Here is a 221,039-nt window from a genome sequence, read left to right on the forward strand (position 1 = left end):
CGGTCTGAGACCCCAGTTTCAGAGCATCAGAAGCCCTCTTCTGGCTTCCATGGACACCTAGCACACATGCGACACACAAGCATGCAGGCAAAACACTCATGCACATACCTAAAATTAACTAAATATATAAAGATATTTGAGTGTAATTTATGCACATCCACTATACTTAAAACATCTCTAGATTACTTAAGACCAAAGTAATATAAACGCTAGGTGACACTTGTTATGCTATTATTCACAGAATAATGGCAAGCAGACAAAGTCTGTCCACATTTAGGAGAGTCACAGCCATTGTAGGCCTAACCTCACAACACACACACAGGCTCTCCAGGACAGCGCTCAGGCAATGGGTGCCGATAGAGAGATGGAGGCTGTCAAATGGCAGGAGGGTCCAGCTGGGAGTGCCAATACCACATCTCTTTAGTCAAGTCAATGTAACGCCCTGTGTGCCACAAGTTCCAGCTTTGCTTCCTTTCTGGCTGTGCTGGGGATGGAGTCCAGAGCTTGGGCATGCAGTCTCACTGAGCTATAACCAACCAAGGTTTCTGTCATTGTTTAAATTTCTGGACTTTAAAAACAAATCTTTCTGGACTTTTGGTCTGAGCTCGGTTGGAACACACAGGTGCAGATGCCAAATCTGCTGGCAGGAAAGACAGCTGTATATGCGTATCTTGTGTGCCTGAGATCTGGCCCAGATGCTAACATCAGAGTCTCCAGAACGGGCTCGGGCACTGGGTGCTCTGAGCTAGAGGCCTGGGGACTGCACTGGTGTAAGGAGAATCTCTTATTTGCAGCAAATTAGAAAGCATATTTTCCTTGTCATGTGCTCACTCTCAGGGACGTCAGGAAGACTTGGTGTCCTTCTTGCCCTTGATATCAACCCCTGAGAGCAACCAAAAGCTCACCTTCTCAAGAGTCAATAAATCTACTCTGGAGGGGGATGACACTCGGGAGGCAGAGGCAGGCAGATAATTCAGGCCAGCCTGGTCTAAAGAACGAGTTACAGGACAGCCAGGACTGTTACACAGACAAACCCCGTCTTGGGTGGGGGTGGAGTTGGGGTGTGGGGTCAATAAACCTTGTGTCTTCAGGTAAGCATTGGGCTTGCTGCATCAGCTCTTCCAGGTTAAGAGCTCCTTCGACTTGGAATCTTGAAGCCTGGGAGACAGTAAACTTGGGGAAGACTGACTGCCTTGGGCAAGGCAGAGAAAGTGAAGCCCTCACCAGGGAATAGATGGTCCAAAGGATGAGGGAGACAGAGTTCCTGCTGTGCTTTTGGGGACCACGGATTCCAGTACTTTTAGAATCTGAGGGGCTGACTTCCTGTGTTGCCAAGCTTGCCACCTTCAAGTCAGGTTCAATTGCACCCAGGGAATGCTGGATGCATCTTTTGCTAGGCTTGGTCGGGCGCGAAGGGTGAGCCTTCCCAGTTCTGGAAGCCAGGGGATTTTGTCACAAGTCCAGCTTCTTTGAATTCTGCTCAGCCTCTGCAACCCCTCTCCACCTGCCCAGCTCTACCTGGCAAAAGGTTACCTGGGAAACCAGGGGAAAAATGCAAGGCGAGAGAGGGGAGAGTTAGCTTGGAGCCCTCTGAGATGGGGGTGGGGATGGGAAAGGACTTCAGGGGCGCCTTGAGGAGGGAGATTAGACAGGAAAGACGGGGGTGGGGGTAGGGGAGGAGGCTGGGAGATCAAGGGAGCGAGAGGGCTAGCAGAGCTCTCCCCCAACATTCCTCCCGAAATTTTTGGTCCGTTCCCTTGGTTATAGAAGAATAGCATTAGCAAATTCAGTAAAAAGAGCCAGAAATGGAGACTGTTTGTGCTTTTGGGGGCCAAGATGCATTAGTGAAGGAATGTGTCCAGAACTATATATAACCCCTCTCCGGGCCCACCACCTGTCCGGCCGGGTGAGCGATGGTCTGTTTGCCTGAGCTGGTATGTGGCTCATTTCTCTCTGGGAGCCCACCATCTGGGCAGGAGTCTCGCTGCCAGTAGCTCTCCGTGACCATATATGGCAAAATGATATATGTGATAAAAAGAAGCCAAATTCTCCAGTTGCGTCAGCCCTGGGAGCACTCAGTCTCGCTCAAAACCCCCCTTCCAGTCCCTCTCTGGGGCCCCCACCTGGCTCCAGAAACCTACCGGGCTCAGTGATTGGCTGGGGGAGGCCGGGAGCTAGCCCTCCCCTGTTGTCTTCCTAGGGCTCAGGCCAGGGCTCACTTTGCCTTAAGGGTCAGCACTACAAGTGTAATCTGACCTTTGTTTTAAAACAGAAAAACTAAGACCTGTGTGAGAATTCACTCCTGCCTCTTTCCCACCCCCAGAAATCAGCCTGTTACCTGAATGCTTGTGACAACCCCAGGCAGACCTAGCAATATTTAGGTTCTTTTCATTCCTAGTTCTAAGGATAAAATGAACCCCACAGCCTCCAACATCCCTTTCCATTTCCTCGAACCTTAACCCACTGTGATAAGATAAAAGTTCTTTACAAATAACTTCTGGGGGCAGGGGGGGGGGGGTGGGTTGGATACTATGTATGCACGCACACATATGCTTCATCTCCCTATACTCCCCACCCCAACACCCTTTTATTTTTCCTCTTCAGCCCTGGCCAAACAACCAGACCTAATGTCTGCCTGCATAAGGCCCCTGAGATGGGTCCTCACTCTTGGTAGACACTGGGGGAAAGTGACCAGCACTCAAGCAAGTTCACCCTGGAGGAGTGGACAGCTGCCTTACAAGGCATCCAGCCAACTATTAGGAGGCTTCTGGAAGGAGCTGACACTTGAGCAAGTCTTAAGGAACAAACAGTAGCTAGCCTCTTGATGGATGGATGATAGGATCAGAAACGCCAGCAGAGAGGTGGCAAGCAGATGACTGGGACTGGAGGTAGCTAGGAGCCATGCAGAGCTGCTAGCCAGGAGGTGTTAAAGGGTCTGGAGAGCTGTCTCCCATCACTTCCTCTCACTGCTGAGCCCACCATCCTGAACCAATGTACACAGTCGCAGGCCAGGTCTACGAGCACATGGGTACGACAGAGAGAGAGAGAGACAGAGAGAGACAGAGAGAAGAGAAGAGAGAGAGAGAGGGAGAGAGAGAGAGAGAGGACAGAGAGAGACATAGAGAGACAGAGAGAGAGGAAGACAGAGAGAGACAGTAGAGAGGAAGAGAAAGGAAGAGCACAACACACACACACACACACAACACACACACAGTACCCAGTCAGAGATCCCAGAGGAATGTGTGTGTGTTGATGCTTGCTAACGCCACATACATAACAAAACAATTTATCGCAAAGGAAGAAATGGATGGCTTAGAAATGGAAGCCTGAGAGGAAGGCTTGGGTGAAGGTTTGCGCCAGGAGGGGGCAGGGAGTGGGAAGTATATGTATGTAAGAACCAGGAGGTGACTGAGGAGGCGAAGGACATGGCTGTAAGCTCCAGGCGTCCCTGCCTCAGCAAGGCACAGCGGGAGTGGGGATAGCCAACAGAAGCAGACCGAGCAAAGCATTGCCTCTGCCCGCCTCCCAGGCCAGCCCAGCTCAAAAAGTATATGCCTGTGTGTCTGCAGAGACTCCTCACCCCCCTGGGACACACACACACACACACACACACACAGACACACACGGACACGGACACACAGACACATGGACACTTACTAATACCATATGGAAACGGCTTCTCTTTTAATTTCTCTGAGCTGAGCACAGAGCCTAGGGCACTGGCTACAGGATGCCCCAGAGATAATGGTTATGTGGTCCAGGAGGGAACTAGGCCTTGAATCCTTTTGCATACATGTTGACCAGATATGTCCCCTGACACCGTGGAGGGCCTGAGAGGCCATCCCAAGGGGATGTGCATGAGTCTGCTTTCTGTTACTGTAACAAAACACCGATGGCAAACAACTTCAAGGAAGCAAAGCCTAGGAAGGTACAGAGGTCTCATTCACTTGACTCTGTTGCTTCGAGCCTGTGACCGAGGCAGGAAGTACATCACAGCAAAGGGCGTGGGAGGGAGGAAATGGCTCTAGGTAAGAGATACCCTTCAGAGGCATGCCCCCAGTCACTTCTTCCAGCTAGGCCCCATCTCCTGAAATTCCATCTTCCCCCAATACCTCCTTAACTATAAACTCATCAATGCATGGAGCCCTCATCGTCCAATTATTTCTCAAAAACATCTTCTAGTCGGGCGTGGTGGTGCACACCTTTAATCTACCTCTCAAGAGGCAGACGCTGGTAGATATCTATGAGTTTGAGGCCAGCCTGGTCTACAAGCCACTTTCAGGGCAGCTAGGGCTACGCAGTAAAACCCGTCACAAACAAACAAACAAACAAACAAATAAACACTGTTTACAAGGCACGAAAAGAACTTTTTTTTCAGACTTACTTAATTGTAACGGGTGTCATTCACTGACCATGTCTTCAGAGACCAGAATCCCCTGAGAAAGTAGAGGAGGACGAGACTTTTGACCTCGGTAGAGACATTGCTTCCTCTGTGGCTCCCCAGGGCTAGGCTGGGGTGGGATTCCTGGACAGCCAGGAAGCAGTGTTGATTTGTGCCAGCATTGGCTCAGTGGGTTCACATGCAGAGACCGTGCTCTGCGTGCAACAGCATTGACTTCTGTACCTTTCCTTAGTTCCCTTTACATTTGAAGCCTCTTTGTCTCCACGTATTCGAACTGTGGGTCTGGTTACAGGGTAGTGGCAGAGTCGCGCAGGTGAGCGCAGTTACCGACTGTGTCATATTGCTTCACTTTGCTCTGGGAGGCAAGCGCCTTCCCACGTGCTCACTCGGAAATCCCAAGGCAGTGCAGCATCTATGCCCAGAGTGAGTGTGGTCCACGGCAGCCCAAGGCTCGGCTTCAGAACCTGCACACCATGGCTTCCACTATATTCTCTTCAGAGCAACACTGTGGGGTTCTCTAAGGGCTGCCTTTGGATGAAAAGGGTACTGTCGTTGCTGAATTAGGGGGTACTTGGTTATTAAGTCATAGATAACAGATACAGGAATGAGTGTCTTTGAAAAGGTGCTGGGGCCGGAGGGGAAGGCCAGATTTAGCCCTATGTGATGGCTATGTCAACTTCTCTGTATCTGGAATGAACTACAATGAGCTGTAATCCTGTTGTTCCCTTCAAGGGCTTGTCTCCAATGACCCCACCCCTAAAGCGTCTACTGCCTCCCAATAGTACTTCACTGGGAACCAAACCTTTACCACATAGAGCTTTAATGACCCATGAGACCCAAACACAGCACACACATGACAGAAGGTCTAGAAACACTGTTTGGAGATTAGCTGAAACTGAGTTTTTCTACAGACCGCATGACTGTTGACTGTCATATAGGACATGTAGGAGAAGAAACCTACAGGCAGAAGTGAGAACGGTGGGTGATGGAGGTTCCCGCGCTATTCTCTCTGCTTTGGTATATTTTCAAATTCCTTCAACAAAAAGTAAACACCAGAAAAGGCCAGCAGTAAGGACCTCACCATGTGGTAGTGGAAGCGCGTGCTGAGATGGGAGTTTTGCTGGCCTGCTCCCCAAGTGTCTAAGATGAGGTCTTTCTTGTAATCGGTTCCGAACATTTGACATGGCAGAAACATATCTTGTTGAATTACTGCCTTGAGTACAACAAGATTGTCTCTTTGGTTGTATGTCCTTTGTTATGTTTTGGTATTGGTTGTTATTAATCTCGTGAAACAAATTGGGATGTGCTTCCTTCTGCTCTATTTTCTGAAGGAATTTGGCTGATACTGGTGCTATTTCCTCCTCTGGTGGAATTCTCTTCCTTTGAGAGAATTCGCCAGGGAAACTATTTTGCTTAGAAATTTCTTTCTTTTCCAAACAGTGTTGTTGAGAAATCATTGACACATAAAATTGCATTTATATAAAGGAATCAACTTGATGTCTTGGTGTCATACATTCTAATGACCAGATCAGCTCAGATAATTTATGTAGCTGCCGTTTCTAATAGTTTCTCTCTCTCTCTCTCTCTCTCTCTCTCTCTCTCTCTCTCTCTCTCTCTCTCTCTCTCTCTGTGTGTGTGTGATTTTAGAGGGATAGGAAGATGGCTCAATAGGTGAAGTGTCTGCTGCACAAGCATGAGAACCTGAGCCTGGTTCCCCAGCACCCACATCAAAGCAGAGCACAGCAGGGCACTGCTCTAACCCCAGTGTTGAGAGATGGACACAGGCAGACACCAGGGGCTCAACAGCAAGCTCCAGGTTTAGTGAGAGAGCCTGTGTCAAAAAATAAGATAGAGAAGTTATTGAGAAAAACTCCTGATGTCAACTCTGTCTTAAAAAGTACCCACATGTGCAAATATGCATGCATGTGCCCCTGTGCGTGCACGTGTGTGCGTGCACACGCGCGCGCACACACACACACACACACACACACTATTTCCTTTGAGTATAATAACAAATTCAATATCCCCAATAGATAAAACTATTAGGATTTCAATTTTATCTTGTGTTAATTTTGCTAGTTTTTACTCTTTTCTGTTTTTGCTTTTTTGAGACAGGGTTTCTCTATGTAATAGTCCTAGCTATCCTGGAACTAGTTGATAATTTTTACTTTGTTAAGCAATTTCCCCCATTCCATCAGTTGCTGGATTTATTGGCAGAAAGTTAAACATAATATTTTCTTATTTTTCTTTTAATATTTTTAGTCTCTGATGCAATCTCTCTTCCTTCATTCTCCAATCTTCCTCTCACCATTCTCTCTCTCGTTACCCTTCTCTGGATCAATCTCTTTAGATAAGAGTTTGCCAATTTTGCTGTTACTTTTAGGCAACCGACTTTTGCCTTTGTTAATGGCTTCCGTTTCACAGATATTTTCTCTTGCTAATATTTTCCCTCCTATTTATTTATGGTTCCTCTGCTCTTCTTTCTGGAGTTTTTGTTTGTTTGTTTTGAGACAAAGTCTCTCTCTCTCTAAGTGGCTCAGGCTGGCCTCAAACTTGTGATCCTCCTGCCTCTGCCTCCTGAGTAGTGAGATTCCAAGTATGCATTATCCTGCCTTTTTTTTTTAAAACACGCTTTCTTTTTGCAGGCTGTGTGTGTGTGTGCGCACACACATTTGCATGTTAATGCAAAGCCTAAAGGGCAGTCTTGGCTTCATTCTTCAGGTGCCTAGTACCTTTTCTTTGAGACAATGTTTCTTACTAGCTTGGAACTTGCCAAGTGTGTTAACCTGACTTGCCAATCAAGCTTATCTGTCTCCATCCCCTGGCATGAGGAATCACATGGGTCCTGGTAATTGACCCCAGGTGCGCATGCCTGCTAGCTAAGGCAACACTTCAGCTAGCACTGCGGTCTGTCTTCTAGTTGTCCGTTTTCAGAACTGGAACTTTAAACAAATCATCCTTTTTTGGTAAAGCTAGGTATTTTCTTCCTTTATTTGTACACCACAAAATTGGACAGATTGTATTTGCCTTGCCTTCATCATTTACCTCAAACATATATATTTGGACTTCTACTTTTCCTGTTTTTTTCTTCCCTTGACATAAGGTTTCTCTGTGTAACCTCTGCAGATCAGGAAGTGCTGGGATCAAAGGCATGCACCACCATGCCCAGGAACTTGCAAATTTTTTAACATCTATCTATCCATCTGTCTGTCTGTCGGTCTTTGTGAATGCCATGGGACATGTGTGGAGGTCAGAGGACAGCTTGTTGGAGTTGACTCTTCCCTTCCACCACGTGGACCCCAGGGATTGAATTTGTCATGGGGCATAGCAGCAAGTACTTTCACCCGCTCAGTTAAACCCATAGTTTCTTCTTTGTCCATGGATTATTTAGAAGTAGGGGCTTAACTTTCAAATATTTGATCTCTATCAGATATCCTACTGTGATTGGTCTCATATTTAATTTCATTGCTGTTGGAGAGCATTCAGTAAGTTGAAATGTTCTGAGGCATGTTTTTATGGGCCAACATATTCTATCCTGTTGAACATACAGTGGGTAGTTGGAATGTTCTACAAGGCCAATTGGGTCAAGGGCTAAAACTATTCAGATAGATTCTCTATGCCTTTGCTGATTTTCCTTTCCTTTTAAAAAGTTTAATATATACATACATACATATATATATATAGCACATGCGGTTGGCCCTAAATAGAATGTGGCCTTCTTCTACCCTACCAGTTTTCATTTTCTCTAGGCCAGTCCCCCTTTTCTTTCTGAGGTTGGTTCTTTGTTCCTTCTCGGGGGCACTTCCACTAACCTTCACTTAGGTCCTCTGAGAAGTAGACACCAAAATAGAATTAGATATATAAAAAAAAAAACTGTTGGGGAAAGTGACGTAAAGATAAAGGGGGCCTTGAGGTTGGGCACCCATGCTAGCAGAAAGGAGGAAAGGAAGAACTGGATAGGGAGAGCTTCCATGCAGATCTGAGAGTGGACCAATCACATTGATAGAGAGTCCGACAGGAAAGACTGCCCACTGAAATAGTCTGTGTCTGGAAGAGATGACCCATCCACGGTACCCCAGTGCTCAGGTACTGTCTCAGAGTACCCAGAAGATGGCTTCTGTGGTGTATTTCAAGGCATGACAGGGAGGCTGTCAGCCAATCACATCTCTTGCAAAAGACTCTTTTGAAAGTGACCTATGAGTAGCCCCTCTCCATGTCACGGGTCACTGTCTAAGCCAGATCGTTCCCCTTTGATATGTGCTGTCGCAGGGCCATGCTTCTGTTTCTCAGAGAACTTCTTGGGCTATAAATCATGAACTCTATATTGTTTTGTTTTGTTTAGATAACATCTCTTGGTGTAGCCCTGGCTGACTGGAGCTTGCTGTGTAGACCAGGCTGATCTCAAGCTCACGGAGACCAGCTTGCCTCTGCCTCCAGAGTGCTGGGGTTAGAGGCATGCACCACCATGGCTGGTATGAGCATTTCCCCCCCTTAAATGTAAGCACTACCTCTCCTTGAGAACAGGGCTCATGGACACACTCAGCACTGTGTTCTCGATCAGCAGCAGTTTGTTCGGGAAGTGCGTGCTAGAAGGATGAAGGAGTAGACGATTAGAGTAGAACGCAGTCTGTGGATTCCTTGGTTCAGATTCTCAAACTTGGAAGATCTAGTTCACTGTTTCCTCCCAGGCCGTGGGCTGTCAGGGATCCAGCAGACTTAGTTCCTGAGGCTGATGTTAACTCTGTCCAGTCAGTTCTCTTGGGGAGGGAAACCTGTGTGGTACAAATCTGCAACAGTGGACTGAACTAGAATGGGTTCTCTCTGAAGCCACACAAAGTCTCTGTGAAGGGGGTGGCCCCTCGCCCAGTTTACTGCAGAGACTGTGTTGAGCTGTGAGGACCATTGGGAGGTATGATGGTGGCTATACCCTGTGACTGCAGCTCTAGGAAGGTGGAGGCTTACAGAAGCACCACAGGTTTGAAGTCAATCAGGCTATGAAGCAAGACCTTGACATGAAAAATTATGAGGCTAGAGAAATAGCTTAGCAGACAGGAGCACTTCCTGCTCTTGTAGTGGTCCTGGTTTGGACTCCCGGCACCCACGTGGTGGCTCACACCATCTGTAACTCCAGATCCAGGGCATATGGCGACCTCCTCTGGTTCTTTTGGGTGCATGGCACTCATTCAGTGCACATACACATACACGTAGGGGGAAATCAGGATATAAAAATAAAAAGTTAAAAGTTTTCCCAAAGTGGACCAGCTCAGCAGATCAAGGCACTTGCTGCCAAGCCTGATGAGAACATAGAGGCTGGAAAGTTCTCACTTTCACAAGGTTGTCCCCTGATTTCCACACATGTGTATGAGTGCACACATCTGCATGAACACATACAATAAACAAGTAAATATAATATAAAGTTATGAGAGGTAGTGTAGATGCCCTAGTGCCCCTCTGCTGAATATGTTGTCCCCAAAGAGCAGCTGCAGGTCCTTACACCTGAGGCTGTATATGCTATCATCTGGCACCCCCCTCTCTCTAGAAACCTGCCCTTTGTCCCATTTTCCCTGATGTGTTCGACTAGAACAAGGTTTGGGGGGCACCTCCAGGACTTCTTCCTGCCATTGACTGACATGAAAAGTATGTCATAGGAAAGCGTCCCATAGGGTAAGGACCACGAGCTCTAGATTCAGACTGGACTTGAGTTCAAATCCCTGCACCTTTAGTTCCAGGCTAAAGCCCTCCAAGACAAGTCATTCAACTTTTGGGGGATTGAAATTCTCACCTGTGATGTGGAAATCGCAGAAGCGTGAGACCAACCAGGCTGCGATGTGAGTAGTCAACACAATGTTTCTAGTAGGTCTGTAGGCTCAAGGCCCAGTAGTCTGGGAACTGCTCTGAAAACTCCTGAACCTAGAAACCAGCTTTCCCCACCTTACTTGGCAAAGCATTTGTGAGGCGCTGCCCCACGTGGGGTCCTGGAGCTCTGTAGGAAGCAGTTTGGGAAACACTGCTTTAGGAATGTTGCTTTTATCTCCAGAGCGTTGTGTACCTTCAAAACTCCCACAAATGAGACCCAGATGACTTTGGCCTCCTGCAGAGTCATTCTGAGTCGGGGTTTCTGAGTCTCTGGATTTCACTGGAGGAGCCTGGAACTCCCTGCCATGCTCATGGCCCTGCGCTCATCAGTTGCAGAAGATTCCCTAGGGCCTTCGTGTTGAAGGAGCCTTTCTCCAGGGAAGCCTGGTTGTGATCAAAGAGGTAGGGACTGCTTAGAGGGCACCAAAGGGAAGGACATTTAAAGGCAGATGTCATTCTTCATTGTAAATGGGCCAGCTTAAAAGGCAAGTGACTTCCCAAGGAGATGCAGAATTGAGGAGCAGAGCCTGAGATTCAGAACCAGATTCTGGTCTTCTGCGGGATACATACTGGTTAGAACTGGGCAAATGGAGAACCCCCTGGTGGAGTCTGGGAGGCCCTTTACCTCCTACTTACTGCCTTCTCCTGACTTGGCTGTGTGAGGGGTACCAGGCAAGATTGTTCCTGAAGGTCAAGGGTTAATGGGCCTGAGTCCAGATGGCAAGCAGCTGGGCTGAGGCACAAACCTCACATCTCTGGTGATTCCAGGGATGAGAAGTCAGGAAAGGAACTTGTAACAGATGGAAGGGAGACCAGAAGGAATTTGGAATAGTACCAAAGGACCAGCTCTTAGAAGATGAAGGGGAAGTGTTTTCGGCTTGCAGGGAACACTATTTACCAGAAAAGAACAGACACAAGGTCCTACCAGGGTAGCTGCGTGGGTTCTGGTTCATGCTTCTTTGCTGCGACAGATCATCCCAATCCATGTTTCTAAGACAACCAGGCAACCAAATAGGAACAACATCAATGATGATAAGAGGGGCCTGCTGCAGCCCAGGCCAACCCAGACAAGTTGAGCTCAAAGATCAGAAGTTTTGAGGCCAAGTCTAAATTTAGAGTCCAATTTTTGAAGAAGCCAGAATGAGCTCTCCTAGCATGAAGTGTGTCAGAAGAATAAGAGCTACAAACCCCAGAGGGCCACTAGCAGGGGGGGGGGGTGGGGCTCCTTTGTAGACAGAGAAACAGAGAGAGAGAGAGAGAGAGAGAGAGAGAGAGAGAGAGAGAGAGAGAGAGAGAGAGAGAGGAGAGACTAAGAGACTAACCAGGCTTCTTTCTTTCTTCTTTTTATTATCTTTAAATGTAATGTCTCTTCAAAGTAAGTGCTTCTAAGGAATTGAGCCTCGCACCCTCTGTGCTCTCTGCCCTGCCGCCTAGAAAAGCTGTTATACTATAGAGACATTCCTTCCTGACAGCGTGAGGTAAGGAATTTCCTCTGCACGCGATCCTGTCTCTGTAATATTCTGCCCAAGTGCACAGGGCCAAACAACCACGGCTTCTGAACTCTCTGACACCGTGAGCCGATACAGATCCTTTTTCCCTTAGGTATGTTGGCCTTAGGCTCTTTGTATGTATTTGGTCACAGCAATGAAAAACGTTTATTTCTACGGGTACCAACAACACCCTGAAGCTGATGCAAGCCAGAGAAAAGTTACTATAATACCCATATTTTATAGTTCTCCACCACAAACGCTCTCATTGTGTTTGGATGACCAAAGTGCAAAGAGCTGGAGTTTGGCCTTAGCCATGCCCTCCACAGGCGCTCTCTCTCTCTCTCTCTCTCTCTCTCTCTGAGTTATTTATTTTTATGTAATGTATATGGGTGTTTTGCCTTTGTTTAAGTCTTTGTAATCTATACACGCCTTGTGCCTACAGAGATCAGAAAAAGGTACTGCGTTCCCTGGAACTGGAGTCACACGTAGTTGTGAGCTGCCATGTGGGTGCTGGGCACCAAACCTGAGTTCTTTGAAGAGCAGCAGGTGCGCTTAACCATCAAGTCGTCTCTGGGCCCCCTCCCCCACGTACTCTCGGTCCCCTCCCCCACGCACTCTCGGCCCCCTCCCCCACGTACTCTCGGTCCCCTCCCCCATGTACTCTCGGCCACCTCCCCCACGTACTCTCGGTCCCCTCCCCCACGTACTCTCTGCCCCCTCCCCCACGCACTCTCGGCCCCCTCCCCCACGTACTCTCGGCCCCCTTGCCTCCCTTTGCCATTACTCTGTAGAGAGCCTGGACAGCTAACTTCCGAGAGCTACATTTTTTCTATAAAATACCAAGCGTGTCAAATCCACTCCTCTGATGTTTCTTGTGTTTGTCGCTAGGATTAGCTAGCAAAGGATTGTCTTCACGTGTGCTCTCCAGGCCAGGCCTTTGTGACTCCTTATCACAGGGCAGCTTCCATTCCTCTGGAGCACACAGGGCTATGCGGCCTTGCTAAGGTATAGCCCTGACCAAGTCACTCTGCTGGAAGCCTTTTATAGCTGCCCACTTACCCACTTGGCTTGGGTCCTAGAACCCTAACCCTCAGAGGCAGGTACTGGGAAGCGGGAGTCTGCATCCTTGTGATGTATAGCACAGGGGAGGGGCTAGCTAGTCTCCATGAAACACATCTGTAGAGGGGAGAGTCTCAGGTCACAAACATCTGTGGGAGAAAGCTGCAGGTGCTAGTCTTTGTACACGCTGGCCACTCACATGAACTCAGGCTCACCAGGAAAGCTTTGCCATCCCTCTTGAGACTCAGCTGCATGAGGCTTTGTCCCCACTGTGAGGCTGAGGCATTGACGTGGCCATGCCGATGTCAACAACACCTATTCGCTCAGGACTACTCAGGGCTTCCCTGGTTCCCTGCTTCAATGCCTATGAAAGTAAGTCTAAATGGTTTACTTTGGTGTTTAAGTTCACCTATCCTCCAGCTACAATGTGTGTGTGTGTGTGTGTGTGTGTGTGTGTGTGTGTTTATGAATGTGAAGCCAAAAGAGAATATTCACTGAAGTTTGAATTATAGACAGTTGTGAGAGCTGGGTGCTAGGAACTGACGAACTCCAATCCTCTGTAAGAGCAGCGAGTGATCTTACTACTGAGCCATTTCTCCAGTCCCAGTACAGCCTATATATTTGTCCTTGGTCTTCTGCACCTACTAGTTCCAGCACCTTGAACAATCACACTCCCGATCTTGATGCCAGTGGGCTCTTATCTGCACGTATCATTTAATCTGGAAGGTCCTTCTCCACCTTTCTGCACATCTGACTGACCTTCCTCCTGCAGAGCTTCAGCGTCTAATCAGTCCTGCGGCCTTTAGCAAGCTATTTAAGCTTCCCTACTGTTGAAGATTGTTTCCAAAGATGGCCATAGTAGTTATCTCCATCCTGCGTGCCCATTGCAGAGTGACAGTGCCAAGCCTTGATGTCAATTTTCGTTGCCTTTGGGGCCTGGCTGGCTCTGCAATTGAATGTGGTAGACGTGATCCTGTGTCCCTTGAAGTGTCTGTCTTGGTGTTCTGGGACATCAGTCACACTATAGAGAAAGTCCTACTGTCTGGCTAGAGATTGGAAATGTCAGTGACTTCTGAAGTGCCCCAAATGACGGTGAGTCCCAGGGCTCCTCTCTAGTTAGCGAGCAATCTGACCACTCCTATCCCAGCAAAGCACACTGGAGAGCAGATGAGTTCTATGTCAGTATCTGACCTACCAAATCATGGGGGGCAGGGTGTGGTGATATTTTGCTTGTGCTGTAGCAAATAAAACTTGCCTGAAGATCAGAGTCCAGAACTAAGCCACCAGTCAGCCATAGAGGCCAGGCAGTGGTGGCACACAGCTTTAATCCCAGCACTTGGGAGACAGAAGTAGATGGATCTCTGTGAGTTCAAAGCCACCCTGGGCTACAAGAGACTGAATCTGTCTAAAAGAGAAACAGCTCACACAAAGGTGGTCCCAGCGCTTGGGATCCCACGCCTTTCATCCCAGCACTAGGGAGGTGGAGGCAGGAGGGATATGGCTGGGCAGAGAGGAATATAAGGTGGGAGGAGACAGGAGCTCAGGGCAGACAGTCTGAGCATTCAGTTTGGGGTTTAGTAGAGACAGCATTCAGTCTAAGGATTCGTAGGGATAGGATTGCCCCTTTGGTCTGAGGATTCAGTAGAGGTAAGAACTAGTGGCTGGCTGCTCTGTTTCTCTGATCTTTCAGCAGTTATCCCTACATCTGACTCCAGATTTTTATTATTAAGACCAATTAGAATTCGTGCTACAGGTGGGGCAGATTGCTGTTTTAAGTCACTCAGTTTGGGGCTGGATTTTTGCAGAGCAGCAGGTACCTGCGGAGGATTTAGCGTTCACAGAATGGAGATGCTAATGGTCTCTGCCTCCTAGATACTGAGCCATCTTTCACTGACGGATCCTCCTAAACCCCACAGCATGCGGTCAAACCGCTTCCTACAGTATAGATTCCCTTTAGGCCTGAACTCAGGGTCACTTTGACTCTTTTATGGACAGTGAGCTCCTTGAAGGACCATCCCCTTAACAGGCAATAAATGTTTACTGAGTGAATTAATGAATTAATGAAAAATGAGAATAATGCTTCTTCTTCTACCCACCACTTTAAGCTAGCGCTTCAAAGGAAGAGAGGAACGCAGACATCTGTGCACTTCCAGGCTTCCTCTAGACCGACTTTCTCTGGACATTTGCTGTTTCTGTGTCTGTCTGTCCCATCTGTGTGAACTGTCCCCTTTAGGGCAGGGGAGATCCCAATGTAACATTCCTACAGGAAGTCTCCCTTTTTCCCTGTCCGAAGAGCTAGCTGACCTCAAAGGCCAGGGAAGTGCAGGATGCAATGTCACAAACCTGGGAAGGAACCACTGACCCCTTCAATCTGTTCCCATGGCTGACAGATGCCTGAAGTTCACAAGGTGAAAACAGCTGATTTGTAAGCTATGACTCAATCTAATGGATTCCTTTCTCCTGAGACAGGGTTTCTCTGTGTAGCTCTGGCTGTCCTGGAACCCACTCTGAAGACCAAGCTGGCCTCAGACGCATGGAGATCCACCTGTCTTTGCCTCCTGAGTGCTGGGATTAAAGACATGTGCCACCACTGCCAGGCAATCTAATGGATTTTAATACCTCTAAGATATGTGTAGTTTAAAGACCCCAGTATGAAAAAAAGGCAGAATTTTATCTGGTTCTAGGGTCTTCTGTGTTAGAAGTGACTGAAGATCTTAAAAGCCAAAGGCATGCAAAATCAGAGCAGGTAGCAGACCTTCTCTGTGGAGTGACAGAGGCAGTTTAGGTTATATGGCAGCTTCTTTGAAGTAGTGGGTCATCTGTACAGCAATGATAGACTGGACAGTGTTTTTATGTAATCCTAGGAGATTCAAGAAAACAGTCCTTCAGATTGGAAATGATCTCTCTCTATCTCTCTCTCTCTCTCTCTCTCTCTCTCTCTCTCTCTCTCTCTCTGTCTGTCTTTCTATGCAATCCTGGCTATCCTGGAATTCAATATGTGAACAAGGTTGACTTCAATCTCAGAGATCTACTTGTCTCTGTCTTCTTCTGAGTCTTGGCACACACCACCATGCCCATCAGTAAGAATCTCTTAAATCCATAGAGATTTAAATTAAGTAAAGGATCAGGCCTAAATGACAAATGGCACACACTTGTCATTTCAGCGCTTGGGAGGCTGGGCTGGAAGAATCACAAGTCTGAGGTCAGACCTGGGATATGTAGTGAGTTTCAGGCTGGCTAAGGCAATACAAAGACATTGTCACCAAATTAATTAATTAATTTTAATTAAATGAAGTACGGAAAGTTTAAGGGAAAGCATAAAACTAATGTTTTTATATAAACCAATTTATATACATTTGTATATTTATAGTCCTTGGAAGTATTTACCTACTCTGAGCCAAAAAAAAAAAAGAAAAACCAAAAAACCTTGAAATTCCAACTAAAATTTAAGTCTCAAATTGATTTAGATTCATAGTTTTAAACTTAAAAGCTCCCTGATCTTTTGAAAGAAGTAAATACTTTACTGGAATATTTAAGAAAATACAAAGTTTATCATATGTGTACATTTGATTCATTGTATGAGTAATTGACTGTGAGCACCTCCAAAGGCAGTGCTAAGTCAGACTCAAAATGTACAAAATGAATGTGGACACAATAACCATCTCTGGGTATAATCTGAGTGTCTTCACAGGGGTTGGCTTTCAAAGTGGCGTCAACCACTCAAAATCCTTTAAAGAGTGATGGATAAAATACAGTGGTCCCAAACAGAGTAGTCACAAACACAGAAGGGAGTCTTTTCAAATTTCAATAAATTAGATATTAATTTTATTAACTTTATTTCTTTTTTCACTTTTAAAAACAGCTATTTTTATTTCATGTATGGATGCCACGTCCATGCCTGGTGCCCAAGGAGGCCAGAAGAGGGTGTCAGATTTTCTGGAACCATCATAGATGGTTATGAGCTACCATCAAGATGTTGGGAACTGAACCCAGGTCCTCTGGAAGAGCAACCAGTGCACTTAACCACTGAGCCATTGTTCCAGCCCTGGATATTAATTTTAAAAGTCTGTCAAACCTCTGAATTATCTTTTCTTGGTCTGTAAACTGAGATTCATGGTAACATCTGCCTTGTTGGGTTGTTGAGAGGATTAAATGAGACCCCAAGTTTGGCACCGTGCCTGCAAGCACACAATACAACCTGCTGGTGATTATTATTACTAACCTCTCCTTAAAAAAAGAGTAGAATCCTGTCCTGAAATAAGACAGAATACAGCGTGACATAGAACACAGACAATCCTACTAGCAGGCTGATCACCACCGCAAGCCGCCCTGCAGTCCCTCTGTAGCCATCAAGTCCCTGAGTGTGTCTTCCCTTCAAAGCCATTAGTCCCCACTTGCAAGGAAGGTGTTCATCCCATCACCATCCACGTGATGTGGTTCCCTAAGGTACCCATTCACTCATCCAGCATCCTTTGATCTTTGTTCCTGACATTACCCTTGGTGGTGGGGCTCTACAGTTAACACGGATGAAGCACCTGCCTTGGAGGACCTCTGTCAGCCCCGTCTACACAGTGAGTTCCAGGACAGCCAGGGTTACGTAGAGAGACTCTATCCAGAAAAAACGAAAGGGAAAGAACATCTGCCTTCTCGCTGCTTGTGGGCTCATAATAGAGACAGGAAATGAAATCAACAAGTAAATCGCTCGATGTGTTAGAAGAGGATGTGTTCATGGAGAAAAATAGGTTGGGAGTATCAGGATGAGGGCTGGAATTTGAAGAAGAATAGCTCTTAGCAGACTCCACTGGGAAGTTGCCTTTAGAGAGGGTGGAGAAGGTGGGAGGGTAAACAAACACCTAGGCTGTGATGTGGAGTCTGCCTTGGGGGACTGTTGAGACTGGGGCAATAAGGGGAGAGCAGACATGAGACCCAGAGAGGACAGGTGGGGAGAGAGCCCACTGTGGAGGGCCTTGAGAACTTTAGCATTGACTCTGAATTAAGAAAAACACTTTAAAAGCCAACAGACCCACCATTCATTTTTAAAACTTCCCAGCCTCTCAATATCAGCAGGAGGTGGCACCTAAATGAAGTGAGAGTCAGGAAATGGGAAATCCAGAGCCTTAGATAGACCAAGGCTTTCATTTCTTTAAGCTGGCTTCCAGGGTCCCAAGTACCCTTGGTGTCTAGATCTGTTTGCCAGGAACCAAGGAAACTGCTGGACCCCATTGCCTCAGTTTACCCACAGCCCTTCCTATAATATCCCTTTGAATAAGCCCAAGTTCATCGGAACCGTGGTGGCAACCTCAGGTTGCCAGGAAAGTTTGCACAAGGCTTTCTTTGAAATGGGCATGTGTGTGGCTGGGTTCCTTTCAAGGGTGCGGTCCCTAGAGCATCCTTCGCGAGGTTATCTGAATCTCTGGAGGCTTATGCCTTTCTTCCCGTCTGTCTCCTTTAAGAACCATCTGCAACTCTGTAGAGATGGAAGATAAGTTATGGAGATGATGCAGCTGATTGCCGTGAATAGAAATTCAAATGAGTCTTGTAGAGGGATGCAGTTGATTTCTGCCCTGGGGAAAGATCGTTTCTGCATCTATTGGCAAATTTGTTTTAGCATTCTTAATTGCCTAAACATGTTGCCATAGATAGATGGATAGACAGCAGCCTTGCTGAGGCTCTGAAATGAGATCAGGGTCACAGAGCAGAGCCAGGAGCCCTTCTTACACATTTCATTTCTAGTAATTTATTTTTAGGTTTAAAAACATGGGGCTGGAGAGATGGCTCAGAGGTTAAGAGCATTGCCTGCTCTTCCAAAGGTCCTGAGTTCAATTCCCAGCAACCACATGGTAGCTCACAACCATCTGTAATGAGGTCTGGTGCCCTCTTCTGGCCTTCAGGCATACACACAGAAAGAATATTGTATACATAATAAATAAATAATTTAAATAAAAATAAAAAAAAAACATGGCTTTTATGTGTATGTGTGCGCTCGAGTGTATGTATGTGTGCCACATGCGTGAAGGTGACAACAAAGGTCAGAAGAGGCATCAGGTCCCTTAGAACTGGAGTTACAGATGGTTGTGAGTCACCATATGGGTGCTGGGAATAGAACCCAGTCCTCTGGAAGGCAGAAAATGCTCTTAACCTCCAAGCCATCTCTCCAGCTCCACTTACAATTTCAGAGAAAAGGGGGAAGTTCTGTACCCCATAATTGATAGGCAGTTTACAGCACATGTTTGCAGCCGGGGTAGCTGATTCATGACAAGCAGGGTGGGGAGGAGGGAGTCTGTTAGTCTGGGCTTGTACAACAGAATCAGCTATGAGGGGAGGGAGAGGAAGAATCTAGAAAAAAAGAAGCTAATAGAAGAGTTTTACAAAACGGCGTAGCCCGGCTAACATCCTTGAAGGGGATTTTGAGAACCACTGAGATTCTTCTTCCTCTTTCCTTTGCTTCTTAGCCAACATGAGTTAGCTATATACCCTTTCTGACCTGTTCCTTCCAGACCTGGGCTCTTTCCATTTTAAGACACATTCATCCCCCCCCCCCCCGCCTTTTTTTCTAGCTAAAAATCATTTATACATGCAAATCTCTTCCTAAACATTCCATGGGTGGCTCTCTCAGAAAGATTTGTGAGTTCCAGGTTCTGCCTCTCCAGGACCCCATGGCACTGTGCACTGCTTGGCAGCCAGTGAAAATGCTTGATGACTTAGCTGTACAGCTTGTTAGAACCATCTGTTTAGATTCCTTTCGTTAAGAGACCATTAGCTCCAGGAGGCAGGAATTGTATCCTTTGTTTACCCATTTGTCCCTTCGGTTTTGCCTTCTGTGTGGTGTCCAGGAGGCCCTAGGTCAAATGATTATTGGTTGACAGAGGGCTCTGCAGACCACGGGTAAAGAGGGGGTGCTGTTGTTGAGGGGTGTGAAGTACTTTTTATTTTTAAACCTCCAATGGTGAATTAAAGTTGGATTGTAATGACTTACTTATGATCTGTACTCTTCCTTGGAAGCTTATAATTTAGCCTTGTATTCATCCATTTTGACCTGTCCCTGATCATGGCCTCTTCAAATCCAATTTTTTCTTCTATCTCTTGTCAAGCTAGCTTTTTTTTTTTTATTTTTTAAAAAGCATTTTGCTGTTAACCTCTGAAATGAAAATGTTCCTCAAAAATCTCAAAATGAAATACCATTTGGTATTTTCTCAAAAGGTAAACACCGAGTTAACATCCAGCAATTGCATTCCTAGGTAGATACCCAACAGAAATTTAAAAAAAATGCCCATATAAAAATAAAATAATGTATGCAGTTGCATTATTAATAATCGCCATAGAGCAGAAGCAACCAAATGTCCATCAACTGATTATTGAATTACTGAGACCTTATAATCCATATAATGAATTATTTCAACCAAATAGAGGAATGGTGGGACCTGGAGAGATGGCTCCTAGGTTAAGATCATTGGTTGCTTTGCAGATGACCTAGGCTCTGTTTCTAGTGCCTGTATGGTCGCTCACAACTGCTCATACCTCCAGTTCTCGGGAATACAAAGTCCTCTTCTGACCTCCTTGTGTACCAGGCACCTGCATGGCACACAGGCATATACATAGGCAAAACACTCATAGACATAAGTAATTTAAAAAATCAGTTTAAAAAGAGGAGGGGTGTGATGATACATGGCTTGCCATGCATCTTTATCATAGGTAAAAATATTACCCCAGGACAACACAAAAAGACCATGCACGAGGTGGCTCTAGTCGGCTGACATAGCCAGAAGAGGCGAAATTGTAGGAAGAGAAACAGATGAATTCTTTCCTGAGGTCAGGGACTGGGAAACGTGGGGACTGTTAGCGGGCATGGAGGAGAGAGGGTATAGTGGGCATGCAGCGTGTCGTGACCTTTAATTATCTAACCCCTCCTCGTCCCTCTCTCTCTCCCTCTTCCAGCACTTTGACTTTCCTTTCCTGTCTCCCTCCCTTCCTCCTCTCTTCTTTTCCTCATTTTGAGACAGGATTTCACTGTGTAGACCACACTGGCCTTGAACTCACGATCCCCCTGCCTCAGCCTCCCAAGTGCTGGGTTTATGGACATGGGGTAGGCTCCTTATCCTGTTTGACTCTTTCTTTGGTGAGTGTGGTAGGCAGATCCTGAGGCTGCCTTCCAGGACTGCCTTCCCCGTGTGGGTCTCAGTTATGTCTAAAGTTTATCTGTGTAAGACTGATCTAACTAACCACAGGGTCACTTCTAAGCGGAGAGCTGCCCTGCCCGCTACCAGAAGAGTCAGATTCAAAGCCCACCGGGGACTCCATGTGCTGCCCTTGCTTTGAAGATGAAGGGGGACATGTAACAAGGAATGCAGTTGGCCTCTGGGAGCAGAGAGTAGCCCCTGGCTGACAGCCAGCCAGGAAATAAGACCTCAGACCCACAGCTGTAGAGATTGCATTATGTCAACAGCCTGAATGAGCAAGGAAGTCAGTTCTCCCCCACCCCAGCTCCAGATGAGCACCCAGCTGGCCAACACTTTGGTTTTGTCTTGCAAGAGTGATTGTGTAGGACCCCAGTCTGGTCACATGGACTCCAGACCCACTGCTGTGAGACACTAAGGAGTACGGTTTAGAACTCAGTTACAGCAATCCATTATGCAGGTTACAAAACTAATAGAATCAGTTTCGCATCACGGTACAGCTGGCTGCCATCCTGATGGGTGTTCCTAGATGCTGGTCTTTTCCTCACAAAATTCTTAAAACAGCTACTTCTCCTCCCACGCCTCAGGATGACGTCACACCCTGGATGCCTCGGAGTCTGGCTTATTCCCTCTATTCTCTACTTCTCCTCCTTTCAAAGGTTAAAACCGAGGGGATTCTTGGCCATTGCAGAGGGAAAGCTGAGGCCAAGTCTGGCCTGGCTAGGGCCACACAGCTCTTTTCTTCTTCTGCGTGTGCACGGGGAGTAGGTAGGGGAATGGAAGAGGGTGGGTGCTGTTCATAGACTCTGTGTGGCCTCAGCACCCGTGCTCGTGTACACAGAAGACACCAGAATATATTCCAAAGATCAGACGTCTAGAAACAGAAGCATTCTCAGTTTTCTGGGCAACCAGTCTTACCATGACGTGAACTGAGATGGTCCTAGAGTCCCTTCACCTGACCAGAAGCCAGCAGCAAAGGACTCTGGGAATAAAGAATGTGTGAGGGATAATTCCTTAGACACAGGGTATCTTGGGCTGCCCCTGAGAGACCCGAGATCACCTCAAAGGGCTTTGGACTGATTCTGTACACACCAGTAGGGGAGTCTGCGATTGCTGTATGTGACAGACACAGGGATATGGCCATCCAGCTGCCTGGAGGTTGGGTTCTCACACACCCTTTCCATCCCCTCCCTACTCTTTTTCCTGAGGAAAAGCTAAGAGGTTTTGCTGGGGGACAGGGTATCCTAGCATGGAGTGCCAGCCCCTGAAGGGCTTCTCCTCCTTCGTCTTCAAACATGCTGAGCCCTGCTTCCTGCCTTGGCTGATGAGAACCATTCGTCTCTGGAACCAATCAGTTACTTCTGGCCTAATGAGCTCATGTCTTTTCTTGCTGGGAACTCTCCAATCAGCCTCTTAACTTCTTGTTCTTGGAACAGAGTCCCATCCATCTGGGAGCCTTGGTCTTTCAGCTGGGTAGTCTTGGGCTTCTTTCTGTGGATGCTGGGTCCCAGGTAGCAGTTCTGAGGGACTAAGAAGGGGCTGAGAAGCTGGGGAGGGGGTCTCTAGAAAGGAGGTTTGAGGGCCTGTCTATGGCAACCCCCTGTTCTTCTCCCTCCTATCCATGGGAAAACCATTTGCTTGTGACCCTCTGAAACTTCTGGATTTTTCGCTCCTACTGTAGGTTTGGGAATAAGTTTATATGTTTGTGGTTTCTCTTATATTCAAGAAATCTGCCTAGACCCACAGAGTTTCTTCTGCCCCGGGACTGGGTATTCTCTTCAACTGAAAATGCCATGGTCCCCGAGGCGGTATCGCCAAGTACGACCGTGCAAGGGTTAAGATGAGCTTTGTATGATCACAGGCATTCCAAGTGTGACCCTTCCTGATTCCCGACTTCACTCCAGCCAGAAACATGACTCTGCGAGGCTGTGGAGTGCAAGGAGGGGGTGGAGGTGGGGCTGAGGGGTCTGGCCCACCAGGAAGTGTGTGTAATCCTAACAGGCCTGGCTTCTCAAACACCACCTCACAGGGACAGCGGGAGGTTGAGGGACAGCGGGTGTTGTGTATCTGGGACTTGGTCAAACTGTTTCACATTCTCCTGCCTCCCAGGACCCAGCCTGGGGCCCAATGGTTGTAGGAGTTGTTTGAGAGACACCCTCCCACTCCTGGGAGCCATTTATGGCCAGCCATGATTCATGCCCGTCTGAGCACTCCCCTGAATGAACCCATCATGGGTTTGAGCTTCCCTCTGACTTCCAACCTGTTCCAAAGAGAGGTTTGTTTAGGCTGGGCCAGCTCTATTGCCTCCTCCCAAACTCCAGGTCTCTCTCAAAAGGGAAAGCCTCCATTCCCTCGGCTGTGAAATAGAGACCGTGGCAACGGGGGAGTTTGTGACTACCAGCTTCACTAGGCTGAGCTACATAACCCAGGTTTCCTTTTCCTGGGTGTTTCCTGTGAAGATGGGTCGAGGACCCATAGGAGTCGAGGGTGCTGAGGAGAAGAGGCAGCTCTGCCGTGGCTCACACGTGAGCTTGCTGCTCTGTTAATTTGCCTCAGTGATGGAGTGTTCAATCCTCTTCTCCTGGATCCTCCTCTGGCTTCTCCTTCCCCTGGGCCAGGGTGTGCATTCAGTTCTGTGACCAAGGACGTAGCTTCTGCAGGACACTCCTAACACTCAGTTCAGAGGCTACAGGAACTGACGTGGGTGTTTGTCTGAAACAAAAGCAAAGCTGCTTGGGACAGAAATGCTTCAGATTTTAGTATTTTTCAGATTATGTAATGCTCATATATATATATATATACATATATATATATATGTATATATATATATATATATATGTGAGAATATGTAGATATTTCCAGGGAAAGCCACAAGATTTCTACTTTGTTCTAGATCTTCCCTACTCTCTCTCTCTCTCTCTCTCTCTCTCTCTCTCTCTCTCTGCTGTTCATGTGTCTGTGTGCATGTGTTGAGATCAAATGGTATTCCTCAATTGCTTCTTCACTGTTATTAGATATTTTTACAATGAACTCCTAGTTACATTTTTTTATTAGTGTATTGCGTACGTACACATGCACACACGCATGCACAGGCATACACATGTAGAAGTCACCATGTAGGTCCCAGGGATTGAATTCTGGCCATCAATCTTACCTGCTGAGCTATTTCCTGGGTCCCATCTACCTTGTTTTTTTGAGGCAGGATCTCTCATTGAACCTGGAGCTCGATGAGTTGGCTAGACATGCTGGGCAGCAAGACCCAGGGTTTCTCCTGCCTCTGCCTCCCCAGCAATGGGGTTGCAGGTGCATGGCACGGCACCGCACGGCATGGCACTGCACTGAACTTTGACAGGGTTCCTGGGATTACACTCAGGTCTACATGCTTGCCTGGCAACACCTTACAGAATGAGCCATCTCCCCAGTTCCTCTGTATGTCTTCCAGCTACCGCCCCTGTGACTTCAAGCTCCAGCATCAGATGTGGATACAGCCATGTATAGAAAATGCTTAATCAGTCCGAGGTCTAATTCCTGTAAAGATGCTGTATATGTGGACATACATAAGATGAGATAAGTTTTACCTGTACCGATCTAAGTACATCTGTATCCAGGTTGAAAGTCTTTAATTTGAAAATTTTGAAATTTAAAATGCTTTAAAATGTAAAACTCTTTGAGTGTGGATGTGACAATATAGGTGGAAAATTTCACACCTGGCCTAGTGTGAGGGAACACACAAAACTATTAAAAATATTGAATAAAATTGTCTTCAGACTATGTGCAAGGTGTATATAAAACAAATGAATTTTGTGTTTAGACTTGGGTCCCATCCCTATGATATTACTATGATATCTCAATATATATATGCATATATATGAGAGTATTACATAATCTGAAAAATACTAAAATCTGAAACATTTATGTCCCAAGCAGTTTTGGTTTTGTTTCTAAAACGGGGGGGGGGGCTCACTATGTATATGTAGATCAGTCTGGCTTCAGACTCACAGAGACAGGCTTGCCTCGGCCTCCCAGTGCTGGGACTTGGGTATTTTGATTAAATAATATTTAATCTTATATTAGTTCCCTCATCTGACTGTTAACTGGTACAGGCAGAATCATTAATATAAGAATTATTAATATAAGAGGTGAATGAAGCGCGAGGTATTAGAAAGCATTTGGTCATTATATGTTTTTAAAAATTGTTTTATATAAGTTGGGCATAGTGGTACACGACTTTAATCCCAGCACTCAGAAGGCTGAGGCAGATGGATCTCTGTGAGTCTGAGGACAACCTGGTCTACACAGTGAGTTCCAGGTCAGCCAGAGCAATATAGTGAGGTCTTGTCTTGAAAAAAAAAAAAGAAACAAAAATTGTTTTATGTGTTTTACTGACATGTATGTCTGTGTATCATGTACATGCCTGGTACCAGCAGAGGCCAGAAGAGGGCATTAGAGCCCCTGGAACTGAAGTATAGATAGTTGTGAGCCATCATGTGGGTGCTGGGAACTGCCAGTGCTCTGAACTACTGAGCCATCTCTCCAGGTTATAAGGCAATTCTGTGCATGTGTGTGTATGTATGTATGGTGTGGTATGTGTGTATGTGTGTGGTATGTGTGTTTGTATGGTGTGGTGTGTATGTGTGCAGTATGTTTGTATGTATGTGTGTGTGCACATGTGTGTATGTTGTATGCACACATTGTGTGCTAGGACATGTACCCATGTGTGTGTGCAGAGGCCCAAGGAGGACATTAGTTGTCCTGCTCTCTCATTCCCACCTTACTCTCTTGAGACAGGGTGTGGTGGTTTGAACAAGAGTTGGACTCAGGTATTTGAACAGTTGGTGAAACTGCTCAGGGAGGCCATGGGCAGTGCAGATTTGCTGAAGGAAGTACAAGGTTCAGGCATTTGGACGGTTGGTAGATCTTCAGGGAGGCTACAGGCAGTACACACTAGCTGAAGGAAGAACATTGCTGAGACGAGCTTGAGAATTTCATGCCTTGCCCCACTTCCTCTTTGTTCTCTGCATCTGACGTGAGGTAAAAGATGAGATCTCTCAGCTTCTTGCTGTGCAATGATGCCTCCCTGCCACGGTAGACTCTCCTCCCTCTGGAACCATAAACCCAAATCCTTCTTCCTCGAGTTGCCTTTGGATGTGGTCTTTCATCACACACAGTAAAGTCCCTGATGTACAGAGTCTCCCACAGAACCTGAACGAGGCTGGTGGCCAGCAAACCTGTGAGCCTTCTTTTTCCACGCCAACACAGGGCTGGAGTTCAGGTGTGTGTGTTCCTGTCCAGGTTTTTTACACAGGTACTGATGGTTGAACTCAGAGACGGATGCTTTTCAGCAAGTATCCTTCCCCACTGAACTCAGCTCTACAGGTTTTTTCTTAAGGGGACCTCGTTATATTGGGCTAGTTTTACACTCCCGGGTCCATGTTATCCTCTGAGTAGCAGAGACCGTACTCATCGACCACAGCACCAGGCTTGAGCAAGCATCAGGACTGTGCAGAGGGCTTGCCTAGGTTTCTGGGTTCAGGTCATCTCTGAGCTGGGACCACAGAATACAGGTCTGGCAAGTGGGGGCTGCGGCACTGCTTTCCTTGCAGGATCTTAGGGGAAGATCCTGGCTAGGAGGTGAAAAAAGCACTGTGTTGGCCATCTAGGGCTGAGTTCAGGGCAGGTAGGCTCAAATGCAATCCTCACCCTCTGACCCTGCAGCCAGTGTCCTGGAACAAGTGTCTTGCTGTATGTGACAAGGAACCTTGTGGGCTTTTCATAAGGCCAATGTGTAGAAGCACTTGTCCTCACCCAGGGTCTCTGACTTTGATTTTTGTCATTGACAGCTTAGAAATTTACATCTGAGACCCCTTTTGGTGGGTTTTACTGGTTTTAAAAATCATTTCTTGGCTGGGAGATGATGGTACACATCTTTAATGCCAGCATTTGGGACACAGAGGCAGATGAATCTCTGAGTTTGAGGTCAGCCTGGTCTACAGAGTGAGTTCCAGGACAGGCTCCAAGGCTACACAGAGAAACCTTGTCTTGAAAAACAAACAAACAAACAAACAAACAAAAACCCCACCACCACCAACAACAAAAAATCATTTCACCAGGCTAGGATGCTCCTGTGAGCTGAGGTTGTCCTTTGGCACATTAGTGGTTCCTTGCTAGTTCCAGGCAGCCAGTGGGATCTTCTTGCATTGACGTGGGTGACACTATACTGTGTTGCATGTTTTGGGGTACACATGAGATGAGGTTCAGGGCTGGCTTTTGATTCAGCACCTATGGAACTTTGACTTGGGAAATCTTCTTGCATTGACGTGGGTGACACTATACTGTGTTGCATGTTTTGGGGTACACATGAGATGAGGTTCAGGGCTGGCTTTTGATTCAGCGCCTATGGAACTTTGACTTGGGAAGCTGCTTTCATAGGGTCTAGGGAGCCTTGCACCCTGACTAGGAACAACAGGTTTTTTTGTTACGTGGTAGAAGGGAGAAAGAGCCCTGTACTGGGCTCTGTCTGAGGCTCTGTTGCCTACCTGAATGCTTAACTACATTTAAGTCTGACACCCAAGAGACACATAGTCAAAAGTGACTAGCTCTTAGATGAGGTGTTTGTGCGGATCTCCCCTCATTGACTGTTCCCCATGAGCTGATTTTCAAAAGGAGGGGGCAACTTCAGAGCTAACTTCTTATAACATTTAATGTTGGGGGGTGCTGGGATAGACTGAGGTCACAGGGGGAAACAACCAAGGGTGTATCATCAGGAAGCATGGGTCTTCAACAGCTGGGCCAGGGAGGCTGGACCACAAGCTCAGTAGAAATGTTTTCTCTTTCTCTTTTTCTCGGTGTCTCAGAACATTCTAGAAACATATTGCTTCCTTACACCCGGACTTGCTGCTGCTCCTTCCTCTTTACTTCTGTCCAGATGTCTGACAAGTCTTGTATAAACTGCTGGATCTAGCAAGACAAAGAGACAGCATTAACCTTGCCCAGCAAACACTCCCCACGTCACAAGTTGGACCATCTCCTGGGAAGGAAGCTCATTGATCTCATTCTCCACTGCCAGAGGTTGCCACCTCTGGTATTGTCTGCTTGCTCAGATTTCTAGATGACCTTAAGAATCAGGCTTAGCAAACATATTAGTTAGTTTTCTCTCACTACACTCAAAATACGTGATGGAAGCAACTTAAAGGCGTGTTATGCTTCCCAAAGTTTGCACTCCACCGTAGATGGCGTGGCAGAACGGCTCAGTCCCTGGAGGGAAGAGCATGTGACAGTGGCTGTTCACATGGAGGGGACCAGGGAAGCAGAGAGCATGACTGGAGCAGGTGGATTAGCTGTCACCTTCAAAGGCCTGCACCCAGTAACCTACTTCTGCCAGGCAGGCTATGCTGGCAAAGGTCTCACCCTCCCAAACTAGTGCCACAAGCACTTAGAATACAAGCCTGGGGAGGGGAAGCGGGGGGACATTTCAGGTTCAAACCATAGCAGCAGGCTAGAACCAGAGGAAGGCTGGACTTGGGACCTGCTTAGAGGTAGTCAGACCCACGTGGAAGGAAGGAAGGAAGATGGTCACAAACTGGCCTCAGTGGGACTGGAAATGGATCTCAGGCAATATCAAAGTGCTCGAGGGTACCCAGACCTGATGTACACCGTACTGATCTTGTGTCCGCCAGGGAAATTTAAATTCTATTCACAGGCTTCTGTTTTGAAAGCCCCTGGTTAGGGTGACAGGGCATAGATTCAGAGGCTAGGAAGACCCAGCTGGACTCCACACACAACAGCTCTGAAGAAATATCCGATTCCGGGGATGGAAGCCAGGGCCTCACCCATGCTGGGCACGTGTTGTAGCACTTAGCTGAGCGTCCGGCCCAGTTTCTCATTTTTGAAAGGTGACCCCAGCTCAAGGGCAGAATGTGTTCAACCTCTCCTTTCATTTACACCTTCTTGTGCCATCACCATCATCATGATCGTCATTATTATCATCATCTTAGCTGCTTGGCCAATTGGCTTTCTAATAACGCGCTTATATTCTGTGGGAATGAAGATGGATATCGTCGGATATCCTTCGGGCAACATGAGGTGTTCCTGGCAAGGAAAATTAAGCCCAGATTCTCCTTGCCAGGAGCGCTTCTGGAAGTTTGATTCAGAAAAATAGAACTTGTGAAAAATCCTCAAGGATTCAGAACGCTCAGAATTTGGAGGAGGTGGGTTAGAAGTTCGGGCAGAGAGCGACAGGTCACCAATTCCCGGGCATCCTTCCCCAGGACGGCTTAAGAAAGGGAGCTGACCACACCAGGGAGTCTCAGAAACCAGGGTGCCACAATGCCCAGACGGCATTTAAAGCAGCATGGTCTGCCTGTTACCGAGCTAGACATCAAAGGGATTTGCCAAAGCGTCCAACAATGCTACTCTCCGCACAAAGGAGTCTTTTGAAATTTTAATCAACCATGTGATTTCAAAGACTGGGGAGATGTCTCAGTTGGTAAAGGGCTTGGTACGCAAGCACGGAGATCCAGAGCCCCAGTCAGAAACCTAAGAGAATGAAAACCATTTCTGAACATAGAATGAAGGATGAAAGCAACCAGCTTCCCAGGAAGGTGCCCAGCTTTGCACAAGTGGAAAAGGTAGCAGCCAGGCTCAACCCTCACACAGCCTCCCTTGCACAACAGGGCATCCCCAACAATGACAACTCGGGCCCACCCGAGACCCTCCTAGAGTTGTTAGCATGTGTGGCCGACAAGGCTGCTCTGGATAACTGGTGAGTTCAACAGTTACTCTGTTCTATTCTGGTCCTGTGCTTTGACAGGGATTTCAGGTGCTAATGCAGTGGTCTCAGCATGTGGAGCCCTGACGGGCAGTCAGGGGAATTCCTACATATGCACATTCATGAGGGCTCATCTTAGATTTACTGAGTTGGAGATTTGAGTGTGCCCAGCAATCCCCAATCCCACCAGTAGGTGGTCCTGACCCTGTGAACATTCGAGGACCACACTGCTGCCTGATTCTTTCCTTCACTCAAGCAATTCAGAACCTTCTTGGCCCCACCCCTCTGCTGGACCCAGCTCTGCATCCTCCTCCTACCATGTCCAGTTGTTTATGTGTGTCCTCCAGGGACACCTGCGCGGACTCCTTCAGCTGCTTGCTCACGATCTGGAAGAGGTTCAGTGTCGCCATCTTAATGGTGCCAAGCAGGAGGGTCTTCTTGGCCGCTGTGTTCTGGATGTGTGCCCAGCGAGATTCCTGGGGAGAGATGTGGCAGCCTGTAAGTATAGCACAGTAGAGAGAGACTCCTCTGCGTGTGTGTGTTTGTGTGTGTGTGCATGTGTGTGCGTATGTGTGTGTGTGGTAATTGTATGCATGTGTGCACACATACAGACCTCACATACCCAGAGCCAGGACTCCCTCCCCCTACCCTACACCAGACCTGCTGCTTACCCAGAAGATGACGTCACTGCGGGCCCGGTCGAAGCGCATCTGCAGTCTTGCCAGCTCATTGTTGTGCTGGAGGATCTCATCGTCCTTCTCCTCCATGTAGCGGGCCAGCCTTGCCTTGGCGCGTTCAATCTTCTCCTGCCCTTCTTGTGCCGACTGCATGAGGTCATGATGCATGCTCACCAGTGTCTTGTAACGGGCAATCACCTCATGGATCTCTTCAAACTGAGGGTCAATGGCCTTGGGTCATTGAATAGCTTGGCTCCCACCACTTCTGACCCATACACCAGGGCAGGCAAACCATAGCCATAAACGGGTATCATGAGAATGTTGGGTTCTCCTGAGTTTATATGGGCTATGCACCGTATGTTGGAGGGTTGTTCAACGGGACCTGAGGTTCCTAATGCCAGCTGCATATTTAAATACTTAGGAATCATTTAAAGAGGTGGATGCCAAGTTCCAATCCCAGAGATTCTGATTAATAGTATGTCTTTGGTAGATTAGAATTTTGCAAACTATCTCTAGGTAATTCCAGGCCCAACTAGGCTTGAGAATTGCTGCTGGGAAGCACTTTATCTCTTAAGGCAACAGTGATCCTATTCAAGGAGAATGTTCCACTCACAGACCAGGAGCTGTGGTAAAAGGCTACTGACAGAGCCAGAGATAAGAAAGCCAGACCCTGTTCTTTTGAACTTTATAGCCTCGAGGGTGATTGGGTACAGGGAGGACAGATAGACACTAGTCAGCTACAACACAGTGATAAACCAACTTTGGGGCAGAGGTGTGAGGCTGCACAGAGGCCGGGCACTAACTCCCTACAGATGTTCTTTATCCTTTATTCATTATCTGCATCCGTGGATCAGGGGTTTGCAAGATACAGATCACCTGCTCCAACGGGGTCCAGAAGCACAGTTTGTCCAGTGAGCATCTCTACAGAGGGCAAGGCGCCCTCCAGTTCGATGACACCAATGCACTTCCCTGGAGGCTCTCATAGTTTGCCTGCTCAGGGACTCTCTGAGCTGGTCTTAGTATCGTGACAGTTGCCAGTGGCAGATTGGTGTCCAGGAACTGTCAGACTGGTGTTTTTCCAAAATCTGTTTCTGGGGGAATAGCATTCCAGGCAGTGCTGGGGAAAGCAGGAACAGCCAGAAAAGTACTTGGGGAGAAAGGAAGACTGAAGGAGACTGGGGTACACGTAGAGGTAGCGAGGCAAAGGCGGGGAGGAGGCAAGGTGTGCACCAGGTAGAGGGGAAGCCTGAGTAGAGATGAGTGGAGCTTAGGGAGGTTCAGAATACTCGCAGAAATTTAACATGGATGGCCTGAGATTCAGAGATGGAGAGAAGGAGATAGACCTGAGAGAGAGAGAGACAGGGGAGGGAGGAAGGAGAGAGGTGGGGAAGCCTGCCCAACAGCTTCTTGGGAAGCTGAGACCAGAAAATTGCAAGTTTAAGGCCTGCCTGGGCTATATAGTGAATCTGAAGTCAGTCTGGACAACTTAGTGAAACCCTGTGTCAAACTAAAATAAGGGCTAGGGGTATAGCTCAGGGTAGAGTTGCTTACCTGCACATACAAGGCCCCAGGGTTCAACTGCTAGTAACACATGTGAGTACATGTGTATGTGTACACAGACAAAGAGACAGACTGCTGTGGAATATTCTTGTACACTGTGTAAATTATGCTCTGATTGGTTTAATAAAGAAGCTGACTGACCAATAGCCAGACAGGATAAGGTTAGGTGGAAAAAATAAACTAAGGAAAAGAAGAAGGGCAGAGTCAAGGAGATGTGAGCCAGCCTTTGGGAAAGCAAAATGCTAGAGGACAATAAAGTTATGAGCCATGTGGTAATACATAAATTAATAAAAATGGGATAATTTAAATATAATAGCTAGTTAATAATAAGCTTGAGCAATTGGCCAAGCATTTGTAATTAATAAAAGCCTAAGAGTGGTTTATTTGGGAACTGGTGGCTGGGAGAGAAATTTCCGTTTACAGCAGAACACTCAGAAAACTATGAAAAGAGTACAAACTTTATCCATGAAGAATTTTAGTCTTAAGAAGCAGAGAGCCCATGTCCTGTCTGTATTTCCTTCAGATCTTTCAGCAAGTACCACAAGGCATATGAAAGTTAGAATGAATAGATTCAATCAGAGCTACTGAGAAGAAATCTCACAATTGTATTCTGATGTCAAAAGCCTCAGGTGCCCGCGTGAAGGGGCTCCTGCTTGTGCAAGGAGGGGATAATTTCAACATCAAAAAGAATAAATACAAAAGATTGAAACATGAATTAAAAACCATGAGTTCATAACTACACTGAAGGGTCAGTTTTGGAGACTGCTGACATTTTAATTTGTTATTCTGAACACTAAAAGAATCAAGAGTTCAATGTGGGCATAGCAGCCCCAACACTTGGTAGACAAGAGAGAAAGAGAGAGAGAGAGAGAGAGAGAGAGAGAGAGAGAGAGAGAGAGAGAGAGAGAGAGAGAGAGAAACCTTGAATTTGAGGCCAGCCTGGAGTGAGACAGTGAGGCACTGACTCAAAAAGAAGACTTCAACAAGCTTCTTCCCAAGACCCCCTAGTAATCCAGACATTACAAAGTTCCCCTCTTTATGTCAGTGGTTCACGGCCCCTTGGTAGTCAAATGACCCTTTCACAGGGGTCACATATCAGATATCCTGCAGATCAGATATTTACATTATAATTGATAACAGTAGCAAAACTACAGCTATGAAGTAGCAACATAATAATTTTATGGCTGGGGGTCACCAGAGCATGAGGAACTGTGTTAAGGGTCGCAGGGTTAGGAAGGTCGAGAACCACTGCTTTATATACTGTTCTACTAGATTTTAAAATAGTTAAAATACCCCCTCAGTCAGTACCTGTCCGCAACCACCGAGGAAATCAATATTATAGTTTTCATCAGCCAAGAATAATTTTACCTGGTTTCAAGCCTATCACTAGAACCATCGATGGGTTGTCTTTTGAATCTGGTCTTATTTTGCTTAACATAATGTCCATAATACTTAGAAAATGTAAGAAGTGGTGTGGAAAACTAGTTTGGACCTTGATTAAACAGATCAAGTGCAGCAGGACAACTCTAGATATGACAAAGTTGACAGGAAAGTCCATGAGTTCTTAGCTCCACATGAAGAACTACAGGCAACTAAAGAAATAGTCATCCCCAGGGAAGAGCACACCAATTGATGATCCAATGCCAAATGGCCAGCTCTGAAATCATACATACAAGTAGCATTATATATACTGATATATATGTGTATATATAAATAACATGTAATAATGAAATAGGTCATGAATTTGACAGTGAGTGGTGTGGGAGGTCCTTCTGTCTATGTGTTGCTTTTATTGGTTAATGAATAAAGAAACTTCTTTGGGTGCTGGGCGGTGGTGGCGCACGCCTTTAATCCCAGCACTCGGGAGGCAGAGGCAGGCGGATCTCTGTGAGTTCAAGACCAGCCTGGTCTACAAGAGCTAGCTCCAGGACAGGCTCTAAAGCTGCAGAGAAACCTGTCTCGAAAAAAAACAAAAACAAAAAAAAAAAAAAAAAAGAAACTTCTTTGGACCTATAGCAGGGCAAAATTTAGGTAGGCAGGGAAGCTAGGCTGAATGCTGGGAGAAAGAAGGGTGGAGTCAGAGAGACACCATGGAACTGCTGCCAGAGTCAGACATGCTGAAACTTTGTCAGCAAGCCACTGCCATGTGGTGATACACGGACTAATGGAGATGGGTTAAATTAATATGTAAGGGTTAGCCAGTAAGAAGCTAGAGCTAATTGGTCTAGCAGTGTTTTAATTAATATAGTTTCTGTGTGATTATTTTGGGGCTAAGTGGCCAGGAACTAGCTAGCAGCCTCCTCCTACAAGCAAGCAAGGAGGGGAATATGGGAGAGTTTGGAAGGAGGAAATGGAAAAAGGAGACAATACAATTACATTGTAATATCAAAAATAAATTAAAAAAGCAAAACAAATGCACATAGAGCCTTATTGTGACAGTTGGAGACACTTTTAAATGTCAACTAGTTATATATTTGCTACTAAGGAATAGTGTAACTGGTTTGGCAATGGCACTGTAGTTATGATTTTTGATGTATTTTAAAATTTTTATTTTTACTTTGTGTGTTAGCGTTTTGCCTGCATGTATGCTGTTTGCATACCACATGCATGTATGCTGTTTGCATACCACACACATGTAGTGTTCCAGGAGGCCAGAAGGGAGTCTAAGACCCCCCTGGTTACAGACAGTTGTGAGCCACCAAATGGGTACTGGAACTCTAACCCAGGTCCTCTGGAAGAGCAGCCAGTGTTTTTAACTGCTGACTCATCATCTCTTCAGCCCCTGTTCTGAGACAATCTCACTGCGTGGTCTTGGCTGTCCTGGAGTTTGCTATGTAGACCAGGTTAGACTTAAACTCCCAGAGATCTGCCTGTCTCTGCCTCCCTAGTGCTGGGATTAAAGGAATGCCCCACAACACTTGGCTTTTAAGTGGATTATGTCTTTTTTAAAGCTCCCATCTTTAGAGAAATATGCTGAAAAATATTTATGACTGAAGAAATAGCATTTGCTGCAAAATGGTGGAGTGGGAAGATGTGGGTCATGCAAGCGGCCTTTGCTGGACCCAGGTGATGAGTGACGGGTGTTCTCTAGAATATATGGCTCTACTCTTGTCTGTTTGAAATTTTCCACTAGCAAAAGTTCCTGAAAGTATCACTGACTGGTTATGGGCTATTGGAAGAAAAAAAGAATTTTTAATATTCTATGGAGCATGGTAGGATAACTGTGATTGACAAAAATGAATTGTACATTTCAAAATAGTACAGAGGATCTGAATATCCCCAACAAAGGAAATCATAGATGTTTGAGGCGATGGATATGTCAGTTATCACAATACTATGAAGTATACATACTTGCATGGGCATGAGCAGGCACGCACGCACACACACACACACACACACACACACACACATATGCACATCTCAGTATATCCTATCAATGTGTACAATTATCATGTATCAACTAAAAATACTATTTTAAGAAATCATGTCACTGGACAGATGACTCAGCAGTTAAAAGCACTAGCTGCTCTCACAGAGACCTGGCTTCGAATCCCAGCACCCACATGGTAACTTCCAACCACCCTAACTCCAGTTTCAGGGGCTCCAGTGTCCTCCCCTGACTTCAGAGGGCACCAGGAATGCATGAGGTGCACAAACAAATGTGTAGGCCAAAATATTCATGTTCACAAAATAAATCCCAAAACCAAGATTTTAAAAATGAAAAAAATAATATCATTGATTGAGAAAAAGCCAGGCTGGATGGTGGTGGCGCACGCCTTTAATCCCAGCACTTGGGAGTCAGAGGCAGGTGGATCTCACTGAGTTCAAGACCAGCCTGGTCTACAAAGTGAGCTCCAATATACCTGGGCTACACAGAGAAACCTTGTCCGGAAAAACAAAAACACAAAACAAACAAACAAATAAAAAGCCATGTCATAGAAGGTTATGTTTTACAATGCGTAGTTTAAGGACAGCTGATAGTCACAAGTATAAACATTCATGAAAATGAGAAATATAAAAACTATAATACTGGTGACCCCTGAAGAGAGGAGAGAAAGATTGAAATTTGGAAGGGCATATAAGGGGTTTAAATTGCCAGTAGTGTTTTATTTCAGAAAAAAAAAAAGGAAGAAAAGAAATGAGAGGAAAAAAATTAAGATTATACAAAGCTATATGTTGAGTTCTTGAAAGATTAAGTTTTTTTCTATGTTTTCCAGTGTGGGGGTGGGGAGAGAAGAAGGAGAAGAAAGAGGAGGAAGAGGAGGAGGAGGAGGAGGAGGAGGAGGAGGAGGAGGAGGAGGAGGTAGAATGCAGAGGAGCAAAGGGCAGAGGTGACTCCAGATGAAGCGCACAGCGTGAGGAACGAGGAAGGGGCAGGGGTTGGATTCCAGAAATACTTAGGAGGCTGAGTAGGCCATATCTGATTGATGGCTACCGGACCAGGGATGGGGTAAGCAGGAAGTGCAGTCCTGGCAGTACTGTGGCAAGTCTGGGCCAGAGTCAGTCTTGCTAAAGGAAGAACCGGGGAAGAGGAGGCCCCAGAGGAGCCTGGGAGGAGCCTGGGAGGGAGGCGGCAGAACAGAAGACAGGAGGAGATGTCAGGGAAGGGATGCCCACATCCAGTGTTGCAAGAGGTGATGCCGGAAGAGGGCTGAAAAGTTCCTGACCTGGGGTGACAGGGTCCGCAGAGGTGGGGGTGGGGCATTTATGACTCCGACTTGGGGCGGGGGACACAGAAGAGTGGGGAAAATAATAAGCTATACATTTCCAAGCTGTGAGGCCCTGAGTAGGTCCCTTAACCTTCCCGAGCCTCCATCTCCCCAGAAAGTGACAGTCTGCTTGTTCTTTCCAGAGGCTGACAAGAGGACAGAAAGGGACAAACTCGCAGTCAGCCTGCATGACGCCCTAAGCGCTCCAGGTCTTTGAAGGGAAGGGGTTTTTCCACTTTTCCTCTCCTTTCCTGTCTGTCTGTGTGTCTGTCTCTCTCTCTCACACACACACTGACTCAGACATACACAAACACACTTAATTCATGTATAGCCGTGCACAGATAATACCGTCAGGCCCTCCCACCCATTGAGAGCTGCACCCAACCTCATCAGGGGCCTTGGTCATCTGTTTCCCAGGGTTGCTGCCTCTCCCCAGAGCAGGATAACCATTCCAAGGGCCCCTAAACTCTAGCCAGCTGGAGCTGAGCTCCATTCCATTAACATGGGGGAAGAAGAGGGTGCTGAGGAGGGCCCCATGGCACACAAGGACGGCACTGCCAGCCCTGGGACCCACCTCCGAGTTCTCCACCACCTTCTCCAGGTACTTGTTGAAGATGGCGTAGTCCTGCAGCTTGACACTCAGCCTCTGGTGCTCCAGCTTCAGAGCGGCCATCTCCTGCTTGGCCTTGGCCAGCTCCCTCAGGCGCTGCCTTTTCAGTTCCCGCTCTTTGTTGGCTTTTTTCAGGGCTCGAATCCGTTTCTGGTCATTCTCCTGGAATGAGGGAAGCAGTGGTAAATCAAGCAAGTATCTCACACTCTCTCTCCTTGAGACCCTGGCCTACCTGGGGCCAGTGACCCTAAGCCCCTTCCGTTTGCTGAGCTCAGACCACCAGAAGGGCAGGCAGAGCTTGCTGGGCTACCTATGTTGGAGGGGAGGTGTGAAAAAAAAAAGGCTTTGGTTGTGTGAAAGGATTTAGTAAAGCTAAGGGGCTTCCATGGCCTAAGGAGGCTGTGAGTACAGAAATTCAGCTCAAGTTCGAGGTCAGCCTGGTCTACAAGAGCTAGTTCCAGGACAGGCTCTAAAAAAGCTGCAGAGAAACCCTGTCTCGAAAAAACCAAAAAAAAAAAAGAAAAAAAAAAGAAAAAAAAATTCAGCTCAAGGTCAAGAGGGAGTCTTGGCGGGAGGGAGGGTGCAAGCAGGAATTTCAGGTTCTGTGGGAGCTGGTCCCTGGACTTCAAAGAGTGGGGGATGGGAAGAGAACACATAAAAAGAAGGGTAGAGAAAGGTCTCTCTTGCATCCAAGAAGGCCAAGAAAGGCTGGGTGGAAGAGCAAGCCTCTGACAAAGTTTTTGTGGTTCTGCTTTTAGTGATGGCCATTTGTCATTTGGGCAGTGGCTCAGCCAGGGCTGCGAAGCCCACAGGTTCTCCTGATTTGGTGAAAGTGCCTCCATTTCTCCAGCTGTTGTCTATGAAGTGGTAGCTCCTCTCTTCCTTACAAAACCCAAGGCAGTAATAATGGAACTAAATGCACGTGGAGGAGATTGCTCAGACTGGCGTGGGCGTGGGCTGGGGGAGATGACACAGGCAGTTCTAGACCCAGAAAGGACGAGGCTCAGCTACTGCCATCTCTGATGCTCCTCTCCCACCTGCAGCATCCTCCCTCAGGACAAGAGCAGGCCTTCTCCTTTCACTTTCCCAGGCGTCACTAGGTGTCTCCTCCTCCTCCTGTGGCCGCTGTGAGTCCACACGGACGGGCACACACAGTGCTAACATTGAGAGAGCATGGAGAAGTGCCAGGAAGCAGGGCACCAAATGAGTGCCACGGAGCATCAGAGAGGTCTGAGGGACCCTCAGTCAGTCATATGTGAATTACCTAGAAAGTTTAAAAATGTATAGGTGTCTGGGCTCCACCTGAGACCTGCTTGAGGCAGAAGTTATTGATGTATTGAAGTATTTGCAGCAAGTTCTATGAGATTCTGTAGCGGCCGACTGCCTGGAAGCCATTTGGAGAGTCCTTAATCCTCAAACTTCCTCTCCCCCCAAATACTCCATCAACTTGGCTGTGGTGCAGGTGGGCTACATCTCAGAAGAAAGTGTCCCGAAGCATTGACTTCCCTGCTCTGCATAGTCGTGTGTACTGTGGAAGGAAGAGCATTAAGAGCAGGGTTCCTCCAGTAGAGGGCAGCAATGGGTCCCCCTCCTGTAGGGCCCGGCCTTTCAGGGCTTCTCTAGTGCTGGTCTAGGATGAGGATTGCTTCACCGACCTTCGACAGTTCTCTGCCTTCATCACTCCCCCATTTCAGTGCAAGGACAAAGACGGAGAGAGCGTGAATGGGTGAGTGGGTCAAAACCCTCTGACTCCCTTCTGTATCCACACATACTAATCTCTGGTAGGCGCACACCCATCTGTCCATCACACCTACCGATCCATCCATCCACCCCGTCCACTTGATATACTGTCTCAGGTACGGTACGGGCAAGGAAATAACACAGAACCAAGTAGAGATAAGAGACTGGCAGGTAACTAGAACATTACAAACAGCATGGTGTATAGAAGATGCCTTGGAAAGAGACCAGATGCTGCTGGAACACAGAAGAGGCCTTTAACGGGGGGCGAGGAGCCTACAGAAACAAGTATACTGCCGAGGAACAGTTTGCCCTGCGACCAGTGTAAATCCTCCAGCCTGCTGCAGCCCACACCGCTCCATACCTGGATGAATTGCTCAAACTTCTGGATATGGGCTTTCAGCTGCTCCTCTTTGACACCTAGTTCTTCCCAGCGCAGGTTCAGCGTTTCCATTCTTCGCTGGAATGTCTTTAGGGGACGAGAGAAGGAAGATGTCAGGGAGCCCTCTGCCACGGGTGCTCAGAAAGATTCTGAGTGTTTTATCCCAGAAGTGAGTGTCTGGAAAGGCTGAGGAAGTTTCTCACCTGCTTCTTGTGTTCCATGGCCTGGTGCATGATCTTGGCTTCTTTCTTCTTCTCCAGGAGCCGGATGGATGGAGAGTCTGACTGCTCCTCAACATTTGGGAACTTCCTGCCCAAGAAGTGTGAGACAGGGGCCTTCTGAGGCAGGAACAGGCTGAGCAAGGGAGTAACTCGGGGAGACAGAAGCCCATGGAAAGGAAAAGGGGTCTCTGCTCTCAGTTTTTGGAGCGAGTGAGGGATGGGGACCCAGTCAGGGTGAAGCTGGATAATGGGATTAAGCGATTGGGATCTTTAGGCTGTGGGCAGCGGAAGGGGGGGCGTTGTTGGGTATGGGTGGTCCCAAACACTCACTGCAGCAATTGAAGCAGCCGCTCCCCATACTGCAGCCGGAAGTATTCCGCCAGGTCCTCCTCTTCCATGATGCCTAAACTCATGGTGGCAGCTACCTAACAGCCCAGATGGCCTTCTTTTCAGAGTGAATCGATGAGTGGCAGAGCCACAGGGCATTCAAGAGTGGTGACTGGGTTCTTGCCCACCTCTCTTCCTGCTTTCAAAGTCCCACAGAGAGTGGATATCTGAGAGACACAACAGAAGCCAGTCAGAGGCTGCTCTGGTATGATGCGCTCTTGCGGTGATAGATCTGGTTACCTAGCAACAAACCGCTGGGTTCTGCGGACTGTATCTGGAACTCACGGTTTGCCCTCCGACCTTTGTCCCCACTAACCCCACTCACTCCCTTGCTGAGGTTACCTCTCTTTTCCCGCTGGCACCCTTCAGGAACTCTGGGAAGAAGTTAGGCCTGATTATATTTCTGGTTGCTCCCTTGTCAGGCAGGGAGGCAGGGTTTGGCCTTCCACCGCGGAGAAGGGAAGTTTGGAGAGACCTGTGTGTGAAGCTGGCTCCTGCGGCTTTCTTCCTACGTTTAGGGATTTGTGAGGGTGAAGGAGAGACTGGGCGGCAGACGGGTGGCAAAGAAGAAAAGCGGTAGAGAAGACAAGGTACTTAGCCAACCCCAGAGGGGGAGAGGGGGAGAGGGGGAGGTGGGCAGAGAAGAGTGAAAAGAAGGAAGTTGAGACACATTAGAACCAAGTAGGGGGTACAGAGAGTGGCCCCCGGGAACGCGGAAAAGGGCCTGGCAAGGCCCCTTTAACGCGAGGGTGAGTTTATTAAGTACAGATAAAATGCACTTTCGAGATTTAAGTGCGGGCCGGTGGGTAGGGGGAGGGTGCCAAAATACAGTAACAGAAAGGTTCCCTTGCTTAATCGGTTTATTTCATGATGGTTGCCTTTCTTCATTCCATGGGGCACATGCATATAAATACTTACCTGACCTGAGGTTAAATCTGTGTAAGTTTGGGGGCCCTATGTGAGACAGCACCGTGGGGATCTCTGCAGAGACCTCTCCTTGCACTAGACCCTGGTGCTCACCCCTCCCTGCTCCTCCTCTCAGCCTGCCACGCCTCTCGTGTCTCTCTGGATCTCAGAGGCTTCTCTCTGGATCTCAGAGCTCGAGATGGGATTGGCTGGGATGGGATTGCTCTTGTCCTTGTTAAGGTCAGAGCTTGTGACCCTGTTGTGGGTCAGCTGCCAGCTATTCTCTTAAATCCCCGTTGTGAGGAATAGTGGTTGGGTATACTGCCAACTCCTGTCCTATCCGGTTCCACCCTCTGTTGTGTCAAGGCAACAGAAAAACCCCACCCACTCAGATTCACCCACCCATCCCCCCTCACCATCCCCCCCCCCCAATCCCTAATCCCAAATCTCAGATAGATCCAGCAGGATGACAATAAAATAAATATTTCTAAATTTCTCAAAAGGGTGTGTGTGTGTGTGTGTGTGTGTGTGTGTGTCTTCTTTATCCAGACTGGCTGACAGTCCATTAGGGATTTCTCTATTTCCACCCCTTCTCTCCCCAGGTGGTGGCTTGGTTTGGGGGGGGACTGTGATGATGCAAACCCTTGAGGAAGTTGGGTGCGTCTGGAATCATCTGTTGTTACTCTGGAAGGTAAGGTACACGTACTTGCCTGTCAAATCAGGCGGGCCAGGGTCAGGTTGGTCAGTACAAGAACTGAGCTGTGCTCTCCTTCCCACGCAGCTCCTGGGTCTCAAGGCTCTTTGTGCCATTTCACATGGTGCCCTGCATGAGTCAGTCTTGAATCCAGGCACTGGCCATGATCCTGGAAAGCAGCAGGTAGTTACAGCCTTCCCAGGCATTAGAGAGCAAGGCTTGTACTCTCAGCTCTCCTCTGCTTCCCTGAATTATACTTTCTTTCCAAAACCTCTCTCCACCCCCATCTTTACCCACCCCCTCAGGTCTCCCCCATATCTCCACCCACTGCCCTTTTTGTCTTGCTATTTGTCTCTGAGGCAAAATCTATCGAGTTTGTTTAATTATCTAGTGGGTTTAGATGCTAGAACCCAATGGGGATATTTTGCTCTGTCTTGTTCCACTATCCTCTGAAGCTGTTAATCTGGGGTACCTAGCCTAGGAGTGCAGGGATTGCCTAACACACACCAGAATCTGTGTTGGACTTCCAGAACTAAAGGGAAAAGCGGGGGGGGGGGGGGGGCGGAGAATAGCAGAAAATAAAAAGACATAGGTTAGCATCTTGAAAGCGTTATTCTGGGATAGTGCTGGGTGCACATTCTCCCAGCTATCTTGGAGGATGCTCTTCCAGGCAGTGGCCAGGGTCCAAACCCCTTCCATCTGTGGCTCCACTGGATTCACCAGGGTTGGCCAGATCACTGCTGGAGAGAAAGAGAATACACACAGATGTTCCTTCCGCTCTTAAGTGCATCACTGCCTCTTCCCCTTCACTTCTGACAATGCCCTACACTGCAAGAGGCTGGGCACTATGTTGCTGTGTTTCCAAGAAAAAGAAATTACTTTGAAAAGCATCCAAACAGCCTGTGCTGTCTTCCTTTTGAGAACTGAAAAGGGTGTTTGGGGTAAGCAGAGCTTAAGAAAGAGCCCAATAGTAGACAAAGAAAGAAAATAGGCCAACATATCTCATATGCAAAATCTTAGCAGCAACATTAGCAAATTTAATTTAGTTCACACAGTCTCCTGCCTCTCCTGGGAGAGTTTCTTCCACATAGTGGTCAGATCCCTAAGCCCCAGCCCGAGTGCTGCTCTCAAAATACATTTACTGGGACCTCCCACTTAAAAGAGCAATTTGAAGAGAATAACCAGGACCTGTATGCAAGATCCCTGAATATTTGGAAATCTATTAATAAAATGAAGTCTATTGAAATTCTCAAGAGAATTGCTATTGTGATAGATGTCAATGTGGTGCTGAAAACGCACACATTTGTCTTTTTAAGAGATTCCAGAGAATTTGCTAGGTCTGACGGAGCACACCTCTATTCCCTGCACCGTGCAGCAGTGGCAGGAAGATGTTCCAGGTCAGCTGGTGGTACATAGAGAGACAGCCCCCGTGTGTGTGTGTGTGTGTGTGTGTGTGTGTGTGTATACATATGATTCAAAAGTATTTTATTACATGTGTAAAGAATCTGAACCCAAGAGATAACATTAGCATCGTGTCAAAGATATTCTTGCTAAACTTAGGGGTGCGACAGGCTTTCTGCTGTCACTACAACCACTCAGCTTTGTTTTGGGAGCTCTAGCTAGTGTGAGAACGACAAGAAAATTAAGTTTTTCTTTTCTTCTTTTTTTTACACAATGGCAGATGCTGTGGTCGTGTGCTGTGAAAATTCAACAGGATGGTTAATTTCAACGATTTGAATTTAATGTGATAGCAGGCAGTTTGCAGAGGGAACGAAGCTGGTTTGTATGCACGGACACGAGAAGAGCACCGGTGACAGAGTGAAGTGACAGAATCGAGCTGCAGGATAGCGTGCCTAATAGGATGCAGAGCGTGCATGTGTGTTGTGGGGACAGCAGGCTGCGGGAGGTTGTCACAAGAGCTCTGGAGACAGGAATGGCATGCGGTGGGGATGTAAAAAAATTTTACTTAGGGCCGGGCAGTGGTGGCGCACGCCTTTAATCCCAGCACTCGGGAGGCAGAGGCAGGCGGATCTCTGAGTTCGAGGCCAGCCTGGTCTACAAGAGCTAGTTCCAGGACAGGCTCTAGAAACTACAGGGAAACCCTGTCTCGAAAAACAAAAAAAAAAAAAATTACTTTCCATATTGTTTGTTTCTATTCTCTTATATATTTCTTTTTTTCCCCTTAAAAACCATACACACAAACGCACACATGCTTTTTGAAACAGAGTTTCTCTGTGTAGCCCAGGTTGTCTTGGAACTCGGTCTGTAGACCAGGCTGGCCTTGAAGTCAGTGGTCTGCCTGCTGCTGCCTTCCAAGTGTTGGGATTAAAGGCGTGCACTGCCACGGGTAACTCTGTCGTGTCCGAGGATCCACCACACTGTTTGCCATGACGGCTGCAGCATTTTACGTTCCCACAACTGGTGACAAGACAATTTCTTTGCGTCCTTGCCAGGACTTGGAGTCTCTGCTTTTCCCCTTTATGTCTGTCACTCGGATGGGTATGAGGTGACATCTCATGGCCAAACTGGGTTCCTTTTTTAGTTATAATGGTAATAAATGAACCTATTCAATTACCAATTGTTTAAACAATGTAGATACAGTCAGAACTCTATCCAACACCCAGTCTTGTGTATCAGAGGTGACCATGTACTCATTGAACACTTATGCCCAGTGCTGGAAAAGACCAAGACTTGGTCTTTTTTGTATAAGAGTATATAGCAGGTTTTCTTTTGGGCCACCAACCAGTTCCCAAATCATAACACAAGACTTCTTATTAGTTATGAATGCTCGACCTTATCTTATGCTTGTCCCACGAGCTCTTATAACTTAACCTGTTTCTCTTCATCTACATTTTGCCTTGGGACTTTTTTACCTTTCTTTCCTTTTCCTATATATCTTACTTTCATTGTGTCTGGCTGGCTGGCAGCTGCCTGGCTGCTGGTCCCAGGAATGTCCCTCTCTTTCTGTCTCATTCTGTCCCACTTCTTTCTCCTCTGCCTGGAGTTCTCCTCCTACTTATTCTCTCTCTGCCCTCCAGCCCCACCTATCCCCCTTCTGCCTAGCTATTAACCATTCAGTTTTTTATTAGACCAGTCGGGTACCTTAGGCAGGCAAGGTGAAACAGTAACACATCTTTTCATAATTAAACAAATGCAGCATAAATAAATGTATCACACCTTTACACAGTTAAAGTAATTTCTATAACAGGAGGGAGTCTTGGTCTCCCCTGTTCTAATTGAAAAGAAGCTTTACATAATGAGTAGAAATTCAATCCAAGGAAACCAGAGGCATACTGAGTGAAGGCCCTCTTCTTTATATAACAAACAGCACAGAAAATATGGTATCATCAAAAATGTGGGATTTATTCTTCATCAATCTTTCATGGGAGTCTCACGAGGAAGAGATGTGTTTTCTGGCCTTATTGACTCAGAACAGCACACAAAGCCACGATCAGGTATTATCTCTCTCTACCCACATGTTATTCACAACATATCTGGGGTGGGCATTCTGGGGGGGGGTCGCTTTCCCTTAAATGCCTTCCTGATTTCAGCACATGGTTTTAGACCTGGTAACCACATCTCACAAACATTCCCATTGTTCTGAGTCAAGAGCATGAATGGGCCACAAAGGAAGACTAGGGAACATGGTACAACTGAGGCTATCGATTCAGTTGAGCTTGTAGGAGGGAACTGTAGAGGTCCAGAATGTAGTAAGGTGGATTTCAATGTTTTCCGTAGAAGGTGGTTAATTTGGGTGGCTGGAGAGATAGTTCAGTGGTTAAGAACACTTGTTGATCTTCCAGAAGATCAGATTTCAGTTCACAGCACCTAATTGGTGGCTCTGCAATTCCAGTTTTTGGGAATCTAACATCTTCTTCTGGCCTTCACAAACACCAGGCATGCATGTGGTGCACAAACATACATGCAGGCAAAACACACATGTATATACTTGAAAATACTAAAGAAGCCAGCTAGTGCTGAATGGGTTGACTCTACAACGTACGAGCAGACTGGGCACATGGTTAGAAATTACTCCAAATCACATTATTAACTTGGTGACAGGTTGGGTGAAAATTTGATTTGTTTTTAATGGCAAACTTTAAAAAGAGCTTCTCAGAAAAACCTTTTCCACACTGTGGGAATGATGCTCCTGGCACTCTCCTGGACTGTGGGTAGGTCCTGACCAGCCAGGAGAAACAAATGGCACCCAGGTTTTGGTGACAACATGTGGGGATAATATCTGCAAGGGACTCTCGCTGTCACCACCTTCCACCCCCGTTGACTGTGGGTGCGGGCTGGGGAAACAGAGTAGGAGGCAGTTGGTGCCCGTAGACCCTGGCAGCTCCCACCCACCCTTTCCTCCCAACCTGGGGCCTTGGGGACCCGAAAGTCTGAAGCCTGAAAATAACTGTCCTCACCCACAGCCCAGAGATGAGCTGTTTAGTGCCATGCAGACGAGCGTAACATTGCCAACTTCATGAATCACCCACGTTAGGATTCACACAGTGCTTCGCACATTTCAGAGTAATCTGTAGATTTGGTTCCTCACTTCTTAAGAATTCCTAATTATTCATAGATTTTTGTGGGAAAGAGAAAGCAGATTGTGAATTAAGTGAGTTACTGAGACATGTAATTTCTAAAGCAGAACTATAAAAAAACCCTTTCAGTTTCCGCCTCCAAAGTATTTTTAATGTTGATAAAGTGTGGTGTTTCAATGTGTTTGTTATGGCAACATTTAGGGCTTAGTTAAGTTCCCTGAAGGACTGGGTGGTCCTAAGGATGGTGGGGTTCTTAGGCCAGTGAGATGGCAAAATGAGTGGAAGGCACTTGCTGAGCTCAGTTCCCATAAAAGTGGAGAGAGAGCGGGGATGGGGTGGGGGACAGGAGGAGAGGAGGGAGGGGAAACTGTAGTCAGTATATAAAGTAAATGAAAAAAAGTTAATTAAATTTAAAAAGTGGAGGAAGAGAACCAACTCCTACAAGTTGTTCTCTGACTTATACACATACACACACAGAGACACAGACACACACATATACACACACAGAGAGACACAGACACATACATATACACACACACAGAGACACAGACATACACATTCACACACAGAGAGACACAGACACACAGACACATACACACACATACACACACAGAGAGACACAGACACACACATATACACACACAGAGAGACACAGACACACACATATATACACACAGAGACACAGACACACACATATACACACACACAGAGACACAGACACACACATATACACACACAGAGACACAGACACACACATTCACACACAGAGAGACACAGACACACACACACACACACACACACCCAAGCACACACAAAGTAAATACTAACACATTTTTAAACTGAGAAAAATTTTAAGGCATTACGCTTGATCCTAACCGAAAGGCCAAGAAGCAACGACATTGTGACAAAGACACCCAAGTGTAGCTCTCTACAGCTTCTGGTGGGGGAGGACTCAGTTTAGTTTTCTTTAGTCTGACCTGGAACTTGCTCTGTAGACCAGGCTGACCTCGAACTCACAGAGATCTGCCTGCCTTTGCCTCCCAAGTACTGGGCTTAAAGGTGTGAGCCACCACCGCCTAGCTGACTCAGCTTTCTTTAAGGGTCTGGCCACTGGGAGTTTGACCATGCTCCATTGAGTATATGGGCAACACAAGTTGGACTTTTTTGTTTGTTTGTTTGTTTTGTTTGGGGGGAGGGTACAGAGTACGAGGGGATCTGGGTGGAATGGGAAGCGAGTGTGATTGGGGTGCATTGTATTCAGTTCCCAAAGAGTCACTAGAAATACGTTGGAAATAGTTATTTATGTGATGGGTGTTTTGCCTGCATGTGTAACTGTGCACCACATGCCCACAGTGCCCACTGTGGCCAGAGCTCCGGGACTGGAGTTCCAAACGGTGGTGAGCCATCTCTCCAGACCCTCTTTCTAAAGAGTTAGCAAAAGCGCTGTCTTTTATTACTATTGTCATTTAAATCTTTGCAAATGACCAAAAAGTCACCAGTAAGGAAATATACATCCAGCCCAGTCATCTTTTCACAGAATGGTTCTTCTGTTTCATTTTTGGCAGCTTGCTGAGGCTGGGGATTGCCAGGCCCCACTCAGAGGCAGCTTCAAAGGCAACTTCCAGGGACAGGATGAGGGGGAACCTCATTGTATTCATCTCACCAAACATGCTTGCTGGCTGTCCCTGGTCTCAGAGTCTGGCCTTAAGCCACAGCCTGCTTTGCGGCTTGTCCCTGCGGCTTGTCCCTGCAATGCTGAGTGTTCCCTGGTTGGTCTAATTTCCCAGTGTTGGTGTTTCTGAGAATTGCCAGTGGTCAAGACTACCAGGTCTACCAGGCAGCCTCTGAGCTTACATTTCCTCCCAAGCTGGAGCTCTGGAGGAGGGTGACTCCCTCCTGCTTCAGATGAGCTTCCTCCACCTGTGGACGTCATTGGCAGTGACCTCATCACACAGGAGGGATCAAGTCAGAGGGCAAAAAGCCGTTAGTCTAGTTGGAACTTGCTCTGAGGTAAAAATAAACTAATCGTGTGCAGTTAGTCTGAGCAAAAGAAACAAAGCAGACTTTTAAGTGAATACAGTACTCGTGGGACAATAGATCCAGTTATGAAGCCTGTCCTAGTATATTTTCTATATATCAAAATTATACAGCTAAATAAAAAGTCATCTTCCTGACCATCCACAGATATATGTGCCCATTAGATTGAGATGTTATCATGCGATTACATATACACATCACATGAGATTACACGCTACACATCAAGCTGTCTTAGTAAATGTGAGCCACGGTTTCCAGAGTCAATGATCCTGCAGGCCTTGCCTGGACAGAATTAGCCTCCATCAGAGACTCACTCCTCTGCTGGGTTGACATCTGAATTATCAACTGCCATATGCTGTGTATTTCCATTGCCTCCGACAGAGCATGACTTTGATCTCAGCACTTGGAAAGCAGAGGCAGGCAGATCTCTGTAAATTTGAGCCAGCCTGATCTGCATGCAGAGCAAGTTCCAGGACAGCCAGGGCTGCACAGAGAACAGTAAACAATAAATAAAATAAGTTTTATTTTATTTATATATAAGAAAAATAAATAAAAACCAATAAAATATAATAATGAAATAGAATACTGCCCTTGACTATGGAATGAAACCATAAAGATCTAAAAAATGATAAATAATAAACAACCAATTCAGAGTCGTGGGCTCTCCCTCATTGTGGTAGTAAAGGGAGGGACACAGAACTAGGGAGGGCTGCTGTGAATTGGGGAGGAGTCATGTTTGAATGGGCACAGAAGATGCAGGGTTATTATGTGAGTTTGTGTGTCTTTGGGATTTCTGGAATATTTTTATTTCGTGAACAAACTTCTAAAGGGCCATGTACTTCAGTATTTATAATAAGTTTGAAAACTAATAATGTGTATGCTCCCATGCTTGTCAATCATTCTCAGGGTGTGCTAAGTGTCCTCCAGGCCTATTTTTTTCCAGAGTTTCTTGCATCACAGGCTGGCCTCTAACTTACTATGTAGCCAAGAATGACCTGGACCTTGTGACTTCACACCCCACACACCCCGCTTCTACCTCTTAAGTGCTGGGACTACAGATGAGCACCACCGTGTCCTATTTATGGGGTGCTAAATCTTGAACCAAGGGCTTCATGTATGGTAGGAAAGTATTTTAGCAGCTGAGTCACATTCCTAGGCCCACTGTTTTTCTGTTTTTATTTGCTTTGTTTTTGACCCCCAAGCTAGCCTCAAACTCATGATCCTTCTGCCTCCAGGTCTGAGATTATAGGAGTGCACCATCATGTCTGACTTCTGATCCTGTTTTTGATGAGTGATTTCCCTCCTGTGAACCTCTGCCCACATCCTCCCCCTTCTCTGCATCCCTGAACATTGATTGACAGTCCATCCTTTAAACTTGGCATCTATTCCTGCTAATAACCATTTTTGTTGGCTACTCCACATCCATGTCCCTTTATCTCCTTGGGAACCACGTGAAGTGTCTCAATACCCCTTACCTGCCCCCTCTTCATTTACCATGTAGATTCACAGGATTTCAGAGCTAGAACAACCTGAAGTCATCAATCCCAAACTTCTCATTACATAAAAGGGAAGAAGAAGAAAAGGAAAGTCAGAGGTTAAACATCATCTTCAGCAGTGGCTGAGAGAGGAGTTGAAACAAGGCTAATTACAGGATTTCCACAAGACTGCCAATCAGGGGAGGCTCCTGTCCCCTGTCATGGAGATGCAGCTGTGGTGGAGGGAGGTTGTTGGATACTGTACTTGAGAAAAGCTGAGGAACCACTAGGGAGACAGAAAGTGATTGGGTGTGTGTCTGTGTGTCTGTGTGTACATACAAACAACCAATTGCCACTGTGTGGACGCAAGAAAATAATCAGCAAGGGCAGAGATGCTGAGGGAGAAGAGAGAAGCACTGAAGCAGATACAGGGCAGTCAGGCAGGTCCTCACTGTGGTGGCTTGGATGAGAATGGTTCCCATATGTTTCTATGTGTGAATGTTTGGTCCCTGGTTGGTGGAACTGTTTGGGAAGGATTAGGAGGTATGGCTTTGTTGAAGGAGGTGTGTCACTGAGGGTGGACTTTGATGGGGGCAGCAGTTATAAAAGAAAGATAATAAACTAAATAAACCTATCTCAAAGGAAACAATAGACTTAATTTATATCTCACTTAAATTAGACATAACTATACTCAGAGGGATGAAGGTAGAGGTTAGAAATGAATAGGGAGAGCAAATAGAAGGGACATTCTGGGCATGAAACCCATGTCAGCCAAGCACTTGACCTGCAGGATAGACATTAAGAACAATCTGTGAGTAGAAAACTGTCTGTAGGAACTCTCCAGAGGGCATCAGAAAGAGGTTAAAATAAAATCTAGGTTCATGAGTCACTGAAATGAAATACATGAGGCTAGGTAAAGGGACTTATTTATTAGGACTAGTGGCAAGATAGTATTATGGGTATGCTCTTGTAAGAGGGGAATGTTATATATCAAGAAAGGAAGTCAGAGCTGGGTGGTGGTGGTACACACTTTTAATCCCAGCACTTGGGAGGCAGAGGCAGGCGGATCTCTGTGAGTTCAAAGCCAGACTGGTTTACAAGAGCTAGTTCCAGAATAGGCTCCAAAGCTATAGAGAAACTTTGTCTTGAAAAACAAAACAAACAAACAAAAACCAAAGGAGGGGAGGAGAAAGGAAGGGAGTTAGAGTGTAAGGAAGAATCAATAACAATCTCCTAGTCACCCTCTCTCTTATCTCAAACAGGAGCCAAGCTTCCAACTCATGAAGCTGTTGGGGAAACCATACTTAGATGGAAGCACCAGGATGCCGAAGAGGGAAATGCCAAGCCCTGGTGATAAGATGCCTCTCATGCAGAGGAAATGGGGTGGATATTTGGGTTAAAGTCATGATAAATTGCTAAAAGAGAAGTTCACCTCTAGAAAAAGTCAAACTAAAAAAAAAAACTCCAACAACAACAACAAAGGAAAATCCAGCTACATGTTGACATATTATGGTAAGATTTAGGAATGTCAAAGACAAATAGACAAATATTATTTTGTTATTGTTATTATTAGCTTATTTATTTTTGGTTTTTCAAGACAGGAATTCTCTTTGTAGCCCTGGTTGTCCTGGAACTCACTCTGTAGACCAGGCTGGCCTTGAACTCAGGGATCTGCCTGCCTCTGCCTCCTGAGTGCTGGGATAAAAGGTGTGTGCTACCATGGCCCAGTGACAATTTTTTTAATGATTTATTTTTATTTTACATGCCCTGGTGTTTTGCCTGCATGTGTGTCTGTGTGAGGGTGTAAGATCTTTGCAAGTTACAAAGAAGGAAGAATTGTCCTAGGTGCATAAACAGTGCACAGATATGCAGGCAAAACACTCAGACATGTAAGATAAGAAAAATAAATCTAAAAATATTTTTAAAGCACAATAAAAATAAGAACAAGAGCAAAACAAGCAAACAAAGAAAGTAAGCAAAGCAAAAGGTTTTCAGTCCCACTTGTTCTGATCTTTTGTATTTCAGCAGCATTTTAAAGTTTTTGCTATCTGGGTCTTACGCAGTTTTTCTTAAGTTTGCTCTCATATATACTATTATTTTGTTGTTAATTAAAGAGAAAATTATAAACAGCTCTCAGAGAGGCTGGAAAGATGGCTCAGCGGTTGAAAGCACTTGTTGCTGTACCAGAGGACCTGAGTTCAATTCCCAGTACCCACCTGGCAGCTCTGAAAGCTTTCAGGGAAAAAAAACGGCACCCACAGTGATGACAGATTTTTAAACACCAAACTCAGTGTAAAATGACAGCAGAGAAACACGTTCAGTGGGTTGAAGGATAAGAAAATTCAAAACCTGCAGTATGCATCCTATCTCCTAATAAAATGTGTCCATGGGCTAAGAATATGGCCAAGCATGTAAATTCACAAACAGCGGCCAAACCAAGACCTCCTTTGAAGGTATTTAACAAATTTCTTTCTTAGTTGCTGTTCTGGGTATTACAACTTATCCAGTTAAAAATAATTAAGGGCCGGAGTAATGCCTCAACAGTTAAGAACACTGGCTACTCTTCCAGAGGACCTGGGTTTAATTCCCAGTACCCACATAGCAGCTCACAACCATCTGTAACTCTAGATCCAGGAGATCTGACACTCTCTTCTGGCCTCCAGGGACACCAGACACACAAGGGGTGCACACACATACATGCAGGCAAAATACCCATACACATGATAATAAAATAATTTTTAATTAAAAGAATCTACTCTGCATTAACCATATCTTATTTTACAGTCTACGGATTTTTTGCTTCAATATACATCTACTTTTCTCTCCTCTTATTTGGCTATTACTGCCATACAGATTCCATCGCCTTTCATTATGTGTTCTTTGGTGAGCCTTTATAATTATTGCTTTATATAAACAAAACTTTTCTAAACTCACACTTCTGTTACCTATGAAATTCCATTCTTTGAAAAATTCCATTATTGCCAGACAAGAAACCTGAGCCACTGACTGAGCGGAAGCATGTGTGACTGAGTTTTACCCTGGATCCTAACTTAAACTCTGTCTGTAGCCAGGCGGTGGTGGTGCACGCCTTTAATCCCAGCACTCGGGAGGCAGAGGCAGGCGGATCTCTGAGTTTGAGGCCAGCCTGGTCTACAAGAGCTAGTTCCAGGACAGGCTCTAGAAACTACAGGGAAACCCTGTCTCGAAAAACAAAAACTAAAACAAAAAATAAACTCTGTCTGTAGTACTACCAAAGAGTTCACATCGCCCAGAATTGAGTATGACAGAGATTTATTTATTTGGGGACAAACTCACAGTAAGGGTAACAATCCGCAGTCCTCTGCATGCTCTGGGAACTAGAACCAAATCCAGCAGAAAAGAGGACCATACATGCTTTTTGTCTGCACTTACAATACATGAGACCATACCCAAAGTGGGCTGGTATCTTAAAAGCTATTGGCCGAAGGGGTTCCTAAAACACCTCCCTCTTTTGTTTAAATAAAGAGTTCTAAGCCTAATACAAAACTATATACAATAAAAATAAATATCAGGTATTATCCAGGAAAAAGAAGAGGCAAAAACATACATAAAAATTAGAATTACTACCAGCAAACAAGAAACATATGCTAACTGTTTCAATAGTTATTCTAGCCTAAGCAGTCTAAGACCTATATTAAAAATGGCTTAGCTATGTCATGGGAGGAAAGTAACTATGACTATCTAGTCTTCAACCCAATCAAAAGAAAGAAAATATTAGTACCTGAGAAAACAGGAAGTGCAATCAAACAACTTCCAAAAGGTGCAAGAAATGACAGAGACAACCAACTGCCTGGACAATCACCCAAAGTCTCATTTACAATGTAGGGGCAACCAACTTTGGCTAAGGCCTAGAGTATCTGACAGATCATTTACAGAGAAAGGAAAATTTGAAAAACTATCTTACCCTGTCTTGGCAAGGTTTGGCAGTGTTTTTGCTTGTATCCTGCTTGTCCAGTTTGGACATGGTGCATTTTGTCATTAGTCAAGACAGGGGCAATTCTTTGCCCAAAGGCCAGTTTTGCCAAGAAGAAAACAAGCTCCAAGTGAAGTGTCTTTAGTGCCCAGCATTCTCTTAGGAACAGATTGGTGCTGCCAGGAGCAATCATGTCTCACGTCAACAAAATTCGAAGTCATTTAAATGCCATATTCTACAGTTCCTTGAAGTGTTTGAAGATTGCCCATCTATGCATAATACAATTTCTATGCATCAAAAGGACCTGACTAGTCTAACTATAAGTATGACAAACACGGATGACTATTGACCTGTAATTCTTAATACCTATATAGATTAAAGACAAAGGCTTCATATTTAAAAATTAAACAATCTTTAAACAACTGTGCAGCAAATGAGGACAATGACCTCAAAGTGTAAACAATATATATATATATATATATATATATAAGTGTCTTTATTGGAGGTAGAAATGTATAGTGCAATATGGTAAATAGATCATAAAATTGCAACAATATACAAAATACCTTAAGCAGAGGTAGAAACATGCATTCATACAATATGACAAAATAATTTTGCATAGGTGCACAAATATTGTAAACAGGAATAGAAGCATATTCAATATAACAAATATAATTTGTGTTTGTATCAATATACAAGAATCTATACCAATGTAAATTGTCTATAAATAATAGCTCACAAGTATTGTCACTATTACTTACTATTATTATTAGTGTGAATAAACTTACACTAATCTACCTATTATCCCATTCCATCTATCCCCTTCTTTTTGTTTTTTATCAAAAGAGATACCTGAGCCTACTTTCTTTTCACCACCAGCCCTATACCACTTATAACCAACCTCTAATAGATGACCCTAACCCTGAGGATAAACTTTGTTGGGAGAGGGGACATTGTTTTCTAGAATTACTTCCAGCTGGTATGGGGGCGATGTTATTTCTATGGGATCCTGTAAAAACTAAAATGATGGTTAAGTTTCAACTGTCTGTTACAAAATTTCTGTCTGTTACAAAAGCAGATAGTCTCTGAGTAGTCGATAGGATTTTTCTGAAGCTCTTATTTGAAGTTCTGGCCAAAATGTTGTAAGAAGGTGCACCATGTCAATTAGCCAAGCTGGAATCGTCTCGAGCAATTTGTAACCCAAAACCCATCTTAAAGTGGTACTATCAACATAATGACATCATATCAATCAGGTGGAATCATTGTGGGGCCCCATCTTCTTCCTGGAGACTTCAAGGTTTACAGTAGGAAAATTTATTGTTCATTGTGAAAACATAAACATTATTCATATCAAAATGGAAAATCTGAATTTCTATAGATATATATTCAATGAAAGGTACCATAGAGACAAAAACAGGTATGGGGAGAAGTAAAAATTTTGAAAGCAGAATTTTGATAACCCTAGTCCCTAGATTTTTATCTTCCTTCTGTCCCACACCAGGTGGCTCCTGATATGAGACAGAAACTCTGAGTTTTTCTTTTAACAACATGCTTGGATTTAGAGAAAGATAGCCACTGTCCAACTCCAAAGCCTGCTTTGATTTTTAATAAGTGATGGCTACCATTATATGTATGTTTAGGTATTGATATCTTACCCTGCAGAGGATATTGGTATCATAAGCCAGATTTCTCTTTGCTTGGTGATTCTTTCTGGATAGCTATCTTTTCTTCTTCAAACATCTAGATGTCCAAGATCTCTTGACTTTTTGAAGTTTGGTTTTTCCTGTAAAGACAAGAACAGAACACTGCCACAACCCTTATGAGGTTTTCTTATAACCTGTGGATTGTCATCTCTGTGGATGAGCTGTCATTTCTCTTTATCAAACAGTTTCTCCTTTTCAGTCCAAATCTTGATTAATTTTATGGTATCCATAGCTTTTCTTCTCTTGTGGAAAAGGGAGCAAAACCCCTTCCCCAATGTAGCACATCTCCTGGTTTCCATTGTGAGGTCAATACATCCTTGAAATATACCACTTGATTTAATTCAGAAGATTTTTTTTTCTATTATCCAATGTCTCTCTGCAGCAATTGTTCCTCTCTCAATAGCATTAAGAAAATTCAAGGTTGTTAAAGCATTATGAAATCCATTTCTGGGTGTATTTTTCATCCCTTTCTGTTTGTTTAATATAACCCTTATAATCCACTTAAATCTTTCTATAACTATCTGACCTATGGGATTGTGTGGTATGCCTTTAATATTCTTTATATTATAGTAAGTAAAAAACTGTTTCATTTTTGTAGAGGCATATGCTGGACCATTGTCTGTCTTTATTTGTGCAGGTATATCCATGATGGCTTCTAATAAATGTGTGATTACTGAATCAGCCTTTACCAAACTCAAAACAATTGCCCATTGAAAACCTGAATAGGTATCAATGGTGTGGTGTACATATTTTAATTTTCCAAATTCTACAAAGTGGAACACATCCATCTGCCAGAGTTCATTCCTTTGAGTACCCTTTGGGCTACTTCCTACAGATAGTGATGTTTGGTTGTATAAAGAACAAGTAAGACATCTTCTCATAATCTCCTTGGCTTGTTGCCATGTAATAGAAAAGTTCTTTTTTAAATCTTTGCTATTGACATGATTTTTTAATGAAATTCTGAGGCATTCAGTACATTTCCAATCAATAATCAATCAATTTCTACATTATTCTGTGTTAGAGGACCTGGCATACCCATATGGGATCAGATGTGTATTTTATATATATGGGACTAAGTCTACTCCTGATTATATCCTGAATCTGAACAAATAATGAAGTCAATTCTGTATCATCTGGTATAAATTAAGTGGTTTCAATATGCAAAACAACTCTTTCTGCATATTGCAAATCAATAACTATATGGAAAGGTTCTTTAAAATCCCTTAGTACCATGAAAATATCATATAATTCTGACTTTTAGACAGAACCATATGGGCTTTGTTCCACTTTACTTAAATCTCTGATTTGTAACCTGCTCTTCCTGATTTATTTGCATCAGTATAGAATGTAGGCGCTCCAGTTATTGGTGTGTCACACACAATGAGAGGAAGGATCCAATTAGCTTTCTTTATAAGACTAATTCTATTGCTTTTGGGATAGTTGTTATTAATCTCTCCCAAAATTACTACAAGTACTTTACCAGGGCTCATTTTCTTCCAATTATTTTTTAATTTCATCAGTAATAAAAGGTACTATAATTTTCTGGGTCTATTCCTGCTAATTGACAAAGTCTCAATTTTTCATTTTATAATTAATTCAGACCTTTTCCACATAAGATTTTAATTTTTGACTCTGTTTATGTGGTAAAAAGATTCATTCTAAGATAATATTTTCCCTCTGCATTAAAATTCCTGTGGGGGAATATTTGGAGGGTAATATGATCAGAATGTAGTTAAGATTTGGATTTCTCTTCAATTGAAGTCAGTTATTTCCAAGCTTCAGCTGATAATTCTCTGGGACTATTTAAATTTTTGTCAGCATCTAAGATTTTGTTTAAATGAATTATTTGATCAGGTTTTGTCCCAGAAGTGGCAGGAAGCTGAGGGCAGCGGTGGGTAACTCAGATGCACAGTAGGGCCACGCAGTTAAACTGGGCCGGCAGGAAACTGCTAAATTTTGCAGCAGGCCAACCGAACCAAGCCATGTACAGATGTGATGGAGGGGTAGTTCAGCTGTGTGGGGTGGGAGGAGGCCATGGCGGGTCTGCCCAGACCCAGGCCATGGCGTGGGCTCAGGCCACATGAACACCAGTTTGTAGTAGTACCAGAGTTCCACAAAAGCCCGGAATGGAGTATAACAAAGGTTTATTTATCGGGGGATAAACTCACAGTAACGGTAGCGTTCTGCAGTCCTCTGCATGCGGTGGTAACTGGAACTGAATTCATGCACGCATCTGCACTTACAGTACACGAGACCACGCCCAAAGTGGTTGGGTATCTTAAAGGCTATTGGCTGGAGGAGTTCCCACAAAATCTGTCTGTCACTTCTCTCCTCCATTCTCCTCAAGGACCCCACCTTTCCAAGGTTCGATGCCATGGTCATCCCTCAGTTGTCTGAGCTTGTTGGTTTCCTTTATCCTCTTGTCATTCCGTCCCCCTGCTTGGGCCTCTTTACTAATCAATCTTCAAATTTGCTGATACTTTCTTCTAATCCATCAAATTTGGTATCAATCGGTGGGTGAATTTTTCATTTCAGCCATTATATTTTTCAACTCTAGAATTGGTTTGGTTCCTTTATGCTATTTCTATTGCTTTGTTGTATTCTCCATTGGAGCAGATGCTGTCTGCTTCCTTCTCGTGCATTAGATACGACATTTTTAGTTCTTTGAATATACTTATAATGATTGATTTGAAGTATATCTACTAATCAGATTTGTGCTTCCTCAAGGAATTTTCTGTTTTCTCCTGATGTTACCTTATATATATCCCATGATTTTCTGATTTTTTTTGCGAGTCTTATGATTTTCTGTTGAAAATGAACATTTAAATCTTTTATTAATAGCTCAGTAGCCTTGTCCCCATCTGGGTTCCTGGATTCTACTTTTATTGTCTGGGGTTCATTTCACGACTCTACTGTTTTTTTGTATATTTTATATTCTCCACAGTGTGCAAGATCTGAGTTTTCTGTTAGTTTTCTTTTTTAAAAAGAAGTTTTTATTTTCATTTTTAAGTCTTGTTTCCTGCGGTTCACTCCTAGGTCAGTATAATTTAGTGGTCAGCCAATGACTAGTCTGAAGCTCTCCCTAAATGCCGTGTCTGTGTGTCTTCCACCCTTTCTCAAGGGGATATGCATGGGAAGGCATGCAGACGAAGCTTAGGCAGCCACCAGATGGTCTTAACTTTCACTTCAGCTTGCTTAAGGACTCAGGTCAGCCAGAGGCGACTGAGACTTTCTGCCTTGTAATGCATTTCCTAATCATTCAGGCACACAGAACATTCTAGATCCTCAAGAATGTTAGAGTTTGAAAAAATATCCAGGGCTTGTCTATTTCTCAAAGGTCTCCCTGTAAACTTTTATTGCTGGCCACATACTTGTTTTCTGCAACCAAAATTATAGCCTTGGGCAACTGAGATATTGCTGGGTACTCATTGTTTTTGGTGACACTCATGAGATAGTTTATATCAATCTGTGAGTCAAACAAATTGCCACAGCCAGGCGTAGGGGTGCATGCCTTTAATTCCAGCACTCAGGAGGCTAAAGCAGGCAGCGTTCTGAGTTCAAGATCTGCCTGACCTACAGAATGAGTTCCAGGACAGTCAGGGGATACACAGAGAAATTCTGTCTCAAGCCCCACCCCCCAATAAATAAATAAATAAATAGCCACAACATTCCAGGAATGGGGGGTTTGCTAATTTGGACAACATGTTGACTATTTCAATAGGATAGGGTTTTGATACAATTCTAAAAGCATCAAATTATTAGCTTTGACATTGCTAACGTTTTTAAATACTTATTTATTTTTATTTTATATGCATTGGTGTTTTGGCATAGGTGTCAGGTACCCTGGAACTGGAATTACAAACAGATGTGAGTTGCCATGTGGGTTCTGGGAACTGAATCAACACAAGCGTCATCACAACCAAAGTCAACCTCGAGAAGAAGATCCATGCACTGTATCCAGTCATTAAAAGGTCATCTGATATCATCAAAGGCAAGTGAAAAATCCAGACTCTTTCATGGAAGGAAATATGTTTTTAGCGATTCTGAAGAAGACGGAGGATGTTAGGAAGCCTGGGGATAGGAAACACAAAGGGTGTGGTGGAGGTCCTCAGACAACACGATATGAATGTGGGTGAACTAAACCCACAAAGTACAGAGACTCTAAATAGACACAAAAAATCTAGGGGCTGGAGAGATGGCATCTGTTCCTGCAGAGGATCCAGGTTCGATTCCCAGCATCCACACGCTGGCTCACAACCACCTGGAACTCCAGCTCCAGGGCACCTGGCACTCTGTTCTGACCTCCACAGGCAGACACGTGGTGCACAAACATGTATGCAGGCCCAACATTCACACATATAAAATAAAAATTTAAAATCTCTAAGAAAATCTAATCGTACATCACTAGCAAGAGATCATTTGAGCAAAGGTAGAAAATTTAAAAGCTTTAAAAATCTAGGTATATTAAAAAAAATAGAGCTCCGGAATAGTAATTTTAAAAAAAGAATAAAAATTAATTTAAGTTGAAAATAAGATAAAGGATAAAAAGAAATTTTACAGATTAGTGAGGAATAACAAAAGAAGAAGTAGCTACAAACACAGAAACACCCAGTGAAGTAGCAGCACGGCCTCAAACTACACGAGCAACAGCCAGATGAAATGGAGTTGCTATGTGCACAATTACATAGCAAACCTCTTTTAGAATATGATGGATCAAGAAGACCAAATATAGGTGCATTAGTCAGTTTTCTCCAAATATCTCAGGCTGAGAACTTACAAAGAAAGAGTTTTATTTGGCTCACAATTTTGGAGGCTGGAGTCCAAGGAACACAGAGTTGCCCACCCCCACCCTATGCAACGCCATGGTGTGTGACACGGTGAGAATTTGCATTCTGTCTGTCTCTCTCTCTCTCTCTCTCTCTCTCTCTCTCTCTCTCTCTCTCTCACACACACACACACACACACACACTGAGAGAGAGAGAGAGAGAGAGAGAGAGAGAGAGAGAGAGAGAGAGAGCAGGGTGAGAAAGGAGGATGGTGGATGGAGTGGGACCAATCTTCTGACCTTCCACTCTGTGCCATCTCTAAAGGTCCCATAACCTCTTAGTACCACTAGACAGTAACCAAGGGTTCAACTCGGAGCCCCCCCTCCCCGTGGACACATTCAAACCATGTCTAGATCATGATAATAAATAAGATAGAATATTTGATTGGTATAACCATATCGTTATGCACATATTTTTATAGCTAACAGAGAAAATGTCCACAATCTACAAAAAAATAAACTACAAAGAAATGACACTCAGCTACAATGAAATGAAGTAAAATTTTTCACTAAAAGAGAGAGCACTTAACAATATTCTGTGTTCCTGAAAACTGGTTTGTCGGGTGGTGGCACACTCCTTTAATCCCAGCACTCAGGAGACAGAGGCAATTGGATTTATGCGAGCTCCAGGACAGCCTGGTCTACAGAGTGAGTTCCAGAACAGCCAGAGAAACCCTGTCTCAAAACAAAACCAAAAAACAAACAAACAAACCAAAAAGCAAGACTTCTGTGTTCCTGATTAAAAAAACTTGAAATTATCTGTGGGTTAAAGAGGAAATATTGCTAATAGTATAATACCACAGGCTGGGTAAGTCATAAAGGTTTATGTGGTTGGCAATTCTGCTGGTAGTGTTCTTCTGTAAAGATTTTATTTATCACTATTTTTTGTAGTAGTAGTATATATGGTGGGGGTGACTCATGCACTACTGTGCACGCACGGAGGCTAGAGGATAACTCTTTGGAATCAGTTCTCTCAGTCCAGCCTTATGTGGGTTCTAGGGACTGAGCTCAGGTCCTCAAGCTTCTGCAGCAAGTGCCTTCACCTGCAGAACAATCTCACCCACCACGAGAGTGTCCTGTTGTCAGTGTGGAGCCAGAACAGGGCATTACTTGTGTGGGTGTGTCCTCTACACCTCCCCTACCCCCTCTGTCGTCTCTCTTGACACCTTTCGGTCTCCTTTTATTTCTTGTTTTTGTTTGTTTGGTGTGTTGAGACAAGGTTTCTTTGTGTAGCCTTGGCAGTCCTAGAACTAAGTCTGTAGACCAGGCTGCTCTCCAACTCACATAGATCCACCGCCTCTGCCTCCCAAGTGCTGGGATTAAAGACCCGTGCCACCACTGCCTAAGCCTGTCTCATTTTAGGGCCACCACGGAAAAGACACCTCGATGATCTTAAGTAAGCCTACTCACCTCCCTAAAACCCTACCTCTAAACACCACAGTTAGATTAAATTGCTACCGTCTCAGTACCCACGAGAGGTATCTCACGCCAAGGTCAAGTTTGGAGAGTACAAAGCCACACTGGAGTCTTCACACAGGTTGCTCTGCTGTGCCGTGCCTGTTAAGGTCTAGATCTTAACATACTCTGCACACACCTCTGCCTCTCGCTGTGTTAGCCCCTTTGCCGCCTTTACCCACTGAGCCATCTCACCCCCCCCCCCCCAAGGCAAGAGATTTTAATTCGGTGGGAGCAGAGAACTGAGGGTTTGCTTCAACTTGTGTGGTAACAAATCTCATCTTCTTCATTTCATGGAGGATCCGGTAAATGCTTAGCGAAACCGGACACGCTGTAACCATCATGAAGCCCCTTTGATCACTCACGTAGAAAGCTGGGGAAGCTGGGAAGCCATGTTGGAGGGGAGGGACCTGAGGAGCACATAGCATCTGTGAAACTGGCTCTTTATTTGTGACTCCGACCTCATGTGGCCCCTCAACCATCCTAGGAGACTCGTGGTACACGCTGCCATTCCTTCTGTTTCTTAGCTTTCGCACTGACCCAGCCCACTCTGATCAAGATGAAAGCAGCATTGGGGTAGCCTGTGTCCTCAGGAAGGGATACCCAGGATTCTCCGAGCTAGCAGAACTGGTAAAACCAGTTTCTTCTAGGCCAATCCTAGTGGGAATCAGAATAGCCGATTTCTAGATTCCCTCTCTGACTCGCTTTCTGCCTCTCACAAATACAGCTCAACTCTTCCTCTCATGTTCTCCTATACTTTCAGCTTGAGATAGCGGAAGGACTTCAGAGGCTAGCCCGGCACAGTCCTCTGCAGCTTTGGAAAGGGACCAGGTTGCCCAAGTAAGTGCGAAGTGGGAATCCTAGTATGTTTGGTGCCCCCTAGTGGAACACTTCCACCTGTCCTGTTCTAGCTCCCTCTTTATTTTCTACCCTCATTGCTTTTAGGCGCTCTTTTCAACCCAGCTCACACACTCTGACTTCTAGGGGAGAAGTAGAAAATGGTTCTCCAGGCTTGAGGATGTTCCCGTCCCTTACAAAGGGCAGAGAACAGCAGGTGTTCGAGGCTGCAGCCAGTGGGGGTTGGTTGACTAGGGCAAAACTTTAGAAAATGCTATAGGAAGAGGTTCTCGCACTGAAGGTGCCTATCTGCCCCCCACCCCCGCACAGTGGTCCCCATGCTGGAGTTCCAGCCACCAGCACAAAGCATCAGCTCCCATGGGTTGCTCCTCAGCTCACCCACCCCAGCTTTGACAGGTGGCTTAGCCTACAGGCTGAGCTTAGGGCTCAGTGTGGTTACTCTTCACGACCCCAGAGACGTGGCATCAGGCTAAGAGAACAGACATGAATATTTTTTAAACTTATTATTATTTATGTGTCTGCATGTGTGTACCCCAGGTATGTGCACCAGGTGTGTGCAGATGCCCATGGAGATCAGAATGCATCCTTAAATCTGAAGTTACAGGCACAGTATAAGTCCTGGGAACTAACCTCTGGTTCTCTGGAAAAGAAGCAAATGCTCTTAGCCACTGAGCCATTTCTTTAGTGACTTTGATTTTATGATCTGTCTGTTGCTCTCAGATCTCATACTGACAGCCTCATGAGACCCTGGGTTCACGGGCACATGATTATTGAAACCTTTGTTCATCTTTTGTTTCATTATTTAGTTGGTAACCAGGGCAACATCCTTACTGTACCTGTAGGATTCATTTCCATCGACTTTGTTGCCGTTCAGTATTTTCCTTCTTTCCGGATGCAGAGCCTTCTCTCCCGGACATTACCATGGCCAGTCCATCACAGACATCTGTCTTCAGCCCTCACGGGGCTCAGATTTATCATTTACAGCACAGCCCTCAGGAGAGCCTCGAAACTGTGCTGGCCACAAGATCTTCTCCTCCCAGAGGCAGTGTCAGAGCTAAAGAAGGCTGTGGGGTTTGCTGTGCCATGCATACATTCATGCCATGGAGCTACTACGCAATTATTATAATCCTTAGCAACTCAGTTAACTTCTCTGAGCCTCAGTTTCCCTGGCTGCAAACTGATCATTACTTGATGGAATTGCAAACATTACTGCATGTGGATATCTGTCACAGAGGCAAAGTTCAGCCAGTATGCACCCTTCTTTCCTTTTTTTGTTTGTTTGTTTGGAGGGGGGCTTATAGGATGCTCATAGGATGTGGTTATCTGGAGTAGGAATGCAGCAGGGATAGTTTGAGAGTGAGGTTCTCACTTCTCTGAGAGGCTGGACCCTCCAAGGTCAGACAAGTATGATTTGGCACTTTTACATTTCTGAAATTTAGCCACGCCACTCACGTCATGAGGCCATGGCTCTAGCTCATAAAGTCAGTGCTCTAACTAAACGAGATGAGCTTTGCCAAGCTCTTAGCACAATGCCCAGGAGGTTTGCTAGTCTAATGGCCCAGATTTGTCCCTAAGTAGCAGGCCACCCAGAGCCTGCTAACTTCCGGTATGTCCCAAATGTCTTGTAGGGAGTACTGTTGGTAAGTGTTGTCTGGCGTTGCTGTGTAGGAAGAGGCTGTGATGCCAAGTGTATGATGGGATTTAAGACCAAACAGAGCTAAGAAGCGCTGTTGACTACAGAGCTCCCCAGAGCCCTGAGAAGGGATTTCTAAGAGGTGGCAATAAGTGTCATTATTTTCTAAAGCGGTGGGGCTGCAGACCCCTCTGACCATCCCCCTACCACTCCATCCTGTTAGGACTACCTAGTCTCAAAACTCACTCTGGGCAAATACGAACGTAGCAGCTTGTGGCTCATTCAATATTTACTTTCTGCTATGCCGGAACCAAGCCCTGTTAGAATGTCACCAGGCTTGCCATCTTAGAGAGTCACCTAGATGGGAGCTAAAGATTATGTTGACTTTGATCCTGTGACACCCACCTGACCAACTGGTTTGAGGAGCTGACAGAGTTTAAATTATTCAAAATAATTTAAATTATTCAAAGTCAAGTCTGTGACCCCACACTTGCTCTCTCCATATGCTGGCTTATTTCACAATCTCCATGTTTTGTTTTATTTCTATTTCATGTGCATTGGTGTTTTGCCTGCATGCATGTCTGTGTGAAGGTGTCGGATCCTCTGGAACTGGAATACTGGAGTTACAGACAGCTGTGAGCTGCCATGTGGGAGCTGGGAATTGAACCTGGGTCTTCTGGAAGAGCACTGCTTCCAACTGCGGAGCCATCTCTCCAGCCCCCTCCATGAGGTTGTCTTGCTTTGAACACCCCTTCACTCAGACACCCCATCTGCCCCGTGCTTCTTGAAATACCCACTGTTTAAATGCTGAACTTGTTCTGTCTGACTGTTCGAGTACCACGTCTTAGTCTGCCCTTCCCTTCTAAGTGGTCAGCTTGATTCCCAGCCAGGTTCTGCTATGGCAGCATCGTGGAGTTCAAGCTTCCATAGCTACACAGATAGAGCGGCATCGTTAGCTCCGTGTCCCAGGAAAGCGTTGCTGTTGGTGTTACTCTGATAGACAGTGCAGTTCCCATGTTCTGCCCGAACCCAAGAGCATGGTCTGGAGATGTGCCGAATGGCCAGTTTGACCACAGTGCTCCCATGTGACTTGAAATGTTCCCTCCGGCTCCGCACTCTCCGCCACCGCGGCCGGTTCCCGCCTCACCCATCGTGCCGCTGGCAAGAAGGCAAAAGTCAAAGGATCAACCAGGGAAAGTAGCACAATCAAGAGCCCTAGGGAGGTCTAGAAAAGGGAAGTGACAGACCCCAGAGTAAAGAGAAAGCAAAATTAGAAGATTTTAAAATTTGAGCAACAAGCAAGATACTTGTCAGAAAAGAAAATCTATCCTATGCAAATAAAATCTGCTTTATTAATCCAAGGTTAGTCAACAGTTAGCTGTTGTTGGGGGGTTTGCCATTGCAGGTTCCCAGTTCATGGAATGGGCTGAACACGGAAAGCCTGTTGTGCGTATTCTATGGGCGAGCACTGGTGACATCAGATTGTTGCGGGGGACCGTAATTCTACACATGAGCAAACCAACTCTTTGGAATAGGGTCATCAGAGTGGTAGGCCAACTTTAGAGACATAAAAACATAGTAGATAGGTTGGCATGGTGGTGCACACCTTTAATCCCAGCACTGGGGAGACAGAGGCAGGTAGATTCTTGTGAGTTCCAGACTAGGATGGCATAGTGAGTCCCTAATTTGTTGTTCTATTTCTTTTTTCTTCCTTCCTTCCTTCCTTCCTTCCTTCCTTCCTTCCTTCCTTCCTTCCTTCCTTTAAAGAAAAACAAGGTCAATGAGGCCTAGAGATGGCTCAGTCAGTAAAATGTTTGCCATATGCAAATGTAGGAACCTGACTTTAGATCTCCAGCACCTACAGAAAATGGCAGGGCATGGGGTCTGGAGAAATAGCTCCGTGGTTAAGCTGTTCTTCCAGAGGACCCAGGTTCAATTCCCAGCACCCACATAGCCCTCACAATTGCCTATACCTTCTGTTCCAGGGGATCTGATAGCCTCACACAGACATTCATGCAGGCAAAACAAAAATACACATAAAATACAAATAATTTTTTAAAAAGTCAGGACATGGCAGCGGCAGCATGACCCACAATCTCAGCACAGACAGGAGGACCCCTGGGGCTCACTGGCCAGTTTCTACCTTTGGCCCGCTAGATGCACTCCTGCATATACATCAAAATCTCATGTCCTAGTGTAAGATCCAGCAGAGCAAGCATGGACTCGGAGAGTGAGCTGGTGACCATGCCTACCATGGGTGTCAACTGTGACAAACGGCTACCCGGGTGCCAGCAAAGAAGGCAGAGGGAGTGCAGTGAGTGAGGCCACCTTTAGCAGCGGCACCCAAGCTCGAGGTGGGCAACAAAGGGCACAAAGGATGCGTTTGTATTTCAGACTGCTATCAAGAATCATTCAAGGAAGAGCTTGCATTCTGCAAGTAGGAAATGAAAACACTGTGACTTTGGGACCACTGAAATAGAATAAGGGGGGAAGAAGCCTGTACTGCTGGCTCAACTCGAGTCCCCATAGGCAGGAATCCCTCCACTGCAGCCTAAAACATGGCTACTATGAGGAACATGGCCACTGTGAACATGGCCACTGTGAACATGGCCACTGTGAACATGGCTACTACGGACATGGCTATTATGCAGACACCATGGATCTCCCTGTAATGCTGGTAAGACTGGAGAGAGAAACAGAGCTTTGGGTCCAGGATCAAACCTACCACTCTTGGTACCCCAGGAGAACCCCTCTGTTGTAACTTTTACCTGCTATTGGGGATGGGGGAGGGGAAGGGTAAGAATGGGGAGAACCAGTGTCAGATGATCTAACCAGCCATCTGCTGGCTGCAAATCCCAGAATCCCCACAACTATCCATGCAGCCAAGAGCTTTTGCACAAGACCGTAAAGAGACCAGTGCGCGAGAGGACCCAACTGAAAACCCTGCCCTGGCCATCAACAGGAGAGCAGTGCTGAGTGACCCTTGGATTACATTCCCCAGCTGAGTGACCTAAGGAAGTAACCCCTTGAAAGACAGACAAAAGCACAGCCATGACCTCACCAGTACAAAGAAATAGCTGAGCACTAAGGAGGAAGACTAAATCCAAGGCTTGGACGTTGGAGCGTTTCCCATTATTCTTTAGGAAACGACCAGTTCCTCCCCACCCCCCGACAACTGGAGACCCATGAATGCTGGCACCGGTCCCCACAGCATCCTCTCCAGTTTCAGCATCCTGCAGATCCGCTTTTCCTGCCTAGCCTCCCCTCATCCTGTTTTTGGCAATACAGATTGAAAGAAGAAATATTAGTATCACACGGGGAAGAACTCCAAAAAGAGAAATCTGACGTCTGTAATAAACTCTCTACTTCTTTTGTTCCCTTTTACATGTCCGTGTGAAACTTCCGAGTGTGGAGAACGAGAGGAACGCCGGCCTCTGGACATGACGCAGCCACTGCCTTCTTGAGTGCAGAGCAGCTATGATTGTCTGCACAAGGATGGACCTAATAACATCTGTCATGGCTCCTGGAAGATACACGGTCTTTTGATAGATGCTAGTGGGGAAGGGGTCACAAGCCCTGGCCCTTCCCTAAGAATATAGAGGTGGTTAATGGATGCTGTGAGACAGTTTCTTCGCTGTTGAAGCTGCTTGTAAGTTGCCCACACTCCTGCCCACGCTCCTGTAAGCAACCCTATTAACTCCCTGGTTCACCAAGCTAGACTTGAGCAGAACCGTTTCTTTGGTCTGTCATGGTACCCTGTCTGGGTGGAGAGAGAGCTGTCTGTTCATCTGCCCAGCGAGAGTTCACACAACATTTAAGACAGTTTATGCTTTTGTTTCTTTGTAGGATGAGGGAAGGCTAACATTTTTTTTCTTTTCTTATGGAGCTCTTTGAAAATATATAGTAAAGAATTTCTCAAAAATGATATGTTTTAACCTTCAAAGACAAAAAGAAGTCTCAGGTCCTGAAGTCACAAGACTTCAGGGAGCTGAAGCCTGATTCTGCCACCTGCTTGCTCTGAAACCTCAAGTAAGTTACCCATCAGCTTTGTCACTGGTAACGGCGACTGCATCTTATGAGTAAAGATTAAATGAGCTAGCACAGACGACAGTGTTTGGCCCGAGGTAACCAGGAAAGCATCTGGTGAGCCAGATAGCCATGGACAGAGGAACCAAGTGGATAGGAACTTGGTTAACCACATCAGAACCACTCGGGGATCACAGTCAAGAAAGAGAATTCTGGCCCCCACCCAGGAGATCCTGGTGGCTCATGGGAGTCCATCTTTGTATATACTTTGTATATATACTCTCTCACTCGGAGGGACAGCTGAGCTTGGGGGATTCTGGCACAGAAGCTAACACCCCAAGTTTGGAATTAGAAGATAGGGTAGTGGTTGTGTCTTAGCCATGACCTAATGTGGGACTTTCCTAAGATTTTGTTTTCTCATTTATGAAATGGAAGGTTTTTTAAAACTTACTTTATGTTGTGTGACTGTTTTGCCTGCACACGTGTCTGTGTACCATGTGTGTGCCTGGTACCTGAAGAGGCCAGAAGGGGGTGGCAGACCCTCTATAACTGCCACGTAGGTTTAGGAGATCAAACCCAGGTCCTCTGAAAGAGCGGCCAGTGCTCTTAACGGCTACCCCATCTCTCCAGCCCCCAAACAGAAGATTTAACATCAATTCATTCATTTAGTTCTTGTCAAATAGTTGACGTCATTTCTATGGGAAAGCCAGCTTGCCGGGATGAATAGAGCACAGACTTCAGAATGACAGGGATTCAGGTGCCTGCAGAAGACAAGCCAACTTGTAGGGACTGTACCCACCCCATCTTCTTCCTACTGTAACCCAGAATTTTCCCGGGCTACTACTATTCCAGGATGGTAGGGCTCCAGTCCCAGGTCAGGGAGAGGGGCTGGGTGGGCAAAGTGCTCGCTGCAGGAGCCCGGGGACCCTAGTTCAACCGCCAGAATCCACGGTGAAGGAGAACGCTGATGCTGGAAAGTTGTCCCCTGACATCTACCCATGCTCTGTGACACATGTGTGCCTGCGTTCACATAGACATCACACATACATAATAATAAATGACAATTTAAAATATCCGTCTCCCCAGACTCCCTTACAGTTGGACCGGCCTTGTGACACAGTTTATACAGGAGTCAGCTAAGGGGTGCAGGGACGGCTTTTGCTTTCCACGCTCTGTTTCTCTCCTTGTCTTCCCACCTTCTTGCAGCCTGGAAGGCAGGTGAGAGGCCTGGTGATAAGGCCGCCGTCTTCTGGTCATGAGTACAAACATGGGTGAGAACAGGCTGAGTGTGGCAGGACCCCCGAGATGACGGGATTACAGGCTCTCTCTGCCATCTCTGAGCTGCTGTGTACTCTGGGTTTCTGTCGCCCTGGAGAGCTGATGTAGACAAATGCTTAAGGCAGAGGTGAGTTTGTGTTAGTTATCTGTACTGTAAGGTTTCACAGAAAGAACCGGAAAAAGTCAAATCCTAGAAACGTCCCCACCAGTGGGCATTCATGCACCTCCTCGTCCCCACCAGTGGGCATTCATGCACCTTCTCCTTTTCTCCACCTGTGACCAGGCTCCTAAATCCAGTATCCTACGTTTTCTTAACTTTAGAAAAAAAATTGTTTGTTTTGTTTTGTTGCCTATTTGTAAATCTGAGAGCCACATGCATGCAATCCCTACAGAGGCCAGAAGAGGGCATCAGATCCCCTGAATTGGAGTTACAGATGGTTTGATCCACAGGCTGACGCTGGAAATTGAAATCAGGTCCACTGAACCATCTCTCTAGTTCCTATTTTCTTGATTATAAAGCGGAAGAATTAGGATGTAATGAACTTCCTTTGGGGGCCGGGCATGGTTGTTCACACCTTTAATCCTAGCACTTGGAAAGCAGAGGCAGGCAGATCTCTGAGTTCAAGGCCAACCTGGTCTACCTAGTGAGTTCTAGGACAACCAGAGAGAGACCCTGTCTCAGAAAAAAAAAAAAACAAAATCGGCCTCGGGAATAAAGGCCTGGGAGACAGAACAAGTTCATTACTACTACACCATAACCAAAGCAGATGTTAAAATCTCCATGTGCTCACACAGGGAGGAATGTGGGATTGATTCTCGTGCCCTTTTCCTGGTGGTACATACTTTTGGGAATAAGAAACTTGGGGGTGGGGTTCAGTGTTGGGTGCCATTCTTATCTGCCCTCAGCATAGCTTTTATAGGATTAGTGACTCCTACCTCCAGGAAGGCCCAGGACCCATCTAGATCAGCTTCCCCACCCCCCGTCCACTGCATCCTACAGGTCCTGCTGTCTTCCTTGCCCAGTCACCTTAATGCCATTGCTTCTGCCATTGTTCCACTGTTGGGTCCAGTTGCATCAGAACCCTATACCGAAAGGCCTTGAAAGCCTCAAAATTAGCAAATGCAGAGGAACTTTTCTACAAAAGCAAATGTGTTCTTCTCCCATATCCTAAAAAGTTTGCGTGGCAAATAAAATAATAAAATAAAATGTTGGCCTGGGGAGATTGTCCAGCAGGTAAAGCTGCTTTTGCAAACGTAAGAACCTAATTTTGATCTCTAAAAACTATGCAAAAACGAAAATGGAAGGCATGGTGGTATGTGTGTAATCCCAGTGATGGGGAGGCAGATGAGGGAGGAGAGGGTTCTGGGGGTGCTGGCCAGTCAGTTCTTGCCAAATGGTGAACTCTAGACCAGGGAGAGACCCTGTCTCAAAAGAGGTGGATGGCGTTCCTGAGGATGACCCCTGAGGTTGTCATCGGGTCACACACACACACACACACACACACACACACACACACGCGCGTATACAAACACATAAAAAATAAAAAAGTAAAAACCTCCTTTTACTACAAAGTGAAATCACGCAATGAGTGGGTCCTGTTGCGCCTCTGGCATAGACACGGCTCTCCCCCTTAAGGCTCCCCGCGGTCCGGAGCAGGAGCCCTGTGCCCCCCAGCGAGTGCTCTCCTCCAGCAGTGTGCGGTGCCCTCTCAGCCCTTCCAGTCCTCGTGCTCCTCCCTCATGGCCTTCACAAGCCAGTCCCGTTCTGACCCCTGCTCAGAGTCGCTGGTGTCACTCCCCTCCATGGCCAGCAGCTTCGAGTAGTTGATCCTTTGTTCTCGGGGCAACTTGGACTGGGTGGACAGGAAGAGGGCCAGCCAAAGCAACAGGACCACACAGCAGGCTTGGTAGAGCACGGCTATGCCGAAGCGCATGACGACGAAGCCCCCCACAAAGCTGCCTAGGCTGCTACCACTCTCATAGAAGTGACCTCGGAACATGGTGCCTAGAGACCTCTCCACGCCAGAGGTGGACAGGTCCTCTATGGAGACCCCCACGGCCCACCACAGAGCCCCACTGCTGATGGCACTCAGGATCTGAACAGGTAGGACAGACCACCAGCTCCAGATGAAGGAGTAGTAGAGCAGCTGCAGGGCCAGGCAGCCCAGCCCCAGGCCCAGCACACCCACCCTCGACAGTTTCCTAAGCAACCAAGTTCTGAACGGATGAAACAGAATTTCTCCTAGTAAGCCGAGAGCCACGGAGAAACCCATCACCAGCTCGCTGCTGCCATGGTCCTTCATGTGCCAGAACAGAAAGTTCTGCACCGTACTGGCAGTGGCTCCTATCCAAAGGACAGTGAAGGCTAGGAGGATGAGGCGGGTGTCACCCCGTATGAGGGACAGTGTTTTGATGGTTTTGTAGCTGGGCCCCCGTTTCTGGTTGATGGGGACAGGAAAGGCTGTGCTCACCGCTAAGGCCAGAGTACTGAGTAGTGCATAGCTGTAGAAATGAATCACGCCCCGAGGACCATTGGTCACCAGGAAGCATTCCAGATGCCCCACCAAGGCTGTGATGCCACACACACCTGCTGACATACCCAATAATCTCCAGAGCCACAGGTCTCTGTTCCGGTCAGCGGCATCAACAAAATCCAGGTATTCGTAAAGACTGTCATCTGCCACCTGTTCCAGAGGGGCTGTCAGCAGTTCCCAAAATACCACAAACCCCACGGAGAGGATGAGGGTCCACTGCGGCCCTTTCAAGGAGTGGTTCAGAGCCTGGGCATCCCCCTGGGCCTTTGACAAGTTGCCTGGACTTCCAAGGGCTGTGCTTCCAGGAAGTGGACCCAGGATAGCATTGCCCACCTCAAAAGTCCCTTCCTGGGAATTAACTCTCAACCCAGAAGTGACAGGATGGCGAGCTTGGGTAGTGATCCTGGCTCCTGCAACAGAGCCAACTAAATAGGCCTGCTGGCCACCAAGTATGCCTTCTTGATTTTTACCAAATCCGTTTAGAAAGCCAGACGTGTCCAGGGCTCTGGTGTGTCTGCTGCCTGAGAGGCTGGGTGCTCCTGCCCCGTGGTTTGGGACCGATCCCTGGGTGGAGGTCATGGTCACAGTTCGTGTAACTCCCAGTGGTAGGACAGTGGAGACCACTTTGTTGCTTCCATTACAAAAGTGATTGCCGGGATTTCTGTCCACTGGTGGGATGAGAACCATCAGGAGGCTGGCTCCTGCGGAGCCCAGCAACGAGCCAGTCAGAAACATTCTCCTTTTGTGGTAGCGTTTGGCCAGGAAGGCACAGAACGGAGTCCAGCAGGCGGCGACCAGGTGCTTGGTTCCCATGAGGACGCCCACCCAGGGTGCAGCCACACCCAGTTGCCTCAGGTAGAGGGTCAGGAACGGGGTCACACAGGCATCCCGGACCCCGCACACCAGATGGAAGAGCCTGGCCACCCCCAGTGCCCTGGGGACGTCCCACTGCGGGTTGGGGCTCATGGCAGCGGGATTCCGTCAGACCCAGAAGGGTACAGGACCGAGCTGGACGCGGGGCGCGCGGGACTCCATGTCCCGGGGAGGGAGGATCACGGGCTCAGGGTTCCGAGCAAATCGGACTGCGCCTCCAGCCCCCCGGCGTGGCCTCCGGTCACCTGGCCAACGGCTGCTTTACTCCCCCACGTCCGGCCACCCTCCCGGAAGTGGCCCCGCCCCAGGAGTGAGGCATGGCGGGGGCGGAGCCCGCGCACCTGTTGTCGCACCTACCGCACCTGCGCCCCACCTGCTCCACCCGTGAGTAGCATCCTGTAATCGCCCGGCGCGTTTGGAGCTTGACCATGGGCGTACCGGCTCCTGGACTGCCTCAGGCATGAGAAACTGTCCAGGATCAGGATAGGAATGAGGCTGGGAGAAGAATGGGGTTAATGACATTCGCACATCTCTGTTCCTCAAGTCTATTCAGAGGAACACCGGTCAGTGGCCATCCAGAGTTGGCCCCGTTTATCATAAGTGACATCGCCATCACCGAGACTCACACCTCCCTCCCCCTTTGCTCTTATCAGGGCACTTTTGCTTATAATCCTTCTGTTCACCTTATTGCTCCCGGGGAGACAGCTGCTTTGGCTCCCTGATCATAGAACTATTGCACCACATGTAAACAGCCCCCAGAAGAAGTGTGATCTTGGGTCATGCTAAATATATATTTTTCCCCCAGAGGCATTTCCTGTCTCACGTGAACAAAGAAAGACTCCAGTGGTTCAAATCATTTGGGATTGTATCATAGGCTTTCCTCCAAAATGGCCAATCATCTAGCTACTGATTTAGTAATTTTTCTATTCTCACACCCAGGGCCTCCATGCAAGCTAGTGGAGCACTCAACCACTGAGCTACATCTCAGCCCTGATCTGGTCAGGGTTTCATTCAACGCTTGCTCATTGTACCTAATTTGACTGTGGATTGGAGGGTGTGGGTGTTTGCCGACCAGTATGTATGTGTAGTTGAATTTGATTCAATAATGGCTTTCACTGTAAATTGGTAGGCAGCCAAGATCCCCAGCACATTCACGTAACCTTCCTGACTGACAGGCTTGTAATGGTTACTTAAAAACTTGGGGATTGCTAGCTGGGTATGGTGACATATGCCTGTGAGTCAACCCTTGAGGGCTGGAGGCAGGAGGATGGTTCACCCTCAGCCTCAGCTGTGTGATACCTTGTTTATAAAGCTAAATAAAAACAAAACAAAAACCCAACTGATTAATGGTGTGTGGTGGCTTCGTCATATAATCCCATCATTTGGATCTGGAAGCAGGAAAATCAGCTCAAGACTGACGTTAGTTACCTGAGACCCTGTCTCAAAAATGTCAACCAATAAATTAACCAAACACACACGTGCACACACATGCACGATTATTGTGAGTGTTCAAACTGGTATGAAGCAGTTCACATCACCTCAGTGCAGAAAAAAATAAAGTCCCAGCGCAGACTCAGTGAGACTGCCATCATTACCAGTCTCAAACCACTGAGATCCCCCAGCCCTTCTCTTTCAGCTGTCAGACATTGCCCTCACTCGCCAAACTCCACACTCTTTCCCACACCTGCACTGGGCTTGTCTGCATCTGCCCACCTGAGAAAACCTTCCCTGCTTCCCATGCCACAGGGGAGCAGAGACTTCCTGGAAGCCTAGACTGCCTTTGGGCCAGTCTGTTAAGGTAACCTCAGAGCCCTACTTACGTCCTTCTTGGTTTGAGAATGGGCCCTGGGACTTTGCCCCATTCCTGGGACAATGAGGTCAGAGGTCAAATGCAAGATCTATCCCCCATCCTGTATTGATTTAATGAGACTGTTCCTGTACACTTATTTTTGAACACTTGGTCCCCAGTTGGTGGCATTGTTTGGGGAAGTTTAACAGGCTTTGCTGAAGGAAGTAGGTCACTGGGGTTAAATTTTGAGAGTTTAATTTTGTTTGTTTTAAGATAGGATCTCATGACCGGGGCGGGGTAGTGCATGCCTTTAATCCCAGAGAGAAACCCTGTCTTAAAACAAAACAAAACAAAAATCCCTCCACCCCCAAAGAGAAAAAGTCCCTACTAGGCCTCCACACTACCTCAGGCATGAGAAACTGTCAGGGTCCAGGAAAAAAGACCGGGCTGTCTCAAAACAACTACCAACCCACCCAAAAAAGACCAGGCTGGCCTCAAACTCACAGAGATCCACCTGCCTCTGCCTCCTGAGTGCTGAGATTAAAAGCGTGCACCACCACATCTGGCAGGGGCTTTAAGAGTTTAAAGCTGTCTTGCTTTGCTCGCTCTGCTTCGTGCTTGTGTCTGAAGATGTGAGCGCTTGGCTTCTGGCTGCCATGCTCGTTGCTTATTGCCATTTCTTCTCGCCGTGATGGACTCATATTCCTCTGGAACCATGAGCCAAAATAAACTATTTCTCTGGTTGCTTTTTGGCCATGATTTTTTTCCATAGCAACAGAAGAGGAAGCAGCATAGATTCCCCATCTCAAAGAGATTCACTACCTTCTCTCTCACTGTCCTCTGGGACTCAATAGAGCTGACAGGAAGGGACTCAGATCTAAGCCCCGCAGACTTGCTCTGTTTCTCTCCCACCCTGGTGATGGGGCCAAGGACACTGCAGCTTTGTACCTGATCTTTTGTACCTGGATATGTGTAGTGACATTTCATTTGTATTTTAATAACTAAAGCTTTCCTGAAGGTCGGTGCAAAGCAGCCACACTTGTCAGCCATACAGGTGAGGCAGTGGTGGCACACACCTTTAATCCCAGCAGCCACACTAGTTAACATAGAGGCCAGGCATGGTGGTGCATGCCTTTAATCCCAGCACTAGAGAGGGCTATAAAGCAGGAGGAGACAGGCACTCACTTTTAGTCTGAAGATTTCAAAGAGGTAAGAGCTCTCTAGTGGCTTGGCTGCTTTTGTTTTTCTTCAGGTTGAACCCCAATATCTGTCTCTGGGCTTTTATTATTCATGTTACAGATGTGCAATTTTTTTACTTGAAACATCTCTCTCACACACACACACACACACACACACACACACACACACACGCAGAAACACTTTAGAGTGCTTTTATTGATGCTATCATTCTCTTCTTTACTGAGACAGAGCCGCCTCAGTAGGGGTGAACCATGACCCGAGAGCTGGAGAAGATGGTACAGACTCAGCAGGAAGCAGGACAGTGTCCCTTGCTTACTTCCTTTTTCTTCCTCAGCCACAGGACTCGGTACAAAAATTGTACCCATCAGCTCCAACCCCCTTTTAATGGTGCTGGGGGGTCAAGCCCAAGGTCTCTCATGTACTAAGTAAGTGCTCTACCACTGAACCACCCAGCTATACCTGCAGCCCTTTGGCATGGGTTTTCAGGACTCCCTAGCGAGCCTAAATTGGCGATGAAGACAGCCTGTGAAGTGGGAGATGAACATCAACACAAAAATGATGATCTGGAAGAAGCCGGGTTGTGTGTGCATGTGTTCATTTCATCCCAGCCTTGTCCGGCAATCCATCAGCCTTGGGATGGGTCCTTCTTCATCACAATCCAGGATCTCTCACCTCCCAGGCATTCCTGGCTCCTGGTCCAAGCAGAGCTGCTCAGTGAGGCTGTCGGTCTGAGTGTTATGGGTGGTAGGTAGTGTTTCTTTCTTCTTGGGTCTGCTGCCCCAGATCCAGACCTTCTACTATCCTTCAGGCTCACTGGATGACGCCAGAGAATGTGTTGATGGGCATCAGAAGAGGACTGGATTTGGCCGTATTCTTTTCTCTCTCCTGCCCATGTGGATGAAACCCTGCCATCTTGGATTTCTGGGCCCGTGAACATGGCTCTGGGCAGGGGCCAGCCTCAAATCTGCAGTGGGGAGAGACCAGTTTGGAAGACTACCCTCAGGGACAAGACACACCCAGCACATTGAAAAGGCAGACCAATTGTTGTCAGGTACAAAGGAAGGGTCCACAAAGAAGACAGAGGACAAATCAGAGAAGGAGGTCGTCGTACACCAATATTCTCTGACAGTGGGGAAGATGCTTGGATCTAGGTCACTGTGTCTTTGGGTCTACCTCCCTGGAGAAAACCTGCAAAAGTCACAAAATGGGGGTACAGGTGCCCCAAAAGGGTCAGTGAGAGCAGAGGGGCTGGAACAGGAGGGCTTGCAGGCTGTGTGCTCCTAGGAATCCTGGAAATATTTAGCACTAGCCTCAAGTCATAGGGCATGGTCTAAAACCTGCCTGGCTACAGGTACTCTGATAAGTACCCAGGGCCAAAGACAGGCGACTGTGGGCGTTTGGATTCTCCCTGTGGGAACTGGAGTCCTGGGGTAGAAGTCCCTCACCTGACCACGTCTCTGAAAGTGCGCCTGCTGTCCTTGTCCAGCCACAGCATCAGCAGCCTCTGGTCTTGGCTCTGGACTTGGATGCTGGATGTCCGAAAGGTGTTTGTCGCTGTCTACATCAGAGAAACAGTTTATGTAAATGTCACCTTCGCTCAGCAGCCGGTCCTGCCAACACGTCCTACCGTGGGATCTGGTGTGTTTCCTCCCTCCATCCCAAGGGGTCCCTGCTCTTTTCCTGCTGGTGACTGAGCAGTGACTACATAAACTGCTCCCATGTTCCCTTGCACTCGGATGCTGCTTCTGTTCTGCAGTTCCTGTTAGGCTTCATTATGAATACAAAATAGAACGCTGTGGGCGGTACCTGGCGGGTTATCAAACTAAAGTTTCTGCATGTATCTTGATCATCTCCTAGGGCAACCATATTGCTAGGTGGCCCTGGTTCTCAGCATTAAATTATATGCATAATTCTTTACCTGTGGCAACATAACCAGCATGTCTAGGAAATTGTCAAATAAAACTCTAAGCCAGTGGGAAGCAGCCCCTAGGCATCCTTCCGACTCTAGACAAAGGGGACTTCTAGAGAGGCCCTTCCCATGGAAGAGAGAACTCTGGACCTTGGGGTGCCAGGAGGGCCTTGCAGAGTCCCCAACACATAGACAGGAGCTTTTGGCAGTACGCAGACAGCCCTAGGTGTCAGGAAGCCTCAGAATCTGTTTCTTGCAAGTGTTTTCAACCCTGGATGCTTATAAGAATCACACAAGGGGCAGAAAGGTGTAAAAGCTAGGTAGGTGTCGGGGAGAACTGGGGCAAAACAGTGTCCTCTAGATATGACAGGACCATTGTGTTCACAGCAGCTGTGGCCGCCTGCAGAAGACCTGCACAAGAACAAGTCAGTCAGTGTGCTAGCTCGGAAGTGGAAGGGGCCCGGGTCAGTCAGTGTGCCAGCACGGAAGTGGAAGGGGCCCAGGAGCCTGTGCTCCTTAGTTTTTTTTTCAACTCTACACAAACTAGAGTCCTGGGACATGTGCTCAACTATGTTCATAGCACCATTGTTTGTCATAGCCAGAACCTGGAAACAACCTAAATGCCCCTCGACCAAAGAATGGATAAGAAAAATGTGATACATTTACACAATGGAGTACTACACAGCAGAAAAAAAAGACACCTTGAAATTTGCAGGCAAATGGATGGAGCTAGAAAACCTTATTTTGAGTGAGGTAACCCAGACCCTGAAAGACAATTATCATATGTACTCACTCATAGGTGGTTTTTAAACATGAAGCAAAGAAAACCAGCCTACAATTCACAATCCCAGAGGACTTAGACAACAATGAGGACCCTAAGAGAGACATAAATGGATTTAATCTACATGGGAAGTAGAAAAAGACAAGATCTCCTGAGCAAATTGGGAGCATGGGGACCTTGGGAGAGGATTGAAGGGGAAGGGAGATGAAAAGAGGGAAGAGGGGGGAGCAGAGCTCAATAAAAAACCCACAAAACCCCAAACAAACAAACAAACAAAATTAGAGTCCTGGGAAGAGGGGAATCAGTTAGAAAACTGTTTCCATCAATTGGTTGATAGACAACTCTACAGAGTATTTAAAAAAAGGGAGAGAGATTGTTTTGGGAGGGCCCAGTCCACTGTGGGCAGCTGGTCCTGGGCTGTATAAGAAAGCAGGCTGAGCAAGCCATGGGGAGCAAGCCAGTTAGACAGCATTCTTCCATGGCCTCTGCTTCAGTTCCTCCCCTCAGGTTCTTGCTTAAATTACTTCCTTGACTTCCCACCATGATGGATTCTAACCTATAAATTAAAATAAACCCTTTCTTCCCCAGGTTGTTTTTGGTCAGTGTTTTATCACAGCAATAAAAATGCAAACAGTCCCCACCCCCCATGGAGGAGGAGCTGCAGACAGGTGATGGTTTCTGGGGTGGTGGAGAGTCAGTCTTAACGAAGAGAGTGGCCCCAGGTAGGTCCACAAGTCTCCCACACCCAGGAGAATATGAACAGCACAGTGGGATTTCATGAGTTATTGTTTGAAGAGGACAAGCCTGGAAGAGTGGCACAGGCCTTTAATCCCAGCACTTGGGAGGCAGAGGCAGGCGGATCTCTGAGTTCCAAGCCAGTCAAGGCTAAACAGTGAATGCTTAGAACAGTGTGTGGGACACAGCACTGTGTTAGTGTTGGATGCTCATTACTATTGCTGTTGTTATTGTTGGTTGTAATTTCCCCAGAAGAACGTAAGCATAAACAGTGGTCTTGGTGATGAAGGCGCTGTGTTAAGAGGAAGAAGGAAGGGGTTGGGGTTTAGCTCAGTGGTAGAGCGCTAGGGGCCCTGGGTTCAGTCCTGAGCTCCAGGAAAAAAAAAAAAAAAAAAAAACAGAGGAAGAAGGAAAACTCGTGCATATTCTTTTTCTTTGTTTGTTCCCTAACCCAAACTTCTTCTCCCTACTCCCTTTCCCCTTACGTGAATCTGAACAACTGATCTGCAAGTGGAGAAGAAAGATGCCCACAAACATCCTTTAGATGGGAGGAGAGCAGACCGACCCCATGATGGAGCCTGACAAAGGGAAGAGGAGATGCCTGGTTGTGTAGTAGAATCTGAAGCAGTTTGTGTCCCCTAGCGCTCTTATCTGTGATGGAGAGGTATATTGTGGGCAGGTGAGCAGGCCATGGAGCCCACTGCGCTGTAACTAGGCAGAACCTTCCAGAGTCACCCAGAGGAGCTGCAGAGGGATGAGATCCTGCATAAAGAAGGGTCTAGGGACAGCCAGGATTTCAGTTTATAGGCTGTGCTCAAACTGACTGTACCTGGTGAGGGATAGGGGTCACCTAAGTAAGAGACTGAGGTTCGATGAACTGGATGTGACCTGCTGAGTATTGCATCCTGACTCAGTGTTCTTGCCCCTGGTACCTACGGGGTTCTTCAGGTGTCTGGCAGGACCCAGACTCACACTCCAGATAACCAGAGGCCATCTACTAGCGTCCTCTCATACATCTGTCTGTTGCATTTGCCTCTGGGGTCTACATGCCAAGGCACACCCCATCTCCTGGGCTGTGGACTATGAAGACAACATACATCTATAATGCAACTCTGGAGGCCAGTGGCAAGGGCCAGTTGCAGGTTTTGCAAAGGATGCCACTCCGCAAGATGAAAGAACAGGCAAAACACTCCTCTTCCCTGCTGGCATTGCGTTTGTTCCACACCTGAAGCATCCTTTTCTGTCCTTGCCTTGTTGCTGCCACTCCTAGCTACCAAGCATGCAGTCAGTCAAAGGCAAGCCCACTGAACCTGCCACAGGGCTCTTGCTGGTCCCAGCTGGGGGCACCTACCCTCCAGCTCACCAAGAGCTTCCCCTCTGTGGCGTGGTATTTACCATCTGATGAAACCTGCTGGGGTTCCAGGAGAGGAAACACAGCTACTGGAATTTCACTTAGCAAGTCAGCAAGAGATAAAAAAAGGGAACTTGCTGAGTAGGTTAGCTTAGAGATCCAAAAGCCCCTAGCCGTTATTTAATGAGGTCAAATGAGCAGAGGTTAGTAGAAGGAACTGACTCCAAAAGAGAAGTTACAGTTCAGGGTAACCAGGCCCACCTTACAGCTTCAAGCTTAAAGACGCTGTCCCATACTAGGGCAGATTCGAGCCATCAGAGCAATTTAGAGCCAACAGAGTTCTCCTGCTGTGGACAGCTCACCTGGGAAACGTGAGCTTCAGGTGCAGGGTAAGATATTGGAAGCGCTGGGTGACTAGTGAGCATCCTTGAGGTCTGCTATGTGCCAGATACCCTGAGTGCTGGAAGATTCCAGAGCCCTCACCCCTCTGCCATGCCATTTACAGGGCTGCAGTGTTCCTATAGCTCTGTCCCCAGAGTCTGGGAGAGCGCAAAGGGGGGTACCCAGCTCACCAGGGAGTCGGGGTAGGGAAGAAGAGCATCAGGATGGGCTTCTCAGGTAGACAGTCCCCCTCTCCCCCTCCCCCGCAACCCTCACAGGGTGTATTGCAAAGAGAATGTGGGAACAAGGATAACACAGCAAAGCCCAAAGGTGCAACTTGTAGAACTCCCAGGCAGGGAATTGAAATAGAAAGGTTGAAAAAGTTAAAGAAAAGATTTGGGAAAATATTCCAAAACCATGAGACAAACAAAAGAATGATGTTCTCCAATAAAACAAGGCTACCATGGTATCATTATGAGTGAAAGCATAAATAGGCTATAAAGAAAGAAAGATTATCAATAATTTGAGAAAAATCAGCTTCACTAATTTGGAGAGACAGAAATCCAGGTTAAAACAATGCAGATTTTGATGATCAGATTCACAAAGATGAAACAAGTCAACTAGTGTATTGACCGCCTTTTAAAATTATGACCATACATGGGGTGTGACACAGTGGGGGTGGGGTCTGGAGACCAGTGTGGTAAAATGTCCAGATGGATGGATGCCAGCTCACTAGGGAAAGTTTCAAAGGCATGATCATGAGTGTTAGCATCTGTTTAACCCTCCGTGTGTTCCTCCCAGTATACTTATAATAGTGAAAGATCTTTCCATCTTATAAAAAAAAACATTTAAAAATCATATAGGTATATGCAACTATCATGAAGAAATATTTAATGACATAAACAAGATCCTATCAGGACAGATGCACAAACCTTTCATACATATGAAAAATATATGATATATTATATATATATATATATATATATATATATATATATAAAATTTTATTTTAAAAACAGGGCCTCACAATGTAAACTAGAAGTTGACCTGGAACTCACTCTGTAGACCAGGCTGGCCTTGAACTCACAGAGACCCAGCTGCCTCTGCCTGCCGAGTACTGCTTAAGGCATGCACCACCATTCCCAGCTGACTTCCACATAGTTTTGAGCAAGAAATTACTATAGATCACGATCCATTGAATCTATCAATTATATAAAAGTATAATTAATGAAAAAACACCCAAAGTATTTATACTAAAAAAATGTCACCAGCTATCCTAACCATGCACTGACCTTTTGACCCAAAATAAACAATGAAACATTTCATCTGGAGGTGGAAACATTACTTTGAAATAGAGAAATGGAAGGACTGAAAAGGGCCCATTGGCTTTGCAACATGGAGGTGGCTTTGCTGCAGTCGGGGGAGCTCACAGCAATAGCTTGTGAACAAAGCGGTCATGGGTCAGACCTCAAACTCCTACAAGTATCTTTTTAAAAGCTTGACTGAGACAGGAGAAAGGAGCTGGTAGCCAGGGAGAAAACATGGCCAAGGTAGAGTTTCTCTTGTCTGTTTCTAGGATGGAGAGGAGGCCTGAGTCTGTCTGCAGAGGAAGGAGCAGGGAAGAGGGAGTGGTCACAGGCAGAGAAGGAGAAAAGAGACTCCAAAGACCACCAGGAAAGAGACTGACTGACATCAAGGCTCCCGGTGAGGAGGAGTGTGTTGGGGGCTGGTCAGTGTGGGTGCAGGATTTATTTCAGAAGCTATCTGCACACAGCCTGTCTGGTGGGTGGTGCCCAGGAGTCTATGTCAGTGAGAGCACCATTCAGGGGGACCGTGGAGCTCTGGGGTCAACTTAAGCGTAAGTGAATTGAGAGAAGCTGTCAGAGGGAGAACATGGGGGAGTCTCATACCTTGATCACTAAATATCAGTTCAGTCAAGGCAAAGCCGAGGAGCAAGTGTGTGTGTGTGTGTGTGTGTGTGCGTTCAGAGGAACAGTGAGGGCGAGAGAGCTGCATGGGTGTCTTCTGTCCTGGAGGAGTCTGGTTGCAGGGCCATGACTGGGATAACACAGCTGGGCAACTATGGTTGTCATGGGATGTCTGAGTCCTCAAATGGGCTGCCGACGGAAGACGGGGCTCGGTGCCTTTCTTATATCTGCAGAGCCTCCCCATTTCCCACACTGATTGGAAAGTCGCAGGGCAGGAGTGAAGGGTCACCAATCAGCTCCCTTTCTCTGAATTCCTTCCCCACCCTCATCCCCCACCCCCGTTGGCTCCTTCACCAGCTGCCTGTACCCCTCTGCTTGTCCCCCTTCCTAATCCACCCGAACTCACAGTGAACGATCTTCCTGCAAGATTGGAGGACTTGACCACCTCCGTCACACTGACATGCAGACATGTGCAGTTTGCAGCAGAAGCAGCATTTGGTGAGGTGCAGTGGGAGAACCCTGAAACCAAATGAAATGGGGGTGGTGAGTGGGAAGTTGGAGACTTGGGGTCCTAAGAACCCCCCTGTAACACTGTCTTCTCCTCTGCTTCCAGTTCACCCTGCCCTGTGGCCTCCACTTCTGGGTTCCATGTTGCTCCTAACCACACTTCTGTTTTTTCTTCGTCTCCCATCTCCTTCCCTGGAGAATCAACTGAGTTTCTGAACCCCTAGTGATCACCACTCCAAGTCCCAGGGCTACATGTTGAAAAAATGATCTCACTGTGTAGCCACGGCTGGCCTGAAACTCAGAGATCTGCCTGCCTCTGCTTCCTGAGTGCTGGGATTAAAGGCATGCACCACCACGCTGGGCTTTCCTGTTTTTGTAATTTTTTTTTAAAAAATTTATTCAGTAGTGTTGAGAATTGAAACTGGGCCTCAAATGTACCAGACAAACATTTTATAAGCAAATCACATCCCTCAGCTCCTCCCAACCAGAGCTCTTTGACGGCTGGGAAGTTGTGAGACCTCCACCCACCAGGCTTCCCCATCTCCTGTCAGCCAACCCTTTTCCCTCCTCTCTCCTCGATTTTCTCCTCATCCCTCCATCTCTTCACTCTGCATTCCCAGATCCTCACCTCCAGTGTCGCCAGCTGGAATGGCCTTCAGGACCAGGCCGGTGGCCCGCAGAGAAAGAGTGACCTCCCGGGGCCTGTGGCTGAGCAGGGCCTGGGGATGGGAATTGAAGAGCTAAAGAGGGAGTCCTGAGAATGCGCCCTTCCTGCGTCTTCAGGTCTCACTTCTCCCTGCCCTGAGAGTCTCCCTGGGGTGCTGATACCAAAATGGGCCTGTGGGAGAAGCTTAGACATCCCTAGCCCCCAGTGAGCCAGCCAATCAGACTTCTAGATGGGTACCTCATAAGGAAGAAGTGTTTGAGCAAGAAAACTAGCTTTCTTTCCTTTTCCTTTTTTTCCCCTAGGTCTCACTGTGTAGCTCCAGCTGGCCTCAGCTCACAGAAAGCCACTTGCTCTGTTTCTAGGCTTTACGACATGCACCACCATGCCCATCCAACCCTCTAATTTCTTAGAGCACGTTGCCGCCTTGCCTGCGTGTAAGGTCAGTTTCACCCTTACTCCATCCTTGCAGAATGCTCTAGAGTCTAAAAGAGTCCAAGGATATCGTCAAGAAAGGATGTGCGTGGCTTCGTTTGGCTCTGTCTACAACCCCCATGTCCCAGAGGATGGCTGGCTTTCATTAGCCATGCCACCTGGTCCCTGCTGGCTGTGCCAATGACACTGACCTTCTGGTAGCACACAGACAGTTCAGCTCCTGTGCCTTCAGCTGTCCCTTTCCTTCGGGGTGAAGATCCCTCTGAGGGGAGATAAGAGGGTGTATAAGGTGAGATTCCCTCCCCCACGTCCTTGAGGCATAGCTGATGAATAGACCTGGCAGCTGTCTCTGGGTGGAGAGGTAGCATCTTGGGGAGACTGCCTTTCAGTCTGGGGGTGCTCCGAGGTAGAGAGGTAAGTGTGGCTCTAGCATTCAGCAGAGGCCCATGATATAGTAGGGCAGCCATAAGGGTGACATCTGGTGAGAGGCAAGAGAGTGAGTATAGGGGAAGCTGAGCTAGGGTGAGCTCTGGGGAAAGTGGACAGAAGCTCACCCTTGGGGGACTTGGAGTCTTGGATCTTCACCTTCAGCTCCGTGAGGAAAATGTCCTCTGTAGGGTCATGACTCAGGTTGGTGAAGATCTAGAGACAAGAAGAGGCAGGGAGGGAGGGAAAGAGGGAATGAGGAAATGAGGGGAGGAGGAAAGAAGGGGGCTTAGAGAAAGCCTGAGGTGTCCCACCCAACCGCCTGCCAATGCTAGGTTCTGAGCTACACCGAGGGGATGGCCACATCAGTCTTGACCTTTCCAGCAATGTAAGTTAACAGATGCCCCCAGTCCTCAGCTGTTTTGAAAAGTTCTTGTCACTTGCATCTGAGTCACTTCCCGAAGTAAAAGAATGGAGAGGAAGAATCAGGAGGTTCTGATTCTGATCAAACCTGTTTACCACATACCGGTAAAAGATATACAACCCCAGCTACAGAGGCGAAGCAGGGTCAAGTGAGCAACTGTACAATACGCTGACTATAGTTCATAATGGCATGTGTTCATAATAAAAGCTGCAGGAAGTTTGTGAGCGTTTGTGCCATGAAATGTAAGGGCAAACTAGCCCAGTTAACACAGTTTCATAATGTGCACATATCATGTGGCATGTCATAGCCACAAATATAAACATATATATATATATAACATATATATGTTTCATATATAACTTGTTATATATATATATATTGTATTTGTCACTTCATTCTTTTTTAAAGATTTATTTTAATCTAGGCATGATGGGACACACATTTGATACCAGCACTCAGGCAGAGGCAGAGGCAAATGGTCCCTCTCTGTGAGTTCAAGGTCAGCCTGATCTATAGCGGAGGTTCCAGGACAGCCAAGACTACATTAAAAGACTCTGTCTCAAAAAAAAAAAAAGAAAATAAATAAGCAAATAGAATAAAATAAAACTAGGAAAATAAGAGATTTGTTTTATGTGTATGAGTGCTTTGTTTGAATATATGTCAGTACCAAGTGCATCCAGGAACTGGAGTTACGGACAGTCATGAACCATCAGGTGGGCGTTGGGATGGACCCCAGATCCTCTAAAGGAGCAAGTGCTGCTAACCAGTAAGCCGTCTCTCCAGCCCCTCATGCTCACATGGAACGTGGAATAATTGATGTGATGCCTTGCGGCCATGTATTACACGTCTTGATGTTTCACGCCTCAACATACCAAGAGCTGGGATCACAGACTATGCCTGTCATGATGATGAATCTCACGATAATCCAAATACTTTATCTCTTATGTAAATTACTACCCATCTTTTCCCCTGTGACATTGACTGGTACACATGCTAGGTTATGAGCCTGAAACATATATGAACATTCTGGGTGAAAACAGAACCTTTGGTTATGGTGCAAAGCAGAACAGGGAAGCTGCAGTAGGATTCTGCAAGTCTAAAGGAGTAGCTGAGTCCAATTGGTTAGACAGCAGTGGGATTCTCTCCATCCCTGGCCAAGCCCTACCGCGCAGCTTCGCTGTCTGCTGGACTCCAGCACTCAGTCCATCACATGCTTCTGCTTTAAGGCCTTGGGCAGAGCAAACCCAGTTTGTAGGTGTGTGCCAGCCATGTTCTGTGTCCTGCAGTAAGGACCACTAAGAAAGCTACCATGGAAAACTAATTAACCTTAGGACAGAAAAGGAAGAACCACTGCCTCCACAAATGGCTCCTACCTACCCGCATCAACTGATAAGACCTGGGTCATTTGGGAAACTGAGGGAAGGATTTGAAAGCTAAATTCTCTTCCATTGTTTAATGCTATCAAAGGCATGGAGCTTGAAAACACAGTGGGAGAGGAAATTGAGACCTGGAGAAAGCCTGATCCTTGAAGTTCAATATTATGCACACTCTGAATGGGAATATGGACCAACATTTCATGGGTTCAGAACGTGGTTGTTTGGGTTTTAGGTGACCAAGGATAGATGATAGAGACAGAAGTGCTTGTCTGTGAAGGAAGGGCCAGGAGAAGGGCATCAGTCTGGTCAAGGGCCTAGATGGAGAGGGTCATACTGAGCTGGAGGAGGTCCATGCGCACCAGGAGAGGCCCCGGGAGAATAGGAGTGGGGGTGGTACATTCTGAGCATGGACAGGACATTCAGGGGACCTAACATAGGAAAGTCACCCACTGAAGGGAAGGGCTTGAGGAAAGTGATGAGCAGGAAGGGTCCTCTAAGTGTCTCAGAGGAAGAGGAAACTGACCGGGGATCTCCATGGGCCAGGATAAAAGGGTGTGTGGTACTACTGGGCTTGTGTTTTGCTAGGAAGAGAAAAGGGAAACAAGGGAAGCAAACAGAGTCTCTCAGATGCAGAACTGACGAGCAGGAAAGGAAAAGAAGTAATAGGTATCAGAGGGGAGGCTGGAGCTGAGAAAATACAGGGATCTGGAGGTCTCCAAGCGACGGAAGAGAGCACGGTGGGGGAGCAAATAAGAGTGCCTTGGGAATGTGTAACCAGAGGAAGGAAGACAGTTTAGAGCAGGCTACCCCCGACTCTCAACCTTCTGCTTGAATTCGAGGGCTTCGAAGTTAAATAATGAACTGTTTTTGCAGACCAAAGATAAAGTTGTTAAGAGCAGCCAGGAACTGATTTGCAACTGAGTCACCAGTATCTTCCCAGAGCCAGAGGATTTACATGGTGGTTAGCAAGGTCCTGCGGGCTGGTGTGGTACCCTGGGAACCCCAGGGGAAAACTTACCTTAACCTTGTAGAGCTGAAAATAGATGGGTTGGGTGCCCATGCGAACATAGTAAGTGATGACGTCCAGGATAAAAGGGTCCACAGTCCGGGATGTGTCTAAGCAGGGAGGCTGTAGGGAGCAAGGCAGTGTCTTCAGCAGCCACTCACTTCGAGGCTGCTAGGGACGCACCATTGCCTCAATGAGAAACTTCAAAGCCCTCAAGCTCCCTGTGATGACCAAATCTGACCAATCCTTCAACATGCTCCAAGCCATCCGGGCCATCTGTTTTTTACTTCTAACCAAAATACAAATTACCTTTTTGTTTTGTTTTGTTTTTTTGTTTTTGTTTTTGAAGACACGGTTTCTCTGTGTAGCTTTGGCTGTGCTGGAACTTGCTCTGTAGACCACAGTGGACTTGAACTCACAGAGATCCACCTGCCTCTGCCTCTCACGAACTGGGATTAAAGGCGTGCGTCACCAGCATCTGGCTACAAACTACTTCTAATGAGGACCACGTCTCTGGTGAGCTGGTTAATTTCATTTACGCCGATATACTGAGCCGTGAAGCGGTGTGCTAGCTGCCTGAGGATGTAACTAATGAGGAAATCGCCTGGGTAGAAGTTTAGGTTTGAATTGGATACTCACTATCCAGAACCCTGGGCAAAAGTTATTCAGAGTTTTTGAGGTTGGAGTAATCTTCAGGAGACATAAGAGGTTGAACTGCATGGTGGGTGATGTCCCTTTGCTCTGGCCACCTCTCATCTATTAATAAACTCACTAATAAACCAAGTGTGATCGCATGTGCCTGTAATCCCTGCCCCTTGGGCGGCTGAGGAAAAAGAACGTTGAGTTAAACTACACAGTGAGGCTCTGTCTCAAAAGGAGCAAACCAGCAATAGTCACATGGTGCTGGGGATAGGCTCAGCCCCTTATCTTCTGTGGCTGTCTTAGCCCTGTGACAGCAAAGTCAGACACAGAACAGAGCATCCATATAGAATGGGATACAGGCTGAGTACCCCTTATCAGAAATGCTTGGGGCCAGAGGTGTTTCTAACTCCATGGTTTTTTTCCCCTTCAAATTTTGGAATATTTATGTGCAGATGAGATACCTTGGCAATGGGGCTCAAGTGTAACCATGAAATTCATTTTGTCTCATATGTACCTCATCCTCTAAACCCAAAGATAATTTCACACATTTTTAGTGTGCTTATGTTTTGACTACAACATGTCACATGAAGACGGGTGTGGAATTTTCTACTTGTAGAATCATGATAGTGCTCAAAATTTGTGTGTGTCAGGGCATTTCGAGTTTTGGATTTCCGGGTTAGGAATGCTCAAGCCATGACACAAGACTTGGCAAGAGGCTCAGATTTGTCTTAAGCATTCTATATCTAACCCTGAATCCCTTCTCACATCTGCCTCATTGAAATAGTCCTTCAAAAAAATATGCTTGGTCAGGTGTGGTTGTGCACACCTCTGATCCCATTGTTCAGGAGGCAGAGGCAGAGGTAGGTGGATCTCTGTGAGCTCAAGGCTAGCCTAGTCTATATAGTAAGTTCCAGCCCAGTCAGGACTACATAATGAAACCCTATCTCAACGCTCCCCATCCCCCATTTATGCTGATAATACAGCATCCTGATAATACATCATTGCTTCACAGTGTCTTCAGGTCCTTCACATGGGAACTGCTTTTGGAAAGGCCATACAACTGATTAACTATAAGAGGAGTAGAAGGAAAAAGCAAATTTTTTTATGTGTCCTGGTTGGAAGAAAAACTATCAGCAGAAGAGAAGAGCCAAGGCCTCCAGAGAACTGTCTCCCATAATCTTCTCTGGCTTTCAAGCAGGAAAGAATTTTAATATCCTGCAAACAGCCTTTTGTGTTTGTGCAAAAGCAAAACATCTCCAGGTGCTATTCAGAAAACAGGTGCACACGTCCAGATATCTTTGTGTGCATAAAACATGTAAGATGAAGCCCCCAATCAGGCAGGCAAGAAACACAATAGAGACCTTAATTCAGTGACCTGTCTAAAGGCAGATGTATACTTTTTGTGAAATGTTTTCATTCAAGAAGTAGAATAAGCCAGGTGGTGGTGGTGCACGCCTTTAATCCCACCACTTGGGAGGCAGAGATAGGCGGATCTCTGTGAGTTGGAGGCCAGCCTGGTCTATGAAGTGAGTTCCAGGACAGCCAGAACTGTTACACAGAGAAACCCCGTTTTGGAAAACAACAACAACAAAGAGAAACAAAACAAACAAAACAAACAAAAAATAAATAGAATGAGTAGTTTGATAAAATTTATAAATCAGTAGTTTATTGTTATATTGACAATACATTCCCTCTCACTGTGACAAGAGAAAGACACTCACCGTGACAAGAAGTGCACTACATGACATGAGGAATGAGCTGAGCGAGAAATGGGGAAAAGGATATAAGAAAGAAAGACTGTCCAGTCCCCGAAGGCAGAGAAGAAAGCACTTAGGAAATTACATTGTGCCCCCGGAGAGGGACACTAGTATGTGAAAGGGGCTGATTCTTTCTCTTTAATCAAAATGCCAGTTTTGTTTTTGTTTTTGTTTTTTTTTTTTTTTGTTTTTTGTTTTTTTTTTTTTTTTTTTTAAAAAACTGGGTCTGGTGAGATGGCTCAGTGGTTAAGTGCACTTGCTGCTGTTTTTTTGGAGGACCAGAGTTAGGTTCCCGGTGTCTGTGTGAAGCTCACACTGTCTGTAGCTCTAACGCCAGGAGCTCTGCGCCCTCTTCTGGCCTCCACAGGCACCTGCACACAGGTGTGCATGCATGCGTACACAAAATAAAATAAAAAATAAGCCGGGCGGTGGTAGTGCATGCCTTTAATCATGTCTTTAATCCCAGCACTTGGGAGGCAGAGGCAGGAGGATTTCTGTGAGTTTGAGGCCAGCCTGGTCTACAAAAGCTAGTTCCAGAAGAGGCTCCAAAGTTACAGAGAAACCCTGTCTTGAAAAAGCAAAAACAAAACAAAACAAACAAAAAAAAAAACATGCAAATTCTAAAGTTTATCAGGAAAGATAAGCTAGCATATCCTGAAAAGTTCTGTAACAGAGAAACAATGCTGTAGGCTTACCCTCCAGATATCGAAATAGAATCATACTGATTTGTACACGCATAAATCCATGAAAACATGGATTCCATGTTCCCAGAAATAGCATCACACAGATGTAAGAGTTCGGTCAGGGACACAAGCAGAACATCAAATGGATGAGGTAGGATGGTTTATATAACTAACAACTTTGGGAGAGCCTGCTAAGCATTTGGGAAAAGCAAGATTATACACACACTTCAGATGAAAGACTAAAATTATTTGTGTGGGGGCTCATTATTCAGTTATAAAAATCCAGACTGTAACAGTATGTGAGTACTGTGATCCCAGGCTGTAAGAGGCCAAAGCCCCAGGGCTGGTGAGATGGTCCAGGGGCAAAGTGTATTGTACATGCCTAGAGTCCCAAATTCAGTCTCCAGAAGCCATGTAAGGCAACAAAGTTGTCCTCTGACGTCCACAAGAGAGCTGTGGTATGCATGCCCCTCAAACACACAGATAAGGAGGAGGAAGAGGAAGAGGAAAAGGAGGAGGAGGAGGAGGAAAGGAGGAGGAGAAGGAAGGAGGAGAGGAGAGGAAAAGGAGGAGGGAGGAAGAGGATGGAGGAGGAGGAGGAGGAAGAGGAAGAGGAGGAGACTTTCAAAGGCAGAGGTCACAAGGGATAAAAGTTCTACAATTAACAACAGAAAACGGTAAACTCTAACTAAAAAACCCAATGGGAAACTGACAAAGTGTAAAAACCAATACCTTCCACAGCATTTACGGCAGTGAGCTGGTCTACGTGTGAACAGCCAGAGGCTCTCTCAAGGCAGTCATGTGTCCCCTCTCTAGCCTGCCCCTGTCAGTCATGGTTAGGGACAGCAGATGCAGTCTGCAGTCAGATACCCCCCCACCCCGTTCCTAGGGTAGGGGCTGGGCATCATAGTTTACTTTCCTGCTTTGGGCAAGTTAGCTAATCTGTTTCTGCTTCAGCTACCTGGCCTGTAAAATGGAGACACGGTATGGTGACAATGGCACTTGGAGACATCCATTCCTACCCTCTGTGAGAACTAAATGAACAAATCCCACGGGTTGATTCTGAGTTCAGGGGTTGCCTGCAGCATGTAACTGGGGTCTCCTCCTGACTCCACCTCCCTCCTCATCTGAACTTTTTAAAAAATTCCCACCTTCATCATGGCACCTCACACTCCTCCTGCCCTCTCTTCCCCTCCTCTCTCTTCGCTGTGCCTCCTCCCTCCCTCCCCTCCCTCCTTCCCTTCCCGCCTTCCCTCCCTCCTCCGCCCTTTCTCCCTCCTCCTTCCCTCCTCCCTTTCTCCCTCCCTCTGTCCCTCCCCTCCCTTCCTCCCTTCCCTCCTTCCCTCCTCCCTCTCTCCCTTCCTCCCTCCCTTCCCTCCTTGCTTTTCCTACCATCTCGGCCAGCTTGAGGATGGCAGGACACAGGGTGTTGACAGTGCTTTCGTACCACGGGTCTGCGCGACCCAGGAAGGAAGCCAGCTCTCCCAGCTCAGGTTTTCTGGATGCCTCTGGATTCTGGGGATTTGGGGAATAAGGGGACAGACACACCTGTCAGACCTCCCAGTCTGGGTGCCCCAGAAACCAAAGTCCAGTGCTCTGTGACCGTGGTCAAGTCATTTAACCTCTTGGGCTCAGTTTCTGCACTGTGTGAAGACACATTAGTGCTCTGTATCATAAACTCAGGGGAAGCGGAAGAGCTTTGGCTGAGGGTCGCTTGTCTGTGACACTGAGAAAAACACTGGTGACCTTTAAAGGGCAGAGATGAGTATGGCTTGGCTCTTGTTCTGGGTGAAGATGGGCGTGGATGCATCTTCCCCACCCCCACCCCAACACCAATGAACTCTGGTGATCTGCCTCAAACTTTCCTGTGGAGGGAGGGAGGGAGGGGAAGTCTCTCAGCAGAAGAAGAAAGCAAAGAATTTCAGTACAGCTAACAACGGGCACTGTGAAGATTATCTAGAGAGACAATATTCCCTCTTCTAAAAAATACCTCAAGCAAAGACATTAAAACAACAAACGGACCCTGCTTGCTTGGGGCCTGAATGGGTGTGGCCTTGAGTTTTAGCTGCGGCCATTCCTGTGATGACGTCATCTCTCAATTCTACATCTAAACAGTGCAACTTGGAAAACCAGCTTAGAGTCTGCCTCACTTACTAGAGGAAATTCTCTAGGATTAAGTAAAACCATTCGGAATGTTTTTCTTACTTTTTAAGCTTTGTGTAATTGTTTGCTTTGTGTTTAAAACCAACCCCCCTTTGAGCAACATCATGGGCACAGACGTGGCAAAGGCAGGGTAATGCCCTCGAGAAGTCTGAGCCCAAGCTTTGGGTGCGTGACATCCTTGTCCTTAGCCTCCCTCTCTCTCCGTCTCTCTCTCTCCTGAAGCATGTACTCTCTCGTCTCTACTTAATAAACTCACTAACCCTCCTTCACTCTGGCTCATCCTGTGGCGTAGTCAGGGTCTGGCTTCACGGAGCAGAGGTCCCCAGGGCTCCTTCAGTTCACTGCTCAGCATTGATAATTCCATTACAAAGACACAAGGGGGTCCAGCAGAGGGGGGCTGCTGTGGCAAAACCTGCGTCTTGACTTGTGACCTGGAAGACTCCTTCCAAGTCTCTCTCAGCTCCACATGCTGAGGTCATGTTCTCGACCCTGAGCCAGGGAGCCAGGCTGCCAGTGGTCCCCACCCTTCTCTCTCTTCTCTGATGAGACCTGTGCCCCTGACCCTTCCATATGTTTCTGTGGCCCCTTGGCCCTGACCCTCCCTGTCCAGTCACCTGAGGCGCCAGCACAGGGATATAGTAGAGCTGCAGGCTGAGTCTAGGCGTGAGGCAGAACTTCTTGGCTTCCCGTTTCCTGGCAACAGGCAACAAGGTAGAGTGGGTAAGAGCCTGGGGTTGGGTGTTGGCATCAGATAGTCTCGGCTTTGCTGTTTATCATGTATTGACTTTGGGCAATTTATACTAGCTTTCCGAGCCTCCGTTTACCCATTTATGAAATGGGAACAGTTGTCATTTCCTGTCAAGCTGATGGCTGGGCACTGGGGATACTCTGCAATGTTCTCCCTTACCTGCCCCAGCCTTTCCTCCTGTCCCTCTAACTTGAACCTTTACCAGCTCATTCCAGACCAATCCACACTCCCAACAACCCCGTTCCCAGTTCCTCCTCAGGTCCTACCTGAGTCTGTAGTAAGCCTGGGCCAAGCGACCCAACATCCTATCGTCTCCTAGCACGAGCACACGGGCTGTATGCACCCTGGAGACTCCAGGCAGTAGTTCCCCGTCCCCGCTGGGCCTGCCGGTCCTCCAATGCAACCCTGGGGGTCCATCCCAGCTGCCAGGCATGGAGAAGTCTGGGGGCCACACACGCTTCTTGATGCCCCCCTTGCGCTGCAGTGCAGCCCGCTCCATCTCTGGGCTGCTGGAATCTGGGAGCTCATCACTCCCCAAAGGAAGGTCTCGCTCAATACCACTGTCAGTGGACACCCTGGCCAAGTCCCTGTCTGGCCTAAGTCCTTGTAGATCCAAGGCCTCCAAGTCAGCACTGAGGCGCAGCTGGGAGCGGGGACGAAGGAAGAGCACCAGTTCCTTCCCTGGGACAGGAGGACAGGGGAGTGTCAGGATGGCAGGGACCCCTGAGGTTGACAGGACAGCTCCCCAGAAATCTGGGACCCCTCTTTCCTAAACACTGTCCACTTGAACAGAAGCCCCATGGGACACTCCATAAAGGGTGACGATCGTGTGATCAACAATGGTCCAGAGTTCTATATACTCCAGTTCCCTCTCATTGAGGCCAATCGATAAATATATTTCTTCTTCTTTTCTTTCTTTTTTTCCTTTTCCCTTCCTTCCTTCCTTCCTTCCTTCCTTTCTTCCTTCCTTCCTTCCTTTCCTTTTTTCTTTTTTCCTCTAGACAGGACTTCTCTATGCAGCCCTAGCAGTCCTGGAACTCACCCTGCAGACCAAGATGGCCTTGAGCTCACTGAGATCTGCCTCCTGAGTGCAGGGATTAAAGGCCTGCACCACCATACCTGGCCTATCAGTAAACGTATTACAAAACACTGAGAACCCCAGCACTAAAGATATTAGCTAAACCCAGCACCTGGAGCCCTCCCAACCCCCTACTTCCTGAAGCTCGCTAGGTCCAGAGAGAGAATGTATTGAATAGGACCCAGCATGCAAAAGGAAGGGTCAAGACCAAGTGCTCCGTCCTATTACTTCCTACCACAGTTAGAGTCCTTGTCCTCACTCTCTAGAGAAGCCAAGAAGATTGGAATAGGTCAAAAGAATAGAAGGAAATGTTTGCTCTGGAAGGCCCCTCCAGGTCTGGGTGCCATAATGGGTTCTGCTTGCCTCCCTTATGGGGACATTGATGACATCAATATGGGCATGAGACCAGTGGTTAATGTACTGGGTTATTCCAGCCTGGAGAAGAAATTCTCTTTGTCCAGACATGTGGAACAACTCAGAGAACAAAACTTGAACACAGACAGGAGCCCAGACATGTGTACACACACAGACAGACAGACAGGATCCCAGACATGTGAGCACAGAGACAGACAGGATCCCAGACATGTAAACACACACAGACAGGATCCCAGACATGTGAGCACACACACAGAGACAGGAGCCCAGACATGTGAACACACACACACACACACACAGACAGGAGCCCAGACATGTGAACACACACACACAGAGACAGGAGCCCAGACATGTGAACACACACACACACAGACAGGAGCCCAGACATGTGAACACACACAGACAGGAGCCCAGACATGTGAACACACATAGACAGACAGGAGCCCAGACATGTGAACACACACACACAGACAGGAGCCCAGACATGTGAACACACACAGACAGACAGGAGCCCAGATATGTGAACACACACAGACAGACAGGAGCCCAGACATGTGTACACACACAGACAGACAGGAGCCCAGATATGTGAACACACACAGACAGGATCCCAAACATGTGAACACACACAGACAGGATCCCAGACATGTGAACACACACACACACAGACAGGAGCCCAGACATGTGAACACACACAGATAGACAGGAGCCCAGACATGTGAACACACACACACACAGACAGGATCCAGACATGTGAACACACACAGACAGACAGGATCCCAGACATGTGAACACACACAGACAGACAGGAGCCCAGACATGTGAACACACACAGACAGACAGGAGCCCAGACATGTGAACACACACAGATAGACAGGAGCCCAGACATGTGAACACACACACACACAGACAGGATCCCAGACATGTGAACACACACAGACATACAGGATCCCAGACATGTGAACACACACAGACAGACAGGAGCCCAGACATGTGAACACACACACACACACACAGACAGGAGCCCAGATTTGTAAACACACACAGACAGACACTCAGCCATTTCTACAGGAGCTCAGAGGCTCGGGCACATACAGAGTTGCTCCTGGTCGGTCCACAGGTGGAAGGTGATGTAGGGACTGGGCAGGGGGATGCTTGGCAGTCGGTCTTGAAGAAGGTCACCTGAAGAAAGGAATAGGCTGTGGGACTGTGAGGAGGAGGGCTGTCGGCAAAATAAAAGCCCAGAGAGATTGAGGGAAGGGACTCAACACAGGGCTGTCCTGTCCACTCTGTCCAGTCTGGGCTGCCAAGTACAAGCTTTAGTGAGCTCGGCACACTGGCTTCTGGATGGTTTCTAGCCCATTTCCCTTGCACCGTGTAACGGTTATGGTTAAAGAAGCTCCATTTTATGCTAGGCATCCATCTGGTACCCACCAGCCATTTGTCTCTGACTCTACTCCCTGGAAGATAAGTTCCCAGTAACCCTGACTCAGTGACCGCCCTCCCCATACAAAAATGTACAGCCATAACTGTCTACTTGTTATGATATAACTAACTGCTTTTTTTCTTCTGTAATTTGCTTACTCAGATACACAAAGATCATTTTGAGTTGCCTTAACCACCTAACTTGGCAGAACAGAACAGGTTTCACTTGCTTGCATGGATATGGAAGATCTTCATGGGGTTTTCCCCTTTAAAAGTCCTTCCCCCATCCCTCCTTCACAGCAGTGTCAAATTCGGCTCAGAGACTGTTCGTCCTGCTAGCAGCTAATCAATAAATCTTTTAATTATAATGGATTGAGTCTTTGGTTATTTCCCAGGGGTCACAAACCCCAAAAGAATTAACCACTGTGGATGTACTCAGTGACCATATGTTCCGACACACTCAGGCGACATGTTCCATGGATGCTTTGGGTGACCTGAGCAGCAGGACGCACATGGAGTGGCCCTCCCACAACCAGGACACACACGTTCTGGATATGAAGCCTACCCATGGACCTTGCTCCCCTGGGGGTGTGGCACTGCGTTATCAACATTCAAATAGAAAGGAGGTGTGCAGAGTTCAAACCCCAAGGGATACATAGTGCCGACACCTAGTATATCCCATTCTGTGGAGGTGTTCTGGGGACTGAATCTGTTGGTTACTATGCCACAGCAAGATTCGAATCCTGGTTCTGCCAACTCACTAGCTGAGTGACAGGGCTGCAGACATTTTAAACCTCTTTCAAAACCAGTTTCTACATCTCCTCTGTAAACGGGGGCAATGATTGCTTTTTCCTTTTTTTTGCTTTGTTTTTTTCGAGACAGCGTTCCTCTCCAGCTTTGGGGTCTGTCCTGGAACTCGCTCTTGTAGATCAGGCTGGTCTTGAAGTCACAGAGATCCGCCTGCCTCTGCCTCCTCAGTGCTGGGATATTAAAGGCGTGCGCCACCACTGCCCAGCTCATCTTTACTTCTTATTGTACAATTATTTGATTTGGCACGTCATAGAGTTAAATACATGTTAAATGTTTGGAACAGCTAATGGGATAAAGCGGGGCACTTTGCAGGTGTGGGCAATCATGATCACTGTTAACCACTTGTTTAGTCCCAGGCCTGCCAAGTCCAGACCCCAGAATCCTGGACTCCATCTGCACCTTCTGAAATCTTATTCCGTCTAGCCTAGCTCTTTGGCGCCCCCTTGCGGTCGGCGGCCCCCTTGGCAAGTCCCCACAGGCCCCGCTTACCGACGCAGCGCCTTCTTGTGGCTGCTGGCCCTAGCAGCGAGCAGTAAATCTCCTCGAGTCTCTCCAGGTGTCCCAGCCGGCTGGGGCTGTCCTCGACAGCCACCTGCTCTATGGCAGCCACTACAGCGTGGAAATAGTATTCCAGGATGCGACGGGAGCTGGCCTATAAGGACGGACACCAGAGCTTGAGTCCTATCCTTCAGCCCACCGACTCTACTCCTATGCCAAACTGGGCGGGACAACCAACAGTCCAGCATGGCACGATCCTTCGGCTCCGGGGGCTGGGCAGGAGCTGCCAGGTAAAGGATTCGGGATTCCACGTCCAGAGCCTGGGTTTCTGCCGGGCTATGCCCCCCTGTTGCCTGTGGCTAGGCAGTGGCTTTCATACCCTATGATGGAGGGATAGTTATGAAGAATCCACCAAAATAAAGGATTCAAGATGTGGGGTTCAGACCGGAAAATTTCGGATGCAAAACTAGAACAGAAGAGCAATACTCCGATGCAGTTCGAATGGGCGGAGCCAGGTCTGAATAATAGGCTGGGGGGGGGGGGGGGTCGCTGACATCCTCCCCACTTCCTGAATCAGGGCGAGCAGGGGACAACTAAGCCCTCCCTCTGGGTGCCTGGTTCCTCTCCCTGCAAGTCTCTCCTTCTTCAGCCTGCATCCAATCCAGTCTTGTCCAGATTTCCCTGCTACCCACAGAGTGTCACTCCTAATGGCTTCAGTCATCCCGTTCCCCATCCGCAAGAAGTTTAACCCCTGGTGCCGACTCTCAGTGGGAAGGATTTCTAGGGCTGAGGCGGAATCAGCATGGGTGGGAGGGAGGGGGGGGGAGTGGCAGTGGTGGTGGTGGTGGTGGAGGAGTTGGTGGAATAAGTGCTGGGAACAGCAGGCATGCCCAACAACAAGGGTAGAACACTGGATAAATGTAACAGTAAATGCATACTGTGTAGCCATTACCAGTACATGTTTCCCAAGGAATATGTTTGCACAGGCATGTTTCTAATGTCATGGGAAAATATACATTACATAAAGCAGTTGCAGAGTTTGGTAGCTCCATGTGTCAATAAGGAGTCAGGATTGGGGCCAGAAGACAAGGGTTCACATTTTAGCTCAGTCTCATTGTTTCTGTGTGAGCATGAGTAGAGGACCCAGTTCTCTGTGCCTTGGTTTCCCATCTATGAAGGTAGATGGTAACTGCATTTCACAGTGCTGGGGTGAACTCCACAATGTGATCAAATTTAGCACAGTGTCTGGACCAGCAGTCGATAAACTGGTTATTAAATCATCAATGCTATCATTATTAAGGATATATACCAAATGTTCTTAAATGCTTATTTCTGCTTTTTCGTTTGTTTTTGTTTTGTTTTGTTTTGTTTTGTGTTTTGGGGTTTTTCAAGACAGGGTTTCTGTGTAGCTTTGGGGAACAGGCTGGCCTCGAACTCACAGAGATTTTTCTGTCTCTGCCTCTTGAGTACTGGGATTAAAGTACTGGATTAAGTACTGGCACCTCCGCCTGACTCTGTTATTTCTAAGAAGTTTCTTTTAAGTGATTTTTATTTTTGTCTTTTTAAGGGGCTTATCTGTATTTTTGTATGTCCTTTAATAAACATGTATGAATTGTTGATTTGTGGGGGAAAGGGTGACGTGGAAGAATTTGGGAGTGCCCAGGGTGGGGTGTTAATTACCTGCAGCTTCCTGTTCAGAGCACCTGTGTGGCAGGCATCCCCCAGAGCTGCCTGCAGGGCGTGAGAGACCACATGGCGCATGCAGGCCTCAGGCGTCTGCTGCTCCTGGGCCGCCTCAATCTCCAGCAGCAGGGCGCTGCACACGGAAGCAGAAACCAGCTCAGGGTCCACAAACAGGAACACTCTGGGGGCAAGAGTGGAAGGGAGGGGCTGGATGGACACCCCTAAAAGCTGGATGGAGATCCCAATTATACAATACCGTTGATAACAAAAGCAGTTTCTAGTGGTTAATTCCCCTAAAAAGAGAAGCTTCGGGTTAGGAAGCCTATCACCAGGACAACAACCAGGAGAAGCCGGGACGCAGCGGCTGGTGTCTCACAGCCCTCTTAGAGGGGCAGCTGTGGTTCCCTCAACCGCAAGGTTCCACGTGGGGGATCAGGTTAAATTCTTCATCCAGGGAAGTTCCAGTCTGAGTCCTGCTTTCTGGTCTTCAGCATCCTGGTCCAGTGCCCATCACCCTTTGGGGAGACCTTAAACCTCTCTTTCTGGTTGTGGAGCACTGGCCCCACACAAGGCTCATCTTCGCTCATCTCACCCCACCCCATCAGGCCAGAAAGCTGACTCACCCACACTTCCCTTCCTCAGGAAACTATGCCATGCTCTCTCCTCCAGCACTAATTCCCCTGGTGCCCTTTCGCTCAGCACCCTTCCTGAGTATAGCTCCCAAGTCTCAAACCTACATGGTGCTGCTCAGCTAAATCCACAGACTTTCCTGCCGTAGAGAGAGGCACTTACTGCCCCCGCACCTTCCTTCCCCTTACCATTTTTCTTCCAAAGGAGAGCCAGGGACACTTTACCATCTTATCTAATGGCTGAGAATCCATTGAGGAAAGCCCCCAGGGTTCAGTCCCTGCAGCTACCACTGACTTGATTGGATGTGGCTTCTTTGTGGCATAGAAACAGGATGTGGAGAGGCATGAGGACTGAACAGCAGCATTGCCCTGAACCATGTGGTTCTTCTGCCCAGGAGCAGGGTCACTCTGTACCCAGCCAATGCAGAAAGGCCCAGAAAACGGTATAGCCACCACCCTTGACCTGGAAGTGCATGCCACTGTTGGGCCAGTGTGGAAGCTCTGGTAAGATTAACTCTTCTTCTGGCCTCCTCTTCTGTTTTCCTGTCAGTGAACAGTTGCTAGGTACCCAACACTTTGAGGGAGCCACAGGAAGCAGCCACCCCCAGGCCTCTTACCTCTCCTGGTAGGGGTACAGTTCACTTATCAGGTTCTGCTCCGCAATGACAGTCCTTTGGAACAGTGTACCTGCAAACCAGACCACATCAGCAAGCCAGCCTCTGTGTCTCTGACTCCAGTTCTCCTGGAAGGAGCCGAGAGTTTTGAGCTCTTGGACATCCTGGAGAAAACAGCCTGCTGTTAGGTGGTGCTGCATTGCAGCATGGGAAGCCAGGACGCCCAGCAGCCCTCACCTGGGATGGCTGCCTCTGTTTTCAGCCTTATGGCACAGTCCAAGGCGACCGTCGAATAGGGGGCAGGCAGGGTCAGCAGCCTGGTGCAGAAGGTGTAAGCTCTATGGTAGAGATCTTCTGTGATGCCTGTGGCCTGCTGAGAGGGAGGGGTTGACGCTCTGCGTCCTGAAGGGTCTGGGGGCGGCATGAGTTGGGGCGGGTGCGGAAGAAAGAAGGTTGGGACTGACAGCCAGATTGGCTTCGTGCTCTCCACGTTCTCTGGTTGCAATCTCTCCTCCCAGTGTTTGTGAGACCTTCCTACAATACCTTAGCCAGACAGAAATCCATCCCTGCATTCCCGGCAGGTCAGTTCTCTCCCAGCCTTAATACTGGAGCTATGTGGCGCATTTCTGGGCATCTCCGGGTTTGGAGACTTTGGCGCTACTTCCTCTCTGCACTCCCGTGAATTTCATAGGCATAAGGTACCCCACAATGCTCAGAGACGTCTTTCCTCCCCTCCGGGCTCCTTCCTCAATGGGCTTGATTCCTTTGCCAGAGCCCAGCCCCATCCTCATCCCAGATACTACAGTGACACTCCCCATATCCCACCACCAATTCCTTTAATTGAGAGTGTAAAACATTGTTTTCTTATGTCTTGTCTCCATGTAGAGACCACCAATTATAAGAAATCAACAGTTCTGGTCCATTTTTTAGGATGATGTGCATTTAGAGTCCATCAAAGAGTCACAGACAAGAGGCAGGCACTAGGCCCCTTCATCTCCTAGCTTGTCTCAGACTCAAGCCCCAGGATATCCGCTAGGTATGGCTTTGTATCCTGAACCAATAGGATTGGGAGTTGGGAAGGGGACTATGCTAGAGGAGTGTGAAGAGGGTCCTCTGGAAGAGCAGCAAGTGCTCTTAACCACTGAGCCATCTCTCCAATCTCAGTCACTCATATTTGATCCCAGAATAAATTATCTCTTAATCCCTTTGAGGATTGTGACCTTTCCCCCCAGCCTCACGTGAATCACCTTGACCCCAGCCCATCTCACCTTAGTGAGCACGTACATTAGCGTGAGCAGCAAGGGAATGAGGACACGCCGTACATCCTCGCTTTCTGCCTGGAAGACAGGAGACCCTTGTGTCATGCTGGGCTGGGTGCTCCAGGGACCACCACATCCTAGCTACAGGTTCGGCTGAGGTTGCAGAGAATTAGGAGGAAGGCAGTAATATATTATGCCAAGGGAAGTGAAGAGGGGAAGAAGGGGATAGGGTAGGGAGCAGCAAAGGATGTAGAAGCCATCTCGGAGGAGCAGGGCAGATGGAGGAATCCTCGTGCAAGGCAGGTAGGGTGGGAAAACTGCACAGACTCCACACAGGAGCCAAAGGTAGTTGACAAGCAAGGCCCCAGCTTGGAGTGGTATTTCCCAAGCAGCAGCGTGCAGGGCATGGATAATGTTAAGTAGAACAAGAATAAGACTTAATGGTCACACACATATGTGTAGAGTATACACATCTTTCATTTCTACCCAGTGGTGTAGGTTTTCTGTTTATGGCTATGTTAACAGAGTTTCTTTTTGAAATATGCTTATTCAAGTAAGGACAGGAGTGGATGAATAGAAAATAGCACTAAGCTAGAAGTCAATGAAGAAGACATGCCCAGTAAAAATAAAGCATATGGCCCCCACACAACCCAAGTTTTAGAGCACAGAACTGCACAGGTGGACCCCAACCTGATGGGGCTCCTCTCTTCACTCCACCCCCACCCCCGCTGCCTCCTGCAAGCTTGAGCACCAACCTTCTCCAGCTCTCTGAGCAGAATCCGGACCAACACGGAGCTCTTTCCTGGATCCCGTTCAACCTTCTTATGCAGAGACCACCTCCACATGCCTGGGCCAGAGAAAAGGTCATGGCTGAGTGGATGGGAGGCTCCTAGAGGCTATTCCTCTGAGCCCTGGGTCCTGGAGTGTGATTGGCCAGCTACATCTGACCCTGTCGTCAGAGCTGACCCCAGGTGCATGTGGTGAGCTCCTCCCATGGCTCTTTTTGGACAGTGAGCTCCCAGAAAACAAGGGGAGAGGCCACAGGAGGGGGCAGAGGTGCGCGTGTGGAGCGTGGAGAAGGGATATCTGCAGCCCAGAGCCCCAGCCACCTGTTGAATGCTTCCAGGTCCTAGAAGAGAGTTTTGTTTGGAAATGGAAGTGGGGAAGGTGACCAGGAAAGAGGGTGGCAGAGCCTGATTACTGCCTACAGTATGACAGTCCAGTTTCCTCTTACCTGAGACTTCAATTTTCTGTGCTTTCAACCACCCACCACCAACTATGGTCTCAATGTGCTGACTCTAGGAGGGTTGGACCAGGAAGCAGAGAAGCATTGGGTAGATTTTCATAAGCAGACAGCTAGGCTGGAAATCCCTAATTTGAGGACGCCAGGCTGGAGACCCCTCATCTGAGAACCCCGGGCCCTGGCCTTTCCTGGAATGCCTGGGGCAGCGCTGGCTGGCTGGCTGGGACAGGGGAGGTGGGGTGGTGATAGGGGATAGGGTCAGGGGTGGGGGTGGAGTAAGGGGGTAGATGGGTGTCAGGAGTGGTTGCTTCCTCCTCCAGCTCTTACCGCGATTACTCTGGAGGGCTGGGGTCGGGGTGTTGAGCTCTCGGAGCACAGCCTGCACACTTCTCTGGAAGTCCAGCTCCACATCTGAAAGTGTGTGTGTGGGGGGTGACCTTGAGGTCAGGAGCTGTGGCACTCAGCCGGTCTGAGCTCACTGCTGCCCCACGCCCATCCTCAGGAGAAAATTCTTAGCCATCCTATAAACCTTAAGAGGCACCAGTGGTAATCCATCAAAGAGTTAGCAGCCAGCCCACTGCTCTGAGCTGAGCTGGGAGATAGTATTCCTATCAGCATTTCTGTGTTCTTTGTAAAACCAGCATTTTGACAAGTGTAGATGTACGGCAGTACAGTCCCTGATTATCCGAGACTTCCCTTTTTGTGGTTTCAATTACCCACCACCAACTATGGTCTTAACATATTAAATGGAAATTCCAGAAACAAATAATTGGTGAGTTTTAAATGGTTTGTTGCTCAGAGGAGCATGGTAAAATTTCATGCCATTCTCCTCCATTACTCATTAGTAGTAATATTGATTACCAGCTAAACTATCTTAGTATAGCAGTGCTTGTGTTATAGTAACTTTTTAAAAAATTTGGTGTGTGACCCAGGAGGTGGTGGTGCATGCTCCCAGGACTTGGAGGCAGAGGCAGACAGTTCTCTGTGAGTTCTAGGACAGCCTGGTCTACAGAGCCAGTTCCAGGACACCCAAGGCTGCACAGAGAAACCCTATCTCAAAAAACCTCCCCCCAACCCAAAAATTTTTGGTGTGTGTGTGTGGGCATCTGCATGTGTATGTATGCACATGTGTGTTCAGATATGTGCATCCATGCACATGTGTATGGAGGTCGGAGGAGGAAGCTGAGCATCCTGCCTTGTTATTACCACCTTAAATCTGTGTCTTACCCAGGTTTCTTCTGAAGTCTTGTTGGAGACAGACTCACAAATTACAACATCCAAATCTAGAGGTGGCCTGCCAGTTTCCAAGCTTCATGTCCTCTTACATTAGTCAGATAAGACAGGTTAAGACTTAAAATACTTTCTTCAATTGGTAATTTTATTACTGTGTGTATGTGTAGAGATTGGTGTGTGTATGTTGTATGTGTGTGGATGTAGGCACATGTGTGCATTGGTGTGTTGTGGAATATTATTTTAGCTAGGCAAAGATGTGCTACATTTATTTGTGCTATGATGCTGAGAGCTGCGTGGGAGTATACAGCAGGTAACAATGGCTATTTAACAAGTCAACCCACCAGACATATAACTCCCTGTTGTGGAAACCACTAAACAAAGCCATGGGGTCACTGGCTGTAAATGACTGCTTGCTCCTGTCTGTAATTTCTCTCATGTGTCATTCGTTTCTTCCCTAAGAACTGCATCCCTTCCCTAATAACAGCTATGGGTGTTTCTCCACTGCTTGCATGCTTATCTCATGTAAATATTCCATCTATTGGGTATGCATATAGCTGTGGATGGTCAGGAAGATGATTTCTGCTTAAGTGTATATTTCTGACGAATAGAAATAATACTAGGATATTTTTCATAACTCAGACTGACATAGGAGAATTCTTAGTCACAAAGACAGCCTTTTACATAGACAACTAATTTGCCCATACAGACAAATACACGAGGTCATTTTCCCAGGTGTTTTGCTGATTCAAGGTCAGAGCTTGAAGCAATTTTGGTCTGCATAGTCTGCACATACTCCCTATTACTAATTGTTATTTTTAAGTCTTGAATCCCAATGTCATTTTCTGTCTGAGAACTCTCACCAACTTAGAGCTGTGTGCATGGCCAAACGTTACTCATTGGCCTGTCAATGTGACATCGCTAACCTAAGGGAAACTATATGACTTATCTTGTGCTATGAAAAAGGGTCAGGCCCTGAACATGTAGCATGTAATTGTCCAGAGTTTGGCTGTGAGAGGAGTGGTATGTAGAGCTATGTAGAGGGCTGCTGTTGAAAGAGCTGGGCAGAAGTGTGTGTGTGTGTGTGTGTGTGTGTGTGTGCGCGCACTGAGTGAGGAATGTAGCTGAATGGGCAGAGAGAGAAGGCTTGAGAGATGAAGAAGATTTGTGAGAGAGTGAATGAGTGAAAGAGTCAGTAAAGAGTGAGTGTGTGTGTGTGTGCACATGCATGTGTGTGAGAGTGAGTGTGTGTGAGTGTGAGAGAGGGAGTAATGCAAGAGAGCTGCTGCTCCATAGAGGAGCTGTGCCTAGGAACGGTGTACAGTGCTGTGTGGTGGAGAGCTGTGTGAATGAGGTGCACAGCTGTGCTGTGTGGTGGAGAGCTGCGTGAATGAGGTGCACAGCTGTGCTGTGTGGTGGAGAGCTGTGTGAATGAGGTGCACAGCTGTGCTGTGTAGTGGAGAGCTGTGTGAATGAGGTGCACAGCTGTGCTGTGTGGTGGAGAGCTGTGTGAATGAGGTGCACAGCTGTGCTGTGTGGAGATTGGAAACTGTGGAGGCAAGGAGGACGCAGGTGCACAGAGAAGAGACAAAGAGGAGAAGGGCGTGTAAGAGAAAGAGTGCAGCCTGGTGAAAATGGATGTAACTGTGTGTAGAGATGTACAACCATGTAGGAGAGAGACGTGTGTGTGAAGAGGGATATGTAGCTGTATGGAAAGAATGTAGCTATGTGGAGACAGAGAGATTTCCAGAGAACACTTTTAAGATGAATTAAAAGAGAAAGATGCTATCAGAAAAGTCTTTGTTTTCTTACTTTTCCCCCTCAGATACAGAAGAATTTTTCCCAAGCATTCACAGATTTTTATTTATTTATTTATTTATTTTATATCTTGGGTGCTGACTGGAAGCTGGCCCTTCCAAGTCAGCCATATTGTGGAATATTGCTTTAATGAGTAAAGATGTGTTGCATTTGTTTATACTGCATTTGTTTAATTATGTAAAGATGTGTTGCATTTGTTTCACCTTGCCTGCCTACGGCACCTGATTGGCCTAATAAAGAGCTGAATGGCCAATAGCTAGGCTGGAGAAAGGATACGTGGGGCTGCCAGGCAGAGAAAAGAAATAGGAGGAGAACTACAGTCTGGGGAGAAAGGAGAAAGGAGAACAGAAGAGGGAGGGAGCAAGAGAGATGCCTGGGGAAGAAGCCCTGCTTCTGCCAGCTAGCCAGACATAGAGACAGCAGGAAAGTCAGACATAAAGAAAGAAAAGGTAAAAAGCCCCGAAGCAAAACACAAATGAAGGGAAACAGGTGAAGTTATAAGAACTAGCAAGAAAAGAGCTAAGCTAAGGCCAAGCATTCAAATTAATACGACTTTGTGTCATGATTTGGGAGCTGGTTGGTGGCCTAAAAGAAAAAGCCTGCTACAAAAGTGGGCATGTGGAGGTCAGAGGGTAACCTCCAGGAGTCTGTTCTGAGCGTCTGTCACGGGTTTTGAACATCCAGTTAAGGTCACCAGCCTTTCAAGCTTCTTCTGCCTACCAAGCCATCTCGCCTGCCTAGGTTGAGACACTTTGTTGTAGAGACAGTGTTTCTTTCAGCTCTGGCTATCTTGGAACTTCTTTGTAGACCAGGCTGGCCTTGAACTCACAGAGATCTACTTGCCTCTGCCTCTGAGTGCTGAGATTAAAGGGGTGCTCCACCACATCTGGCTCAGATCAAGACTGATTCCTAGATAGATAGGGTCTACATCTTTGTTCACATGGAAATAGTCATAGAAGACAGATCGGGGGCAGGGTCATCTACAGTCCTTAAGTAACCCTTACCTTTGAGAGAAGAAAATGAGACAGAATAGAGAGACAGAAAATGACGGGGAAGCGAGATGGGGGGAGCTCTCATCCTGAAGTCTACTTGGAGCCGAGAAGCAAGAATTCCGGCAAGAATACGTGCTGCAAGGCTGTCTGCCCAGATCCCTATTCCTCTCTTACCCAGACACCTCCGGTTAAACCAGCAATGGCTCAATGGATCAAACCTGAATGTATTTGATCTTGGGTGAGACTCACTCCCTTCCCAAGCTGGAGTCTAAGAACCTTAAACAAGGTGTTCCAGGTAAAGACTCCTAATCCCGGCAATCCAGACTGTGATCATACAGAGTGTAACCCTTGAGAAGCTCCTCAGGACCCCTTCCTTCGTGAGCGCACTTAGGTTCCTCGGTCTGCAACTTTCTCCATGCTGAACAAAGATAATAACTTCAAAGCCACCGAAGTCCTACATTCAACAATTGTAAAGACAGTGGCGAGGGGCTGTTTGGGGGAACCTCACACCCATGTTCTTGGGGTGTCTTGTCTTTCCTTCTGAGCACTTCTTTCTTGTAAACCTCTATAAAATATCTTTATTTTATAAAAAATGTCAGCTGGGCAGTCGTGGCCGCACACCTTTCATCTCAGCACTTGGGACTCAGAGGCAGGTGGATCTCTGTAAGTTCAAGGTCAGCCTGGTCAACAGAGCGAGTTTCAGGACAGGCAGAGCTACCTAGAGAAACCTTGTCTTGAAACCGACCCCCGCCCAAAGTCACATGAATACTGTCCCAGGTAGTGACAGCAACATTGCTTGATTTAGGCTGTCCCAGGTGGTGCTAGTGCCCTTGTTCCACGCTCCTCTGAGTCTCAGCCTTGGCCTCTGTCCTGATTCTCGCTTGTCCACTTCACTTTCATCAAGAAAGCCAACCCGGCACGTCAGCTCAGAGAGAATCCCCAGCCTTCCCTACTCCTTGCCCCTGCGATACTTATGAACCTGACCTGCCTCCAGCAAGAGCCCTGCTGAGTCTTGGGAAGTTTCTGCTGAGTCCCCACTCTGCTCTGAAGCTGGGAACCCCAAATGTCTTTCTGTATTCTGAGTTGAGTCTGCTTTCTCTCCCCTGCCAGTCTTGAATGAAGTCTTCCTTGCCATTTGACAAGCCTCGGAGTAAACTTTATTTTTCCTTCTGAAGGCTGTGCTGACATGACGGACCAACGAAGATGGAGAATATGCAAATGATTTAGCAAAGCCAGAGAGCCCATTTCACCGCCCCCTGCCGGGTCTGCAAGTGATGCTGTGCTGGGAACGTGCCCAGCTCTGTGTTTGCTGGCCCTGCAGAGCGTGGCAGTGGTTTTCTCACTCGTTCCCAAGAGAGACGTCCTCTGATGGCTAATTTTGGCTCCAGGTTCCTCCACCATCACTACTACACTGTGGAACTGTCCTCCGGATTCCTCTCAGACACCGCACGCACTCACACATGCACGCATGTGCAGACACGTGTGCGCGCGCACACACACACACACAGACACACAGACACACACACACACACACACACACACACACACACACACACACACACACACACACACACACACACCATCCCCTAGCAAGTCAGCCCTCACAGTCAGGCTCTCTGCCTATTCTCTGTCTCACAGGTGTTTCCTTGAGCAAATCCTCACACATCTTGGTGTCTGCTTCCTGGAGGAGCTAGACGAGGATGGGAAGGATGGAATCACTCCCCAGGAGGACAGATTTCCCTTGCTGTAACTTCCCGCCAAGACTGTTCCTGTACACAAATGATTTATCTTCTCTAGTCGACAGACAACACAAACCACACACCTCAGGGCTTCCCTTTTTGACTTGGCTGCCAAGAGCCTCACAGCTGAGTTAGAGTCCAGTTCCAAACATCAGCTCATGTCAAGGGGCTGGGGCCTCTCTTCTTGCTTCCTCTTCGCTGCCCCAGCTTTGTGTTTTGTTAGACCTTAATTGTCTCGGATTCCTTTAGCAGGCTAGGGGCTACATATGTCAACAGTGGCAAGTGGTGGCTCAAATTGAACCACTGAGGCCAAGCTATCCTCCGTCCTGGTGGCCACCAGGCAGCCTCTCCATGGCTTTGAGGTGGGCAAGTGTAAAGTCCGGAGATAATCACCATCTCTAAAGTGCTCACTTTCCTCCACCTCTCACTTGTCTCTGTGAGACGCTTGTCACTGTTGAGGCCTAATTCCCAGCTCCCCCAAGTCTGAAGGTATGCAGGAGATAATGGCTAGGGTTACCCACGGGGACACCTTGCTGAGCAAGGCCATAGCTCTCCAAATTTGTCAGGAAGCCACTGTCCAACCTGCCCTCCCATCTAACCATCTCTACCTTGCATGAATATTTGATGAATTAATGCAAGGTAAGTTATTAGTAAATTAATTGATATTTTCTCTTTCTTCCTCCCTTCTCCCTCCCCTATGTCTTTTCAATCTCTCTCTTCCCTTTCTTCCCCCCCTTCCTTTGTTCTTTCTTCCCATGGCTTCTTCCTGATTCCCCTCCCTTGAATTTTTTCCTTCTTTTTTCAATCCCCTTTCTCTTTCCCTCCCTCATTTCTGTCCTTCTTCTCTTTCCCCCATTGTCCTCTTGATGTGGACTACATAAAAAAATTTAAACCAGTGATGGTTCTGATCTGTCTGTCTTTCATGTTCCAGAGAAAAGTAGAGAAGCTGCCAGTAGGCCCTGGAGATAGCACAAACAAACGCTGTTTTGAGAGCCTTCAAATCCCACCCAGACTCGAGCTTTGCCCCTGGCTGTCTTGTTGACGTGGTCTGTTCAGGCTTGTGTGGTATTTTCTGAAAACTAAATCAATTGCTGATGTTGAAGAACCAGGAAGTTTTTCTAAAAGTTTGTGTGCTTGGCATCTCTTGGAAGTCTGAAAGTCTGGTGACCCTGGGAGTGAGTCTTTCTGACATGGGGTGATGGGCAGGGGCTGGGAAGCAGCTGACCCAGGATGTGGTGCAGCTTCTCTGCTTTTCCCCATCCTGTCTCTTCTGCCTTTTCTGGTTTCCATTCTCTGCCTGACCCTGAAGACCCCAGTTAGCTAACTGATCTGACCTGGGTTGTCCAAAAGGAGTCAGAGTGAAACGTAGTGTTCTCAGTTCCAAGAGGCTAGGCTCCCCAAGACCAGGAAAGAAAAGGGTTATGGGGTCACAGGGAAAAGGGCACCTGAACACCCAGTGAGTAGTGTTGTGCCATACATAATATTGAATGCCATACATGAACCTCCTGAATCAACTTTGGCCAGAACACAGGACTGGCCCCCAAAGTAGCCTTCATATCCCTTTAGGCCATACAATCCTGCATAGCTGGTTCTGGAGGCCCCAGTCAAATGGATAAAAGATTGCAGCTCTTCCCAGGCCTTGCAAGCCTAGCTCTAAGGAGAAAGAATATGCAATAAGGGATGACACTAGAATTCATAATGATCTTGGTATTGCTGGATATTACAATTAGGCATAATTCACACTTCAAGACAATGCTAAATGTTCATCAACTTAAGAAAGACAGGAAGACTACATTTCCCAGACTCCCTTGCTGTTGGAGACCTGTGCAGCAAATTCTGACCAATGGAATAAGACAGAAGTGAAGCCTGTCATTTGCAGGGCCAGTGATAGAATTTCCTGCCCTGCACCCATATTGTTCCAGTGCAGCAGTGGCCTTCAAGGATCCATGCTGGAGATGGTGGTGCCACAAGACCTTGGAAGACTGCTTAGAGCCCAGATTGGAGTGTGATTAATGTGAAATGAGTATTGCGCTATTCTGATAACTGGAGTCATTTGTTACAGCAGCTAGCATTCCTTGACTGACTCATAGATAGACAGAATACTTCTCAATGTATAATTCATGTGATTCTGAGCAAAAGTCCCGTGACACTGGCAGGGAAAATGTTCTGTTTTATAGATTCCAGGTCTTGTCCTATTTTGCCTCTTTAACTGTCAAATGTCATATATACAGGGACCTTAAGAAAGCTGGAGAGGTGGCTAAATGATTAAAAGCACTGGCTGTTCTTTCGAGGTACCCAGGTTCAATTCCCAGCCCCAAACATGGTGGCTCAAAACCGTCTGGAACTCCAGTTCCTGGGAATCTAATATCTTCTGGTCTCTGTGGAACCAGACACTCAAGTGGCGCACAGATATACATTCAGGCAAAACATCCATACACATAAAATAAAAACTTCTAAAAAAAAAATCCCAATCATCTAAATTACAAAGGGGACCCTAGAGCCTCCCCTCCCACTTTATAGGTGGGGAATGAGGCTTGCAGGGGGAAGGTTATTTGTCCAAGGCCACAGGACTGTTAGAAATAGAACTTGCTTGGTCGTTTGCTCTATTTGAAAGTTGTCATCTTCAAAAGAGCCAGACTCAGGAAACATTGCATGTTTTCTTCCGTAGGCAGAGTCTGGATCTAAATGTGTATGTGTGTGAGAGAGATGAGCGGAGGGGTATAAGAGGGAAGGAGTCGATAATGAAGCATATATGACAGGGAGCAGTAGGAGGAACTTTAGGAACCGGGGAATAAACACTAGCAGTTCTTTTTTTTTATTATTATTATTATTTTTCTTTTTTTAGTTTTTCAAGACAGAATTTCTCTGTGTAGCTTTAGAGCCTGTCCTGGAACTAGCTCTTGTAGACCAGGCTGGCCTCGAACTCACAGAGATCTGCCTGCCTCCGCCTCCCGAGTGCTGGGATTAACGGTGTGCGCCACCATCACTCCGCAGCAGTTATTATTCACCATTCAGCTAACTAACCTGCAGGCAGCTGAGAACACACATAGGCGTGTGTTTGTTACTCTCTCAAGACTCTCACACTCAGGGTGTCACAGCCCCCGGCTGGGCAGATGACCCTCCGAGGCCTGGAAACATGCTCGCCCCCAGCATTGACGTTCCTCACCGAGCAGTCAGGCCTCCTGGAGATGCCCTCCCCCACCCCCGCACACTGACCTGAGCTCTCCATGAAGCCTGTCTGGGTTGAGGAGGATGTGGTTGTCTCAGGCAGCGGAGTGGAAAGTAGAATGGTGGTTTCTACGCAGAGATTGTTCTGCAAAATAAGAGGCAGCTTGTTAGCGCGAGAGGTGGGAAGGTGCAGAGAGTATGTCCAGGATTCGTGCCTGCCAGCTGCAGCGCAAACCTCCAGGTAGGAAACGTGGGGCAGCTCCAAACCAGAGCAGGAAGCTTGTAGAAGGAAACCAGAACTCAAGCAAGAACCATGAAGCAACAAGGTTTGTTTTCCCCATTCTTCTATAACCGGCCTGGCAAGACGCCAACCCAGCAGTCAAAAGTGCACACTGAAGACTCTTAGAAAGAGGTCAAAAGTTGGGGGTGGGGACGCCTGAGAGATGACTCAGGAGCTACAAGCACGAATTGCGCTTTCACAGGACCAGACCATAGCGGACGGCTCACAACCAACTGTAACAAGTCAGATGCCAGGGCATCTAGTACCCTCTTCTAGCCTCGATGGGCATCTGCCCTCACAGGCATGCCCACCCCCCACCCCCATACACACCATTAAAAATAAAACCTTAAAAAAGGAGCCCTCTGTTGCTTGTCTGAGCTACAGAAAAGAGCCCTTTAAACTGGAGAGAGGGGAAACTCGCTCTCTCTCTTCCATTTTCTGATGTAGCCCCAGGTACTCCTGCAAGGGGAGAGCAATGGTGCTGGAGGTGGTGGCGGTGCAGGTGTAAAAGTCAGAGGAAGGGAAGGAAGTACTCCTCTCTAACTAGAGGGACTTTGGTCCCAAGGGCTGGAGAGGAATCCCTGCTACCCTTTCTCTGTCAGATAAACAACAAAAAATAGCAAGACAGACAACAATAAAACAGCAGAGCTCCAGATTCAGCGGTAACTACACTAAATGTAAATGGCCTAAACTCACCAAGAGAAGAATGTCAGAATGGATAGTATGAAGGAAGGGTCAGGGGTTGCTTGTTTGTTTTGAAATAGGATTTTACTATTTAGGTCTAGCTGGCCCCAAGCTAGTTATGAATTCCAGGCTGATCTCAAATAATCTTGCAGCAATCCTCCTGCCTCTGCCTCCCAAATGCAGCAATTGGAAGAGTGTACCACCATGCCCAGCTTGGATGCTATAAAGTTAAGTGGAGTTAATTCTATGCAGTCTATAATAAATTTGCTTCAAATACATTGGTTTAAATAAGCTAGAAGCAAACAAAAAAAAAGACATCATGAGAACATTAAGAAAAAGTTAAGGAATCTAGGTGAATATAAGAATACAAGACAAAGCACATATCAGAGGAATAAATTTACTAGGAATAAAGAGGGATATTATAAAATGATAATGACTCAATTCATGAGGAAGATGCATATAATCATGTGTGTGTGTGTCTACCTGTGCACCTTTGGGACCTCAAAATCCAAGAAAGAATACCTAATAAAATGAAAACATAAGTGGGAAAATTTACAATTATAGTTGGAAATTTCAGCATATCTCTCTCAGTAACTGACAGGTCAAGGAGAAGAAGAGTCAATAAGAATATAGAGAAATTGGGGTGGAGATGTGGCTCAGTAGTTAAGAACACTGGCTGCCCTTGTGGAAGACCTGGGTTCAATTCCCAGCACCCACTTATTAACTCACAATACCTGTAATTCCAATTCCAGGGCACCTGACACCCTCTTCTAATCTTTATGGGCACAAGGCACACATGTGGTGCATATTTATATATGCAGGCAAAACACATATCTTTTCAAAAAAAGAATATAGGGACATCAAATAACATTAGATAACACTACCAATCAGCTGAATTTAATCAACACTTATAGAACCCTATATGCAATAATTTCAAGTATACATAATATGTCCAGCAGGGTAGGTCATGAACAGGTTGTACAACAAACCTTAACAAACTTAAAATAATTGAAACCATACAAAGCAAACTCACAGACCCTAATAAAAGTAAACTTGAAATAAAAACCATAAATATAACTTTTAAAAAGTCTCCAGATATGGATTGGAGAGATGGCTTAATGATTAGCAGCAGTGGCTGCTCTTCCAGAGGACTCAGGTTCAATTCCCAGCACCCACATGAAGCTCACAATTGTCTATAACTCCAGTTCCAGGGAATCAAGTACCCTAGCACAGATATACATGTAGGCAAAGAAAAACCACCAATGCAATATATATATATATGTGTGTGTGTGTGTGTGTGTGTGTGTTCAAATAGTCAGGTATTGGTGGACCACATTTTAATCTTTTAATCTCAGCACTTAGGAGATCTTCAAATATATAAAACAATATATTTATTTTAAAGTGTTTTTAAAAGATTTAATTTTAGTGTATATGTGGAGGGAGGGGCGGGGCAGGAGCTGTGCACCTGCATGCAATGTCTATGGAATCCAGAAGAGAGTATCAGATCCTTGGAGCTGGAGTTTCAGGCTGTTGTGAACCATGCTGTATGGGTGCTGAGAATCAAGCTTGGTTGTAAGAATAGTAAGTAGCTGCTGAGACATCTCCCCAGCCCATCAATGTGTTTCTAATCCCACAGGAGCTCAGAAAACAGGGTTCAAGGGAACATTTCCCAACTCATTTTATAAATCTCTTATTATCCCAACACCAAAACCAGGCAATGAGAGTATCAAAAAACAAACAAACAAAAAACAGAAAAGAAAAGAAACTACACACATATATGGAAAGCCCCTCAACCAAGTATTAGCAATATAGACACAATGGCTTGATGGATTTACCCCAGTCACGAAATACTAGCCCAATATTTGAAAGCCAATCAATGTAATCTACCATGGTAAAGATTAAAAAGAAGAAAAAGTTACATGATCCTATCATTTGAGGCACTGAAAGTGTTTGACAGTTTCAGTGGTCATGGATGACAAAGGCTCACAGACAATTAGGAGCAGGGGGACTTCATCCATCTGATAAAGAACATCTGTCAACACCACAGCACAGAAGCGAGGGTGTCTGTCTGCTGCCGCCAAAGCTATTCAATTTGACATTAGAAATCCCTGCCAGTGTAATAGAGAGGAAAGCAGGCATACATACCAGATTGCCTTGTTGTCAAAGGGACTTCTGTGCTAGAGCCAGCCCAAGGTACACATATTGGAAGAGGAAATAAAACTGCAGATAATAGAACTCTGTCTGCAGGCATTGGAATACTTGCTTAAAATAATTGATAGCCTACAAATTGTTACAGGTTTAGAAAACCCTAGAACAAACAAAATGAATTTGCAGGTACATGTACACACACACACATGCGCACACACACACACACACACACACACGCACGCACAGTGTGCACTTCTGGTAAGCAGGATGGCTCAACCAGTGAAGGTGCTTGTTCTCAAAGCTGACGACCCGAATAATCTTGAGATCCACATGATGGAAGGAGAAAACTGATTCCTGCAGGTTGTCCTCAGGCCTCCATAATGCATGCAGCATGCAGACATGTGAGCACCCACACAAACATTCAGACAAATGTAATAGAAAACTTTAAAAAAAACCTGGGTGGTGGTGGCACATGCCTTTAATCTCAGCACTCATGAGGCAGAGACAGGTGGATCTCTGTGAGTTTGAGGCCAGCCTAGTCCACAGAGCGAGTTCCAGGACAGGCTCTAAAAGCTACAGAGAAATCCCTTCTCAAAAAACAAACAAACAAACAAATAAAACTTTAAAAGCATCTCTTATAACCGGTGAATAACTTAAGTAGAGGCACAAGAAACAAAGTCAACATGCACCATCAGACATATCTTCATACACTATGACTAAGTAACTGGAGCCCCTAATTTAAAACATATGATCATTTCAATGGCACCAAAATAAACAAAGAAAAAAATGCCAAGGTGCAAATCTAAGCAACATGTTGAACCTGTAAGATAAGAATTATAAAATGTGTGGGATGGTGGTGGTGCACACCTTTAATCCCAGCACTCAGGAGGCAGGGATCTCTGTGAGTTCAAGGCCAGCTTGGTTTACAGATCAAGTTTCAGGAGAGCCAAGGATACATAGAGAAACCCTGTCTCAAAAAATAAAACAGACAAACAAAAAATAATGAGAATGTTAATAAAATAAGAAGGCCTATATCAATAGTGAGGCACACAGTTTGGAGATCTGTTAAGATGTGAGTCCCCCCAGACTGAGCAGTAGGTAAATGAATCCTAACAAAAATGTCAGCAGGATTTCAGATAACTACCTGTAAGTAGAAACTGAGATTTATAGGGGCAGGCATAGAAACTGTGGAGGCTAAAGATTATGGGGCAAGAATGTTGTTGGAGAGATGTCATTATAAAGGATGATTCCAAAGTTTTTAGTGAAAGACCAGACATATAGACATGTAGATCACAGTATTTCAGATTTCCCCAGTTTTTTCTATAGTTCTGTGTTTTCTTCTTTTAAGTTATTATTATTATTAACTTCTTGAGTGTGTGTGTATGTGTGTGTGTGTGTGTCTGTGTGTGTGCAAGCACATGGGCTCATGCATGCTACCATGTGCATGTGGAGGTTAGTGCCACAGTGAATTCTCTCCTTCCACCCATGGGTCCCAGGGATTGAACCCATTGGGCTGCTCCCACTTGCCAATCTCAGTCTGTCTTCAGGGTCCTCACACACTGCTGCCTGGAGCAGCTATCCTCCAGTGTCCCCCCACAGCTGGCTCCTTCTCAACATTTGGGTCTCATTTTAAAAGATTTTTTTTTAAAAAAACTATGTGTATGCACGTGCGCCTGCATGAATTTATGTGTGTCATATATGTGTAGGTGGCTGGGGAGGTCAGAAGAGGATGTCAGATTTCAGGGGCTGGAGTTACAGGCAGTTGTAAGCCACTAGGTGCTGGGAACCAAACAGGTTCTCTGCAAGAACAGCAAGTGTTCGTAATTTCCAAGTCATCTCTCTATCCCTTGGGACTCATTTTGGGCAAGTGATATCCTGATATCTCATGCAAGACAACGCTTGCACAGACTTTGATTTCAGTCCCAGCATCAGTATTCCTGCATCCGCTCTCCTCCTCCTCCTCCTCCTCCTCCTCCTCCTCCTCCTCCTCCTCCTCCTCCTCCTCCTCCTCCTCCTCCTCCTCCTCTTCCTCCTCCTCCTCCTCCACTAATGGCTAGGATGTGAGCTCAGCACTACCTTAGCAGCAGTGATGCCCGGTGGACAATGGGTATGTGTTACACTGTGTGATGAGTGGGTGAAGGTGGGAGATACTGCTACAGGGCACAAGTCGGTGAATGAGAGAACCAGGGAAGAACTAAGATCTCAGGTTCACTTACGGTTGCCTTCCTTGCCTTTGTCACCCCTCCCTGACCCCTGCAAACCTCACAGAGCCGCTTTGGCCCTAAGTAAAATGAATGTGCCGGTAAGGTAAGCTTATAATGAACGTAAGATCATTTCAAAGGAAAAGAAATCTAGGCCGATTTTCAACAGAAAAAAAAAAAAAAAACCTCGGCTGGGTGTGGTGGCTTTCATCTTTAATCCCAACACTTAGGAGGCTGAGGCAGGTGGGTCTCTATGAGTTCCTGGTCTAGCAAGCACCAGAACAGCCACGTAGTGAAACAAAAAACAAAACTAAGTAGAGCAACACAACAATAACAAAACAATTTAATGTTTAATGTTAAACAGAGAGGCATTAACCATCCCTGACAAAAGCCTCCTCATTTGTGTGTTTATTCTACCAGAAGCTGGCACATCATCATTTATCCAGTGTTTGCACCTGTTTGTATGGGTACCAGAGCTACTCTGTGCTGTCCCCTTGGTCCTCCTACCCAGAAACTCTGATCTACTTCCTGGCCTCTGTGGCATCTGAGGTCAGTCCTCAAGGAAGCTGCTCGCACGGAACAAGAAGTGGAAACAAACAGAATTCAGTTTATTCTCAACAGGCATCAACATCTTGTTTATCGCCGTAGGAACTAAAGCTTACCCTGTTACACTAACAGGTGCCTCCCATTGGTTTCTCAGGAGTCTTGATGGCAGCTGATTGGTCTATGCATGTGCCGTGAAGAGCATGGAAACTGTTGCAGGAGAGGCCACTTCCACCCTCTCCCAAATGACTCCTGCATGCTCTACCTGCCAGCGTGTGACTCCTCTGCCCAGAAGTGAGAACTGAGCCTTGCCAAAGGGAGCAAATGGGTGCTTGTCCAGCCCAGGACACCAATGGTCTTTCTGTGATTTAGCCAGGGGGAAGGTGAGGTTTTGTACTTCACCCTTCCAAAGACAGGCTTACTATAATTATCCACTCAGGAGAATGCCCTTTCTTACTTAAACAAGTGCCTCCTGTGCTGGCTACAGCCCTGTACCAGTCATTGTTGCCTTCCACCCAAGGGCCAGCCTTCAGAAGCCTGGGAAATCAGATGAAAGTATGGTCATCTCAAATATAAACTAGGGACCCAAATCAGAGATAACTGTCTATGAAAAGGGCATGACATTTCCCCCTGTGGGCTTAGAACATCCTCTCAGCTGACTCAAAGGCCCCTCTGGATCTCTTCTCAGTTCCTGAACATCTATGGGTATGGCAATGTCCAAGAATCAGAGATAGATAGATGAAATACAGCCTTGTTGCTAGGGACTACTGGTCTACCTTGTACAATTTTTTTTTCTTTCCTTCTTATTACTATGAGATGTGTGTGTGTGTGTGTGTGTGTGTGTGTGTGTGTGTGTGTGTGTGTATAACAGTGCATGTGGAGGTCAGGAGATAGCCTTGTGGAGTCAGCTCTCTCCTTCCACCTTTCCCTGGGTTCCAGGAATCAAACTTGGGCAGTCAGGCTTGAGTGGCAAGTGTGCCTTACCCACTGAGCCATCTTGCAGGACCAGTCTATAACTTTTTAATGACCACAGCTTGTCTCTATTTGCCCAAGACTCTTCAAACAGGCTCACATACTCCTGGTCCACCATTTAACTACTACTAATAATTTACAGACCTGATAACCACAGCGTATTTGTGTTGGTCTAACTTTTATCAATCTGATTAGGCTAAGCGATGCCCAGTTAGCCGATTAGACATTGTTTCTAGGTATGTCTGTGAGGGTGGGTATTAGTCAGCCTTCCGTTACTTTAAGTAGAAAGTGCCTGAGGAAATTAACTGATGAATAGAGAAGGCTCATTTTTTTTTAATGATTTGGAAAGTTTGAGGTCACGACCACTAACTACCCCACTGCTTTGGATGAGGCAGCACATTATGGTTGAAGCAAAACACCAATTTCCCAATCCAGAGAGTAAGAGATACAGAGGAAGTGTGGGGTGCGTTGGTGCACACCTGCAATCCCAGGGCTCAGGAGGCCAAGGCAGGAGGACCACAAATTTGAAGTTAGCTTGAGCAACTGGAAAGACCTGGGAGAGGCAGGAGAGAGGAAAGAGCCAGGATGTCAAAATTCCCTTCACAGAATGCCTCTAATGAACTAAATCTCTCTCACCCATAGGCCCCCACCTCTTATAGATTCTACTGTCTCCCAATAGCACACGCTAAGATCCAAGCTTTAAACATATGAGCCTCTAGTAGACATTCAAGATCTACACCACAGCAGGGTATTTCTCAATTAGCGCTTAACTCAATGGACTCAGTAAAGAAGGTCCACCCTCACTCATGTGGTTGGGCAGCATCTAGTTCCTTGATTGCCTAAACAGAACCAAGTGGCAGAGGCAGGAAGTTCAACTTCTCTGCCCTTGACATCAGTACTCCTGGTTTTCAAACCTGATTCCAATAAAAACTCATACCACCAGCTTCCTTGCTCCCCAGCTCTTTGGACTCAGGCTACAACCACAGCATGAGTTTTCTTGGGTGTTTAGCTTGCTGAGGGCACACCGTGGGACTCCTTGGCTTCCACAGCCACATGAGCCAATCAAAAGGCTAGTCTCTACACATCTGTTCACATCCTATTGGCTGTTTTTCTGCAGCACCCTGATGTCAATGGCGCTTAATCAGTTACCCACTCATAGAGTCGCACGCTGATAGTGGAGAATCTGAACACAATGCTTTTCCTAGTTGATGGTTAAACTTCACTTTTTAGATTAAAATCCCTGCATGTGTTCAAAATCAGAAGGCATAAGTGACTCTAAAGCAAAAGCAAGCATCTTTGTCAATTATCCTCTGGTCCATCCATTCTCTTGCCCAGAAACATCCCACAGCTTTGGAAAAGCTGCATCTGTGGCCAGCATTGAAAACTCAGATTTAATATGCACATCGATATTTGAGCATTGTCTGTATTGCACTAGATTCCGGGTATATGGAAACAAACTAAAACTTATAGTGGGGGTAGAGGGCCTGAACAACAAACTAAACAATTACGTTATGTGCTATGAGACAAACGCAGTAGAAGTAGAGTTGAAAAGGAGGAACGAGAGGTCCCGGAGCTTAGGAGGGGGGGATGAGAGGTCCCGGAGCCAAGGAGAAGGGAAGTGGTTTTAAGGACTGATATTATGCTGAAATGTTTTTTATTTTTATTTTTCATCATAAATGGACAGATTGCAATAGTGTGCACTTACCACTCACAAAGTGATGTTAGACAGTTTGAAATATGGGGTGCTGAGATCAAGTGAACTGACCCCCCCATCCTGTCCTTAACATTTTCTGTGCTAAAAATACTTGTGTTTTCTCTCTTAATTATTTCTTCTTTCTTGCTCTTAGCGATCCTTTCTACTTTCTTCCTTTCTTTCTCTTTTTAAAGATCTATTTATTTATTATGCTTTTTAATTAACTTATTTATTTTGTGTGATTTGGTGTTTGGTTATGTGTGTTTGTATGAGGGTGTCAGATCCCCTGGAATGGGAGTTAAAGACAATTGTGAGCTGCCATGTGGGTGCTGGGAATTGAACTCAGGACCTCAGGAAGAGCGGTCAGTGCTCTTAACCTCTGAGCCATCTCTCAGCCCCTTTTCTTTCCCTTCCTTCCCTCCTTCTTTCCTTCCTTCCTTCCTTCCTTCCTTCCTTCCTTCCTTCCTTCCTTCCTTCCTTTCTTCCTTTCTGTCTTGTTTTTTGAGACATGGTTTCTCTGGGTAGTCCTGGCTGTCCTGGAACTCACTCTGTAGACCAGGCTGGCCTCAAACTCACAGAGATCCACCTGCTTCTGCCTTCCTAGTGCTGAGATCAAAGGCATCTGCCCCCATTACCCAGCCTTAATGATTTTCAAATACAAATGGTCTTCAGCCTATGATGAGACTGTATCCTGATAGACCTGTCGTAAGCTAAAACATGTACTTGCCTTAACTTACCCAGATTACATCTCAGCCTCTTCTGTCTTAGACATGCTTGGACTTATTTATGCCAGCTTATATACAGCAGAGCAAAACCATCTAATGTGAAGCCAAGTTCATAATGAAGTGCTAAGTAGCTCACGGGATATATTCAGTACAGAAAGCAGGTGGCTGTGCGGGTGTGCTTCCATGCCCCTGTAAAGTCAAAACTCATGAGCCAGGGACAATCTGTACATAAGACACTACTGTTAACCACTATCATCATGCTGCGGGAATATCTCCAGTAACGACTTGCTCCTAAACTGAAGCTTCCTGCTCTTCAATCAACATCTCTTCATTCCCTACCTCTCAAGGGTATGTGCTGCTCTTATTAAAAGGGTAATTAGGAATCTCCTGAGGGGGAGTCACATCTGGATAGAAACCTGAAGGAGTCAGGGGACAGCCATCTGCAGCAGAGATATCTTAAGCAAAGAGAACAACAGAGGCCAAATCCTGAGGGAGGAGGGTGCCTAAGGTCTAAGAGGGAGTGCAGCCATGGAGCAGTAAGCATGGGGACAGTGGGAGATTGAGAGTCACTTCTCTGTGGGTTTGCGCTTATGTGTAGTTTGGGAGCTTTTGCGAGAGTGTCTCAAAATGTACAGGAAACACAGCTGGCCTGGGGGATGATGTCTGTCATCCCAGCAATATTTTACTAAGCAACGGAATGTCTCCTTTCAGGGTAAAGGCTACCTAGTTTACTTATGGTCACCCAGGGTCCAGGTTTTCCAAGCCCAGGGTTGCCCTGTTGTGGTTCAGTGACCCTTTGGGTCAGCTCCCCGTGGACTACATGGACTTGGACAGCAAGCAGAACTGATGAGCAAGATACCCACTGCTCACTTTCAGGAAACCATGAGGAATAAAATCCTTTGTCTTGGCTTGTGGAGACTTATGCCTTGTGTGGTGCCTCCAAGCGACAACTGTAAGAAGGACTAAAGGACCCCTCACCATTCTTGGACCAATGAGATGACTCCGTGGGCAAGGGGGCTTGCAGCCAAGTCCGACAACCTGAGTTTGATCCTTGGGACCCACAGGAAGGGAGAAGCAGCTCCTACAAGCTGTCCTCTGGCCTCCAGGTGCTTGCTACACACACACACACACACACACACACACACACACACACAATTAAAGCAAAAAGATCCCTTACCATTCTTGACGAAGGGATAAGATCGGGAACAAAAAGGGAGGTGACAGAAGGAGGGACTGGGGCCCTGGGGAGCTCTCCCTTAAGTCAAGAATATTAGCAAGGGACAGCCCTTGGGGCAGGTGTGTTCTCAGCAAGCCACAGCCTTAAAGGTGAAACAGGTGGGAAAAGTGAATGGGAGCCCTGGGCCCTATAGCTGCCAAGTGAGCCTATCAGCAGCCCAGCTGTAGGAAGCTCAGAGCATCTGGGCTGGCAGCTCTGAAGGAGCCAGGCCTCGCAACCCTGTCCATTGCTAGACTCCAGCTGCAATCCTGTCTCCTAGGGCAGGCTGTCTAGTTGCCCAGAGATAAAAACATTTTATTCATGTACGGTCTGGTATAGCCCCACCTGCAAAGCCCAAGGGAGCGGAGACAGGGAACTTGCAGGTAGCTTTGCTGTTTTCCTATGACCTGCAATCTCTCGCTTCCGCCCAGAGAGACAGAGACAGACAGAGATAGAAAGAGCCCACGGAGCCTGTGTCACCTAATTCCAACACCTCTCTCTCACCTTTCCATTGAGCCTCTCCAGCCGCCCTTCCCACCAGAGTGTCCTCCCCAACTTCAGGGGCGGCACACATTTAACAGGAAACAGAACTTGCTCTTTCTTTTAACTAAGCAACAGCATGTGCTCACTGGGCACATCCAAACTGCAGCCTGTGATTAGTGGGCAAGCAGAAGTGGGAGGCAGAGGGCTGAGTTTCTGAGACCCCCTCAGCCCACAGCCCCACAGGGCCAATCAGGATTTTAACTATTCCTAAGGACCTCGCCTCTCTGGATGGCTCTGTGAAGGCCCATAGGCCGACTTCCTTGGGGTGTCTCTCCCAGGCTGGAAGGAAACACCTGGATGGGACAGAGCAGTGAGGGCTGTGACATTGTTCTTGGGGAGTCCGAAGAACCACAGGAACTGAAGCCTGACCTTTGTGTACCTTTCACAGGTGACCAGTTGTCTTGGAAACAGCAGGAGGCTGTTGTAGCAGGCCTCTGAGGGGTGCTGAGGCCCTGCATCCCAACCCTCACCCCCCAGGGTCTAACCTGTTCTACCACTGGGGCTACTGGTCTGAAAGACTTACACCTCTGCGCCTCCATTTTACGTTATTTACCTACTTACATGGCCTGGGGTGGAACCCTGGGCTTTGTGCCTGCTTGGCACTGTGCTCTGCCACTGAGCTGTACTCTCAGCTCGCCTCATCTTTAAAGGAGACACCATTGCAGCACCTGTCACATAGGACAGGGAGGAGGACTATGCCAGGTAACAGATGACACCTGCCTGGAGCTAAATCAGTGAGAACAGGCCCATACCGGGCTCCTCCACAACTCTGGGCACCTTTTGCCATACAAAGTCCCCAGCTCTCTGCTCTCTCATCCTAAGTCATGCGCCCACTGCCCTGCTTGTTTGCACACTGGGCTCCTTCCCCTGGGGGGTGCCCCTGGGCCCCACCTTTACACACAAGCCCTCCCTACCTCTGAAGCCTCACCCTGATCTCACCTCACCCTCCCCATAGCTGACCCATATCCCCGAGTCTTGTTTCACGACGGAACTAGTGTGTCTTACTATCTGTGCCAGACACCCAAGGCAGGAGGCCAACATCTCAGGGGCAGAGGATTCCCCCCGCCCGCCCTCCGTGTGTGTGTGTGTGTGTGTGTGTGTGTGTGTGTGTGTGTGTAGCATCAGCCAGCCTGGCATTACAGTACCTTAATGCCCAGCAGCAAGATGGACAGATGATCTTCCGGAAGCAGCATAGATAGAGATTCAGGAATCTCTAGGGAATCTCCCTGTACACTTACCCATTCTGCAACCTGCGGCTTCCCTGTGACCTCCGTCTATTCCTAACCTAAGAGGGGTAGTGAAGCTCTTACCCAGCCACCCTCAAGTTGCTGAGAGAACTGCGACCACACAGCATTGACAGTAGCCTCATTATTGCTAGCAGGTACAGAGTTCAACGGACAAAACAAGGGAGGTCTCCTCATAGGACCTTGGGGGTCCTCTCTGCATCTGAAAACAGGTTGAACAGAAATAGCTGGCAGAAATCTTAGTAGTTACCACATCGGCATAAGCCTTCGAAGACTCGGGTTCCTGAGGTTTCTCTTTCCGGCATTCTCCTCCCTGGCTAGCATCTAGGTTCTGTCTCTTCCAACGCCCTCCCCAAGACTCCACCCCAGTCGTCACCTACCTCTGCTGGGTTGCAGTTGTTCACTGTCCCGGATCCTCCAGCCAATGGGCTCTGAGGTCCTGTCTAGGACCAACAGTCCCAAAAGACCAGCTATCCCCGCGGAGCCAAGGAGAGACTGTAGATGTATCTGATTGTGGGCTCCAGATCTCCAGAGAAAGCTCTGCCTTACACAGCCAGTCCTGCCCCTCCTCTTCCTTCCCCTTCCCCTTCCTCAGGGCCCTCAAAGCCCCTCCCAGGCATATCCTGCTGGGCTGTCTTTTTTTTTAAGAAGTGGGTGTGGTGACCCACTGTCCCAGGGGGTTCCTCATTTTGACTTACTACTCCAGAGGGTCCACTCTCCTACGTAGGAGGTTTCGATGCAGTAGCCTAAGTTTCCCAGAGGTCCAGGGATCCCAGCTGTGTCTCTACCCACACTGGGCACCTGGGCCACATACCCTTCAAGCTCCTCCCAGGCAACAAGTACAAACCGAACAATTTCACTCCAAACCTGCATATCTGTCTCTCAGCTCAGAACAGAAACCCCAAGTCATCACAGCACCTGCCCCCCATATTTGCATCTGAACCTCACCAAGTCCCATCAACACTACTTTCCTCATCCCAAAAGCTTTGTCCTGAGCCATGGCAAAACTGTTCTTGATCTGTTTCCCTTAATCTCACCGGCTCCTCCATTGGTAAACGGCTCTGGCTCTGGAGAGAGGCAGATTGCCAGGGCTGTAATTTAAGCACCTAGATCCAGCCATGCCTGAAACCCCATTGCCTAATTTAGTCCTACGCTGCTCAGCTATGCGATCCAGTGAGGTCCCTGCTTTAGCCTGTCTGAGATAGGCCTCTGTCACTTGCAGCCTTGGGGCCATAAGGTTACAGGGTTTTATTTGTTTGTTTCCTTGTGGAGCCTTCACTAGGTTCTGTTCACACCCTCATTTTTGTAGAGGAAACCCTAAGAAAAATGCAGTTTCAGGGATGTGTATCATTTTTCCCCTCTGGCTCTGCCCCGTCTCGTTGCTTTCTATCCTGACTCTTCCAAGTGACCAAGATTAATCCTATCAGAGTCTCCTCATTGGTGTTCTGAGGCCGTACACATCCCGTGAGTTCTGGGGTAGTGGCAGTCGGGTTAGTTCTTCCACTCACATGAGTATAACACTTGGCTCATCCAATAGAACAAATGGAAAATGAATGCACTATGACTGGGAGCATGAATGGACGGAATGAATAAGCCCAGTGTGCGATAGAGGCTCCAGCCAGCAGCGGCTGCGTGGACCAGTGTGGCCACTCACCTTATCAGCCTCAGCCTAACTGAATCGGAAATCACAAGCCGGGCCTTGGCTCCTGTGGCTGCACTGCTCTTACCAGCTGCATTTCTGCAGCTGGTGTGGGTGTGGTAGCCGTGCAAGGGACAGCTGGGTGGCTGCAGACAGCCCCAGCGCTATCCCTTACACAGAGGACTGGAAGCATTTTCCGCTTTGAAGATGTGCACCTGTTAGACAGTCAGAAAAAAGGACAAAGTGGAAAAGGAGGCAGAGATGAGAAAGATCTTCCCCCACCCCTGCCCCTGTGCACAGCCCGGCCTCTCTACAGGCCGGCAACACAGAGTTTGACCCAACCATGGGACTTCTTACTTCCCCTTAGGGTTTGTTTTATCTGAGTTGTCTAAGCCACGCTGTTCCGGGATCTCTCATCTGCACCCATTTCCCGTGCCAATGGGAACAGTGATTCCCCCGATTCCCCTGCCACAGCATGGAGGGTCCAGGGCAGTTCACGACAGCACAGGCACCTTCAGGGGACTGTGCAAGTGCTCTCTCTCTCTCTCTCTCTCTCTCTCTCTCTCTCTCTCTCTCTCTCTCACACACACACACACACACACACTCCTTCCTAACATGCCTCTGGCTGTGGGACCCCTTCTCTTTGGGGTTCTACTTCTTCATCTATACCCTGAGGTTTTGGAGAATGTGTTCAAAACGGTTCTTCAACATCTCAGCTCTCCAGAGGATCCTGGGTCCAGCTCATTTTGCCCAGAAAAGACCTCTGATCCCAGGCCACATAGGCCCTTTCCTTCAGAGGTGTGGGTGGGTGTGGGGTAGGGCTGCCCAGAGCCACCCCAACCCTGTCCCCCTATCTTTCCAAAGACTTCAGGGGACTAGGTCAAGCCAGCTCAGCCTGAAGTTACCAGGTTTCCTTCCTGGCTGCCCTTTAGCTTGGGCAGCACAGACATGCCTGGGGGCAGGAAAAACCTACTCTACCAAAGCTTCCCCTCCTCGGACCCTCCCCTAGTCTGCCCCTGCCACTGCTGATGATGTAGAGAATGTCACTTCCATCATGAGACCAGAGCTCTCTTGAATCCTATCACAATGAAGCTGGCCTCAGATACATACATGAAGCTCGCTTTTTTGGGCCTCAGTTTACCCACCACTCTTGTGAGATACTGAGAGGGACACATGGCTTTGTGGTTAAGTACCACGAAGACAGAGGCTATCATCTCTTTACTGTCTGTGGGACCCTACTCAACTTCTCTGGTCTCAACTTCTCTACCTGTAGAACTGGTATAACAGTACCAACCTCCCAGGATCAGAGGAGGCACACATGAATTCTCATGAGCATGGGGGTCCAGAGCACTTGGCCCGTGCAGAGGTAAGTACCAGATAAGAGTTGTTGAGGTGGATTAACCTAGCTGACATTCACTGGGAGGCCCTGCTCAAGTGGCCGCGACTAAGAGGCTGAGCCTTCCACCCTACCTCCCTAGATCTCTCAGGGGGGCACATGGGGTAGCTGTGGCCACAGCTGCCTTTCCAGGGAGCGCTCAGAGCCTCAGATGTGCCTGCAAGCAGAATACAAAGGAAGAAACTCTACCAATAGGTAGAGCCACCTGCTTACTGTGCCTCCGGTGGGGGCAGAGGACACTTTGTCCCCCGAGCAGCTTTTTCTTGGACTTTATTGAAAGGGTTAGATAGAGATTCAGATTTGTGGGTAAAGGAGGAATAGACCCTCCCCATCTCCCCATCACACACAAGGAAACAGGAAGTCCCTGGAGAGGTAATGGACTACTTGGTTTCTGTGTGTCGTGCCTCCCCGTCCCCCAACTAAGACTCAGCCATTGTGCCTTAGGTGCCTCCTTTTCAGGAAGGCTTCGAGGCCCTCGAACTTAGCAGAGCTGACTACAGCTCTGGCTTTCAGCTCACAGCACCCCTGGGGACAGACAGATTTCCTGAACTACAGACTCAGTAGCACAATCCCCTTTTACATACTTCCTCTCAGACACCCCACAACACCCCTGAGAATAGACCTGCCTTGCCTTTAGGCGTAAGGAGTAGTTTGCAGATGTGTAAGGTGACTAGGGCTGCCCACAGAGGATAGCGTGTTTTATCACACAGGTCCAAAGTGCCTGAGAGACGCACAGTGCAGACCTGGACTCGCCCCACTGCTTGCAATAACGCCACACACAGCTTAGACCAGATGATCCCTAAGTGTCTGTGGCTGCGTGGAAAGAACGCATGCTCCCACTTTTAGCCCGCTGAGCTCTCGACATGCACGGCAGCTGACTGATGCCATTGCAATCTCCTTAGAGACAAAGCGATTATTCTGGGATGCTGGAGCTGGCAGCCTCCACTTTCCAACACTCCTCTTTCCCTCCTGTGACCCAAGTGACCCAGTCCTCAGGTGTGCAGGGCATTATCGACCTCTCTTCCCTTGCTCTCCCTAGTACGATGGATCCAGGTCCTCTCTCTCTCATTAGAGACAAGAACCTCAGGCCTATCCCGGTCCAGGGACATCAGGATATACAAGTTAGGTTTCTCAAGTGAGTGATACAGAGTACTCCATCTGTAGAGATGTAGGGGGTTCTTCCTTCTGTGGGTGAGCATGTGTGATGAGGCTGAAATGGAGGAGTGTCAATGAAAATTTAGCACAAACACGTGTTCTATAGAGTGGAAGATTACAAATAAGCAAAATAATCCCCCAAAGCCTTACTTCTGCTACATGTGAAATACTTTTAAATTTTATTTTTATTGTTTGTGTGTGTGTGTGTTTGTGTGTGTGTGTAGTGTGTGTGTGAGTGAATGCCACGTATGGGAATGCCTCTGGAGGCCAGCAAAGGGCATCAGATATCTTGGAACTGCAGTACAGGCGGTTGTGAGCAACCCCATGCAGGCGCTGAGCATTTGGGTCCTCTGGAAGAGCAGCGAGCATTGCTGAACCATCCCTCCAGCCCCGAAATGATAAATGCAAACTCTAAACAGTTCAGTGACATGCTCCACACTTGTAGGTCATTAAATATACAATAAATCAATTTTATTTGATAATAATATTAAATCCCATTCGTTGATTCAAGCCATGTTGATCATATGGTAGAACAACACGCTCACACAGCAAGTTAAAGTACACTGAAATACATGGCTGGCCAATTCCAGAACCCGGCAGGTACGCGGATGGCTAGGATGGAGGGCTGATAGCACAGTGGCTCTGTCCACAGTCTCTCAAGTCATGAGCACGCAGGAGTTTCACGGGCTCCTATAAGATCTCTGGAGCAGAACAGTTCTGGAGGGCCGGAAGAAGGACTTCTTTATCTTGTTTATCTCCCAAGGTTCCTTATCTTCCTGTGCTATCTCAGGTCCTGGTCCAGCCTGCCACCTTATCACCCCAGCCACATTCTGTCAACTTTTTGAGCCCCTCCAGTCCGGCAGGCTTACATTTCAGGTTCTTGGCCTATTGCATGCCAGTCTTTCCCGGTGCATGAGTGCCCTGTCTCTCCCCTTTGGTATTCACCTCTCTGCCCCTCTGAGATCTTGTCCGGGGAACTGAATATGGAAGCCGTTGCACATAGTGCACCAATCCTCCAGCTGAGAGGAAGTGAGGGCACTGGGACCAGTCTGCTAGGGAAGTGGGGGAGGATTCGTACCCAGGTGGCCTTTCCTGACTGCTGCTCTGCCTCGTCCATAGGTGGGGAAAGGTCAAACAGGGATTATGGTGAAGCCATGAAGGTCCTCGAGGGCAAAGGTGGGGCATCAGCGGCAGAGGGCAAGGCACCAGTCTTTCCCGGGCAGTTGCTAGGAGCCAGGCTTCGGGTAAGGTTCTTCAAGGGCCCTCCCTTTGAGGATTTACTTCCCTTTTACTTTAGTACTGAGGAAATGGAGGCTCAAAGAAAATGTATTAACTTCCTCTGGTCGTTTAGCTAGAAAGGAACCAAGCTTGTCCTGAGACTCAGAAAGGGGCTCAGAAGAGAAACCGTACCAGGTCCTAGCAATGGACCGAATATTAGTGCTGTTTTTCAAGGGATCCAGGGAACTCGAGAGAGAAAGCGTGTGAGTGCATGTGTGATGCGTGTGATGGTGGTGGTAGGATAGAGATCGTGTCAGAGGTCACGAAGAAAGGTCACACGCGTCTTCCTCCTCTCCTCGCCTTTGAGAGACTGGCCTCTAGACAGAGTCCCCAAGTCTTTGACAAACCAAAGATGGACCCAGTCAAGGGCTTGGAAAGGGTGCCTACACCGCTCCAAGACTCAGACTTTCTTCAGGGCCACTTGGCTATGCGTCTTCCAGTGCTCAGAGGAATCTCTAAGGCTAGGCAGCCAGGTCTCTCTCTCTAATGCCTGTTTCCTTATCAGATCTCCGAGGCTCCAGATGCCACCGGCCTCATGTCCCTGGCCCATGGCAGGGCTTAGAGCGGAATCCTGATGCAAGCCAGGACAATTGGGCTCTCCACAGAGAGCAGCTGCCCTGGCGAGTGGAGGAGGAGAAACTGCGCTTTCCTGTGCAGCCTGGTCCTGAATTGCACTAGGGCAGAGCACCACTGAAAGTCATGATGGGGAGGCAGAGAAGGGAGCACAGGTCAGGACCAGCCTGTGCTGGCTGGCTGAAGGACCGCTGGGGAGGCTGGCTGTTCTTCTCTGGCTTGTAGCAGGGTGACACTTCACACCTGTAGGGCAGGGTAGCGTAAGAACAGGGCTCCGCAGGCTTTGGGTGGCAGAGAAGGAACACCCTTCCCTGGGACCACCTTTCTCACCTGACCACGCTCTGTAGGATCTTCCTCTCGTCCTGGTCTAGACACACGGCAAAGGGACAGCTGCTGGAGCCAATGATCTGCACCTTGTCCACTTTGATGTGCGATGTACTGATCTGGAAGGGGAGCCCTAGTAAGGCCTCAGAGCCCTGGCTGCACCATTTTACCAGCGCTGGGGACTTCCTTCCCCTAGAAGCGCCCATAGGAACTGAGTGTGTGTGTGTGTGTGTGTGTGTGTGTGTGTGTGTGTTTGTGTGTGTGTGTGTTTGGGATAGGACTGGCTGGCAGCTCTTGTGCGCTGACCATCAGGTCAGATTATCTACTCTGCAGTCTCTGCCTCTGAGGCCGGGGGAATCAATGCACTGCCCCCTCCAACCTGGAGACCCCAGGGTTCCATGACAGGGTGCCCACACTGGATCAGACTTGGTGACCCTAAATGGCCATCACACAACCACACAACCTTTTCATATACATGCACCCTCCACATTGTAGACCTGCGTGTACCCCCAGCCACACCCCACATGTGCCTCTCATTTCCCAGCAATCCCTTATCTGTCTCTCATACAAGATTTGGTCGCCTTCACATGAAAGTCCTCACTCCTGCCAGGGGTGTAATGGTGGTGGTAGGGGCTGTGAAAGAAGCCCTTAGCCCTTACCTGGTTAAAGCCCTTACCTGGTTAAAGCCCTTTTTGGACTTAGGGGTCTGCCTTTTCAGCACTTCTGTCAGGGTTAGCGTCAGCGCCTCCATGCTGGAGTCTGAAGGTCAAGGGTGATTCAGACCAGGCTCAGGACCTCCCCACCACCCCACCCTCAGCCATCCTCTCCAGCCCGCTCACCTAGCTCCTCTGCCTTCTGGCAGGCCTTGTTGAGGTTGACAGAGGTACAGACCTTTTCTAGGTTGCTCCAGCGGCTTCGCCCACTGATGGCTCCCTGGAAGGCAGCAGGGCCAGACTCTTCAGCCCAGAGCCCTGGAGCCTGATGCCTGAGAGGGTTTGAATGCTAAGGGGCCACCTCTCAGTACCAAGGGAAGTCTGGGGGTCACTGGAGGGCCTGAGAACACTAGAGGCAGCTCTGGACCTGAGCTCTGGTGAGGAAGGAGACCAGAGCAGGCCTCACTTACCTTGCTGTAAATAATCTGTAGTGTTAGAGGAACAGCCTCCCGGTCATCATAAATGCCCAGCCGTTTGCTGCCCGGACCTGTGCCACGCAGACATACTCTTCATTCCTTCTCTCTTCCAGTGTCCCCACTTCCCCAGGTACCCCCTTCCTCCGGCCTGGACTCTTCAGGGTCCCAACTCTCCAGGGCCAGGATTCCTTCCGTACTCTACTCCTCCCTCCCTTCAGTCTTTTCCCTGCTCTCCCCTACCAGGACCTCACCTCCTAACTACCTCTCTAAGGGGTCCCCCGGTGCCCACCTGAAGCCTTGATAGCACGCGTGGCCGCAGAGTGACCCAGCTCCAGAGACTGAATAAAGATCTCTGTAGACTTCTCGCCCGTGACGAAAGTCAGCTGGAAGGAGCAGGACGGAGCACGTACATCAGTGTGGACTCCTCCCAGCACAGGGGTTTCTAGGGGTGAGGGTGGAGGGCGCGGGCTCCCAGGAAGTCTGGGAGAAACAGGACGCACGCCTCACCTCGGTCTGATAGACCTGTAGCAACACTGGGCGGGCCGCAAAGCGACAGTAGTAGAGTAACATGTCCGCCAGGATGGGCAGCTGGGTGGATGAGCCTTCCAGGGGCCGAGATTCCGCCTTCAGGGACTGCTGTGGTAGATGGGGCAGCCCAGTCAGGTGGGAGACGCAGTAGAGTGAAGGAAGCCATCAGAGGAAGGGAGGTAAGGACACACACAGGCAGAGAGAACAATTTGGAGGCAGATGGAGCAAGAGGGAGAGAGAAAAGAAGAGGGAATCTGGAGGGAGAATTGGGTCAGGAGCCCAGTGTAGCCTTGGGGCCCCACCTTGCCTGGCACACATGCATCTCGGGAGACAAGCCAATAGATAAGAAAGAGAGCTGGCACCTGAATTCCTTTGTGCCCTTCTGAGGATCTGTCCCCCCCTTTACCACAGTGGCCCCATCTCTTGTCCCGAGCGCCCCGTTCAGTCCGCATTCCGCTTCTTACATAGCCTTCCTCTCCCTTCCCAACCCAGCCCTCGCCCTCCATGGACTTCCCCAAACCCAGAATCTTCAAAGTGTGGCTGAGTGACAGCAGCCAGCGGGCTCCGAACCCTACCACCAAGTCTCCTCACCTGGCAAAGGACTTCAGGAGGCAAGTACATGAGGCCCAGCACATTGCGTTCATACCAGGGGTCAAGCACACCGAGGTAGTGAGAAATGTCATTGGTACTGTCCTCCCACGGGGCCATGCCAAACTCCTAGGGTAAGGGACAAGAGTTAGCCCCAGCCCATCATAGCTATGAGGTACAAGATTACATCTGTAACCCCGAGCTGAGTGTCTCTGTCTCTAGAGAATTACAATGACATTCCATCTTTGTCATACAGCAGAATGTCACACCCAAGCGCAGGGCAGAGACCTAGAAACAAGGGTAAGGCAGGAGGAAGCTCTCGCAGACACAGGGGATCATTTCAGATGATTTTTCAACCAGGACCTAGAACCCACTCTTGTCTATTCCACTTTCCCACCCCATCTGGCCCAAAGTTGGGGGAACATACTGCAGGGCTGGGGTGCTTTAAGGGGTCTCCAGGTACTGGAGCTGTCTGGTTCAGAGAGGACGGGCAGGCACTGGAGCCGGCTCCATGGCTTCGCTTTACAGGCACATAGAAGAACTGAAGCTTGAAGAACCGTGTGAGGAGAGGGTGACTGTTCTCCAGCCTCCTAGTGAGGAGATAGTGAGAGGAGAACCCACAGTGACTCCAGGACTTAGGTGGGCTCCACAGTCCACCAGCGCCATAATCCCGCTGCATAAGGCAGAGCGATGGCACCCTGCTCCATCCTTACCTGAGCTTGCTGTATGCCCGAGCCACCTTTCCTGAAATTCGATCAGAGCCAAAGACCACAACCCGTAGTGTGGAAGCCTTGGGGTCCTCATCCCCGCTGAGGAAGGGGCGGCGGCGTTGGTGGTGTGAGGGCGGGGCCAGAAGCCAGCTGGGTAGTTGGGTACTGAGCTTGGGTTGGGGTAGGGAGCGGGAGCGCTGAGCCCTGGAGGGGAACTGGGCTGAACAGTCCAAGGGGCCGCTAAGGCTCCCTGCCCGCCGTAGGGGCAGGGACGGGTCCGAGCTGCTCTCCAGACTCCGAGAGTCCCTCCGCAGGACCAGCTGGCTGGTGCTCTTCAAGAGTTTATAGATCCTGTTGAACTTCTGCCCAGGCCTGCGGTGACCCTGGCGTTGCTGCCTACCGGGCTTCTTGGGCCACTCTGGGGAGCTTTCCTCACTGTCCTCCACGTAACCACTGTCCACGCCATCCGAGAGGCCTGAGACGAAGGTGGTCAGCACCTGGCGGGACAGCACTGGCCCTGGGGCCTGAGAGGAGCCAAGCAACAGAGTGGAGTCCTGAGACACCAGAGAGCTGGTAGAGAGTAGAGAGTCTCTCTCGGCAGAATGCCTGTCGACCTCCAAGTCCTCCTCTTCCTCCTCTTCGTCATCTCCCAGGATCCCTGGCTGCAGCAGCTCCTGTTCCTTGAGAAGGACTTCCTGTAGGATGTCTACAGGGAGACAAAAGCAGTGTTTGTGTTGGTGTCTTTGAACCCTTGCAGAGGGTAGAGTACCTCCACCCGCTAATGGCGAGAGTAGCGGGAGGTCTCAGAGGAATGCGCATCACAGGTGCAGAATCAGACACACACAGCGGGCGGTCTGGGCCCTGCGCCCTGGTTCTGCTTGCCCCTTACCGAAGCTGTCCTGGTTCCAGCTGTAGGTGTAGCACCTGGCAACAGGGATGGGGATGGTGTGGAGTTTTCCAGGCTTTGCAGTGTCTGTAAGGGCAGAGAAGACAGGAAGAGGGGACTGGGAAGAAGCCTTGCAGAATGGCCAGCCAAGTCCCCTGGCCTTACAGAAGAGGCCACTGTGGGAACAGTGCAGAGAGGAGGACGCAGAGCTGGATGGGCTGAGGCAGACTGAAAGCTGGCACCTGCCTCTCAGCTACAGGGCTGCCCTTTCTTAGCTATGTGGGCATGGGCAGTCACAGCCTCTGAGCTTCATTTTACTGTCAGTATAGGAAAAGCATAGAAACACTTTAAACGGTTTGCTTGCGTGGGTTTTGTTTGTTTTGGTTTTTGGTTTTTTATGAGACAAGATTTCTTTGTGTAGCCCTGGCTGTCCTGGAACTTGCTCTGTAGATCAGGTCAGCTTTGAATTTGGAGCTCCACCTACCTCTGCCTCCCGAGTGCTGGGATTAAAGGTGTCCCTCACCACCCACTTGTCTGGCTTGCACGTTTGCTTTGAGACAAGGTCTCGCTATATAATTGGCCTCAAACCCATGCATTTCCTACCTCAGTCTTCACAAGCACTGAGATTACAAGTGTGCACCACCATGCCAGGCTCCTTAAAAGGTTGGATGGGGAACATAATACCTGAAGCTGCCAAGCCATGCTCAGAATCTGTGCTGCCTAACTCTGTGGTAAGAGTGGCAAGAACATCTCTAACCTCCTTTAGAGCAGGAAGTGATTGGATGTCGGTGGGCCCAGGGACATGTACAGTAAAGATATCAGCCCGATTGCCCTCAGTGAGTTCTTTTTCTCTTGATAACACACTGGCAGCCCAGCCTTGTATCTGCCCACAGGAACTCTGACTGGGGACTTGAGGGGTACCCAGACGCTAAGGAACCCAACTGGAACTGGAAGTTTCTGTGGGGCAGAACTGCCAGGCCTATGGTGTACACAGTCTGGGTACCAGAATAGATGTAGAAAGGTGGATGGAGTGGTTGTCACCCAGCCCTCACCTAAGATGCCAGGGAAGCCAGCTTTTTCTCCCACTGCCTTCAGCTTGGTCCGGAGCCACTGTCGGGCCTCTGCTGCATCCCCAATGCCAGACGCCAGCTCCTGGGCTTCTGTAGTCTCTGTAAAGATGTCCTCCAGCTCTTCTAGCGTCTTGGACTAACAGTGCGGGAGGAGACAAGGTGTGCTGACCCATGGCCAGGCCACCCGTCTCTCCCCGTTCCCAGTACCTGACCAAGGACAGTAGAGAGCAAACTGCTCCCAGCCTCCTCACCCTCCTGGCACTTGAGTGGCTAAGGAGCTGAGCCACTGTGATCCCACTGCCCTCCTACCTTCATTTTAAACGTCGGGGGTGGGGGAGCCCAGAGGGAGCACTGCAGAATGGGAGGGATGCACATACCCCTCGTGCACACAGAGTGTGAAGGGTTGTCCACACAACACAGCTAACTGATCCCAGAGCAGGGGAAGCCCAGAGGGAGCACTGCAGAGTGGAAGGGACGCACACCCCCCCATGCACACAGAGTGTGAAGGGTTGTCCACACAACACAGCTAACTGATCCCAGAGCAGGGGAAGCCCAGAGGGAGCACTGCAGAGTGGAAGGGACGCACACCCCCCCATGCACACAGAGTGTGAAGGGTTGTCCACACAACACAGCTAACTGATCCCAGAGCAGGGGAAGCCCAGAGGGAGCACTGCAGAGTGGAAGGGACGCACACCCCCCCATGCACACAGAGTGTGAAGGGTTGTCCACACAACACAGCTAACTGATCCCAGAGCAGGGGAAGCCCAGAGGGAGCACTGCAGAGTGGAAGGGATGCACACCCCCCCATGCACACAGAGTGTGAAGGGTTGTCCACACAACACAGCTAACTGATCCCAGAGCAGGGGAAGCCCAGAGGGAGCACTGCAGAGTGGAAGGGACGCACACCCCCCCATGCACACAGAGTGTGAAGGGTTGTCCACACAACACAGCTAACTGATCCCAGAGCAGGGGAAGCCCAGAGGGAGCACTGCAGAGTGGAAGGGACGTACCCCCCAATGCACACAGAGTGTGAAGGGTTGTCCAAACAACACAGCTAACTGATCCCAGAGCAGGGGAAGCCCAGAGGGAGCACTGCAGAGTGGAAGGGATGCACCCCCCCAATACACACAGAGTGTGAAGGGTTGTCCACACAACACAGCTAACTGGTCACAGAGTCAGGAAAAGGAACCAGACCTTCAACCAAATCTCATCCCCATCCCCATCCCCATGGCATGATTTCTTCCTCTGGGACTCTCGCTACCAACACCCAGCCCAGTGCGGGGGACATGGCCAGATTCTGGCCAAGACCCAGCAGCGCATCAGGGCTATCCCACAGCCATTGTTTAGCAGTGGCACTCAGGACTATGGAGGCTAACATATCCCCACAGCAAAATGCTTCTTCACAGACCCTGGTTCCCCGGGTCCTTACCTGCAGCTTGCGGTGCAGGCTAGGGAGGTCACAGTGGGCCCCAAAGGTGGCCTGGAAAGCGTGCAGGAGCAGGGTGGTGTATGCGCCGTGTGGTGACTGTCCGGGTGCACTCAGTTTGTCTGCCACAGCCAGGAACTCAGCCTGTACCTCAACGGGGTTCAGCAACAGCACAGTGCTGGGGACAGAGGGCAGGCCATGGGGCTGCTGCATCGTCCGTGCCTGTGGAACTCCAATCCACATGGGACTCCTCACAGGGTGGTGGAGCTAGGCAAGTGACAGCAGCCACCTGGAAGGGGCTGGGGGTGTTGGGCGTCCATTTCCTTGGGGGAATGCTTATGATTATGCTGGAGTGTTTTGCAGGAGGAGCTTTCAAAGACTCTTGGAATTGAACTTTCGGGGCTGGAGAGAAGGCTTAGCAGTTAGTCATATACGGCTCCTGCAGAGAGCCTGCATTCCCAGCATCTGCGTGGCGGCTCACAACCACCTGATACCCAGCCCCAGAGGATGGGACACCTCTGGCACCTGCACTCACATACCTATAACCTCTCCCACCACATTTAAATAATTAAAAATAAATGTATATATTTTAAAAACTGAACTTGAAAAGCTGGGGATATAGCTCAGTTAACAGAGTAATTATCTAGCATGCACGAAGCCCTGGTTAGATCCGCACATGAATTTGGTGGGATGGTGCATGCCTATAGCCCCAGCCCTGGTGAGGGAGAGTCTAGAGGATTAGAAGGTCAAGGTCAACCTTGTCTATATACACAGTTTCTAGGCTAGCTAGGAATATAAGAGATTCTTCCTCAAAAAACAAAAACCTGAACTTTACCTTTAAACCCGTTTTACCTTAAGTTTTACTTAAGACATGGTCATGCTATGTATTCCAGTCTGGCCCATAGTCTACTGTGCTGTTTTGACTTCACATAGTCATTCAGTCCTTTGGAAAATCTGAATGGATGTCAGCTATTCACCAAGGATGATGACTAGTTCAGGTGATCTGAAGTCCAGCAACCATTCTTCAGGGGAGAGAGAGCAGGTCTATCATAGGTTGTCATTTATTGTGCCCAGAGGAAAGGGTGTCAACTCAGGCCTGCCTCCAAATCCTCCACTCTGGGGACATCTTTCCAAGCTAGCCCAGAAGCATCTGGGCCACCTCTCCCTCCAGCAGGACATCTGGGGTCCTGTGGTATTAATGTTCAGAGTTCTTCGCTATGGAAACTTTCAAACTCATTCAAATAATCAGAGAATCAGGGAGCCTGAGGTGCCTCATAGCGGCCCTTTCTCATTTCTCTGTGGATTTCAGAACCTCATGTTAACCAGCAAGGGCTGGAGCAGAAAGGCCCTGAATCTACTCTTGTTCTCACAGCCCCACATTGCACTAAACTCCAGGACAAGAGGCACCCGGGAGGCAAGGATCCTGCCAGGCTCTACAGGAGTCTGCCCTGGAAGAAGGGGAGCAGGTCAGAGAGGCTGGGTTTTGTTTTAGTTTTTCTTTCTTCCTTCCTTCCTTCCTTCCTTCCTTCCTTCCTTCCTTCCTTCCTTCCTTCCTTCCTTTCCTTCCTTCCTTCCTTCCTTCTTTCTTTTTCTTTTCTTTTTCCTTTTTTCTTTTTTTGGTTTTTGAGACAAGGTTTCTCTGTAGCTTTGGAGTCTGTCCTGAAACTAGCTCTTGTAGACCAGGCTGGCCTTGAACTCACAAAGATTGGCCTGCCTCGGCCTCCCGAGTGCTGAGATTAAAGGCGTGCGCCACCACCACCCGGCTTGTTTTTGTTTTTCAATTTCTCTACTCAGAATTAACACCAAGCAGGCTCTATGGACAGTTGCCCGGCTGAGGCCTTGCTGAGGGCCTGCTGAGCACAACATGGCTGAGCCCCACTGTATGCAGGACAAGGATAATGGAGCCTCTGCCCTGTCCAGCTTGATTTCTGTGCTAAAGATCTCATCATTATTCTCAGTTTACAGACAATGAAAATGAGAACATTTCCTGGTAACTTTGGTGTTGCAGTTTCCTTATATTGGAGAAGGTCTTTTGACAGGGTTGGTATGAGGTTTAAAGGAATCTATGCATGTAAGGACGCTTAGGATGCTCGGGGGCTGGAGAGATGACTCAGCAGTTAAGAGCACCGCCTGTTCTTCCAGAAACCCAGGCTGGATTCCCAGCACCCACAAGGTAGCTAACAACCATCTGTAATTCCAGTCCTAGGGGATCTGATGACTTCCTCTGGCCTCCGCAGGCACCAGCTACACGCATTGAGCACAGACATACACACAGGCAAAACACCCATGCGCACAAAATAAAAACAGAAATTTCAATTTAGTAAGAGAATCCTGCTCAGAGTTCCAGGGACCAATGAAAAGGTATTGGTGCTTGTTCACTAGTCCATCTCTCCAGGCCTCTGGAAAGACCTGCTCACTTACTAAACTATTGTACACTGCCTCCTCACCCAAGGTCTCAGTTGCCTGCAGCCATGTGTGCTCCAAATATATAAAATGAAAAATTCTAGAAACAAACAATTCCTAGTTTTAAACCTCAGGCAGTCCAGTTCCATTTGCTGGAGACCCAAGTCTTCCTTTTGTCTGGCATATCCACCCTACACACGGCCTGCCCACTGGTCATTGAGTCTTAATGGCCAGATGAGTCACCCAGGCAGCACAGAGTTTGTGTTCGAGTTGATCCTTACTCTTCTTAGTCATTTACCAAGGCACATGCTGGTATTGGGATATGCCAAAGAGACACTAAAAGTTCTTGTGGGTGAAAGTTCTTGGCATGCAGAGGGTTCGATACTGTGCATGGCTACAGGCACCTGCTGTGTGGCTAGGATCAGATCTGCAGCAGGTACGGGACTGACTGGGTCCCTGGGTTTCTGACAGATCAAGATGAGGCAGCATGGCTCTCAGAGGTTAAGAGCACTGGCTGCTCTTCCAGAGGTCCTGAGTTCAGTTCTCAGCAACCACATGGTGGCTCACAACCATCCATAATGAGATCATACATGCAGGCAGAATGTTGTATACATAATAAGTAAATAAATCTTTTTTTTAAAAGAAGAGGTGGAGAGACCACCAGTGGGTCCTCAGCATGGGCCCATTCTCTAGTGTTTTTCTAACTACAGACCCAAAAGAGCCAGGGGTGATGACTCCTGCCAGAAGTCTCAACACTCAGCAGACTGAGGCAGGGAATTGACGCAAATTGCAGGCCAGATGGGGCTGCATAGTAAGCTTGAGGCTAGCCTGAGCTACAGTGCAAGACCCTGTCTCAAAAGTAATTCAAAACCAACACACACACACACACACACACACACACACACACTGCAGCCCAGGACTCAGAGGTGGAGATAGCATCAGTATGTGGTGTCCAAGTTAGATCTTATTATTTAAATGGAATAGGATAAAGCTGGTCACACCATCCCAGCACTTGAGAAGGCAGGGGACCAAGAGTTCAAAGCTGGCGTCTGTTACATAACAAGTTTGGGGCAATAATTAAATAAGTTAATAAGGACAGTAGAGAACTTATTATGAGTGATAGCGTTAAGCTTCATGAAACTCTTCCCACTGCTGAGCCAGGCTGTCAAATGATTTTTTTTATTTTAAGATAGGGTCTCATTATGTAGTCCAGGCTGGCCTTCAACTTACAATCTTCTGTCTTACATGCAAGAATTGCAGGTATGTGACACCATGCCCAGTTTAGTGTATATTTTAGTATCAATCCAGACCAAAAAGAAACTAAAAAGCTTGGTTTTAGTAACAGGGGAAAGACACCACGGAAAAGGCAGGGGTCCTTAAGTAAGGTTCAGTCAAATCCTGACTCAGACACTCACTAACTGTGTGATCCTGGGGAAATTCCTTGGCCTGTCTGACCTCCAATCTCTTCACCTGAAAATTAGAGGTGAAGAACAAAATGTGTCCTTGTTCTCTTTTAGAATCTGAAGGAAGAGGACTGGAGAGATGGCTCAGCAGTTAAGAGCACTGGTTGCTCTTCCAGAGGACTCAGGTTTGAATCCCACCCACACGGTAGTGTGCAAACAATCATAATTCCAGCCCCAGGAGATCTGATACTTTTTCTGACCTCTGTGGGCACAGATACACATTCAGACAAAACACTCATAAAGATAAGTATGTAAAAAAAAAAATCAACCTGAAAGAAGGCCTTAAGCCTGGATAAAGGAATTCAGGCACAAAACACCACCATAACCGCCACAGTCCCCAGGGGTCCTTATTGGTTGGTGACCCATTGGCAATGGGTGAGCGCTGGATGCAGGAGGATGGGAAAGAGTGGACGGTACTTGCCCTGGTCCTCCCTCCCCCAAGAACACTCACACAGTGGAACTTCGGTGGCTCCTGATGGGCAGGCCCTGTTCAGCCCTCACCAGCCGCTGGTAGGAGATCCCTGTGGGCCAACAGAGAACACAGGGGAGAGGGTAGGTGGGTTAGGAAATGCTCCTGGGCATCCCTACAAGCCAGCGCTGGGCAGTCGGGCTGGGAGGGGCCCATGGGGCTTTTGCTTCTGTGGACTGGTCCCTCTCCACCTGCAACACATACCCTGCGACCTCAGCCTTCACACCAAAGCCACCCTGAGTCCCTCCAGCTGCCCTCTGCCCCTTCTTCACCACTTTGCCCAGGCCCCGCCCCCCAGATCCCTGGCAGGCAGGGCAGGCAGCAGGAGAGAAAGGGATGTAAGGCTAGAGTCCTCGTGTCTCCCTCCTGTATTCTGGCTCTCCCACCTGGCCTTGAGCAGACAGTCGTTTGACCCTGGTCCTCAGTTCCTCCTGAAGAGACAGCTAAAGGGGACACCTCTGTAGCTGCTCATAGCTGAGCCCCAGACCCACTTGAGGTACACCAGCTTGGCCTTCCTGGGAGGCGGAACGTCATGGAAGGGAGAGTTCAGGTCCAGGAGGCTGTCAAATAGTTCCTTGATCCTTGCACAGTGTGACTCCTGCCTGGTGTCTTCTGGCAGCGGGGAAGGATGTATGTGCCAGGCACCCATCAGCCTTCACACTCAGCCCCAGATTAGCCAGGCAGCCACCCTTCTGCTCTCCTCTTCTCTGTCTGGCTTCCCACACCACCTCAGGGACCTAGGTCTTGCCCAGTGCCTGCTTTTTCTGAAGCTCAGTCCCCATCACAGCCTGCCTCCCCTCCTCCCCAGCGACTTCAAACACCCTGAAAGGAAACAGCATCCAGAAATAGTCACAAGGAAGTCCCTGTTGGGCACAGGGAACCCCTGGCGGGACTGAGCTGGGGAGCGGGAGGGAATTCCCCTTGGATGCAGGAAAGAAAAGAGAACTCTAAACAAACACAACGGCCGTGAATTTTGTTTAATAAATGGCAGGAAATTACCAATCATGCTCTTCTAACTTGGGACCTAATTATTTTCATTGTTGGCCTTTTGTGTGATATTTGATTTTTGCAATTGTCACAGATGTTAAGGTTAGGTCTGCTTTGCTAATGGCATCCTTAAAACAGGGGCTTCTACTTAAGTCTAAGGATTAGGGGTGCCATCTAGTGGCCATTCCCCATACATTGCAAAGATAAATTCAACCCCACCACACCTTCTGCCAGGGCAACACAGTATAGACTAACGTTCTTGCAAGCAAACAAGCAAGTCTTTTGCTGACTTTATTTCTATTTTCATGTGTCTGTGTGTGCATGTGCGTGCACATGTACATGCGTGTGTGTGTTTGTGTGCTTTGCTGGGTAGAGTGTGTTAGGCAAGCAGCCTACCTCCCTAGTTCTACCTAATGTTTGTTTGTTTGTGTGTGTGTATGTTTTACTTGTGTATGTGTGTATGCATGTCTGCATGTTTATGGACATGTATGCACATATGAATGTGTATTCAGTGTATGTGTGCACTTATGGGGGCCGGAGGTTGGCCTAGGGTGTCTTTCTCCATGATTCTACACCTTATAAGCAGAGGCAGGGTCTCTCTCTTGAACCCAGAGCTTGCTGGTTCTGTGACCTAGCCAGCCAGCTTGCCTTGGGGATTCCCTGGGTTTGCCTCCCATGCACTGGAATTGCAGGTAGGCCATCAGTCCCGCACAGGTCACATGGCGCTGGTAGGCAGAGCTCAGGTCTTCACAGTTGTATGACCAGTGTTTTCCCCAACTGAGCAACAGTCCCCTCAGTGCTTTGTCCATGATCAGTCCACCCCCGCCCCAGGGCTCCTCATCTTCACTCCCAGTTCTGCCTCTGTTGACCTAGGATGGACAGCCAGTCACACCCCAAGCCATAAAGTCCCAGTCCTTGAATATAACAAGTTCCCCAAAAGCCAGTCTGTGGACTTCTGAGCCCACTGTGCCCCACACCAAGTGTTTTCCCTGGCCCCAAGCCCAACTGCCCAGCCTCTCTCCATTTCCCTTGTCTATGTGCCTTGGACTCTTGGGCATTGTTGGAAACTGCAGTCCCTGTGGTCACTCTTCTTCTGTGACATTCATGATGAGGACCACCCCCTCATGCTACTTCCCTAGGCCCGTGTTAAAGTATTTCCATTGCCTCATCTTGTGATATAGAGTGCTGGCTGCTTCCTGTGTACTTCCCTGCTTTACTCTGAAGCACCAAGAGGGGTATATTTGGGAAGACACTGGTACCCCCTGACCCAGAGAAAGCTGTGTTCTGAGCTAATGGCCTGTCTGAATAGTCAAGACACCCACAGTTCCAAGTAGAAACACAATCCTTTGATAAAACTCCTAACCCTGAAGATACCTCTTCTGCCCTCTCCTGGTGATGGCCTCTACTGCATGACATGAGGTGAGGGGTTTATGGGGTGCGCTGGTGGGCTAGGGCCTGAGCTGGGAACATCCTAGGATAGACCAACACAGGACATGGGACTTTACAGGAGAATTCCCCAGAGGAGCATGGTGCTGACAGAAAGACAGGAGCAGCTGGGGCTTCCAGCTGTCTCGATAGGAATAAGGTGTCAAGAAAATGGGAGAGGACTTCACCAGGGCTTTTGGAATTAAGCAGATGCAGGTTCCTATATGGAGCACTTGTTTGTGTGTGCGCAGACAAGCTGCTTGCTGCCCAGCTCCCGTGTCCTCATCCGAACAATGAGTCTACCAGCTGCCATACCAAGAGCTGTGCTGAGGATACACGGGACCGCACTCGCCATGCTGAACACGCTGTGAGCACACAGGAATGGCATCTCTGTCATTATCAACAGCAGAAGTCCTCCTTTGATGGGGAGACTCAGAGGGTAAGCAACTGTCCAGGATCATTAGCTAGCATGAGCCAAACCAGATCTTTGTCACACAGAAGTCCATGTTCCTTCCCTCACACTCGACTGTAGAGCCTGCACGGGGGAGTGAATTTCTCACGTATGTGTATGTTGGAAATGGGCCATCTCCTCACCCATGTGTCTGTGTCCTGGTGAGACATAATCCTTTAGGTTTGTATGCTTTGAAAATTGCTGAATGCCTCACGTGGAAGGTGCTGGTGTTACCAGCCAGGATTCCAGATCAGCCCTTGGTAGGCAAGAATGATATTCTGTATTAGCATATGAGCAAGGAGTCAAGGCTCAATAAACACATAGGTGCAGGGTCTGCCGCCATTAGGGATGGAGTCAAGAAGAAAAGGGAAGCCCTACTTTGATAAACACCCACTTCCTCCATACAGATGGAGACTACTAGCAGCTGTCTCCATAGCAACTGGAGTCTGAGACTTAATTGGGGAAGGGCATAGCTCCCTAGGTCCCTTGTCATCTCTGTTTATGACTGTGACAGGACTTGTCTCTGAAGCTATCAGCATCTGGATGCTTAGTGCTCCCTGCAAGATGAAATCAGCGGAAGCAGCATTTCACGGACTGCCCTGAGAGACAGACAGCACTGTGTGCCTATTTCTCAGATGGGAAAACTGAGACTTACGTAAGCTCCACATCTTGCCAAAAGGCTTACCAGCTAGAGAGTAGCAGAGACTCTGAGACAGGATTTTAGATCACAGAGATCTGGTACAAGTTCAAGGAACCACAGATCTATTAGCCTCTCTTTCAGGGGCTCAAGCTCCCTGGTCTCTACCCAGCCTTCTCCTACTGCCTTCCTTGGTCAGGCCTACTGAGGATGGGAGGGGTCGTGCAGAATAAGTACCATCAAAAATCACACTAAGACATTCACTGATAAGTCTGCTTCCAGGTCATGTAGAAGAAAGTAACTCTACTTAACCCATGACTTGCTGGGAACTAGAGCTAGACTTCTATGAAAGTAGAGGTAACCTTGTTGAGAGACATCTCATACGTGCGTTTGTTTTGTTTGGTTTGGTTTCGTTTTTCAAGACAGGGTTTCTCTAGCTGTCCTGGAACTCACTCTGTAGACCAGGCTGACCTCAAACTCACAGAGATCTGCTTCCCAAGTGCTGGGGTCGACGCCCATACATGGCCATGCCTGGATACTCTCCTGTCTTTCTTGAAGTCAGTTAGTTCTGCTACCTTTGCTATTGGCTCAGCAGCACATGGACTCTAATGGTGATACAGGCTCAGTATATACCTGTAGGAGCCTTTGAGCTATTTAGAAATGAGTCTAAGGAGAGGCCATATGTTCCTATTTCAGTTCTGCTCGCCCTCCACAGAGGGATGAGCAGGTCTGTGAGAACTTCCTGCTCCTGGCATCTGACTTCTTCCATGTCCTTTGTGTGTGTGTGTGTGTGTGTGTGTGTGTGTGTGTGTGTGTGTGTGTGTGTGTCTGAGACCTCTCACAGTCCAGGGAAATACCCAGGACTCAGCAATGAGTGACCACATTGGGGCCCTCCCTGTTTTGAGGCAAAGGGCCCAGCTTCCATTTCTACCACCAATGGCTCCTTTGCCTGACTCTTGACTCCCAAGCTTAGCATCCCTTTATCCTAGGGTCATGGCCTCACCTCCACCTGCCTCTCCACATCTGTTTTCTGGGCAGAGGAGAACAGTGCTCCTGACCAACAACCCACAAAACATCTCAAGTCATAGCGTGCATCCAGCTAAGGCTAGCCAGATGGTTCTGCTTGAAAGTGGGAAGCAGCCTCCCCAGAGGTGACACCCCTCCCCCACGCAGCATCTCCCTGGACTGCTTCAAATGAAGGAGTCGGTCAGTTCTCAGTGTGCACAGAGGCACTGACAAGGCAACTGAAGCTTAAATCCTTTCTCTCGAGATTGCAAAAGGAAAGGAAAGCTTTGCCTCCTGGAAAGTGACTGCGGCCCCAGTCAACAGCCAGAAGCCAAGACAGGCCCATGACAGAAATGGCCCTTACGCCGGTTGCCCATTTAGGATGCTGCGTTAAGTTGGGTCGGCAGATTGTCTACTAAGAATACCCTGTAGCATCTTTCTGGATGCAGTGACTTCTCGGGGACTTGGATCTCTTAATTCTCTACCCACGTCCCCACTGCAAGGAGAGGACCATATTATTGGAAGACTTCAGGATTCGCAGGCCCCACCCACCACCTGCTCTGCTTATTTGTGCTGATTGGTTGTGGAGGAACAGATAGCAAAAGTCGGGGAGCAGACAGACCAGTCGATTGGCTGAGAAGTAAGTCATGGACCTTTACAGTGGAATTCGCAAAGAGAATTTCAGGCCTGAGCTTTTCAGCACCCTGATTTGGGGAATAGAATGTCAGCTTGTGTTTACTGTATATGACAGCAGTAAAAAATGTTGCTGATACATTTGAGGTTGAAACACAACCTCAAATGGGTCACCATTGTGATGGGAAAGCAAAAGGATTAAACGTACAACGTATTGGGGGTGGATTTTTCAGTCAGCTGATGTTAATCAACATCTTTCTATCTAACTGGCTGCTTTTAAATATCATTTTTTTAAAAGACTTTTATTTTACTTTTCTGTTGTGTGCATACGGTGTCTGTGTGTGATCAAGTGTACCTGTGAGTGCAGGTGCGCTGGGGGGGCCAGAAGAGGGCGGCAGATCCCCTGGAATTGGACTTGAGGTGGCTGTGAGCCGCCCTATGAGAGTTCCGGGAACTAAATTCAGATCCTCTGCGAGAGCAGTATTTGCGCTTAATTGCTGAGCCATCTCCCCAGCCTCCATCTTAGAACACTGCATAGCAGTCTACAAACAGCTACTACCGTCTGCTGGACCATGGCCATTCTTCTTCAGGGCTGGGCTTTGCAATGGTTAGTGACATGGTCATTCTTCAGGGCTTTGCACTGGTTAGTGATTAGGAAGAACGCATCCGATGAATGTCCGTCTGCTACATCTTTGCACAGCCTTGGGTGTTCTTCTGAACTGAATTCCAGAATGGAGCAGAGCACGAAAGGTGATGCTGGAGCTAACGCAGATCGCTTTCCCATCAATACAGGTATTTTCAGTCTTTTAAAGCCTGCCAGTCTGAAGGGGGAAGTGTGTCTCCCTCGAATTCTGCATCTGCACATTCCTAGTGTGTAGAGGTTACTCGGCCACTCAGTACATGAATCATGTCCTTGCTTACATGAGTCTGCCAGTGTTTTTAATTGACTCAAAAGAGCATTCATAGGTCTGAAATAATTTCTATCGATAATACACACACATATATTTTACTGTGTCGTTTATGTTCCACTTATGAGACTTCAAGTCCGTGCTTCTAGATCCTCATGGTTCTCTGTGGCTTTTGTCTTAAGACTGTGTTTGGCGGCTCTTCTCCAGTCCAGGCTCAGGTACCGGTTTTCTTCTACCATTTTTATTGTCTTGTTTTCCACGCTTGAATCTTTTACTCATCTGCAAGTTATTTTATGTTTGAGATGGAGCCTCATTTTGAATTTTAGTTTTCTTGAGACATGGTCTATCGATGTAACTCTGGCTGGTCTGGAACTCATTATATAGACCAGGATGGCCTCAGACTCACAGAGTTCACCTGCCTCTGTCTCCAGAGGGCTGGGGTTAAAGGTGTGTGCATCAACAATGCTTTGCTGGATTGCATTTTTTAGGGTAGATTTTTCAGCTCATTTTAAAAATGATTCTGGTACCATTAACTAAATGACTGAGGTTTTTATTACTGGTTTCAGGGTGTCTCTTTGCCATACCATAGTTTTTATGTATTTAACTTGATTCTAGATATTACCTTCTGTTCGACTCATCTATTTCTACTCCAATATGTGCTGTTTTAATAATTTTAGCATTATTAAAGACCTAGTAATGCAAATACTTCCTTCTCAGTCATCTCTCTTTTTAAAATAAACACATAGCAAATGAATAATTAAATGCTTCTGTAGAATATTTATAATCTCAAATAATAGGCTCTAGTCGATATTTATAATCTCAAATAGTCTCTAGTCGCCCCGTTTTAAATTAGCTTGTTACTTTGATTTGGTTACATTGTTTTCATGATACCTGATGCTATTAGGATATTGGCTCAACTCCACAATGTATCTTTTCCATTAATGGTCTTTTATACCTCTGACCTCTCTGTGTAGGCTGTTCACACCTCTCATTGTCTATTTCTCAGAGTCTTATTTCAATTGTGTTTCCCACTCCCTCCCTGCTTTCTTTGCCCCTCCCTCCTTCCCTCTCTTCTCCTTCCCTCTCTCCCTTATCTCTTTCTTTTTGAAACAGAGTCTCACTCTGTAGCTCAGACTGGCTCTCAAGCTTGCAACAACCCTCCTCCTCTGCCTCCAGAGTCGGGATGTTTTCCTACTGGGTGGGGCTGGCAAATGGGGAAGCTAATCTGCTTATTTTCTCCATGTGGCTTACTCATCCAGGTGATTGTCCACGGCTTAGATAAGCAATTGGGTGTTATAAAATTAAAATGCTACCTCTTCCAGATGAAGAAATAGTTTTGGTCTCTTTTTGCATAGGCAAAATACGTATAAAGAAAACCAGAAGGATGCTCAAGTTGAAAGAGAACACTTGTAGCAGTTCATCTAGGCTGCTGCCATATTAAAATCACTTCTGTGGCAATGGTTTCCATATATCGAGGGTTTTTGAATATCAAGGAGCTAAGCAAATGTTTTAGAAGTATCTATTGAGATGACTTCCCTGGCATATACACTTGGTCAATGACTCTGGAATGGGGCAGTCTCCCAGCAAACCAGGCTTGGCTGCTCTTTCTCTTGCTCTGTCGCGGATTTCTTCTGATTCTCATTTTAAAACAGCATCCGCAGTGGTGGACATGGCTCAGTAGGAAAGGGTGCTTGCCACCCAGCCTGCTGACCTGAATTCCATCCCCAGGACCCACATGGTGGAAGTGGAGAACTGGCTCCCAGCTGCCCTCTGACCCCCTCGTGCACAGCAAGGAAGACTTGTGCATCATCACGCCCACACAAAAGAAATAAATGTGGCTTAAAACAGCCTCCGCAATTCCCCAAGACCTCTTACTGTTCAAATCTGAACTACAAAAGACCCGGGAAGCACAAAGTCCTTGCTCGCACGTGTCCACTTGTCAGATCAAGACAACTACCAGCCCCTTCGTTCCCAGCAGCAGGCACTGTCCCTGAGAAAGTCATTCCTGCAACTACCTATCTGTTCCCATGGCAAAGAGAGCAAATAAAGGCCTTTTGCCATTATTCTGGAAACTTCTCTGAGTGAGCTGCACAGCCCCGGAGAGCCCTTGTTAATGCTCTGGCCTCCCTGAACAATTCCTTCTTTAATCACTTCTCATCTTGACTGTTTTAACTTGTGCAAGCTCAACCATCTGGTGATGGTGAAGTACACCGTGAAGGGGGCACTGCCAGCCCCTTATCAGGGCATGGGGAAGGATGAGGTGGCCCCTATGAGAACTGTTCGAGAAAAGCTAGTTACCCTAGTCATGTGATCCCTTGGTCCTTACCTGGGGCCTTGAGCTCAGCATCAATGAAGGTGAGCAGCTCTTGGCAGATGCTACAGTAGGGAACCGGCCAGGTCAGGAAGCAGTGGTAGGTGCTGGCTGCCTTTAGAAGGAGGTCTGAATCCGGCGGGAAGTGTGGTGTCTAGGATGGGATGGGACAGTAAGAGATGAGCTAGGTAAGGAGAGTTTATTTATATCCCAGGACGACATCTATCCCCTTTCTGGACTGCCCCACAGAGGATACACATTTCCTGGGAGCGGTGTCTCAGGGCGATATCAGAGAAGACGGAACAACACACGGACAAGATGGTACCCTGAGCGTCTCTATAGCAATGGATGTTGTTTTCATCAAATAAACCACAGTTTCGCCCAGCACTTGAGGAAGCCTCTCTGAAACGCTGTCAACTCGGAGGTCATAAATGGTATCACTGCTTCCACTCCCTTTGAGGAACCATTTTCAGTGTGGATGCTGTTCATATGTAAATATCCTCATGAGAGGCAACTATTTTTACCCTCAGGGTGGACTGAGTTCAATGTATAAGCAGTCGTTTGGTTCACCGGTCTGGTGAAAAGCAGGGTTGATCACAGCTGGTAAAGCTGATCCCTAGGGTGAAAGAGGCGACGGACATACCAATCTCCCCGTGTCATTTCCTACGACCATGCTATGGCATGGTTCCTCTTGGAGCCCAGAGATGCCAGGCACCATGGCAACCATTTATAGTGACTAGAGGCTTCCTTCCCAGGGTGGAGTTATGAACGGATCAGATCAAAGCCCATCCTGGTGTCATCACTCCCAGGTTTCTCTGTTTCTCCTTAGGGCTGTGAGGCCTGCGACCGGGATGGTGGCCACTCCTCCCTCTCCTCCCTCTCAGCTCCTGGCCCGCCCGGACTTACACAAAGGACGGTGGAATAGAAAAGCAGAGCCAGTGGGGCGAGGAGGTCATAGGTGCCTTTTTCTTGGACCTGTGGAGATGACAGGGAGGTCAAGATCTCTCGGCCACTGTGCAACTCGAGGCATAGAGAACGGCCCACCATCTCTGCTGTGCTGACCCAGCAGACTGATTCAGACATGCCCTTCTCTCTCGCAACTATTGCTTGAGCTATCCCACAAAGCTCCCCCTTGTTGCTCCGTGGTAGTGGGTTTGGGAGTTGAGCTCTCCAGAGGGGGCGTGGCTCTTGAGGCGGTTTGCTTGTGATCAGCAAGCAAAGGCGCCAAGTGCCTCTGATACCAGAGGGATAGACCGTAAATGCTTCAATAAGTAGCAGACTTAAGTGATGGACCATCTTCTAGGGATAGTCAGCTAAGAGAGAGAATCGTCTCTACAGCTCAGTCATTCATTAAAAAAAAGACAAACAACTTAAGAGAGAACCCTTCGTAAAACAGCTGGAGTCTACGTTGGGGACTTGGCCCCTTCTGGAATCTCGGTCCAGTTCAGCATTCATAAAAGCCTGCACACTGAGCTGTCAGAGGAGGCCTCAGTTTCCCTTCCCAACCCCTTTTCCCTTCCTTGTTACTATTGCTGGGGATCCTTCTGAGAAAGGAGTTCAGTAAAGCCCCCACCCACTCCTTCTAGTCCACACCTTAAGTTACAAGCAGCACCTATCCTGAGAAGCAGCTTGAACTCAGGCCTTCGAAGCACCTGAGAACACCCTTCCTAGGGAGACTCAGTGCCCAGTGTGGCCGCTGGGCTCCTGGATCTGAAGAAGCCATCCAGCTGGTCCAGGAGCCTCAGAGCTGACCTATGTCTTGACTCTACAGAGTCGGTCCTAGCCATGATCACCAACGTATGGGCCACCCTCACCTCTCGGGTCTTCTGTAGGATCTGTTCCAGGAGGATGAGGAAGTGGCCTGGGTCCCTGCTGACCAGCTCCTGTAGGCTCCAGCAGTTCAGACACAGTCCAGCTAGACAAGGGACACATTAGGCTGGTGGTTAGTTCCACTCTCTCTGGCTAGCCACAGGCAGGGCTGTAGAGAAAGGGGGTTTCTTCTGGAATCTTGCTGTGGGAGAATATACCTTAATATTTCTTTCTAAAGAGATCTTGGAGAAATGCCATCATTAAAAGTCCCTAAACACCATCAGGACATAACAAAGCCAGACCTGGTGGCACGGGCCTGTAATCCCAGCATTTGGGAAGCTGAGGCAGTTGGATCATGAGTTAAGGGGCACAGTAGGCTACATAGTTCAAGGCTAGCCTGGGCTACACAGTGGGTTATACTGAGCAGCAATAACAATGATGGCAACAACACAGAAAAGCCCACAAGACTTAAGGACCTGTTTCTTATCCCTGCACCGGCTGGGAGCTCTCTAGATATGAGGGCAGCTGATCCCTTAGAGGCCAGTGCAGAGACTCTGGCACCTTGGGATACTGCAGTGGCCCCACTACCACCTTTGCCCAGCTTTCCTATAGTGGGTGCCAGTTCCTACCAGAGGCGAGGAAGCTGGGCCAGAGGTAGAAATCACTAGAAGAATAAGGATAGGAACTATGAAGAGTTCCACCCCGGATCCAAGAGCGAAAAGTGTGCCACAGTCACTGGGCTCCCTAAGAGGGCTTGGTGGTGGAGCCCAGGAAGGGGAAGCTTGATTCACTAAGTTGAAAAGCTCCAAGCACTTGTCACCGTGACTTCCCCCAACTTTCTTAATGTGTTGCTCTCTTTCCCTGAAGTCAGCAAGGGCAAACCCCTAAAACTTAAAGATGTGGGGTGGGGAGTGAGCGCAGCAGGGGTTCACAAGACATTAAACTCAACACCAAGTACTGCAGGAAAGAGAGGGGAAACCAGCAATAGGAAAGCAGCCTCGCAGAAGGCAGGAAGTTTCATGCTTCTTAATTTAACAATGCCTGCCCCCAACGCAATGTAAACTTTGACTCCATCAAAACCAGGGAAGAAAGGAAGAAGGAAAAGTATTCTTTACTGACCACCGACTATGTGCTAGTATGGTGCTAGGCCTTTACACACACTCTCTCTGCCCACTTTCCCATCTTCTAGTCGTGATTATTCCCATTATCCAGACAGGAGGTTGGGAGTCCCACAAAGACAAGTGGAATGTACAAGGTTGCACCGTCAGTGAGAGTTAATCCAAATTCATCTGATTCCCAAGGACAGAGAAAGCTGTCCACAGAGGTGACATCAGAGAGGGGGTCAGTTTCCAGGGAAGAGATCCAGTCAGCAAGTCCAAAGGTCCTGAGGCAGGAAAGAAGCAGTAGAGGTTATCTATCTCAGAGCAGGGAACTAAGCGGCAGTGTGTGAGGAAATCTTCAGTAGTACAGGGCATCCTCATAGGTAGGCTCCAGCCTCCAGGGACACAACCATTTCAGTCTCCAGACACCCTGCAGTCTGGCTGAGATCCTCTCTTTGTTCTATTTAGGGAAGAGCAGGGGCTGTGGAAAGAACTAGAAAAAAGCAAACACTGTTGGGGGAGAGCTGACTGAAGTCCTAGCTTCTCTTTTGGAGATAGGGGTTATGCTTCTAGCAGGCTCTATTGTGTGTCTACAGATGCTAAGAAAACAAGACAGTACTAGAAGGAAGAAGAGAAGGAGGAGGAGGAAGGGGAGGAGGAGTAATAGGAAGAGGGAAAAGAGGAGAAAGATTCTATGAGAGAAAGCAGGAGAACCTGCTATGGAGGAATTTTAAACAGAGGCTGTGCCTGCCTCCTGCCCAGGTGATGTTTGGGGAACTTGCTCACCTGGCACACTGGGATGGAAGCAGAATCTTCTGGGTGCCATACCTGGCCTCTGCGGCTTCACTCAGTTCTACAGTGTCTCCCAGTTCCCAGACCTACCTGACCAGGGTGCAGAACGGCGTCCAAGGCTCAGTCCATGCAAGCATCGCTCCAGGGCATGCTGGATGCGGTCCTCTGTGCACGTTGTGGCTGCTGGTTGCATCCTGAGTCATTGCCTGCATGGGGGATAAACACCTGTCAGCCTGTTGGATTCCCTTCCTGGAGAACTTCGGGCTAGGGGAGCAAGGCAGTGGTAAAAGTGACAGAGGCTCACAGCCCACTTGGCTACTGTGGGCACTGTGCACACAAGGAAGAGGCAGCTTCCAGAAGGTTCATCTGTGCAGTAGGAGAGAGCACCTCTGTGACAGAAAAGCATGGAGTGGAGGAAAAGAGGGTTACAGAATGGGAACCAAGGGGGACATGGGACATGCCTGCTCACCAGGCAGTAGAGAGTGTTGCCAAGTGTCTAGCAAATGCCTAGAGATGTCCAGAGAATGACCAAACCTCAGACATTTGGGCAGGGAACCTCCAGGGTGGAATCAAAACCATGTGGGGGTTTTCTTGTGACTTTCAAGACCTGTGCCTTCTAGTCCTCAGGGTCTCCCTCCACGTGCTGGGCACCCAACACCAGTGCTAAGTTGGGGTTCTGTCGTCACACATTCCCCCATCCCCATCCCATACAACGTCCTTCCTGAGGCCTAGGTCCTTCCCGCCATAACCTCTTATTTGCAGTCTACCCAGCTCTGTTTTGCATTTTCCGGAGACTTGGTGGCTCAGCTGGAGGGCCACAAGGAGGTAACTTCAGAAGGGGTTTTAACACCAGGAGGGAAACTGAGAGCCTCCAATAGGGTCAACCCCATGTCTGGGTTCTGGGGAGGGCTCCCTGAGGGGTCTTGAGAAGTGAGGTAGCTTGGTGCAGCGACTAAGCCAGGTTGTGGCGTCCAACAGGGTGAGACCTTAACCGGACTCTGATTTTTGCTGGTCATGAGATTTGTGGCAAATGCCTGAGCTTTCCCCTAAACCTCAGTTTGCTCATCTGTGAAGTGGAGACAGTGGCGTCCGGATGTCAAGAGGCTGTGGGGAGGGCGCAGTGAGATCTGTATCGTGCAAACCTCCTGTCACTTTTGCCTGCCCTCAGGGGTTCAGTCTGCTGTAGACACTGTCCCCAGCCTGTCACACCAGGTCATCCGGAAAGCAGGGGTTGGAACAGTTCTGGGGAATCTGAGGACCAACAAGGAAACCAGAAGAGGAAGCAGAAACTCCTAACTGAGCCATGCAAACGACATGCAAAGAGGGGAGCAATGGACCTACTCCCCCAACTCACACCCCCCTCCCTCCCAACCCCACTCAGATCCCAGAGTCCCGACTAGGCAAATCCTCCTGCCTCTCCAGTCTGGGGGAGAACACGCTCTCCCTGAAGTAAGCTCCGGGATGGCACAGTGGCACCCACACATCCATGCTACCTTTCATTTCCTGACCACCTTCTATGTGCCCAGGACAGTGCAGACATTTGTTCCTGGGTGGAAGGCATTGACCTCCATCAACTATACAAGAGGGGGACTCCTGGAAGGTGACAGATGTCAAAAGAGAGTATGATACTGGGAGAGGGACATTGTCCAGTCGGCACTAGGTTGTTTAGGGTCTCCAAAGAGGGGATTTAAAGCCAGATAGGGACACCTAGGATCACGTGAGAGGAAGGGTATTCCAGAAAGATGAGATAGTATTGCCAAGGTTTGGGTGTAGGGATGGGTTTGCCAAGGACAGATTCTGGAGCCAGGTGTCAGGACAGTGGAACATAGCCTGTCCAAGATCCCATGGCCCTGGAGGCTAGGACGGTGAACTGAGTTCGGAAGAATTTTCACTTAGTATTCATGACTAAGCCCCTGAATATTAGCCTTGGTGATGCTGGGAGGCCTCAAAGTACCTCTAAGGCCTTTTCTAACAACCATCATGTTTGCCTTTGGACCAGGAAGAATCCACTGCCCCCAGACAGATAAGGCAATTTCCTGGGCTCGGCTCTTTTTTCATTTTGGGCTGTGCTGGTACCCAGTGTGACTAAATGATCACGCTGAGCCCCTGTCCTCAGTGACAGTCCAAACACTAGTACCTATCTAGTCTGTTCGTCAGCCCTGAGCTGACAGCACCTGCTGAAGGAACCAGAACACCAGGACCCTTCATAAAGACAACCTTGGAGATCCATGTCATGACCCAGTCTTTGTCCTCATAGCTGCTCCACCATCGACCGCAGGCCGAGTTTCTGAGGGAGACCAGAAGTCACCCCAGTAAGTCCTTCACTTTCCACAAGGGGCTTGTTCTAGGCCACCAGGAGAAGGGTAGAACTAGAAAGAAGACATACTGCTCCCAACATTTCAAGGGGGACAGGTAGGACTTTCCTTCCTCCCTAGCTGTGGCTGAGCCTGAACCTCAGGTACAAAGTGCTGAATGTCTTACATCCTATAGCTCTATGGAGAGGTCGCTCAGCAGTCAAGAGCACTTACTGATCCGGCAGAAGATCCAAGTTCGGTTCCTAGCACCCACAGCAACAACTCACAACCACCAGATGCAGGGGCATCCAACACCTCTGGTCTCTTCAGGCACCTGCACTCACACACATGTAATGTAAAATTAAATGAGCCTTTAAAGTTCCATTAGCCGGCTATTCAGGGCTGCAATGACCTTGGTGCTGTTTGCACGAACCTGGAACGGCAGTGCCTGTGTGCGCTCATCACCGCCACCTTAAGACTGTAAAGAAGAAAGGAGTCGATCTCTCTGGAAGGTAGGTGTGCAGCCCCTCCAAAACCAAGGGCTTGAGGTATTTAAAAAGGATACCTGAGGATAAGCCTCCTACCAGGTGAGGCACCACCAAGTTCACTCCTAGTTCATCAGGAGCATTGGCTGAGAGCAGGGAAGAGGCAGGAGGGACAGCTTGCACATCCACTGTGGGGGGAGGGGTCTGGACACCAGAAAGACAGCAGGACTTAAGCGGTGTTGCTAACCTAGACCAGGAGACCATCATCAGGGTAGGAAAGCCCAGTAGTAAGGGATGGAAGGCTGGACCACCTCTGCAGAACAATAACAAGGCAGGAGAAAAAGATGGGCAATTAGTGTGTCCCAGAAGAATAGAACAGCTTGCCTGAGTTAACACAGCTAAGAGGTAGCAAAGCCAGAATGTAGAGTCAGGGAGTCTAGGTTATGAGCCCTGCATACACTGTTCCTCTGCAAGTAAGATGCAATTAGAAAAAGAAAGAGAGAAAGGAAGGAAGGAAGGAAGGGAGGGAGGGAGGGAGGAAGGAAGGGAGGGAGGGAGGGAGGGAGGGAGGGAGGGAGGAAGGAAGGAAGCCATTGCACGCCTCCACTCCAAGGGAAAACTCAGTTACCAGAATTTTGCTTGGCAGGGTTTACACTTCCAGTTGCTGATGATCTTAAGCCATGACATGTCTGTATACACCAACTGCCCAGCCCAGTCTGCCTCTTCCAGAAAATGGATACTCTTTTTTTTTTTTTTTTTTTTTTTTTTTTGGTTTGTCGAGACAGGGTTTCTCTGCAGCTTTTAGAGCCTGTCCTGGAGCTAGCTCTTGTAGACCAGGCTGGTCTCGAACTCACAGAGATCCGCCTGCCTCTGCCTCCCAAGTGCTGGGATTAAAGGCGTGCGCCACCACCGCCCGGCAAAATGGATACTCTTATTAGCCAGAGAGAGGACACGCTACAGCATATTGGGGCTCTGGGCTCCGCCTCTCTAGCCTGGGGGTTGGATGAAACTCTGTGAACTGAGTGTTACACCACCCCTCTGGTCTTGCTGGGGTGGAGTCGCCTTTGTCTTACACTGTCAGGATGCAAATGTGAGTCTTCTCGGCAGACACTTTTCCTGCCGTGTCCTGTCCTTACAGGCATCAAAGCCCAGTATCCTGGTCTGCCACTATCAGCCTTCCCCCAGTGTCAACAGCATCCCTAGTACCTCTCCAGTGCCTGCTAACCCATGGCTTCTTCATCCTTCTTCCTGTGGTCTCGGTGCTCTCTGGTTCTAAGGAGACGATCAAGGCCTTCTCTTTGGAAAGCCAGATGTCCTCAGAGCCCAGGACAGAGTTTCTGGTGTGCTGGACTCCCTGACATACTGTGGTTATCTAGGTGTTGGTCCAAGCTCTTAAGAGTTAGGACCCAGAGCTAGAGAGATGGCTCAGTGGGTACCAGAACTGATGCTATCCCAAAGGACCAAGTTCCAATTCCCAACACTCACCTGGTGACTCACAACCGCCTGTATTCACAGAATCAACCTCTTCTGAACTCCCTGGACACCAGACAGGCACACGGTGCACAGACAGACATACATGAAGACAAAGCACCCATGCACATAAAAATAAATAAATGCATTTTTAAAAGTTAGGATTTACTGGACGCTGGGCCTGGAGAGCCTGAGGAAAGCAGTAGAAGTTCAGTGGAGGAGTCCCTCGGAGAACTACAGAGACAAGAGTGGCCTCATCCAGAGCCTCGTGGGTCAGGTCAGCCCTTGTGCTCAGTGCTGAGCCTGCGCGTTCAAGACGGCCTGATGACTCAGTGACACGAGCCACTCTTTACGACTTGTGGGCAGGGCCCCATTGGCTCTGGGAAACAAGGGACAGAAGACAGTAGGATGACACCTTTTACAAACGTCTGGAAAGCAAGACCTGACTTGTTCAGTCTCTGATGCCCAACCCTGGGATCCCCTCATGAAGACGAGCCCCCATTGCAAAATGCCAGCGGCTGTCAGGCAGGCTCCCCTGGTGGGCAGTGTTTAAACATTAAAAGTGGCCACTTCCATGTCCAAGTTCCTCTTCTGAGCCAGTGCAGAGGGCTGGTGACCTTACTGAGGACCCTGAAGAGAGTTGGAAGGCTTTTCCCTGAGACACAGGGAGAGCCCGAAGCAAGAGCCCAGATAACGGGTAGTCTTGGCAGCCTTGGCAGATGGCGAGCACACCCTCCCGCCAGCCGTGAGTCACCTTGGCTCTTTCCCTCTAAGTACTTTTGAATCGCTTTTCTAATTTCTCCTGGAGTTAATGGAACAGGTTTTCAGGTGTCTGTTTTGTGAATTCTGCTTTGTTTTCTGACATCATTCCTTGTCATCAAGATTTCAAAACGTATTGGCAAAGACAGGAATTCCCGCGCCATTTTGACAGTGATTTCTGAGGCTGTGGTCCTAGACCCTCTCTTCAGGTTGTGTCTCTATATTATCTAGAGCATAGAGTCAGATTTGTATTACACACTTTATGGAAGATCACAGTTGCTGAAATAATTGTTTTTGGCATTTACGTTAGGTATCGTAACCATGGTGATAGCATTGTGTGAACAGCGGCTGAAAGTCTGACTTACCTAATTGCTCACTATTGCATGTCTGTGTACTCTTGAAGTTCTTTATTTCAGTTCGTTTCTTGCTCAGTTGGGTGTTCTGAATAATTGCAGGCTGAGTGTGTGGCTAAGGTGTGAGATCTTATAAGGCATATGTCATTCAAGAACTACAGCCCTGCCAGTGATCGAGCCGGCGACATTCATCATACTTCCCCCCCCACCCCCACTCAGTGCTTATAGAAACCGCAGTGAGCAACAACAAAAATGGCTGCAATGATGAAAGGAATTAGACGATGTGATTGAGCAAAAAGTAGCATAGATATTAACATTATCTCATTCTAAAATTAAGATGCGCTCTCAGGAAAAGGCCCACGTTGAATAGCATCAAGAGAAACAAAAGTAATGAACTTTTAAGAAAAGCAATTTTTAGGAACAAAACTTGAGAGGCACAAGAGAAGACGACAGTAAACGGAAACACGCATCCTCTCATTACGCTGGAAGGTCCAGAGTCATATAGAAGTACTGCAAAATGGATCACCGGCCGAAACAGAAACGATTAAAACTGCAAAACTCTTGGACCCAGCGGAAGAAGGTGCATCCCCCTGGCTTTGTAGATGGCTCCCTGGAGATATCCCCTCTATTAGTTACCCCTGCGGCTGTGATAACACACCATGACCGACCAAGGTCACACAGAAGGGAGAGTTTATTTGGGCGCATGGTTTCAGAGGGTCAGAGCCTGTTATTGTGGTGCAGCATGGCAGCACATGGCAGGCATGGCAACCGGAGTGGAAGCTGGGAGTTCACATCTAAACCACAGGCACCAAGCAGACAGAACAAACTAGAAACAGGTGAGGCTTTTTTATCTCAAAGATCACCCCTGGTGACACATGGCCACTCTCAAGGCTGCACAAACCAAACCTTCCCAAACAACTCCACCAACCAGGGGCCAAGCATTCAAATGCCCAAGACTATGGGGGACATATCTCGTTCAAACACTGATGGTACACACGGAAGAATCCCAGGCCACAAAGGAAAAACAGACAAATTAGACCTCAGAGCCAAAACTAAATTAGACCTAAGGACAACACTCTGCATGAAAGGCGACAGTCAAGGGTAAAATGCTCACAGAACAGAAGGCTTCTTGTCATTTGAGAGATAAAAGGCTAAGCTCTAGACTAGGTATAGAACTCCTACAACTCGACCTCATCACCAGTACCACCAGACAAAGGACCTGAATAAATCCTTCTCCTGATAAATATGCAGGTGGCTAATAAACACCCAAAAGGGATTTCAGTGCAATGAGATGGCTCACTAGGTAACAGGCGATTTCCACACAAGTGTATGACCTTTGTTCAATCCCTAGAAACCTACATAAAGGAAAAGTAGGAAAACAGACCACAAAATTGTCCCCTGATTGCCCAGGGCCATGGCAGGTGCACCCCACACACATATATCATGCCCCCCCACGTACACAATAACGCCCATAGTAATAGGATACTTTTCACTACTGATCACTATGGAAATGCAACTCAAAACCTAGGCTACTCCAATTAGCTTGGCTATTATTAAAGGAAAAAAAAACAACAACCAAGTAAATGTGAGTGTGTGAAGAAGCCGGGGCCTTATGAGATGCTGCTTTGGGGATGGGAAGCAGTGTGGCAGCCATGGAAGAACAACAGGGTCCTTCAAAAGAGGGACAGGAGAGTTGACATATGATCTGGCAACTCTACTTCCGGATTTGGGCTCAAGATAACTGAAAGCAAGTTCGTGAATGCCATGTTCACAGAGGCATTAGTTACAGGGGCCGAAGAGTGGGCAACCCAAGCATCCGTGAGTAAATGAACGGACAAACGAGGTGCCTCTCTCTGTCTGTCTCTGTCTCTGTCTCTCTCTCTGTCTCTGTCTCTGTCTCTGTCTCTCTCTCTCTCTCTCTCTCTCTCTCTCTCTCTCTCTCTCTCTCTCTCTCTCTCTCTGTGTGTGTGTGTGTGTGTAGTTATTCAGTCTGACACACACTACATTGCAGATGAACCTTGAGCAAATTATGTTGGGTAAGCAAGTGAGTTGCAAACAGAGGAATGCATGACTGCCCTCGTGTGAGGTGGAGCAGTCAGTCATAGAAATAGAAAGTTGACTATGGCTGCCTAAGGAGACAGGAAGTGATTTAATGGGTACAGAGACATAAGATGAACGAGTTCTGGAGACTAATGGCTCTACTGGGCGAATGGGTTAAGACTGCTCAACAGGGGTGGGGTGCGGCTCTGCTGGTAAAGGGCTTGTGACCCCCACATCAATGAGGGTGACGCTGCACAACTGGAACTCCAGCACTCAGAAAGTGGAGGCAATGAGGTCACAAGTTCAAAGCCATCCTTAGCTACACACCGAGCTTGGCTAGACTGGGGCTACATAAGACACTGTCTTTTTTTAAAAAGTTATTTTTAAGGCTATTGAATAGTTCAGTGAGACATGGCTAAGATGGTATATTATATGGTATGTGCATTTTACCACAAATAGAAGGAAAGCATTAACTGATGCGATAGTCCACAGGAATGTCAACCCATCCTGAATTTCAGCCCAGTGCAGATCTCAACCTTCCTAATGCTGCAACTTTTTAACACGGTTCCTCATGTTGTGGTGGGCCCCAACCATAACATGATTTTCACTGCTCCTTCATAACTGTAATTTTGTGACTGTTATGAATTGTAATGCAAATTCCTAATATGCAAGATACCGGATGTATGATCCCCAAGGGGGTTGTGACCCACAGGTTTAGGATGACTCATCTAGAGAGGAGGAAAGAATAAAAAGGAAGACGGGAAGGAGCGGGAGGAAGGCCGGCTGGCCTATGCTACACAGTTTCACCTGCTGATTCCATTTGATGATCACAGCTCCTGAAGACACAGTCACGGCTACCCACAATTCCTGCAGCTCGAGCAGGGTAAGCCATTTATTTATTCGTGTTTCTGTCACCGCAGTTCCTAGAACCTGAGCTGGAAGCATAGTCAAAGCTGATCCTTTCTCTACGCTGCCCACAGGACTCAACTCCATCCTTTTCTAGACATGCAGAGGTCTGCCTAGGATGTGAGCATTGGGTAGACGCCTCCAACATGACTGGCCAGAGTCGGTTCTCCCTTCCACCGTGTGGGCTCAGACCTGGCAGCAAGTTCCCTTACCCACTGGGCCCTCTCTCTGGCCCAGTAGTTATAACTTTTTATGAAGCAGACACTGATTTAAGAGTTCTGTTTATTCCAGTCTAGACCTCCCTAGAACTCAGAGGGACCATTTACTATGCTATTCAGAACTCAGAATCTGATGCTGTCTTTACCAAGAAGGGGAAATACGCATTTCTGTAAGAAGAAAATGGTGTACCTATGCCGAGACTCCAAACCAAAAGCCACATAACTCCGCCACAGAGACACACACATACATTTAGTTTGAAATGATCAAAAATAAATCGTTAAAAACAAATCTCTATAGAAGCTGGGTAGAGCTGGAGTTCTGGCTGATTACAGTTAGGTCCCCAAGTGAGTATACGCATGTGTGGGGGTGTTTTATCCCCTCTGTGTTCTCCTCTAATGAAGGCAAGTGGGCTGGCACTCTTGCTGAGATGGAAAAGTTCAACAGGAAGAGGATTTGGGGATGAAAAAGGAAAGTTCTGCTTTGCCAAAGTTGCACCCCCTGCTGACCCCAGGGCAGAGTGGCACATCGGCATTTGGGGATTCATATGCTTTTGATCCCAGCACTCAAGAGGCAGAGGCAGGCAGGTCCCCATAAGTTTGAGGCCAGCAAGCCTAGAACAACCAGGGTTGCATAGTGAGACCCTGTTTCAAAATTTATATATGTATGTGTATTTCTATCTAAACAAAATCACATGCCAAGGCGTTGATGACAATTATCTCCAAGAGGAAAAATTAGATATATTCATCTCTAAACATTTTATAAGCTGGGCGGTGGTGGCTCATGCCTTTAATCCCAGCACTCGGGAGGCAGAGGCAGGTGGATCTCTGTGAGTTAAGGCCAGCCTGGTCTACAAGAGCTAGTTCCAGGCTGAGAAACCACAAAGAAACCCTGCCTTGAAAAAACAAAAAAATATAATAAATGATATTTCATACCTCTGTTTTGTTTTGAGACCCAGGCTGGCTTCATAAACTCCTCCCACCCCATGAACTTTCGATCTTTCTTTCTCTACTTCAGAAGTTCTGGGAGTCCAGTCATATAGCATCACACTTGGTTTGTGTGGTGCTAGGGATTAAGCCAGGGAGGGCTCAGTGCACACTAGGCAAGCCTTCTGCCAGCTGAACTACATCCCCAACCTCTACATCTTGCTTTTCATTACACAAAGAATGGCACTGTACCTGTTAAAATGAGAAAATGGTTCTCTCTTGTGTTCTTCCTGTGCAGTACGCTGGCACATTCTGGGTGGGGTGTGTGATGTGAACCTAAGGATGTCTGGAGAGCAGAAGAAGGCAGAGCCGCCAAGGACTCCGGGGACACAGAATGACAGAATGATGTAGCGGCAAGTTTCCAGGGTTTCCTTCTTGTTCCCACAGCCTCAACTCCACAGTGAACAGCTGGCAACCTAGAAAGCCAGTGCATACAGACGGGAAAAGCTAACCTTTCCCTAGGACAAGGAATGGGGCAGCTGAACAAGACAGGCAGCCTTCTAGCCGCTGGGCCTCTGCTCCATCCGAGCTCCATGGAGAAAGTATGGTCTTGCTGCCACCAGTGATGATGAGGGCAGAGCTTCTGCTTCCGTTCTGTCACCTATAGAGAGGCTCCCCAGTCCCCTGTCAGAAGACTGAGGAATCCAAGTAGAAAGCCAGGTTCTTCATCCTCACAGTGGTCGAGTTCTCTCCCACCCCATGGTGTCAGTAGACAGTGGAACCTGGAATTCCACCCCAGACAATATGCATCCCCACCCTCAATAGGTGGTGTTAAGGAAAGCCTAGTGCAGAGTCTGGACTCTCACTGGTGCCTGCAGTAGTGAGGTCATCCTTTCTCCCATCACCATGGTAACACTGGAGTAGTAATGATGCACCCTGCCCCTTCTAGCCAGAGAGTCCTGGGTAGAGGCCACTCCCTCTCTTCCCATTAATAACAAAGACCCTCCCCATCATCAGTGGGGTGGAGTATGGAACCAGGACTTCTACCCCCATCTGGCAATAATGTAGCAGGGATCCCAACTTTCCTGATGAAGATGTATTTGAGAAGGCAACTAAAACCCAAGACTAAAATAAGATTCAGACCCTCATAACTCTCACCATACCCACAATGACCATGTTTTAACTAAAAAGAGCTTGTCATGGGGCTGGGGAGATGGCTGAGTTTGCATGTCAGCCTGAGGGCTTGGGTTTAGAGCCCGGCATCCATGCAGACAGCTGGGCACTGCGGTGCACATTTACAACCCAGGGCCCTGGAGGGTGGACAGGAGAATCTGTGACACTCACTGGACAGCCATCAGTGAATTAATTAGTTTCAAACTCAGGGAAAGACTATCTCAAAAAATTGCAGTGGAAATGAAAAGCCACCTAATGTTGACCTTGGCTTTCACAAGCACAAAAACACACTAATAAGTACACACACAACACAACACACACACATATGGCCATTTAAAAAATTGCCACCTCAAGAACAAGGAAGATCTTAAACCTAATTTTAAAAGTCATGGACAGGGCCCTGGAGAGTGGGCCCGGCTCTGCTGTTAAGGGTGCTTGCTGATCTTGCAGAGGACCCAACTTCTGCTCCCAGCACCCACATCAGGTTGTTCACAGCTCAACGCCAGTCTCAGGGATCTGATGCCTTCTTCTGCTCTCTATATACACCAGACAGGCATAAAGTGCACTACATTACATACAGGCAAACACTCACATACATAAAATAAAAATGAATAAATCCGAGCCGGGCGGTGGTGGCGCACGCCTTTAATCCCAGCACTCGGGAGGCAGAGACAGGCGGATCTCTGAGTTCGAGGCCAGCCTGGTCTACAAGAGCTAGTTCCAGGACAGGCTCTAGAAACTACAGGGAAACCCTGTCTCGAAAAACCAAAAAAAAAAAAAATGAATAAATCCTTAAGAAATTTGACAAGCTGGAGTTTATAGTTTTTAAACTTCTCTTCTTTGAGATTATAAAGTAAATTAAAAACAAGCTAGAAACTAGAATAAAATATTACACACACATGCATACACTCATACACACATGCATACACTCATACACACACGCACACACACACACACACACACACACACACACACAGAGAGAGAGAGAGAGAGAGAGAGAGAGAGAGAGAGAGCAAATGATTCCTACCCCAGAAGTGAACCCATGCTTAACAAAGGACACACAAGCAGGCAATAAACACATTAAAATATTGTCAGAGCCATTAGTCGTCGGCAAAACGAAGATTCAAAACCACAATGAAACAACCCAACACTAGAATACCTAAAATAAAAACTAACAATGTCAAGTTGATGAGCCTATGGAACAATCATTCATTGTTGATGGAATTGTGAAATGGTACAAAGTTGAAAAACAGCTTGGCAATTTCGCAAAATTAACCAATCGCCTAGCCTTTGGCTTAACTAGTCCACTCCTTTCCACGAGAGAAGTGAAAACTTATGTTGACAAGAGTTGTGCAATACTGCTCACAGAAAGCTTTGTTCAGAATAACCTCCCCCTGACACCAACCTGACCCATCAACACAGGGATGATTTGCTATTATACAGTGTATTACTACACTACAGTGTTTGGTTATTGAGCCATACACGGAAGATGAAAGACTCATGAATACATGTAATGATATGGATGAAACCCCAGAACGCAGTGTGAAAAGAAGAGTCACGAAAAACAACAGGTACTTTTTGGCTCCACTTACAAGAAATTTTAAAAACAGACAAAATTCATTAGTGGAGAAACGAATCAAACGGTGATCACCTGGAAGATGACAGAGAAGCAGGCGCAGGAATGGGCATGAGGGGTGTTTACAGGCCTTCCAAAGCCTACAGGTTTGGGCACTTGCTGGGAATCCCAGAACCCGCAGAACTGTACGGGTGTCAGAAGATAGCTCCCAGTCTTCTTAAAACTTTTCTGCGGGTTTTCCCTGCCCTGGGACACAGTCCAACCTTCTGACACCATTCATAAAGACCCCTTCATTCCTGGCCAGGGCCATACTTCTGCCCTAGCTCTTTCTGCCTGAGACGTCGCTCTCTCCGTTCCCACATCCTCAACCTAATCCCAGCATGCAGTCTCTATTTTGTTTATGATTCATATCCTTATTGATCTGTTTTTATTTTTGTTTTAAGTGTAAGTGTATGGGTGTTTTGTCTGCCTGTGTGTCTGTGTCCCACTTGTGTGCCTGGTGCCAGAGGAGACCAGAAGAGGGCATCAAATCTCCCAGAACTGGAGTTATGGATGGTTGTGAGCCGCCATGTGGCTCCTGGGAATCGAACCCAGGTCCTCTATAAGGACAGCCAGTGCTTTTAACTTCTGAGCCATCTCTCCAGCCCCATTCATATCTTTTAAAAAATGTGTGTGTGTGTGTTTATGGGTGTGCATACGCCACAGTGCACAAGCGGAGGTCAGAGAACAGCATGTACGAGTCAGGTCTCTCCTCTACCACGTGAGTACAGGGCTGAACCCAGGTTCTAAGGTTTGGCGACAAGTGTCATTGCCCACTCAACCTTCTTGTTGACCCACAGCTCATTTCTTTAAGGTAGGGTCTTTCGACCTCCAGGCTGGGGAGGGTACCCACTTTAACCTCCCATCCTCCACAGTCTCTCTGCCTCCTCAATGACTACATCATGCCTATCTATTTTCATTCCTGGCCTTTCAGCTCTGACTACAGTGCCCTGTTCATCACGTTAATGGTTCCACCCCATGGCCTGACATGGGGCCTAGGCTGCTTCTCCTTACCCAGTGATATGAGTATACAAACCAAAGCCCGACCCTAATATGGCCCCATAATGTTATGCCCACATGAGCAATAGGGGATATTCCTCAGGCCTGAGGGGAAATCACGTCGACTACAACACCCAGTGAGTCAGTCTGCATAGATGTTGACAAAGTCACTTTTGGACACCCACAGAGAGGGCACGTTGCCTGGAAGACCAGCTTCCTCCTTGATTTCCTCGGCTAGAGGCCAAAGAAAGAGGTGCAAGTCAGAACCCAAACTCCCTCAGCAGCAACCTTAAGACCAGAGCATGAAGACGGGACCTGTCTTTGGCTCTCTTCTTTGCCTCCTCCTCACACTAACAAGATAACCACTCGGGAAAATCTGTGCTGGCAACAGAGAAAAACTCCAAGTTCTTGGATGCTCCTGTCAGAATGGGGCTTCCATGGGATTTCAGTTAATATCTTAAAAATTCTTCACTTTTCCTTCTTTTAAATATACAAGTTAATTCTTTTTTTATAGTTTTTTGAGACAGAGTTTCTCTGTGTAACAGTCCTGGCTGTCCTGGAACTAGCTCTTGTAGACCAGGCTGGCCTTAAACGCACTGAGATCCACCTGTTTTTGCCTCCCAAGGTGCTGCTGGGACTAAAGGTTAAAGGCATGCACCACCACCGCCAGGCACTTAATTCTTTCTTTAAAAAAAGATTTAATGTATATGTTTGCTTGCATTGTGTGTGTGCGTACGTGCACCAATCTACACTAACCTTAACTGCCTCATTAGCTCGAGCTATCATCACCACCTCCTTCAACATTTGATGGTGTCCCCGGTGCTGCTCTGACAGAATTCCAGATCAATCTGGTGCCAGACCTACCCGATATCCGCATCCCTCTGGCTACACACACCCCTGTGATCTCTGCTGGGAAATGTTGCCATGAGCTTTCGGTAGCAAAGATACCTGGGTTTGAGCCAGCTGGTCAAATGACAAACGGGACCCTCACTGTGGTAAATACATGGTCTGTTTGCCTGCAGTACCATAGTAATTTAGTTCTCAAGTGTGTCAATGTTGCCATCACCACCACTGAGACTCAACTCTACATCTGCTTTGTGGATTGATGCCCCACTGACTGTGAGGCTGACATGACCAGTTTCCCACTGTGGTATCTGATGGAGATCTGGATAGGTTAGGGCAAGCGGTGGGGGTACTAAACAACATCACTGCCATTGCTGTGATACTCCTGGACTACAAGCTTGATTTGACACAAGGCTTGCCTTTGGTAACTAGTATGTGGGTATGTTAGTCATTGCTAACCAGTTTTTAAATTCCAACTAGCCCCATTTAGAAACATCTGAAAGAGAGCCTGAACTGAGGGACTGCCTCGACTAGGTGGGCCTGTAGGCACGTCTTTGGGGGATTAACTTCATTGTTAATTGATGGAGGCTCTGGAAGACAAAATAAATAAAAATTCATTGCCAGACTCCAAGCCATCTGGATTTTCAACATCTAGAAATTTTATTCTCTGTTACTTTGCATTTTACTTTTAGAACAATTGATTCATTTAGAATAATTTTTATGTAATTCTTTGTGTGTATGAGAGAGAGAGAAAGAGGGGAGAGAGAAGGAGAGAGAGAGAGAGAGAGAGAGAGAGAGAGAGAGAGAGAGAGAGAGAGAGAGAGCACCGTGTGTGTAGGTACTTTCAGAGTTCAGAAGAAGGGGTCAGATCCCTTGGGGTTGGAGTTACAGGCTACTGTCACTCTCCTCATTGGGTGCTGGGAGCTGAACTTGGGTCTTCCAGAAGAGCAGCAAACACTCTTGAGTTATGAGTCATCTCTCCAGCCCCCAGTAATTTTTTTCTGTGTGAAAAGTGTAGCGTTTGTGTTCCGATATCCATTGTCGAGCCATTGATTGAGAAGACTTCTTTTCTACACGATATTATCTTGTTTCCACGGTCAGAGATGAGTTGACTGAGCACTTGTGTGGATCTGATTCTGGGCTTTCTACTCTGCTTTGCTGACCTACTGTCTATTTCTCCCCAATACGCCACAGCATAACGGCATGTCTTGAAGTCAGTAGTGGCAGCCCTCTGACTTTGTTTGCCCTTAATACTTTGTTCCCTATTTTAGGCCTTTTCCTTTCCATATAAACTTTAGAATAAACTGGCTCATAATGACAAAGTAACTTTGGATTTTTGTTTGGATTTCACTGATGCCATAAATCAATTATGGAAAAACTGATACCCTAACTATAGTGAGGTTTCCTGTCTATGAACATGGAATGCCTCTCCATTTATTTATATTTTCTTAGATTTCATTCACTGGTTTTGGGGTGTTCACATATAAACCTTGATACACTGAATATTTCATTACAGATTAGATTCTACATAAGTTCTTCATTTTGATGGCTATGTAGATGATACGGTTTTTTAATTTTTAAGATATATTTTTATTATTTTATATATATGAGTATTTGCCCTCATGTGATTGCACACTACATGTGTACTTGGTGCCCGAAGAGGTGGTGAGCCTCCATATGGGTGCTGGGAATCAAACCTGGGTCTTGCACAAGTGCCCTTAATCACTGAGCCAACTCTCCAGCCCAATGGTACTGGGTTTTTATTTCAAATTCCAACAATTCACCGCTGATCTATACAGGAACACAACTGGCTGTCAATAATATATATATATGTGTGTGTGTGTGTAATACACACACATGTATATGCATATATATATATATATATCCTACCCTCCAACTTTGTTATAACTGCCTGTTAGTTCATATATTACATATCACACACACACACACACACGCACACACACACAGACAGACACACACACACACACATTCTACCCTCCAACCTTGCTATAACTGCCTGTTAGTTCAAGAAATTTTGATATTGCTGCTGAATCTTTAGGATTTCATACAGACAATATTCTCAGCCACAAATGAGACCAGCTTTATGACTTCCTTCCCTTTCTGTAAATGCTGTATTTCCTTTTCTTGGGTTTTGCATTAGCTCGGGCAGAAAAGTACAAACTTGAGCAGGAGTGGCAAACGAGCATCATCTTAATAAGGAAGTATCTAGCTTCTCGACACTGCGTTTTTAACACCATCTCTGCATGCATGTTTTCTCTGTCTAGAGCACCTAGAAAGACCTGTCTCTCTAGTCTTGGTTTGTTGTGCAAAGGTGCAAGACCGTTGAATTTTCTTTCCGAATCTGTTGATACCATTATGACTTTTCTCCACTAGCCTGCTGAAGCGGTGGGCTGCACGAGCTGACTTTCAGATGCTGACTAACCACCGTGTGCCCAGAATAAATCTTTCATGGTCTACAGTGTTTCTGGTTGCGGGGCAGAGCTCTTTTATGCACTGTTGGATAAAATTGCTCTGAGCTGTGCAGATCTTTGTAGCCATTGGCATGGGGGATATTGACCTATATCTGCTCTCCTATTTCTCTCTTTTTAAGACAGTTAGGTAGCCAAGATTGACCTTGAACTCCTAATTCCCCTGCCTCTACCTCCTGAGTGCTGGGATTACAGGCTTATGCCACTAACCCTTCTGGGTCACAATTGCTTTCCTATTAGTCAATCATGACAAATTGGAGCTTGAAGTTAAAATATGATACATTGGCTTACATACCTCTTTCTGATTTGGGCATTAGTGTAATGCTGACCTCAGAACGTGAGTTGAACCTGAACATGGTGGTGCACAGTTTTGATGTCAGCACTTGAATGGCTGGGGTAGCTGGATCTCTGAGAATGAGCTCTGAGTCCAGCCTGGTTAACACAGTGAGCTCCAGGTCAGCCTGGGCTACACAGTGAGCTCCAGGTCAGCCTGGGCTACTCAGTGAGCTTCAGGTCAGCCTGGGCTACACAGTGAGTTCCAGGCCAGCCTGGGCTACAGAATAAGCTTCAGGACAGTCAGGGGTACACAGTGAGATCCTTTTCATAAAAAGGGAGTCAAGGAACACCCCTTCATCTTCTATTTTCTGGGATGGATTTCAGTATGCCATTAGCATTTTCCTTAAGCGATCATTAGAATTCACGAGTGACACCACACGTGTCTGGTGCGTCCATTTTGGAAGGTGACTAATTATTAATTTGCTTTATTTAATAGACAAAAGCCTATCCAGGCGATTTATTTCTCCTCGCATGAGTTTCAGTAGAAATAAGGAACTTGTCCACTTCACCCAAACTGCCATATGTGCAGGTGAGAGGTGTTCATATGTGCAGGTGAGAGGTGTTCATATGTGCAGGTGAGAGGTGTTCATATGTGCAGGTGAGAGGTGTTCATATGTGCAGGTGAGAGGTGTTCATATGTGCAGGTGAGAGGTGTTCATATGTGCAGGTGAGAGGTGTTCATATGTGCAGGTGAGAGGTGTTCTTATGTGCAGGTGAGAGGTGTTCATATGTGTAGATGAGAGGTGTTCATAATCCCCCCCTTTATTATCCTTTCACTGTCAATGAGGTTTACAGAATTTCACTTTTTATTGAGATATAGTTCCTGTAACATGAGAATTCATCTGTAAAGTGTCCACTCCGGATTTTAGAATCCTCAGTATATTATATAACCATCACTACTGCCTGCTCTTACACATTCCCATCACCAAGAGGACCCGTACCCACTTCCTTATCCCCTGTCAACTAGGAATCCACTTCCATCTTTATGAGCATTTCATACAAACAGAATTAATGATAGTCTTGTGCATTTGTGTTTTCTCACTTCATGTGTTTCCTAGGGTCATATATTCCACCATGTGGACATGCCTTAAGTATATCTTCAATTAACTATACTTATGGATCAAACTTCAGACCTGGGAAATACGTAGACTCCACCCGAACAAGGGAAAAGATGAGAAGCATTGTCCAGGTGCAATGCGAGTGTCGCCGTCTATATGCACAGAAAGGACTTTAGCCTGGGGATTTGTCTGTAATCGATGAGAATCATGCTTGCATCTCCTAGGCTTATTAAATAAACCACTGCATGCCACCCACTTTGGTGGAACCCCTTTCCTGCCAGGTGCCGAAGTAGGAAGTCACTTGTACATAGAACAGCCCTTAAGAATTGGCATTACTTATCCCTGTTTGACATACAAAGAAACCATGAATCTGAGAGATGAAGCCACTTTCTCAAGACCTGTAGCCAGTGAGAGCCAAGATGAGAATTCAAGGAGCCCAACGCCTAAACTCTGCTCAGCTGTCAGGGAACACCTAGAATTCTTGACCTAACTGCTCCAATAATAAGCATCTCTTATGGCTTTTGTTTGTTTGATTGCTGTGAGCCTACCCGACAGTCTGGAGAAGTCTACAGAACTCTCTTCAGAATAATGCTTGAAATGCACGAGATTAAATCTGTATGATTGCAAAGGAAATGCATCCCATGTGTGATGGTTAATGCTGATTGTTGACCTGACAAGAGTCAGAATCACCATGGAAACAAACCTCTGGGTAGCTCTTTGAGGGAGGTGCTAGATTAGGTTAAATGAGGTGGGAAGAACCATCATCTCATGAGCTAGGGTTCTGGGCTGTGTTAAAAAAAAAAAGAAAGGAAAAGAAAGAAGCAGGGGGGGTTAAAGAGATGGCTCAGCAGTTAAGAGCACCTGCTGCTCTTCCAGAGGACCCAGGTTCAGAGATCCAGCATCCTCACACAGACATATTTGCAGGGAAAACACCATATATGCACATAAAATAAAAATAAATACATTATTTTTTTTGGTTTTTTGAGACAGGGTTTCTCTGCAGCTTTAGAGCCTGTCCTGGAGCTAGCTCTTGTAGACCAGGCTGGTCTCAAACTCACAGAGATCCGCCTGCCTCTGCCTCCCGAGTGCTGGGATTAAAGGCGTGCGCCACCACCGCCCGGCTCATACATTATTATTATTTTTTTTTTTTTTTTGGTTTTTCGAGACAGGGTTTCCCTGTAGTTTCTAGAGTCTGTCCTGGAACTAGCTCTTGTAGACCAGGCTGGCCTCGAACTCAGAGACCTGCCTGCTTCTGCCTCCCAAGTGCTGGGATTAAAGGCGTGCGCCACCACCGCCCGGCTCATACATTATTTTTTAAAAAGAGAGAAAGAAGCAGGGGTGTGGGAGGGAGGGGTGTAGAGATGACTCAGGGTTAAGAGCACTGGTTGCTCTTCCAGAGGACCCAGGTTCGATTCCTACCGCCCACAAGGCTACACACACCTCTAACCCGAAGGTATCCAGTGTTTTCTTCTGGCTCCCTGGCCAGCAGGTCCGCCAGTAGTGTAAAGACATACAGGCAGCTCAAACACTCATACACATAATAAAACTGAGAGAGGAGAGAAGAGGAGCTGAGAAACTAGAGAGACAAGACAAGGAACTAATACTCCATGGGAATACAATTGTTAATTATTTTAAAACGACCAGATTTCTAAAGTAATAACATCAGCATCCTTCTAATGCATTGAATAACAAAACCCAGCCGCAAGTCTGGTTTCCAACACCACTCTGAAATATTAAAAAGCATAAGTAACAAAAGCTATCTGCAACCACTGTAGAGTGATGCGCACACATCTGGATTTCTGTTGGTGACAAAGACACAGGTGCTACTGAGATGACTGTGGCTTATTGACTGTATTCATACTGAAAGGGGACACTAACCTTCAGTTAGAAGTGAGTGTGACAAAAATGATGTCACCGGTCCTCCATCCACATTCTTGGGCCCCTGAGGAGTGGGGCCTGCTATCAGTTGTTGATGCTTATATCCTGAGGTCCTGGTGTGACCTTGCTGCCACTTCCCGCATCCAGTTCAGAGCTCCCACAGTCTGCTTGCTTTCTGGGTACTCCCTAAACAGCCTATCACCAGCTCCCGGCTGTGCTTGTCTCCCTGTGTCTAGAGACACACCCTGTCTCTAGGGGCGATTCGGTGCCTCTGGCAAGCAGCATCTCCAGGGTGGTGTGGGGGAGTTTCTGATCTCTCATATCAGACTTCTTATATGAGTTCAAAAGGGCAGTCCCAGAGCTCAGTTCCTCTGGGATGAGGCATGGTGTCAAGACTGCAGCAATAAATGAAAACTCAGAGGCGGCTATCTGCAGAGAAGGGAAGACGGGCGAGGGCCTCTCCTGTCCCCGGGGCCCTGCTTGGAGAGTGGAGGACAATGGGGCAAGCCACATAACTTCCGGGTTATAGCTTCTTCAGAACAAGATGGGATTTCCATATCGCCATACTATGAGGTGGGTAGCCACAGCAAAGCAGCCTGATTGAACTAACCACCAGACATCCTCAGGGCTAATCCCTGACCTGATGAGACTCAGGGAAAACCCCATAGGTGACTTTAGGAAATAGCAGCACTTTCTGGAGCTTTCCTAAAGATCCAACACACGGATAGCCACAGGCTCTCTCCTCGTTTTTCCTCTTCACTCCAGGCACGTGAAGACATTCTCTCCTCTTTCTGTTACAGTGTCCCCATGAACACAAAGTGATATCTGAGAGCTCCTCCAGCTCCTCTCTGCCCAGACAGAGATGGAGGACTTCCCATAATGGTTATGTCACACCATTATGGAGCAGTAGTAGGTTGGGGATAGCCACTCCAACTGCCCTGGCCACAGCAGCTGTCATAAGCAGTGGCAGCTTTATTTCCAGTCCAACCACAGTGAAAGGGTGGGGCTGGGGCAGAGGGAGGCAGGCTCAGGCACTCCATCAAGGGATAGCCTGACTTGAAATCCTTCATCACGTTTCCATGGTTACCTCATCTGACCCATCTTCATTGCAGTCCCTGGGGCTGAGGAAGGAGGCTACAGAAGCCAAAAGGAAAGCCAGGAGAGGAGAGTGGGCAGGCAAAGAAAGCCAGGAGGAGGCTTGCAGGGCTGCGTTGCTTGGCAACACCCTCCAAACAACCTGGGCCTGACACAGATGAAAGGAACTCAAAAAACAAAAACAGAAAAGTCAAGATGCACACCAGCAGCCCCAATGTTTCCTGTTTTTCTAACAAATCAATGATGATTTCCAAGAAAAGCAAGATGCACTGCGCTCGCCCCAGGCACAGCCGCAGAATTTGCACATCTGGTCTGTGCTTCGAGAGCAGCCAGTGGTGGGCTGGGGCAGAGGATGTATCAGAACACCCTAAGACTCTGCAGCTTGAGGATCCTGAGAGGAGCGGGGCCAGGGAACCACCTGTCATAGCCAGCCCAGGAGGTAGTAACCCTTTACTCCCTGCCAGTTCACCCCAATGCTGCTCCTAATCCCATCTGTCACATTAATGCATCAAAGACTCAACCGTAAGATAAAGAAACCAAAAGACACTCCACTCCTAGAGAGCCCTCTGGGGCAGGTTATGTGGGGGCTTCCCCCAAGCCAGGCCTATCTATATTCCCTGGGAATTTCTAGTAAGATGGTGTAAGGGCTCCAGGTAAGACCAGTAGAGCTGTGTTTCCTTGGCAACAAGAAGGTGATAAGTAGAAGCAAGGTCACTCAGGAAGCTTCCCACAGGGGGCCCCACCCCATCAAGTCCCTAGCCTCCCCTTTTTGTTACCGAGGTTTCCTAGGTTCCTAGTCAAAACCTCCTCCAGGGATGGTCAGGCCTGATCAGGGACTGAAGATCAACCTCCAGCCTTTATCCTTGTCTCTTGGCCTCTCCAAGAAACCATGCCTGCTGCCTTCTGCCTAAACCTATCCGCGAAGCTGCCATTGTCCCCAGGAGAGTCCTTTCACACCTGTCTTAGTCCTTCTTTCTCCTCCACAACCAAACCCCCCCCACAGTCCCTCCTCATCCTTACTTGGCTGCTCCAGGCTCTAGGAAAACACCACCTTTCCTGTGGGTCCTGCCAAGTTGGGGATTTTATTTTGCTCACTCAGGCCGCAGGCAATTCATGTCTAAGCAAGCTCATCTCGCTGCCCAGCTCAGTCCTCCTGCACCCAGCAGAGGCAAGACAGAGGCAGGCTGTAAGCAGGGAGCCATGGAAGGAGAGGAGAACATTTTGAAGTTTATCCTTTCTGTCTTATTCCTGTTTAGCAGATACCTTAGCTTGGTGGATCTAATGTTCATGTTACACACAGAGACACATACACACCTTGCTGACTCATAAAAAACTAAGCTGCGGGCTGTGACTATTGCGTCTTGAATGCAGTCATGTGTTGCTTATCAACAGGGGAAACAGATAGGCTGTAGGAGCTGGGCATGGTGGCGCACACCTTTAATCTCACTCAAGAGGCAGGGGCAGGTAGATCTCTGTAATTTCCAGGCCAGCCTGGTCTACAGGGTGAGTTCCAGGCCAGCCAGGGCTACACAAAGAAACCCTGTCTCAAAACACAAACAAAAGATATGCTCTAGGAAATGCATCATTAGACTGTCTGGGGGCTTTGCAGACATTACAGCCCACTAACAAGATGCAGTATGCAGAAGGCAGCTGCTGCCAGCACAACATGCTATGCAGCCCGATAATAAACTTTTTTTTTTCAAGATAAGGTTTCTCTGTGTTGCTTTGGAGCCTGTCCTGGAACTTGTTCTTGTAAACCAGGTTGGCCTCGAACTCACAGAGATCCACCTGCTTCTGCCTCCCGAGTGCTGGAATTAAAAGTGTGCACCTCTACCACCCGGCAACCATAAACGTTTTTATAAGTAGAAGGAAGACATTCCAAACTAATATTTAAGAGGAGAATATAGTAAACACATAAGCCAGTAACAGTGACACAAATCACTTATTGTCACTATGAAGCGACTATTACTCTACAGAAGGATGCACTCTGTCCTTTAGCACCCCAGCATCATCAAATGCACGAATGTCACTATGTGCTCAAATGTGCATCTCTTATGACCATTGGTGATCATTGACTGTCACACCTAAGAACTAACGACAACTGCACAATATTCTTCAGCTGTGCCCAGAGGACACAAGCTTCCTCGGTGCCTTCTCTCTGTCTGGCTCCACACCTGCCCCCTTCTTTAGGAACCTTCTCTGGAAAGGGGGCACTCAGAATTCATCTATGAATACAGTCCTCCCAGGTACCAGCATTTCAATATTTTGTTCAGGAATGATGTGGGAGAGGTTTGCCTTCTCTAGAAAATTGGAGATGGGAACCCAGTCGCTACTAATATGGAAACACAAAACTCCCGAGGCCAACCCCACACCTGTCTGCAGGCCTCAGAATATCTGATCACAGCAGGAATGTGGATATCCAAGAGAAACACCAGAATACTCTCAGATTGCTCAAACACAGTCTTGGAGGCCCAGGAACCTGCCACAACAGCATATCCAGGGACCTCACATAAACACTGGACCCTAACACTGGAGGGAAAAAATATACAGCTATTCCTTTATTCATTCAATCCACAATTTCTTAGTAGGAGGCTAACAAACACGAGTCTGTTGAGTTCCCAGCAAATGAATAAGCTTGCAACAGAAGGGGTGCAGAAGAGTCCCTTTCTTCCAAGAGTGTGAGGCCTGGGTGCAGGCAGCCATGCTATGGAGCAGCCCAGGGAGCCAGCGAGCCTTTCTCACTAAAACGGCCTAGTCTGGCTCCTTTCTTTCACTTTGAAGGGAGGAGGAGGAACATACATACCCACCCAGGCAGGCGCTGACCCTTACCCACTCAGATGACACAGCCAGGACTCAGTAGATTCGTTGGGAACCAGTCACTCGGTGCAGCATTTAGTCAGATGCCAGTTCCATGGGAATCCACCATGGCAAACCATAGGCCACTTTACCCCTGTTCTCTGTGCTGCTCCCGGGGGACAGAACACTAACCCCAAAGCTATATTCCTCCCTCCTTCCCCCCGCCCGGCTCCTGACAGTGCTTCAGCCAGGAGACTCTAGGGTGGACTCAGAACAAGCTAAGACTCTCCTGTTGGCAGGAGAAGAAAGAGAAAAGTCCATGAAAACACAACCAGAGGAAAATAAAATGTACGGATGGGCATGGTGATGCCTGGCTGTAAGCCCAGCACTTGGGAAACTGAGGTGGGAGGATGGTAAGTATGAGGTCAGCCGGGGCTGTATAGCAAGCTCCAGACTGGTCTTGTCAATGTAACAAGACCTGGCCTCAAACAAAAACAAAACAAAACAAAATATAAAAGAACAAGAATAAGAAAACGGAAGGGTTATGATATGATTGTGGTACCCAAAGATGGTCATGACGGAGTCTCTATAGCCCAGTAGACTCTAGTTCTTTAAGAGTGGACTTAAGGACCTTTTAACTTCCCTGTTCTTAAACTGCGACCATCAGTGGGTTACAGTGGAAGTGGTCTGATGTCTTTTCCAAGACCGGGTTATGAATGGCAAGGCAGTGACCGTCTCCTCTTCCACCAGGAGTTTGTCTTGACTTGAAGAAGTTCAAGACTCACGGGGAAGAATCTGCAGTCACTCCGACCCACCGTTCTGCTCTCCAAATATTTTGTCTTCCCAGCTGAGGCTGCACTGAATGCTAAGCACACCACTGACACAGAGACACCACCCCACTACACCAGACCCAACCCCTGACACCCCCATAATCCAGGACACAGCTAACATCCTACAGCACTACATTTTAGGGAAGCTTCTTTCACAACCATAGTGCGTGGGGCATACACACTAGGCATTGTGACAGAAACACTGACAGAGACCAGGCCATGTGACTGGAAACCACTGTGCCATGTGTTCAGTGAAGTCTACCAGGAACCTCAGAAAGAAATAGCGCTGTGCACGAGGCATCTGAGACAATGACAGCAATTCAGAGGTAGAAGAGCCCTTAGGGATTGTTCATCCTATGCTCACGTATTCAAGCAAAACCCTTTCTTATCTAGCAGATACAACCACAGGACACTCAGAGATGACTAACACACTTGATGTCCATTGCAAACATTGAGCTCCACTGATGTTGGCATGACGTCATCGCTTTCTGAGGACCTGAACAATCACAACAGCACACCAAGCCTACTATGCCTCCGGAGTCTTCATTTGCCGTTCCTGCTCCCTGAAGGCCCTTCTCCGAGATTCTTGCTAGCTCACTCCTGCTCTTCCTTCTGGTCTTTACACTACGTTGTCTGTGAGGACTCCTGGCAGGTCCTACCTCCAGTAATTCATGCCACATCTCCATCAACAAGTCACACACTAGACACTTCTATTGGTTTTTAGACAGGATCTCACTAAGTATCTGTGGCTGTCCTGGAACTCACTATGTAGACCAGACTGGCCTCCAACTCACAGAGACCCACCCGCCTCTGCCTCCAGAGTGCTGGGATTAAAGGCACACAGAACCATGTCTAGCACATTTTAGGTTTGCACTGAGCTTTCCATCTGCCGCTCCTTGCAGCCCCATTTAGAAGAGTGACAGCTTCACCATTAAGCACATTTACTTTTCTTGCAGAAAGCCCAGGTTGAGTTCCCAGCACCCACATGGCAGCTCCCAACCATCTATAACTCCAGTTCTAGAGGATCCAATGTCCTCTTCTGACCTCCACAGACACCACGCACTTGGAGTGTACATTCGCTCAGACAAAATGCCCATGCATATAAAATAAATCAATCTAGAAAACTAGTACTTTTAGTTTTGCTTTTTGTTTGTTTTTTAAAGAATATAAGCACCAGAGGTTGGAGAGATGTCTCAGTGGTTAAGAACACTGACTGCTCTTGCCAAGGACCCAGGTTCAGGCCCAGCACCTACACGGAGACTTGCAACTGTCTGTAACTCCAGTTCCATGGGATCTGATGCCCTCTTCTGGTCTTTTTGATCATTTTATGCACATGGTGCACATACATCTATGTAGGTAAACACTCATATACATAAAACAAAAATAAATAAATTATTTTAAAAAAATGTTGCTGGGTGGCAGTGGGCACATGCCTTTAATCCCTGCACTCAGGAGGCAGAAGCAGGAGGATCTCTGTGAGTTTGAGACCAGTGTGGTCTATAGGATGAGTTCCGGGACAGCCAAGGCTGGTACAAAGAGAAACCCTGTCTCAAACGTGTCTCCCCCCCCCCCCACACACACACACCAAAAAAGTAATCAAGTCAGTACCGGGTGCTCTTAGAATCGAGCATGACTCATGTGATGGATGGACAGATGGATGGACGGATGGACAGAGGGATGAATACAATGACAAAGAAGTCCAAAGGAAAACAAAGGAAGAGGGAAGCATTAGAACTACAGTTCAGACGCTGCTTTTCTTGCCTGGGTCATCAAGCCAGAGCCACAGTCTGGGGACAGCAAGGACTTCAGCTGGAATGAGAAGGCCAAGGCCCATCAGGCTGAAACTGGATCTTTAACTCATCTCCTGGAAGATCACAGAAAACTTGGAGCCTTTGATTCTGACTGCAGGGCAAGCCGTACAAGGCAGAAGTGAAAGGCAAACATGGAGGACAGGAGCACATCACCCTAGAGTTTGTAGTCCTCACTGAAGACGACACTGAGCACAGAAAATGAGTCACAGGTTTTGAGGAAGCAGATTTCCAAGAGACCGACACTTGAGAGGAAAGAAAACTGAAAACCAAAGCCATGTCATGCAGGCGTGTGGTGTCGCTGGGGGAGGAGGCGGTGGGGGGAGCGCAAAGACGGCAGGGTGTTAAGTGCAGACAGAAGCGAGGACCCCAGTTAAGAATGCATGTGTTGCATTGAAAGCATGTTACAAAAGCAAGGCTTGAGAAGGACTGGAGACCCTGCCAGGCTGTTATCAAAGTCCAGCACAGGGTATGTCCACCCCGGGCAGCTGAAGGTGCTTGCATGAAGTCAGCTCTCCACTGCCATCAGTTTCCTCAAGGTGATGGCTGCCCTAGCACACATTGTGGGTCAAGAGTGGCTTACTAAGTACATAGGAAATGTGTAATGAGGGTCTAGGGCAGTGGTTCTCAACCTTCCTAATGCTGTGACCCTTTAATACAGTTCCTTATGTTGTGGTGAACCCCCCCCCCCCCACAAATATAAAATGATTTTCATTGTTACTTCATAATTGTAGTTCTGCTACTGTTATGAATTGTAATGCAAATATTTTTGGAGACAGAGGTTTGTCAAAGAGGCTGCGACTCACAGGTTGAAAACTGCTGGTCTATTACAAGATGGGCCTCCCAAGGCATTAAGAACTCAAAATTTCACAAATCTCATGGATGGGGGAAGGGTGGATCCTGAGGGGTTATCACATAATGTCACAGGAGCAGCAAGAAAAATTCCAAAAGAGACAAACAACCCTGTAGAAAAATAGGCAAAATACTTGAGTCTAAACTTCGAGAGAGCAGATAGCTAGCTGGCCACTAACTACATGAAGAGGCCCTCAATTTTATGAAGGAAGGAAATGCGAATTAAAACCACAATTTAATAGCACCACACACGCAGAAGAAAGGCTGCAAAGAAGGGAGAAAGCAGGGTCTATGGGGCCTCACAGCAGCATGAACGCTCACAGCTGCCAATGGGACTGTAACCTGCAGGACGACTTCCACGCAGAAACCCCCTCAGCCTGGTCAGGGCTTAGGACACTGTCAGAGAGCACAGAAAAAAGCATCCAAAATGGCCTTTAAACTCGAAATAGCCTCAAAAGTTCGGTATACCAGTGGAGTCACCGTAGGGGAGATGCAGTAGGGGCTTGGAGGTGGGAGAGTGGTCACTGGCTAAGCTTCTGTAGAGGAGGAGCTTCTAGAAAGTATTCCAGAAGGAGGAGCTGTCCTGGGCGGTGAGGAGTGGATAGCAGAAAGGCAAGGGGTGGGAGACTGTATAATTTCTATAAGGAGCCATTTGGTCCCTTTAAAGCAGTGGTTCTTAACCTGTGTGTCACAACCCCTTTGGCAAACCTCTATTTCTAAAAATATTTACATTATGATTCATAACAGTGGCAAATTACAGTTATGAAGTAGCAATAAAAATAATTTTATGGTTGGGGGTCAGCACAACACGAGGAGCTGTATTAACGGGTCTCGGGGAAGTTGAGAACCACTGCTCTAAAGGCTAAAGCACGGCATGGCACATTAGATGAAGCTGTCTGGGCTGGTGTGGTAGACTATGAATGGTCTCTGATGGCAGGCTAAGGACAGAGGGGTTTATACATGGACTGTGTGGAGCCATTGCTGAAGTTTGACTTGATGAATGACATATTCAACTGGCTAGGAGTTTTCAGGAGCCAGGGAGAGAAGAGAGACTGAGGGAGAGGCTCTGATTAAAAAAAGGGGGGAGCTGAAGCAGTGGGAATGAAATCACAAGCTAGGCAAACGCTCTACCCCTGAGCTTACCCCAGGGCCTGCTGCTTATGTTAAACTTTGGGTAGTAGGGTGGATAAATTCATCTTGGACAAATGAAGAAAAGGAACCACTGCTGAGTGTCTGTAAAACTGGAGAAAATGACAGCTAAGTGAGAGGAAGACGGGCAAAAGGGGCCAGAGGGGCAAGGGAACCCCGCAGCCCCCAAGGTGATAGTCTCTATGTGCGGGTAAGAGGCAGTTCCTGACCACTAGGATGGGGATCCTGGCACTCCAGGGGCTAAAGGGGGTTTGTTGATTTGTAACAAACCAAAGCAAACGGGTACAAAAACAACAGCCCTGAATTGTAACAATCTTGAGATACTATAAATAAACATGACACTATAAATAAACATGACCCTGAAGGTAGCTCTGTTGGGTGGTTCCTTGGCATCTCACATAGAAGGTTTGAGCATCTTTGTCTCTAGGGACATCCACCATAAAATGCCAGAGACCTCTGCTGTCGGACCTGTGTGGGGTGCCATCTTTTTAAAATATGCTAAAAATCTACAAAACATGAAATGTCCATACATACAATGTGCAGCTCGGTGGCATAAAGTGCTTCATATCACATGCAGCCATCCCTCTCTTTACACCTTTTCATCATCCTGCACAGAATTAAGACACACGTGCTACATGCTAACTCTGTTCCCCTCCCTCTCCGCTCTGGCCATCTCTAATCTCCTTGCCATCCCTCTGGCTTTGACAGCAGGGGGTAGCTCCCATAAATGGAAGCTGACAGTATTCGTTCTTTTGTGTTCGGCTTGTTTCACTTTGCATTGTGAATTCAAGGCTCATCCATGTTATAATAGGTGCTAGAACTACATTCCTTTTCAAGGTTGAAGAATATTCCACTGCACATATATAGCGTATACATTTGTCTACCAATGGACACGAGATGATTCTATCTTTTGGTACAACATGTCACTTTTGATGTGTATATGAGGTATTGTAGATGTCAGTGAGCACACTCGTGTATAAGTGCACATATGTACAAGCCACGGCACATATGTGGAGGTCACATGGTAACCTCAGGTTTGGTCCTCATCTTCCACCTTATTTGAGACAGGGACTTTTTACTGTAACTGCTGGATACACCAGGCTAGTCCCTGACTGTCTGGATTTTACCTCCCTGTAGAGATGATGGGATTACAGATGTGCCTGGCTTTTTGCAGATTCTAGGGATTCAAACTCAACTTCCCATGCTTACGCAGCAAGTGCCTTCCCTGCTGAGCCATACCTGACAGTGTCTTAGGACACACATGCTACTGTTTATTTGTAGTTTTTGGCGGGGCTCTCAGGACATGTGTGTTCCATGGCAGATGCAATGAAGTGTGGTGGTGGTGAAGTCACTCAAATGAGCAGATTTCAAATATGACTGAGACTCCTGCTTGCCCTTCTATCCACTCTCCTTTCTTCTCTAACGGTAACCTTTAGAAACTTCAGGGTACCTTTCCCCATGCTCCGGTGCGGTCCCTGGAGGGTGGGCAGACACTGAGGAAGGTGACTTCCAAAGCATACTATTAAAGGAATCACATCTGCCCCTTCCAAGCTCTCCACTCAAAGGCCAGATGGAAGAGGTGATAGTAACCATTAAGGCAGCTATCGTAGACCATCGGATGAAAGCTACACACGGAGGAAGCAAAGAGCCACAGTTAGAAGGAATCTTGGTTCCTGACCTGCGAGGCTGTCCGTAACATCTGGCTTGCTCGGTAACCCAGAGCCAGAAAGACAATTATCATATGTACTCACTCACAAGTAGTTTTTAAACATAAAGCAAAAAAAAAAAAAAAAAAAAAAACCAGTCTACAATTCACAATCCCAGAGAACCTAGACAACAATGAGGACTCTAAGAGAGACATACATGGATCTCATCTACATGGGAAGTAGAAAACAACAAGATCTTCTGAGTAAATTAGGAGCATGGGGACCATGGGAGAGGGTTGAAAGGGAGGGGAGAAGAAGGGAGGGAAGCAGAGAAAAAATGTAGAGCTCAATAAAATCAATTAAAAAAACAATGAAGAAAAAAACCATCTGGCTCACTCCCACTCCGCTGTTATAAGAGAGGGAAATAAACTCCTTGTTTGTTTAAGCCACTAGTGGTCTGGTTCTATTCCAATACAACAGACCAGCCGATGTGCTCATGCCTCTGTCCATGCTGAGTCAGAAATGGAGTGTTTTGTTTATCTCTTTCTGTGTCATTTTGATACAAACAATGGATTTCCCCCAAATTTGTAGAGTATGATTGATGGTGTGACCTTAAGTGAAGACCATACTGTGTGTCCAAAATTCCCTTGTAGGAGGACACCTCATAAAAGTCCTCCAGAGAAGTGGCATCAACTCTAGATGGGTTGCTGCCTCTTTGTGACCTGTTCTAGAGGCCACAGTGACAGGGACTCAGGGATTTTTCAGGCCAAGCTTGCTTTCTTTCTTTCTTTCTTTCTTTCTTTCTTTCTTTCTTTCTTTCTTTCTTTCTTTCTTTTTCTGTAGCTTTGGAACCTGTCCTGGAACTCGCTCTGTAGACCAGGCTGGCCTTGAACTCACAGAGATCCACCTGCCTCTGCCTCCCCGAGTGCTGGGATTAAAGGTGTGCGCCACCATCCCCCGACCCAGGTGAGGCATTCTTAGGCATACACAGAGTTGACCAGGCAGTAATGACGCAATTCTCTGAGTGAGAGTTCCTGTTTCAGTGACAGATTAGGGACCATCTGCCACTGACCCATAAGGTTACCAGGAGAATAAACAACCTTTCATGACTACTTTTCCTCCCTCGAAGACAGCAAACAGTTCAGTGAGACAGATGGTCCTACCTTCGTCTTCTGAGCTAATCTTAGGAGTGCTATAGCCCACGGGAAGAAATCCTTATCTATGAAAACGTGGGTGAGAGAGAAAGGAATGGATGACATTCTCTCAAGAGGCTGAGCTCTAGACCCAAGGTGGGAGTGTGGCCTTCATTGCACGGTGACCCTAGTCCCAACCAACCAAGTCCTTCATCCTCCCCTCAGAGGAGCCTGGGGACTGTAGAATTTAGCCTTGGCCTACAAAAGGCATTCTCAGGCAGCTACATCACCTCAGAGGGAAGCTCAAAGCTTTGGGCCAAAGCGGGACATGAAGGAATGGCAGTTGGTGACATCCATGAGGTGTCCTTATTTGGTCCATCACTGTGTGGCCCATTGAGGGCTTGTGTCTGTCAGCTCCTCCACATCACTGCTCTCCTGCACATCTGGCTCAGGTACCTTCTGGAACAAACTTTCCACACAACACTGAATAGTTTACAAAATTTGGGCCTGAGCTCAGCCTCAGAGATTCAGAACTGTTTTTTTTTTTTTTTTTCTGACACCTTCAGGCTGGTTCAACACTGCTTCTCATCTTCCTCCATAGCCTCAGAGAAGTTTCTGTCTTGATGCATCTAAAACTCATGGTAATCCTCCTGCCTCAGATTCCCAAGTACTAGGTTCAAAAGCATGTATATCATCACACCCAGTAACTGGATATTTTTATTAGCAAATCCTTTAGAGGGCCACACCTTTATCACTCCTTGTTTTCCTTTACCGTTCATAGCAAATGTTCTGACATAAACCAATATTCTCACATCATAACCCACAGTCCAGAGTGTCACTGCCATACAGGCTTTCACACCTCAGCCCTGAAGCTGGGTGGCTCATACATTCCATCCTTTCTCTGGTGAGTTCAGAGAAATAATACACTTTAAAAACCGGTCTTGTCGGGGCTGAAGAGATGGCCCAGTGGTTAAGAGCACGGGCTGTTCTTGCAGAGGTCAATTCCCAGCACCCACATGGTGCCTCACAGCTCCAGTTCCAGGGGACTTGACACCCTTACACAGACATACACATAGGCAAAACACCAATGCACATTAAATAAAAATAACTAACTAAAAACATAAAAACTTAAAACCAAGCCTTGGATCTTTAAAATTGAGCTGTGGGGTAGGTGGGCCTCTCACTACAGAGAAATGCGGAGGGCATTCCTGCACTCCTGGCCAAGAAGACCTAAAGACCTTTCCAAGATCTTTGCAGACATTTACATCAGGGCCTGGGGACAATAAGGGGCTCTGGTGACATGGCAATGGATCCAGGCAAATGGTTGGTTGTCCCAGAATTTGCCATTCCCCATGAGGAGACAGGAAGACCATATCAGCATGCGTGTACAGAAGAGGTGACACTCTACATCTAGGTGAACCCCAAATCCGAAATGGGAGTTCTGTCTGCTGGGCAGGTTTTCCCATGGACCACTCCTTCCCAGAGAGAGGCTCCTTCCTCTCCAAAAGCACGGCTCTCCTTCAGAGAAACAAAGCGGGGACTAGGCAGATGGCTTAGTCCATAAAGTGTTGGTCATTCACACACGATGACTTCAGTTTGGATCCCCAGGACCCATGTAAGGAGCCTACAATCCCAGTGTGGGGAGAAGGGGTAGGGGTGAGGGGGGAAGCAGGGACAGGAGGATTCTGGGAGCTCCCTGGCCAACTCATCTTGTTGGATTGGGGAGGTCCAGGTTCAGTGTGAGACCCTGTCTCAAAAAGAAATGACGTGGACGACAACAGAGGAAGACATTGGACACTGACCACTGGACTCCACAAGCATGTGGACATGCACATACCCCAGACATGTGTGTAGTACACACACACAAACATGTACACATGCATATACCACACACTGAGGGAAGGAAGGAAGGAGGGAAGGAAGGAAGGAAGGAAGGAAGGAAGGAAGGAAGGAAGGAAGGAAGGAAGGAAGACAAAGGGGGAGAAGGCAAAAAAAGAGAGAGCAGGAAGGAAGAGGGAGGGACTAGGAAAGAAAGGAAAATAAGAATTCTGTCCTTCCTCCTGCTGGTCCACGGTCTCTTCTTGGAGTCAGAGAAGGAAACTTGTTTCTGTTGTTGTTCTAAAGGGTTCCCATCCCTCTGCAGGGCTGTGTCTGTGAAAGGCACTTTGTGGTTTTGCAAGTTATAAAGGGCACTGTGTAAAACAATCATAATTGTTTATAGTATTTTCTTCCCAATTTAAGCACATGTATTCTCCATCTCCCTTGACCTCTCTGAGGTCAGGTAAGACAAACACCCCTAGAGATGTCTGAAGAATCCCCCAGAAATGCCCCAAGCATTTCTTGTCTCACTCCTGAAAACACAGCTCCCAGTTGCCCCACAGCCTACTGGGTAGGCGGGACAGGAAGCCCCTAGGCCATGTAAATACTGTGTTGCAAACAGACACTTCCCCAGCCTCCTGTACACAAGCCTTCACAGACTGCGGCCTGTCAGGGGTTGGGAGAGGCTCCTCAGGACTTTTCCCAACCCACCCACCCTCTGTTGATGCAGAATGGATAAAGGGATACTGGAAAAGGGTCAGCACCTACAGTGTGCCCGAGCCCCTGGGGTCAGAAACAGTATTAGAGGCCATCTGCCTTGTCCTGTTCAGAAGTATCTGAACCTGTCAGCTACTCTCACGAAGCCAGTGAGATGCTTGGAAGGTAGAGCCCCTGGGGGAGTTGCCGTGAAACCCCCTGGGAGAGTTCAAATACAGAGGGGCAATTCAGCCTACCAGTCAGCCCCTTATGGCTGTCGCTCAGGTCTTCCTGGGCTGGCTGCCTCAAAGCACTGGGGACCCAGGAGTGGAAAAAAATGCTTGAAAACATTCTCTCTCTCTCTCTCTCTCTCTCTCTCTCTGTCTGTCTCTGTCTCTCTGTCTCTCTCTCTCTCTCTCTCTCTCTCTCTCTCTCTGTGTGTGTCTCTGTCTCTGTCTCTCTTTCTCTGTCTCTCTCTCTCTCTCTCTCTCTCTCTCTCTCTCTCTGTGTGTGTGTGTGTGTGTGTGTGGCAAGAGCACGTTAGGTCTTGGGAGGAACCGAGCTTGAGAGGACGAGACTTCATAAAGAACACAGTGGGACTCTACTGTAGCCTAAGGGAGACCAAGGACATCAGACTTTTCCCAAAGTGGGATGCAGTCAAAGGGGTCTGGCTGCAGTAATAAAGAATATTTTGACTCTTGTTAGAGAAAGGAAGAGCCTGTAACAAAAGCCCTCCACAGGTGCACAGTGAGGGAAACTCAAGTGGACATCGGAGGAAAGGATGGGGAGATAAAAGAAAAAAGAATCAGGGAGTCAGGGAGCATCATCACCACAGGACAGAGTGGAGAGAAACGGATGCTGGGCAGCATCGGAGATGATGCCAACATTTCAGACCAGAGCTGAGCTGCAGAGGAGACAGAAATGGGGAAGTCCATAGAGGAAGTGTGTCGGGTCCCAGCTGTGTGCGCACAGTGACGCAGTGCATCCAAGGGAAAACAGCCAATGTGCCCTTGAAGACAGCAGCTGGGGAGAGAGAGGACCAAGGCCAGAAGAGGACTGGCTGGCTAGAGGCATGAGCAGGAAGGGGAAAACCGCAGTTAACAACAGACAGCATCAGACTTCCATAGAAACTTTCAAGAAGTGAGACTCAGTGGGACATGTTTGCAATCCCAGAAGAACCACAAATTAGAGTCACTTTTGATGGAATTGCCCAGCTTTAGGATTGTCCCCTCTAGATTCAAGTCAGGTTTTCATAACAATCACTTTTTTAAAAAAAAGTTTTGTGGTTTTTGTTTTTTTTGGGTTTTTTTTGTGGTTGTTGTTTTTTTTGGTTTTGTTTTGTTTTTTTTTTTTTTTTGCTTTTTAGACAGTCTTACTATGAAGTCTGGAAGAGATACTAATACTGGAAGGAAGGGAGGGAGGAAAACCCAAGAAAGACATAGGCAAGAAAGAGGTTATTGGAATTTTCCAACATAAAGTCAACATGACTGTAAATGAAACCGTCCAATCAAGCCTTGACTGACAGTAAAGACTGCCACAATTGTGGCTTGAAAAGGGACTTATAGTTACAGGGAGTCTTGTCACAAGGGACACCAGGAGGGGAGGAATAGGTCCTTTCTACTATACCATCAGAGCACTTCCCACAAGGCTGCACCCAGAGAGCAGCCTAGAAACTTCCAGGTCAGAATCCTGGAGTCAACTGGTCCAGGAGGCAACAGACTGTGTACAAAGATTTAACCACATCTCCTGTTCCTTCTAGTAACCTGAGTGTCTGTCACATCACAGCCCTATAATCCCCTACCCCCTGCATAGTCGTGGGCCAAATTTCCCAAAGATGTCAGGGTAGAAATGAATGCAGAATCCAAAGCTTTCTGAAATATTGGCTTGAAAGTCCCACATTCCAGAGGCCATTAACACTTGGCTCACCAGGGAGGTTGTGTGGTTGGCTGTGACAGTTGGATGGAGTCTGCCTGGGTAACTTTTAACAGAACTTGGTGTATCAGCAGAAGCAAAGGACAAAAGACCCCAAGCAGAGTTCACACCCCAGACTCAGGCTATGTGCAAAATCTCGCGGCGGTCACCATGGACAGTGATGGTTTATAAGAGCCAGGGGGAACACACTGCAAAGCAGAAATGTGGGACTTTTGAGGGAACTGCCCAGTTTTAGGATTTGCTCCCTCAAAGCCACTAAACTTCTTACATTTGAATAATGTTTTTCAGAACAATCAACTTGAAAAAAAGTTGAGACATTCTTGCTACGTAGCTTAGGCTGGCCTCAAACTTACGGCAACTCTCTTACAGGCGAGCGCCGCCACTCCCAGACAGAACAATCTTGTGCACCTTTGGTCAGATGCCATTGCTAGGAGTGAGAGAAAAGGTATAGAGGTTTTTCCACACTCCACTCTCTAAGCTATCACAGCTGCGGGACCAGTAGGCATTCCCCCCCACCAAATACTTCCACCAACGGGGAGATCGCTGTCAACCTGTGACCTGTTCGCACTTTCTCTAAGTCCCTCCTTGAAGTGAGCTGAACTCGATTTCCTTTTCATTTCCCCTCACTGAACCCATTTCCATCCGAGTCACCTTTTCCAAAGGACACGGCCCTTCAAACATCTGAGGAAGGGTGGCTCCTCACTCGTCTCTATTTAGAGAAAAACTTGGGTTTTTAAAATAATTTTATATCATGTCATCGCCGCCCCCGTCTTGGTTACATTTCTCTGGGCATAACATGGGCGCTTGATCAGCATTCTCCTGAAGATGACAGGGACAGCTGAATTACACTCAGAGGGAGGTGAGGTTTTTCTACCCGTGTCCTGTGGAAAACACCTTCGCACAAACTGAAGGGCGTGTGAAGTGAAGACTGGGTGGTTGACTGTCAAGAAGCATAGTTGGCTCTCCGGTGTCAGTTCTGGGTGGCTAGGGATAAGAGGTGTGCCCCTAAGAGACCTAAGATGTAGCAGAGAGAAGAGCACGGAAGCCAGGGTCCAGCAGCAGAGAACCCCAGCAGGAGAGCAGGTCTCACAACTGACATGGGACAGACCAGGGTCCTGCTCTGCAAGTTGCCCCAGGGCACAAGAGATGAGGTGCCTCCAAGCTCACCGTGCAAAGCAGCACACTAGACATTAAGGACAGCAGTGAGGGCGAACTCATCATGTGTTGGGGTAACTGGAACCTTAGATGCTCCCCAAAGGTACGTGTATGCTAAAGAATTGGTCTCCAGTCTAGTGCTATTCGGGGGTGATGGCACCTTTAAGAAGTGGGGGCTGAGGAGAGGTCTTTAGGTCACTGGATTGCACCTATGTAGGAGACTGAAAGACTCCAGAATGTCTTTGTCTGTCTCTGTCTCCCTTTGTGTCCCCTTGTCTTTCTGTCTCTGTCTCTGTCTCTGTCTCTGTCTCTCTCTGTCTCTCTCCCTCTGGCTTCCCAGTCATGATGTAAGCTGTTTTAGTCTACCACATAGCAGCTACGACCTCACCACAGCCTCATACGATGAAACCAACCCATCATAGATTCGAAGCTCCAAAACTTGGAGCCGAAATCAGCCCTTTCCTGTTACAACTCAGTTATTTCAGGTGTCTGATGATGCCGCAAAGCTAACACCTAAGTTCAGATGCAAAACTAAAGAGGCTCACACCGAGCAAACCTAGTACTGCGTTTAAAATAATTATTGAATTCAGTCCAGAAATGCAAGGAAGGCTCAAGGAAAGGAAGTTACGAGTATAATGTGTCATTTAAACCCAAGTCAAGGTGAAAGAATACAATAAATTCCTAGTAAATGTTTAAAAATGTGCTTGACAGCCTTAATATTCGGTCATGCTTTTAACATTCCTTGTAAAGGAGCGGTTGAAGAAGATGTCTTTCCACATATTCTTTTGCTGCTGATGCATCACAACCACATCAAAGAAGGAGGCTTAAAGACAAGCCAATCTCCAGGAACAGGGCTTTGGAGACAGAAGTGGCAAAGAACTGATGGTGGCCATGTCTTCTTTGTCAAGTCCCGGGCATAAATCCAACCTCCTGGCTGGGGAGCGGAGTGGAGGAGCTCCGGGTCATCACTCTCTAGCAAAGGCGTACTTGTCCACCATCTTGGGAATAGGTTGAGATCAAATCTCCACACGTAATCCAGAAGATGGCAACTGGGCATAGCAGCACACGCCTGCAATTCCAGCTCTCAGGAGATGGAGGCAGGAGGATTGCGAGTGAGCGGCCAGTCAGAGCTACAGAGTGAGATCTCACATTAAAACATAAAGTCCAAGGCTGTCCTTAGTGTGAGATCACGAAGTTCAGCGGTCCCCTATCACGTGCCTCAAAGTCTCATTAGAGAGTCACTAAGGTGATTCCCCGGGTGCCCTCTGAGGACTCATTACCCACTGCCACCTGCAGCTTGCCTCTGCCAACAGCTGCCTTTCCTGTGGAGTCTCACTGCACAGAAACCATTGTGCTTTCTGGGACATAGCTTACTAAGCCAGGCTCTAGGCTAAAGAAGTCTAAGAAGACCTTAGAGTTTTATGTAAAAGAGACCGTGTATGTGTGTGTGTGTTCACATATACATGTGTATTTACCCTTTCATTGGCATTTCAAAGGGGCCCACTACCTAGAGCAGCGGTTCTCAACCTGTGGGTCTCGACTGTTTGGCGGGTTGAATGACTCTCTTACAGGAATCACCTAAGACCATTGGAAAACACAGCCATTTATACTATGATTCATAGCAGTAGCAAAATTACAGTTGTGAAGTGGCAGCGAAAATAATTTTATGATTGGGGGAGGGTCACCACAACATGAACAGCTGTATTAGAGGGTCGCAGCATTTGAACCACTGCCCTAGAGAGTTTCAGACTCTTCTGGAAGAACTGTAGGTGTAGACGACGTGATCTAACTAATGCAGAAAACCCCAAGTGGAGGTTGGCCACGTCGGCCAGTTTGGGTGGAAGTGGTTGTGTGAAGATTTGTCTGACAAGAGCCCACACCACGGAGCCACACAGGAACAAACAGTCAACCAAACACCCAGTCGTATGTCCGAGTGGATGTCGGAGTTCTTGGAAGACAGCTTTCAACAGAGAAGTGGGAGCTGGAAGATGGAGAAGTCGGGAGACTTATTACATGACACAGAAAATCAAGAGCTGGGTTTCTGAACTTGGCGAGAACACAGTGACCAAGAGGGGGCAGATAGGGCATGGCTATCATGGGTAGACTTTTCTGTGGATGGAGAGACTCCCAGGGCAACTGCCTGGGAAAAGCATGACCCACCAAGGGTCCAGAGTGGTACATGATCTCCAGTAATAAACAAAGAGAAAGAAGAGGGAGTATTTCCCCACCGCAACAGTATTTAAGACCTCGATGTCTACAAATTGCACCTTGGGGTAAGGGAAAGGGAAGGAACATGAAAAGAATCCTTGATCCCATATCAAGTGTGGGCTCAGGTCACAACATTCAGTTGTGACATCTAATTTCAGAAGAAGGAAATCCCTGAGTTGTTGGGGGACAAACTCATGAGGAAAGATATCCACAGCCACAGCAGGTATCTGGCAATTATTCATCTTGTTATTATCATGAGTATTCTCTTCTTTTATTGCATATCTCTCTGGTCTCAAATGAAATATGACATAATTCTAAACCCTAAACTCCCTTCCTGTAATCCCACAGCAGCATGTAATTCCCACACTTAGAATGAGACCTTCTCTGTGTTGAGTGTCCTGAACCACTAGACCACATCTCCTTGAAGGTAGGAGCAATGCCTGCTCTCCTGTGTCTTCTGGGCCTGGTCCATGACTGTACACCGAGCATGTTCCACGGGAAAGTGCTGATTATGGAGGGTTGGGCAGGATCAAATGCCACACTTTTGTCATGTAGACAGGGGAAATGACACTCAGAGAGGCATCTGATTGTAATCGAGGCTTTGTGGCTACAGTGAGGTAGACACAGGACCCCAGGCTGGAATCCACCTTCAGTCCTCCCACATCCCAACCTTGCCCCCGCCATGAAGAAACCACACAAGTTCATTTGCCTAAGTCAACACGATAACAAGACTCCAGAGGACATGAAAATGAGAAGCACAACAGTCTCTAGGGACCCCGCCCTGCTGACCCTGACACTATCCTGCACCTACGCAGCTTCTAGTGGGATGTGCAGGGAGGGCCTCCTGCCCGAGATCCCAGGGAGACTCAGCTTGAAGTGGTGACAACTTGAAGCCACACTGATCATGAACAGGTCATAGCTGTGTCAGTTCCTGGTAAGTCCCTGTGGGCCAAGGCAGTCAGCGATACCTAGGGAGGCCATGGAGGACAGTAGCTTAGTGTTGCAGGGTGAGATCGGAGTTGGGGAAGACTCTGGAAGATGGAGCTTGAACTGTCCACTGAAAGAGGAATTTTCAGTTCACTAGGTGGGTAGATAAAGGGGAGAGCAGTCTGGGGGGGGGGCGGCGATGAAACAGTATCTTCAAAGTTGAGGTCAGACTGAGCTTCTCAAGAGGAATCAGAATGGACCTAGGCTGGGGGTAGATTTGGGTCTTCCATCATGATAGCAACATGAGGCAGGAGCCCCCCTGAGGCCAAGCTCTACTGGCCAGAATCTGGGACCCAAATGATAGTTAGGAGAGCCGTACTCTGAGCTATGAAAGCTATCTGCCTTCTCACTTATCATCCCCTTGTGATATCTATGCCTTAAACACCCAGAAGTCACCTAACGTATAATCCCAATTATCCAAAAGGTAGCTGCCAGCCTAGAAGAAAAGTGGGGAACTACCTCAGAAGAACAAGGCAAGGCCCATACTTGATGACCACAGGCCACCACTGGAGTTTCCCCCTCTCTGGTCAAGAGCAGATGCCAGAGTCAGCCCAGGTCTGGCATTTTCTGATTGAGTGGCTTCAGCACCTCATTTCCTTATCTGCAAAGTGGGGGTGATAGCCACAGCTATCTCAGTGTGGATATCAAGACGAAAGGGCACGAAGCACTTAGCACAGTGTACAATACACCACAAAATTGCAGCCTAAGGGGGAAAAGTCACGTAGAAAGATGGAAGAGTAGTGGTGGGGGATGTATCCGAAGCAGGTCCCGGGTGCGAGAGAGGAGGGCGGGTTAGAACTAGCTGATCACATGCCGGAGAAGTTACTAAATCGGGCCTGGTGTGCACGACTTAACAAAGCAGCCAACACGGTCTTTAAAACGAGATATTATAGTTGTGGTGGTGCGTGCCTTTAATGTCTGCTGAAAAGCAATTCAAAAAGCACTTGTGAGGCAGAGGCAGGCAGATCTCTGTAAGTTCAAGGCCATCCTGATCTACACCAATGAATTTCAGGTCAGCTAGGGGCTACACAAAAACAAACAAAAAACCCAAAAACTAGGCACCACAAAACATTTTAAGTATATGTTTATGAAGTATGAGTTCTTAAATGTATGCAGAATTGGAAATGACATAATTCTGCGTGTACCCGTGTACCTCTAAAGCATTTCCCCAAATCTGTAAAATATGCCCTACATTTAAAAGACTGTAAGATGCCATTTATTGTAAAGATGCACCATCATTTTGTGTGCTGACAAGGAAAGAACTATTAGGGCTTATTATAATTATAATATGTTATCTTTTAACATTGCTACACTAGGAATGTAAAGTGGGCATAGCAGAACTGCCCGTAATTTCAGCACCTGCGAGCTCAAGGCGAGTCTCAGCTACATACTGAATTGGTGGGCATGGGGGAACAGACTGAGTACCTCAAAAAAACAAATAAACAGAGCAGGGAAGATGGCTTCCCTCCAAGCTTGACAACCTGAGTTTGTTCCCTAGTCCTCACCGAATAGGAGGGAACCAATTCCCTCAAGATGCTCTCTGACCTCCACATGTACCATGGCAAGCACACACATGCACACTTATACCCACAAAATGAATAATAAACATTTTAAATAATAACTGATCCATAGAAATAAAATGTGAACACACGTCCATCTCCAAACTGGGGATATGTGTTTATATGTAATATGCATTGTCGTTCCGTTCATCTGTGCCAAAGGCGAGATCTCATACCAGGCTACTTATACACATTCACATAGCTCACAATTCAGCCCCTTGGTTGGGATGAGCCTCTTTAAATAAAGGTGTTCTATGGACTTGTAAGGAACCTAAGTGGGTATCTCCTGTGGAGCTCTCATTGTACCTGTCCTCCTTTCCTTTCCCACATGGCCCTGTAGATCAGAGGACCAGCCTGCTTTACAATAAGGAGACTGAGGCAGGCAGAGGGATGTCATATGCCAGGGCCTGGCTGGAACTCGGATCTCTATTACATTTTACATATGGTTCCCAAGCAACAGCGTCACCACCACCATGGCCCTTAAGGACCTTATTTAAAAGCTGGTTCACCTTGGAAAGCTGTCCTGTACAGCTGGGGCCCAGCGATTCTGTTTTGGCAGGCACTGCAGGAGCGAAACACAGTTCTGGGAACCCGACCTTACCAGGTGGTCCACAGCAGGCAAAAGAAAGCCAAGCCCAAAGCAAAGGGGAGTTCAGCCATTCAGAACGGGCCTTCAGGTGAGTCGGCCTGCTTTCAGCTCTCCGGTTGCCAAAAGCCACCCCTCCTCTCGGCAGGAGGCTTAACTCACTTTATACCACATCCTGCTGCTTTCATCTCGCCTTCCTTTTCCCTCTGAAGAGCCTCCTTCCTCCTACTGTCCTGAACGTCTTACATATTTACCACCACTCCCCTCGGATGGGCCATCATGCCGGCACTCGAGCACACACGTGTCTGTGCACATACATTCATACACTCCTACAAGCGTGTCTCCAGCGTGTACACAGTGATTCTCTGGACAGTGCTCGGCGCCCAATTCCCTAGAAAAGCGGGGGTCACGCTCACTAACATGGGGCAGCCTGAGACTCCATAGAGGGCAATGCCCAGGTCCCTATGCTAAAGGAATCCTGCTGTTCACGCTCCCCAGAGAGTTCAGAGCCAGAGGACTGCAGGCTCCTTTACTCCAGAGCACAGGGTGGCCTGTGACCCAGCAGGAGGCTGCGCGCACACTTGGCCTCATAGTTACTTAAATCTTGATAACAGTCCGGGGATGCCCCTTCTGTCTCTGGGACAACACCCATGGATTTTTAGGCCCGTGTCCCCGAGGTGGACTTTAACTGCGGGACTGGAAGACTGCCAACTGCCCAGCTTACAGGTTGCAGTTGGGGTACACTGCTCCAGGATGGTCCCGACCCACTCTGGCTGTGCCTCCAGCTCTCACGCATGCCCTCAGCAACCCCCCTGGCTGCCCAGTCACACACCTGCAGTCCCCGCCGGGCGCCGAGCCCCTTTCCAGCGGCGACTCCCTGCTGATTGGGTAAGGCCCAGTCCACCGTGCCGCTGCTGGAGCCGGGCAACAGGTCCCAGCATCTGTCCAGGATCTACAACCCCGGGGGCGGGGCCTTTGAGGCGGGGCTTGAAGGGGGCGTGGTCTGGGCAGGGCTAGCCGCCCGGCTAGGCTCTCCCGCCCTCTAGTGGCCGGGTGGCTTCAGGACGGTACCACCAGCCCTCGTGCTCTAGGTAGGATTCAGAGCAACTGAGGAGTTGCCCTGAACTGGGACCCCACATGCCTGGTAACAACAGGCTCCGGCTGGTGTACCAGCACCGAACATACAGGCCCCCAAAAGAGTAAGGTGAGGTTCGGGGTGGGGGGGCGGAAGAGCGTTGTGTCTGCGCAGAAGGGGTGGTGGGTGGGGGCTTCGGGGAAGGAGGAGAAAGAGGAAGCTCGGATGAGCTGCTTCCTTCTCACATTGCAACCAGAGCCCCACTTCCTCCTCCTACTTCTATTTTTTCGGGTGCTCTTAACCCTTAAAAGGCCTGCACCCCTGCTATGCTGGATGGGCACTCTGACTACAAGGACCTTCCTAGAAACTTCCAACCAATCCAAACCTCCAACACTGCTTCCCCAGCCCCTGGTGCCGTGTGCCATCACCTCTTCACAGTACCAGAATCTCCTGTCTCCTCAGGACAGTCCCCACCTTCCCAGGCGTAGGTCCCAAACCGACCACAAGGTCATACGTTATTGTTGGTCAAAAGCCACAGCCCTACCTGAAAGCTAATGTGAAAACCCAATGGCTTTTCTTTTCCTGACTCCCTAAATACCAAGAAAAGGCAACTTCCCCAAATGTACAGAAACAGAAAGTACCCTTCAGGAGGGCACAGAAGTTGGAAGTGGAGGGAAGGGGCTCGATGCCCGTCATGGACCTCTCCACAGAGGTCTCGCCTCTAACCACCCGTTTACAGAGCGGGGAGCCCAGCCCTGGGCAACGTGGTCCGCACAACTGTTTCCCTCGACTCTACTTTGCTCAGCACAAACATGCTAACATTTGTAAGAGGAAGAGGCAAGAGACTGAGGAAGCCGGCTCCCCTGCAGAGGAAAGGAGCAGACAAGATTGACAGTGTATGCGCCAGATGGAAAGATGGAACAGAACGCTATCCACAGCCAGATAAGTGCCAGGAAAGTTTTGAGCTGTTTAACTTCTGTGTCTTTGGTGTTCCTAAAACTGAAGGAAGAATAAAACCCACACCCCAGGAAGCTCTGAGCCTCGGAAACCCAGTGAGTTGCCCTCCGATGACGCTCTCTTACTAGCAGCTGTGGCCCAGATGTTGAGTTTGAAATGATCCTCCCTTCAACACTGGGTGTGTTGTTGTCCCTACAGGGCTGACCACCAGCCAGACCTCAAGAGCACCTGGCATCTTCTGGACAGAAATTAGAATGAGAGCTAGCAGAAACATTTCCCGGTGCAGCTGGGAAGACCCAAGTGCCTCTGTCACTTAGTGGCACCTGGCTGCGCCCCAACAAGATCACCTCTTTCGTTGTTTTGCTTACAAACATGGCTGTTTACAATGGCTCTCCTCTCCTTCACTGCCTGATGTTTCCAAAGAGCAGCCTGCCCTGTTTTGACTTCCTCATCTTACGTTTATTCCACAATGTTCTAAAAGAAGGTCACCAGGAAAACCTCAAATGCCAAATCCAGGGTGCGCATTCAGACCTTACTGTTACCACCTTTCCGAAGAAACTCCCCCCTCTGGCTCCTGAACCCCTGTCACCTCAGACCACTGTTTCTTTTTCTTCAACCTCCCTTTAATATTGGAATCGTTACATCCTTGCATGAGATTGCTTCTCTTCCCCCAGAGCAGTTTCATCCGTCCTTCCATCCCAATCGAAATGGTTACCCCGACGTCTCTCTTTTTTAAAAAAAAATATTTATTTATTTATTTATTGTGTATACAATATTCTGTCTGTGTATATGCCTGCAGGCTAGAAGAGGGCACCAGACCCCATTACAGATGGTTGTGAGCTTTGGAAGAGCCAGGACCTTTGGAAGAGCCGGCAATGCTCTTAACCTCTGAGCCATCTCTCCAGCCCCCCGACTTCTCTTTTAAGCTGAAACTCTGTGATTCTGCTGTTGCTGCACCTCGGCACCGCAGTCATCAGTGCCAAGACACCTTCCCAACAGGCTCCAGCCCTTATCAGCACTGTGCAGAGGGCAAAGCTTCCAAGTAGGAAGCCTAGACAGCCAACTCGCATCCCAACTCTAGCCTGCGTCCTTTAAAGCTAACATTCTGCTCATGGCAAACCACACTACCCAGTGCACCAGGAAGGGAGTCTTCACTGGGTTCCCATCCCTCTCTGCCTTTCACACTCAGATTTCTATTTAGATCGCCTCCACTCAGTCACTTCCCTTATCAACTGTCCACTCTGTACTCACAGCCAGTCAGCAAATCACATCAACCACCATTTCTTCCCAGGAAAGACTGATTCCTGGTGAGCTGGGGAACAGACAACCCAGATGTTTGAGAGACCATGACCCAATGAGAACCATTAGCATCCTCTAAATGGTACTCCCCCCAAAAAAGGGGAAAATAAAACATTCTGCATTTATGTTTTCAGGGTTTGGGAGAATATGTAAGGATCATAGACTGAATTATTACAAGACTGGGTGGTGGTGTTGCACGCCTTTAATCCCAACCCTGGGGAGGCAGAGGCAGGTGGATCTCTGAGTTTGAGGTCAGGCTGGTCTGGTCTACAGAACAAATTCTAGAACAGCCTGGGGTACACAGAGTTACCCTGTCTCAAAAGCAAAACAAAATGAAAGAAAGAAAGAGAGAGAGAGAGAGAGAGAGAGAGAGAGAGAGAGAGAGAGAGAGAGAGAGAAAGAAAGAAAGAAAGAAAGAAAGAAAGAAAGAAAAGAAATTACCAGCAGGGGCTGGCAAAAGGGCTCACCTCACAAGCTTGGCCACCTGAGCTCCATTTCTGGAACCCATGATGGAAGAAGAGAATAGACTTCTTCAAAGTTGCTGTCTGGCTTCTGTAGACACGTACCATGGCACATATGAGCCTGCACCCGCATACGCCTCTCTCTCTCTCTCTCTCTCTCTCTCTCTCTCTCTCTCTCTCTCTCTCTCTCTCTCTTTCTCTCTCTCCCTCTCTTTCTCTCTCTCTCACACACACACACGCACTCGTGTACACACAAAATTCTACAAGAAGAAATTGCCAGCAAGAAAGTATCATCAGTGATTGGTAAATGCAGTGGGCCAGGGGGCTGGGAAGATGGCTTGAGTTAAGAGCACTGTTGCTCTTCCAGAGGACCCTGGTTCAATTCCCAGCACCCACACATCAGCTCATAACCATCTGTAACTCCTAGGGGATCTGGTGCCTTTTTCTGGCTTCCTTGGCTAACAGGCATAGATGTGGTCTTCAACAGACATACATGCAGGTAGAACGCCCATGCCTATAAAATAAGATAAAAACTAAATGTTTTAAAGTGCCAGGTGTGGTGGTGCACACCTTTAATCCCAGCATTCAGAAGGCAGAGGCAGGCAGATTCTCTGTCAGTTCAAGGCCAGCCTGGTTTACAAACCAGGACTGCCAGGGTTACACAAAGAAACCGTCTCAAAAAAAAAAAAAAAAAAAAAAGAAAGAAAGAAAGAAAGAAAATCAAACAAAACAACAACAAAATACTCCTAAAAATTTTTGAAATTAAAAAGGAAATGCAGTAAACCAACACGTGATGATAAATGGTGTAATAAACGGGTCCCTTTTTACAAAACCTAACTCCAACATGATGGTTAAGAACATGAAACTTTGTGTAGCTATGATTCAGCCATACTTGTTCCTCCCTGGAGATGAATCAGTGCTCCTATAAAGGGGACCCCAAAAAAACTTCTTTTCGCCACCTTGTCTCATGTGTGGACTCACAGAGGACCGGTGCTGACTCTACCCTCGCTTTCCATCCTAGGCTTCCCAGGCTCCAGAGCCGTGAGGAACGTCAATTGGTTTTCAACTACTCAGTGTGGGTTTTTTGTTTTTTTTTTTTTATATTGCAGCCTGAAGGGACTGTGTAACAGTTACAGGGAGAAAACAGAAACTTAGAGTGGAGAAACCAGACAGACACACCCTATGCCAGCTGAACAAAATTGACATCATCAGGGGTCACGTGACTCGGGGGGACTGAGAAAGGTGTGTCCTGTCTGAGATGCTCTTGCCTCAGTCTAACCGTGAGCAAACAACATTACACTAAGCCAAACTGAGAGAGGGAGATCAAATACTCGCCAGTGTCAAGGTTGAGGTTCACCAACATGGGGTGGCAGGAATTTTCACGCAATAGTGTAATGAGAGATTCAGGATTGGGTCCTGGACTAAAAGAAGGACATTTAAGGGAACGATTGGCAAAATTTGGCTAAAACCTCCCCATAGCATATCTGTGGCATATTCCAGTGATCCCAACACTGGAGAGGCTAAGGCAGGAAGGTAATTGAGGTCAAACCCACATTAAACTACATAGCAAGATCCAGTCTCAAGACAAACAAACAAACAAAACCCTACTGTGTCTATCCTAATCCTAATTATTTACATGTTTATTTTTATTTTATGTGTCTGTGTTTTATCTTCACATATGTCTGTGCGCCCCATGTGTTCGGTGCTCTCAGAGTCCAGAAGAGGACATCAGATCCCCTGGACCTGGAGTTACAGAGGTTTGTCTGTCTGTGGGTGCTGGAAACTGAACAGGGGTCCTCTGGAAAAACATCCAGTGCTTTTAACCACTGAGCCATCTCCCCAGCTAACCGGTCCTAGTGTCAATGACCGTATGTCATGTTCGGTCCTGAATTTGGGAGAGCTAGTGACGCTTTATAAGCACTATATATATATATATATATATATATATATATATATATATTTACTTATTTTATGTGTATGGCCTGATGTCCATGGAGGTCAAAAGCAGGTGTCTCTGTCACAACACATTCCTTTTTTTAAATAGAGACAAGGTGTCATGTGGTTACAGCTTATTTTTACCAGTCCAAATTATTTCAAAATATAAATCAGCTTTAAAAAACAAAAATTAAAATTTCCAAGCCTTGAAAACTGCTGAAAAGTTTCTTGTTTCACTTTAACTTGATACTAAAATCTACATGTCGAACTGAAGATGAATTTCTCTATGATAAGGGTATAAAAATCTCAGATAATAAGACAGGAGTAAATTGTATCCAGCTTCAACTTAAAACAATAATGTGGAGCAGGGACTAGAACTCTGTTGGTAAAGTACTTGCCTGGCATGCACAATGCCCTGGGTTTGATCCCTAGCTCCACATAAACCAAGTCACTCCTGTGATCCTAGCACTTAGGAGGTAGACACAGGGGGCTCAGAAGTTCAAAGTCATCCTCCTGTACAGAGCAAGTTTGAGGCCAGCCTGGGCTACATGACACCTTGTCTCTATTTTAAAAAAAAAAGGAATGTGTTGTGACAGAGACACCTGCTTTTGACCTCTATGGACATCAGGCCATACACATAAAATAAGTAAATATAAAAAAAATTAAGTAAGGTTTACAGTAATGCTGACATTCTGGATGAGCCTAGGAAGATGAGAACATACTGATGTCTAAAGAGCATCAGACAGCACTCACCTTTCTCCCCAGTGCTTGGGATGCAGAGGCAGGTGTGTCTCTGTAAACTCTAGGCCAGCTAGGGCTACACAGACCCTGTGTCAAAAAGAACAAACAGCAAAATCAAGTAGACTAGGAACACATGAACTACCAGTGTGTGCCTTCGTCTGGCTGAGGCATGGACTTGCAAGGAGGAGCTTATGGGTAGCCCTGGGATATGAGATGAGGTCTGACCAATGTGTCCCCGTTTTAAAATTCAGATTGGACGTTGAGAAACTGACAGTGGGGACCAAACTGCACCTCGCTCCTAGACCAATCCCTTGGTGTTGCTTCCTAGAAGGGGGTGACCCTCATCCCAAGTCAGCTTTAGAGGTTGATATCTGAACCTTATGGAGAAAGGGGAAGGAAAAAAGATGTCTCCCTTAGGGTCACTGGGAGCAGGGGGACATAGAGCAAGGTCCAAGACGGCTGGAGAGAACATGCCCTGGCTCTGGCACCTTAGAGAGGAAACTGTGGCTGTAAAATCTCAATGCTTTGTACCCTGGTCTACCCAGGGAGACTGACCCCAGCACAGTCGCCGCTGGGAAACGCCACAGAAACAACCAAGAAGACCTGAGCCTAGATCAGAAAGATAAATATCTCCACAAGCCAGGCAGGTTAGACTCAGGGACAGACTGGGGAGATGGGGTTTCCTTAACACATTGTGACAGTTCATAACAGCCTGCTTATACTCTCAAGGCTCCCCAAGTGGGCCTCGTGGAAACATATCTCTCATCTCTCATATCTCTCTCTCTCTCTCTCTCTCTCCCTCTCTCTCTCTCTCTGGGGGGAGGGGACTTGGGTATGTGTGTGTCCCAACATCAGTGCAGCCTTTGCATGTTTTTCTTGCAGTGTTCTATTTTCTGGTGACATTTTCCATCTAATTCTTTTAACGACACCCACTGTGTACTAACCCTCTAGGGATACTCTCTGCATCCTCGGAGAAGTATGCTGCCCCATTTCCCTCGATGCGCACAGCCCTCTTGACCTCTTTTATTTCCACTACATTTTCTAGAGCCATCATTAAAAGAAATATTTCACTTTCACCTAATTCCATAATAAGAAAAGCAATTGCACAAACACAAAAACTGCTAACTGACCCTTAACCCCGATGTCTGGGAAACGATTGGGTATGGAGACAATAGGGTACAGATAGATTGCTAGCGAGGTAAATGAAGAGACCTCTAAAGAGGGCCCCTGGGGCCTCGCCTCAGCCTGCTGTGGCCCTGTGGAAATGCAGGAACCAGAAGGTCCAGGATCTTAAGAGATTTAAAGACAAAAAGGAAATTGGAATTCTTATCTGAAATTCCCTAATCTTTAAATGCTGGCGACTAATTCAAAACAGTATTTTAAAATCCCTTCCTTATAAGCTAACTAGATACGACCCACTGGCATTCAGCCTGTGACATCTGTTCTGTATTATACAGGTGGGACCGTGTGCCTCTGAAACCCGAGCTATTTCTGTTAATGTGAGCTCATTTGTTCCCACTGGAGGGGAGACAATTAGTTTATAAAAGGGGGAATCGATATAAAAGTTTATTAATGTTGTCCATCACGTGAATAGGACTCAGGAGACCCCGCACTATAATTACCCTGATAAGATGTCCCCTGATAGGAACTCAGTGGCTAGACATGCAGGGTGACTTTGGTGATGTGATAAATGGTATTTGTCTCCATCAAACTGCAGTGTGCTGCCCGACGAAGAGGAGGTGTGAAGAGATACAGTCTTTAATAATAAAACCATCTTGATGAAAACAAGGATTTTTGTCATTGTGAATAAGAGAAAATAATGTGAGAAGAAAACAGAGGGTTAAATTCGGGAAGGAAAAGTCAAACTTATCATTATAAACAAATTATATACATGTAATGACTATATATAATATAATACATAATTTTATATAACATGTAAATGTAATATATATAATGATTGTCTACCTAAGAAACCATATCCAATGAGCTAAAAAAATTAGAACTAATAAGGAAATTCAGTAAAGAAACCATATGCAAAACAAACATATGACATCCAGCTATTCCTCACACACCAGCAGGCACCAAGTAAAAAGTATAATAGAAAAAAAAAAAACCACAGCTTATTTTATCCACCCCAGCAACAAAGGGGCCTGGGAATGAAGCGGCAAGGGGCTCAGAACAACCAAAACAATCTGGGGAAGAAAGGTGAAAGGTTGGAGGACTCACATTTCCTGTTCCAAGATGGAGGGAAGATAGAGCAGCCGGGACACAGGTTCTGGCTTGAGTGACGGAGGAGAGGGATAGGGCGGAGAGTCAACATCCACACCCTCAGTCAGCCACAAAGGCCAAGAGCATCCGCCAGGGAAATGAATTGTCTTTTCCACAGACAGTGCTGACGCCGCTGGGTATCCACATGCAAAGCAGTAGAGCTGGCCCGCACCACACACAAAACTTAATTCAAAACAGTTGAAAGCCCCATCAGAGATAAGAACACGAAACTCACAGAAGAAAACCTGGGTGTAGATTTTGGTCCTCCTCCTACAGTTATATGGTAGCTTCTTAGAAATTATCAAAAACAAAGGCAATGAAAATGAGAAATTAGGTAGACATCATGAAAAATTAAAACTCATGAGCTTCAAGAACACCATAAAGTGTGGGAACTCTTGCCTTTCATCCCAGCGTTTGGGAGGCAGAGGCAGGTGGATCACTATGAGTTCGAGGCCAGCCTGGTCTACAGAGTGAGTTCCAGGACAGCCAGGGTTACAAAGAGAAACTCTGTCTTGCAGAGGGTCAGGATTGGTTCCTTGCACCCACATGGTAGCTCACAATCGTAGTAACCCCAGCATTAGGGGCTCTGATCCCTTTTCTAGGCTCCTCAGGCACCTGCATGCACATGCCTGCCCCCAACACACACAGATAGAGTTTTAAAATCTTTTTTTTAAGAAAAAGAATACCATAAGGAATTGAAAAGATAACACAAAATAGGAGATTTTTCTAGGTCATGGTAGGAGAAGATAATCTGAATCTGAAATAGATCAAGAATGCTTACAACTGCCAGATGGTGGTGCACACCTTTAATGCCAGCACTCAGGAGGCTGGGGCAGGCAGATCTCTGTGAGCTTGAGGCCAGCCTGGTCTACAGAGCGAGTTCCAGGGAAGCCAGTGATATACAGAGGAATCCTGTCTCGAGAAACAAAAAACAAACAAACAACCAAAACAACAATGAAAGTATCCCTACAACTCAATAACAAGTAATCTTAAAATGGGCAAAGGGTCCAAATGGACATTTCTCTAAAGAGAATGTATGAATGGCCAAGCAAGTGAAAAAAATGCCCAGCATCATCAGAAAGCTGCCAATCAAAGTTGCAGTGAGTTATTGAAGAGACTAACGGGTGTTGGCAAGGAGGGGAAAAGTTAGAACCCTCAGACTTCTACTGCTCCTAGGAGCATTAAATGGCACATCCAGCTTGGAAAATAGTCTGGTGATCCCTCAAATATATTAAAAAATAAAGTTACCACAGAACCTAGCAATTCTAATCCTATATATAAACCCGAGAGAAATAAAAACACATGTCCACCACAAAATCCTGTCCATGAATGTCTGTAAGAGCATTGTTCATGATAGTCAAAGACAGAAGTAGTACATATATCCATCAGCTGATCAGTAGATAAATGTAGTGTGGTTTTTGTGTGGGAGGAGGGGGTTCGTTTCAAGACAGTTGTCTCTACATAACAGCTCTGGCTGTCCTGGAACTCGCTTTGTAGACCGGACTGGCCTCGAACTCACAGAGATCCGCCTGCCTCTGCCTCCTGAGTGCTGGGATTAAAGGCCTGTGCCACTACCACCTGGCAAATGTAATGTTTTTACACAATGGCTATTCCCTGGCCTAAGGAGAAATGAAGTTGTGATGCTTTGCTACACTACAGATAAACTTTGCACATACTGTGATAAATGAAAGCAGCCACCTAAAAGCTGATTCCATTTATATGAGCTGTCAGTGCAGACAGCTCTGGAGAGAGAAAAGGAAAAAAAAAAAAAAAAAACAGAAATCCGTGACTGAAAACTCCGTAGATCAAAATTAAACTGAAAGAGTTCGGAAGAAGAAGGAGAAAACACGTATGCGATATTGGAACGGTGGCCAACACCAAACTCAGAAATGGGGAAGGAAACGACTGATTTAAATACGTGTAGCTGAAGTCGCCATAGACACTCATGAGAAGGCAGATGACATTCCGTGGCAAAATCCTCACAGGACTTAGCAACGGTTTCCAACCTTAGGATACAGTGCATTTGACAGGAAGTTTACATGTCCAAAATAAAAGTGAGCAAATAAGTAGACAGTTCATCCTGGTGTTCAAGCATCAGTAAGTCTGGGAAAATGTAGATATGTTTAATGCAAAAAGGAAAAAACAGAATGCACGTAAACTTCCACCGACGTTAGGCAGTAGAAACAGAAATCATATCATGCTGCCTTCCTGAACGTTTGGGGTCTGAAGTTCCCCAGGGGTCACAACAAGCGTGACTTTGGGGTTGCACATGTAAGCTCAGTATCTACAACCCCGAGCCCAGGAACTTCTGTGAAAGGAAAAAATATTCTCTAAAGCACACGGACTTTTTAAAATTGGTATTTATCATTATTTCAAGTATTTATTTTCTTTTTAGTTGTGTGTGTGTGTGTGTGTGTGTGTGTGTCTATGTGCACATGAGAGCAGCTACCCTTGGAAGACAAGAGGGTGTGAGATCTCCTGACACTAGAGTTACAGGCAGTCGGGAGCTGTCATTGTTAATCTATAGAATTGTAGAGCATTATGAAAATATGAAAATATAGTTAGTAAAGATAAAAATAAGTGTGGTTCAAGACAGCATGGAGACTAGAAAAACAGTTTAAGTGGGGCGTACTTGAAGAGCATGCCCAACATAGTCACCTCCCCTCTCCGGAAAATAAAGACAGCATATACCTTCCTAACCTAGGAACTCTGTCTATATTTACAGACATTTTATGAGGTTCTTTGTTTAGTGTAATTTATTTATTACTTATTTATGTGTATGAGTATTTTGCCTGAATGTATTTATGTGCTCCACATACATGCCAGGTTCCTGTGGAGGTCAGAAGACACTATTGGGTTCTCTAGACTTGTAGTTGAAGATGGTTGTGAGCCACTGTGTGAGTGCTGGAAACTGAACATATGTCCTCAGCAAGAGCAGCAAGTGCTCTTACCTGCTGAGCCATCTCTCCAGCCCCTAACCTAGAAATTCTGCTTCTAGGATTCAGTTTTAAAAGTTCTAACAGAAGGGTGTGTGCACACAAACATGTATGCATATGCGCGCGCACACACACACACACACACAGGTTTGTAGCTGAAACGGCAGGCATTACTGATAAAAACAACAACAACAATTCCTTCGATCTTATTTTTCTCTTTGAAGGAGGGTCCCTATGTAGTTCTGGCGCTTCTGGAACTGTCTACGTAGATTAGACCAGCCTTGAACTCACAGAGATCCTCCTGACTGCTGGGGTTAAAGGTGTGCACCAAATCACCTGGCCTTCCTTCAGTCTTAATGAGGAATAGACTAGATAAAATGTGATGGTAAACAGCTTAAATGGAAAGACAAACTGAAATTTAAGAAAGGGCAGTTCTGCTCAAAGACCAGGCTAAGCTGAAAACAAAACAAGCAAGCAAAAGCAAAACAAAAGGAAGAGGAAAAAATAAACTGAGAAAGTGTTGGTTACAGTTTATTCTGTTGCTGTGACCAAAAGGAACTTGGGGAGGAAAGATTTTATTTCACATTATCACTGAGGAAAGCCAGAGTAGGAACGTGAAGGCCTGCTTGCCTTTCCACACGGTTTGTTACCTCTGAGCAAGAAAGCATGGCAGAAACCATGGAGGGTTGCTGCTTGCTAGCGGGCTCACAGCTCCATGCTTAGCTAGCCTAGGACCATCTAGCTGCCCAGGGAGCGGTGCCACCCATGGTGAGCTCCACCCTCCTACATCAGTTATTAGAACAATGCCCCATAGGCATGCCCACCGGCCAACCTGGCTTGGACAGTCTCTCATTTGAGACTCCCTTCTCTGGTGTCTCTGTTTGTGTCAATTTGACAGTTAGGGCTAACTAGGACAGAGACACAGACAGACAGACTGAAAGTAAAAGGATGGAAAGAAAAAAAGAAAGGCTCTGCAGATACGAACTCCACTGGCGGTGGTGAGTCAAGAAGATTTCAGAGCCAGACGGAAAAGCATCGTGCTCTGAATATTCAATGCCCTTGCCACTCAGGTCTTGAACTCTGTCCCCAGCTAGTGGTGCCTACTTTAGTACAATGTGGAAGCCTTAGGAGGCAGGGCCTCCCTGGAGGAAATAGAGCACTGGGGCACAGCCTTCAAGGTTCCACCTGGTCCTCAGTCCCTTCCGTGTTCTCTGCTCCCTGCCTACAGTGAGGTGAACAGCCTCCTCTTCCCCCTGCCTAGCCCCAGTGCCTGAATCAACGGAGCCAAGGAGTGGGGACTGGACCCTAGAACTAGAACCCAAAGTCAAACTTTCCTCTAAGTTGTTCTTCCCAGTGTTTGGGTCACAGTCAGGGGAGAAGTGACAAGTACCATAAGCTTTATGAGAGGCAGAGATGGAGTTGGTGTGGTGGCGTGCATGCCTGTAGTCCGAGACACTCCAGAGGCTGAGCAGGAAGACTGCTGGTCAGGAGTTCAAAGTCTGCCTGAGAAGCATAGCAAGCACACCCCCCCACCTCTCTCTCTCTCTGACTGTCTCTCTTTTTCTTTCTCTCTCACACACAAATACATCATGCAATAATACACTCATAATTCATGCCTTTAATCCCAGTACTTGGAGGTCAGAGAGAGTAAGCAGATCTCTGTGACTCTGAGGCTAGCCTGGTCCACATCGGTACATTGGGAGTTCCAGATCTAACAGGGCTACCTAGTGGGATCCTTTCTCCAAAAACAGAAAGGGAAGAAGAACAGAAAAATAGAAGTAACACTATAGATTTGATTTTTTAACTAATCTGGATTTGATGAATATATATAAAGATAGAGAGAGCCCTGAACACAATGATTAACAAATCATATTCCTCTCAAACACACTCACAGAACATTTACTGAGATGAATCATGTGCAAACCACAAGGAACATCTCAAAACCTTCCAGAGAACTGGTATTATACAGACTACATTTCTGACCACAGTGCTGTTCAGTTAAGTGTCAAAACAAAAACCAAAAAGTTTCCAAGTATCACAAAACTGGACACTTTTAAATAGTGCCCTGTCAAAGTGATCTAGAAACATGATGGAAAAAATTAAGTTCTATTAACTAAATGATAATGAAAATATTGTATATCAAAACTGTAAGACACTGGAAAAATTGAAAAAAGTCCTCACCCCAAAAAAAATGGCCCAATAGGGCTGGAGTGGCAGCTCAGTGGTAGAGCCTGTATGTAACATGCCGAGGGTCCTAAATTCAATCCCTAACACTACATTTAAAGGGGTCGGGCAGTGGTGGCGCACACCTTTAATCCCAGCACTTGAGAGACAGAGGCAGGTGGATCTCTATGAGTTCAAGGCCAGCCTGGTCTACAGAGTGAGTGCCAGAACAGGCTTCAAAGCTACATAGAGAAACCTTGTCTCGAAAAGCAAAAACAAAAAAACATAAAAGGGACTGGGAGGTGATGGTCTTTAATCCCAGCACTCAGGAGGCAGAGCAGGCGGATCTCTGTGAGTTCAATGCCAGCTTGGTCTACAGAGCAAGTATCAGGCCAGCCAGGGCTACATAGTGAGACCCTGTTCCAAAAACAAACAAACAAACAAACACTCCTAAAAACAGAAAAGGAGCCTTTGAGTGGCTCAGTGGATCAGGGTGATTGCCCCCTACAGCCGCCACCCGAGAACCAAATAAAGACAGAAGATGGTTGCTTGAAAACACAGCCATACACCTGGGAAGACAGATATGAAGTAGAAAGCACAAGTAAATGATATCGCGACTGAGGAGGAAGCCGCGACTACAGATGAAGTAGAGGCTGGGAACTGAGATGAAGAAACAACAGACCCATCTAGAAAAGCTGGCATTGGGTGGTAGTGCTCCCTCTGCTGGACGATAGCTGCTATGGCAAACCGCCAGGAAATTTGGTGGGTTTGCTGTGTCTAGTACAGGTCAGCCCGTCTCAGCCAGAGGCCTTTGTGCGAGTGGGGGAGTAGTTTTAGGTCGCAGTCATCTGGGAGCAGGAAGCTGTGGTTGCTAGTTTTTGCACACACTGTCAGCATGGACACATGGGCCAGTGGAAGGCTTTACCAGTTCCCGTGGGTTAGGGATTTTGGTTCTTGACATGGCCACACTCATGTCAACGGAACACATTCACCGTACTCCAACAGCCTCCCTCAAGTATCGTAATTAACTTCACAGCAATGAATTTCAAAACTTAAGGGAAATGGGGATTAAAGAAAAAAGACAAACCAAGACCATGAGAAATAGAACATGTCTAGGTGCGTTGTTTAACATGTCAGAATACGGGACTGGAGGCTGTGGCTCAGTGGTTAGCTTGGAACCTTGCCAAGCAGGAAGCCTCGGGTGCCAACCCTAGCTAGCACTACTCAAACAGGGTGTGCAGGCTCATGCTATAATCCCAGCACTTGAGAGGTGGAAAGATGGTCAGGAGTTCAGGTCATCCTCTGCTCTGCCGGGAGAGGGACCAGAGACTGACTCAAAACAAACTTGCAGAGCAGCAATCTTAAATATTTTCAAAAAATGGCTTAGATTACTTTACAGATGAGTTCTACCAAACTTCCCAAGAATGGGTCATTCTAGTCATGTCCAAATACCTTCAAGAAAAATTAAAGTCCCCAGCTTTTTTTTTTGTTTGTTTGTTTTTGGTCCTGGATGGCTTGGGACTCTACATAGACCAGGCTGGTCTCAAGTTGGATATCTGTTTGCCCCTGCCTCCCAAGTGCTAGGATTTAAAATCATGTGCAACCACACCGAGCCATCCCCAGCTCATTATAACCTTGATACCTGAACTAGATAAAGATAATGGAAGAGTTGGGTATGAGAGCACCCAGCATTCAGAAGGTAGATGCATCTCTGTGAGCTGAGGCCAGCTTGGTCTACAAAGAGTGTCTTAGGATTCTATTGCTGTGAAGAGACACCATGACCATAGCAACTCTTATAAAGGAGAACATTTAATTTTGAGGTGGCTATATTTTCAGAGGTTTAGTCCATTATCATCATGGTGCAACATGGTGCATGTGGGCAGACATGGTGCTGGAGAAGTAGCTGATGTGTCCTGCATCTTGACTTGCAGGCAACAGGAAATAAACTGAGACACTGGGTGTGGCTTGAGCTGAGACCTCAAAGACCCCCTCCACAGTGACACACTTCCTTCCACAAGGCCACACCCACTCTAACAAAGCCACACCTCCTAGTAGTGCCACTTCCTTTGGGGGCTATTTTCTTTCAAACCACCACACACACACAGAGTTCCAGGCAAGTCAGGGATACCTGGAAAGACCCTGTCTTAAAAAAAAAAATCATGTGAGAAAAATTTCAGGCCTATTTGTCAGCCTCTGTGTAGAGATTCTGGGAAAACAGAAATGCTGACACAATATAACCACTCAGGTTTGTCCCAGGAAAAAAAACAAGGGTAATTGACAGGAGAAAATTCCACAATGTCATTCATCATACTGTGTGAAAGGAAATACACCTTGTGATTACTTGACTGAATGCTGAGAAAGCACTGATAAAATATAATATTATAAGTTTGTGAAACAACAAGAACCTATTAGAAAAACAAAACTGGAACTCCTTCACCACAAGTAAGGTATCTAAAAACACCCGTCACAAGCAACTTCACAAGACACCTTCACGATGGGAAATGTAGCACAATTGGTAGAGCACTTGGCTAGAATGCACGAAGCCCTGGGTTCAGGTCCCCAACACCCCATTAAACTGGCACAGTGGCATACACCTGTGATACCAACACTTGAGAGGTGGAGGCAGGAGGAGCAGAAATCACGTACATTGTCAGCTCCAATGAGAGTTTGTGATCAGCTGGGCTATCTGAGAACTGTCTTACAAACAAATCATTAGAAGCATCCTCTTTAAAATCAAAAGCAACAGTCTAGAGAGATGGCTGAGTGGTTAAGAGCACTGGTTGTTCTTTCAGAGAACAATGGTTACAATTCCCAGCACCCAATGTGTCTGCAATTCCAGTTCCAGGGGATCTAATGCCCTCTGGCTTCTGTGGCACCAGGCATGGTACACATACATACACACAGCTGTAAAAACTCATATTCATAAAATAATAATAAAATAAAAAACAAATCTTCAAGAATAAAACCAGAAAGCCAGATACACCATAAATGAACCTTACAATTTATCTGAAGGTGAAATAAAGACCCTTCCCCAAAGGTTACAATATAGCAAATATTGTAAAATTCCATTTGGATAAAATATTTAGGATATTCAAATTCATAAGAAGAAAATCATGATTGTTCGCTGGGGGAGGGTGGTTAGAAGGAAACTGTGATTATCTTGCTGCTGGTAGAGATGGGATTTCTATTTGAGGCGCTGAAAATGTTTATTTTGGCTGCACAAGTCTGAATATAACAAAACCCACCGAATAACAGGATAAAATGGGTGAATTGTCTGAGATGGGAATTTTATCTCCATGAAGTATCTTGAAAAGGCAGGTGAAGAGCTGTAGTATGTTGCCAAGAAAGTGAATCTGGAATCAAAGCATAGAGAACTCAAAACAGTCAGGGGGCACGAGGATTTGAGTCTGAATTCCAACGAACCTCATAAAAATCCATGCATGGCTGCACATACCTCTAACCCCAGAGTTGGGGGACAAACTGGTGGATCAGGGTAGCTCCCTGACCATCCAGCCCAGCTGAATGTCTTGTTCAATGGGAGACCCTGTCTCAAGAGAATAAGGTAAAGAATGATGGAAAAAGACAACAGGCTTCCGCTTCTGGCTTCCACATATGTGTGTAAGCACACACATCCTTACACAAACATGCATACCACATATGCACATGCGTGCATACACACACACCACCCACACCCACACAAGCACATCACATATACATGCAAATGAGCACCCACACACACGCACACATGCATGTACACCAGAGACAAGACAAGAACTTCAATAGTTACTCTTTTATTCACCATTGCATTAGAGATCCCAGTGGGAACACTAATGCAGCAAAACAGCTCATTTTAAGACATTGCAAAAAAAAAGAATTAAAGATTATTATTTGTTATCATATGATTGCCTGAAGAGGAAAAAAAAGAGGCAGAGAAAGTATTAAAAATAAAAACAGAAGCCTGTTTTGATTCTTTCTTGTCAGACTTTCTTGGACCACTGCCCCTAAATAATGATAGGAAACTTTATTAATTATGAAATCTTGGTCTTTAGCTTAAGTTTGTTCCTAACTAACTCTTATGACTTAAATTAATCTATGTTCTGTTGTGTAACCTTTTCACCATTCTTGACTCGCTTCGTGTCTCGCTGGCATCTCCTGCCACACCAGATTCTAACCTTCACTTCCCCTGTCTTCCCGGAAGTCCCGCCTATCCTCTCCTGCCTAGCTATTGGCCATTCAGCTTTTTATTAAACCAGTCACAATGACACAACCTCATACAGTGTACAAATATACAACAACAGAAACCAGGTGGTGGTGGTGCACACCTTTAATCCCAGCCAGCTTGATCTATTAGAGCGAGTTCTAGGATAGCCAAGGCTACTCAGAGGAACCCTGTCTCAAAATCAAAATAAACAAATAAATAAATACAAAAATAAATAAATAAAATAAAAACAGAAGTCAGCAAGATGGCTAGCTGCAGGAAGAATTTCTAAACAACAAATCCATTGCCATGTTCCAGCAGCTAAAAAAATTCTAAAAAATTATAACAACAACTCACATAAATATAAATATATATAAACTATAAAACATGTACAAGGCAACACACAGAAATAAATATGTAAATGTAACCAGGAAAACATTAAAGTTGAACTGGCAAGGCATTCCATTTTCATGGATAACTGTACTGTGAAATGTCAGATCTGTTCAAATGGATAGGCCAAGATTCAAGCATTTCCAAAATGGCCAGAACCGCCAAAATGTGTTTCTCCATGAAAGCAATGGGAATCATAGCAAAATCAACAACAAACAAAAACCCAGAGAAACCAAAGCCCAAACAAACAAAAAACCAACAACAATAACAAAACCCAACCTATGGAATCTAGCTAACCAAAGATTTCAGTAACAGGAGAGCCAAGAGTCATAGCTGACTTTCAGACAATGAGGGACTTTCAGAACAAAGAGCTTATGGTCTTTAGCTCCTCCATCTCTCTCTCTTCTTCTCCCCCATCTCTGGCACAGACTTGAAGAGCAGGAAACCCCCTTCCTAAAAAACTGGCACCATTTGACCTGTCGGACATCCCCCTGGAAAGCCCCATTCATAGATCTTGGGGGTTTTTGTTGTTTTATTTTTTTTTTTTTTTTGCTTTACTCTTTTCTGGTTTTTTAGGTTTTGTTTTGATTTGGGCTGACTGGGAGCTTGCTCTGTGAGCCAAATCCAACTCCCAGGGCCTAGAAGGGAGCCAGAGGTAATTGTTGAACAATGCAGCGCCCCGGGCAGCAAAAGCAGCTAGCACAGAGAAACGTCTGGGAACCCGGGGAATGAGCTATCATGAAGGACACCTGGAGAGCCGTACCAGGTGCTAGGCGTGTGCACGTGTAGAAATACTCCACATACGCACTGTTTCTCCTGCTGTGGGACACACACTGACAAGAGCCACTTGACAAAGAAAGGCTTCCTTGTCGGTCCATCCTGACAAGGAAGGCATGGTGGTAGGGTAGTCAAGCAGTTGGCCACACTGTATCTAAGGCAGGAGGAGGCAGGGTGAGATGAATGATGTGGATTAGCCCACTTTCCTCCTTTTCAGTCAGACCAGGCCCCCAGCCCACATTCCAGGTGGGTCTCCCTTCTGCAAACACTTTACCGAACACATTCAAAGCTGTGCCTCTAAGAGATTTTTAAACCAGCCACAGCCAACAGCAAAGATCACGTCAAGAGGGGCCTAATCTCTCACCCCCGAAGTTCTGCTCACATGTGAAGACAGAGGTGAGGTGGGGTGGTGAACTCTCAGAGCTTTGAGGGAATTCCCAAGCACTGAAGGACAGTGGCCTTTCAGGGCCATCAGCTGCCTCTAAGCTAACTGAGCAGGCACTTCCTTGGGGCACCTAGGACTTTGTTCTAGGCTAGGAAATACAGGCTAGAATTAGCAGGAGAGCATACAACTTCAATTCCCACACTCGGGGAGGCAGGGGTAGTCTGATCACTATGTGTCAAGGTCAACCTGGACATAGCAAGTTCTAGAACAGCCGGAGTTACATGATGAGACCCTGTCTCACTAGATAGATAGATAGATAGATATATAGATAGATAGATAGATAGATAGATAGATAGATAAATAGATAGATAGACAGACAGACAGATAGACATGATAGATAGGTAGATATATGATAGATAGATATAGATAGATGATAGATAGGTATATAGATGATAGACCATAGATAGATAGATAATACATGATTGATAGATCGATAATAGATAGATAGATTATAGATAGGTAGATAGACGGACAGATGGACGAAAGAAAGTCATAGAACAAACAAGTAGTTCTATGTTTCTACAACAATACAACAAGAAGCAATATAGGCTGAAGACGTGTGATTAATTTCTTTATATAGCTCTTTTTAAAGCTTATTTTTATTTTGTGTAAGATTGTTTTGCCTGCTTGTATTTCAGATCATTCGTTCACGGTGCCCTAAGAAGTTAGAAGAGGGTGTCAGATCCCCTAGAACCAGAGCTGTAGACAGGTGTGAATCACGATGTGGGTGAAGAAATAGAACCCAGTCGTCTGGAAGAGCAGCCATTGTTCTTAGTCATTGAGCCGTTTCTCTAGACTTTCTCATTTCCAACTTTAGATGTCTTGTTGCGAGGGATGGGGAATGTGGCTTAGCTGACAGAGTGTTTATCTAGCATGCTGGAGCCCTAGGCTCAATTCCCAGCACTACTTAAAAGTGGGGTGTGGCCGTGCATAACCTGGAAAACCCAGTACTTTGGAGGTGAAGACCTGAGAAATAGGAGTTCAAGGTCATCCTTGGCCTACCTGGGGTGTGAGAAGCCAGACTGGGCTATATAAGACCCTATCTCAAACAACAATAACAAAAAGAAGTCCTGTTATGAGATACTGTAAGAAATAGGATCATGGCCCCTTCTAAAACTGTCCATATAAGTTCGACTGAGGAAATCCAGTAGTTGAAATGTTGGACCTTACTAAACAGACTGTAATCAAGTGTACCGTGTTTCAGTGGTAGAGGTGCTGGTGTGGAACATTCCTTATACTGTGTGAATATATGTCGCTGTGGTTGGTTAGTAAAGAAGCTGACTGGCCAATAGCTGAACAGGAATAAGGTTAGAGGAGAACCAAATAAAGAATCAGGGAAGAAGAAAGACAGAGTCAGAGGAGTAGCGAGCAGACGCAGAGAGAAGCAAGATGGGCCTGCCGTACTGAGGAAAGGTTCCAAGCCACGTGGGCAAAGTGTAGGTAAGAAATATGGGGTTAATTTAAATGTGAGAGTAGCTAGTAACAAGCCTGAGCTATTGGCCGAGCATTTATAATAAATATTAGCCTCAGTGTGTTTATTTTGAGAGTGAACTATGGGACAGGAAAACTCTGCCTACAATGGCACCCTAAGTGGGGCTTGAACTCATGAACCTGAGATTAAGAATCTCATGCTCTATAACTGCATAACTCCAGTGCCAGAGAACCTGATTGCCCTCTTCTGTCCTATACAGACAACTGCGGGCAGTGGGTGCACAGAACATACATGCAAGCAAAATACCTGACCATATAAAATAGATAATAATCTAACAAGAATGGAACTTAGTGGTACATGCCTTTAATACCAGCACTAGGGAGGCTGAGGCAGGTGGATGCCTATGAGTTTGAGTCCAGGATGGTTTACAGAGTGAGTTCCAGGACAGCCAGAGCCACATGGTGAACAAAACAAAGAAACAAATCTAAAATAATTTAAGAAGTTTTAAAATCCATTGTACTGTGTTTATAATGTTATCTGATTATGAGTTTAAATATAATATTTCTATTAATTCTTTGAGAATTTCATTCATAGTGAACTCACTTATTGATATAATAGATTCTTCTAGATTTTTAGGAATGCCTAAGACAATCATGTAGCCTGAAAAAAAAGAAAGACAATTTTACTTTCTTTCTGGGTCTTTTGCCTTTGTTTTACAGTTTTTATGTACAAAAATCTTGCTTGGGTTTATCAGTCCTGCAATATACTCTCAATCTACAATCTTTTTTGTTTTTGTTTGTTTTGTTTTGTTTTTTTCAAGACAGCATTTTTTTTGTTTTTGTTTTTGTTTTGAGACTGGGTTTCTCTGTAGCTTTGGAGCCTATCCTGGAAGTAGCTCTTGTAGACCAGGCTGGCCTCGAACTCACAGGTCTATCCTGCCTCTGCCTCCCTAGTGCTGGGATTAAAGGCGTGCGCCACCACGGTCCGGCTTCCAACAACATTTGAAAATTTGACAAAAGTCACAAGTGTTTTTTGTCTAATGAATAATAAATTCCCTTTTCAAGGACATGTTAAATTTCAGTTGAAGTGGCCAGACCTAGTTGGGCACGCCTTTAGTCCAAGCACTCTGGAGGCAGAGGCAGGATAGACCAGTCTGACCTACAGAGTCAGTTCCAGGACAGCCAGAGCTGCACAGAGAAACCCTGTCTGGAACAAAATTCATTTGGAGCCCAGTGAAAAGCTAAACCAGGTGCAGAACCTGCAATGTAAATGAAGTCTGCCCCCACTAGGGGGTGCTAGTATTTTAGAAAGAGGAGTGTCTGGCTGACCCTCAGCCCCAGCTCCAGGCCATCTCTTCCCTTCTACCTCTGGGCCTTTCCACACTCTGGTAAAGAAGGGAGGTTTGGCTTTGCTGTACTAACAGCTCCCCCATTTCATCCAGTTGGGGGTAACCAGAACACAGAAGAGCACCCAGGACTCTAGTTCTGAGCTCAGGCTATGCCCCACATCTTCTTTGAGGGATAAACAAGTCCCATGAACACAATTTCTGATGAAATCTGAGGAGGCCAACTAGCCTTCTGGAAAGTCTTTCACACTCTATTTCTCCTAGTCAATTGTTGGCAACCTGCTTCCACCCTGAGTGTGTTGATGTGACAGTCAGAGCTGCCAAGTCTGTAGAGACCTGAGTCCTCTCTGAAACAGGAATCTCTGCGAGCTGAGCAGGCCAGAGAAAGCCCAGGTCAGCCATTCCCACCCCATATAGCCCTAAGCACCAGCCCCCCAGGAGCAACTTTAAAAGCACTTGAGAGGCAGTGTGATGGGGGGGGCTATCATCACGACCCCCTCGGCCGAGTGCACAGTGCTTCCCCCACCAAAGCAGAGCCCCGACAAGCTGTGTAGGAACCAACCCTACCAACTCCTTAACACAAGGCCAGCAATCGTGAACCCCTTTGCCTCTGTAAATGGAGAGAGGGCGCCTTGACCTCAGAAGGTTGTTACGTAGACCGTGGACTGGGAGAACAAAATGCACTCCTGAAGATTGCCCAACCCATAGGAAGCACCAAATGAGGATCTATTGCTGTCACCTGTTGGCACAAATGGAAGAACGTGAGAAGTACTTAACGCCATTCTTGCCTCCTTGCTTCTGCTTCCTTTTTTCATGACTCTCTGTTTTTATCTAAGAAGTAGCCTCTTTCCCTCTTTTTAAAGTCTGTTCTCTGGCTGAGGATTAGCTCAGTGGAGAACTACCTGCCAGTATGCAGTAAGCCAATGCTCCCACTGCAGGCCGAGCAGCAGCATCCAAAACAGTTGGCAACAGAAACGCCTTTGTGTGACCTTCTCTGTCCTGCCAAGCTCAACAGGTACAGTGGGAAAGTGACTTTGTCTCTTTACATGCTTTCCGACACTGTGTTACTATTGACTCCGTGACTTTTTATCTGTGGGGGCTCTGAGGAAGGGCTGAAGGGCACAGTCCTGAAGTCAGATTCCCTGTGCCCAAGTGCTGGCTCTGAGGTTTTGTAGCTCTGTGACTTCACCCTATGACTCAGTTTTCCTCATTGTGAATTGAGGGCAGTAGGCATTAGAAACCTTGTCCTGGTCACAAGCTCTTAGGACAGTACGGATACATAGCAAATGATGGACAAACGCTAGCTGCTACTATGACACCTTGAACCACATCAGGCTTCACCACCTCTGTCCCGGCCAACGTGGCAATTGTCCTCTCTGTTCTCTTCAACCCAACTAATACTAATCTCAAACCTCAAGTTTCAACTTAAATGTCCACTTCCTCAGTTTTGACCTGAGTCCTGGCCCCTATGGTCTCTATACATCTTTTTCTTTTTTAAGGGTTTATTTTATTTTTGTCTCCTGTATATGTGTGAGTGCCTATGTGTATGTAGACACATATGTATACACTTGTGTGCCTGATGCCCATGGAGGCCAGAAGAGGCCATTCAGCCTCCTGAAACTAGACCTGTAGGTGGTTGTGAGCCATCATATGGGTGCTGGGGTTAGAACCCAGATTCCTTTGCAAGTGCTCTTTCTTGCAGAGACATCTCTCCATATATCCTTTTTATTCCCCCTCCCCCCAGGACAGAGTTTTTCTATCCTGAAACTCACTCTGTAGACCAGGTTGGCCTCAGACTCAGAGATCCTCCTGCCTTATTTCCCTAGTGCTGAGATTAAAGGTGTATGCCACCACGGCCTGACTCTATTTCTTGTATGGCTTATCTGTGTTGCAGTCACACAGATGTTTTTGCTACCATTTATTAAATGTCTGTCTTTTCCTCTAGGCTTGTAGCCTGAAGAGCACACAACTATATTTGCCCAGTTCTGTGCCCATCGAGCCTGACATGCCGGAGGAGCCAATAAATGTCTCCATCCTAAATAAATCGGATAGGCTTATAAACTGCTGGTGCCTGGTGGCGCCTGGGTGAGAAACCATGTGAGCTGAGGCTTGAGTGGCAGAAATGAGAGCCACAGTCACAGTTTCCCATCCCTTCGCTTGTTGGTGGCTCTGGTCCCTCAGCTGCCCCTTTTTAGATCAGAGTGTCTGGGAAGAAAATTCTTGAACATCAGACTCCTTGCTGTGGGTGCCCAGATGGCCCCGAGATGTCAACTGGCTAAAGTGACAGAAGGTGTAAGAAGGATGAGAGGCACCCAGGTCTGGGTCTACTAGCCGCAGTTAAATTCCAGGAATACCAGTGAGGGGATCGGGCTGTGTCATACCTGCCCTGCAAGACAAACAAGCCACGAAAGGGGGGGCAGCGGGCAGGGATACACCACCGTCACACGAGAAGGGAAGGGCCAGATGTACAGACCGGAAAATGCCTCAATGCAGGTGGAGGTGAGCATAAAGAGCTGTGCCCCGTGAACAAGCCTATACTTGCCAGAGTGCCAGAAACCTCGTCCGAAGGAGTTCTGGGCTCTCTGGCCCTGCTCCTGAGAAGACAGGGAAAGAATAGCCTGTGATTGACATGCGGAGCGCATGGAACACAGGAAAGTCTCCCAGGCCAGGGCTCTGGCCCCAGATGCTAAAATCAGGATTATGTCTGTACTGATTTATTTCCCAGCTGGGTCTTGCACCAAAGCCTCCAAAAGGCCACCAGATTGTGCATGAGATTGATTGGGAGGCTAGCCTCTTTTGGGTCTCCCTTCCGGACACAGGGCAAACATGAGGGGAGAAATTCAGTTTAAGAGGCCCTTCTTCTAGACTCCTCTTTGATTGCTGGCTCTAGCCCCAGACA

The 221,039-nt window shown here is 47.2% G+C and overlaps 4 protein-coding genes across 6 annotated transcripts; all 4 read right to left on the reverse strand.

Moving 5' to 3' along the window:
• Positions 1-27,860: 27,860 nt before the first annotated feature.
• Ccdc42 (coiled-coil domain containing 42) lies at positions 27,861-40,057 on the reverse strand. Of its 2 annotated transcripts, XM_038328863.1 has the most exons (7): positions 39,975-40,057; positions 39,627-39,732; positions 39,406-39,510; positions 37,269-37,466; positions 30,420-30,641; positions 30,066-30,224; positions 27,861-27,938 (listed from the first exon to the last, which is right to left on the reverse strand). In XM_038328863.1, the coding sequence occupies exons 1-7, from the start codon at positions 40,055-40,057 to the stop codon at positions 27,861-27,863; spliced, it is 951 nt and encodes a 316-aa protein (XP_038184791.1). The 2 variants fall into 2 exon arrangements, with proteins under 2 accessions (XP_038184791.1, XP_038184793.1); XM_038328865.1 differs by lacking the exon at positions 30,420-30,641.
• A 31,063-nt stretch (positions 40,058-71,120) lies between these two features.
• On the reverse strand, positions 71,121-72,911 carry Mfsd6l (major facilitator superfamily domain containing 6 like). The gene has a single exon (XM_038324789.1). It carries the CDS (start codon positions 72,909-72,911, stop codon positions 71,121-71,123), a length of 1,791 nt encoding a protein of 596 aa, XP_038180717.1.
• A 3,159-nt stretch (positions 72,912-76,070) lies between these two features.
• Positions 76,071-125,081, reverse strand: Pik3r6 (phosphoinositide-3-kinase regulatory subunit 6). 2 transcript variants are annotated; one of them, XM_038326903.1, is made up of 20 exons: positions 124,914-125,081; positions 112,333-112,429; positions 103,665-103,748; positions 102,850-102,941; positions 102,104-102,172; positions 101,073-101,205; positions 100,839-100,908; positions 99,590-99,773; positions 97,901-98,063; positions 96,272-96,358; positions 93,990-94,404; positions 93,590-93,668; positions 92,205-92,327; positions 87,743-87,853; positions 85,053-85,140; positions 84,690-84,760; positions 84,028-84,118; positions 83,299-83,411; positions 77,253-77,365; positions 76,071-76,771 (listed from the first exon to the last, which is right to left on the reverse strand). In XM_038326903.1, exons 2-20 carry the CDS (start codon positions 112,343-112,345, stop codon positions 76,618-76,620), a joined length of 2,253 nt encoding a protein of 750 aa, XP_038182831.1. In that variant the 5' UTR covers positions 112,346-112,429; positions 124,914-125,081; the 3' UTR covers positions 76,071-76,617. The 2 variants fall into 2 exon arrangements, with proteins under 2 accessions (XP_038182831.1, XP_038182830.1); XM_038326902.1 differs by having other exon boundaries at positions 101,073-101,208.
• Positions 125,082-129,172: 4,091 nt separating this feature from the next.
• On the reverse strand, positions 129,173-196,668 carry Pik3r5 (phosphoinositide-3-kinase regulatory subunit 5). The gene is made up of 19 exons (XM_038326462.1): positions 196,551-196,668; positions 153,719-153,834; positions 151,742-151,842; positions 150,834-150,902; positions 149,943-150,081; positions 141,553-141,622; positions 137,239-137,413; positions 135,792-135,945; positions 134,743-134,826; positions 133,857-134,559; positions 133,571-133,733; positions 133,147-133,272; positions 132,535-132,663; positions 132,317-132,410; positions 132,022-132,098; positions 131,738-131,831; positions 131,575-131,657; positions 130,905-131,017; positions 129,173-130,817 (listed from the first exon to the last, which is right to left on the reverse strand). Exons 2-19 carry the CDS (start codon positions 153,819-153,821, stop codon positions 130,676-130,678), a joined length of 2,619 nt encoding a protein of 872 aa, XP_038182390.1. The 5' UTR covers positions 153,822-153,834; positions 196,551-196,668; the 3' UTR covers positions 129,173-130,675.
• Between the last annotated feature and the right edge of the window lie 24,371 nt (positions 196,669-221,039).

The sequence above is a fragment of the Arvicola amphibius genome, chromosome 4, assembly GCF_903992535.2.
Source record: "Arvicola amphibius chromosome 4, mArvAmp1.2, whole genome shotgun sequence".
NCBI classification, from domain to species: domain Eukaryota; kingdom Metazoa; phylum Chordata; class Mammalia; order Rodentia; family Cricetidae; genus Arvicola; species Arvicola amphibius.

Excerpts from the sequence above, each read along its gene's own strand:
- Ccdc42 (XM_038328863.1), bottom strand. The coding sequence starts at position 40,057 with ATGAGTTTAGGCATCATGGAAGAGGAGGACCTGGCGGAATACTTCCGG. Across the intron at positions 39,733-39,974 it reads CGGCTGCTTCAATTGCTGCA|GAAGTTCCCAAATGTTGAGG; the intron begins GTGAGTGTTTGG and ends CTTCTTGGGCAG. Across the intron at positions 27,939-30,065 it reads CACATAAACAACTGGACATG|ATCCAGCAGTTTATACAAGA; the intron begins GTAGGAGGAGGA and ends TTGTCTTGCTAG.
- Mfsd6l (XM_038324789.1), bottom strand. The coding sequence starts at position 72,911 with ATGAGCCCCAACCCGCAGTGGGACGTCCCCAGGGCACTGGGGGTGGCC.
- Pik3r6 (XM_038326902.1), bottom strand. Across the intron at positions 96,359-97,900 it reads CACAAGAAGGCGCTGCGTCG|GTGACCTTCTTCAAGACCGA; the intron begins GTAAGCGGGGCC and ends TCCTTTCTTCAG. Across the intron at positions 93,669-93,989 it reads CAGGCTTACTACAGACTCAG|GAAACGGGAAGCCAAGAAGT; the intron begins GTAGGACCTGAG and ends GCCTGTTGCCAG.
- Pik3r5 (XM_038326462.1), bottom strand. The coding sequence starts at position 153,821 with ATGCAACCAGCAGCCACAACGTGCACAGAGGACCGCATCCAGCATGCC. Across the intron at positions 151,843-153,718 it reads CCGTTCTGCACCCTGGTCAG|CTGGACTGTGTCTGAACTGC; the intron begins GTAGGTCTGGGA and ends TCCCTTGTCTAG. Across the intron at positions 137,414-141,552 it reads AGCCACCGAAGTTCCACTGT|CACTGTGCTGTTGCTGAACC; the intron begins GTGAGTGTTCTT and ends CTCTGTCCCCAG.